This window comes from Rhinolophus sinicus, chromosome 18 (genome assembly GCF_057876585.1).
Source record: "Rhinolophus sinicus isolate RSI-liver-muscle chromosome 18, RSI-T2T, whole genome shotgun sequence".
In the NCBI taxonomy this organism is placed as follows: Eukaryota; Metazoa; Chordata; class Mammalia; order Chiroptera; family Rhinolophidae; genus Rhinolophus; species Rhinolophus sinicus.
Window position 1 is genome coordinate 5,074,870 of NC_142518.1, and position 243,793 is coordinate 5,318,662.

At 45.3% G+C, this 243,793-nt stretch overlaps 2 protein-coding genes and 6 pseudogenes across 7 annotated transcripts; 4 read left to right on the plus strand and 4 right to left on the minus strand.

The window, feature by feature from the left end:
* Positions 1 to 3,212: 3,212 nt before the first annotated feature.
* LOC148754550 (zinc transporter ZIP6-like) lies at positions 3,213 to 4,657 on the minus strand (annotated as a pseudogene).
* Positions 3,866 to 5,839, plus strand: LOC148754551 (claudin-34 pseudogene; annotated as a pseudogene). The gene is made up of 2 exons (XR_016019961.1): positions 3,866 to 3,999; positions 4,944 to 5,839. The product of XR_016019961.1 is annotated as a claudin-34 pseudogene (transcript).
* An 11,713-nt stretch (positions 5,840 to 17,552) lies between these two features.
* On the minus strand, positions 17,553 to 18,977 carry LOC141569907 (zinc transporter ZIP6 pseudogene; annotated as a pseudogene).
* Positions 18,225 to 20,047, plus strand: LOC148754552 (claudin-34 pseudogene; annotated as a pseudogene). Its single transcript, XR_016019970.1, has 2 exons — positions 18,225 to 18,344; positions 19,264 to 20,047. The product of XR_016019970.1 is annotated as a claudin-34 pseudogene (transcript).
* Positions 20,048 to 47,983: 27,936 nt separating this feature from the next.
* On the minus strand, positions 47,984 to 48,736 carry LOC109455004 (GTP-binding nuclear protein Ran-like; annotated as a pseudogene).
* Positions 48,737 to 65,516: 16,780 nt separating this feature from the next.
* WWC3 (WWC family member 3) lies at positions 65,517 to 167,402 on the plus strand. 3 transcript variants are annotated; one of them, XM_088795263.1, is made up of 24 exons: positions 65,517 to 66,121; positions 98,036 to 98,145; positions 104,095 to 104,298; positions 113,542 to 113,618; positions 114,502 to 114,581; positions 125,715 to 125,844; positions 128,758 to 128,901; positions 131,596 to 131,669; positions 139,967 to 140,209; positions 140,661 to 140,750; positions 141,620 to 142,185; positions 147,283 to 147,403; positions 148,160 to 148,234; positions 148,956 to 149,042; positions 150,097 to 150,289; positions 151,504 to 151,734; positions 152,659 to 152,810; positions 153,973 to 154,138; positions 156,454 to 156,531; positions 157,740 to 157,904; positions 160,575 to 160,667; positions 162,435 to 162,662; positions 163,121 to 163,248; positions 164,591 to 167,402. In XM_088795263.1, the coding sequence occupies exons 1-24, from the start codon at positions 65,844 to 65,846 to the stop codon at positions 164,655 to 164,657; spliced, it is 3,780 nt and encodes a 1,259-aa protein (XP_088651389.1). In that variant the 5' UTR covers positions 65,517 to 65,843; the 3' UTR covers positions 164,658 to 167,402. The 3 variants fall into 3 exon arrangements, with proteins under 3 accessions (XP_088651389.1, XP_088651388.1, XP_019601855.3); XM_088795262.1 differs by lacking the exon at positions 156,454 to 156,531 and adding an exon at positions 107,045 to 107,164 and having other exon boundaries at positions 65,518 to 66,121; XM_019746296.3 differs by lacking the exon at positions 156,454 to 156,531 and having other exon boundaries at positions 65,518 to 66,121.
* Positions 167,403 to 171,035: 3,633 nt separating this feature from the next.
* Positions 171,036 to 171,455, minus strand: LOC109455006 (large ribosomal subunit protein eL32 pseudogene; annotated as a pseudogene).
* Positions 171,456 to 180,696: 9,241 nt separating this feature from the next.
* On the plus strand, positions 180,697 to 241,010 carry CLCN4 (Cl-/H+ antiporter 4). Of its 2 annotated transcripts, none has more exons than XM_019746274.3 (13): positions 180,697 to 180,870; positions 182,050 to 182,331; positions 205,518 to 205,672; positions 206,893 to 206,992; positions 210,322 to 210,509; positions 213,214 to 213,336; positions 218,872 to 219,078; positions 219,183 to 219,263; positions 220,241 to 220,786; positions 222,399 to 222,585; positions 224,211 to 224,609; positions 230,753 to 230,969; positions 237,672 to 241,010. In XM_019746274.3, the coding sequence occupies exons 3-13, from the start codon at positions 205,529 to 205,531 to the stop codon at positions 237,760 to 237,762; spliced, it is 2,283 nt and encodes a 760-aa protein (XP_019601833.1). In that variant the 5' UTR covers positions 180,697 to 180,870; positions 182,050 to 182,331; positions 205,518 to 205,528; the 3' UTR covers positions 237,763 to 241,010. The 2 variants fall into 2 exon arrangements, with proteins under 2 accessions (XP_019601833.1, XP_019601832.1); XM_019746273.3 differs by having other exon boundaries at positions 180,728 to 180,870; positions 205,504 to 205,672.
* Positions 241,011 to 243,793: the final 2,783 nt, after the last annotated feature.

Consider the following 243,793-nt stretch of genomic DNA (forward strand, 5'->3'; position numbering starts at 1 on the left):
GGTCAGGGAAAGTGGCAGCCTACTGGGAATGGAGACGGGTGGGACAGATTGAGAAGCTGTAGGGAGCAGGGCATGGGAGCTGGGACTGGGCTTGCTCAGAGAGGCCCAGCCCAGCTCAAGCTGAAGCTGGAGTTGGCCCCCACTTCCCTTTTCTATAATCCCACCTCCCAAATGCCTTTCTGAAACCCACCCTCTTCAGGCCCCTGAGTCTGAAGGGCTTAGTCTGCACCTTGCTGGCCTGCCCCCAGCATGTCCCTCCAGGAGTAGAGGCTGGGCAAGGCCCTGCCATCCTGGCCACCTGTTCACATGCCCAAGGTGCCAGAACTAGCTTCGGAGAGATGCAGGCCACAGGGCTTCCAGGCAGGGAAAGTGCACGGCCCACGTGGGGGAATGATGCTGGCCGCAAAGGACAAGCTGTGAGGTGAAGCTATGTCAAGGCTGACAGCTCAGCCTTCACCTTGCCTCTGGCTTTGTATGTCACACCTCGCCCAGGATGCCTACTAGCCATCCTGGGTGGGGGCCAGGAGCTTCCCTGTCCCGATGCCCACGGGTCCCTATCATACCCCCCTCCCAGGGACCCTCCTCATTTTCTCTCCCAGTGCTCTTTCCTTTCTAGGCTGCTGGGGGGAACAGGTGCCCTATGGTTGGTTCCCCTCCCTTCTCCAGGAAGTACCTGGAGGAAGGAACCTGAATCCCTGGGTGAGACAGAGGGGATGGGGGCAGCCAGCTTTCTCCTGCCCGTAGTGGGGCTGAATTTTAGGCTCAGATGCCAGCCACAGCCTGTTGGGATGCCCGAGGTTGCTTCCCTTTCCCTCTTCCCAAGTGTCATTTTTTAGCACGTGCTCTTTCTTCCTTGAAAGTTGTAAGACTGCTTGTTGCATACTAGCATAGGTCTTCCCCCTCACCCCGAGTCCAGGTTTCCGACCCCACAGCCACACTGTGGCTTGGAGAAAACATGGGAATCCCATGAGGAGAAATCAGGGCCCTCCCCGACCCTGTTGCCGCCGGCCTCACGTGGGATGCGTGGGTAAGGGGGGAGGGGTAGCCCCATGGATGCTGAGATGGGGACGGAGGAAGCCCTGTTGGGGTGTCCTGTCCAAGGGAGTAAGACAAGTCTACACTAAAAGCCGCTCCGAGTCCCCATGTCAGTCCACTAGGGCCCCAGTCTCCCCAAAGTGCTCCTTCAGTTACGACCTAGTCCCTTTGATTCTTCCAGCGACCCCTTGGTCCCTTCTCAGCCAGCTGAGGGTCTTTGGCACTTCCAAGGGCTCAAGTGCCCTCCAACTCTTCTTGCTTACTGCTTTGATGCCTGACGGGGCCGGGCTCAGTCCTGGGCATGACCCTCCGGGTGAGGGAAGAGTGAGTTACAGGGCATTTCGCTGAAATTTCAAAAGGCCCATCCCCTCCCCGTATTTCTGGAGCTCCTGTAGGTCTAGAGTGCTCCAATCTCATCACCTGGCTGGTTGCAAGGCTCGTAGGGTTTTATACCTTCCTGTAGTATCTGTGACATTGGAGTGTGGCAATATTTTAATTGTGCCTAGATTTCTAAGAGCCGGCACCACTCGATCTCCTGGAGCATCAGAGCTCGTCACACTGTACTGACATTGCGTATGCTCCATTCACTTTGAACACGCTTCAGGATTTTTTTTAAACCACAGAACTTGACTGCATGAGGGAACCAGAATTCGCAAAACTCTATGCAACCTTAGACAGGAAGGGGTTAGCGTGTCTGTCTTGACTGATGCTCTCAGAGATCCTGGAGAAGTCTGTTCCAGTTGGTGAGTATTAATTAATGTCAAGACTACCAGCACTTTGCCAAAACTGAGTACGTCAGAGGGACCTGTTTCAAGAGTGAGTCCCAATGACATCAAAGGGCGACTGACAGTCCCTCCCCCAGTATGTCTGAGTGCTCTCTTCAAGGGGGGTGTCATTGTGCAGCCATGGCATTCTGGCCCTTGCAGGGTATCACGTGTGAATGGAGGCTGTTTTGGAGCACGCCTGCTCCTGGGTCCCTGCCTGCAACCCTCGTCAGTTTGCTCTTACCCATCACATCTCAGGTGCAAGGAGGACCCCAGCAGAGCTCTTAGGTGCCACCTCAGAACCATGTGACTTTATGTGAAGGGACCAAATGCACACACACTATGACCACTCATACCTTCCCACCTGCCCTGTCGTCTCATTCCAAATGGAACCAAATTGGGTGTTTCGTGTTGAGACGGGCTCAAATGAGGAGACTCTGGTTGGCCGTGTTGTGACATATGGACAGACAGAAAGACACAGCCACCTCAATCTGGTCCTGTAGCATGATTCGTACATGTGTAACAGGATTCTCAGTGTTAGAGCATAATGGTGTTCCTCTGTGGGAAAAAAAATTTAAAGAAAAACTATAAAACTCTATTTAAAGCAAAAAACAAACAAACAAAAATCACTAGTAACAATCACCAGTAACCCCTGGAGTCAGATGCATCTTGTTTTGTTGTATCTTTCCAACATATGTCATGCTGGACAAAAAGAAGGTCATACCACATACTTACAGTTTTGTTATCTGCTGTTAAATCCACCTACCCTGGACGTTTTCCCATGTTACTGAGTACGGTACTAGTCTACTTTAATGTCCGCTAAGTTTATGGTGAATGAATTACCTTAATACCTACTAGATACTGCAGTGTCCTTATGTACCTTATGTACCAGAATTAATCAATCCTCCATTGCTTCACAACTTTAATGAAGTCTTTTTATTGCTTTCCTTATTTCCTTGCTCATGGCAGAACTACCCGAAAATATTGAACAGCCAGACATCATTTTTCAAAGTCGCAGCCTGAGCCTGAGGTTCACAGAACAGAAGGAAGCCAGGAGCGCCTACTGTGTGATTCCTATTGTAACAAACAGGCAAACTTGAACGCAGGTGACAAGCTAACGACAGGTAAGGAAGCAGGGATATACAGAACTTGTCATGGGAAATCCCTCGTTTGTACACTAGACTGCTAAAATTGGTCAATTGTACATACAGTTTGTATTCCCCAAATAGAGTAACTTAAATATTAAAACATACCTTTATGTGACCACCATAACTGACCCTATAAGTAAAATAAATGGCAATTTCCAATACAAGAATCGCAAAACCCACTAACCCTTAATGCTGCATATCACAGCATACAAACTCATCTCCCTATGACGTAGTCAAACTGTAGACAGCAATTTTTTAAGCTACTCTAGCATTTATACCCTACTTGGAAGTTTATATGAAACACAATTTAGTGCTAAAATATGGAAAGAAACCATATAATTCCCAAACCCAGAGGCATCCCAGTCTTGTGTAATAAGAACTATTATCCTCAGCGGCTACATCCACGGTTGCAAGCATCGTTGTACAGCATCGCAGGTCCCATATCCATGCATATGCCCACAGCAAGTACAGATATCCACCTAGAAGCATCTGCAGCATACGGACCAATGAAAATGCCTGTTGTCCTTCCATGATATGCCAGCAGGGATGACAAAGCATGATAAAGCACAACCTGCTTAACAGTCATGCCAGCCTGCAGTAAAACAGCAAAACCATCTTTGCTGTTTTGATTCACGAAGCAACTCATGACAAAAGGCAGCAACAGAAGTACTGAAGACATTTCATAGATTTTTAGTCAATTGCTAGGCCATCACCGAAATTTCACAGGCCGTCGCTCCTTATCACCATCCACACCAGTGTGGCGAGGCGGGCACCGTTCAGCTTCTCCTGAGAGCAGTGCCGACCTTGGGGGTGGTAGTTCGGGGTGCTGCTGGTGGTGATGGAGAATAGGATGGTAGTCATGACAGTGGTGAAGGAGATTGTCTGATGGAAATGAGAATGGCATTTCTTCTTGCAGCCTCTGTGTGGGCATTCCTGACAGACTTCTTGTGGATGAGCAGGAGCTATTGGGACCTCCTCGTCTTCTGAAGCTGCTGGTTGTTGAGAAGCAAAGCGGGAGCGCCCTTGTGAGTCTGCTCGTCAATAACATTCAGGTCAGTCGTCTGCGTCTCCTTTCTCCTCATTTCTTGAAAGTTGAGATTCATGCTTGGACAACTGTCTCTTCATCGCCACGTCTTCATCATTTTCAGTTTTTTTTCTTTCTTTTCTCTTTTTTTACTGGTTATTGCAATAAAAGCTACCTTAGGGCAGGGCCTGTACTTAACATGCCCAGCTCCTGGTAGGGCGTGACCTGGCAGTGGGTGAAGAATCCATGCCTCAGTAATATGAAATGTAGAAAAGGCACATTCATCTTTCTGAGTGTCCCCTGGGTCATCTCCAAGGTTTTATATACAAATGTTCATAGCAGCTTTATTTGTAAGAGCCCAAACTTAGAACCAATCCAAATGTCCAAAAACTGATGAATGAGAAAATAAACTGTGGCGCAGGCTTGCAATCGAACACTACTCTGTAGTTCAAAGGAGTAATCTGCTCATACGGCCACAACCTGGGAGCGCCTTAAAAACATTATGCGATGCGAAGTCCGAAGGCCCCAACGCAGAATAGCATACCTTGTATGATTCTAGTTAGATGTCTAATGTTGGCATATGGCTGCACCATATGAATACAGCAGAAGTTATTTAACCAAGCCCAATTGTGGGACTTGAAGTTGTTTCCCATTTTTTATGTCACAAAGAGGGCTGTGACGACCATCTTCGTGACTCACTATTTGTGGCCCATCTTAATTGTGTCTTTGGGCAAATGCCTCGAAGTGGAACTGCCTGTGTGAAGGTTGGTGCATTTTAAGGCTTTCACTAAATATTGCCAATCGGCCCTTGACGAAGTTTGCTTGGTCTGCACTCCCGCTGGCAGAGCGTGTGGGTCAAATGTCTCCGTTCTCCAATATAGCACCCCCGTGTCCAAAGCAGCACTCTTAGCCCCTGGGGGCTGTTCCAGGCCGGAGGGTCCCCCCTTAATAACGCCCTGTGTTCATTTGCAGTTCCCCTCTGTATGTGGTCACCATGAGCTCACGCACCAACAGCGGAAATTACCAAGTAGCGGGTTTCGCCATCGCCACCGCAGGATGGATCCTGTCCATCACGTGCATGGGCCTCGTCGAGTGGCGAGTGTGGCACATGAACACCACCTCCCTCTTGGAGCCTAGTGTGATCTGTGTGGGAATGTGGAAAGTCTGCGTTTACCGCCATGTTACCTACTTTGAGAGGGCCACATTGTGTTACCCTTACACCTATGGCGATACCTTCCTCCCTGTTGATATTCGTGTGGGTCAACACCTCCTGCTGTCTGCCAGCATCCTGGGGTTGCTGGGGAAGATCTTCAGTGTGTTTGCACTCAGGAAACTCTCCATTAGAATTCTCGGGAGGAAGGTCATCTGCAATCCATTTGCTCTTTCAGGAATTCTGAATATGGCTGGCGGTATCTGCATCTTCATTACCGTCATCTGGAATCACAAGTCCGTGATGAATGGAGAGGGTATATCCTTCCCGCCGTCTTTCCATATACCCCTCCAACCAGATTGGCAGGAAATGGGCAATGCCATGCTGGTGGCGTATCTGGCTGCCTTCCTGATGGTGTTAAGTGTGCTGTTTCTCCTCACTTTCAAATGCCCCGGGCCCAACCAAGTGCAGCCTGAGGTTTCGGAAATGTAAGATGCCTGGTGGCATTGGCTTTGCAAACCCCACATTACCAGGAGGTATCATTAGGATGCTCTATGACATGTTTCCAGGGAATGAAGACCATGGCCAAGGTGGTCTGGGGCAGTAAGAGGCCAACTATTTTCTTTTGTTACCTTCTGTGTCTGAATTTGTTAATCAATTCGTTGTTTAAATTAAGGAACTTGCGTTTTAAAAAAAACTTGCCCCTCTACCAGTTGGTTTTAATGGACCTGGATTTTATTTATTGTTTAATCAATACAATAAACCTACTCTATGCATATAAGAGTTCCTGAGAGTCTCTCATTTCACTCTTAAACATCTGCTAAAAACAAATGACCTTATTTCCTGTGGTATGATAATAATTTCTGTCTATCATATAAAATTTTCCAAAATGGGCATAACTCAAGAGACTAGTATAAGAAATTCCCCCACATCCATTACTAAACCCCACAATTATCAAGATTCTGCCATATTAGCATTATCTCTCCTTTCTTCCTTGCTTTTTAATCTGTTTTTCTTTTTCTGAAGGATTTTAAAGCGTACCCCACACATCATGTCCCTTCGTCCCTCTGCAGTTCAATATTACTCTCTAAAAAAAAAGATGTTTCCTTCCACAAACCATATTGTACATTTAAAAAATTAACAATTATTCCTTGTTATCATCAAATACTTAGAATTTTTAAATACCTCAAAAGTAAATCTACATTTGGATTATTTCCAAAAGTCCATCACAAGAAGAATGGATGAATTTTGGTTCACTCACACAATGGAATATTAATACACATAGATAGATAAATGAAAAATGAAACATGGATAAATCACACAAAAATAATATTGAGAGAAAAAAACTGGACACAAAAATAATCTACTACTTTTTTATTTATATAAAGTTCAGAAGGCAAAAGGAGTCTATGGCTTTAGAAACCAAAAAAAGAGATATTTTTGGGAGGAAGAGAAGGGATAGTGATGAAGCCTATCGGGGGATAGCTGGGGTACTGATAATGTTTCGTCGTGAACTGAATGCTGGTTACACTGGTATGTAAATCTAGTGGTAACTTATTGAACTGTATACTTGGGATTTTAAACTTTTCTATGTATATTACATACTTGAATAGAAAGTTTTATTTAACCCAATAGCACATAAGCTACAATTAGAATATTTAAGAAATTCTGGACAATTTGCTAACTAGGTGAAATAGTTTTTGTCTTTACAGACACTACTTTTTAAAAGGATTTCATGCTCCATGTTTTATGCTTAAAAGGAAATTCTTCACACTTTAATGCACTCAATATTTTTTCATAGCTTGTGGGACGAACATTGTATTCAATGCAATTGATTGACCTCATGGTATAAAAATGGAATCCAAAGAATGTAAAATAAATGTTTGTTTAAGAGAGAACTGTGAAATAAACAGGTTTTAGAATTTGCACTTTAATAAATAATTCTAAATTGCATGATAAAAAAGAAAAAATGAAATTTACAAGTGCTCACTCTGCCTCTGACGTCTTAATTTAAAGCACTCTTTCAAAATGCAATCATAATGTATATATTATTTGACGCCTTACTTTTTTCACTTGGCACATAAATTCCTGCAGATCACACCATATCAGTGTATGGAGACCTGTCTCATTTTTTTTGGCTGCATAGATTCCATTGTGCGGATGTACCCTACTTATTCAACCAGCTGGATGTGTATGCACGTAGGTATGTATTATAACTTTGTGCATACAACTTTTTGTGTTTTGCCAGTATCTGTAGGATAGATTTCTAGGACTCCTGGATCGAAAGGTCAACGTATCTGTCATTAAAAATATATATATTGCTAAATCTACTAGAGGGATGACCTGTCAAAATGCCACCTGGGCCTGTGGTCTCATCTGAGGGCTCAGTGGGGAAGGATCCACTTCATAGCGCACTTACATTGTTGGCAGGATTCCTTTCTTTGGCTCCTCACAAGCTGTTGGCGAGAGTCTTCAGTTCCTTGCCAGGTGGACCTGTCCATAGTGCTTCTCAGAACATGGCAGCTGGCTTCATCAGAACAAGTTGAGTGAGAGAGCAAGAGAGTGCTCGCCAGATGGCAGTCACAAGTGTTTTACACCTAATCACAGAACTCACATTCCATCACTTCTGCCATTTTCTCTTTATCAGAAGCAAATCACCAAGGCCAGCTCCCGCTCAAGGGGAGGAGACCGAGCGCGTGAGTATAGAGAGGTGGGACTCATCGGGGGCCATGTCACTAGATGCCTACCACAATTTCCTATTTCTAGCCCATTCTTCTTTTCATTTGTTGGTAGTCTTTATTTTTAGGAGGTCTTAAAATACCGTGTTTCCCCGAAAATAAGACCTGGCTGGACAATCAGCTCTAATGTATCTTTTGGAGCAAAAATTAATATAAGACTCGGTCTTATTTTACTATAATAGAAGACCGGATCTTTATAATATATAATATAATGTAATGTAATGTAATGTAGTATCGTATCGTTTCGTATCGTATCGTATCGTATAGTATAGTATAGTATAATATAGTATAATATAATATAATATAATATAATATAATATAATATAATATAATATAATAATACTGGGTATAATATAATATAATATAATATAATATAATATAATATAATATAATATAATACCAGGTCTTATATTAATTTTTCCTCCAAAAGACGCATTAGAGCTGATTGTCCAGCTAGGTCTTATGTTTGGGGCACCATGGTAGTAAGAATATTTGCTCCTTGTCCTGTTATCTTTTAGTTATAAATATCTTTCTTAATTTCTCCTTTATTTTAAAACTTTGCTTATGGTATTCTTGTGTTATGGAAATGTTTTTGTAAATTTTACATATTGTCAAATTTGTCCGTCTTTTATTGCTTCTAGTATTTGAGTCATAATTTAGGTATATTTTCCTCACTCCCATGTTATAAAAGCATTTGTTCATCTTTTTTCCCCTTGTATTTGAATGGTTTCATTTTTTATGGTATTCATTTGGAATTTATCCTGATATACAATGTGATATGTTGGGTCAGATTTATCTTTTCGAAATGATTCTCCTTTTGTACCAATACCACTTAACAAAAAGCCCCATCTTTTCTCCACTGATTTGATATGCTACCTTCTCTCGTATACTAAATTTTCATAGATATTGGATCCATTTCTGGACATTCTATTTGACTCCTTTAGTGTATTAATGTGCTAATACTATACCATCTTAAATTTTAGAGTCTTATGTTAAAATAGTATGATATGTGGTGTGCTTATTCGCTCCCCATCCTTATGACTTTCTGTGTTGTTTCTGCTTAGTTTTCCATATGAATTTTACAATCAACTTGTCTTCAGACTGGAAAAAAATCTGTTTTTGTTTTTATTAAGATCACGCTACGTTTATAACTTAACTTAGGGATAATTGACATATTTATGATATTGAGTCTTCTTATTCAAGAACCTGGTATGTCTTTCCCTTTGTTCAACTCTACTTTTGTTTTTGAGGAGTGTTTAAGGTGGTTTCCTCTGCATTGCGCTGTTTCCAGAATGGGGCAGTTATAAGAAAAGGTGATGTATGCATGTGTACTTGGACTTATGCATGAATGCAACTTTTCATTTCTTGTGGGTGCATAGTTATGTTGGAGTGGGATTGCTGGGGCAGATGGTAACTCATTTTCAGACCTTAAATCCATGTTTACTTTTTCCATTCAGCGTTAATAATTGTGTGTGGGTGGTGATGGTAAATATTTCTTCTCTTTTGGTGATTATTAATACAACAGTTAAGATAATTTTTACAAAATTTGTATTAGGAGCATAGGTCTTGTTTATACAAATGTTAAGTAACTGCTCCCAGAACCCCACCCAATAGGTATGCCCTGGGGATTGTGGCGATGACTTTTTCTCCCACACTTCATGGGTGGTTCAACCAGCTGCCAGGGTAACTCGTAAGCTCCCCTAATGCCCTCAATTGATTACATTCCAAAGTCACGCTTAAGGCCAACTCAGGAGAGAGAGAGACAACGACTTCACCTTGTTCACTCACTGATGAATTCTTTCACCAAATATTAATTGGATGTTTTGCACATGAGAAGTGCCACCAAAAACATTCATCCAAGAACTGTACGGCTATAGCATATACAAGACACACACCCTCTACTTGTGCTGCTTGGTTGCTCACAGCTCTTCAGATGTTTAGAAGACTTCAATCAAAATGAAATAAATGACTGAGAAAGGTCATGAGTGGGTTAAAAATTAGACATACTTGAATCTCAGAGCCACACACTGAGGGTCAGACTGAGTTCATAGGAGAGAAATCAGAGTGCTAACGTGAAATGTCTTTCTTCTCGAAGAGTATTTATTTAAGTCTGTGAGAGCACAGTGTTTGAAAAATGTTCTCCACTGTGACGTAAGTCTGTCAGCTATTGAATATGAGTTCCCAAAACACTGCCTATGGACCCAAGTGGCTGGTGCTCTGCTAGAACGTTAAGCGGGCTTTTTGCCTTTGGCCTTTCGAGTTTGATTTGTGGGCAGCAGATTCTTCCTCTCTGATGGAGGTTTTGTAAAACTGTAACAGCATTCTGTAGGAAACGTCCCTTCCCTGCTGACCATTATTTGCATAATGTCCTTAGCTCTCCAGCGTTGGGAACTGGGAGGAAAGTACACCCTTTTGCATTCTGTTTGAGTTCCTGTCTTCCTTCCCAGGAGTTTGAAAGGAGCTGGATGGTGTCTGAGTCCCATTCAGACCTTCAGGGCTGGCCTTGGACTGAGTCTTACGTAGTCTCCACTCAACTACAAGAATGGCTTATAAAATGGTTCCTAGGTAAATATCACGCTTCCCCCAATGAAATCTGTCCCTATGGTTTGTCTAATGGAGGCCAACCTTACATATAGGGTTGAAAGAAGGTGTGTGTTATTTAAGTGGATCAAAACCACGAGTTACTTGGAAAAAAGAGGCTCTTGGAAGACATGCTTATAAGGAACAGTTACTCAAATCGCCTCCCTCGGAGGTGAGAGGTGGACCATGCAGAGGGCAGCCCGTCTGCTACCTCTGCTACCTGGTGGTCACAGAAGGAAGTGACTGAACTGGCTTGAGATGTGGAAAGTGGTCCCTTAACGCTCTTCTGCCGTCAGTCTCCGCAGCGAGCAAGGTAATGGGTCATAAAGATTTTAGACACAAAGGGTGAGGGCATCACCATGGCAGGGTCTGCTTTGGGGGAGCAGGGTAAAAGGAGAAAAGGAAATGGAGTTTCAAGACCTTCTGACAGACTTTTTGGAAAGATTCTTTAATAAGAGACTCTCTATTTTTTACGGGAAGAAGCCAAGAGAATGTGTTCTGTGCATTTCCTGGTGGCAGAACACGCACTGAGGATGCCGCCAGGACATTTGTTGTTGAGGCCGTGAAGAAAGGAGTCACTGGTGACGGCACTCCCAGACGGAGGGACAGCAGAGTGGCACAGGTCAGTGCTGCCAACTCCTTCATGCTCCCCGGCCTTCTCCTCAGTCCCAGCTTGGACTCTGAAGAAACAGCAGGAGGTGGCAGTTGTCACAATGCCCAATGAGTTGAGTGTTTCAGGAGTCGCTTTCACCTTTCTCTTCCTGGCAGGCCCTGGGCTGGCCTGGGGAATGTGCTGGGTAGGGTCGGTCACCAGGGATCACAGTGTTCCTGTGACAGAGAGGACATGGGGCAGTTGGTTCCCTCTTCCACACGACTGATTGAAATCTAGAGGTTCTAAGTGGCTTGTCCCCGGTCAGAGGAAAACTGGGGTGAAAGCCCAGGACTTCTGACACAGTCCTCTGTCTTAACAGTCAAAGCAAGGGATAATAGTATCTGCTGGAGAGCCAGTTTGCTGCTCCAAAGCCTACTGTTCACCTGGCTGAGGGGTCTGATCGGAGACCTCCCCCACCCCCTCACAGTGTCCTGTGCATGCTCCTCTTAGGACAGATGCTCTTCCTCTAGGAGGCAGGTCAAAACTTCTGGCGTCCAGAATATTCCATCCATTTGCCTTTCTCCGAGGCCTCATCTCCTCTTCAAAGAGGGAAGCTCCCTCCACAGAGAAAATCAGCGGAGCAGAAATAAGGTGCATGGTCTCTTGTGAAATGTCAAAGACCCATCTAACTAGCTGTACTTTTACTAGAAAACTAATTCTATGAAGCACACATTTCCTACCGCCCCTTGAGCGTAAACATCAAATTACAGAGAAAACACATGTCTTACTTGTTTTTAAATACCGATAAATTCCTCCCCGTAATAGCCCCATACTGGGGAGACCCCAAATGTTCATCAACAGAAGAATGGGTATACAAATTGGTTACACCCATACATGGAGTGCGACACCATAAAAATGAACAATGTGATGGTACATTCAACAACACATGTGACTCTCAAAAATGTGATGAGCAGAAGAAACCAAACGCTTGCAGGCCTGCAGGGTCAGGCAGTCATGGCTGTTGACTAGCAAGAGGCATAGAAGACCTTATCTGCGAGACAGGAATATTTTATTTCTTGATCTCAGTGGAGCTTACAGGGGAATCTCAAGCTGCACGCTTAACACTGGTATATTTTACTCTGTATAAATTATTCCTCAACTGTGGGAGGCCAGTTAGCTCAGTTGGTTAGAGCCCGGTGCTCTTAACAACAAGGTTGCTGGTTCGATCCCCACATGGGCCACTGTGAGCTACGCCCCCTGCAACTAGATTGAAACAACTAGTTGACTTGGAGCTGATGGGTCCTGGAAAGACTCATTGAAAAAGAAAAAAAAAAGTTAAAAAAAAAGAAATTATACCTCAACTAAAACATGAAACCAAAAGTAGTAAAAAATGAAACTCTATGCCTCTCCCATTTTTCTCCCTATTTGCCATCCCCCATCTCCCCAATTTTCTCTTCTCTGCCCACTTCTATCCCTGCTTCATGCTTGTCGTGTGTGAGCTTCTAGAAGGAAATGTTAAATTCAAGCTATAAATTTACAACTCTAAGCACAGCCAGGTGACAGCCATATTTAAGGCAGAATAGAGGCGGGAAGAATGGAATCGACCTTTGCAACTGAAAGAGAAGAAGGCCACTGCTGAGGGCCTGTGACAGAATGGGTTCACAGCACTGTCCAAGGTCACTTAAGGCAGGCACATTCCCCATGGCCCTGACCTTGGTTCCTATCACGATATGTCTTCTTTACAATGGCTGTGGCCCTTCTTACAGTTTTCCTACTTAACACTCTCATGAATTACAGTGACTCTTTGCCTAGGACCTCAAACAAGAAATTTTTATTCTCGAAAGATTTCTCAACTCTTCAAGGGGGGTTCCACATCTCTAGCCTCTGGCCCTTTAAAGCATCTCTTGTCAGCCTTGGTAGTCGTGGAAACATAAGAATGTTTTCATTTATATGTTTACCTTACAACTTGGCAGTTACTGACTCTTTGTACAACTGACAAATAGTCCTCCTGCCTTTTATTATTTGTTGGGGAAGAAGTGTGGTCTATCTTGGCACTGGTTAAGAAGAGCCCGGAGATTTCTTGAGGGCCACTTTCATTTCATCTTCCCTGTCATCGGAAGGTCCTACAAAAGGGGTAAGTACAGGCCACCTTTATTTTGAAATAAAGTAATATCACATTTTCGGCCTGGTCTACTAACCTCTGTGCTATTGGATATTTTAACTGAAGCCATCTGAGTGTCACTTTGAATGTGGACTGTAATTCATAACATTAGGGAATGTCATCTCCACCATCACATATTTCTTTACAGGAAACAATGACATGACTGAGTGTGAGTGTGGGAAAGCAAATGGCTAACGTGTGACCTAGAAATGTAAGTGATGGTGCAACCAAGCCGTAGCATCTCATTGTTTCAATAAATTGAACACATCTTTGCTCTTCATAAAGTGTCTATTTTCTTGTGACAGGTTTGAAATTGTAGTAAAAGCTACGAAAGATACAATTTACCATTTTAACCGTTTTTTTTAAAGATTTTATTGGGGAAGGGGAACAGGACTTTATTGGGGAACAGTGTGTACTTCCAGGACTATTCTCCAAGTCAAGTTGTTGTCCTTTCAATCTTAGTTGTGGAGGGTGCCATTCAGCTTCAAGTTGTTGTCCTTTCAGTCTTAGTTGTGGAGGGTGCAGCTCAGCTCCAGGTCCAGTTGCCGTTGCTAGTTGCAGGGGGTACAGCCCACCATCCCTTGCGGGAGTCGAACCGGCAACCTTGTGGTTGAGAGGATGCGCTCCAACCAACTGAGCCATCCGGGAGCTCAGCAGCAGCTCAGCTCAAGGTGCCGTGTTCAATCTTAGTTGCAGGGGGCACTGCCCACCTTCCCTTGCGGGAGTCGAGGAATTGAACTGGCAACCTTGTGGTTGAGAGCCCACTTCCCCATGTGGGAATCGAACTGGCAGCCTTCGGAGTTAGGAGCATGGAGCTCTAACCGCCTGAGCCACCGGGCCGGCTCCCATTTTAACCGTTTTTAAGTGTAGAGTTTAGTACTATTAAGTATATTCACATTGTTGTGCCACCAGCACCCCCATCTCCAGCACTTTGTCAGCTTCCCAAACTGAAACTCTGTCCCCACTGAACAGTAACTCCCCACCCCTCCAGCCCTGGCACCCACTCTTTTCTCTCTCTCTGAGTGTGACTGCCCCAGGGCGCTCCTGTAAGTAGACTCATACAGTATCTGTCCTTTTGTGGCTTTCCCCAGTAGGTAAAGCATGTGGAACAGGACTGTGAGGTGTGAGTTAGAGGAAGAGGTGGAGGGGTCAGGGAAAGTGGCAGCCTACTGGGAATGGAGACGGGTGGGACAGATTGAGAAGCTGTAGGGAGCAGGGCATGGGAGCTGGGACTGGGCTTGCTCAGAGAGGCCCAGCCCAGCTCAAGCTGAAGCTGGAGTTGGCCCCCACTTCCCTTTTCTATAATCCCACTTCCCAAATGCCTTTCTGAAACCCACCCTCTTCAGGCCCCTGAGTCTGAAGGGCTTAGTCTGCACCTTGCTGGCCTGCCCCCAGCATGTCCTTCCAGGAGTAGAGGCTGGGCAAGGCCCTGCCATCCTGGCCACCTGTTCACATGCCCAAGGTGCCAGAACTAGCTTCGGAGAGATGCAGGCCACAGGGCTTCCAGGCAGGGAAAGTGTGCGTCCCACGTGGGGGAATGATGCTGGCAGCGGAGGACAAGCTGTGAGGTGAAGCTATGTCAAGGCTGACAGCTCAGCCTTCACCTTGCCTCTGGCTTTGTATGTCACACCCCGCCCAGGATGCGTACTAGCCATCCTGGGTGGGGGGCCAGGAGCTTCCCTGTCCCGATGCCCACGGGTCCCTATCATACCCCCCTCCCAGGGACCCTCCTCATTTTCTCTCCCAGTGCTCTTTCCTTTCTAGGCTGCTGGGGGGAACAGGTGCCCTATGGTTGGTTCCCCTCCCTTCTCCAGGAAGTACCTGGAGGAAGGAACCTGAATCCCTGGGTGAGACAGAGGGGATGGGGGCAGCCAGCTTTCTCCTGCCCGTAGTGGGGCTGAATTTTAGGCTCAGATGCCAGCCACAGCCTGTTGGGATGCCCGAGGTTGCTTCCCTTTCCCTCTTCCCAAGTGTCATTTTTTAGCACGTGCTCTTTCTTCCTTGAAAGTTGTAAGACTGCTTGTTGCATACTAGCATAGGTCTTCCCCCTCACCCCGAGTCCAGGTTTCCGAGCCCACAGCCATGCTGAGGCTTGGAGAAAACGTGGGAATCCCATGAGGAGAAATCAGGGCCCTCCCCGACCCTGTTGCCGCCGGCCTCACGTGAGATGTGTGGGTAAGGGGGGAGGGCTAGCCCCATGGTTGCTGAGATGGGGACGGAGGAAGCCCTGTTGGGGTGTCCTGTCCAAGGGAGTAAGACAAGTCTACACTAAAAGCCGCTCCGAGTCCCCATGTCAGTCCACTAGGGCCCCAGTCTCCCCAAAGTGCTCCTTCAGTTACGACCTAGTCCCTTTGATTCTTCCAGCGATCCCTTGGTCCCTTCTCAGCCAGCTGAGGGTCTTTGGCACTTCCAAGGGCTCAAGTGCCCTCCAACTCTTCTTGCTTACTGCTTTGATGCCAGATGGGGCCGGGCTCAGTCTTGGGCATGACCCTCCTGGTGAGGGAAGAGTGAGTTACAGGGCATTTCGCTGAAATTTCAAAAGGCCCATCCCCTCCCCGTATTTCTGAAGCTCCTGTAGGTCTAGAGTGCTCCAATCTCATCACCTGGCTGGTTGCAAGGCTCGTAGGGTTTTATACCTTCCTGTAGTATCTGTGACATTGGAGTGTGGCAATATTTTAATTGTGCCTAGATTTCTAAGAGCCGGCACCACTCGATCTCCTGGAGCATCAGAGCTCGTCACACTGTACTGACATTGCGTATGCTCCATTCACTTTGAACACGCTTCAGGATTTTTTTTAAACCACAGAACTTGACTGCATGAGGGAACCAGAATTCACAAAATTCTATGCAACCTTAGACAGGAAGGGGTTAGCGTGTCTGTCTTGACTGATGCTCTCAGAGATCCTGGAGAAGTCTGTTCCAGTTGGTGAGTATTAATTAATGTCAAGACTACCAGCACTTTGCCAAAACTGAGTACGTCAGAGGGACCTGTTTCAAGAGTGAGTCCCAATGACATCAAAGGGCGACTGACAGTCCCTCCCCCAGTATGTCTGAGTGCTCTCTTCAAGGGGGGTGTCATTGTGCAGCCATGGCATTCTGGCCCTTGCAGGGTATCACGTGTGAATGGAGGCTGTTTTGGAGCACGCCTGCTCCTGGGTCCCTGCCTGCAACCCTCGTCAGTTTGCTCTTACCCATCACGTCTCAGGTGCAAAGAGGACCCCAGCAGAGCTCTTAGGTGCCACCTCAGATCCATGTGGCTTTATGTGAAGGGACCAAATGCACACACACTATGACCACTCATACCTTCCCACCTGCCCTGTCGTCTCATTCCAAATGGAACCAAGTTGGGTGTTTCGTGTTGAGACGGGCTCAAATGAGGAGACTCTGGTTGGCCGTGTTGTGACATATGGACAGACAGAAAGACACAGCCACCTCAATCTGGTCCTGTAGCATGATTCGTACATGTGTAACAGGATTCTCAGTGTTAGAGCATAATGGTGTTCCTCTGTGGGAAAAAAAAATTAAAGAAAAACTATAAAACTCTATTTAAAGCAAAAAACAAACAAACAAAAATCACTAGTAACAATCACCAGTAACCCCCGGAGTCAGATGCATCTTGTTTTGTTGTATCTTTCCAACATATGTCATGCTGGACAAAAATAAGGTCATACCACATACTTACAGTTTTGTTATCTGCTGTTAAATCCACCTACCCTGGACGTTTTCCCATGTTACTGAGTACGGTACTAGTCTACTTTAATGTCCGCTAAGTTTATGGTGAATGAATTACCTTAATACCTACTAGATACTGCAGTGTCCTTATGTACCTTATGTACCAGAATTAATCAATCCTCCATTGCTTCACAACTTTAATGAAGTCTTTTTATTGCTTTCCTTATTTCCTTGCTCATGGCAGAAATACCTGAAAATATTGAACAGCCAGACATCATTTTTCAAAGTCGCAGCCTGAGCCTGAGGTTCACAGAACAGAAGGAAGCCAGGAGCGCCTACTGTGTGATTCCTATTGTAACAAACAGGCAAACTTGAACGCAGGTGACAAGCTAAGGACAGGTAAGGAAGCAGAGATATACAGAACATGTCATGGGAAATCCCTTGTTTGTACACTAGACTGCTAAAATTGGTCAATTGTACATACAGTTTGTATTCCCCAAATAGAGTAACTTAAATATTAAAACATACCTTTATGTGACCACCATAACTGACCCTATAAGTAAAATAAATGGCAATTTCCAATACAAGAATCGCAAAACCCACTAACCCTTAATGCTGCATATCACAGCATACAAACTCATCTCCCTATGACGTAGTCAAACTGTAGACAGCAATTTTTTAAGCTACTCTAGCATTTATACCCTACTTGGAAGTTTATATGAAACACAATGTAGTGCTAAAATATGGAAAGAAACCATATAATTCCCAAACCCAGAAGCATCCCAGTCTTGTGTAATAAGAACTATTATCCTCAGCGGCTACATCCACGGTTGCAAGCATCGTTGTACAGCATCGCAGGTCCCATATCCATGCATATGCCCACAGCAAGTGCAGATATCCACCTAGAAGCATCTGCAGCATACAGACCAATGAAAATGCCTGTTGTCCTTCCATGATATGCCAGCAGGGATGACAAAGCATGATAAAGCACAACCTGCTTAACAGTCATGCCAGCCTGCAGTAAAACAGCAAAACCACCTTTGCTTTTTGATTCACGAAGCAACTCATGACAAAAGGCAGCAACAGAAGTACTGAAGACATTTCATAGATTTTTAGTGAATTGCTAGGCCATCACCGAAATTTCACAGGCTGTCGCTCCTTATCACCATCCACACCAGTGTGGCGAGGCGGGCACCGTTCAGCTTCTCCTGAGAGCAGTGCCGATCGTGACCTTGGGGGTGGTAGTTTGGGGTGCTGGTGGTGGTGATGGAGAATAGGATGGTAGTCATGACGGTGGTGAAGGAGATTGTCTGATGGAAATGTGAATGGCATTTCTTCTTGCAGCCTCTGCGTAGGCATTCCTGACAGACTTCTTGTGGATGAGCAGGAGCTATTGGGACCTCCTCGTCTTCTGAAGCTGCTGGTTGTTGAGAAGCAAAGCGGGAGCGCCCCTGTGAGTCTGCTCGTCAATAACGTTCAGGTCAGTCGTCTGCGTCTCCTTTCTCCTCATTTCTTGAAAGTTGAGATTCATGCTTGGACAACTGTCTCTTCATCTCCACGTCATCATCATTTTCAGTTTTTTACTGGTTATTGCAATAAAAGCTACCTAAGGGCAGGGCCTGTACTTAACATGCCCAGCTCCTGGTAGGGCGTGACCTGGCAGTGGGTGAAGAATCCATGCCTCAGTAATATGAAATGTAGAAAAGGCACATTCATCTTTCTGAGTGTCCCCTGGGTCATCTCCAAGGTTTTATATACAAATGTTCATAGCAGCTTTATTCGTAAGAGCCCAAACTTAGAACCAATCCAAATGTCCAAAAACTGATGAATGAGAAAATAAACTGTGGCGCATGCTTGCAATCGAACACTACTCTGTAGTTCAAAGGAGTAATCTGCTCACACGGCCACAACCTGGGTGAACATTAAAAACATTATGCGAAGTCCGAAGGCCCCAATGCAGAATAGCATACCTTGTATGATTCTAGTTAGATGTCTAACGTCGGCATATGGCTGCACCATATGAATACAGCAGAAGTTATTTAACCAAGCCCAATTGTGGGACTTGAAGTTGTTTCCCATTTTTTAATGTCACAAAGAGGGCTGTGACGACCATCTTCGTGACTCACTATTTGTGGCCCATCTTTATTGTGTCTTTGGGCAAATGCCTCGAAGTGGAACTGCCTGTGTGAAGGTTGGTGCATTTTAAGGCTTTTGCTAAATATTGCCAATCGGCCCTTGACGAAGTTTGCTTGGTCTGCACTCCCACTGGCAGAGCGTGTGGGTCAAATGTCTCCGTTCTCCAATATAGCACCCCCGTGTCCAAAGCAGCACTCTTAGCCCCTGGGGGCTGTTCCAGGCCGGAGGGTCCCCCCTTAATAACGCCCTGTGTTCATTTGCAGTTCCCCTCTGTATGTGGTCACCATGAGCTTGCACACCAAGAGCGCCAATTGCCAAGTAGTGGGTTTCGCCATCGCCACTGTAGGATGGATCCTGTCCATCAAGTGCATGGGCCTCGTCGAGTGGCGAGTGTGGCACATGAACAGCACCTCCCTCTTGGAGCCTAGTGTGATCTGTGTGGGAATGTGGAAAGTCTGCGTTTACCGCCATGTTACCTACTTTGACAGGGACACATTGTGTTACCCTTACACCTATGGCGATACCTTCCTCCCTGTTGATATTCGTGTGGGTCAACACCTCCTGCTGGCTGCCAGCATCCTGGGGTTGCTGGGGAAGATCTTCAGTGTGTTTGCACTCAGGAAACTCTCCATGGGAATTCTCGGGAGGAAGGTCATCTGTAATCCATTTGCTCTTTCAGGAATTCTGAATATGGCTGGCGGTATCTGCATCTTCATTACCGTCATCTGGAATCACAAGTCTGTGATGAATGGAGAGGGTATATCCTTCCCGCTATCTTTCCATATACCCCTCCAACCAAATCGGCAGGAAATGGGCAATGCCATGCTGGTGGCGTATCTGTCTGCCTTCCTGATGCTGTTAAGTGTGCTGTTTCACCTTCCTTTCAAATGCCCCGTGCCCAACCAAGTGCAGCCTGAGGTTTCGGAAATGTAAGATGCCTGGTGGCATTGGCTTTGCAAACCCCACATTACCAGGAGGTATCATTAGGATGCTCTATGACATGTTTCCAGGGAATGAAGACCATGGCCAAGGTGGTCTGGGGCAGAAAGCGGCCAACTATTTTCTTTTGTTACCTTCTGTGTCTGAATTTGTTCATCAATTTGTTGTTTAAATTAAGGAACTTGCATTTTAAAAAAAACTTGCCCACCTACCAGTTGGTTTTAATGGACCTGGATTTTAATTATTGTTTAATCAATACAATAAACCTACTCTATGCATATAAGAGTTCCTGAGAGTCTCTCATTTCACTCTTAAACATCTGCTAAAAACAAATGACCTTATTTCCTGTGGTATGATAATAATTTCTGTCTATCATATAAAATTTTCCAAAATGGGCATAACTCAAGAGACTAGTATAAGAAATTCCCCCACATCCATTACTAAACCCCACAATTATCAAGATTCTGCCATATTAGCATTATCTCTCCTTTCTTCCTTGCTTTTTAATCTGTTTTTCTTTTTCTGAAGGATTTTAAAGCGTACCCCACACATCATGTCCCTTCGTCCCTCTGCAGTTCAATATTACTCTCTAAAAAAAAAGATGTTTCCTTCCACAAACCATATTGTACATTTAAAAAATTAACAATTATTCCTTGTTATCATCAAATACTTGGAATTTTTAAATACCTCAAAAGTAAATCTACATTTGGATTATTTCCAAAAGTCCATCACAAGAAGAATGGATGAATTTTGGTTCACTCACACAATGGAATATTAATACACATAGATAGATAAATGAAAAATGAAACATGGATAAATCACACAAAAATAATATTGAGAGAAAAAAACTGGACACAAAAATAATCTACTACTTTTTTATTTATATAAAGTTCAGAAGGCAAAAGGAATCTATGGCTTTAGAAACCAAAAAAAAAAGATGTCTTTAGGAAGAAGAGAAGGGATAGTGATGAAGCCTATCGGGGGATAGCTGGGGTACTGATAATGTTTCGTTGTGAACTGAATGCTGGTTACACTGGTATGTAAATCTAGTGGTAACTTATTGAACTGTATACTTGGGATTTTAAACTTTTCTATGTATATTACATACTTGAATAGAAAGTTTTATTTAACCCAATAGCACATAAGCTACAATTAGAATATTTAAGAAATTCTGGACAATTTGCTAACTAGGTGAAATAGTTTTTGTCTTTACAGACACTACTTTTTAAAAGGATTTCATGCTCCATGTTTTATGCTTAAAAGGAAATTCTTCACACTTTAATGCACTCAATATTTTTTCATAGCTTGTGGGACGAACATTGTATTCAATGCAATTGATTGACCTCATGGTATAAAAATGGAATCCAAAGAATGTAAAATAAATGTTTGTTTAAGAGAGAACTGTGAAATAAACAGGTTTTAGAATTTGCACTTTAATAAATAATTCTAAATTGCATGATAAAAAAGAAAAAATGAAATTTACAAGTGCTCACCCTGCCTCTGACGTCTTAATTTAAAGCACTCTTTCAAAATGCAATCATAATGTATATATTATTTGACGCCTTACTTTTTTCACTTGGCACATAAATTCCTGCAGATCACACCATATCAGTGTATGGAGACCTGTCTCATTTTTTTTGGCTGCATAGATTCCACTGTGCGGATGTACCCTACTTATTCAACCAGCTGGATGTGTATGCACGTAGGTATGTATTATAACTTTGTGCATACAACTTTTTGTGTTTTGCCAGTATCTGTAGGATAGATTTCTAGGACTCCTGGATCGAAAGGTCAACGTATCTGTCATTAAAAATATATATATTGCTAAATCTACTAGAGGGATGACCTGTCAAAATGCTACCTGGGCCTGTGGTCTCATCTGAGGGCTCAGTGGGGAAGGATCCACTTCATAGCGCACTTACATTGTTGGCAGGATTCCTTTCTTTGGCTCCTCACAAGCTGTTGGTGAGAGTCTTCAGTTCCTTGCCAGGTGGACCTGTCCATAGTGCTTCTCAGAACATGGCAGCTGGCTTCATCAGAACAAGTTGAGTGAGAGAGCAAGAGAGTGCTCGCCAGATGGCAGTCACAAGTGTTTTACACCTAATCACAGAACTCACATTCCATCACTTCTGCCATTTTCTCTTTATCAGAAGCAAATCACCAAGGCCAGCTCCCGCTCAAGGGGAGGAGACCGAGCGCGTGAGTATAGAGAGGTGGGACTCATCGGGGGCCATGTCACTAGATGCCTACCACAATTTCCTATTTCTAGCCCATTCTTCTTTTCATTTGTTGGTAGTCTTTATTTTTAGGAGGTCTTAAAATACCGTTTTTCCCTGAAAATGAGACCTGGCCGGACAAACAGCGCTAATGTATCTTTTGGAGTAAAAATTAATACAAGACTCAGCCTTATTTTACCATAATAGAAGACCGAGTCTTTGTAATATATATAATATAATATAATATAATATAATATAATATAATATAATATAATATAATATAATATAATATAAATACTGGGTATAATATAATATAAATACTGGGTATAATATAATAAAATTGGATATAATATAATATAATATAATATAATATAATATAATATAATATAAATACTGGGTATAATATAATAAAATTGGATATAATATAATATAATATAATATAATATAATATAATATAATAATACTGGGTATAATACAATATAATATAATATAATATAATATAATATAATATAATATAATATAATATAATATAATACCAGGTCTTATATTAATTTTTCCTCCAAAAGACGCATTACAGCTGATTGTCCAGCTAGGTCTTATGTTTGGGGCACCATGGTAGTAAGAATATTTGCTCCTTGTCCTGTTATCTTTTAGTTATAAATATCTTTCTTAATTTCTCCTTTATTTTAAAACTTTGCTTATGGTATTCTTTTGTTATGGAAATGTTATTGTAAAGTTTACATATTGTCAAATTTGTCCGTCTTTTATTGCTTGTGGTATTTGAGTCATAATTTAGGTATATTTTCACCACTCCCATGTTATAAAAGCATTTGTTCATTTTTTTCCCCTAGATTTTGAATGGTTTCATTTTTTATGGTATTCATTTGGAATTTATCCTGATATACAATGTGATATGTTGGGTCAAATTTATCTTTTTGAAATGATTCTCCTTTTGTATCAATACCACTTAATAAAAAAACCCCATCTTTTCTCCACTGATTTAATATGCTACCTTCTCTCGTATACTAAATTTTCATAGATATTGGATCCATTTCTGGACATTCTATTTGACTCCTTTAGTGTATTAATGTGCCAATACTATACCATCTTAAATTTTAGAGTCTTATGTTAAAATAGTATGATATGTGGTGTGCTTATTCCCTCCCCATCCTTATGACTTTCTGTGTTGTTTCTGCTTATTTTTCCATATGAATTTTACAATCAACTTGTCTTCAGACTGGAAAAAAAATCTGTTATTGTTTTTACTAACATCATGCTACGTTTATAACTTAACTTAGGGATAATTGGCATATTTATAATATTGAGTCTTCTTATTCAAGAACCTGGTATGTCTTTCCCTTTGTTCAACTCTACTTTTGTTTTTGAGGAGTGTTTAAGGTGGTTTCCTCTGCATTGCGCTGTTTCCAGAATGGGGCAGTTATAAGAAAAGGTGATGTACGCATGTGTACTTGGACTTATGCATGAATGCAACTTTTCATTTCTTGTGGGTGCATAGTTATGTTGGAGTGGGATTGCTGGGGCAGATGGTAACTCATTTTCAGACCTTAAATCCATGTTTACTTTTTCCATTCAGCGTTAATAATTGTGTGTGGGTGGTGATGGTAAATATTTCTTCTCTTTTGGTGATTATTAATACAACAGTTAAGATAATTTTTACAAAATTTGTATTAGGAGCATAGGTCTTGTTTATACAAATGTTAAGTAACTGCTCCCAGAACCCCACCCAATAGGTATGCCCTGGGGATTGTGGCAATGACTTTTTCTCCCACACGTCATGGGTGGTTCAATGCCCAATGAGTTAAGTGTTTCACGAGTCGCTTTCACCTTTCTCTTCCTGGCAGGCCCTGGGCTGGCCTGGGGAATGTGCTGGGTAGGGTCGGTCACCAGGGATCACAGTGTTCCTGTGACAGAGAGGACATGGGGCAGGTGGCTCCCTCTTCCACACGACTGATTGAAATCTAGAGGTTCTAAGTGGCTTGTCCCCGGTCAGAGGGGAGCTGGGGTGAACGCCCAGGACTTCTGACACAGTCCTCTGTCTTAACAGTCAAAGCAAGGGATAATAGTATCTGCTGGAGAGCTAGTTTGCTGCTCCAAAGCCTACTGTTCACCTGGCTGAGAGGTCTGATCGGAGACCTCCCCCACCCCCTCACAGTGTCCTGTTCATGCTCCTCTTAGGACAGATGCTCTTCCTCTAGGAGGCAGGTCAAGACTTCTGGCGTCCAGAATATTCCATCCATTTGCCTTTCTCCGAGGCCTCATCTCCTCTTCAAAGAGGGAAGCTCCCTCCACAGAGAAAATCAGCGGAGCAGAAATAAGGTGCATGGTCTCTTGTGAAATGTCAAAGACCCATCTAACTAGCTGTACTTTTACTAGAAAACTAATTCTATGAAGCACACATTTCCTACCGCCCCTTGAGCGTAAACATCAAATTACAGAGAAAACACATGTCTTACTTGTTTTTAAATACCGATAAATTCCTCCCCGTAATAGCCCCATACTGGGGAGACCCCAAATGTTCATCAACAGAAGAATGGGTATACAAATTGGTTACACCCATACATGGAATGCGACACCATAAAAATGAACAATGTGATGGTACATTCAATAACACATATGACTCTCAAAAATGTGATGAGCAGAAGAAACCAAATGCTTGCGGGCCTGCAGGGTCAGGCAGTCATGACTGTTGACTAGCAAGAGGCATGAAAGACCTTCCTGCGAGACAGGAATATTTTGTTTCTTGATCTCAGTGGAGCTTACAGGGGAATCTCAAGCTGCATGTTTAACACTGGTATATTTTACTCTTTATAAATTATACCTCAACTAAAATATAAAACCAAAAGTAGTAAAAAATGAAACTCTATGCCTCTCCCATTTTTCTCCCTATTTGCCATCCCCCATCTCCCCAATTTTCTCTTCTCTGCCCACTTCTATCCCTGCTTCATGCTTGTCGTGTGTGAGCTTCTAGAAGGAAATGTTAAATTCAAGCTATAAATTTACAACTCTAAGCACAGCCAGGTGACAGCCATATTTAAGGCAGAATAGAGGCGGGAAGAATGGAATCGACCTTTGCAACTGAAAGAGAAGAAGGCCACTGCTGAGGGCCTGTGACAGAATGGGTTCACAGCACTGTCCCAGGTCACTTAAGGCAGGCACATTCCCCATGGCCCTGACCTTGGTTCCTAACACGATATGTCTTCCTTACAATGGCTGTGGCCCTTCTTACAGTTTTCCTACTTAACACTCTCATGAATTACAGTGACTCTTTGGCCTAGGACCTCAAACAAGAAATTTTTATTCTCGAAAGATTTCTCGACTCTTCAAGGGGTGTTCCACATCTCTAGCCTCTGGCCCTTTAAAGCATCTCTTGTCAGCCTTGGTAGTCGTGGAAACATAAGAATGTTTTGATTTATATGTTTCCCTTACAACTTGGCAGTTACTGACTCTTTGTACAACTGACAAATAGTCCTCCTGCCTTTTATTATTTGTTGGGGAAGAAGTGTGGTCTATCTTGGCGCTGGTTAAGAAGAGCCCGGAGATTTCTTGAGGGCCACTTTCATTTCATCTTCCCTGTCATCGGAAGGTCCTACAAAAGGGGTAAGTACAGGCCACCTTTATTTTGAAATAAAGTAATATCACATTTTTGGCCTGGTCTACTAACCTCTGTGCTATTGGATATTTTAACTGATGCCATCTGAGTGTCACTTTGAATGTGGACTGTAATTCATAACATTAGGGAATGTCATCTCCACCATCACATCTTTCTTTACAGGAAACAATGACATGACTGAGTGTGAGTGTGGGAAAGCAAATGGCTAACGTGTGACCTAGAAATGGAAGTGATGGTGCAACCAAGCCATAGCATCTCATTGTTTCAATAAATTGAACACATCTTTGCTCTTCATAAAGTGTCTGTTTTCTTGTGATAGGTTTGAAATTGTAGTAAAAGCTACGAAACATATAATTTACCATTTTAACCATTTTTAACTGTATAGTTTAGTACTATTAAGTACATTCACATTGTGGTGCCACCACCACCCCCATCTCCAGCACTTTGCCACCTTCCCAAACTGAAACTCTGTCCCCACTGAACAGTAACTCCCCACCCCTCCAGCCCTGGCACCCACTGTTTTCTCTCTCTCTGAGTGTGACTGCCCCAGGGCCCTCCTGTAAGTAGACTCATACAGTATCTGTCCTTTTGTGGCTGTCTTAGTTCACTGAGCACAATGTCTTTAGTGTCCATCCACGATGTAGCAGGTATCAGAATTCCCTACATTTTTAACACTGACTAATGTTCCATTGTCTGGATACACACATTTTCTTTATCCGTTCATCCATCGGTGGGCATTTGAGTTTTTCTACCTCTTGACTGTTGTGAATAATGCTGCTATGAACATGGGGCTGCAGACATCTGTTTGAGTCCCTGCTTGCTCTTCTTTTGTGTGTATATCCCGTGGAATTGCTGTACCACAGGATAATTCAATATTTAATTTTTTTGGGAATCACCGTATCGTTTTCCACAGTGGCTACACCATTTTATGTACTCAGCAGCAATACACAGTGATTCCAATTTCTCCACATCCTGGCCAATACTTGTTATATTTGTTGTTGTTGTTGATCAAAGTATCAGCTTTTAAAAGGTCTTCAGTCACACTGAGATAAAGGGGAAGAAGAGGCAAGTATTTATATTTCCTCATATGCTGCTATCCATCAAGATTCATTTTCATTTTTTATGGGACATAGAAAAGGCCATGGATGGCCATTCTTATAATTGACATGGGATTTGTCTATTTGTTGACATTCTTTAAGAAATTAAAAAAAATTTTTTCAATTACAGCTGACATACAATAGTATACTGCATAGTGGTTAGACATTTATATAGCTTACAAAGTGACACCCCCACAAGTTTTGTACACACCTCACACTCTACATGGTTGTTACAGTATTGTTGACTATGTTCTGTAAGCTGTATTTTACGTCCCCGTGACTATTTTGTAACTACCGTTTGTATTGCCTTTGTGAGTTTCTTTCTTTATGATATTTTCTTGTTTTTTATTTTTCCCCTTCTTTTTAAAGAAGTCCCTTTAACATTTATTGCAATACTGGTTTGGTGGTGATAAACTCCTTCGGCTTTTTCTTGTCTGGGATGTTGATACTATTTTGATGTGAAAAAATATCACCCACTATTAGGAGAGCCAGCAAGTACCATGTCAACAACAAGGGCTTTGGAACCTGGCTTTGCCATTTATCTCAATGTGACCTTGAGTAAGGTTACATAACCTCTCTGCACTCAGTTCCCTCGTCTATAAAATGGGGATCATAATTGTCCATCATTGGGCTGTTATGAGGACTGAATGTGTTAATATTCTTAAGGTGTTTGCAATAGGGCATGACCCATACAAAGCACGAGACACACATGTAATCTTTGGTGAGAGGCAGGGATTTGTTGGCATTGTTCAGAGCCCCAAACTCTACCTAACCATACCCCTGTTCCTGTAGGTGATTCATCCCTCTTTGTGGATCTACACCTTTCTCTTTCCCATCCAGCATTTACTACTGCTGTGAAGAATACCTGCCATCTTGATCTCCTGAACTTTTGAATCCTTCTACATGGCGCGGTAAGTCTTAAAATAAGATATATGGAGTCTTTCAAATTTAATCTTCAGGATAAAAACATGTCCCCGCACCACTGGTTGCAGACACAGATCCAAGCTGGCACATTTTCCTGCCAAATGTAACATTCTCTTTCCTGATTTCCTCACTCTGTCAAAACTCTCTGGGCCTGCGGTCCATTGCCTCAGGCCTCTATTGGCAGGGAGGGTTTATTCCAGCAGAATGAGATAATCAAACTATCTGTCAACCCCATCCCCACCTTGGTAACGGCACTTCCCAAGTAGTAACGCTGTTGGTTTCATGCAGTTAGAAGGCACATTCCCCAGATTTGGATACACTGTTAGGCATATCAGGCTTCATAGCAAGGAGGTATAGTTTGGAGGTTCCTAAAATCTTCTGCGTGGGCAGTTGCCTATGGTATCCTGCCTGAGCAGATCCCATCTCATTCCCTTATGCTAATCAACAGAGGGAGAAGCCCTGGGGACATAATTTTCTGATTCGCCCTGCCACTTACTCCCAAGCATTCAGATTGAAAAGAGATCCAAGTAACTTGGCCACGGTCTAGATTTTGCTCCTTAGAAGATATTTGCTTCATGCAAAATACATCGGGATATTTTTAAGTTGCACCTGAAAGAAGCCAACATCTAAAGGTGGAATTTTGAGTAACTGATGGGTGAAAAAAGTAAACAGGCATGATTTGTTGTGTGCAAGACATTATAGATCCTCCAGGTCATGTTTTGTCGCATCCAGCGCAACACGGGCAGTGAGGGTGCGAGAAGGGGCGGCTTTGGGTTAAGTTTTTAAGAAAGAAAGAAACAGAGACTTAATGTAGTTAAATCTCAGAAAACCAGGGGTCTCACAGTTCTGAAAGACTGGAGCCTAGAATAAAGCTGACTGGAGGTTTTTATTGATAAGTATACAAGGGAGTAGCAGTATTTTTGGCACGGTCTGTGAGACTCATTTATCATGTTATAGAAACAACCCAAACCAATTATGTTGATCTTCAAACAGCCGAAGCAGAAAGTCCTTGAGGTGAGGTATGCGACTCCCTTAAGGGACATATATCACATGTTGAAATTTTTTTGCAGACCTGAGCAGAGAGAGCTTAATCTTATCTCTCTAAACACTTTTCTCCCAATTAGGTGAGAGGGGAAAGCCAGAGTCAGCAGTGGATTTTCCCAGGCAGGGGGAAGGGGAGACAAGGCCCCTTCCCAAATCTTTCTAAGGCAGCTCATTGGGGGTCTCCATGGGGTTCCGCCTGGCTTGAGTTGTTCCCCCCCCGTGGGGAATCTTACTCATCATTGGCTGCAAACCCTGTTTTGGAGACTAAATAGAAATATACAGTCCCAGAGATGCACAGTCTCACAGACTCTTCTTTCCTTAAGGAAAGACACGGGGTGGCGGGGGGGTGGGGGGGGAGACAATTGGCTAGGCTGTTGTAGGACAACAATGTTTATTTATAATTATAAAAGTATGTATGTTTTTAAATTGAAAACAATTGAAATGACAGGAAAATATGTAGATAAGAATGAAAGTCTCTACTCCTCTCAGAATTACTCTTTTTGTGCATCCTTCTAAATTTTTTTTAAAAATGCATGTACATATCTATTTGCATATTTTTAAAAATGGTCTGTTTTTCTTCTGACACAAATGATCATACTGTATTTATTATTATTCATTTTGCTTTTTTTGGTATAATGCAGAAATTTCTTCAGAGAGTTCTTTCTTGGCAATGGCCATGTAATATTCCACTATAATCTTGGATGTACCATAATTTAAAGCATTCCCTATTAATAGACATTGAGGTTATTTCCAATTTTTCTCTATGATAAATGGTGCTGAAAGTAACATCACTTCAGATACATTTTCAGAACTCTTATAAACACCTCAGGATTAATTCCTGGAATTGAAGTTTTTTAAGAAGGCGTATGAACATTTCAACTTTTGAAAGGTATTGTCAAATTGTGTTCCAAAAATACCTTTCAGATTAACGCTCCCACTATGGTCATGGATTTCTCTGAATCTGTTATTCTTACGTAAACTATCTAGAACACTAATTAAAGGTCGATACACGTGTAGAGCACTTAAGTCTAACATTTAGACAAAGACAAGACGTAAATGTTTAGCACTTCTTAGACGTGGCTCATTTGATCTGTTTCTTTTTTCTCTTTGCTGTTCCTGGCTTGACGTCGTGATGTCTCTCCCTCGTCTTCAGGCCTCGTGATATGAAGCATGTGTACTGCAAATTGGTGGGCCTGTGTTTGAATTATTTGAGCTGGGCACTGGGCATAGGCCTAGCCCACAGCAGATCCTGGCGCGTATGGGAGTTTAACAGCAACGCCATTCGCATAATGTTCATGGGGCTTTGGGAAGCTTTCTATTTGCAAAATATAAACATTTCTGGTTTGGTAATTGAGTTGCCCATGTACACCAATGTCAATGGGAGCTGGGTCGTTCCGAATGAAATCTCGTATGGGCGGGAACTGCTACTGTTGGATAACTTAATGAAATCAGTCACACTGTACTTTAGCTCACTGGCATTTTTTGTCACGTGGATCAATGGCCCATACCCAGAGTTCCTCCGATCGTGTTACAACATCTCTGCTTCCTTTCTGTACATTAGCTCTGTCTGTACCCTGATTACAGTGTGCTGGAATTTCTATGGGGATTTTTATGGCCAGACCACCCTTAAATTTCCAGTGAACTTTCCTGTTCAAAGAGAAATGATAAATAAGAAACACACCACATACGTGTTACCATTAGGTGTCATAACTTCCATCCTCTCACTAATAAGTGCCATTATATTTTCCTATGACACCTGCTCATTCAAGAAATGGGCTCAAGTGGAACCTATGGTCGTGGACCAAGAGTAAAAAACTTAAGGTCTGAACGGAGGGCCTACTCTTTGGAATGGCTGGCAATAGTTTTCTTGAAAACTATTATATTGTAATCATCTAGTCATTTAAAATAAAACATATTTGGTGTGTCTGTAGCTTATAGTCTCCTCTTCTCTGTTTTATAAACCTATTTTTGCTGAAGCTTTTCACATCCTGAAATCTGTAGGCAACATATTCTGTACATACACTGTCAAAACTCCAAGGCAGGAAAAAATGCTTGTGTAATAAATGCATGCACACAGATATAGCATCAATGAACACAACCAACTCTAAGCTGAATTAGAGCTTATAAATAAGCTCACATATGAACACTTAGGAAAATAGTCATGTTTAGAGCTTAGAGATCTTTAACACATGCTCGTTGGTTGGATTAGAGCAGGGTTTCTTGACTTCAGCACTATTGATATTTTAGGCTGGATTTGGGGGTGGGGGGCCATGCTGTATACTGTAGGATGTACCTCTGGCCTCTACCTGCTAGGTGCCAGTAATACTTCTCTTCCTCTAGTAGAGACTGAAAAATGTCTCCAGAAACTTCCCAATGTCCGCTGGGGGTGCAAAATTGCTCCCCCTCGAGAACCGCTGGGTTAAAGGTAGCCAGTAACCTTGGCCAATGGATGCTATGGCATGGTGAGAGGATTTAGAGGAAGACTACTTAACGAATAAAACTGCACAAGCTCAATACACTTCAGCATCCATTTGCCTGGGTCTTTTGCTACCATTAACTCAAGGGTCTACTGGGGGTGATTTTGCTCCCCTCCCCCAGGGACATTTGGCAATATCAATGAAAAACAAAAGTTTTGAAGTATAAAACTATGGTAGGATTAGATAGCTAGATACATATAGCTGATGAGAGATTGGGAGACTTGGAGGATAAATCTGAAGGTGTTGGAACACAGAGTGAAAGACAAAGAAATTGAAACATGATAAAGCACGTAAGAGGCATAGAATGAAGAAGGACCAATGTATGTCTCAAGGCATTTCAGTGGAATAAAAATAGATTGTGGAAAAGGCAAAATTTGAAATGAGGTTGAAAATTTTCCAGAATTAGTAAAAGACATGAATCCTCAGATTGAGAAAGTACATTAAGTCTTGAGTAGGATAAATAAAACATAGATTCACACCTAGATATATCATAATGAAAATATAGAAACTGAAGATACAAAGAAAAATTCTTTTTAAAAATTTTTTATTAAATTTATTGGGGTGACATTGGTTACTAAAATTATATAGGTTTAAGGTGTACATTTCTATAATAAATCAGAAACCAGAGAGAAAACAGAAATTAATGATAAAGGATCTACAATTAGATCACCAAACCCCAGACTTCTCAACAAAGAGCAAAAACAGTAAAATAGTATCTTCCAAGTGCTGAAAGAAAGTAGTGGTCAGTAATTTTACACCTACTAAGCCACCACTCAAGAACGAGGACAAAATGAAGACATTTTCAGATGAACAACTTCCGAAGGGAAACACTTTGGGAAGAAAGTCTTTGGACCCAGAACAAAGGAGCTGGATCCAGAAACAATGATGAACAAAAAATTGGTGAGCACGTGGGTAAATCTAAACCAGCAGTGATTATAAGTTTTAATGTCTGTATTATGGAGTTCACATATGACATGTGAGGTAGGAGAGGAATAATTAGGGCTAAAGCTTTTTAATGTCCTTGTTTATTCTGAGTCGTTGATTAGATTTTAAGTGAGTATATATATTAACATTTTAAGGGTAACCACTAAACAAAGAGAAAGAGGATGAAAAGAAATGAAAGGTAGAAGGACTGGAAAGAAAGAAACAAAATTGTAATTTTTCAGAGGCAACATGATCATGTAGAAAATCCAAGAGAAGACTACATAGTCATGATTCCATTCGTAGGAATTTTCTAGAAAAGATAGCACTATAGATACAGAAACAGCAGTGGTTGCCTGGTGCTAGGAGTGAAACTGGAGAAGACTGCAAATGGGCATTAGAGGACATTTCGCCCTGACAGGCACGTTCTAAAATTGGGTTGTAGTCATGGTCCTACAATTATATAAATTTACAAAAACTCTTCAGACTGTACACCTTAAACAAGGGCATTTTAGGATGTACAAATTATATCTCAGCAATGATGTTTAAAAATAAAACCCAGTTGCATTACTATACACCAGTGACACCTTTTTTTTTTTTTTTTTTTAAAGCATGATATTTACAATGGTAAGAAAACCAATAGTGGCCCAAGGAATAAGCCTAAAAGAACATGAGCGAGACTGTCATTGGGGGAAAAAAAAGAACCTTATTGTAAGTCACACAAGACAAGTTAATCAATAGAGATAATCTCTCTTATATGTGGAATCTTAAAAATATTGAAATAAATAAAGTGTATAAACCCAAGCTCATACAGAGAACAGATTGGTGGTTGCCAGAGGCAGGGTGTGCGTGGGTGGGGGGGAGGGTGGCAGAGAAACGGGTGAGCAGTTTTTGTTCTTTTTTTGTTAGACTATGTTCGTGAATGAGATGGCTCAATGTTGTAAACTGGCAATTCTTCGTTTAATATAATTCCAGCCAAAAGATCAAACAGCGACTTAACACAATCTAGGTCTATCTCTTTCTCATGCTATGTCCGCCAAGCTGTGACTCCGGGACTCCGGATATATCCTCAGTTGGTAGATGGCAAGTTTTCTGGGCCTGTCTGCCTCCAGTCAGAAGTGAAAGGAGTGCGGAGCGTCACTCACAGGGCACCTCAGAGGCGGGCCTAAGTGAGTCAGTATTTCTGCTCACTTCATAGTGACTCGCGCCAGCCACGTGGCTGGAAAGTTTCACCCAGCTACGTGCCGAGGAGAACACACAGCAGCATCTGCCGCAGTTCTTCCTGAAGCTGGGTGAGGTGAGCTGATATGCCCAGGCTCCTCCTGAGCGGTGCACGATGGACTTCTCCCTGGGATATTCATCCCATGCTAAATGCAGGGCTCCTGGGAGGTAAGCTTCGATTGCAGAAGCCACAAAAACCATTCAGGGTTCATTGCCACAGTTTGGGACAGGAAATGGAAATCACATTATAATGGTATAAGTGAAGCGTATCAGACCCATCGTTACATAAACTATGGGTTTTTCTGCGACACACAATCCTCAGACAACCAGCACTGCACTGCCACCACACCCCGGGCCAGGATCTAATTTGGGGGAAGGTCACACAGGGTGCTTCAGTTGGGCCAGCCTAGTTCTATGAGGTCACTCCTCACCCCACGAACCAGACCTGCAAAAGCAGTTCTGGGGGAGAAGGCAGCATGAAGCCCAGTCAGCGCTCTAGGGGGCATGACGAAGGCTGTATCCAAGACGGCAAGGCTGCTTCCACACCCTGCTGGCTGGGGATGGAAGCTGCCGCTGTAAGTCTTCCCATTTCAGGACTGGGTTCCCATTTCAGGGCAGCAGCCCTTGTTCCTCCTTGAGAACCATGACCCTTTGGGTCCATAACAAGAATTGGTGTGACTGTCACCCTGAGACCCGAAACCCTCTAAATCTGGCTAGCATTTTACAGATGTAGAAGGTATTATTCATCCAATTTTGAGGTCCCCTGAGTAAGAGAATTTTGTCTTCCAGGGATGCTGGGGCATGTGAGGGACGCTGAGTCTCTTCCATTGCAAGTAACAGAAATCAACTTGAGTTTGTCTAAGTCAGTGATTCTCAACAGGGTGATTCTGTCCGCCTAGGGGACACCTGGTGATGTCTGGAGACATTTTTGGTTGTCACAACTAAAGGAGTAGACTGCTACTGGCATCTAGTGTGTAGAGGCGAGGGATGCTGCTAAAAGCCTACAATGTGCACAACAGTCTCCAGCACAAAGAACTACCCAGCCCCAAATGTCCACAGTGCCTAGTTGAGAAACTATGACCTAAGCCAAAAAGTCAACAAACAAGGAAAACAATGTATTGATGAGTCCTGAAGTAGTTCACAGAATCTAAGCCAAAATTGACTCAGTCTCCAATACAAGAAAATACCAGCTGCTCCATGATCCTGAGCAGTAGCAAAGTTCATGGGCATCTCCAGGATCTACTGTACGTATGACTGCCTGCCTCCCCAACTCCCAGTCTCTCAGGAAAGAATTTGATTGGTCCAGCAAGGGTCAGAGGCCACTCCCAAGAGATCCAGCTGTAGCCAGAAGAGCAGGATCGTGTGGTGAAAACATGGTACATGGGACACTCCATAGATGTTGCCTACATGAATGAATGACCATGGCTGCTGGCAGCCATTCCCGTGAGCTGTGATGGTGTTAACTTAGATGAGGCAGAAACATGCCAAAGAATCAGTCGCATTCAGCCTGCAGGGTTCCCTGTGGTTAACACAGGTTTATCCCTAGCTGCTTGTCCACGCTCCCCTACCTTCCAGTCATTCTCCCGCAAATCCCTTGCTTCAGTGACACAGGCAGCCGTGGACATAAGCTGCCATTTCCTGGAATTTCAGCAGCATCCTGATCTCCTGGAATCTAGGAGTCATTTTCCTTGACCTTACTCCCCTAGCCAGCCATTCTCCCAACATCTAATTCCCTCTATTAAATCCTTCCTGTTGGAAATACCTACAATTTTCCTGACCCAAACTGACTGGTGTAGCAAACCTGGGCTTCTCAAACTTGAGGGTGCATCAGGATTCCCCCGAGGGCATGTAAAACAGCTTTCTGGACCCCAATCCAGCATTTCTGATTCAGTAGGTCTGGAGGAGGACTTAAGAATTTGCATTTCTCACAAGCCCCTCCTGAATGCTGGTGCCGTTGGTGCGGGGATCACGCTCAGAACCACTGCCAGGAAACTGTCCTAACAAGAGCCTTCCCACTTCCACCTGAAGCTCACCATTTTGAACACCTGGCTGAATGAACAGTCATTTTTAAAAACCAACTCTTGAGTGATGACTTTGCTCTAGTTTGTGTCAACTGCAGCAAAGAAGACGTTATGTTCCTAATGTTCTGAAAGCACCTTTTGATAGCATGTGAACTTTTCAGGCATCCACTTTCCTAGGACGACACTTGATTCTGAAGTGGGAAAATGAAGTATAAATTCACCCCTTCAAGGAAACATTTTCAGTTGATATGTAATGGTGAGCAACAACATTGAAATGAAGCCAATCCGTGGTGGGGGGACAAAAGAGAGGAGAAAAAGCAGTACAATTTCTGAAAGACAAGGGAAACCAGTCCTGGACTGGGAACATTCTTAAGAAAGCTTGAAGTCAATGGTCCAGTTTTAAAGGAAGTTTACTTTACAAAAAGGCACTTTTCTTGAAAAGTCTGGTTTTGAAGGAAAAGAGGTCGGTGTTTCAGCCAATCTGTTGGCATAAAGCTGGGACATTATCAAAAGACCTCCTGTGAAAAGGAAAAATCCACCGATCCAACTGCAGAATGTGGCCCTGCTGTGTTCCCACCGGGGCACGTTGGTTGGGAACTCAGGGCCCCAGAACCTCTGCACGGTGGCATGGGTGGCATAAGGCATGGGCGCTAACAACATGGTGAGTCTGCCAAAGAAAAACGGAGCTCCCCTGGCAATGCTGGTGCTTCTCTCCAAAGAACTTCCCTGGTGGCCGCGTACCTCTGACATGTCAGTCCTAGAAGGTGGCCATAAACCCCAAAGAGCCAGCAACAAGGATACGAACCACCAGCATTTCGGTGGCCAGGTTCCATGGGCTGGTGGAAGTCTAGCACACACTGCCACCCATGTCTTGAGTGACACACTTTTCCCACAGACCCAGCATGTACTTCTCACTTTCAGTAAACCCGAGGAGAAAGTCAGCCACCGAGAAACACAGAGAGTCACCAGGAAACAGACCCGGCCAGCCACGAAATCCAAGAACCCCGCATTCTTGACAAGGCAGAGTGCCCCACTCCTGTCTTGCTGGCAGAACTGCGTTTCCTGGTGAGAGTAGGACTGCCTTGTTAGATAGAAATCTTGAAGAATGTGAGGCAGTTTGTGCCAGCCGAGTCCACTCTGTGTTAACCAATCAGAATGCAGCTGCTTATTCAGTCAAGCTACTTGGTAACTGGGCGGCTATTGTTCACCCTTAATTCATGCAGATGAGTACCTCCTGGGAAAACCGGCCCCATGGGAAACCTGCAGCCAATCCAAGCGAGCCAGCAGCCAGACAGGCTGGGACAGGTCTGTGGGCTTGGGAGAATTCTTCCCACTTGTCAAAGGCATTCATTTAAGCAACTTTATTTTCAAAAGGTAGGCAGTTGAAATGCAGTTCTTAAGCATTCGAATCACGGATCGAGTGTTTTTAAAGGAATAGTTTGTCATTTTTAATTACTGTAAATTCTCCGTAGTATTATCTTTTCCAACATTTGGTGTCTGGTTCTATCACTCCTAAACCTATTTTCATAGGAAGCCTCTAATTACCCACCCCTTCCATTAAAACAGGAGAGTGTTATCTTCCTGAATTAAAAGAGACAGACTCTTATGGTCCAGCAACCATGCTCCTTGGTATTTACCCAAAGTAGCTGAAAACTTATGTCCACACAAATACCTGCACACGGATGTTTGTAGTAGCTTCATTCATAGTTGCCAACACTTGGAAGCAACCCAAATGTCCTTCGGTGTGATGGATAAATAAACTGTGGTCCATCTGGACGATGGAATATTATTCAGTGCTACAAAGCTAGCATGAACTATCAAGCCATGAAAAGGCACGGAGGAACCTGAAATGCATATGACCAAGTGAAAGAAGGCGACCTGAAAAGGCTAAATATTGTATGATTGCAACTATGTGACATTCTTGAAAAGGTAAAACTACACAGACAGTAAACACATCAGTGGTTGCCAGGAGGTGGGGATGAGGGATGAACAGGCGGAGCACAGAGGACGTTTAGGGCAGTGACACTACTCGGTGACACCCTAATGGTGGACACATGTCGTTATACATTTGTCCAAACCCATAGAGCATACAACGCCAAGAGTGAGCCCTAGTGTAAGCCGTGGACTGTGGGTGAAAATGATGTGTCAGTGTGGGTTCACCAGTTATGACAAATGTGCCATCTGGTGCCTAATATTGATATGCGGGAGCTTGGGTGTGTGTGAGGGCAAAGGGTATAAGGGAAATCTCTGTACCTTCTACTCAGTTTTGCTATGGACCTAAAATTGCTCTAAAAAATAAAGTCTTTTAAAAGAGAGGGAGGGACTGACACTTTTATGTGTCAGTTTGAGAGCTCCCACTCAGACTCATCATGACCATTGGTAAAGGAGAATATTCCAGTGTCTCTTTTGAGTCCAAAATAATGTTCAGCTCCTTTCACCTGCCACTGAGGCTTCGTCACGCAACTTGTCCCAGTGCCCTTGCTGGACTGAATTGTCTGCACTCTCTTCTCCATGCATCTCCTCCACACCAGCCAACCCAACCTCTCAAGTCTCCAGCCTCTCCTCCTTTGGGACTTGGGCACACACCATTCTCTCTTGGAAGGCTGCACCCTTGTCTGTGCTGTCACAAATGTTTGTCAAGTGGAAGACAAATGCACTCCCCGAATCCGACCATCTCTACGCCATTTTGAGATATGGTTCTATGAGAAATCTAAGAAAACATATACACACAGTCAGCTCGTTCATTGCTCAGTTATTAACCAAGATCCAGGAGGTGTTTGTTTTCTCCCACTTTTAGAGTGTATACTCGAAGGAATATCGCACACACACACACACACACACACACACACACACACACACACACCGTATCTTTCTCTGAGAGACAGAAGGAAGAAAAGAAGGAAGAAGCGGTCTTGACTTGCTGGGAGGAGGTGGCGTCTTGCCATGAGGCGGGTGTAATTATTCCACACCCAGGCCCCATTCCTGGCTCCCAGATGTGATCTGGAGGATGGACTCCCACAGCCAAAGGGGCACACAAGGTATGATTATATCTGGGTGTTGCGAGGTGCTGATCCTTCATTCCAGTGCCAAGGAGGACAGACTAACTCTGGTGAGTCCCAACCAGGAGACCAATGTAAGCATAGTCAGTTTGGGTCAGAGAGTATTACACTAGGGTGAAGTCCCAGATTTAAATCCCCCACTGGGACACTTTTATTAAATGGTTTTCAGGATCTGTACATCTCACACGGGCTTTATCATTCTTATGAGGCAAGTCTAGAGAAGCCCTGACTTTTGAAGACCAGTGCATGGGCTTTGAACACACCCATGTTTCTCTTAAAGGGAATGAATAAGTTTCCTATAAGAGAAAACTGTGTCACCGCAGGTCTAACCGAGATGGTAACATTATCGTTGATAATACTATCCGTGAGCCAAGAAACCCGCATCACTGATGGCTCAACGTTGCCTCCCACCCAGGATGTGTACTGCTTGGAGCAGATCACAAAATAACTATACACCCCTGGCAGGCTGCCCTTGTCTCCTGCCCCAGGGGATTCTTCCTGCATCTACATCAGGGCCAGGATGTTTCTGGTCAGAAATGCTGCTCCATAGACGGAGCCCTGTAGAGAGGAGCTCGCAGTTCTCTTTCTGCCCGATATTAACCTGGAACAAATCCTGCCTCAGAGGGAGGCAAAGCTCAGATCAGGAACCAAGGCCTTGGCAGTTCTTTTTGTCAAGTGGCTTTGGTGTCCATCAAGTGTGTAACCCTCAAGTATTTGGGCTTCTCTCTGGGCCTTCCTACTTTCTTCCTCTCCGAGCCCTTGCTTGGCAAGCTGAAATCAAGGCCTGTTTTTATCCTGTGTGGCAGTCAGCTCATTGTTCAACATGAGCCGGGATGACACAAGCAGCTTAATTATTGCTCAAAGGGTATGAATGGGGTTGATATTTATATTCAGAGACACACAAAAGTATTAACGACAAATTTTACAGAGATTGATACTATGTATAGACATCATGGGCTATTATGGTATGGATTCAACGGACCAATAATTTGCCTTATGTACAAAGAATCTGAAAAGCTTAGCCAGGGCCCAGCATATCAGAGGCGTCAACGGCAGGCCGCTTCCATCCTTCTTGACTCTTTCCTCCTATTGGACACTAGGAAATGGAAGACTTGTCAAAATGGCAAGGCTGGTGATAGGATTCCAACTCTGTCACTAATGTTTCAATGGTGGCAGAAACTCTAAGACTGAATCATAAGCTGCAATGATCTTGGTCCAACTTTCTAAACTAATTGCCCTTCTATTATACTAGATTTTGTTTTGTTTTGTTTTGTTTTTTAAGGGGCAGAAGGATGTACCAATAATGAGAACAGAACCTCAAACAATGTTTCTGCAAAAGCCATTAAGCAGAGTGAAAGAAGTGGTGTGAAATATGAGCCAATCATTCAAATCGACTGTGGTCACTCTTTTAGAAACTCCCCGCCTCAGCCTTCCAAGCGCTCATTGCTGGATTCCAGCAAGCAGCGTTTGTTGAGAACCTCTGAGGTGCAGCATCTGCCTGTTCTGGGCACTGGGAAGACAAACGGCCAAGGTTGGAGGGAAGGGCAGGCTGGCTGAGGGTAGCAGTAGAGCAATGACAAGGGAGGGGTCAAGGCTTTGGTGTCAATGGCATGATGTTGTTGGAGTGGAATTCAGGCGGCGCGGCCTGGAGGAGGGATCAGGAGATGAAACCTGAAAGGAGGCGGGACGCCCACCACAGACACCATTTGTGGACTTGACCCTGGGGAGGAAGCCCTGGGACCAGATCAGCATTTTTCTGGCCGCAGTTGAAGAGGAGCTTTTGTCACAAGCGTCTGATGACAAGGCTTGAGACTGCATGTGTGTGAGCAGGTGCGCACCGAACGCCAGGAAGCAGCACTCCCAAGCCTGCGGGAGAAGCAGTCGTGAGCAAACAGACCCCAGTGTGAGGCGCGCTCTCGGCACACCGCTCAGCCATGAAGGGCACAGGCTTGGAGTCGGAAAGAGCTGGGTTCAAATTCTGCCCCTGCCACTTATGAGTTATGCTAACCCTGTCTCAGCCACAGTTCCCTCACTAGTAGTAAGGTGACCTCACGGAGCTGTGGCAGAGTGAACTGAGGGGTGTGCGCCGTGGGACAGTGCGCGGTAAACAGAACCTGGCATCATCGGTGAGATCAGCCCCAAGGATGGGGTGGGGGGGGGGGCTTGGGATTGGCCAAGGGGATAGAGACGAAACAGTCCCTGAATAAGAGGAGGGAAGAGCTGTGCTGGAGAAGCCGAGAAGGCAGAGGATGGGGATAACTGGGACCTTGGTGAAAATGGTTCCACTGGCGTGCAGTGCAGGGTGGACGGCTTGTTGGAGCCTGGATCGAGCAAGGGAGGAGCTATGCAGAAGTGGTGCGAGGCAGAGAAGGAACGCAAGTTGTCAGAATTCCACTGTGTGGGTTTGGTTTGCTTTTGGAGAGACATGTGAGGATGTGTGTAGGATAAGTCTAACGGCTGATCTTTCCCTTAGGTCTCACTGTGTGTTCTGATTCATTCAGATGGAGTAAAGGAAAAGTGCCCTTCCAGTGTCTAATCAGTGTCACCAATGGAGTCGGTCTCAACAGGATCCCTTTATTCCCTACTGGTGTCCTAAAGCAGTGATTCTCAGTGCAGATTTGGCCTCTGGGGGACAGTTGGTGATGTCTGGAGACATTTGGGGTTGTCCTGACCACAGGGGGCTTCTGGTTGGCAGAGGCTGGGGGTGCTATTAAACGCTTGCAATACACATGACAGCCCCCACCACAGAGAATCACCCAGCCCCAAATGTCACTAGGACGAGGCTGAGAAATCTAGGATTGAAGAAGTGTTTCTTGCAAACCTACTGTGTGCTGGCGTTAGGAACTGGGAGCAGGGTGGGGAGGAAGACAGTCCCTGGTGTACAGCCTCGGGGAAGACAGTTTATTTATTTATATTATTTTTTTTAGCTTAATCCTCATCTGCGTTTTTGTTTGTTTGTTTGTTTGTTTTTTGTTTTTTTTTTGCGGGGCGGGGGGTTATAGGAACTTTACGTTTAACTATTTAAGAAACTGCCAAAATGTTTTCCAAAGTGTGCTTTAGCATTATACATTTCCACCAGTAATTTATGAGGTCCCATTTTTTCCCCAAATTCTTGCCACCACTTGATATCATCAGTCTTTTTGATCTTAGCCATTCTAGTTCACACGTAGTAGTATCTGATTGCGGTTTTAATTTGCATTTCTCTAGTGACTAATGATGTTGAGTATATTTTCAAGCCCTTATTAGTCAACAGAGTATCTTTTATTACATGTGTATTTAAATAGTTTGCTCATATTGTCTGCAAACACACTTTTTAATCCTGAAAAAAATGTGTTAACGATTTTATTTTATTATTATTATTTTTTTACTTTCACTAGATTTTTTTTTTTTTTCAGTTTCAGGTGTCAGGGAAGACAGTTTAGATCAGCAACTGAATTCAGCTGCTGAAGGCCGCCTGTGGGACAACCGGCTGTGGAAGGAACCCAGGGGAGGGACTCCGCTGGAACGCTGGGCCAGAAAGACACGGACAGCCACACCGGAAAAGGAGTAACTGTTAGCCAGGGAAGGGCCAAGGGGGCTAAGTGGGTGCAAAGGGTTCCAGGAGAGGAAGAACAGGTCGTGCAAAGGCCGGGAGGTGAGTACCAGCCTAGTGGACCCGGGACTGGAGGTGGTGACGGGGACATGGATAAGGAGGTGGCTGGAGATGGAGGGCAGGCCAGAGCTCTGCCAGCCTGCCATGCTCTGAGCCTGCGTCCAGAGGGCCATGGGCGGGCCCGAGAGCAGGCAGGTGACAGGAGAATCACAAGGGGTGCTGCCAGGACGGGACAGCAATACACACGTTGTGGGGCAGAGCCAAGGGTGTGACAGCAGGACTGGAGGGGAGAAGAAGAGATCCAGGAGGCAGAAGCAGCAGGTTTTGGGGGTTGTTGGGGAATAGAGCACAAGCAAGTGTGGTGATGAAAGGTGACACCCACACATCCTCCTTGGGTAGCTTATACATTCAGAGACCTCTGATGTTGTGCTTAAGCTATTGAGGCCACTCATAACTAGGCTTGGAAGAGCTTGGCTGATTAAAGCACCTGCAGCCTCTGATTTCCTGGCTACTATGGGCTCACCAGTTTGGGTAGCTGTGAGCAGACCATACACTTCAGAGGGTGTGTTTATAGATTCCAGACCGAAGCGTGGAGAGGAAGTCTCGGAAGGTCATTAAGCCCGGGCTATGAATGGGGCTTGGCTAAGACGTTGTGGGACCAGGAATGGGGTTCCCCACGTCTATGAGGGTTTTCACCACTGAACTATTTGTGTCACTGGGTCGCTGAACCATCTGAACTTGGTCAAAAGGAATCAGGATATGGCTTTATTTCACTCCTAACATTATGTGGATGAACCTTGAAAACATGATGTGGGGACAGAGTCCCAAAGAGCAGTTTCCAGGCTCTCGGGCTCACGTGGAAAGGTGCTGGCTTGGGTAGTAAATGGCCATTAACTGTGACTGGTTGGTCATCAGCTGTAACCAGTTTGCCAATTAGCCACTGATATAACTGATATATTAGCCACTGATATAACTGCTGTGACTGCGTTGGTTGATTGGTTGGTTGGCAGGCAGAGGGGCGAGCGTCGGATTGCAGATCGTGTGGATCCTACTTCTTGTGTGTGTCTTGCCCGGCCGCCAGAGAGACTGGGGTGCAGGAAGACCCCTTGTTGGGGTACTAGCGGATGTTTGCTTCCTGTGTCTCCAACCCAGCCGCCAGCGAGAATATAGTGGTATGACTCCCCTACCTATGGCTCAGTGGGTGTTCCTTTTTGGTCTCACCATGTCCTGCGTTCTTATGTGGGGAGCAGGAGCTGAGACCCGGCATGATACCCTGCATGACACATGATGTTAAGTGAAAGAAGTCAGATGCACAAGGCCATAACTATAGGATTCCATTTGCATGAAATATCTTGAATATAGGCAAATTCATAGAGATGGAAAGTAGGTTAGTGACTGCCGGGGGCTGAGGGGAGGGGGTGACGCGTGATTGCTAGTGGGGATGGGGTTTCTTTTTGTGGTGATGAAAGTATTCTACAATTGACTGGTGATGGTTACCTGTGAGTGTACTAAAAACCACTGACTTACACTTTAAATGGGTGAGTTTTACAGTATGTGGATTATAGCTCTATAAAGTTGTTACATCTATGTATCTATCTAGAAAGATCCACACTCTTACACCAGTACTTCCTGATACACTCCCTGTAAACCAAGAGACAAAAGACATTTCATTTAATGTTATCTATCTTAAATATTTAAGTGTTCAGAACAATTATATATTTAAGAGTGAAAGATTAATGCAGTTTTTCCTAACCTTGGTGTGGTGGGGGCCATTTCAGAATCATTTGTGGGGCTTTAAATTTTTTAATTTAATTTTTATTTTTTTATTTATTGGGGTGACATTGGTTAATAAAATTATATAGGTTTCAAGTACACATTTCTATAATACGTCATCTATATATTGCGTTGTGTATTCACAACCCAAAGTCAAGTCTCCTTCCATCACCATATATTTGACCCCCTTTACCCATTTCTACCTCTCTCCCTTCCTCCTTTCCCTCTGGTAAACACCATACTGTGTCTATGAGTTTTTGTTTTTTTGTTTGTCTTGTTCGTTTGTAGCTTTCAGTTTTATATCTATATCCCACATATGAGTGAAATTATAATGGTTCTCTGCTTTTTCTGTCTGACTTATTTCACTTAGCATGATAATCTCAAGATCCATCCATGTTGTCGCAAATGGCAATATTTCAGCTTTTCTTATGGACGAGTAATATTCCATTGTGTATATATATGCCACATCTTCTTTATCCAATCATTTATCGAAGGACATTTTGGTTGTTTCCATGTCTTGGTCACCGTGAATAATGCCGCAATGAACATAGGGGTACATATATCTTTATGGATAAATGTTTTCAGATTTTTTTGGTATATACTCAGGAGAGGGATTGCTGGGTTGTATGGTAATTCTATTCTTGATTTTTTGAGGAACCTCCCTACTGTTTTCATAGTGGCTGTACCAATTTACATTCCCACCAGCAGTGCATAAGAATTCCTTTTTCTCCACAGCCTCTCCAACACTTGTTATTACTTGTCTTGTTGATAATAGCCATTCTAACAGGTGTGAGGTGGTTTCTCATTGTGGTTTTGATTTGCATTTTCCTATTAACTGGTAAAGTTGAGCACTTTTTCATATCTCTATTAGGCATTTGTTTGTGTGATTCTTTATATATTTGGGATATTAGCCCCTTATCAGAAGTGTGGTTTGCAAATATCTTCTCCCGTTTGGTTGGTTGCCTCTTTGTTTTGTTTGTGGTTTCTTTTGCTGTGCAGAAGCTTTTTAGTTTGATGTAGTCCCATTCACTTATTTTTGCTTTTACTTCCCTTGCCTTTGAGGTCATATTCATAAAATCCTCTCTGAACCCAAGGTCCATAAGTTTAGTACCTATGCTTTCTTCTATGCAGTTTGTTGTTTCAGGTCTTATGTTTAGGTCTTTGATCCATTCTGACTTAATTTTGGTACATGGTGACAGATAGCAGTCCAGTTTCATTCTTTTGCACATGGCTTTCCTATTCTCCCAGCACCATTTATTGAAGAGGCTGTCTTTTCTCCATTGTATGTTTTTGGCTCCTTTGTTGAAAATTATCTGCTCAATTCTATTCCATTGGTCTGTGTGTCTGTTTTTCTGCCAATACCATCTTGTTTTGATTATTGTTGCCTTGTAGTATAAATTGAAGTCAGGGAGTGTGATACCTCCAGACTTTTATCTCAGGATTGCTCTGGCTACTAGGGGTTTTTTGTGATTTCATACAAATCTGATGATTTTTTGTCCTACTTCTTGAAAAAATGCCATTGGGATTTTGATGGGGATTGCATTAAATCTGTATATGGCTTTTGGTAATATAGCCATTTTAATTATGTTGATTCTTCCAATCCATGAGCATGGAATGTCTTTCCATTTCTTTGTGTCTTCTTCAGTTTCTTTTAAGAATGTCTTATAGTTTTCAGTGTATAGATACTTCACATCCTTTGTTAAGTTTATCCGTAGGTATTTTATTCTTTAAGTGCAATTGCAAAAGGAATTGTTTTTTTTCCATTTATTTCTGAAATATCCTTGTTAGTATGCAATGGATTTTTGTACGTTGACTTTGTATCCTGCAACTTTACTGTATTTGTTTATTGTCCCTAATAATTTTTTGGTGGAGTCTTTAGGGTTTTCTATATAAATAATCATGTCTTCTGCAAAATGTAACGATTTAACTTCTTCATTCCCAATTTGGATGCCTTTTATTTCTTTCTCTTGCCTGATTGCTCTGGCTAGAGCTTCCAATAATATGTTGAATAACAGTGGTGATAGGGGACAGCCCTGTCTTGTTCCTGATGTAGAGAGAAAGGCTTCAGTTTTTCACTGTTAATTATGATATTAGCTGAGGGTTTGTTGTATATGGCCTTTATTATGCTGAGGTACTTTCCTTCTATACCCATTTTATTAAGTGTGTTAATCATAAATGGATGTCGTATTTTGTCAAATGCGTTTTCTGCATCTGTCAATGTTATCATGTGATTTTTTACCTTTATTTTGTTTATGTGATGTATCACATTGATAGATTTGAGTATGTTGAACTATCCTTGTGCCGCTGGGATGAACCCCACTTGGTCGTGATGAATAATCTCTTTAATCTTTTTAATGCATTGTTGTATTTGATTTGCTAGAATTTTATTTAGGATTTTTGTGTCTGTATTCATCAGATATTGGTCTGTAGTTTTCTTTTTTTGTGTTATCCTTACCAGGTTTTGGTATCAGGATAATGTTGGCCTCATAAAATGAGTTAGGAAGTATTGCCTCTTCTTTAATTTTTTTTCCAAGTCAAGTTGTCCTTTCAATTTTAGTTGTGGAGGGTGCCGTTCAGCTTCAAGTTGTTGTCCTTTCAGTCTTAGTTGTGGAGGGCGCAGCTCAGCTCCAGGTCCAGTTGCCGTTGCTAGTTGCAGGGGGCGCAGCCCACCATCCCTTGCGGGAGTCGAACTGGCAACCTTGTGGTTGAGAGGATGCGCTCCAACCAACTGAGCCATCCGGGAGCTCAGCGGCAGCTCAGCTCAAGGTGTTGTGTTCAATTTTAGTTGCAGGAGGGCACTGCCCACCATCCCTTGTGGGAGTTGAGGAATTGAACTGGCAACCTTGTGGTTGAGAGCCCACTGGCCTATGTGGGAATCGAACCAGCAGCCTTCGGAGTTAGGAGCATGGAGCTCTAACCACCTGAGCCACCGGGCCGGCCCCCTCTTCTTTAATTTTTTGGAAGAGTTTGTGCAGAATTGGTATTAGATCCTCTTTGAATGTTTGGTAGAATTCACTAGTGAAGCCATCTGGTCCTGGACATTTGCTTTTGGGGAGGTTTTAGATGATTGTTTCAATTTCCTTAGTGTTGATTGGTCTATTTAGATTTTCCAGTTCTTCGTGATTCAGTCTAGGAAGGCTATATATTTCTAAGAAAGTGTCCGTTTCTTCTAGGTTTCTTCTTGGTATTCTTGTATGATCCTTTGTATTTCTGACTACCACTCTGCCTTTATCCAATCATCTATTGAAGGACACTTTGGTTATTTCCATGTCTTGGTCACTGTGAATAGTGCTGCAATGAACATAGGGGTACAGATATCTGTTTTCCGATTTTTGGGGAAGGTACCCAGAAGAGGGATTGCTGGGTCATATGGTAATTCTATTCTTACTTTTTTGAGGAACCTGCATACTGTTTTCCACAGTGGATGCACCAAATTACATTCCTACCGGCAGTGTATGAGGGGTCCTTTTTCCTATGGGACTTTTTCAAATGACTAGTGCCCAGCCCCAGCAAAGCACCCCTTTCGCTGATCCTGAAGTCCCCACTTCTGACTCACTGCATTAGAGGAATTCCCCAGAAAATAAGGACACAGACTCGAAAACTCATCATTCCCACTGTTACATAAGATAATTCTGGAAGTTCTAGCCAGGGTGACATAAGTCAGAAGACAGAGAAAAGAGGTATAATTATCCTAGAAGGGAGCATAAATCATTGTTCAGCTAAATTTTTTTTTTTGATACTTGAAATACAACTTTATTCTGACTCTAAATGAAAAGGAATGGGAATGACAGTAACAAACAAGATTTCCCCACTGAATATTGTGAAGTGACTGTAGCAGTCTTATATTTGAAACTCAATAAGGAAACACCTGTGTTCCAAAACAGCTAAATATGCAGGTTCAAAAAAGGAAGGTCACACTCACTCCAAAGCCCATCCGTCTCCTTCAGCATCCAAAAGAGTAAGCACATGTTCTGCTATGTAATAAAGGGGCAAACACGCTGCACCACTGACATCACAGGACAGTGGCCTGTAAAGCTAGACTTCTGGTGCTCGGCCCCAGCTTCACTTTCACAGGTCATCATCCTCGTCTGGGAGAGCAGTTGTCTGAACAACCTAGAGAGAGAGAGAGAGAGATTGTGACACTCCCGATGGGGCTGTTGGGAATATGTCCACTCCAACAGCAGGAACCCAACCAGACCTCGCACCTCTAGGTCATGCTCCTACTGTGCTGCCAAGCTGGGTCCATAACAACCTCAGGTGGGGCAAGAGCAGGCGTGGCATCAAACTCCAAGTTAGGGTCTCCGCTGAGTTTTTGAGCAAGCCAGAGGAAGGGCTTTCTAAAGTTGTAGTTAGTTTTGTCAGAGATGTCATAGTACTGAAGATTCTTCTTCCGGTGGAAGACCATTGATTTTGCCTTCACTTTCCTGTCCTTAATATCCACTTTGTTTCCACAGCACGATGGGATGTTTACACATACTCATACCAGATCTCTATGCCAGTTAGGCACATTCTTGTAAGTAACTCTCAAAGTTACATCAAACATTATAATGGCACACTGGGCTTGGATGTAATAGCCATCTCTCAGTCCACCAAATTTCTCTTGACCGGCTGTATCCCATACATTGCACTTAGTAGGTCCTCTGTTGCTATGGAACACGAGGGGATGGACCTCAACTCCCAAGGTAGCTACACACTTCTTCTCAAATTCATCAGTCAGATGACGTTTCACAAATGCAGTTTTTCCGGTCCCACCATCACCAACCAATTCAAGTTTGAACTGAACTTGGGGTTCTCCTTGGGCAGCCATCGTGATGTTACTTCCAGAAATGCCTCCGGGCCCGTCTGAGCCGTTCAGCTAAATTGATGCTAGATCTAAAAATGCCCAAAGAGAATGCCTGGGGAAGCTATTCCAGGCCAGGAGAAACTTCAGTTAGGCCGCTGGATAGTAAGTACGCAAAAATCAACAACCTTTCTACATCCCTACTGTAGTCGCTTAGAAATTAGAATGGAAACAAAGTCCTTTCACAAAAACAACAAACTCTCATATATGAAGCAATACGCATGCTATGAAAAGTGGTAACCTGTATGATGAAAACTCCTCAACTTTACCAACAGCCAAAAAGAAGACATGGAGACGTGCTACCCTCCCAGATGGGAAGATGACATCTTGCAAAGTCGTTCAAACTTCTTAGATTAATTTGCTGGCCTAATGTGATTCTGAGCAAAATGCTGATGATAAAATAGCAAATGAAAAAAGAAACATGGGTAAAAACCCACGCATGTTAAGATTGCTGCATTTCATTGTGTATGAACTTTGTATCCAAAGAAAACCACGGTAAACAAGTATGGATCGCTAGTTAGGGAATGCTTGCTGAAATACTTACGCGAGACACGTACTAATGTCTGCCATTCACTACAAAATGCACCAAAGAATACGTTGGATTGGTTGATGGATAGAGGACGGACAAACAGGTAGATGTGTGAAAAAGGAAACCTAGTAAAATGGTAATGGTAGAATCGAGGTGGGAAGCGTTTGCGTGTTAGCTGAAAAAATGTTTTCAAACTTGTTGAATATTTGGAAGTTTTCAGAATAAAACATTAGGCTTCCCTCCTCATGACCATGGCTTTGAGCACCTTCAGGCCCCTGCAAGCCTCAAAGAGCAACGAAAACCAAAATGCATACATATAAAATATGATACCAATTTTTAAAATGTAAGCTGAAAAAAGACAGGGAGGAAATGGGCTAAAATATTAACTGTAGTGAAATTACACATGGCTTTAATTTAGTTTTTCATACTCCATGTACTGATCAAGTCTTCTTTTATGAAATCCATGTACCACTTTTATCATGAAAACAGTATCGCCTGCCCATTCACCCGCCCTCTGGCCCAGTGAGAAAGATCCACCAGGTGGCAGCATCTCCCCAGTTGTGCTTCCCTCCTCAGGACCGCGGCTGGGAGCGCCTGCAGGCCTCCACGCCCTCTGATCACAGCTCTCCAGCTAGGACCTAACCGACCCCTGACTCATTTATTTGGAGTCCTCATGTTGCAGCCCCGCCCCATCTTCATCTTTGCCGATCTTTGCCGATCACGGTGCTTCTTTCATCCACACCCTCCGGCTTTCTATAGTGTTTGTCAGTTATTTAACATTTCTTATTTTAAGTGATCTTTGTCCAGAAACTAAAAGGAACAATTTACAATTTTTTTCTATGTAATAATGTAAAATACCTGCAGGCAGAAAAAAAAACACCCACAGATAAAGAATTATAAAATGACAATTGAGAAATATATTTGCAACATACGTGACAAAGGGCTGATTTACCTAATTTATGCAGAGCTCAAAATCAAAAGTTAAAAAAAAGATGAAAAGGGCCAGTCTGGTGGCTCAGGCAGTTAGAGCTCCGTGCTCCTAACTCCGAAGGCTGCCAGTTCGATTCCCACATGGGCCAGTGGGCTCTCAACCACAAGGTTGCCAGTTTGACTCCCGCAAGGGATGGTGGGCTGCACGTGCACCCCTGTAACTAGAAAACGGCAACTGGACCTGGAGCTGAGCTGCCCTCTCCACAACTAAGACCGAAAGGACAACAACTTGAAGTTGAATGGCACCCTCCACAACTAAGATTGAAAGGACAACAACTTGACTTGGAAAAATGTCCTGGAAGTACACACTGTTCCCCAATAAAGTCCTATTCCCCTTACCCCCCCAAAAAAAGATGAAAAGATTAAAAACCCAATAGAAAAAAAGATGAAGTAAACAAAAGGATACAAAGAAACATAAATCACTACTAAACAGGGAGAAAATGTTGAACCTCACTCAGAATAGAAGAAATGCAAACCAAAACCGTCATGGGCTATAATTTCCTACAAACTGCCAACAGTGAAACGATACCTGCTGGTGTTGGGACTGGGGATTGATTGGGAAAGGAGTATTGTAAAAACATTAAGTGAGGCAACGTTCTGAAGGAAAATTTGACAATATCTGTTAAATTTATAAATGCGTGTAGCCATTTAGCAAGACTCTCTTTGGAATTTACACTATAGAAATATTTATGTAATATCACTGAATATGCATATATATACACATATATGATATTCATTGCAATATTTTCATCCTAGCAAAAAACAAAACAAAATCTAAAAACAAGAGAGAACTTGAAGCAACCAAAGCATCTGAACAGTATTTTTTTTAAATAAGAAGAGGCTTGATGATAGGTAAACAAAGCAAAAATTAGGTATCAAAACCAAGGTCAAGGTTAGCACCCAAATAGCAGAAAAGTTGACTTTATGTGGAGAGAACGACTGCACCCTGATCTATCTTCCCTAGTTAGATTCTCAGAATCTTGAGTCAATGGTAAAGTGACATTATGGGTGATTTTTTCTTTCTTTGTACTTGTCTGGGTACATTCAATTTTCTATAATGAGCATGGATTAATTTTTAATAATGTTATATGTAGTATCTTTATCAATGTGTAAAGAACACCTCGGGAGTTTATAAACGACTGTACAATCGTAAAGCATTCTTCTATTTCTCCACTTGAGGGCAGCATAAGCATATCAAATATAAAAATAGTTTCAAGGTATTTGGTCTGAAATTGAACCTGCTGTTAATTCAGTTATTTTGACATACTACTTGCACAAACAAATTTTTCATTAAATTGTTTATTTTTCTGATAAAATGACTATATAGTCATTATATAAATTGATATATAGGAGAAAACACATTACCTATAGTTACACTACTCAGATATAGCCAAGGTTGACAATTTGGCATTTATCTTCATTTATGACGTGATGGAAAGAGGAAGCTATGCATTTTTAAAATAAAATGTGTCCCCCGAAGTATATGGCCATACCACCTTGAATGTGCCCGATCTCGTCTGAAAAGAAAATGTGCCCCCTTTACAATTGTTTTCTAATCTACCCTTTCGCCTCAAATGTCTCCTGAGCATTTCCGTTTCCCTAAATTCTTTGATATGGTGGTTCTTAAAGGCTGCCTGCTGTTCCAGCTTGTGGACACAATGTAACTTACTTAACTGATTTAAATTGGCCATTTAGGCTGTTTTAACTGGCTTTAAATTATAAAAACTTCCCCAGGCATGGAAAAATGTAACTATCACCCAGCTAATCACTACTTAAATTTGATACAGGTTAATTTTTGCCATCTTTGCTTCAGATATTTTTTAAAAAGAAAAGTTTACAAGCAGATTTGAAGTTCTCTCTATCCAATTAATTCCTATCCTTCCTTCCTAAAAGTCACCTCTAATCTGAAGTTGGTGTTTATTTTTTTCTTATCCTTCATCTCAGGTTTTAATTCAAAAGTGTGTTCCATAAACAATATAGTATTGTTTGAGTTTTTAAATTCTACAAATAAATGTAATCGTGAGTTCATATCCTTTACTCACTTCACATTATGATTTCAAGATTTAACCATGTTGATAAAGACCTACTTAATTTCAACTGCTTTATTATGATTTAGAAATATCACTTATTAACACTCTCCTGTTGTTAAGCATTTAGATTGTTTCTAGTAATTGAGAATCACGGCTCTGGTGATGGGGCAGGTGCCGGTGAGTTTCTCTAGGGACTATGCCTAGACAAGAATTCAACAGTAGGTGCAGAGCTGAGGCGGCTGGGATTCCTAGGAGAGGAATGGCTGATTCAAGAGGGCCGGTCTTGAGTGAGAGCCCCACTTCCTCACATCCTGTGTGTGGTATGAGGCATGGCTTTAAGAATCTTCAAGGTTAAGCATCTTTTCATGCTCATTGACTAGCAAGGTTTTATCTTTCATGAATTTTCTCTCCATAGCTTTTGCTTATTATCTGCTTGGGTTGTCTTTTTCTTATTGATTTGTAGATATTTTATATATATTTCTGTTTCAGACGGGGTCTCAACAGGAACCATGTGGCATGAGCAAACCCACTAATTTAAGGCAAACAATAAAGGGACTATTTACAAAAGCATGGGCAGGTTGGGGGCAAGCGACCGTGGCTGTGCAGCACCCAAGGTGGGCAGCAGAGGGCAGTGCTCACCACCTCGGGCCTGAGGTGGCCGCGCAATTGTTGAGCAACAATTCTCAGATTTCTGGGCTCTTCGAGCAAAGGGCACTGACAAGCTTTGTTCAGGGATGATTGGATCGCAGCCAGCCTTGAGAGCTAGAGATAGTGGACATAATAAAGATAGAGCATATCGCCCTCCCCGGAGACATTGCAGGATCCTAAAGCCTTCTTCCCATCCGGGAGACCTTTGCTCACCTTCCAGTGTAACGAACCTGGAGGGGGCCCTCCCCTCGGCCCCTGAGGGGATTTGCTTGCATTCCGGATGGCGGCATCTGTCTGCAGGGGAGGATGGGCAGACCCTTAGCCGCCGTGATAACAGCTCCAGCTCCTAAGTCAGGGATCCCCTCCTGTGGTGCCTCCTCCCACGCATGCAGGTGAACATTGACCCCTTGTCACGTGTCCCTGTGGGAACTGGGGAGCTGGGTACCAACTCAAGCTATGGCTATGGCTGCTGCCTTTTGCTGTAATCGAGTCTACGCCTCTGACCAGGGCTCTGGCACCTTTGGTCAGCAGTATGTACATGAAACTGGGGCAGGCTGACTGGCTAGCCCTGACAGCAATGAGCAGAGCCCAGGAAATGTAACTGTGTGGAGGGGAGCTAAGTTTGGGTGGAGGGACAGAGCCATCTCCCTCAGGGTGGGAGCCAGGGCAGTACACACACATCATCTGCCTCTGGTCTGCCCCGGATGCTCCACCTGCAAACCAGAGGGGCTAGAGCACCTGATTCAGTTCATACAGTCAGCCTCGCAGGCACAGAGCAAAGTGGGGACAGGTGGAGAACTGACAGGGCTACACGAAAGGCACCTATCACAGCGACTGGTTTTGTGCTTTGCAAATGTCTTCTCTTGGACTGTGGCTTGTCTTTCCCTCCATAACTGTGGTCTGTTTGATACTGGTTTTTTGGTATGTGTTCAGGCTTGCTTTATGTACTTTTACCTGGTCTGTATTGGTAAACATTCCACGTGTGTATTGACTAATTATTGTATGCTGGCTTCTATGTAGTCCGCTAGCTCAAGATAAACAACAACAGTAATAGTGACTAATTGGAGCAGGGTATGTGTGTGGGTTGGTTACAAAAAGAGAAGTGGAACTACAATACTCCACAATACCAACGTGCAGGCGGGTAGCTGCAAGTACCAGAAAGCAAGACTCCTCTGGATCAAACAATAAAACTGAGATCTCTTTTCATAAGAAGTCCAGATGCAGCTGTCTTCAAGGTCGGCTGAATCATCAGTTTCATGTTGTCCCATTTCTCTTCTCTACTCTCCTTCCTATTAGTTTAATCAATGTGTTGGGAGCAAGACATTTGTAGCAGTTCCCAGTACCTCGTCCAAACTTGACAATGTCAAGAGGAAGAGATAAATAATATTATCATATGACTCTTTTAAAAAGAGAGGAAATTTTCCCAGAAGCCCTCCTATCAGACTCCCATCATGTATCAGTAGCTAGAGTTGGGTCACACTGGTTTTCCTGAAAATATTACTAGCAAGGCAGAAGATAATAACATTAGTCAGATTGAGTTGATTCTTAAAGCAACAGTTGGCTTTCCCTTCCGGAAACATGCTGCACAGTGTGCGGGTGGCTACTCGAGCCACATTTGGACTCTTTTAGGTAGAAAGGCGAGTGGATGGATGCCGGATAGGCAACCCAAAGCCTTCACTACAGGGGTGACCAAACTAAAGCAAACTCTCAAAACTCAATGGCAAAAAATGAACTACAGTTGGAAAACAGGCAAAAGACAGGAGACATTTCACTGAAAAGGGGATACCAATAACACATGAAAAGATGTTCAACATCACTAGCCATTTGGGAAATACAAATTTAGACTACAATGAGATATCATTACACACCTATCAGAAAGGCTAAACTAAAGCAAAACACAGTGACAACACCAAATGCTGACTAGGATGTGGAGAAACCAGACCATTCACACATTAATAATAGGAATGTAAAATGGTACAACCACTCCCTGTCTTGCTGGGTCAATGTCATATCTTTTATTCCTGTGCTGGTATTAGGACCCTAGCGCCTAACAGTGAGGGTCAACACTGGGGTACAGTCTCCTTCTGACCCTGTAAAGTGATGTTTCTCCCTAGCTACTCTGTGTATTTAATATTCGTATTATATTTTATACAACATGTCTATGTGTTGTAGAAATATGAGGGGCATGGGATGTATTACTCAATCTGCCCAATTGCCAGAACTGAAAGTTGTAGTCTGTTTCCAATTATTTAATATTATAAATAATGCTATGATGAATATCCTTGCCCATTAATCTTTATGCACATCTCTGGTTATTTTCTTTGGATAAATGCCTAGAAATGGTCAAACAGTATGAACATTTTTAAGGTGTGTGATATATAATGTCCCATCGCCAATCCCAAAGAATGCACCACTTTACATTCCCTGAGAATTCCTGTTTTCCTGCATCCTTACCAACATTTGGAAACTTTAAAAAAATTCACCATTCAGTTAGATTAAAAACAAAGGGGGGGGTGTGAAAACAATATCTTTTATATTTTTAACTGGTTAGAAAAAATAAAAATAAGAATAAAATTGTGTGACACGTGGAAATTATATACAATTGAAATTTCAGTGTCAACAACGATAGTTTCATTGGCACGCAACCATATCCATTCCTTTACACATTGTCGATGGCTGCTTTCAAGTTACAGTGGCAGCGACCTGTGGCCCGCAACACCTAAAATATTGACAATCTGACCATTTACAGAAAAGGTTTGCCAACCCTTCTTTTAGATAAAGTCAGTCCATACACAAATATATTGTAATACAGGCATACGATGATACTAACCATCGCTGAGACCAGATGAGCTACAACTGCACACAACAGCCTGAATGAATCTCACAAACACGGAGTTAAGAAAAAGAAGCCGATACAAAACAAATACATGCAGTGTGCAGCTTATTGATAGAGCGTTTAAAAGCAGGCAGAACTGACCTCTGCTGATAGAAATCAGGAGAGTAATAACCCTGCAAGGGACAGTAGAGTGAGTGGAAGAGGTGCCCATGAGGGGGCATCTCAAGCACCAATCTGGGTGCCAGTTAGATGGATGAATTCATTTTGTGAAAATGCATTGAGTTCTACGCTTATGCTTTGTGCATTTACCTCTAGGTAAGTTATCCTTCAACAAAAGCTCTAGGAAAAAAAGTGACGGGGAGATACTGCGTGGCCACATCTGGGAACAAGCAGTCAAATCAAAGCAGGCCAAATTTCTTCTGTATTTTCTCACTTCCTGTTTCTTCGCTCCTCTTCTGTATCTCAGCTTTCATTGCTTTCCTTGCTCTCCTCGCTGCCTCCTCCCACCCCACTTTAGGGGGATGAGCTCCGCGGGAACTCCTCTTAGCTGCAGCAGACCTATTCTGCGAGGAATTGGAAGTAGGTTGCTCTTATGCAGGTCTATGCATTTGTCACAGTTATTTATTGCCGTGCAACTAATCACCTCCAAAATGTATGGCTTCGGTAACAATATGTTATTGTTTGCCTGTGATTCTGTGGGTCAGGCAGGGCTCAGGTAAGGAATGCTTCTGTTCCACGTGGCATCAGCTGCAGTCATGCACTGGGCTGCACAGCTGTCCAGGATGGAAGGTGCAAGAAGCCTTAACTTACGTAGTCTGTCTCCTCAGTGCTCCTTTCTACGTGGCTGTTGTGGGCTGCCTGATAGCATGACGGTCTCAGAGTAATCAGGCTTACATGGTGTCTGACTTCCAGGAGCAAGAATGTGGAAGCGCCAGTTCTCTGAAGCCTGGGGATGGAAATTCTAGCACATCACTTCCACCATATTATATTGGGCAAGTAAGTCACGAGGCATGCTCATTCAAGACAAGGGGAAATGGACTCTCTTTGTTGATATGAGCAACAGCAATGCATTTGTGACCTCCTTTAATCCACCTAGAACTTTATCTAGGGTGCTAGTAGCTGAGTTGGCTGGAGCTTACCACACTTCCCAGAATCCCTAGGGTGCTAGGGCCTCAACTGATTACAGCAGATAGCCCCTGCCCCTTCTATATCATGGGAGACTTCCATCAACCCATTAACGTAACATGTCTGTATTCCAATCACTGAAGTGCCATGTGCATTAACTCAATAACAAACACACAAATAATTGAATCATTTGTAGAGGCAATTTATAGAATTAATTGAATCACGGAACTTGTCAGCTTTTCATTTAAAAAAAATCAATGCTGTGATATACCCTGTTGAGCATGAAAGTCAAGCAACATAATATCACCATGACAGCGACCACTGTTACCTGAACTTCCTTCTGGACCAATGCTCCCTAAATTTTCATACGCATGGGAGTCACTGGGGGCTCTAATTAAAAACCAGGTTCTGCTTCCATAGGTTTGGAGTGACGCCTGAATGTGCTGCTCTGTGTGCCAGAGCATGGCTGTCACTATGGTTGGGCACATGCTGGTACAAACGGTCCCTGGTTAAATTGGCTTAGAGTTTAGCTGGTCCTTTATAAGAAACATAAATCAGTTGGTTAGGGATGAAACAATTTATTCGGATGACAACCAATCACCCCCCGCCCCCCCCCCCCCCCAATCTGTAAATGGATGAGAACATGACAAGGGCAGAAAATTAGATTCAGGTTTAGGCCAAAAAACAGAAACGCAAGCACTTTAGGAGGAATGTGACTTGAATCGTATCAGACCTTATCAGCTCTGAACAGGCTCTGGAGGGCTGAGCAAGGTTTCTGAGTTTGGGTGGAATTCATTTGGTCAACAATATTGGTATTTGATCATATTATTGACACAGGTTTGCAAGGATGGACTTGTGATTTTTTTTTTATGTAAGCACCATAATTTGGACATTGTACAGCTCTTCAGAAGTGCTGATTACAGCTCTCAAGCTCTCAAAAGTGGCGTGTGTGTGTGCGCACAAAAAAGATTTATTCAGTTTTACAAATTTGATAGTCAACTTATTTAAGTTTTTCCTTAACCTTTTAAACTCAGCCTAGAAACTTTATTATTGTTTTTTTTAATCATTTTAACTCATTTCTAAGTCTAGCAAATAATAGCAAACACTTTAAAGAGACCTCTGGAAAATACTTGATCCCACTTGCAAACTTAATTAAACACTTTCATGAATTTTAAAATACATTTAAAACTCTTAGTATGCTGTACTCAGTTCCCTTTTTAATCAGTTCAATTGCCTCAATTAACAAATACATTCCCAAGTATGCAAATAACTTTTAAATCCAATAAATTAGACTTATAAATACAATGAAACTTAAGTTCTCTTGAAATGTGCCACTATTGCATAAAAAATTAGGTTTCTACTAAAATCACAAGTTTAGATTAATTACCCAATGATACATTTTACAGTGATTTCCAAAGCTCAGAAATTCTTGAAACTTTACAAATGCATAAAATATCCACTATATACAGATTCCTCCTTCACCTCAAATATGAATCCTATAGTTGTGATTCTCTTAAAAGTTTCTGTACTTTTCCTAAGTCATCCTGGCGCTGAGAGCATCCCCCCATCACAGATGGTAGTTACCACCTCGTGACTGAGACTGCTTACCCAAGATTTGGGCTGGCCCCTGGCTAGATTCTTGTCAGTGACCCTAATGGGACACTTGAAACCTATTAATGATTGCTATGTCCACAATGCTCTACTACACGGGAGGTGGTCTCAAGACCCTGACCCTTAGTTTTAAGCTGTACACATTATTGATTCTTCTGCGTAGCCCTGGACATTTGTAGGACTGGCAGCTTGATCCCTCGGTTGGATTTTGCATTTATGTGGTTCTCAAAATATGTACTTTTCCCTCTAGCTCTAAAGACCTTTGCACTCCAGGAATCCTAAGATACGTAAATACCCTTTTATCTGCTAATAAGACCTTTGGAATCCATGGAATCTTCCTAGAGGCTTTGATGAGATTGGGTTTGGATCTTAGGGCAGGATTGCCTCAGAGGTGCTGGTGTTTTCTTCCTTAGAGGCACATCACATCTAGATTTATCTTTTTGTGATTTCAGCAGGAACACGTACTTTTTTACATTCCAAACTATACAGTAGTCCCTACCCCCTGCCCCCATCCAAGGTTTCTCTTTCCGAGGTGGGCTCTTTGGAAGATGCTTAGGTCGTGATGGTAGAGCCCCATGAATGGGATCAATGTTCTTTTAAAAGAGATCTCACAGGGCTCCCTTACCCCTTCTGCCATGTGAGGACACAGCAAGAAGTCTGCCACCTAGAAGATAGCCCTCACCTGACCGTGCTGGCACCCTGACCTTGGACTTCCAGCCTCCAGAACTGTGAAAGATAAAGTTCTGTTGTTTATAAGCCCCCCCCCCCCCCCCGGTCTGTGGGATTTTGTCACAGCAGCCTGAAACAGACTAAGACAGGGTCCCACATTTTCATTTTGTGTTGTGAAACGTAGGCCCCAAATTAGGTGGCCAGTCCTGAGTAGGGACTCCAGGAGAATCAAATCAGGCAAAAGGCAAACCTTGCTTACAGCGTGGTTGGCTTCGGGCTGGCTTTTGGCCCATTTCTATTTCTGTGCCAGGTAAGTCTGGCTGAAGTTCACAGAGACATGGCCTAAAGCTGAGTGACAAACAGATCCGGGCTCCCAAATGTGCTTACGCAGAGTGAGTGTGAGCGTTTACTCAGTGATGGGAGTGGGGCTTGGCACCCCTTGGCTGAAAAACATGCCCCTATTGATTGTGAGGTTACTACCCAGATGGCTCTTTGAATCAGTATTGTCCAATCACTTTTCTTAGTTGCCACCCCCTCCACCGCCTTCCGTGTGTGTAATACAGCGCTTCGTACACTAATGGAACTGGGCTGGGTGATTCAATGCGCTCCCCTGCAATGCTGATGCTGCTGGTCCATGAACCAGCCTGTGAGCAGAAAGAGTCCTAGAAACAGAGTAGCTGGTGATGGAGCCCAGAGGTGTGACGAGACATTCATGTGCCAAGCTGACTGGGTCACGGGGGCACAGGCATTTGGTCAAACATGATTCTGCATGTGTCTGTGAGGGAGCTTTTGGATGAGATGAACTTTGAGTGGGCAGACTAAGGAAAGCAGATGTGGGTGGGCCTCATCCAATCAGTTGAAGGCTTGAATGAAGCAAAAAGATGCACTCTCCTGCAAGTGAGAGGGAATGGCTCCTGCCTGACTGATGGAGCTGGGGCATCAGTTTTTCCTGCCTTTGGACTCGAACTGAAATGTCAGCTCTTCCTGGGTCTCAAGCCTGCCGGCCTTGGACTGGAACAACACCATTGGCTCTCCTGGGTCTCCAGTTTGCTGACTGTGGATCTTGTGACTTGTCAGCCTCCACAGTCACATGGGAAAATTCTTTATCGTGAATCTCTAGATATATACTTCCTATTGGTTCTGTTTCTCTAGAGAATGCTGACTATTACAGAGGTCAAATGGGATAGCTGGGCTTCAATGTTAAGGGCTGATGCTTTTCAGCAGTAGCCAGATCACATTGGGCTGGTTACTTACAACCTCTGAGGCTTGGTTTCCCCACCATAAAGCCTGGTAGTACAAATTACACATATAGGGTTTTTCAACCTCGGCACTAGTGACCATGGGCTGGATGATTCTTTGTGTGTGTGTGTGTGTGGGGGGCCCATCCTGTGCACTGTAGGATGTTGAGCAGAATCCCTGGTTTCTATACACTAGAGGCCGGTAGCACCCCTCGCCCCAGTTGTGACAACTAAAAACGTCTTCAGACATTGCCAAATGTCCCCCGGGGGTCACAATCGCCCTGCTTGAGAAACACTGATATAAAACTGCCATCTTGAGGTCGTTGCTCCAGGATCTAGAGAGGTTACATGTGTTCCAAAACCGTTCCATTCATGCTGCAAAAGAGACTCATTTATAACGCTGGTGTCATCCAATGGAAAAAAAATTGTTAATGACCCAGAGACTGCTCTTTTTGTGTGGGATAAATCCTCCTACTTGTGTCTGTAAGCATGAGACTTCCAAGCCGCTCTGCTTGGCGCATAGAGTGGAGGTCTGCAGTTTAAGAATCTGTTTTTCCAAACGCACAGGGGACCAGAGTCATAATCCTAAACAGGAGAGAATCCAGCCAGGAGTATTTTGTAGTATGCTGGCGCATGGCAGCTGTGTCTTCCTGAAATTATGGTTTGCCTGGAATACGTTTTCAATTGGCTCGTTAGCATTTTGTTGAATATAGCCCATGGGTTAGGAAAGAAAAGAAGCAAAACTGTAGCTCTGGGAAGGGAGACTTGGACAGGCAGGAAGTGGGTGACTATGAGTGTTCTAAGTTTGGGAGAGATTGGTCTAACTTTTTTTTTTTTAAACCTGCATTTGAATAACCCAGGTACAAAAGGAGTCTGCCTGCAACATGACAGCCATGAACTGATTCCAAGGACATTGGCTTCGCGCTGAGAAGCCAACGCAGAGCAGAACGCAGCACTGAAATGGACCAAACACAAAGATTGTTTGGCTTATCCACACAGCTGACTCTTCCGGAATACCCTGCATCTCTTTGGAGTGAAAGATTAGGAAATGAGAAAAACCCTTCATCTCCAAACTGGACACAAATCAAGGAAGTCCCATTTGAGAAATATGCTCCCAGTCTCCCCGTCCACACACAAAATCTAAACAACGGCTTTTCCGATCACAAGTCAACTAAGTGTCTAAAGTTAAAGACACAGAGCCATGAAATAAAGGCTCAAGGAATAACCCCACCCCTTCCCCATTCCAATCTCTGAACCTGGGGAGAGGTCTGGGGTTAGGGATCTTGGCATTTCTTTACAGTCCCTAAACCAGCAAGACAGGAATTAGCAAGCACTACATCTAATCTCCACGGTGTGTGGATTTGCATTATTTAAATACATGGGAAGCGCCCATAATCGAGTAATTATTCCAGCATTTGAAGAATGCCAAACAATGAGCCATTTCTTCTTCAGACCCAATCCGGCCCATTTCCGTTTTCCTCTTAGCACATTGTGTAGAATTACCCAATGTGTCACTTCCTAGAACACTTGATTGTTTACACAAGTAAGCAAGACTTCTTTGGCAGTATTTATTTCTCTCATTTTAGACATGATGATTGCAGCCTTCGCGGTGCTCCCTTTTCTAGAAGCTTCTCAAGTATTGAATATGTATAGAGGCAATTTTGTTCCTTCCTTTTTTAAAACAAAGGTTACCCTTTGGGAAGAGGGGTGGAGCGAGAAGGCCGAATCTAATTGGGAATAAAAATCTCCAAACTCTGTGCTTGCTTGTCTGGTATGCAAGGAGTGTGTTGGATTTACTCCTTAACAAGCATTTTAAAGAAAATATGCTGCAAGCTATACTTGAGTGCATTTTAACAGTTTCGGCAAGGGGATTTCCCAGAGGGTCTGTGAGGAGGAGAACAATTATTTGCATCTCGATTACCCAGAGCCTAAGTGGATTTTTCCTGAGCTGTTTTTCCATCAGAAATCTTGGTGGGAGGAGAGGTCACTCCAATGTTTGTAGTTCTGTTGTTGGCAAAGCTGTGGTTTTAATATGGAGGCAATAAAGAATGCATAATTGTGCATTTACCGAAGACCAAAGACTGCTTTCCCTACAGTGTTTTGTGTGTGCATGTGTTTTTGTCCAACACGGAAAGCCCCGCTTGACTGTAAGAAAGACAGGCCTTATTCTCCCTAACAATTAACACACGCAGACAAGGCTTTCCAATTTATGGCCAAGTTGGGAGTTAAGAGTCCCTTCATCCCTCCTACCAACTCTCCTCCATCCCAACCCCCAGCACAGGTCTTTGGGGACAATCAGCCGCTGCCTGGGGCAATCATTACAAGTCAAAAGGGACTAATGGTGCAATAGAGGGGGCCTCAGGGCACTCCAAGTTTCGTTGGCTCCTTGTGTGAAGACAAATGCAATGAGCCTGCTTTACTTGTCTGAGTCAGAGAGGTACAGGGGCCGTGGGTGGGCACGTGGATAAAGCTTCTTCAGTGAGGGTCCCCAATCTGCTGTTACTGACATGCCATGTCACTCTCCTGAATTCTCTGCTATTCATGTGCAAATGCCATTAGGGACACCTGTAGATGTTATGATGATCAAATGACTCATATTTGCTAAGCACTTGGAAGAGGGTGAGGCAGCCGACTCTCTTAGGTCAGGCCCCCTAAAAGCTGTGTCGAGGTGGGGGTTCTCATGTGAGTGATTGGCGTGTGCTGGCTGATGGAGGTATGGGAGGCAGGCTAGGGCAGGGAGGAGCTAGAAAAGCCATGGTAGCTCACAGCAGATCTGGAATGTGAGGTGCACTAGCGTTTGTACCACCAAGACAAGGGGGCTGGGTTGTCATTCTGCAGAATGAGTCCCTAAGGGGGTGGGTGTAACATCCCAGACATCAATCAGCCACGGGTAAGTCTCTGAAAGGGTGCCTGCCCCAGCCTAGGAGATCTGGGCGGGGCGCTGCATCTGCTATGCAAATCAACAAGTATTTGATGACAGCCGCTCCACGTGCCAAGGAACAAGGGCTCAGAACTCGGGAATCTGAAGACCTGAGCCTGTTTCCTCATCCAAGACGTCTTTCTTTTGGTCTCAAAAGGCCTCCTCTGAGTCCCTAGTTTGAGGTTGGCTGACCTCATTTGTAGACACCTTACAGTCATAAGTGCCTATTTCTTTGTTTAGCCCTGAACTTGGCGGGTAGGGAGTGCAATGCTCCATCCTATTCTCTGTAGCACCCCAACGCCCAGCACAATGCCCGCACCTAGTAGGTCTGCAGCACATACTTGCTGTCAGTTAGAATGAATACATAACACCTGTCACCGTCAGCGGCAGGCCTTTTAGCTCCTAATGGGTGTAGCTTCCCACACCCCCTCCCTCTCTATCTGATACTTTTCATCTTGCCTTTCCTTCCCCCAGTTCTTTGCTGTGTGGGGGTGTTCTCAAGGGTGTTCTCCCTCTTTTTCCACCCCCATTCTGTTGAGGCTGGCTTCGCTGCAATACCTTCCAGCCTCATTCGGGGTAATTGCCACTGATAGCGCCCTGATTTATGAAATTCTCAAACGACATGATGCCTGGAAAGGCCAGAATGCAGCTTCAGCCCGGCCATGCGTGGTGGTGAGGTGACTGCAGGGTGAGCAGGAGGAGAGAGGAAAGGAAGGCAGTGGCAGCCCCCTTGGGAATAAATCATGCTGATCAGAAGGAAAGCTATCAGAGCAAAGCACTTGGGCATTCCCTGGGCCGTGCAAGATCACCAAGTATTTGGTTTTTTTCATTCTCTCCCTCTCTTGCCCTTCGACATTGAATAACCATCCATGTTTAACTAAAAGGACTTCAGTGGAGGAATTTCTGGCTTATAACATTCGGGTGGGGGCAGATACTTGGGGAGCAAGGATGTTTCTGCGTTGTGGTGGGAGGAAAGGCCTTCCTTGGATATGGTCCAATTAGCACTTTCCATGCCTTCACATTCTTCTTTTTTTAAACAACTTTCCCCTTCTAAAAGTAATATTACCATTTTACAATTTGGAAGGAAAATAATTTTTTAAAAAACAAGTCATCCCTCTGAAGGAATGCAAACTACTAGGGGCATTTTGGCAGGTTTTCCTTTAGCCTCTTCCCCCAGATAGCTCCATTTGGACCCCTGTTAAGAGTTTTTACTAGATATTTTTGTATCACTTTAACAGCGTTTTGAAAACCTCCCTGATATTTTCCTGATTTCCTGGCATTAAGTCTTGTGGCCAAGGGTCTGGAGCACTAAGTAACTGGGGGATTTGGAGCAAGAGAGAACCCCAACTTTGGACTTCAGTTTCCCCAGCTATGAGATGTGAGAGGAACATAAATTACCACGAGGTTTCATGTTTTAGGAGCTGACCTGGCTTCCTCCCCAGCAGTGGCCTACGTGGGTATCTGCTCAAACTATCAAACCCTCCAGACTGGAAGACAGAAGACCTCAGGGCAGGTCAGAGTGCTGGCTCTGAGTGGGGACTCTGGGTCAGCCCTTCTGGGGCTCTCCAGGCAGGAGAAGGGGCCACCTGCCCCACCTCGGGTTCCTTCTCCAGCTCCCTCAGACCCCCTCAGGGGCTCAACCCACCTTCGCGGATATTCGGGAGACCCAGGGCACAGCTACCCCAAGTGAGCAGAGGGGAGGAATGGGTGAAGTGAGGTGACCGCCCTCTCCCCCAAGAATTGTTTGGGCCCCAGGAGTCAGACCTAGGCAGGCTGCGCCTGCAGCCCGGGTGGGGCACCGTTCTCCCGGCCCCCCTTCCTCTCCGCGGTGGCCCGGGGGCGGACGGACGCGGTGGCGCCCATCCTGGCCCCCGTGCGGTTTCCCGGCGAGGCCTTAGGAGGTGGTGGAGCGGGAGGGGAGAGGGAGGAGCACGCGGAGCAGGGTGTGGGTGGGAAGGAGCAGTGGGCTGGGGTGGAGGAGAGGCGGCTGGCGGGGTGGGGGCTGGCGGGTAGAGAGGCCCAGAGTGGAGTAGCCCCCGGGGAGACTGGAGGCGGAGCAGCCGAGAGAGATGGAAGGAGTTGCCTCGGCCGTGGGACCGGGAAAAGAAGGGGCGGAGCAGCGGGCGGGGCGTGGGCGGGGCGTGGGAACGCCCCGCCCCCGACCGGGCCGCGCCGAGGAACGAAGATGGCCGGGCGCGCCGCGGGAACCGAGAAGCCGCTGGCAGCAGCGGCAGCAGCAGCTCCTGGGCTGTGACTCCACGCGTGGCAGCAACTCTAGCGACCCGGGCGGAGCGTGCGTGCGGTGCAGGCAGCGGCGCGCAGGACCAGACGGCGGCAAGCGGGCGCCGGTGCACGGGCGCCCGGCGGAGGATGCACCGGGCGCGGCGGGCGGCTCCCCGCAGCCGCCCCCGCGCCCCGGGCGCCGGGCCTTAGTGCTGGCTGAGGAGGCGGCGCGCGCGGGGCGGCCGGGCGGCGGCGGGGCCCGCGCAGTCATGCCATGGCTGAGCGGCGGCCGGCGGCGGCGAAGGGGACAGCCGCGCGAGGCCCCGCGAGAGCCGCCGCCGCCCGCGCAGCCCCCGCGGGAGCCACCGCCGCCCGCGTCCCCCGCCGCGGCCCCCGCGCCTCCCGCGCCCTCCGCGCCGCCGCGGGCCCGGGAGAGCGCCGAGCTGCCGCTACCCGCCGGCTGGGAGGAAGCTCGCGACTACGACGGCCGCGTCTTCTACATCGACCACAACACGCGCCAGACGTCGTGGATCGACCCTCGCGACCGGTAAGGGCGCCGGCGGGGGGCGCGGACGCGGGCCAGGATCCGGGCGCCCCATCCCTTGGGTTCTGGGAGAGGCTCGAGGACATCGGGAGGTCCCCACCTTCCCATCCCCGGGGCCCTGGCCGAGGATCGAGGCGCCCAGTGTCCCGGCTTCAAGCCCCGGAGCGCGAAGTCCCGACCACCTCCCGGCCCCCGCCGCGGGCGGACACTCTGACTTGGTTCCCTCACGTCACCCGCTGACCGGCGCCTGGGAGCTGGGCGCCTGGAATTTCCTCTCCCGGGGCTGACGGATGGCCCTCTTTTCCTTTTTCCGCCGCGGCCTCGCCCATCCCTGCCGGGCCTCTGCGGCCCGCGGCCCACGGCCCACGGCCCCGGGCTGTGGCCTCGCAGGCGCCCCGGCCCGCGGTGGCCAGATGAGCTGTCACCTTGGAGCACAAACGTGCGCCCCAGCTTCGTGGTGTGGGTTCCTTGTCTGACGTACCCAGCCTAGTTTCCATCCATAGACTGCCGCCAGACGGGACACTTCAGGGATTCCCAGTTCTTTGGGAGTTGGGAGAGCCTCTTCCCAAACCGTGATGGTTACTCTTTAGCGCCTTAAACCGTTGAGTTAAAGTTCTGATTGAAACAGCCTTGTGTACTGCGGCCAGAATGAAATATGATTAGACCCAGATGCTTTTGGAATAAACGAAACGCGAGTTGAATTTTAGGTTTCCTTTTTGTGCAAGATACGAATAAGGCACTAAGTTGTCTTATTCATGCAAGTAAATCCTATGGAGGAAAAAACGGATTCTTGCATTTAATGAAGTTCATGCAGTGATGCTTTTCCTTAACTTTTCAATGGCTCAGCTGCTTTTGGAGCGATGCATTTTTGTGTGTGTGGCATTGGGAATTCTGTTGAAACGCAGTGTTTCCAATGGTTATCTGATATCTTGTCCTATCTGGAGCAAGTTCTCTCCATGGCCTGAGTGCCAGAAAAGTAATACTGCAGGCTTCCCAGTGATTTTAAGACTTAAAAAGGCCCAGTGTGGTGACATCGCGCCTGCTTCCTCCTACCTGCACAGGAAAAGGCAGCGCTGCATGGCACTGGTGTTTGAAAATAAACTTTGGAGGAGGGAAGCTGCTGAATTATTGTTTGAAGATTTCTCTGGGTTCAGATAGGGAAAAACAAAACAAAACAAAACAAAGCAATAGGATCGTGGTTCCGTAACATTCTCTCTGAACATTGCAAACTTCTGGACTCAGAAACTTAGATAATCCTAGCACAGTTTTATGGATTAAAAAGATGCTTAGTTATTTGAAAACCAGGTGAGATCATATTATAATTTTAACCAAAGGCTAGAGCCACAGCTGTTTAATCAAGCCTTGGATGGCTCTGGAATTGGTAGAACTGCCTGGAATGTGGTGCCCTTTTATGCTGTATGTCTGTTAAAAACGCAAACAACTGGAAAATGAACCAATTAAAAATACTGTTTTGCTTCGGAAGGGCTAAGGTTCATTTTATGAGGGTAATATAAAACAGTTGTGGTTACATTGGAGTGGGGATTCGTGATGAAAAGTATAAATGTAAGAATTTCCGTTTTTATGGTACGACACAGGACATAGGTGAGCAGACCCTACATAAGTCAGCTTGTAGAATCTTCCTTTTTGTGTATTTCATACACATTTCCTGTTTCTCCTTCCAGAAATCTGTTACTGAATGACATTCTCACCCTTTTCAGACATCACTTATGTTAGAGCTTTTTAAAAGGTCCTGTTTCTAATGCAAAAGTGTCGATTGAGTGAACAAAAGTGGGTATTTTACATTTTTTTGTAAAGTAAAAACGTGTATACTTTTATGAGACATTGTTTTTATAGTGAGTGAAAATTCAGCAGGGGACAGCTTGCACTTCAGCTCCCATAATACCTTGCCCGAAATATGTATGGAATGTTCGGCAAGCCACAAACATTTAAGTGGAGTCTCTGAAGGGTGTAAATGGTGTAATAGTCATTCTTCTTCTTCTTTCAAAACAGAACCCTGCCGATTTTTATAGATTTTTATAGGTGACCGGGTAGCCTTTAAAGTTGGAATTGTTTTATTATGTGGAAAAAACTGTGTTGGAGCACATCTTCTCCACGCGTGTCTGACAGTTAAAACCCTTTTTGAGTCACCTTTGATTCACATGACCAGAAAACAGTATTTAAGAGATGAGGACTTTCCCCACACAGATCCCAAAGTGAGAACTGACAGGAGAGAGACCAATAGATAGGTTTTTAAGGAAAATGAAATTATGGGGGAATTTGAATGGAGTAGGTTAGGTGAAAATTGTTGCTGACATAAAACATTTCATATATAATTTAGTACAAACTGTAATAGCATAAAATATACTCCTGCAAGCAAAGTAACCAAGGGCCAGCGGTTGTAAACAATCTCTTCCAGTTTTCTATTCATTCCATTCATTGTTGTGTTTAATAGCATTGGACATTGCCATCTCAGGACGTGTTGGTGAATTATGGTAGCTGTACTTTCTTTTTCAAGTCACAACAAAGAGGTTGCAAGCCTAAGGAAACATCTTTACAGATGTGGCTACAGATGTGTAAAACATCTCAGTACTTTCAAAACAGAATTCTTTTAGTTTGATTATGAACCCATCTTAGGTTGAAATTCACTTTCTCCGTGGATCAGTATTGCGAGTGTAATTTTCACAGTTACTTTTCTGGGAATCATACCCAAAACCTTTCTTAAAAAAATATAAAGTTAATTCACCATTTCTATGGCTGGTAGTTTCTGTGGGTGAGTCTTGTGTGGTTTACATTAGGGGCACATATGTATTCTACATATATTAACTTGGAGCTCAATGACTACTTTATAGAAAGGTATTTACCATTTAGGCAGAAAATAAGGGAAGGACATTTTTGCATCCTTTGGAAACACTCAGTGCCTTGGATGGTTGTGTATGCACACACGTGCTTCCTGCGGGGTTGTGTTGATACTATCCTATAGATGGAAACTTCGTGTTCTGTTTCCTCTAGCTCAGGTTTTATTGCACAGTACTGGAAATGCCAACCTTGAGCAGCCAAAGCATGGTGGACCATATCACGTTGGAGATCAAAGCAGAGCGTAAATGCTCATGGTGGTGCTGGAAGGCCCAGATGATATCATGACAAAAGCTTGTAGGGATCCATTTGCTCACGAGGCAGATTTGACCTGCGCCACATGGAGGAGCTCTGTGGTATCGTAAGCGGCCTTTGGACAGGCTGTTGCTTTAAGGAGAAAGCAACCCATGGTTCAGGAGTTTGCCAGGTTGAAGCCCCACAGCACAGAGCCAGATGACATCACTGATTGCTACCTTCTTGGAACCTTTACTGAGTATTAATTAGTAGGGCATTTACTATATTTACCTCACAGAGTCTATTTTGGGATTATCTAAACTTTCTGATAAACAAGTAATGATGTCTCAATTTTTCATTTTTGAAGATTATAGATAGTGTTTGTATGAACACGGGGGAGTGTTTTGCTTTTAAGGCCATAAGAGGTGGGCTTCTGGAAGAATCTTCTTCCATGGAAATTATCAACTACTTCATAGTCTATTCTTGGTCTAATATCTTTCTTTTCTTTCCTTCCTTTTTTTTTTTTTTTTTCAAGTGAATGGAAAAGTAATTCATTTCCAAAAATAGCTCCTGGATGTTTGGTTTCCTTTTCTTCCCTTTCACTCTGATTTTGGAAGTGGAAATAACATGCTTCACCTTCTCTGGTAGGTTCTACTTCAGGAGCCCTCGGGTCAGGTGATGTGTTAAATGTCACCTGGCGAGCCAGGTGAGCTTCTTCTAGCCCGGGTCCTTTTGCTAATGTGGGCTGCCTTTCTAATAAATCCAGTACGATTAATCTGATGGAATAAAAGCAGAGCTAAGTTCTCCTGAGTTCAGTTATTCCCCTTTAAATCCAGTCGAATGAAGAACTATTTATAGAGATTCTTGGCCTCTTGTGTGCTGGATGGTAGATGGAGACGTTTGTGTGGGGGTGGGAGACAGACATATAAAGTGCAGCCGGTGATGGCCTGCAGGTACCATTATCAGGTGGTGATGGCTTCTGGGAAAAGGAGCGAGAGCTCACTTGAACCTTGGAGGCAGGGGTGGTCTTTATCCTCATCCATCGATCTCCTGGATTGAGGGTTTCTCGTACTTTCTCAGCACTGAAGAAGAAGAAGGGGAAATTGAGAAAAGTGCTGGAGATGAGGAAATGCTGGGTGTGTTCAGAATAAATGAGGGAATCAGACAGTTTGACCGACCCAGTCTTCGTGTGAGAGAGGTAGGACTCGGGCAAGACCACACGTAACTTAGACTCCTAAGCTTTGGGGTCGGATGACCTAGGACTGTCTTGTTCGAACTCCTCATTTCGCACCCGAGCGCCACAGCCAAGGGGCGCGTCCTTCCGGCAGTTGGAAGGAAAGGACGTGAGCTGTGCCTCCTGATCTGGAGCCAGTGCTCTTTCCAGTGTGCCACCCAACTACACAATCCCTGCTCTGTTTCAGGCATCTGCCTCTGTTCGTTGGTTCATTCATTCATTCATTCATTCATTCATTCATTCATTCAATGACTGTTGCACAGCTTCTCAGTTTCAGGCACTTCCAGGGCTTAGGACTCCAGTGGTGAGCACGGCAGACAGGCCCCTACCTCCGTGAGGCTTACGCTGTGCTTGTGCCCCTCCCCATAAGGCCTCACCGTGTTATTCCTGCCTCCTGGTTTCTTCTCGCTGGAATCCTTTGGGCCTGTGCTTATGGCAGACATATGTGGGGTGCTTAGCATGTGCCAAGTGCTCTAGGCATTTGTGTGGATGCTTGCACTGAAAACCCATGATGGCTGCACAGTGTAGGTGGGCAGCTGATGAAACTAGGCCAAGGGAGGGTGACTTAGTAACTTTGCTTCCCACAGCCAACTAGGGGCAGCACCTGCCCAACTCTGGAGTTCAGCCCAGGTCTACTACCTGCATTGAGCCTCCCTTGCCTGGGTAACTGGCCCTTGCGCCGTGTTATACCCACCGGTTATTTTTATCTTGCATCATTATTGTTTGATATTTAAACCCCCACCCCCCACCATGGTAGGTAGAATAATGACTCCCCAGAGAGGTCCGTGTCCTAGTCTCTGAAAGCTGTTGATAAGTTCCCTTCCATGGCAAATAGCATTTGTAGGTGGGATTAAGTTATGAATGAATCTTGAGATGAGGTCATTATACTGGATTATCTGGGTGGGCCCCATATAATCACAAGGGTCCTTACAAGAGGGAAACAGGAGGGTCAGAGTGAGCAAAAGAGATGTGACAGCAGAAGCAGATGTTCTGAGTCATGTGGCCGCGAGCCAAGGGATGCAGGCAGCCTGTAGGAGCTGGAAGCGGCAAGGAGATGGAGTTTTCCTGAGAGCCTATGGATGGAACACAGCCCTGCTGACACCTTAATTTTAGCCAAATAAAACTGATTTTTGACTTCGGACCCCCAGAGCTGTGAGATAATACATTTGTGTCATTTGACACCACTTGGTTTGTGGCAGTTTGTTACAGCAGCAGTAGGAGACTAATACACCCCATACTTTGTTTTCCCAGTGAGCATGGCAGCATGTGGTCAGCATGGCGTCTTTGCTAACACCCACAGCAGCTGACTTTTAGTGTGTGCTTAGATGGTGCCATGCTAAGCTTTCTGTACCCGTTGTCTCCCCTGGCTCTTCACAACAGCCCTAGGAGTCCGCGTTTCCTGTGGACTGAGCCTGGAGTCTTCTCACATTAGGCAGCAAGTCGTATCTATTGAGCAAGCCAAATGTGGGGCAGTGGGCAGGGTGGCTTTCCTAGAGAGGAGACCGGTTGGAAACGATCAGACCTGTTCCCAGATGACGAGGGGCCTGAGCTGTGGAGATCCAGGCCCTAGCCTACAACAGGCAGGGACTACGGAAGAGAAGTTGTGAAGGGAGCGAGAAGTGCCCAGGATTTAGCTGCTGCTTTTACAGAGCAGGTGAAATCAGGAAAAGGGCCAAAGGACTCTTGCTGACGCCTTAGGGGGAACTGAGACTGCCAGGGGCCCCCTGAAGACCTCCTGTTAACCCTGCTCGTGGGCCTCCGTTGTTCGGCTGCTGCTTTGCTGTGTGTGTGTGTTCCGTGACTGGGTTGCACATAGAAGCATGTTGAGTCACTCACTTGACTGTCTTGCTGATGGGCAGTGTCCTCAAAGGTATCCGGACGGGGAAGGGATTACCTTAGAGCAGGGTTCTCAGCCTGGCACTGTTGAGATTTGGGGCTGGGCAGCTCTTTGTTGGGGGCTGTCCTGCATAGTGTACTAGGAGGTTTAGCAGCGTGTCTGGTCTCACTCACTAGATGCCAGTGGCACGGCCCCAAGTCCCAACAACCAAAAGTGTCTTCAGACAGTGCGGAGTGTCCGCTGGGGAAGCAGCACGGCAAGGCTGAGAACCCTGAACTACTTCTGTCTACTCGGTTACAGTGATTCACGTTTATGAGCTGCGTTTGTTTTAAGCAGATTGACACTTACTGAGCTGTTGCGTAACAGAGGGTAAGACCCCAGAGGCCTGATTTGTGTGTTTCCATGAAGAAGATATTTATACGAAAAGCCCTGAACTTACTACACCATGCAAATAGTAATACCAGCGTATGAAACTTTGGGGATGCATTTTAATCCGAGTATAGTTTTCAATGTTTAGAATATTCTCATTGAGAGGTAGTTTGTGAATGTCAAGTGTCTACGTATACACAGGAGCAGAAGAAAATGAATGTGTGAACACTTCATGCTCTGCAGCGCCTCGAGGGCTGCCTGGCCTGGGCGTGTGTGCGGGCGGGGGCAGTATGAGGAGGCCTAAGCCGCCTGGACTCGTCCCGGCTCCTTGTATGGACCAGGGACGGTGAGAGGATGGCCTCTGCCTGTGCTCAGGAGCTGCAGAGACAGGGCAGGGCGTCGTGAAAGGCCGCTTGTGGAACTGTGGAACCGCCAGCAGTTTCTATCTTTCCTTAAAGCTCAAGGGGCTCAGGGAGAGAGAAGGGAGGAGGAAGGGAGCTGGCGGGCCCAGCCCCTAGGGGCCAAGCCCTGGCTACAAGGCAGCTTGAATTGTTCGCATGTGGGTGGCTCACAAGCCAGGCCAGAGATCTGAGCGACTCCTGTGTGCCAGCCTCGGTGCTACCAGCAGACAGAGCACGGCCAAGGCGAGTGTGACATTTCCAGGCCGTGTGGAGCTCGGTCGGGACACCAGATAGCCATCACAGGAGATGCATTCTTCTGCCACTTGCAGCTCTGTCCGTGGAAAGGTGCCCGTCTCCGGTGTGGGGAGCCCTCTGAATGTATGGGCTGCCTGCGTTTGCCCTGAACGTTATCCCCATTTAAAACAACTGAGATACACGTCACGTACCATGAAATGCACCCTTTTTAAAGTGCACAATTTCGTGGTTTTTAGTATATTCACAAGGTTGTGCAACCGTCGCACGATCTAATTCCAGAACATTTTTATCACTCCCAAAAGAACCCTGTACCCACGAGCAGTCACTCCCCACCTCCCTCTGCTCCTGGCAACCACTCGTGTGTTCTCTGTCTCTGTGGATTTGCCTGTTCGGGACATTTCATATAAATGGAGTCACCCAGTCTGTGGCCGTCTGTGTTTGGCTTATCTCACTCAGCATGATGTTTTTTGAGGTTTATCTGTGTCCCGGCATGGATCAGCGCCCCATTCCTTTTCATTGCCAAATACTGTTCCACTGTGTGGCCGGCTGGAGCCCGTTTGGAAGCCGCCCCGGAGTGCCCTCCCTGTTGGGGCGTTCCCTGCAGAATACAGGAAATAGCTATGTCTTTCATTCCATTATGTCAACTCCCAACTGTTTTACTCACAGAAAAATGACCATTCATATGTTTACAATGTCAAAATATAAACATGACCTCGTGTACTCCATGGAAGGAACGAGGTCTGGGGCTGGCCATGGTCGGCTGCTGTCTTCGGCTCCTTGATAACCAGGAGTGGCCTCCCCATGCGGGTGGTGTGCAGCCAACCTGGCCGGGGAGCTTCGGGAATCTCGGTGCCCTCTGCACGTGGGGCCCAGGTAGCTCCGTGTTCTAAGCTGCCCTGGAGAGGACAGAGTGTAGCCAAGAGTCACAACCATTTTGTGCCAGAGCCAGTGGAAAAGTGATATAGGAGGTGCTGATGTTTAACAAAACTGGAGATGGAAATCTTAAAATTGAGAGGTTTGATGAGTGTATTAATTTTTCTCTGCAAAGTAGGGAGAGATGATCATTTGTTTTTCAAGGAGAAGAAGGTTCTGTGGATCAGCTGGACAGGCCTGCCTTAGGGTCGGGGCGTCATTTATCTAATTGGGCCTCCTTCTAACCTGTTTGAGCTTTGGTTTCCTCCCACATATACTGGGGTCAGTATGGGCTGTGGCGAGGGTCTGTGAGCGAGGGGACCCCGTGCAGAGCCTGGGTCGCACACTGCAGCAGCCCCAGCTACAAGGCAGCGCGAATTGTTCGCATGGAGGGCACGGCACTGAAGCCAGGTTGGCAAGTCGCTGTTCTGGAGGACGGAGATATAGTGGAATGATACTGATCTTGGGTGGGTACTTTCAGTCTGTCACTGTGCATTTGGAATTTCCAAATTATAACAGATAGCACTTTTATTGCATTTTGCTTGAGAATTGCGCAGCCCGTGTTTTTCGAAAAATTTCTCTTCCCCTTTTTTCCCGATCTCCGATAATTTTTGGAAGTGGCAGTTACATTGGGACAGGTGGGTGTACTTGGGTGAAGCCCGTGAGGGTTTGGAATGGGGGAGTTTCATGTTTCCTGGCCCCGGATGACTGATGGACCTTGCCCGGTAGGTCAGGGACGAAGGGGGTCGTGTCTTGCTGGCCTACCGCGCTCTGACCTCTAGGATGGCACCTGGCATTCACAGGTCAGTGCAGGATGGTCCGGCTGCAGCCGTGTATATTCGTGCCCTCCCTTCCGTTTTTCTTCTTCTGTCCCGAAATGCCCTTCGTGCACACTAGCCTACTTCCAAGAGAAAATTAAAGTTTTTAAAGAAGGGGTGATGCTATCCTGATAGGAGGCCCCCCCTAAAGCCTGTTGTACTCATTTATGTAGTTTCATGCACTTCACGTGACTGTTCAACTGCTTGATGCAGCCCAAGCAGTGAAAAGTTCGTAAAAATGAATAGTTTGGCATCATGGTAACCAAAGAGCTGCGCGGTGGAGTTTTCTTTGCAACCATCTGTGCTCGTCTCCTGCTGACCCCGCTCTCAATCCTTGGTTGGTGCTGTGCTCCGATGCACAGACGTGTGTGGACCTGGCCGTGGAAGCCCTTTCAAATACTCTGGCCCATAGGGAGCTAGGGTATCGTCTGCATTCCACGGCCACCCATCGAAGCATTCTTGCCCTACGAGAATGACACCATGCATAAATATGTAGCTTGCTTGTGTTCTTCTAGTACCTTCTCTACACCTCTACCTACATATACTTGCATAAACCCAGATTTTTGTTTCGGGGTTTTACATAAATAGGACTATACTATTAATTTTTTTCCTGTGACTACAGCATGGTGGCTATAATTAACAGTACTGTACTACTGTATTATATATTTGAAAGATGCTAACAAAGTAGATTTTAAAAGTTCTCATCACAAGAAAAAAAATTTTGTAACTGTGTGGTGATGGATGTTAACTAAACTTACTCTGGTGACAATTTTGCAATATGTAAATATATCAAATCATGTTGTACATCTAAAACTGACACAATGTTACGTGTCAGTTATATCTCAATTTAAAAAAGAAGAAGAATATATAGATCTACCAGCATTCTTTAAAAAATGTATTTTTATTGATGTCAAATTCACGTAACAAAATTTCCCATTTTAATGTGAACAATCAGTGGGATTTAGTACAGTCACAATGTTACACCCTCTCTGTCTAGTTTCAGAACATTTTCTTCACTCCAAGAGGAAACCCTGTACCTATTAACTAGTCACTTCCATTCCCCTCCCCTCAGCCCCTGGCAACCACCAGTCTGCTTTCCGTTCCTATGGATTTGCCTGTTCTGGACATTTCATACAAATGGAATCATATGACATGTGGCCTTTTGCGTCAGGCTTCTTTCACTCAGCATCATGTTTTCTGAGGTTCATCTGTGTTGTAGGGATCTGGTTTTGTGCTTCTGCTTTTGGTTTGATGCAGGGGACGCACTGTCTTGTGATCCCGCTGAGGGTAGCTGTGTGAACTTTGCCCACAGAGCGGCCAATACCCTTTAAGGAAAATTAATTGAGGATCAAAGAAAAGAGATTAATTTAGCTTTTAGTTTGTTACTTTAAGAAAGGGAGAAGTATAAACTATTTTACATTTCTTTCTAAAATTAGGAACAGGAAGCCAAAAAAGTAATATGTGGTTAGACTTTTTAATATCTGGACGCTATGTCTGTGCCTGGTGCGTTGCAGGATAACAAATAATTAACGTCACCTGGTCCTTGTCCTCAAGGAGATGAGAAGGCAGCTGGGAAACAAAAAGAGCTACATAAAATCATAAAGCAACGGTGGGGGCAGGTGAGCCCTGAAGTCAGAGGGTGCGAGAGTCAGCTCCTGCCACCGCGTAAGTCCCTGACTTTCTTCGTGGAGAATGACACTAGTTGTCATTAGTCAACCAACCAATGTTCACTGAGTATAAACTGTTTCCCAAATGTGACGGCTGGTCCCAAGAGATCTTAGGACAGGGCTTTGCAAATAGCAGCGCACGGGTCAAATCCAGCCCAACATCTGTTTTCGTACAGCCTGCGAGATAAGAATAGGTGTTGCTTTTTTAAATGGTTGAATAAGAATCAAAAGAAGTGTAGTACTTTGTACAAGTTACGTGAAATGCAAGTTTCAGTGTCCGTAAATAAAGTTTTATCGGGGCACAGCCACGCTCGTGCGTGTATTATCTGTGGCTGCGTCTGCACGGCAACGGCAAAGTTGGGTTGCTGTGTAGGGACCGGGTGGCTGCAAAGCTGAAACTATTTACTGTCGGCCCTTTACAGAAAACGTTTGCTGAGCCCTGATCTTAGGAGAATCCGGGGTCTAATCAAGATAACCATTGGTCAGTGGGGGTGGGGGTGGATGGGGTGGTGGGGTGCAGGATAAGAAGATCCCAGAGGGAAGTGTAACCAACTGGAGAGAAAGCCAGTGGGGGACCTTTGAGTCAAAGAACCCTCAGGAGAAACTTCTACCCCCAAAAGCTTGTTGCATCTGTTATAAGACAACCAGAGAAAGTTAGATCATTTAATTAACGTGCAAATTAAGACTATATAAGAAGGCAGGACAATAACCACTTTTAGAGAGATTTTCATTAGCAATACAGGTAGGTGTGGGGATCTAATTGTGATTTTTGTTAACAATGCTGCACTGTATGCTTGAAAGTTGCCAAGAGAGTGGATCTTAAGTGCTCTCTGCACAAGAAGGAAATGAGAATCATGTGACGTGATGGAGGTGTGAGCTAATACTACAGTGGCGGGCATACTGCAACAAATTAGTATCTAGTCATTACCTTGTGTCCCTTAAACTTGCACAGTGTTACCTGTCACTTGTATCTCAATTAAGCTGGAAAAACAAAACAAAACACACACACAGTTAAAAAGCTAAGCTTTAATGGTACACAAAGAGTTCTGTTTCCCGGGACAATTCCGGTATCAGACTCTCATCCTTGGGTGACCCCAGGTAAACGAGCACCCCTCCCTGTCTCTACTATGGGAATCATACATGTGCACATATGTGTCTGCTCAGAACATGCAGAAGGCAAGGAGAAACCCATGTGCTCTCTACCCCGCCCCACCCCCGGTCACAGACCTGGAAACGAAGACAAGGCCCTCTGGACCCACTGTGACAGGGAGAGCCCATGTCAGCCCATTTCCCTTTAGAGGACACCGAGAGGTGGTGCAACGTGGTCCACTGCCGTGCGATTCTAGACGGCGCAGTGCACGCAAGGAAAATGGCATGATTCCATTTATATAGCTTTCTTAAAATAATAAAATATAGAGTTGGAGAACAGATTAGTGGTTGCCAAGGGTGAGGGATGGGGGCAGGGATGGGTGTGACTATAAAGTGTGCAGGGCGGGGGGAGGCTTGTGGGGTGGGCTATTTCTGTATCTTTGTTGTGGTTGTAGAAGCTACACATGTGATGAAATATGGAGACACACACACACACAGACACACACACACACACACACACACACACACACACACCACAGACACGGGCTCTGAGTAAGTTCTGGATTGCTCCAATGTCAGTAACCAGGTTTGGGGTTGTACTGTACGCTATGGCACGGGGTTGGAGGTTGGGGGTTGGGGGGGCGCGGTGTGAAGGCTGCACAGAAGCTCCCTGTGCATTTGTTTGCAATCTGTGAATCTATGACTATTTCGAAATAAAAAGTTGAGTATTCCTGTTTTTGACCACTTAGATTGCCTTCTGATATTTATGATGAGATAAGCACTGTAATTACAGTGCTGCTTACGTGCAGTTATTTTCTCTGTGGTGGGGTGTTTTTTTCATGTTTGCCTCAGGATAGTTTCAGGAATGGGATGAATCCAGCTGAATGGTTGGTTGGTTGTTGGTTGAATACACTTCCATTTTGGAGTGTTTTAGAAGTATAGAAAAGCCGCAAAGACAGGACAGTTTCGCCACCCGTAAGAGGAGGAGACCATCACGTAACACTTGGTAACCATCACTAGATTCAAAATATAGGTGGTTGTGACCAAAGCAATCACCTCTTTCATTCAGAGGAATTTATCTTCTAGGACAACTCACTAGCACTGCTGTTTGTTTTAGAAAAGTTGACATCTGATTATGTGGCAGTGTTTGGAGTAAAATGAAGTTTGTGGATAAAGGACCAATTCATACTTGGGTTAAATATCAGCATTCTTATCTTTCATATAGTTTTGGAAGAACCTCTTAAAATTGTGTTACATGCTATTTGTTTCTCCTTTGATATATTAAAATGTGACAATTTCTTGTTAGTTAGGCTTTGGGTGCACACAGGGATTGTTATGTCCTGGAATGTGCCACTAACTGCGAGGGCTGCCCACGTGTGGCTAGGTCTGATTTTAGACATGGCTGCTCTGACTCCTGGCTGTGCCATTTACTGTGTGTCCTAAGGCAGGTTACTTGGGCTCTCTGAGCCTCATTTTCCTCTTCCATGAAATGGGGGCACAGGTGAATGCCTAGTGTGCAGTAGACACATTTTAATTGTTCTTGTCGTCATGGTAGTCATTCAGCTTTGTGGTTCTTTTCTTCTGCCTATCTCTTTGTGTCTCTTCTCTTCTGCCTATCAAATATCCCTCCCTCTGTCATGTCACGTCTGCTTCTGAGTTGCTTCCTTATTTACCCTGTAGTTGTGTGGCACTGGAAGACCCACCATTGTAAAGACAAGTGCTCAGAATTCATCATGGCTATTTTCCCTCTCTGCTTGGAGCTGTTCTTTGTGTCCTCTTGGTTTTGTGGCTGGGTAAGTGAAGTTGCTGGAAATGATATGCTACGAGAGAGAACAGATTAGAGCAGAGCCATCAAGATTTTTTGGTAAAGGGCTAAATAGACTTTCGACTTTGCAGGCGATAGGGTTCCTGTTGCAACTGCTCAGCTCTGCTCTTGTAGCTCCAGAGCAGCCAGAGACAATACCTACATGTGGATGGGCCTGGCCATGTTCCAATAAAACTTTATTTACAAAGACAGGAGGCAGGCCGGATTTGGCCCACGGGCCCTAGTTTGTCCACCTGTGATCAATGTCATGCTTGTTTATGTAACATGGTAACACAAGGAAAGCTTTTGCATCTTCAACTTTCATTCTTGTTGTATTAGCTTGGATACAAATGTGAAAATCCCTCAAATGAGTGCAGAATTATCGATTCCCAGGTATAGGTATCATCTTGTTCTGGGGCTTGGTATAGGGGCTCTAAGTCACTGGTGTGAGAGACTTACAGTGTGATTAGACCTCGTTCCATAATTAATAGACACTTAATATTGGACAGACATTAAGAATAGAAGTTGAATGAAGGTCAAGATCTTCAGCTATATCTTCTCTGCAAGCTTGTGCAATATCCACGAAATGGTTTTCGTGTGTGTATTAACGACTTGGATGTACATTTAAATGCACAGGTGAACTTACCTTTGGGATGAAATTAAGTCTGCCACAGTCACTGTGCTGTTTGGGCCTTGGGAGGAAACTCTCAGAGAACGTGTCCATAGCGATACCTCTTGAAAGTCCTTGGTCCTGTGGGGTCACATGCCAGTGGTGGGCAATGGGAAAGTGGGTGACGCGGGGTTAGAGAGAGGTAGCCGAAAACCTTCAGTCACTTCAACAGTTAACTTCTGTATTTTCCTGGCAGCACGTGCCCCAAGCTGCAAAAGGTATTCCCACCCTTAGGTTCTCCAATTCCACTAAATCTGTGGTTCTCAGCTAGGGGCAGTCCCCCCCCCAGGACATTTGGCCATATCTGCAGACATTTTTGGTTGCACAGTTTGTGGAGAGGGGTTGGTGCTAACACCCAGGGGGTGGGGACCAGGGATGCTGTTTAACACCCCCCAGTGCACAGGGCCGCCCCTACCACCAAGAACGACCCAGCCCAGATGTCAGCAGTGTGAGGCTGGGAACCTGCCGGAGGGGTGCCCGCCCCAGTGAACCATTCTCGGGCAGTCCTTGCCCCATGGGGCTTACATGCCAAGTGGCAAATGGCAGTAACCGACTATGTCAGTACTCTTTGTGTTGAGAAAACTCCAGCAAGGTGAGGTGGCTAGGCAGTGTGGTTAGCTTGTGTAGGGTGTTGGGGCCTCACTGTTAAGGGGGCCTTTCTGCCGTATCTGCGGGAAGTGGGGAGGAAACCTGAGGTGTCTGGGACGGGGGCTTTCAGGGAGAAGGCGACACGGGTGCTGAGGCAGGAGCAGTGGGCGTGTGCTTGGGGCGAGGCCGCTGCCGGAGAGCCTGTGCGCTGTGGTGGGGGCTCTGCTTGTGACCCAGCAGGTCGGGGAGCCACTTCGTTGGGGGGAGTTACTATTTTGTTGGGGTCTCTCTGCTGTGTGTGGGGAGACTGGGAGGATAAGAGCTGAAGCCAGAAGGCTGGGCAGGCGATAACGGCTGTCCCCAGAGCCAGGCGATGGTGACTCAGGCTGAGGTAGCAGTGGGACACTCCCAGACCTAGACATGGTGTCTTAGGGACCCGGAGTCTGAGTCACCCCTGCTCGTGAGGTCCCCCCTCAGCATGCTGGCCGGCGTGGGGAGTCAGGGTCCTGCCAGGCTATGGCTATGTGTTTGGATGAGCGCGGAGGAGTGGGGCCTTTCCCTGTCCTGTGCCTCAGCTTTGCTGATGGCGGTTGTGGAACAGGAAATGTGTGGCAGATGGATTTCATTCCTGTTATTTTAGCAGTTGAGCTGTGTACTTCAGGAGTTAGGTCTTCAGAGAAGGTGCAGATATGCTTTTGGAATGCCCAAATAATGTTACAGATCTTTGCGTTTAGAACCTGATTTTTTAAATTATCATTATTGAAGAAAAAGTGGTGGGTAGTTGCTTTGTAATGGTTGGGTGCTTTGGGATCTAACATGATAAGGCGCCAGCCCACAGTGGCCCGCTCTGCAGTACTTTTGCACATTGTGACTTTCCTTCTGAAGCCCCATGGTGCCATTTTGTACGCTTCAGCAGGCATGGCAGACTGGTGATTCTGTGATTGATCTGGCTCAGGTCAATCCACGACTGTCATCTCGTTAATCTCAGTAGGAAAAGTCCTTCCCCCTCCAATATCATAAACCTCCAGAATGTCACCATGCGGATGGCATATTGACAAAAATGTCAAGGATTACCAAGAATAGCTTCTTGCGTTCACATGTACTCAGGGGAGAAGAACAGAGTAGCGTTTGCATTTTAAGTGCCACTGCGGTGGCCAGAACCAATAACTCCTGTTTGAGCAACTCCCAACCCTCAGCTCTATCTTGGGGCTTTAGACATACTTTTAATTTTTAAATAAGAACTCATGTACTTATCATGCCTTTAAAATTATTAATAGGGAGAATTCTTTTTCTTACGCCATTTATCACCCAGCTCCTTTAAAAATATGGATCATGATACAGTTTTATATAAACATGTAACTGATAAAATTCTTGTTTTTCCTGAGTCATTGTCAACAACTCAGTTCTAAATCTAGTGCCAGCTCAGTAAATATTTAGAGTCCAAAGTCTGCATTTCCTTCAGATGGGCTAATTTTTATCTTGTTACGTAGAGTAAAGAAACATATCACTTTCTTTTCATCCATTTCGGGGTGCTTAGTAGCCACTGTTTCATTGGGTAGAGTGGATGTCATCCCTTTTTGTACCATTCAAAGTAACACCCTAGCATGTCACCTTGGGGACAGATGCTGCTGTTACCGTTTGGGGAGTTGTAACACCATGTGGATTAATCCCAAGCAGGTGGTGGGGTAGGAGCACAGTGTCCCCGGTGACATCGTCACTGACTGTGACGGCAAGAACACGCATGCATCTGTGTGTTTCCCCTCTTTCCTGTGGTCGCTTTTATGTTTCACTGGTATTTGGGTGCTTTAACCACCTGGAGTTAAAGAAGGTGCCTTGGCATATTTCCAAACTACTGAAATAAATGACAATTGGGAAATTTTCTGTGAAGCAAACCAATCACATAATGGTACCACAAGCATATGAGTTACTGGAATTGGTTTTTTGAAGCAGTTGGCTGGGAATGTTTGCAAAACTGGGAGCTGTAAGAAGTGGTTAGGGTTTTTCTCACCAAAAAAGCAGCTCTACATTACACTTCTCGTTCTTGTAGTAATCAGTGGGCTTCGGAGAAACTGAGGTTCTTGTTTCCCTCCCATGAAAGTAAAGGAGAGAAGAAGTGTGACCTTTAGGCCATCGTTCTTTTGAATTAGGTCTTACACTTACTGGAAAGATAGGATCAACGTCAGAACTCTCCAGAAGCAAGAAAGTTCTGGAGAAAGTGTCAATTGTAGTACAGTTTGTTTATAGAGAAACAAATGAGTTCCACGTACCGTGGTCCCTCGTGATGCCTGCCTCCACCCCAGTGGAATTGTTTCATAAAATGGCTCACTGCCTCTGATCAATATTAATAAAACCAGATTTCTGAAATACCTCCAGGAACGATCTACAGGCGTCATTTCTGCTTCGAGGTCGGTTCCCGCAGGAACCACAGACTAAACGTCGGCCATCAGCAGCCAAGTGGCCAGGTCCTTTCTGCCCGGTGACCCGGTGACATCTCTAACCCGGATGGTTAGCCAGCTCCGAGCTTGATCATTGTCTCTTTTGTTGAGCTGGCCTCAGCTGCAGCTTCAGCTTCACCTACCCCTTCGGTCCTTGTTGGGTCTCCTAAGAGTCCATTAACATTTGCTCGTACTTGGTGTTTGTAATGAGCACACCACAGTCCGTTGACATTGAGGACACCTCTTTGCTTTGTTTTCTGTTCATCTATGCAGACTGAAGTACGGCTCCTTCCATCGTTCAGGGGACATGATTTTTAATTCACACACCATCCTGCTTATGTTGACTTGAGGGCCTCATAGCTGTGAATACCTTCATTTTTCTAAATATTATATATCTATTTATGTTGTTTTTAAAATGCGTAGATTGTTTTTCAGAGAGAGGGCAGGGCAGCATGTGATACTCTTTCCCCATGATGAGTGTTGTGTTGCATCAGGTAAGCTTCTGAGGCCTTAGCCATAGAAGTGCTCTGATTTTTATATTAATTTAAGGTTGCGTGCTTTTCAGTCCTAGATGCACATAAGATTAACCTGGGGAGCTTGATATATGTCTACACACCCAGCCCCTCCTAGGAGATTCTGATCCTCAGGGCCCAGGAAGCCCCCACTTATCCACTTCCCCCCCATTTTTAAAGATTGAGGTAAAATTTACATAAGATAAAATTAAACACTAGCCATATGAAATGGTTCCTTCAATGGCATTGAATACGTTGACAGTGTTCTGCAAGCACCGCCTCTCTCTAGTCCTAAGAGATTTCCCTTTTTGTTTTGTTTGTTTGTTTGCTATTTAAAACATGGTCATCCTCGTGGGTGTGAAGTGGCATCTCCCTAATGACTAATGACGGTGAGTGCCTTCACGTGTGCTTGGTGGCCACTTGTGTATCTTGGAGAAAAATCTAGTTAAGTCCTTTGCCCACTTTTACATTGACTTGTTTGCCTTTTTGTTGTTGTGTTTTAGGAGTTATTTATGTATTCTGGTTACTGGCTTCTTATCAGATGTATGATTTACAACTGGTGTCCATTTTTTAAATAGTCTCCTGGGGGCTTTGGTTAGCAGCCAGGCTTAAGAACCACTGATCTGGACCAGTGATTCTTGGGGTTTCCTACAAAACACCCGGGAAGCTTTCTAAAAAAATAAAAACAAAATGCAGCCCCTTACCCTTAAGCTACCTAGGGGGTTTTGATAAGCCCCCTCCACCCCAAAACAAACAAAAAACTGCATGGCAAAGCAACAGTTTAACTAAGGTGACTGGTGATCTACCTAAATGGGCAGATGTCATGGAAACTGAGAATCCAGCAGTTCCATAGAGAGGCCCCAGCTCCCTGTGCCCCTACCCCAGAATGTTCTGTGCAGAGCATTTGGTAAATGTGCAGTAGGCTGCTCGTCGTCACGATTGCTGATGTTCTACGATGGCCTGGCCTCCCTGAGGTACCACCGAGACTTCTCGCGTTGTCAGGCGTCCCAGGAGGTGCCATTTTGTGTGCCTGTCTCTTCTGTGCCCGTGGGAAGGGCCCCTCAGCAGTCAGATGTAAGACGTTGAGCTGCGCAGCTCTTTCTTTTCCGTCTCTTCTGATGGACAGAGCACCGTTCGTGCTTGCTGGAAACATCACTTCCATCATGTTAAGGTGGATTTGCGGTTTTCCAGTGTGAAGAAAGGTGTCGCCAACCTATTTCCCCCCTACTTCACATACCCTCAGTTCCAAAGGACGGCTGCGGGCTCGGCTCCGGACAGACGGAGAAGGTGGGCTGCTTCTGGGGTGGAGTTTTCTAGTGAGAAAAGTTCTTGTGTGATAGGAAGCTCGGTATGGGGGCAGGAGAGGGTGGGGTCCCCACAGTCCTCTGCCTCAGGAATTTCTCAGGAGAAAACACAGCCCCTGGCCCGGCCGCTCCCACGGCATTCTTTATCCCCCTGGCGGGGCCGTGCAGGCACCTGAGGACCTGCCATTCTCCGCGCAAGTACCTTCGTACCTTCCGCTCCAGTCTGCCACTGGCCGCCCTCCTGTCTTGTCGAAAATGACTTACTTCCACACAGACTTTGGGAACAATGCGGGGACTCCTAAGAACAGATTTTGATGGGCGGGAAAGGAGAACAAAAAGATACCACACAGGGATTCATTCCCATAGATGTGCACGTGTTTTCTTAAATTCCACGTCCGGGCGAAGGGCATTTTTGGCTGGGCAGCTTTTATAGGATCATTTTCCTTTCATGCCGCATCCTGTGCCACCTTAGAGAAAGAAGGCAAATGAATCTGTTGCGCATAACCTCCTGGTCAGCCATACATCTCAGGCTTAGCACGTGCTCTCTGTACCAGTTTTAAAAATCGATTCCTATTTGAGATGAACCATCCCTCTCCAGAAAAGGAGAAGCTGACCCGAGGGCAGGTGTTGTATTTTCCCACGTGGAAGCGTCCTGGCGTGAACTGTATTCAGTCCGTGGATTTCACTGGCGCTTGTCTTCTCTCCCCACCTTGCCAGACTTTATATCATCTGGGCCTTGCCCTTGTCTTTCGTTTTCCAGAGCTTTTCCTGCACTTGGCAAATGGCAGTGCCGCCACTCACCCCTGGGCGGGTGAATCAGTAGTTATGTGATTACAGTTCTAAATATATTTGAAACATTCAAGGTGGACTTCTCAGTTTGCAAAGCAGATGCTAGTTAAAAGAACTGACCATGTGCTCCCCGTGTATGTGGTTCCTGACTCTGCCATCTGCCCTCTCCGTGGAGATGCGACGCATGCAGGGGACAGATGACTGTTTTTGAGCATCACCTGGACAAGGCGTTCTCAACCCGGACTTCAAGTTAAAATTATCGAAGGGCATTCTCAAACTCCTGTCACTCACGCTCTGCCACAGGTCCATTAAGTCCAACTTCCTGCTTCGGTCCAAATGTCCCCGGTGATTCTCACTGCAGCCAGGGTGGAAATCCACTGTCTTGTGGGACTCCACCTTGTTCACAGTAATGAATGAATTTTTGTTGATGATTTCAACCCCTCCGTGCAACTTGGGCAGATAAGCGTTGACCTTGGAAACCAGAAATGTTGAAGTTTGTAAAGGGGAAAGAAAGGGCAAATAGCTATAATGCCATTGTATTACTGTTTTGGAGCATCACAAGGGGATAAGGGTTGGACATTTTGCTGACCATAAAAATCATTTATATTAATGTTGAACCGTTTCCTCCTCTGAGCTTCCGTCGCTCTCTGTCTGTGCCCCTACCATTGCGGGAATTTATCCCGTAGTGGTAATGTGTTGTTTATTTGCTCCCTGGCTGAGCTGAATTCCTTGAGGTTAACTCCTGGCACCTAGCATCTCAAATAGCTTTCCTGCAGTGAATTTTTAAACAAATGAGTAGCACTTTACAGTTTTCCTAGCGCTTCTCCTAGGGCGGGGTCCCCAAGCTCTCTCATCCTCAGCCAAGAGCACATGCCTGACACTGAGCATCATTTCTACCAAGCTGCGTGCCTGCCTCCGCTTGGCAGGAGCTCCCTGCACATACCTCCTGTCTGCCGGGCCATTCCCCGGGAAGGACTCCCCACCTCTGCGCCTCACCTTGCTGTGGTCATTACAGACGCAAATGCCCACCGGGGCTGGGCCCCCAACCAAGTGGCCGGATGTCAGAGGTAAGAGAGTGGTGGGCACTGCGGCAAGCTGTCGACGGGCCCGAATCTGCTTTAGGCAGTTTCTGTCTCTGGGGACTAGAATCCTTGTGTGCTAGCTGTTCCGATTTTCAGGAGCGTTAGAAACCCAGGTTTGCAGTGACTTCTCCTGAGTTTAAATGTTGGCAACCTGTTGGGGTTTTGGGAGAGCATTCCGAGGGCCAGCACTGCAAACCAGACAGAACATGTCTGTAGGCCGAGCTGGCCCCAGGCGGCCTTGGAGTCATGTGCTCCCAGTTTGCCCTTCTCCGAGACAGAGAGAAGCAGGAACCCAGGAGGCATTCGGCGATGACCACACTTGTCCTTGGGGCTCATGGGAGGAGGAGAGGAGAAGCCATGTTGGATTCTGGTACACTTTTAAACAGGGACTTACTTTATTTGTCTAAACAGTCCCATCCAGCCCTCTCTGCCTACAATTGCTGTTGTGTTTGGGTGTCTCCTCTAGTCTTTTTTCTTTTTGTAGACAGAGGAACCCAAACTCGATCGTATGTCAGGTACTTTTATAGCCACCCCTCCTCCCTGACCAATAACCAAAGCACTTCCAAGGTATTACAGCGTCTTGTTAAGCGCACTTTAAAAATTATCCCAGGGACGCATCCCAGGGATGGGAGTTCTGTTTCGTTTTTGCTCCGTCCGTCCACGGCACCTGAGCAGAGCCTGGCACGTAGTAGGTACTCTGAGTAACTACTGAATGGTTGTGTGTGCTGCGCTCATTGGAGCCCAGCCTTATTGTTGGCCGTTTGGCTTGTTGTACACAGTGCTGTGAGGCACCGCTTCGTACATGAAGCGCTTCGTGTATTTCACATCATCTTCATGAGGCCGGCGAAGTCTCTGTGGGGACCTGTCCTGAGCCCTGTAGGAGGTTTAGCAGCACCCCTGGTGTCCACCCACTAGATGCCAGTAGCACCTCTCCTCGGCAATGTGACAACCAAAAATGTCTTCAGACATTGCCAAGTGTCCCTAGGAGGCAAAACAGCCCCTGTTTGCGAACCACTATGCTAGTGGGATTGGTGAACTGAAGGGTGCCAATGTGTTTTATGACCTTGAACCTTAAAATAGATGCTTCTTGGAGAAAATATCTCCGTGAACTGTTGTTTGCTGCATTTCTGTACTCCTGTTTCACCCCCTCTCCTTGCCCTGAGAGATCAGTGTCCTCTCACTGCCCTTTGGCTATCTGCAGCAGTGCTGTCCCGTAGAACATTCTGTGATGAACATTCTGTGATGATGGACATATTCAGTGCCTGCCCCGTCTGGTACGGCAGCCACCCGCCACATGCTTCGTGAGTACTTGTGTGTGGCTCGTGTAACTGAAGGATGAACTTTCAATTTTACTTCATTTTCATTGAACTTGAAGTAGCCACGTGTGCCTAGTGGCCGCCACAATGGACAGTGCAGGAAAGCCTCTGTGTGGTACCCCCAAATGACCCACCCTTTCTCAAAGTGGCCCTGCTGAAAATCAAATCACTAGCAAGTCTTGGGGCAACTTCTCTGTGGTCGGTGTGTGGCTGCTGTTGAATTCAGCCCTTTCTTTTGTTACCTTCCAGCCTCCCAGTTAGGAAAGCAATCTATGGAAAGAAAGCCCGACAGATGTGAAGGAACCGGGCTGCCCTCTGGCCCCTGAACTGCCAGGAATGTGTTTGCCTATAAATCCTGAGGGACCTGATTTGGCAATTCTGGCTTACAGGAGAGACCCGATAGGAGGCAGTTCTCCCTTAACTCGTAACATTCACTTCCTCCTTTTCAAGAGGTTTCCTCCCCACTGGACTCTATGGATGGGTTCTTCATCTGTGTGTCTGTCCCTCTGCCCCTCTGTTCCTCTGTCCCAGCCTTACTCCCGCCATTCTTCTATCTATCCTTCATCTATCCTCCTGTGTATCCATCCGTTTTTCTTTCTAGCCACCCATTCTTCCATTGACCCACCCACAGATCCAACCTTTTATCTCTCCACCCTTCAGTCCATCCTTCCCTCCTTTTATCCATCCCTCCATCTATCCTTTTTTCTCTCCACCCTTCCCTTCTTCCCTCCATCCATCCATCCATCCATCCATCCATCCATCCATTATCCATTCCTCCCTCCCTCCATCCACCCCTCTCTCCCTCCCTCCATCCATCCATCCATCCATCATCCCTCCCTCCATCCATCCCTCTCTCTCTCATGCCATCTCTCCAGCCATTTGAGCCTAGTTCACTCCTGCTATAGGGTCAGGAGCTGTGCCAGGTACCTGGGGGTTCGAGGTGGGAAGGCCAGGACCTCTGGCTGCTTGACTTCATGGTGTGAAAAGTCTAGTGGTGGCATCTGGAGACACTTGCCCTTCAATGAAGATTCAGAGCAGAAGAGAATCTTGGGAGTAGGCTCGCTCGGGCTTCTGGTGAGGTAGCGTCTCCAGAGAAAGGGGGCTGTGGACGCTTGGAGCCAGAAGATGAGTTAAGATTATTTCTGGACTTAGAGCATTGGGCTGCTTTCTTGGAGGATGAAAGACAAAGGCCTGTGACCTCACCTTACAGGCTCATTGTGTGCATTTGGACTGCCTGGCCATCATGTCCAAAAGCCAGGCAGCTGTGACCCTTTGGTCTTCCTTGGTTTCTGGTCCTGGGAATAACTCCTTACTTCTCTTGTGTCCCCTCTGCCATAATAAAGCAGACCTCTGGCTCACAAGATTTGCTTCGGCAAAAGAACTCACTGCAGAGTCCTGATAAGAGTGTTCCCTTGATACAAGAAGCCAGGCAGTTCTGCACACTAATTAAGCAGGTCCCTTTTACCTTATCGGTGCTTTTGGTGACAGTACTGAACCCTGCTCTGATGGGCTCAGGCTCCAAGAGCTGTTGGCTCGGTCTTGGGGATGTGCATTGACAAGTTTGACAGAACAAATATATTTAAAAAAAAATAGTAGGTTATTTGTTCTAAGTGTTGCTTTGTGTTTTGGAGATAGCTGGGTACTGTGCTTTTGTTTTAACAGGCCGGGCCTGCTACCCAGCCAAACCTCCGGGCTAGGGCTCCAGGTAGCAGCATGCATCAGCAGAGAGGGGGAGCCCCGGGCACAGCCACAGGTGTCTCTGCAGGCTGGCAGGAGGGATTCCGCAGGTTTCCTAGTGGGGGGTTTCGAGATGGGCAGGACCTTTGGAGGGGCCCGGTGTGGGTTCCAAAGGAACTGTCTCTAATCCAGCATGCACAGCTGGCCTGGTGCACGTGGTTCCTCAGGGCCTGCACCCACATTTCAGTGTGGACATTAATGGATGCAGACATTTCAGCCCGACTGGTGGGGAATGAAGGGAAGCAGAACTGGAGTTGTAATGCCCGTGGGGATGTGTCCCGGCTCATGTCCACGTAGTGTAGTGTTTTAAGTAGTCGCTATAACTCAGTGTATTCACTGTGCTCAGGGGCAGCTTGAGCATCATTTGCAGTCGTAAAGAAGAATGTGGCGCTCACTATTAAGCCACTTCCTGGGGCTGCTCACGGACTGCTGCCCTCCGTCCTGCTCCGAGGATGTTTTCTACAATTCTTGCCATTCGATGTTAAGTGAAATGGTGGAGTCCCGACACCAGTGCCTGCCCTTTGGGGACAGCGTCCTGTGTTACAGGACGTCCCAAGTCCAGCTCAGTGGCGCCTGGCCTGCCTCTCTCACTCATTATTTGTTCGTGCAGCTGTGTGTCGGGCCGTGCTGCGGATGCCGTGAGAAAGGCAGCAGACACCCGTTCCTGCCTCCTGGGAGAGTCTCAGGGCAGCCTGGCGTTGCAGAAACCTTTCCACCCAGAACGAATTGTTCCCCGGGCAGGTGTGCATCGGTGCAGGTGCCTCACAAAAGACCTTAACTCAGGGCCTTTGTGATGTCACTTGGAAGGCAAAGTATTAGGGTCGTGGAAATGTACAGAAGTGCTTACAAAGTCGTGCGAGTGTTCCTGTCGCTCTTCCCACAGCACGCCACTGAGATGCCTCTGCTCACCTGCCTTGCTCCAGGCACTGGGGAAGGGCCTCACGGGGCGCGAGGCCCTGGCCCCCATTACTGCTTTCCTGGCCCCACGCTCGCTCCGCAGGCCTCGCCGTTTCCTGCCCACGCCTGCAGTCCCTCTCCCTGCTCTCCACTTTCTCTGCAGCCCAGAGGAGCTTTGCACAAAGCAGATGCCATGATAGCACGCCCTGCCTCCCATGCCCTGCTCTTTGTCAGCATGGGCCACGCCTTTGGGGGGAGGCTTCGTTTTGCTGTGTTCACCCCCGCCCCCATGCATGGGGCCAGGGCAGGTTAGAAGTGGTCTGGGGGTTCCTCTCTCTCTGACCCCACCACTGGTGAAACCGGGCCGTCCCCCAGGAGCTGCACTGTCTACTGGGGCCTCTTCCCCTGGGCGAGGAGCTGGGAACAGGCTTCCCGAAACTGGACTTGCCGGATGGACAGCATTTTGTGCATATATGAGGGCAGCATTTTGGGTGTACATGTAGGCATATTTTTCTAGGGAGGAGATCAACGGCTTATCTCAGATTCCCGGAGAGATCCAAGACCTAAAAGAGCTGCTGTCCCTTCCAGGTGACAGTTTCCCGCATTTTTTCCTGGCACGTGGTACTTCACATGAGCTGGGTGGATGACTGAGTGTCTTAGCGCTTCAGGCATCTTTCCCTGTGCCTTTGTCCACGGATTCAGCTGCTGATGGATGCAAAGATGCATCGAGAAAGAGTGGGATTCTCATGCCAAAAGAAAACAGATGGACTGACTGCTGAAAGTCATTTTTGGGGGGAGTGAAGCAGGGGAGGGGGAGGAGGAGGAGGTAATCATGCAGAAAAGGGCAGGTGATAAACCCCTTTTGCTCTTGCTCTTAGAAGCCTGGCGCAGGACTTGCTGCAGCTGGTACCACACACAGGAAAGAGCTGGATCTTGGTATTTGCAAAGCTGAAAGTGAGATCACAAAGCCCAGAGGACTGTGACATCACTGCCGCTGTGTGTCCTTGTCTGAAGGGGTGGCCAGGACTATCCAGGGTCATCTCCCTGTGATCGCATTTCTAAAGCATGTGACAGTTGGGCCTCTCCGTTCCCCATGGCCAGTTTTCCTCTTCCATTCCAGCTGAATTTACTCCTTCCGTCAATTGTTACTATGTTTCTTTTCCCCCAAATCCATCCTGAACACCTCCTCATTTAATTTTTCAACATCCCTTCCTGTCTGTTATATTCAGTGGTAAGTTAAGAACCAAACTTTTATAATAATGTATTTTATTTTAGAGGACTGTGGTAAGAAGCTCACCTAGCATTTCGGCCATATTAAAATCAAGATGGTGGCCATTAACTTCCCTACCTGTGTGCTCATCAGAGTAATCATCATTAGGAATTTGTCAGGAGGGTAAGAGAGAGAAAAAATTATTAAAAAGTGGAAAACAGTACGTATCTGCTTATTCTTATAGCAGCAATGCAGCATTTTTATTTCTAGTGTTTTACTCAGGGATGGTGGTTCCTGCCTTATCGGCTCTTGGAACCCATTAATTTTGTGCTTGAATTTCTTCTGTGAGTCCTGCAGGGGTGCAGAGAGCCACCTGCTGGGTACCCGAGCAGGCTTCTTCTGAGTCTCCACTGCCCACTTCTGCGGCCAGGGCTTGCCACTTCTTAGGCGTGTGTCCCTAAGCTCAGTTTCTTCCCAGGAAAAGTGGGGGTGGTGGTAATGGCCCCACCTCCTAAAATGGTGGCCCTGATTCAAGGAAGCTCTCCTTGTCTGGTGAGCACATGGCGGGCTTTGCCCAGGGCTGGTGGGTGTGGCTGCACGCTTTCAGCTGTGTCTGCAAAACCTGCCCATGAACCACGCTAGTGCTTTTGTGACTCGTTACATCCACCTATAGGTTTATCCTGGAGCACTGCCTTCCCAAGTGCACTGCTGATGGCCACCGGAAGTTAGGAGACCACTTTGGATCACACACAGCACCAAAAGGAAAGGTTCATGACATAGCATGTGCCGTATTGCCCTTATGAGGTGTGATGTGTTCTAATATTTTCTTTTTAAACTGAAACTCCGCTTGGGACCTACTCCATCAATTTCACCAGTTAGTAGTAGGTTGTGACTGTAGCATGAGAGCTGATGCAAAGGAACGTGAGGAATGAATACAGAGAAGTGGAAATTGTCCGCTTTGAGAATGTTTCAAGTGCTCAGCCATTTTGAAGACGTTCTGGGACATGGATGAGCCATGGTGTGGCCGTTGTGGATCAGAATCTGGGCTGTGTGTGACAGCTGCCTGTGAGTGACATGACCGTGAGGCTCGCTGTAGCGCCCAGGTGTTTGCGTTTTTCCCCCTTCTCCTGAGTGTTTCATATGATTTGGAATCCTGAAAATGTTTCTTTCCACTGTAAATGAAGTACTTACTAGGAATCTTATCGTGTGTGTGTGTGTTTAACACAGCTCTAGGGAGGTGTAATTTTCATACCACAAAGTTCACCCATTTTAGTGAGTTTGATGAGTTTTAGTAAATGTCCGTAGCTGGGCGGCCATCACCATGACTCGGTTTTAGAACATTCCCATCGTCCCCCTCCCCCACACCATGTATGTCCTCATTCCTGCTCCGGTCTTCAACAATCACTGGTCTGCTTTCTGTCTGTGTGTGTATTTTGGAACACCTGCTTTTCCTCTTTGGAAAAGGCAGGTTGCAGAAGTCAGACACTCCCGGGAATCATTATTTCTCTCCTCTCCCTGCTAGATGAACCGTAGTGGCCAGGGTTGTCCCTGGTGCCAGCTCCCCCTGGTGTGGAGCCCCGGGAAGGACCCACCTGGGTCCTTTCGGAGGGGGCTGGCTGCTGAGGGCTGGTCTGTGCGTGGGGTTTGTAAGGCAGCGGCCTTTGGGGTCTCCTTGGGAGGGCCCTGTGGCCTGCACTGGCTCTTCTCCTTAGTGCTGTGTTTCCAGGATGCCATTCGTAACGCGACAAGCCCACGTTTCCTATTGTGCTTGTAAACAGGTCCCAAGCACCTGTTGTGTGAATCCTCGCAGAGGAAGTGATACATGCATGGTGCTGCAGCCCACTCTCTGGGATCCCGTGTCTCAAGCCTCAGGTCTGCGCACCTGCTCATGAGCGTGTATTTTGTGAAGACAGCAACATCCCCCAAACAGCTCTAGAGCTGCCGTAGACATAGATTTGGTGGCAGACTGCACTTGCCATTGACAGGTCAAGTCTGTGTGTGCAGCGGAGCATGCTGTGGGGCATGACGCGGAGCCTGTGGGGGCAGGTCAGAGCTGGAGGACATGCCATTCTTGCCCAGAAGGAGTAAACACTAGGGAGATGCGACGTGAACAAATAACCATGTTCTACTTCCCGTTTTAATAAATGTCCCAGGAGGAGAGAGAAACTACTGAGGTTGGCCAAAGAAAGGACAGCTTACTTTCTGCTGGGGTGGGTGCAGTCTGGGCAGGAGGAGTCTGGACCACATCTGGGAAGACACATTAGGATTTGAACAGGAAGGGAGGGGGAGGGAAACATGGCAATGGGAAGGAACAGTCCCTGTTGGGGCACAGCGATTCCCGCTGGTTGCTGGGAATGCAGATGGACCAAGGCACAGGAGGGAAGCGAGTTCCCTGCATGAGGTTTTGTGGTCTTAGAAACGTGCCTCTTTAGGGATCCCCACTATGGCCTTGTGGAAGACGGCTTCTCAGGCCAGATAGTTCTTATGTGGTCTCAGTGTCAGCTGGCGGATTTTGCTGTGATCCTCTGTAGAATCAGATGGTTCTAGAACTAGGTGAGGCCCTAGAGCAGTGCTGTCCAGCGCAATAGCCACAGCCACATGGGCGACGAGTCCCTTGAGTCATGAGATGGGCTCTACATGTACAACACACACTGGATTTCAAAGAATTCATAAAAAAAAGATGCAAAATCTCATGTTTATAGTTTTTATAGTCATGTTAAGTTGATAGTATTTTTCATATATTGGGACTAATAAAATATGCTATTAAGCTCAATTTCACCTGTTTCTTTTTACTCTTTTGAGTGTGACTGCTGGAAATTTTTGAAATAAGTATGTGGCTCTCATTACATTTCTTGGGGATAGCACTGCCCTAAAAAATTCTTTTTACCAAGTGGGCTGAAGTGTATCTTTATTTTCCTCTAAGTTGTATTGTTAGAGCTTACATGTGGAGGTAAGCAAAGTGTTTTCAGAACTAGGTACTTGATGGGCTTAATGAGAAATTCTTTTTCTGTTATTTTTGTGGCAGAGGGACCCCTGCTGGGTGACACTTTCTCCAGATACCATCGTATTGGGCATTAGGATTTCAACATAGGAATTTTGGGGGCACACAAACATTCAGACTCTAGCAGCCATCGTCTACTGGGTTGCGGACAGGTTTGCACGGAGGGTCCTACAAGAAGACAAGCCCGGATGGGGTGTACATTACCTCTGTCCACAGCCCATTGGCTAGAGCCTGATCACGATACAACATTAGAGCGTGCTGTGATGTATGGGAACAGTGGGTACCCTACTTCTCAGTTCATTGCTTACCATGTTTCCCCAACTCACCCACATTCTGAAAAGGCTGTTAAACTTAGGCTGTACTCCCTACTAACTTGTTCCTTGAAAGTAAAGTGCTCTTGTGCCATATGGGTTTATTCTGAGCCCTTGAACCAGTGTGTTAAAGATATCCCCAGAGGGTGATGAGAAAGACCATCACGGACTTCACTGGGAGGAGTGTACACTGATGGTAAAGCACTTTGGCAACATGCATCAAGCATTTACTGTAAGCTCATACCCATTATTTACAATAGAGAGCAGAAAATTGGAACGTACCTAAGTAGATGACTTGAGGTGGCTGGTAAATGGATTATGGTTTACTGCACATGATGGAAGATTCCAACATGACAGAAAGTGATGCTGACAAAGAGTTAAAGGGCCGGAGGAAATACACAAATGAAAAAAATCAGAGTGTGAAATTGTATCTAGTATGATGTCAGCTGTGGAAAAAATGTAGGAAAAAGAAGGGGGGTGGGGAATAGACTAAAGCATGAACCCAGGGCTTCTGGGTTATAGGCGATTTTATTTCCTATTCTTTATACTTTATTGTCTGAATTTTTTACACTGAATTTAAGATAGGGAGAAAGGACCTTGTAAATTTACTTCTGGGAATCTTTTGAAGAAAATAATTGTAAATACAGATTATGAGCTTTATACACAGAGATGTTCCTTTCATCATAGTTTTTAAAATTGACATGTGATTCACATATACCATAAAATTCACCATTTAAGGTATACAGTTTATTCATTTTCAGTATATTCACAGAGTTGTACAGCCGTCGCCACGATCTAATTCCAGAATATTTTGATCACCCCTAAAGGAAGTCCCATACCCATTAGCAGTCACTCCCCAGTCCCTTTTTCCCCCAGTGCCAGCACCACTGGTCTACTATCTGTCTTTATGGATTTGCGTAATCTGGACATTTCTTCTACATGGAACCACCCAACTGTGGACTTCTGTATGTGGCTTCTTTCACCCAGCACAATGATTTCAGGGTCTGCCTACGCTGTAGCATATATCTGTTCACAGTTTAGGGCCCTTAGTTGTTTCCACCTTTTGGCTATTGTGTGGATATTCCCCCCCTCTAGTTGTTGATTCCATGAGATCATATATATGTTACCATGCTTAGAACGCGCCTGTGCTTGGGCATTTTTCACTAGGTTTATACGTGAATCTAGAATAGCAGACATGTAGTCAGGACTCAGTTTTATCTCAAAGTAGCATTGTTTTTGTTGTGGGTTGGTCTCCTGCAGGGCTTGTATCATGCACAACACCCTGTCCTTCCCTGCTTGACGTGGAACCACGCCACTGCCACAGCATTCCCAACCTGGAAGGATTTGTGCCATGGACGCTGGTGCTGTGGGATGGCACCGGCATGCAATAGGCTCTTGTGATGTTTTGAGTGCATGGGATTTGGGAGGGTGTCCGTGGCGTATTTCACCTTCTGTATATTTCTATTCTGATAGTGACTCTAACTCTTTCAAACTATGTGTTTAAAGTGCAGACGAGTTCCAATCAGCACCGTCCTGACGATGTTCATCAGTTTCTAAGTGCTACTGGGGGAGACACAGCCTTATTGTCGAACCAATTTGGGGGAATAGCATGTTCAAAATATATGCTGGTCTTGTGGGGTTTGGCGTGGCTGTGGTGTCTCACTTTCCTGGGGCCAGGGATTTGAACAGAGGATGTGGGAGGATTGAGTTAGCGAAATTTAGGTTATTGGATTCCCATGCATGCCAGTCAGCGTGCATTTATAGAGCCGGCCGAATAGATCGCTGCCCGGGCTCAGACAATTATAGGTGTGGCCCGTTTTATACAACAGCTGTCTTGTCAATCAGTGTGATTGTGGGCTGTGGGGGAGGGAGGCATTCTGCTTAAAGAAACCCATCTGGAAACCTTTCCTTTATCTATCTGTGTCAAGCCAAGGTTTCCTCAGTCAGATTTACTGCAAGAAGAGAGGTCTGTAGACAATGTGCTTTTCTTGTTTTCCTCCAGAAAACCAAAAGGACCCTTTGCAGTCTTGACTCCCACTGTATCAGGAATCCAGGCAGTATTTACCAGGCATCTCCTTGTATTGTCACCATACTTGTTTGGCTTTTCGCATTTGGTCGGTGGTCAATGTTTAACTCCTTAACTTATGACCACTGGTAGGTGAAAATAGTACAAAGGCATTTTAGATATATTTAAGCTGTAATGTATGGAGGTGAAAAGTTGTGAAGGGGGAACATTGCCCAGGGAATGAGAACGAAGCAGAGAGCTGCATTCCACTGTCATCACCTCCTTAAACACACTGCTTGGAAGAAGATGCTTGTTTTACCTGTTTTGTAACTTTCAATGTCTATTTTCGCTGGTATTTAAAGTTGCTCTTTGAGATAGTAATGCCTTTAACTGTGTGCGTACTGATATTGTTACTGATTATTATTTAGGCAAAGCAGGTGAATTAATTTTGCAACCAAATTTGGGGCCAAAGCAGTCGATTAGATCATATATAATTTTGCATTAAAACCTGATTCTAGAGTCGATTCAGCAAACTTACATGAAATTGAACTGCTTTTCAAATTTGCTTTTATGGTTTTATTTTGCAGGATTACAAAGCCATTGACCTTTGCTGATTGTGTTGGGGACGAACTTCCTTTAGGATGGGAAACTGTATATGATAAACAGATTGGAATTTATTACATGGACCACATAAATAGTAAGTAGAGTGGCACATTTGGGTTACTATATGTGAATGACTTTTCATGTTGGTCTCAAAGATGCTAAATCTCCTTTTGGGGAGCAAAAGAATCATGACTCCCCGACACAGCGTTAAACTGGGTTTTATAAATGTAATGTGAAGTGTTCTTTAGATGAGTTCTTAAAACAGTGAAGCAGTTATGTAGCTACCTTGCTTGCGTATTGCTCAGGACTGCATGGCTTATGTGTAATGGAGGGTCTTAATATCTAAATAAGGAATAAATTTCCTAGGCAGTCTGAAAAGAGAAATACTTCTCATAATGAGAAGGTTGGTTATTGCAAAGTGAAGCTTACAAGTTCTTGGAACAATAACTGCCCAAGTGGTTACCTTAACTTCATTTTGGCTTATGCATTTAACTTGAATACACCAGACCTTTTTGATTTTTGTGAAGAGTGCGAAGGGTGTAAAGACTACAGCTAAAATAATGGGTCCTTCACCGTCCTGTACACCTGAGGCTGAAGCTGAATAACAATGAATGTCAACTATAATTTAATATATATACAGTTTAATATATAATTTAATATATATACACCTATACGTGTGTGTGTGTGTGTGTGTGTGTGTGTATATATATATATACACACACACATATAGTCATGGGATGTGGAGTACAGTGTAGGGAATAGAGTCTGAAACTAACACCTATATACGATGTCAGAGGCTAGTAGATTGGGGGAGGAGGTTATCACTTTGTGAGGGGTGTAAATGTCTGGCTACTGCATTGTTTTGTACACCTGAAACTAATAAAAAAATAATAATGGGTCCTTGACCGTGCCAGCCTTTTCTGTAGAACTGTTTAGAACAGTTGTACTCAGCGGGGCTGATTTTGCCTCCCAGGGACACTGGCTAATGTCTGGAGGCATTTTCCATGGCCACACGTGGCAGCAGTGCTACCGGCATCTAGTGAGTGGAGACCAGAGACGTTCCTAAGCTGCCTGCAATGCAGAGGACGGCCCCTGCCGCAGAGAATGGGCCGACCCCCAGTGTCAGTAGTGCCGAGGTCAACACACCCTGGTTCACAGGCTCCATTTTGTTCTAGATCTGTTCTCCACCCCTCGCTCTTGGCTTTCTGCCTCTTCATTCATCACCCTTTCTTGATTGGGTATCAGCTGGGGATCCATTTCTCTCTCAGGTTCACACTTTCTCACTCTCTCCCATTTTCAATCTGGCTGCCCTCAAGTGTTTCTGTCATTGTCAATTTTTACTACTGGGGACACAAAGCCTGGCTTCCCCCAAGTGTGCTTTCTGCCCTCCGATTTATTAAGTGCGGGGAAGGCTGGGGGGGCCTGAAGATGCACTGTGCCCACCCCATGCGTGACTTTGAAGCTCTTTCCTCATTCTGGTGCTGTGGCTCCTCATGTCCTTTTAGTGTCATCGAGCCGGCTTGGTGTCTTTAGGGCCAGTTTCATCATATCACTTACCGACTCACCCCCCGAGTTCAACATTTGGAAACTTGAATGGCGAGCTTCCTGTGTCAGTCTGGGGACAGTGGAGTTTCTGATACATGGCACTCAGCCCTGCACTAGGTTGCAGCTCTGTGAACAAGAGTTTGGGCTCTGGGGCAAGCACTTAAATAACTGGGAAGAGGGCTTCTAGGTGGATCCACCGCCCACTGACAGGGTGCAGTGCTTAGCAAGGCTCCGGCTGAGAGCAGCCCTCCCATGGCCCCGAGTCTGTGTGTGTTCGGGGTGTCTGGCCATCTGGGCTTGCCTTCTCAGCTGCTGGTGGGCAACTCCCATAGGTGAGGGCCCTTCCCACAGCTGAGGGCCACTCCCACAGGTAGGGTAGTTCCCACAGGTAGGGCAGTTCCCACAGGTGAGGGCCACTCCCACAGGGGAGGGCCACTCCCACAGGGGAGGGCCACTCCCACAGGGGAGGGCCACTCCCACAGGTGAGGGCCACTCCCACAGGGGAGGGCAGTTCCCACAGGGGAGGGCAGTTCTCATTGCGGCGCTGTGGGCCTGGGTACATGTGCACCATGGCTTCATCACCAGGCTTTTGCCTCCCGGGCCCGGCGGTATGACTGAGCTGCATCGGCATCTGCCTTACACAACCTTTCTGGAAAGCCTGCCTGCCTGCCTGCCTGCCTGCCTGCCTGCCTGCAGAGGCCCAGGACCTGTTCTGGCTCGTCTCTCTCATAAACCAACTTGCTCATCCCTCCCTGCCCCCTGGCTCGCCTGGCCGCTGAGTCAGAGCAAGCGTCATCCAGCGCTTCTGTGCTGGCCACTCTTTAGGCCCTGGGGACGCAGGAAAGTGAGACCCAGTCTCCACCCTCAAGGGTTCGCTGTGGCACTCTAGACATGGCTGTGAACCCTAAAACTGAGTAATCATCAAGGACTGTCTTGATGCCACCTTGAGCATAACTGGGATGGCCCGGCATCATAGAGCATGCTGGTAAAGACAGCTCTGGGGTTACACCTCCTCTCCCCGCTGAGACCTTCAGGGAACTCAACTCTTGTTTTCTTTTCAGGAACAAGAAAGGTCATTATTGGTGTACTCATTTGTACATGGGGTACCAAAGACCCCATTCCAGAAAACTCGCTACTGAGAGAGAACCCAGCTCTTGATAGCACAGCTTTAAAAAGGCATCGAACCTGAGGAGGCAGTCATATTAAATTGGAACTGTGCAGGTCGACAGCGGGGTGAGGGACCAGAGGGGCCCTGGGCTGACCTCCTTCGTGGTTCCCAGGACCTGCTGGCACATGGACAGAGTGTGAACAATGCCCGTCGGCCATGGTGGGTCTCATGGCTGAACAAACGCCAGAGACGGCAGTCGGGCAGTTACACACAGCAGTGACTCTGCCCTCCCCCCACCCCAGGCTTGCTGAAGCTGAACTCCGGGGCTAGGGCAGGCTTCAGAGTTTTGTTGTTTTTTTGGTTTCTTACTTCCTCGTATGAGCTTTTAAGGCTTGGAGAGGCTTTCTAGGAGGACCCTGCAGTGGCAGTGAGAACAGGGGTAGGGGATGGTGGTGAAACGGGCCTTAAAAGGGAGTACTTATTTGAGACAACCTGGCAAGCACTCGTGTGTGTGTGCGTGTGTGCGTGCATGTGTGTGTTTAACATGGCATACCCTGCTTCCCCGAAAATAAGACCTCGCCGGACAATCAGCTGTCATGCGTCTTTTGGAGCAAACATTAATATAAGACCAGGTCTTATAATATAATATAATACAATATAAATAATATAATTATAATATAATTCAATATAATACAGTATAATATAATACCGTGTATTTTACTATAAGACCCGGTGTAATATAATATAATATAATGTAATATAATAAATACAAGACCGGGTCTTATATTACTTTTTGCTCCAAAAGACGCATTAGAGCTGATTGTCCGGCTAGGTGTTATTTTCCGGGAAACGGTAAAATTTACCTTTTTAACCATTTTGAGGTGAAATGCACAGAACGTGAAATGAACTATTATGAAGTGTACGGTTCAGTGGCGTTTGGTACATTCACACCATTATAGAACCACCACCTCCATTTAGTTCCAGAACATTTCATCACCCCAAAAGAAAACCCTGAACCCATTAGCAGTCATTGCCCATTTCCCCCCCAATCTCCCAGCCCCTGACAACTCCGAGTCTCCTTTCTGTCCCTATGGATTTGCATACTGTGCCCTTTGTGTCTGGCTTCCTTCGCTCCGCATCACGTTTCTGAGGTTCATCCGTGTTGCAGTGAGTGTCAGAGCTCCATCCCTTTTATGGCTGAATGCAATTCCATTGTGTACATGGATAGACCGCATTTTATTGATCAGTTGATGGAATTAGGGTTGTTTCCGCCTTTTGGCTGTTGTGTGCCCAAGCACACTTTATGAAGAATTACTTTGCATATTTATTTAGGATTTGGGTGTGGGAATTTGTCCAGCCTTTCTCTCCTATGAACTCGCTTTTATTTTGTTTTGGCTGCCAGCAGCCTGCATATATTTACCGATATGTCATCATTGTAACAGCCACCACAGGCTGGGGTGTCTAAATGGGGAACAGGGGCACCGCTTTCCATTTTTTTCACTTCATTTTGGGTGGCACTTCTGTTGAAGCCTCCACTAGAAGATTTGTTGCTTGAAGGAGGGTTTTGTCTTTCCTGAGTGGGGGTGTCTTGCCCATTTGCTCACTCCATCCCCTCAATGTAAGGATCTGATTTCAGAACCATAGTCCTCTGTCCGCAGAGCAGACTGCCCCCTCCCTCCTCATTCAGTGAGCCTGCAGTCAACAATTGAGTGCCTTCTGGGTTTCAGCCTGATGAAAGGTGCTGAGAGTAGAAGGATGACTGAGGCTGTGCACCTACCTTCTAGAGCTCGTAGTTCAGGTGGGAACAAAGAAATATAAAGCAGTTCTGTGCCAAGTGCCGTGTTGCCCCGAAAATAAGACCTAGCCAGACCTTCAGCTCTAATGTGTCTTTTGGAGCAAAAATTAATACGAGACCCGGTATTATCTTATATTATATTATATTATATTATATTATATTATATTATATTATATGTGGTCTTATATTAAAATAAGACCGGGTCTCATGTTAATTTTTGCTCCAAAATATACATTAGAGCTGATGGTCCAGCTAAGTCTTATTTTTGGGGAAACACGGTGGTAGGAATAGTAGTCTTAGCCTTTGCACAGAGACATATATATTCTGAGGGGCAGAGAAGGCTTCACAAAAGAGGTGTCTTTGCAAAGGGACTTGAAAGATGGTAAGGTTTCCTGGTGGGCAGAAGAGGACAGAAGCAGCATGAACAAATCCACAGATCAGCATTGCCAAAGATGGGGACTGGGGACAAATTCAGTCTGTTTAGAGGATATTTGTGGAGAAAAAGGGCAGAAACTAGAAGGGAAGCTGCAAGTTAGTCTCAGGACTCATATATCATGTGGAGGATACTAGACTTCGTACTTTAAAAGGCCTTCGTGTGTTCAAGACTTGCAAGCAGAGATAGGAAGTCAAGTTCGGTGAGTGCACTGAGGATGGCTTTTGGTGGACGAGACAGCAAGCCTGGGTGGTTTTGGAGAGAGATCGTGAGGGTGTGAGTGAACTAAGGGGAGATGGAGAGAAGGGTGTGTCGTCAGTGTTATGTCTACGGGCAGGAACCCTCAGTTCTTGATGCCCCACGGCATATTCTGCGTGAGTGAGAGGAGCGGGGCTTCTCTGAGGGTGAGTCCTAGGCCGGATTCCCTGGTCGGCTAAGTGGGTGTGTTCAGATGACACCACTTACTTCAAGAGGGAGGGCAGAGGAGAAGCAGGCCTGTGTGGTGTCATCGTTTGGTTGGGTTTTGGGCTGGGTAGTGAAAGGGTACCGTGTAAGAACGAGTTCTGCTTTGGACGAATGACCCAGAATTACTTTCAGTCTGTCTGGGTGGAGAAGCATCTAGGAGGCAATTGGCAAAAAAAAGATGGGAGCTCAGAAGAGAGGTCAGAGCCAGAGGAAGGCCTGAGCCCTTCTGGCAGCTTGTAGTGTGAGAAAGCCAGAGTGGGAAATGGGGGCATTTATGGGTGGGAGGAGACAAGGAAGGCCACGAAGAACACACAAGGCTGCCTGTCGGGTGTGGGTGGTGAAAGCTGGGTCAGAGGGCAGTGAGGAGAGGGTTGGAAATCGCTTAGTTTGACCGTGAGGAGTTCATTTCTGTTCCTCTCTGCCACCGTTTATTTACAGTTTGAAAAATTGTCTGGTATTGTCTTCCCTTCCCAGTGAACTATTTCATATCTGTAGAGTTTCGTCCTCATTTGAACTGTGGATATAAAAATAGAAGGAGTTGCACTAGTTCCACTAGGAAGGTTTGTTGTGTAGACTGGTCCACAATGTGCACCCTGGTACTTAATTTTCATAGCGACTAGTCACAGAACTGCATGCCTACTGGGCAGCCTAGAGATTTCACTTGGGAGTCACTTAACATTCTTCCTCTTAATTTCAGAGCTTACCCAGATTGAGGATCCCAGAGAACAGTGGAGACGAGAGCAGGAACGGATGTTGAAGGAGTATTTAATTGTAGCCCAGGAGGCTCTCAATGCCAAGAAAGAGATCTACCAGATTAAGCAGCAGCGCTTCGAGCTGGCACAGGAGGAATACCAGCAGCTGCACAAAATGTGTGAGGATGACAGCCGCTCCTACGCCAGCTGTGAGTTGACTGACTCCTATGGTTAACACGTGTGACTCTAAAAGCTGTCTCTCTGCTCGACTCTCTGCAAACACCGAACTTGACTAGGGCAAGACAGCTGCATCACGTTTCTGTTCGCATACTGTTACGTCATCAGTGTTCCGCACTGGAATCCGATGGCCGTCCAGGAGCCACTCCTTTAGCATATACTTACCAAGTGCCTACCTTATGCCCAGGCACTGCGATACGGTGGCAGCTAAGAAAGGAAAGGTCCCTGCCCTCATGGAGCTTACTTACATCTGGGTAGGGGAGGTAGAACATGAACAAGCAAATTTCACGTAGTGACAAATCGTGTCTCACGTTTGTCAGTGTGGAAAAGACCTTCACCCAGAGATCTCTGCAGTTAGTACTATGGCGGGCGATCCTTGGGAAATCCACACAACGGTTTCATTGATTCTGGATGGAAAGATTCAGGAGCCTTCACATATGTCAAGCACCTGTCTCTTTGTAGGATCCTTTCTTGGGCAGTACACTGAAGGTGGAGGAACTTAGGGTAACCCAGGGAATTGGGGGGACTCTTTCTGCCCCTCAAGTTAGATGGATGGTGCACACTGATGTTCTCAACGGGAACCCCTCTTCCTTTGGGGGGCTGCCGGAGGTGGGCTCCCATTCCAGTAGTACTCAGCAGAGGCTCAGGGATTGAAGGTACCAGGTCCAGTCTTGGAAGCCACGGCATTTTGTTACCAACAATCAGTCTCTGCTTGAGCCATGCCTTCCCAGCAGAACTGTCACATGTAACGGCCCACCACAGGTGTGCACGGCCACAACTGTCCCGGGTGCCAGAGAGCTTGGGGACAATATATGAAGTTGGTACCACTAGGTTTTATAGTCTAAAAACCTAAGTGTAGCTGAGACATGGAAAGACTTAACGTGTGACATGACCACCATGTTGCCAAGTATTTGGCTCTGGTGCCACAGCTTTGCACATTAAGATATGGTCAAAGCTTTATTCTGTGTTGCAAGTCAGAATGGAGTTAAGGCCAAAGGGCCATAGGTCTTTTTTTATTGCAGCTGCCATTGAAGGTGAATAAGCCACACACGCTGTGGGGAAGAGAGAGATGGGGTTTCCCCTCCGTATCAAGAATTTCAGATAGTTCTCTTACCATGTACCTTGAGAGAACGCAGGGCCTCAGGTACAATGGTATGTTTCCAGGTTGTGTTCTCTCTTGTTCTGCAGATACTGGTATGTCCTAGATTTTTTGTTTTTTATTTTAACTGCCCATCAGAATGCGATGAGTCAGCTCCGGGCTAATTTTTCAGAGGCTGGTTTCTCATCTCCCTAGTTTTTTTCTATAATGTCTTTCTCCGATTTTGGTATCAGCATAATACTGGCCTCACAAAATGAATTGGGAAGTGTTCCCTCCATCTCTTTTTTCAGAAAGAGTTTGTGTGGGATTGGTATTAATGCTTTCCTAACCATTTGATAGAATTCACCAGAAAAGCCATGTGGACCTGGAGTTCTTTGTGAGAATGTTTGTAAGTACAAAATCGGTACCTGTAATAGATACAGGGCTGTTCAGATTTTCTATTTCTTCTTGAATGAGTTCTGGTATTTGTGTGCTTCAATGAATTTGTCTATTTCAACTAATCCAGAAGTAAGTAAAGACTCTAAAGGGTCAGATAGGTAGTAAATATTTTCGGTTCTGTGGGCCATATGGTCTCATTCACAGCTACTCAACACTGCTGTTATAATGCAAAAGCAGCCAGAGACAATATGTGAACGAATGTGTGTGGCTTGTTCTGGTAAAAGTATAAAAACAGGTAACAAGCTGGATTTGGCCTTCAGGGAAATTGCTGATCACTGATCCAAGCTGTCAAGTTTGTAAAGTGTTTGTAGAATCCCCTTATAACTCTAATGTCTGATGGCTCTGAGGTGGTGTCCTCTCCTTTTCATTCCTGATCTTAATAATTTGTGTCTTCTTTTTTCCTTAATCAGTGTAGCTAAACTTTCGTTGATTGGATTTATCTTTACAATGAGCTAGCTTTTGGGTTCCTTTCTCTCCTCCCATCTCTTCTCTGTTTTCTATCTTATTGCTTTCTCCTCTTTGTTATTTCTATGTTTCTACTTAGTTTGGCTTTAATTTGTTCCTCCTTTTCTAGCTTCCTGAAGTGGAAACTTAAGTCATTGATTTTAGACTTTTCTTATTTTCTCACTTAGCTTCTAAAGGTATAAATTCTCTTCTTAGTATGACTTCAACTGCATCCCACAAATTTTGGTATTTTCATTTTCAGTCAGTTCAGAATATTTTCTCATTTCCTTTGTGATTTATTTTTTGACCCATGGGTTCTTTAAAAGTAAGTTGTTGGGACTTTTTAAAGATGTGCTGTTGATTTCTAATTTAATCCCATTGTGGTCAGACACTACACTAGAAGTTTCAGTTTTTTGCAATCTATTAAGATGACTTTTATGGGCCAGCATGTGGTCCCTGTGAAGTGATCTCCTAGGACTGGGAACCCATGGACTTGGCGCCCAAGGTCACATCTAGTTGAAGCACTGACTTTTACCTATTTCGGAGATCATACAGTGAGTGAGTGTAAACTTTTCAGAAAGTTACTTGGTAGAAGCTAGGTTGAACTATATAAAATTGTCATTTCTGTAGCTTAAAAAGGTCTGACTATTGGCAATTTCATATGATTCAACCTAATAGCGTGTTTCCTCCCAGTAGCCTTCAGGCACCTTATTTGTTCCATGGTCCCGTTTGGTTAGGTCTCCAAAGCGGCTCTCCAATCAGTGTTTCCAAGAATGGAACGGGAGAAGGACGTATGAGAAAGACTTGGAAGGAAGTTTCTTGCCAACGATTGAGAGGAAAAATTGCCTCAAGAGAAGGTGTGTCTTACTTACTGGCTACTCTACCAGAATGGCCTTTGCAGTGAGCGTGGGGACTCGGGACTGCAGCCCTTGAGGATGTAAATAGGCATGTCCCTCAGCCGGTTTAGGTCTCCATGGGCGTGGCACTCCCTTGCCATTGGGGTACAGAGGGACTTGCACTCAATTACATTCTTTCCTGTGCTCCACGGAACTGTATTAATGCCTAGGAAGAAATGCTTCGCAGGTTGCTGCCTTTGAAGTGGCGGATGAAGGCACCTTTAGCAGAGGAAGCACATGATTCTGTGGTGTGGACTTGCAATTCGAACATGCGCGGCACATTCCGCTCCCCAGCCCCCTGGGAGTGTCTGCCTCGTCACAAGCTCGGCATCTGCTTGTGTAGTTGCCTTGGAGGCTAGATCAGGCCTGTCTGTTTTCATGATGGGGCCGGAGAGGCCACTGGATGTCATCAGGGGAAAAGACGACGAATGGCATCTAGAATGAACCCAAGTGGTTTATCAGGTTGCTGCTGTCCCTGGGGTTTTCACCAAGCTCTTTCAATTTGCCATTTAACCTGAGCTATCGGTTACAATGAGGAAAACTCTTAGATATGACTCAAATGAATTATTTTTGGCCACAGGATAAAGTTCAAGACAGTGATTCTATTAGCTTGACCCGTCATGCTCTAACATGTCTCCTCCAGAGGTCTGGGCCCACGTCAGGAGCTGCTGCTGGTAGGAGCCATAGCATTCCTGGGCTGCAACCGGCCACACAGCTCTCACGCTGCCCAGCCCGCTCTCAGCGCTAGGCATCTAAAGCAGGGAGGCGTGTCCTTGCTCTGGTCCTAGGCACAGAGGAACATTTGAGCTTCCTTCCCATGATTCCTTGAAGCTAAAGGAGCCAATATTCAATGAGCTAGAGTTTTCTCTGCATTGTTATGATTGCGACATGGTGAAGCACACGATGCTATCTTCATTGCACACACAGGAAAGCGAATATTGGGGCGGCTAAATGACTTCTTTGCGGTTACATACCTGGTAAGCGGTAGACTTGGATTTGAATCCAGATCTGTCTGTGTGGGTAGCCTTCAGTGCTGGCTGCTGTTTCCTGGACATGGAACAGGTCGCCAGAAGAGCTGATGGTGTTTTTGGAACACCTGGCCCTCCCATTGTTCAAGTGATCTGGAAATAAAGACTGGTTATAAATTGACAAGTCATCTGACTAGTTTGCAACACTAAATGGGGCAAGTGGAAGGCAGAGCATTTTCTACTTTTTTACTTTCTCATGGCCCATGGTAGGACTGCTAAACTATTCACTTAGTTTTCAACAGATGTTTATTTAGCACCTGTCGTTGGTATATACTAAATGTTGGGGACACAATTTATCCTTAAGGGCTGGTTGTAGAGGGGAAATGAGGCAATATGGTGAACAGAGGAATTAACTAATATTTCTAATATTGGAGCAGAAGGGTCCAGAGGAGGGTGGCAGGAGGGGAAGTGGATCTTGCCCACACCCTTCACAGACTTCCCCCTGAATTATGGAAATCACCAGAATAAAACTCCATTCATTGGAGAGGAATGATTTTTGTGTCAATACTGGACTGTCTGATATCTAAGAATATCTAAGCCTTGATGTTTTCTGTGCCTGACCAAAGCAAACTTCGATGCTTTGCTGGATTGGAGCACACGTGTTCCCATGAGGCTAAGAACCCAACTTTATTTGCTTGAGCTTAGGAGCTAGTTGTCTGGTACCCAGTCCTGTTTCATGCTTTGTAGAGCAGTGAGATGGAACTGCTTGTTCTCCAGTGAACTAACTCATTCTCCTGAGACACACCCGGTACTTTTTCTACAGTTCCATTTTCTTCATTCTAATATGTTCTTCTGTTATTTGCCTTCCTTTTAACACTGAATACACTTGTTATTTTAGGAACTTTTTTTCTAGAGTCACTCTTTCATTCTTCCTGAGAAACTCGAGCCTCCGGATGTGTTCAGATGAAGCATATGACCATTTATGGGATCTTTTGGAAGGGACTCTTGCATGGAGTAAATTATAGTCTGAACCACAGGCAGGTCAGCAAATGATGTATGGCCCACAGGCTAAATCCTGTCCACTTAGGGTGTTTGTCAGTAAAGTTTTATTGGAAACATCCACCTCCATTCACTTACCTTTTGTCTATAGTTTTGTCTATAGCAACTGCAACGGCAGAGTTGAGGAGTTGAGAACAGAGACTGTATGGCCCACGAAGCCACAAATATTGACTCTCTGGTCCTTTGCAGAGAATGTCTCCAACCCCTGGTCTACACCAGTGGTTCTCAACCCTGCCTGGCTGCACGTAAAATCTCCTGGAGGGTTTTAAAAGCTGCTGCTGCCTGAGCCCCCACCCCAAGAGATTTTGATTGAGTTGGTCTTGGCTGGGGCCAGACATTTTTTTTTCTTTTTACAGTTCCCCACATAATTCCCAGAGTTGAGATCCACTAGTGTAGACTGACTGGCTGTCTCTCTTAGCAGCAGGAATAGGGCTTTGTTACCCTGGCCCCGAGAAGCTAGCAATAGTCTATACCCCAAGTGGCAGAGTGGCTGGGAAAGAGTCAGCCTTATCTCTGGTGAGAAAGTGCTGACCCATCCTGAATTCCTGAGTTAGGTGGTGCTGAAGCTTGACCTTATCAGTCATCAGTCCTGCCAACATTCTTTCCGAGGCTCCAAGCCCCTCCCACAAAGACTATCTTCCTTTCTTCTCTGGTAAAGGGTTTCTCATCTATTATCTAGATCAGGATAAGGGCCGAAGTCCATCCATTCAGCCTTTTGTTTTCCCTCATGCAAGCATGTTGGAGCAGGCAGGAGAAAAATGGATCACACTGCATTTTTCACAGCTATTAGTTGGCAAGACTCAATCTTGAAGGTTGTAGCGAAGCACACGTGTTCACTGCGAGATAATCCCCTAGTCTGTTCTCGAGAGAACTCTTCATTTGGATTTGGTGGCTTCTTGCGTTACTTCTCTAGGTCACCCCTGAGTGGGCTTGAGTTTTGGGTTCTTCGCTTATTCTGGTGCCTTTGGAAACTGCCCTGCCCTCCTCTGTTGGCGTCGGTGATGTGTCACTGCTCTGATAGTTAGTACCTGTCAGTGTGGAATCTGCCAGGGCGTGCCCCCTTTCCCCCACTCTGCCTTGGCTCCCTTGAGCAACTCCCTGCAGCGCTGAGGCCTGGAGGCGCTCACCCGGTCCCCAGGAGCAGTCCGCCCAGAGGATGTCTGGAGAAGGACTCTTGGTCTTTGAAAGCATATCCTCCCCCTGGGGTGACCTCAGGTTCTCACAGCACACAGGAGGCCTGTTGGAAGAGAGACAGAGACACACGCACACGTAGATACACACGTTTCCCCCTGTCAGTAACCTGTAAGATCAAAAGCTAAGATAAGTACTGTGCTCTGCAGCATTTTGAATATTAAAGACACAGGTGTAGTTCACCTGTTGGGCCATGGGCATGCGGGGGGCCGGAGGGCCGTTCTTCTTACATTGGAAAAGATAGTCTGGTGAAAGGACATTGGCCAGCTGACCCCCAGGAACCCAAGTTCCTGGCATAAGTCCCTCTGTGACTGTAGATCAAGTCACTACAAACTCAGTCTTTAATATAGTATAAAGTGGGGGAGCGTCATCATCATCTCTGACAGATTCTTATGAGAATAGGTGAAATAAATATGAAAGGCACCCTGTAATAGCAAGGTGTAATCATTTACATTTTTGTGGTCCAGCTACACTAAAACCTTATTATTATGTCAGCCAAGACGATGGTGTACGTCTGAGTGGACTGCGTACGCTATTTATTGTAGTAGCTCTGCCCACTCAGCTCTTCGAGAGAACAGAAGGCTTAGAGGTGAATGTCTGGTATTTATCATAAACCTTCAGATTGGAGACATGTCTTAACAGGGGAAGATGCTTTCTCTAATGTTGTGGAGCGCGTGCTGTTAAAAACGGGGTCTGGAGTCCTGAGCTCTTCCTTGCACTCCAGAAACGGATTGCACTTGACTTACCGGCAGACATAAGGAACTGAGAATTGATAGAAATTGAATTATAGTATTAAAAGTGGTGCCACTGTTTATAGGTCTCCGTAGCATTTGAAGATAAAATGTACTCACCGTCTTAGGTACCTGAGTTGCCTTTTCCCTCCTCCCAGTCCTGGAAATGTATAGTTTTAGACACTGGAGTGAAGGTAACATGAATGGCATCAATATAAGTAAAACCTAGTCTATCATTTAGGATGGTTTGAGCTGTAAGTCACAGAAAACACTGCCGCCCATGGCCCTGGGCAATAAGGAAATCCACTGTCACATAGCGGAGTCCTGGGGGGGTGGTGTGTGGCTCCCGGGAGGTCTCGGTTCATCAGGCAACACTTCCAGGACTGGCTACCGCTGAGTCTCCTGGGAAAGGGGTAGGTACCTGACACCCTCAGGGTGCTGGGAGTTAGGAGGGAGCATGGGGAGCAGGTGGTTATGTATTTGTCCACGTGTACCTGCTACACCTCCCATGCGCATTTCAAGTTTTGTGGCGATGATTTCATATCGTTGTTACTGGTGGTCAACATTGCAGCCAACTTCCCTGGACTGTGGCGGTGGGGTTACTTCCTACCCCAATGGGAAGGATCCCAGGTGATAACTGTTGGCGTTGTCTTCCTCAACCGCAAGGTGACCTGTTGACACAGTGGAAGGGAGGAGTCAGTGAGGCCTTGGCTCATTTGCGTATTATCTGGGTCCCAAGGGAAAGCCCTTTAAGCTCACGTCTGAGAAACTGTTAAGTCCCAGGAGTTTAATGTGGAGATTTTGTAGAAACGATTTCTGTCTCTTAAGGGCATTCTTTGAAGTGTTGCTTTCATTACTGATCTTAAATGAAACCAAAGAGTCAGAGAAGATGGAAGTTGCCGGATTTGGAAATAGACATTCTTTGTCTAAGAAAGAATAGTTTTAGAAACATTTTACTCCATGTCTTGAGAGAGCATGATTCTAAATATAAGAACGTTTGAGATAAAGTTGGCAAACACTTAGCTCCTCCAGATATTTATTTGCAGTAGATTCTAGTGGTTTGAAATTCTGACTGATGGGGGCTTAAATAGTAGATTTTCCATAGAACTGTTTTTTTAAAAAAGGAGATATCTGAGCTGCTCAGATGAACGTTGGATGTGGTTCTAGTCGAGGCTATGAAATAATCTTGCTGTTTAAGCCACTTGGTGGCTCTGAGCCAACCTTTCCAATAGAAAGTCAGGAAATGGTTTTGAACTAGTTTCTAGGTGTTGGCACCTAGGTATCTGACTGACCGCCTTCGGTACCCAGATCAAAGGAGTGAAAGAATGGATGCGGGCGCTGCGGACGGGTCTTCTGAGTAGGCGACATTAATAAAAATGACCCGGAGCCAGATTACAGCAGTGTGGGGTGACCACAGATGAAGATAGAGGAACACTCCACCACTAAGGAAGGGATAGTCACCAAGTCACTGCAGCACAAACGCTGAGGGCTTCAGCAGCCTGAGAGAAAGGAGACAGAAGCATCAGGAAACAGCCATGCAGAATGGAGAAAGGGGTGAGGGGACTAGAAACAGCCACCAGCTTAGCTCTTCAGTCTCCTTCTCCCCAGGTATTGGCTCCGCATAATAATAACGCAGTGTCTGTGAGAAGAGTTCAGATCGCATGCACGGCACTGTTCAGGAGTGCCTTTAGCCAAGTGATGTGTTTTAGCTAAAATCCATCCAAAACAAACTGCAGGAATAAAAATGGGGGTGTTTCGCTTCAGTTTGTGTGGCACAAACAACCTGGAAGAATAGCATTTTCTCAAGTCCGTCAGATGCTGACACATTACTAGAAAGTTGTCTTTTTCGTTTTGCAGATCTTCAGCATTTTTTTCTTTCTTAGGTCAGACATTTGCCCTCTGGAGAATATAGATATGAAGAAAATGAAAATAAAATCTTTTGTAGTGAAACCATTGAAAATAACCACAGTTGACTTTTTGGCTCTGTCTTTCCAGCGACTTCTGTGTGTGTGCATTTTAAAAGAAAGTAAAAATGATTCATACTGTACGTACTATTTACATAGTAAGAACAGTTTTCCATGCCATAATGCTACCTGTCCCTCCCCATGGGTATATGGCTTTTAACCTTAGCAGTTTTGCAGTTGAGGTAAACAGAGTTTGGATTTAACTCCAGCCATCTATTTTATTATGTGGAATCCTGTAGAAAGGCCTCATGCAAAAATCAAACATCCAGATTTGAGGTTGTGAAATGTTGATTCTTTGGGATCTAGTGCCAACTTGTAAATCTGAGACTTAATCATTTAATACGGTGAATCAGAAGTTGTTATCTATGTGTATTTACTTATTGTAAAGGATCCATTATAAAATAAAATATTTTTCTTCTGTTTAGCGTTCTCTGGATATTCAACAAGCACAAAGTACGACCCACACCAAATTAAAGCGGAAATAGCCAGTCGCCGGGATAGGGTGAGTAAGACGAGTGTTTCCACAACTCAGAGCCCCACATGCATTTGTGTAACGTCACTTACTACAGTTCATTTTATGGCGGCCAATGTATAACAGTCGTATTTTAGTAGGATTTTTGATTTCTTGGATTATTATTTCATTTGGTTTTACTCTCTACTTTTTCCAATAGGAGGGAAAGTGTTTCATTTTACAACCTCAGCCCCTCTAACAAAAAATTGCCTGTGTTCCTCTGTGTGTACCCCCCGTTTCACCCCTTGAGCCCCCTGTCTAGGTTGTCTGGGAAGGGAGTCCGTTTTGTTGCATTTGCAACCAAGCAAAGGAGACATGATGGAACTGAAGCATCCTGCTCTGGTGTCTCATTTCCTAAAGCAGAGTGCATCTTTTGGGGTGTGGGGGTTCTCAAATTTTAGTGCACTAGAGAGAAACACCTGGGGAGTCGGTTCAAAGTGTGAGCTCCCAGGCCCACCCCCGGAGTTTTAACACAGGCCTGGAGCGGGTCCCAGAATCCGTTTAAATAAGCACTCCAGGCAATGGGCCTTCAGGTAGTGGAGACCACCAGTGTTTCACGTGTGGGATCTGTGAGTAGCAAGTGGAAGGGGAGGTGAAGAAATATTACATAGTTTGCTAATTGTAACGAGTAAATCAATATCTGGAAAAAGAAAATAGTTGCCGGTTAGGAACCTGTTAGTGATCTGGGATTTTGGTACCTAAGCGAGGCAGCTCTTCTAGGGTGGCTGTTTTATATGTGCCTGATGGAAGTTCACGGAGAGAGCAGATGAGCCAATGAATTACAAGCTAATCAGAAACTTCGATGACAGTGATAACAATTGTAGAAATCATTTTCACAGCTTTCTTTGAAAAACAAAATGTAATTTGTCTTTAGCTTTCCAGATTAAAGCGAGAGCTGACCCAGATGAAGCAAGAACTGCAGTACAAAGAAAAGGGGGTGGAGACCCTGCAAGAGTGAGTTCCCTGCGGGCAATAGAAGGGGGCATCGCCCGGTGATTTCCCTTCGCGCTGACTCTTTGGTGCCCGGACAGGAGTCCTAAAGCTTCGCAGGCGTTCGCGTCTATGCTTTTATTGTTACTCGTTATCTCCCAATCCTAAGCATCAGAATCTCGCTATTCCTTGAAGATCCTTCCTTCCTTTAAATGGAAATACTTGGGAAACAAGACCTTTATTTTACATTTATGCACATTCTCGATAGCTGCACTGTCCAAGACATACGTGGCTGTTTAAATTTGAATTCCAGTTTTGTTAGTTTTAGTCTCTTACATTTTTTTTTCTAAAAGTTAAAATCAAACTAACTAAAATTAAATAAAACAAAAGATTGTAGTTCCCCAGTCTCAGTAGCTGCCTCTGAAATGCTCAGTGGTCACACGTGGCTAGTGCAGATTTTCCCCACCTCGGCGCTGTTGAGGTTCTAGGCCAGAGAATGCCTTGTGGTGGGGGCTGTCCTGTGTATCACAGGATGTTGAGCAGCCTCCGTGGCCTTGACCCCCATAAATGCTGGTAGCTCCCTCCTACCCATTTGTGACAGTTAAAAACGTCTCCAGACTTTGCCAGCTGTTCTTTGGAGGGCACATCTGCCCCCATCTGAGAACCACTGGGCTAGTGGCCACTGCATCGGACAGCACAGTTAATAGACTATTTCCATCATCGCAGAACATTCGGTTGGACAGTCTGGCCTATGGGTCTCCCTCCAGTTGGCGTCTTTATAGTTAAAACTTCATCCTTACTAAGAATTTCGGGATGAATCTCTTAACATTTGTGAGCTCTGTTAAGTCAGGAAATTCAGTGAACAAAAGGTATTTTATAAATGGTGATACTGCTGGCCTGAAAGAATTCATTTTTTTTAAGAAAGGGTGTTGTATGCTTGTTGGTTGAGAGTCTGTTCTCTCTCGAATCCGAGCCTGGCTTCACATGCTGAACTTGGGCATGTGCTTCATACCTTCTGTGCCTGCCATTCTCACCTGTCCGTGCCGACGGCCTCAGCCAGCTTGGCTGCTGTAACGAAATCCCCGAGATTGTGGGGCTTAAGCAGCAGACATTTACTTCTCACAGTTCCAGAGGCTGGAAGTCTGAGGTCAAGGCCCCGGCAGACTCAGTGTCTGGTGAGGGCCTGCATCTTGGCTTACAGATGGCTGCCTTCTTGCTGTGTGTTCACATGGTGAGGGCTGTGGGGGAGCTCTGGTCTCTGGTGTCTCTTCCTTCTCTTATAAGGACACTAATTCCATCCCGGGGCTCCACTCATGACCTCATCTAACTCTAATCACCTCCCAAGGCCCCGTCTCCAAATACCATCCCACTGGGGGTTAGGGCTCTCCATATGAATGTGGGGGACATGATTCAGTCTATAGCAGTGATCACTGGGCTACCTTGTCTGAAGGCAGCACCATGCCTGCTACCTAGTCAGCCTTCGGCAGGTGGCAGGAATCGTGGGGTGCTGTTGGGCTGCATGCCTCTCTCTTCATCCTGTGTGCAGATGTAGTGCGGTGTGTCAGCTGTGACTGCAGCATCGCTCTTTATGGGTAGGGACCACAGAATGCGAGTGTTGGACAAACGTAACAGTCAGCCTCACATGAAGGGTAATTACTGGGTGTGCCAAACCCTGTGCTTTCACACTGGCTTGAGCTTTACTTTCTTAATCATCCAGGATTGGTTTAGTTGATGATTCATCTGTCCATTTCTTTAGTAAGGACATATTATGGCCACCAAGGGAGACACAATAGAAAGGTGAGCTGGGTCCTGCCTAGGGGGCCTTGGCTTTCTCCGGCGCTGAGACCTGGCCATGCCCCCTGCAGGCCCCGCCAGGCGGTGGGTTTTGGTGCATGCTCAGTGTGAGCTGGAGGCTGAACCTGGCTGCCATTTTTCGCTTTCTCTGCCATTACCCACCAGTGTGTGTGTGCGCGCGTTCTCCTGCAACTTAGATTTGCAATGGGGCTTCCATTAATTAGCCCTAGTCACTACCGCTTTCAGAAACAGTTTTGCTTAAGCAAATCAAGCTGCCTTTTCAGGATCGGCTACTGGTTGTTGCTCACTGTGTCCATTTGTGGCCGTGCTTCCCATAGCGCTTCTGCGTGTTCTATAACTTACCCCGTACAGCCCAGCCAGCCTCCAGAGGCTCAGATGCCTGCGAGGGTGCTTCCGTGTGCTCTGGGGCCCATGTCCTCCCGTGCCACTCCTGCTAAAGGGCTGGGTAAGAAACAAGCAGAAGCAAGTAATTTACTTTGGTAGGGCTTCAAAAGTTGCTAGGACTGTCTCTTTGAATTGGAGGTTGGTTTCCTTCTTTCATTTGGCCCCACTAGCTTTCTGTCATTACTAGGGAGCATCAGGGCTTCACAGTGTCGCTAGATAATAGCTACTTGTAATGCTAGGCATCGCGGGGGCTGCACATTGCAGTTAATTTCATTCTCACTTGCAGAAGCTCTGGTGAAGGTGATGGGGGCTCGGGGTGGTGGAGGAACATTCTGAGGTCACACAGGAGCCCTGAGCCTCAGGGGAGTCCCGCCTGGCACCTTTCGCTGCTGGCGGTGCAGGATTGCCAGGTCCAATGCCTGTTCCTTCGCCTGGCCTCCATCATTCCGGCCATCTCCATTTCCTTATTTGAAGACAAAGGTTATAATGCAGCATCAGCGTAAGACTGAACCCTCTAGAAAATAAGAAATGACAGGGCTCAGGTGACTGAGAAAACCCCTTCCCTTTGGCATTGCCAGGAAGTAAATTCATCTCTTACACTCAAAATAATTTTAAGAATAGGAAAAGGCAGCCTCGGTTTCTCCAGGTGTATTGGACAGGAAGCAGAATCCAGCACAAGGAGAGGTGTAACTTTATACCTGCAGCCGGAATGGAGTATGAGTTGTATTCCTGCAAAGAGGAGGGCCGGTGTTGTCTGTGTTTTCTTTCTCCTTTCCTTAGCAAGACCCCGCGTTTGGGAGTAGATGGTAAACATGCCCCCTCCAAGGGGACAGTCTTCGCTCCCTGCCAGAGATTGTAAAGATTGCCACCCTCCCCGGTGGAGGCTGAGGAGTGGCATGGGGGAAAGTTCTGGACCTAGTCCTGGGCCTGGGGGACCCACCCCAGCTCTCCAGATGGAGCTGTCTCAAGAGGCAGCATTTAATTGGCTGCTGTGTTGTCACTGTACATGTCCGCTCTATTTTGTGACACAGCCTCACAGGAAGGAGAGAAAAACGTGGGCACTCATACCATGCCTAAAATTCTTTGCAAGTAAAAAATCGTTTCATACCCTCCTCTGAGCTGCACAGGTTATATGTGAGATGAAGACAGCCTCATTATTTTTCTGGTTTTGAATATGGGCTCTTCTGTTTGGATTGAATCATGTAAACTGGTATTATGTATTGAGCAATTCTGAAACCCTTTGGTAAGCACTGATAATGTGATTACCCCAGTCTACTGTAAAATCCTAACTAAGCACAGAGAATACATGGGCTGTTGCCCGTAAATGGGCTTCTTGGATATTATTACCAACATCGATTTAAGGCAGAGACCCTAGGTTTTCCTCCAGAAACATTTCTGCTGTTCTTGCTTCCCAGAATATCCAGTGTATTCTTTTCCAGAGCACCTCACCAGGAGTTTGGCCGCTTATAACGTTTTCAACTCGACTTGTTTATCTTGGTGAACTTTCCTGGCTAGCAAGAAAATCCATCATTACGCTTGGGTCCAAGTGAGGAAAAAAGAACCTTTTGTATTTTTTTTAAGCCTATGTATGTTGTTAATTTTTGTAGATGGGAGCTGGCCATGAACACAGTCTCTGGGTTAATGATAGAATGTGTGTGTGTATGTGTGTGCGTGCGCGTGCGCATGCACGCGTGCACGTGTGTGGAACATATATAAACTTTTAATGATGGAAAATGTCCGCCATACACAAAAGTAGAGAGAACAGTAAAATGGAACCCTCCAGTACCCCTCATCCCACTTCAACAACTAAGCACACAATGGCCAATCTTGTTTGTCTCACCCTGCCTCATTCTGTAAGCTTTTACTACCTTATTGAAACAAATCCCACAATCACATTTAATCCATAAATATCTCTCCTAAAGTTATGGACTCCTTTTGAAAATATACTACCTATACCCCACTTAATAGTAATCTCTTAATGTCGTCCCTTCTTCAGGGAGGGTTCGTATTTCTCTGGTTTGTTTGGGTCCAGGTTCATACAAGGCCCACACAGTACGTTTGGTTGGTGTGTCTCTTATCTGTACTCCCTTCTCCTTTTTTTTGCTTCTGACAACTTATTTGTTGAAGAAACTAATTTGTCCATTAGAATTTCCCTGACAGTGGATTTTACTGCGTGATGTGTGTGGTGTCCCCTACTATTTATGCATACTGGTGTAATTAGTTTGAGAGACTTGATCTGATTCAAGTTCAAGTTCTTTTACTTTTTGGGGGGCGGAGGAACTATGTTTTGTAGATGGTGGTGCTACTTTGATCAGGAGATACACACTTTCTGGTTGTCTCTTACTGTGGTATGAAGGTTGTTGGTGCGTTCTGGCATTGTCTGCCTGGTACATTCATTTATAATGTTTGCCATCAGCTTTTCACCTAAGGCTGTGCACATGTAGATATGAAAGATTTCAGGATACGTTCCTGAAAGTGGGTTTGCTGTGTCAAGCCTCGGTGGGATTGTTAGACATTGCCAAATTCCCGTCTCTAGGGGTCGCACCATTTTTCATTCCTAACACTAATAGATGAGTATTCCTGTTCCCACGGCTTTGCCAACAGAATGTGTTGTCAAGCTTTTGCGTTTTTGCCAGTCTCATAGGGTGAGCGATAGTATCTCAGTGTAGTTGTCATTTGCATTTCTCTTGAGGCCCATTATAAAAGTCTTCAGAAAATAGCAGCAACATTTATGAGTAACGAAAGTGTTCAGAAAAAATTGAGCTTTTCCAGTGAAAGAGCTACTGGACTCTGCTGCCCTAACGATTGTGCAGCTCTCTTTGAAAACTTCTCTTGCTGTAACTCGTTACTAGCATCCAGGGGCTGGCAACGGGGGAGGACTCGGAACTACGCGGTGTGCAGTTTCCCAGATGGTGATGCACAAGAACATGCTGAGTGTGCCAACGGGTGTGGGGAGATCGCCCTCTCTAGTTATTCTAGATCCTGGAGATCTGGAATGCACCTCGTGTTAGATTCCGAGTTGTCCTGCAGCCAGCAAGCTCATCTAACATTGCCTCACCCTGACTTTCCCACGCTTAGGTGCCATTGAAGCCTTTTTCCGCCATGACACTGATAACGTCCCTGAGTGCGGGAGTGACAGCCCAAGACGCTTTGGGGGAGCTCTGTCCCGACTGCCTTCTTGCTGTCTTGTTCACGGTGTGCTGTTTCCATACCTGGCACCCATTCCCTTCTCACAGCTTCCACCGTGACTGCTCATCTCACCGTTCCCACATTGTAGCCACGGGGAGTCTTTTAAAATGTCTCCTCTGCTGGGGGCCCCCTGTGGCTTTCTCTCTCACTGAGAATATAGTCCAGACTCGAGATGCGGCGGCCCCCTGTCCTGACTCCGTTTACCCCCACCTCTCCATCAGTCACCTCCACCAACCCCCCGGCCGCTCTGCTGGTCTCCGCACTGTTGCTGCAGGTCCCTGTGCTGGGAACACTTTCCCACAGCCTCGCATGCCTGTTCCCTCCCTTCTGTAGTTCTCTGGACGAATGACATCGCAACAAGATCCTCGGTAACCACTGTATCTAAAAAGGGGCCCTCTCTGTCACAGTGTATTCCCAAACCCAGCTTTGTTTTCCTTAAAACACCGATGGCTGCCTGACCTAATGATCGTTTTTGTCGTCTGTCTCCTTGAGTAACATCATGCTGTGCAAGGGTAAGGACTCTTCTCCTTTGCTTGTTCCCTGCTCCATCCTCAGGACCCGGAGCCTCCCAGGCACAGGGCAGGGCTCCGTGGAAGGAATGGACCGGGCCCGGGTGCTGTGAGGAGCCGCCCCACAGTTCACTTCATTCTTGGACACTGGGACCCCTGGAGTGAGGGCCTGGGCTGCAAGGATCTTGGGGTGGTGTCTGTGAATCAGCTGGTCACCTTCTTCTTAACTGCCCTCTAGCATTTCCTTCTCGTCCACATACTGTGTTATGGTGTGTTAAGAAATCGCATTCTTTAGTGCTGCTATTCAAATTACAGAAAGGGGTGCTCACGAAATGTTCCAATAACCAGTTTCCAAATGGCACATTCTTAGCCGGCTGGCCTCTGTGCTCCAAGCCTTTGAATTGCTTGATGAACTTCTTCCCTATTGGGGTGAAGTAAAGCCCGTGCCTCTCCTCAAATAAGACTGACTGCTCTCTTCTGAGCATTCGATACCAGAACGAGGCGGTGTTAGATATTGGAATTAGCGTTTTCTGTCCAAGGGGATTTAGTGGTTTTAGAAGAGAATAAGATTGTTCACAGTTGGAACAGGCTTAGACCAACAATATCCCATTAACATAGCACATAAGGTACAGCCCGTGCGAAAAGCCCGGCACTACTCAGATAACAGTAAAACATACAGAAATGGGGCGGAAACAAAAAGAGCATTGTTCCTGGTTGTGGGACAGGTCTGGCGCTGCACACAGGACCTGCTGTTGATAGAAAACTGCCGGAAGCTTTCTGAGGTTCACTCAAGGCCCCTGCCAGGGCTGGTGATGTAAAAGGTAGGGTTGTAACAAAACTTCTCATTCTTTTGGGTTGTAATGTGTGGTATTGACATGGAATATCTTTAGAAGCCTGGCAGCCCTTTTCTTCACGGTGTGGGTTTAAGAAGTCGTTTGGTTTTACTTTTGCCAGTGCAATTCTCTTGACATCTTAAATTGAACAACAAATATGGAAACTTTAGGGCAGCGGGAGGGAGAGGTTGATGATAAACATCACAAAAATGCCTTCTCAACAGTACTCGGCCATCATTTGAAGCTGTGCCTTCTCCTTTTCTTTCTAACCATTTCTTTCATAAGCAGACCATAAAGAGCCCCGGTTTACTTTGGGACGACGTTTGACTGGCTGTGTGGGTGGCCTTCGGGTTTGACACAGAAAGACTTTGGAGGCCTTGACTTTGAGTGTATTGTTAACCCGATGATGAAGGGGTTGAGTGCTGGTGTGAGGGGACTCAATGTGAACCTCACTGTGCCTCTTACTGGCTGTGTGACCTTGAGCAAGTCACTTAACCTCCCCAAAGCTGCTGCAAAATGTTGAGAGGTGAAAAGTAAAGACTGTAGGTACTCTGTGCCTGGATTGTTTTTCACACTGTGTCTTAGTCCATTTGGACTGCTATAACAAAATACCACAGACTGGGGGCTTGTAAACAACATACGTTTATTTCTCCCAGTTCCGGAGGCTGGAAGTCTGAGAGCAGGGTGCCCTCATGGTCAGATTCTATGTCTGGTGAGAGCCACCTTCCCGACTTATAAATGACCACCTTCTTGCTGTGTCCTCACCTGGTGGAAGGAGCGAGGGGCTCTCTGGGGTCTCTTTTATAAGGGCACTGATCCCATTCGTGAGGGCTTCTCCCTCATGACCTGATCCCCTACCAACCACCCCACCTCCTATACCGTCACACTGGCATTAAGATTCCAGCATGTGAATTGGGGGGGCGGGGGGGGGAATAAACGTTCAGATCATAGTACACTGCATAAGGGCTTATATCTTTATTAGCACCACCTTTTGTAGTTATCAATTTTCTGTCATTTGAGATGTATAACCACTGTCTTGGGGCTCTTAGTTAAAATTTAAAAAAGAAAAAGATAGTTCTTTGGCAGTCCCAGATGTTATGATTTTTCTTATGAAATGGGATACGTGGATATTTTACAAAATACCAAATCATTGAGCACATCCTCTGAATTTGACCAAAGTTCTAGAGGGAATTTGAAAAGAGGGAGAAAACTCCCGAACGAATTTTGCAGACTTGAAGGAAGACGTTTCCTGTCCTTTGAAGTTTTTGTTAGATGAAAATCTGTCATGTTTGAAAAATGGAAGTGGTTTGAATTCTGTGAAGCATTGCTTGCCTGTATAAAAGCCAGTCGACCTTACCTTGGCCGCTCTGAGCGGGATACACCTGTGGTATCCAGGGGCATCCCCACACTGAGGAGCCAGTGCAGGCTTGAGAATTGGGAGATGTGGGTTTGAATCCTGGCTCTGCCAGATCTTAGCTTGTCATCTTGGGCCATTTAGTTAATCTCTCTGAGCCTCAATTTTTTTCATTATAAAATCTGAGGTTATGCTCATCTCATAAAGCTGTTGAGGGGATAAAATAAGGTGACAAATGTAAAGCATGCAGTGAGACCCTGTCACCTAGTAGGTGCTTGATACATGGAACTACTTTAATATGCTATTTACATAATGTAATCAAATAATATATACTATATAAATATGTTTATATAAGGTTATACTTATATAATATATAGTATTCTTTTTATATAATTGGACGTTCTGCGATAACATACTCTTATAACTATTTTTAAATAATAGTATTTCAGAGATTCCTAGAACTTCGAGATCATATTGTTTAATAGCTTTCACGTTTTTTTAACAGTGGAATCTTTTTCCCTTTCCTTCTCTGCAAACATCTTCTATGGAACCAGAATAACCCAGGCAGAGCAAAGGGGGCGGGGGGGGGGCGGGGGCTTGCTGAAGCAGGGGCGAGGTCCCCAAGCCCTACACAGGCTCTCCCTTTAGCTACTCCTGCTCACCACACTGGGACATCCTCGGAACGGAGTGAAAACAGCTGCTCTAGGCCAGTCTTCATTTTTCTTCAAGGTCTCAGAGCCACTTATGTGGAGTTATGGCCAGAGCCCACATCTGTGGCCTTGAAGTTGAACTTCTAGGCACTCTGCAGTGTCCGCCTATAGGATGAATTATGGCCTCTGATCCCTCTCCCTGATGGGAATTGGGGCCTGTTTTCCTCCATGTGGCAGCCGTTCCCAATGTAGAACCTGGTGCCTGAAGAGAATGCTGGCTCCATCCAGGGTTTCCTGGTCGCCACTTAGGCTTTATAGTTGCTAAAAGCCATAAGGAAATCAATCACGGCGCTTCAGTACAAAGCAGGGGCTGACGTGGTTAGCGTCGTTCAGTGCAGCCTGAACAGTGGGTATATGTCTATACATTTATGGCTATTTGACTAGCATTGATTTTTTAAGCAATTGAAATGATTTTGTTTAATGCAGTCAAGTTTCATTTCCTTCTATGTGTGTTAGTGTCAGGTGATGATCCATTGCTGTATTTTCCATTCTGGAGGAGTCAGTAGATCTGGTTAGCAGAGGCGCTGCGCCGGTCATTGGCTGCTACAGAGAAATCAGACTTTTCTGGCTTCAGGTTTTTTGTCTGGAAATGATGTAACCCCCTTTTCTACAGACTTCATCAGCTTATGTGGGTTGTGGTTTGGGATGTTAAATGAGATGTACTGGAAAGCCTTTTATCAGAAAATGAATTCAAGAAGACATTATTATGTAAATGAGCCTAGCTCTTCTCTGCAGGAAAAGTCAGGCCCCTTCCTTCGCAGATGGGTGGCCTTTTATTTCTGCTTTGCTTTGGCGACTCTTGGTTCTGCATAGAATAGCTAAAGTGGAAAAACACAGTGCCAGGCCATGTTGGGATTTAGGAGTGTCACCATTTATCGTGTGGGATCCCATGGTGTGCCCGCATCTGCTCTCTGTGGAAGAGGACTTGGGACCCGTTTTCATACATATTTAATTTGTAGCCGATGGCAGGTACAGCACTGCCCCAAGCCCTGGAACCCTATTCCAAAGGGAGGGGATGGTTTCCTGCTTGTTCTGTTTGTCCTCTCATTCCAAGGGCACTGACAGCTCAGACCAGCTCCAGTGCTGAGTTCTGCTGTGAGTTGTGACATCTTTGGCCAGGAATTTGTTAATGATAATAAAGTACCAGAGTTGGTGAATTATTTACTTTCTCTCCCATGAGTAAGTAGATTCAGCATCATCCTGATAATAATAATAAACCACAAACATTACATGCCAGGCCTCTGCCAGGTAAGACCTTTCCTTACATCTTCTCATTAAATGGGAGAAGTATTTTGAGTATCCCCATGTGAGACATCAGGAAACTGAGGTTTAAAGAGGTGAAGTGACTTGTCCAGGGTCCCGCTGTAGAGCTAGACTGTCACTCAGACTCACCAGCATGCCAGGATGCTTTTGTGAGTGGAAATAAAGGGAGTTTGGGCTGGCCGTTAAGGATCCAGCCAGATTTTCAGTTAACATGGGGGCAACAATTTAGAACCAGAAGCTGTTAGTGGAGCTGGAACCTGAAACGCAAGTTAATGACGTTCTAGAGAAGAAGTCCATTCCATTTCTGGACCAAAGTATCTCAACTTCTTTAGCCCTGAGGACTTCTAGATACAGACTCAAGATTGAGCTATGGAAGACGTGACAGAGGACGTGCTGTAGGACACTGCCTGCTCTGTGAAGGCCGGAGGCAAGCCTGATCTTAGTGCTCTGCTTCTACCTGCCAGAACCAGACCTTGTACACACAGGGGCGAGCGGGCGGGCTGGAAGGAGGAGGGGAGGGAGGGAAGGAAGGAAAGAAGGAAGGGAGGAAGGAAGGAAGGGTGAGGGGATGTTTGGATTGAAGGAAGGAATTGAGATGAGTAGTAGTAGCGAGAGAGTGATAAATTCGAACCAGAGTGAGATAAAAGAGATACCTAGAGGAGACAGAAGAGTTTCCAACTCTGCACAAAGCATTGTTATAGAAAGTTCACTACTTTTTGCTATTTACCGTGTGTTCTCCTTGTTCATAGAACTCATTCGTATGTTCATTTCATGGACATTTTTGACCACTAATGCAATGTTGAGGGTAAACGAATAAGATGTGGTCCTCCTCTCAGAGAGGGGAGTTTAAAATCTTACTCAAGCCAGTGAGGACATGGAATCCTGACTCAGGCCCTCACCGGCACAGGGTGGTCCTGAAGCGATGGCAGTCATCCATCTCTTTGTGTTGGCCACAACAAGGAGGCTTGTATGGGGTCGTGATTTTTCTTTGCCAAAACGTTGTTTCCCACCTTTCTCTGAAGCTTTTGCGTTTTTTGTGATGTTGTTTAATGGAATTTTATGGTCTCGCTTGGATTGACTCATTTTTCTGTTTTGACCAGGATTGATCGTAAGATGTCAAATGCTCACACCAACTACAAACTGGACGAGGCACAGGCTATAATGAGTGAGCTCCGGACCATTAAGAAAGCCATTTGTACAGGCGAGAAGGAGAGGCGCGATCTGATGCAAGTAAGGCCAGTGCTCTGCAGGCCCCCTGTCCGCTCGTGCGTCTGCTTGTCTCCCCTTCCTTTATGTGAAATTAATATCTGTATTTACTGTACATTATGTATTTATTACCTACGCAATTCACATATATTTTAAAGATATACATGTATATATAATATTATATATGTGTATCTTTTGTGTGTCTGTGTATTTACATGTATAAATATTTTAAAACATACCTATTAGTTTCCTAGGGCTGCCGTAATGAACTACCACAAACCAGGTGGCTCAGAACAACAGAATTATTCTCTCAGAGTCTAGAGGCCAGAAGTCTGAAATCAGGTGTCAGCAGGGCCCTGTTCTCTCTGAAGGGCTTCGGAGAGGACCCTTCCCGCCTCTCTGGCTTCTGGGGGCTGCTGGCAGTCCTTGGCGCTTCTTGGCTGGGAGCTGCGTCACTCCATCTCTGCCTTGGTTGTCACATGGTGTTCTCCCTGTGTGTCTCGGTGTCGAAATTTTCTCCTCTTCTGAGGACACCAGTCATTGGCTTAGAAACCACTCTAGTCCAGTACGACCTCGTCTTAACCTGAGTCCATCAGCAAACCCCATTTCCAAAGAAGCTCAAATTCACAGGTTTGGGTGTTAGGGCTTGAACACATCATCTTGGAGGACAACACTTCCAGCCACAGCAATGGGTGATGCAGTCATATTGTTCAGTAATCAAAGCAATTGGAAAAGTCTACGATAAGAAGTCTTGCTATCTCCCCATTCTCTCACTGCCCAGAACGACATTTCTTAGCTTCTTGTGTACCTTTCCAGTGTTTCTGCAGACACAGGACTGAGCATGCTCAGCTGCCCTCACAGAGAACTAGGACTCTACCTGCTGTTCTGCACCAGCTTTCCCACACGACCACCAGACCGGATCGGACTGGATCACACCCTGTACCTTTTTCCACATCTGTGCAAAGAGCTTCTTCATTCCGTCATATGGCTGAATAGTATTCTACCCTGTGGATACACTTAGCTATATGGCTGGGATCATTGTAGCTTTATAGTACTTTATTTTTTTGCCCCTTCAACTCCTGTAGTTTCCATTGTTTTTAGAAGAAGCTGACTTTTTGTAAATGGACGCATGCTGGTCTTTTTGTTCAACACAGTTGTTTCTGTTACGGCTTTTGTTTTTTGCTAACACACTGAATGAGCACCTAGCACCTGGTAGGCATTTGTCTCGATTCTGCAGAGTTGAAGACAGAGAAGGACATGGGAAGCAAAGCTGAGACTCACAGGACAGACGAGACAGGTACACAGACAACTGCCTTGCAGGCTGTTGCTTCCTAAGGTCAAGGACGGGAGAGACTTGTGCAGTGTCCCCATGATGCTCGTTCAATTGCAGATTACTGGGCCCTACCCCAGACCACTGGATTAGAATCTCTGGAGGTGAGACCCAGAAATCTGTACTTTCAGACACCCTGTCCAGGTCACAAGAGGTAAAGGGTCAGTTGTTAGATTTTCTCAGCACTGCTAGCAGGAACAGCTGCCATTCACTGAGACGTCTGCGTGCGGCATTGCAGGGTGCTCTGTGGCTGTCACCCATCTAGGCCAAACCCAAACCCCAGGCCTGAGCCAGGCAACACTTCACCACGGAGACCTGGAGTCCTTGGCCCAGGAGGTAGATCTGGCCCCCCTTTCCTGGCCTTCCCAAGTTTGCAGACCTGGTTGCCTCAATTGGATTCCCCACTATGGAGGCTAGAGATAGAATTTCTTGAAGAAGCTTCAGATCCCTGCATCTTCTTTGAGAATCTCCATGGAGAATCATGGGCCACTTCTTCTTCTAGTAAAATCCACTAAGTTATTTTGTCTTTTTTACACAAGTTTGCCAACACTGGCCCATTCCAGGACGCCTTCGTCTAGATCCAGCATGGTTGCGTGATGCATGTTGTACCTGGGTATTCTTGTGTCTGCTGAAGTGGTCTTTAGAAAGTGTTTTCAAAATTGTAGAAAATCTGATCTGTCTTTAACTTTCACCCAAAGGGGTTCGATGTGCCAGAAACATACTAGCTCTAATTTTCAGCAAACTGACATCCATGTGAGATGATTTTTGACCACGTGGAATTATGATTGAAAAATCAGGTTATAAAAATACGTAAAGATCGTCTGGGAGCTGGTTTCAGTTTCTGTGTGGTTTATAAAGATTTCAAGGTAGCATCCATCTCTGTCGGACTCATTTATTGATAGAATGCTTGGGCTGCGAATGCTTCCCCAACCCCCGCTTTTTTAAGGTACAGTGCCCCAACAGAATTCTATAACTTCAGGGTATACAGCGTGATCATTTGGTGCACATGTATGTTGTGAAATGGTTGCCACAATGAAGTTAGTTACACATCCATCACCTCACATAGTTCCTTTTTTGTTCGTGTGTGTGGTGAGGACTTTTAAGGTCTCTGTCAGCAGCTTTCAAATATGCGGTGCAGTATTGTTAACTAGAGTCTCCAGGCTGTACATGACACCCCCAGAATTACTCATCTTCTAACTGGAAGTTCGTGCCCTTTGACCCACATCTCCCCAACCCCTGGCAACCACCATTCTACTCTCGGTTTCTATGAGTTTGGCTTTTTCTGGAGGGAATGCTTATTTATTTATTTATTTGTTTTTATGAAACACAAAGGCTTGAAAATAGTAAAACTGGTCCCACAATTGTTCTCCATATTATTCACGCGCTGCCAGGAGGACTCAGTTGCTATCCGATTTAACTTACTGAGAATTTTATTACAGGTGCCTGTGGTGAAAGACGTTTCTCTTAAATCTAATGAGAATGGGGGTTGGGGTGGGTCAACCCTCCAGTAATGCAGCTGCCATCCTGGAACCGGAGTCACCTGACTGCTTTTAGCGGGAGAGAGGGGTTGCCATCTCTGTTCAAACAGCTCGTTCCTTCTGTTCCAGAGCCTGGCCAAGCTCACCGATGGCTTCAAGAATAGCTTTTCTCTTACCGACCCTCTGCAAGAGTTCCCTCACCATCCAGGCGGTGGCGATTCTTTACCTCAGCAGTTCTGTGACGCTGGGTCTCAGACTGACGTCGTCGGAGAGGTACGCTCACGGGGGGAGGAGCCAAGTGGGCCAAGGGAAAGGGCTGCTTTCGTGTTGCCATCCCTCATTTGCTCTCATTTTCCACTTTTTCTTCCGAAATGGTTTGGCTTTTGTGCCATTTCGTTTGAAGAAAAAATATTGTTTCTCACATCCAGCTGTGAAGGTGCAGTGGCCTGGGACCCAGTTGGATTGCTGATTGTCTCTAACCTAGTGACTCGGATTGACTTGGATTCTTTCAAATGGCAGACTCCTTTTGAGAGTTTAGATGTGTTTTTGACAGACGTATGACTTTTTACAGCATGGACCAACTAATTTTTTCTGTGAAGGTCGAAGTAGTAAATATTTGAGGACTTTCTGGCCATGCAGTCTCTGCCACAACTACTCAGCTGTGTTGTTGTAACGTGAAAGCAGCCATAGGTGATATATGAACTAATGGGCGGGGCTACATTCCAGTTCATCTTCTTTACAAAAGCAGGTGGTGGGCTGGATTTGGCCCGTGGGCCTCAGTTTGCTGACGTCTGGCTTAGACCAGTGATTTCAAAGGCTTTGTGGCTGTGTCACCCTTGGGTTATACTTTAGTGCTATTTCTTGTTCTTTTAAAAGACTGTCGGGAAATTCAATTGAATTAAAATTAATTTTGTTTGGGACTTGGAAGAATTTCATAATGCCCCTTTTGATTAGTGAAACCTTGAGTTAGCTACAAAAATTAAGTTGGCAATCATCATTTGAAGCAGGATGGTGAATACTTACAGACACGACTACTGTAATGTCATTGAGTGAAGTTTATCATTTGTTTGTTATACATGGATACACACAGCTTCTTTTTCTTTGGGCTTATCCAGTAAAGATGAAATGCCAATGGAATGCAGAATGCCCTCCCTAAAATAAAATAAATAAAAAGAGAAAAAAGGGAAAAACCACTGACAAAATACTCTGGGTTTTAAATAATTAGCTAATATTTTGAAATTTTGGCAAGTAGTGCCACTTTGAGGGGAGTATAATATTAGTAAATAATGACTTCTTGTTTGGATGTCCTGGAACAGCCCTATTTTCAGTTTTCCCCTCGGGCTCAAAAGTACAATCAGACATTTTTGACCAGGCATCTCTTTGCTTTAAAGAGTATGGTCACCATGTATATAACACACAGAGTAGAATCTCTAAGTCAAAACTGTCTGGCATTTTTGCCTAAAAGTTTTGGCAGGAGAGAAGTAAAGAAGTACAAGACTCATTAAATTCTGTGTATCATTCATTTTTGCTTATCATAAGGTTAGAATTAGAATTTAGAGACAACTGGTTTGAGAGAAACAGGTTCGATCAAAGGTTCTCTAATGATTTAGGTTAGAGTTTCTAAGTGTCAGGGCGAGAGTGGCTGGTGATGCTGTTATAATAACTGCAGCAGTAAACTATCACTGTTTGTGAGTTTACTGGGGCTGGCCTGGTTTGGCAGCTTCATAGCTAGTACCTTGATTTAAGTAGTTCCAATCCCTTTGTGACCGATGAGAGGCTCGAGCTGCCAGGTTACCTAAGATCGTGTAGTTAGGCAGAGGCAGATCTGAGTTTGAATCAACATCTCTGATCCCTAACCCCCTGTGCTTTCTACTACATCATGTTGCTATAGAAAAAATATAGAAGTTGACCCTTGAACAACGTGGGTTTGAACCGTGGGTCCACTTATATGATGTGTATCAATAAATTCATCACTAATCATTTGAGTAGAATATTTTCAAATATTTGTTGACATGAGATTATTAAAAAAAAATAAAGGCTTAGTGGCCATAATACAGAGGGTGCCAAAAAAAAATGTGTACACATTTTAAGAAAGGAAAAAACTATTAAAATTGTAATACTCAATATATACCGATAACAAAAGATGAATACAAGTCATGTGTATACATTTTTTTTTTTTTGGCACCTCTGGTATATGGTCTAGGAAGGTCAGAGCTGTAAATGGAGCCAAATTATTGAAACTAGAGTCGTATATTTCCAGGAATGAAGGAAGAAGTAACCAAGGTGAGCTAGACTTACCTCCCATATAGGTCTTTTTTTTTCTTTTGCTTAGGAATTTGTTGACTTCAGTGTAATAGATATGAAAGTATTTAAGTACAAGTAGTGATCACCGTATAGCGTCGTATTTCAATTCAAACTCCTAAGACGTGCTGCGCCCCCGCCCCCTTGCTTTCTTTCCTTTTCCGTTGGTTCTTTAGCCACATAACGTTCGAAGGAGTCCTGTAGGTAGTCCTCACACAGCTAGTCTGTTCTCTTCAGATTTTGTGACTTCCTCGGAGAACATCATTATTTTATATTTATTGAGGAATGAGAGAATATACTGCACAAAATGGGATGATTCTTTTTTTGCCTTTGTATCAACTTTCACTAATTCCCTATTTCTTTTAAAACTTAATTCGTTGTTGTTGTTTGGAATTGTACAATAAATGAATACACTTCCACTGTTAAAAAATAAATCCCCCAGTGCGGGGAAAACAAAAGTCTTCCCAGCTCCACTCCCAACGCCACTGATCAGAGGTGGCCACTGAGTATTATTTGGTGTGTTTCCTTCCAGACCTTTGAAAAATAGAAGTTGAAAGACAAATTAAAATATTCTTCATTGTCGCTGAAAGTTTAAATGAGTTTTCTATTTTGAAAGTATGTTTTTAATATGTTTTCCTTCTTTTTTCCCCCCTCTGTTTTGGAAAGTTTGTCTTTGACGATAAAACAAGACTTGTAGACCGAGTCAGACTTAATTGGCAGTACGAGGAAGCCAGGAAGAGGTAAGAAGCTCCTTTTTCAAATCTTGCCTTCTGCATATTTCCTGTCTCCTGTGGAAAGAGGTTTTTTTGGAGTTCCAAGGTGTGGTTGTCTACTTTTTATCGGAAAGCAGTGTTCTTCATTTATGTGTGGCTTCTTAATACATTGATAACATTTCACATGCATTTAAAATGATGGAATTCTCAATATTGCAAATAGTTATAAAGACATGATTCAATAAAAAAAGAGACTTTTTCAGCTTTCCTTGTTCTCTCAGGTAGTTCAGACCTCCCTCTCTCCATCCCACCCCTCCCTCTCTCCTCCCTCCTGTTTCTCCTCCCTCCCTTCGTCCCCTCTCTATGCCTCCCTTTTGTTTCAGTGTCAGTCCCTCAGACCAGCTTAAGCAAAACTGTTTTATCTTTTATCTATATGGCTTCTGACTCCATAGCTCAATGGACAAAGGTATGCATCTTGGTTTAAAAGACAGTTTAAGAAGAATTAAGTCAACAGGTGATAGCAGTACCTAATCTATTTCATTTTGATGGAGAGAATTGAAAGGCAGTCATTTCTCTGAACCTGTGTTGTATGTCAGTCATCTGCCTTCTGAAAACCGAGACTTGACCTTGTTTGTGCATTTTTCAATTTGTCCCTCCTTCCACCCCTTCCCCCCTGGTCTTCACCATAGGACGTGGGCAAAACGAGAAGCGGTGTGGAGGCCTCTGAGGCGTGTCATATTTTGAACATGTCACATTTCTCCCCATGTGTGCAGGGCCCATTTTTAATATTCTGCCCCTGCCCTAGCTTTCATGTCCTCTTTTTAGAGAGTTTCTCTCTTTTTTGCCTCTGGAAAGAGTCTTAAAACCAAACAATTTCCAAGTACATGCTTCGGAAAGCTAGGAAGCATATCTTTTTAACGATTCCTTAGTTACATAGGAACTATTATCTTGGGGGATGGAGGAGAAGGAACAGAATGCCAAGTGGGATGAGGAGATCCTTTCTGGAAGCTCAATAGTTGGGCCTGCTCATACACTGTATCATTCATGAATGTCTGGAAATCTACTTTGTTGCCTTTTTAGCAAATGTAAAAATAGCAACAAAAGCACATCATCTGATTCCCTCCTGGAGGGCCCGCTGGAACTGACACGGGCCTTTGTTTACCCAGGCGTTTCTACCCAGTGCTTGCTGGCTTTTCCTGATGTATTCATTCGTGGTGGGCTTTACAGTTCCACATGGACCGTGGCCAAGTCCATTCAGCCACACTGCTTATCTCCGGGCTCAGATTCTCCATCTAGCGCATTCCTTCTCTTGAGCTGACTGGGGTTTGTCAGGGCTCTTTTCCCTGCTGAGTATTCCTCTGCTCCTTCTTGCATGTTTCTACTGGAACTGCACAATGTGGGTGCTGGAATTTGCTGTGTTGTGTAAAACACAGAAACTAGATGGTTGCTACACTTAGGAACATAATTGTTACGTGTTTTGCTGTGACATTTACCAAACCTAGCAAGTGCTCTCTTTGTTTTCTAGAGATGGTATCGGTACACAGTGAGTAATCTGTTAAATATTGAGATAATGCATTTGGATAAAAAGTCGAGTATTTAAAAAAATTCTTCAGAGAAGGACACTGCACTTCGTCAATGTCTTTTAAATGAAACTAATTTGAAGATGGCCAGAACCTTGGTGGGAAACACCCTGCAGCTACAGAGGACAGCTGATCTGTGTGGGTGACCCCCAAGGCTGCACCCACACAGAGAAGCTGCTGGGAGACTGGGAGATTGTACTTCTACTCAACACCTGCCTTGTTCCAGGTGTTTCAAAGAAATTGTGTGGTTTATGTGCTGGAATCACATATGGCCTTTAAGCTATTTGGAAGATAAATTCCTGTACAGCTAACAGAAATACGTGAGGAGAGCCACGGTTCTGCCTGGGAGTGGGGATGCCCCCAGAGCAGTACCTGCCAGGTTTTTGTGTGTGTGTGTGTGTGTGTGTGTGTGTGTGTGTGCGCGCGCGCGCGCGCGCGCACACATGTGTATACACACACCAGGATCAGAATCATGTGTATGCTTGTATTTATATGTGCATATAATATAAATAATACATAAATACATTGTTTTTATCAAAGGTACAATCAATGTAATCCACCCATTTTCTTCCCCTCTGTTCTCACCTTCCACCATTAATGGTTAGGGGTGAAACCTTCCAGTCTTTGATGAAAACATTTAAATCAGTTAAGTCCAGTGTAGTTAAATATAGTGGATGATGCAGAGCTTCTATAATGGTTATAACCACCCCTCTATGGATGGACATCTAGATGGTTCCAGTTTTTCCTTTTCACAAACACTGCACATCTGTTAATAGGCCCAGCCTTGCAGAAATGACCGTTTGCTTGGACAGTTACCTAGCAATGAAATACCTGGGTCTAAAGACACACACATTGAAAGTTTTGATAGATGTCACCAAATCGCTTTCCAAAATGACTTACCCAGTTCATACTGCCACCAATGGCGATTGAGAGTCCTGATTTCTGTATCTCCTTAGCATCATTAAATATTGTCATTCTTTGTAAATTTTACTAGAGTAATGGGCAGAGATGTTCTCTTAGTTGCTGTGTGCTTTTTCCCCTGATGAGAATGGTACACTTTCATAGTGGTGGTGCAGCCCTATCTAATTTTGTGTGACTTTTGGTTATTTAAATTTCCATGTCTGAATTTTTTTCAAAACACGTTAGATCCCATCATTGTTCTATTCACATGGGTCTCAACCATTGGCGGGGGGTGATTTTTGCCCCTAGGGACATTTTTGGTTCTCCGGATGCTGCTATCGAGTGGGTGGAACCTAGGAATGCTGCTAAACAAGCCACAATGTGCAGCATGGCCCCGCAGCAAAGAGTTAGGTGGCCCGGAGTGTCAGGAGTGGCGCGGTTGAGACCCCTTACTCTGGCCTTGCCCCCAAATCCTACTGTGTGTGGACAAAGCCCTGCAGGAGCAGGTGTTCCGCTAACTCTAGGCGATCGCCCCCTCCCCGCCCTCCTCACTTGCCCTGTTCCAGCCACGCTGGCCCCTCAGTGTTCCTCAAGCATGCTGGGCGTCAAACCTGCCAGGCAAGCTCCTGGCGTGGTGTCTAGAGTCAGCGGAATAATGGCGCCCCAAGATACGCACATCCTGATCCCCAGAACCGTGACTGCGTTGTCTTCCATGGCAGAAGGAACTTTGCGGACGGGATTAAGTTAAGGATCTGGAGATGGGAGGTGATCCTGGATTATGTAGAGGGGCTCAGTGTCATCTGAAGTCATCTCACCCCTCGAAGCTTAGCTTTCCCACCTTCTGCCAAACCTCCTGGGCTTTTGCCACTTCTAAACCGGGGAGAGGTTTATGGATGTATGTACTTTAGAGAAGTCTTGCCTTGTGTATCTATCTAGATTTGAGATTTTTGTTTAGAATTGGGAAATCGTCAAAATGCGGTGTTCTGGACACTGAGGGATTTCAGAGGTATTCGGATTTAAAGGAAGTTTGCGGAAGTAGAACTCCTAATTCCAAGTGGTAGTGTGATTTCTAGAGAATTCTCTAGATCATACCACCACTATCATGATTATTTTTGTGTTTTCACCTCTGGGTCATGTGACATGTACCCAAACAACTGCTTCTTCCTTTCCCTTCAGGACCATCACTTTGGATTCCCAAGGCAGACATTATGATAGGAATATTTTCACATTATTGGTTAAAAATCTTAGAATTTTTCAAAGCCAGTTTGGAAAAGCAAGTCTTCTTGAAGCAATCCCAATGACGCAGATGGCTCCTTATTTTTAACCTAAGAGCACTTGTTCCAGAATTGTGCACAAACTGCAGCTGTTTCCATAGAAACATTCGCAGTCCAGATAGGAACAAAACATTCGGCCCATCCAGTTTCTCTGTGTCTTAGTGTTTGTTGCCAGGATGGGTCCTGCTGTTCATCCGTTGTCAGGAATCAGTGTAGTGTTAGGATTCCAGTGGAATTTGATCAGTTGCTTGGATTTTTTTTTTTCATTTCTCAAGTGACTGTGTATTTGGGTTTTGGGGGGTGGGGCATGGCTATGAGAAACAAAGGCAAGCATCCTGGCCGTTGTAGCCCCATCTTCCCCATTCAGGCCAAGAGAAAGAAGCCTATGGATGGTCTGCTTTTCATGTCAAGAAGTCGCTCTCTGAAGACCTGTACATTTAAAAGGGAAAAGCTGTGAAGGCAGGGAGAGATCTTGGGGTGTTAGTAGACCCTTCTTATGCCACATTTCTAGATTCGGACTTCTTGAATTGCCAGTGTAGAATAGAGCTGCGCCAAAAGGACACTGGTTTTTCAATGTTTAGTTCAATCGGCTGAAGTGATTTCATCGCTCATCTGACTTAGATCTCAGCTGAGATTTTCCTGAACGTTCGCTTTTCATTTAAATGGATATTTACAAAAGAAAACTCAGGAGAGAAAATGTAAGAAGTATCAAATCTGTAGCTGTAATTGAAACCTGAAGGCACGAGGCTCTAAGCTAACACTGCGTCCTGGAATGTGCCATTGGGATCTGTCACGTCTCGTCACCATCACATGGGACCGTGGCTTGCCTGGAGAGCCATTTCTATTCCAGAAAGCAGCAGTATTTTATAGTAGACTGCAGAAGTTAGGTATAAATTCAAATAATTGGGGATTACTCTGGATATTTAAAACATGCTATGACTCAAAATCGAATCATATTAAAAGTGCATTTTTTTCTTAGAAAAATGCAAATCATATTTAAGATTTCCATGTGAATTGTGAGGGTCCAAGTGGCTTCTGCAGCATAAATGCAGGTTTCCATTCATGGTTTAATGGAGCCTGGGTTGTAAAAGAAAAGGTGTTTGGGCAAAAATAGTAAGGGAAAGATGATTTCTATTTTATTCTGTCTACATTAGACTTGTTCAGGGAATAGAATTTGGAAATCACGTAATAAATATGAAACCTGAGTGCTTGACTGAGGATTTGCTTGCATTTCTTCGCTATCATGAGCACAGGGACATATATTTTAAAGCTTTTAAAGGCATTTGTGAGGGATTATATATAGGCCATAAAATGTATTACCTATCAAAAACAAGAATCAACAAAGAATAAAATACAGTTGACTTGTAGGGGAAAAAAAAAAAAACCCTCGCCAATTTTAAGTTGTTCTCGGTCCTCTAAAAATGAACTTGGAAAAGTTTCTTCTTTGTAAACTTTAATTTCACTGAAATGATGTTTCAGAAAAAAACCCTTCCTGGAAAATGTTTTTCTTTTATTACCCAGAATTGGAATGATGGCACCCACAGGAGTGGGATTCCAACCCTGGGATCAGCTGTTTGGCATGAATGTAGAAGACGGGGTATTGTAACTCTGTGCGTCTGTGTTCAGCGTTAGGCAGAAAGTCTGTTTCCTCCAGTAAACCTAACACACTAAGGGTACTCCTTGCAGATGGCTTGTTTCCAAGCCAGCAGCACCGTAGACAAGGCATGTTGTTTTAAAGGCGAAGCTGTCTTGTCTACCCCTTGGTGAATGTACAAGAAATCATTTTGAAGGAATCCTTCTAGAGCTTTTGGCTTCCAGTGCAGACAGACAGACACATGAGTCTTTCTCGACTTGGCTGAGAGCAGGCCCCAAATGTCTGCATCTGGAGTGTGGATACAGGGAAAGAAACTGCACTTTGCGATATATAACAATATTCTTCCAGATTCATAAATAGCTTTGAAATGATCACGCAGTCATTTGCATCATTGTGAAATTGGATTATTTTTTAAAAAGCACTATTCTTCAGCCCAGAAATGCTTGCCTGGTGTTCAGCACAGCCCAAACCAGTTTTCCAGATGGGCTGCATGAAGTCAACTTCATCCAGATTTTGTTTCTGCTAGAGGTTGTCCCTCGCCATATGTCCCTGCATATTTTTCTTGCAAGCTGTAGAAAGTTAGCGTACAGTGTTTAAGTTTGGCCATGCTACTATTTCATTTATGCCTGCAGTGGGCAGACCTTTTGAAATTTGCCTTTTGCCTCTCCTCCCTTATATAATTCCTTTTTTTCCTCCGGCATTCTTTTTTCTGATAGTGGATGTTACTTGAGATTTTCCAGGAAAGAGTAGGATTCCCTGGGATTGGATCTTCTGCGTCCCTCAGCAACTTGAATCCTTGTGCAATGACAGCTGACCTGGAGCTGGCCAATTCACAGGGAATCTTGATCTCACTGCTAGACGTCAGAACACGCAAAAGGAGTGCTTTTCAAAACAGGTCTGCTTGTAGTGTACGTAGGAGGAGAATACCTATTACGAGGTCTTCCTGCTAACTCGGACAGTGCTCAGATAGGCCTTCCTGGGGGTCAGATAAGGTGGGAAAACAGTTATGAGCACACAATGGATTTGCTTATTGTTGTTCATCTCTTTTATGTTTATTTCTTACCTTTGAGTTGTCTTGGTCTATGGTGGAATGTTCCAGAAATTTCATGGGGTATAATGTATGATTTGGCACTAACTTATTTATGGGTCTGCTTGGAGTGTGTTTTCCTTGGGCTTTGGTTATATGAGTGCTATAAATTTTAATTACACTAATTAGACATAGGTGGACGCTTCGGCCCAGTTGGATTCCTAACCCTGTTCAGCTGCCTCTGTCATTAGTTTGTTCAGTGACATGATTTGGCACCATTTTCCAACACTTTTTCAGGAAATTAGTTTTAAGTTAGAAAAGAACTTGCCTAATAAAGCTACTGACGTTCAACTATTTTCTTTCCCTTCTTGGGGAATTGGACTTGAGTAAAATGTGTACATTTCAACTATAACTTGTCGACTCTGGGTTTTCTGATTGGTTTGGTACTTGGAGAAGGAGTCTTGCCCGGTCCTCCAGCCAGGCTGACTGGTCCCGGGAGGAGCCCGACTTGGTGCAGGGCTGGCCGACAGGCTCTAACTCGTGGACCAGCGCCAGCTGATTGGCATATCTGCAGGGAGCACAGTGGTGATTAGTGCCGTGTACCCTGGGCATGGGACCGGCTAGTCTCAGGAGCATTCCCGCCGTTCCCGTGTTAGTGAGGGTCATCACACTGGTGCCCAATGCCAGCCCCTAAGCACTCCAGGGCCAAGTAGCAGCACCCTGCACACCAGGCCAGGCTGCCCAAAGCAGGGGGTGTCCAATTTAGGCAAACATCAGAAGCGCCTGGAGGGCTTGTCAGACCCACATTGCCCAGCCCTATCCCCATTGTGTCCCAGTCAGCAGGTCTGGGTGGCCCCGCTCTGTGATGCCTGCTGGTCAGGGACCCCCACCTTAGCGGCTGTTGGGCTGTGTGCACCTGCTGCTTACCTGTCCGCACAGCTCTCTGTGACCTCAGAGAAGCCCTTGGATTTGCTTTCGGGCATGTGTGCCACCCTCTGTCCCCTGCAGTGCTGGGTTCTGGGCGAGTCTGGCATTCTTTGTCTCTGCCCGGAAACATAACACTCATCTTTAGCCGCACTTAAAAACATTCTACTCCCGCTTCGAAACGATGGGCTAAAAGTATGTGCAATGTCTCCTTCACTTAATCGGCCTTCATTCACCAGCACCTCAGGACACAAAAAGTGGGGCAGTGTGTTTGCCAAGCCAATGTGGAAATTTAGGCACATGGAAAATGACAATAGAGTCTGTATTTTTGCACCTTGAGGGTGGCGCTGCTGGCATTTCGTGAGGCTGACTGGTTTGCACCCACCCAGGTTACCTCACGCCACATCCTCTCTCACCGGGGCTGACGCTCCGTCTTCCGTACATTTGCTGGCGTGTCTGTTGATTAGCTGTGCATCCCACTTTTGTTGACTGTCTGCTCTCAGCACGGCCTTTTGAATTTCACACAGTCAAGGGCTCCGGTGCGTTTCCATTCAGAAGCAGTCATGGGTGCCTCTCTCTCTGGGTACTTTCTCGAGGCGGTGTTAGTGGTCAGGCTCGGCAGAGAAGGCAGGAAGCCAGAAGCACCTGTCGTGTGTCCCGCGGTGTTGAGCTAGTGATGACGGGGGAATGGGCACAAGTGAGCTGGCTGCGTCCTGCTCCAGGACAGCACCACATAGGAAAGCAGGACCCTGAAAGCACAGGGGCGTGTGGAGAACTGCCCCTTTTGTCAGTTCTTTGAAACAAGCACGGTAAGGTTACTGTCGCCCTGATCTTACAGACCAGGGGAGCTTATGCAAAGCACTTCCGCTTCGTCTTTTTACCCATCGTTTCTAAGTCCTTCATTTTTGTGCAGTCATTTCAGTATTTACTTAGCAGAGTGAGTTTCTAGAATCAGGGTGATGGTGCTGAGAATACGAGAAGATGATCTGGAAATTCATGGATTTTTCTGGCTTCATCTCTTGCAGAGTCTCCAATATCCAGCAGCAGCTGGCCCAGCTTGATAGTGAGTCCTGGCCGGGCATGGCCGAGGCCGACAAGGACCGGCTGCAGCTCATCAAGGAGAAGGAAGCCCTGCTTCAAGAGCTGCAGCTCATCATCCAGCAGAGAAGACCAGCAGAAGACGTGGCCCGGCTGGAGGAAGAGAGGAGGCGCTTGGAGGAGGAGATCCAGCGGGCCCGGGCCACGTCTGTGCAGGGTGCCACGGAAAGGTGGGCTGCTCCCAGGCTTCCCGCTTCTAGTGAAGAACCAAGTTGGAAAGCTACATTGTACATGGCCTGAGAAGGCTTTTGCTTAGGGGAGCTACTGCCTGGCCTGTTTCCTCACTAAGCAGAGAGAAGGTGGAAGGAGCGTGTGCCTTTCCTTCTGTGCATTCATGTGTCCAGCCAATTGCCCACCCACCTGTCCGCCCAACTGCCCACCATTCTGTTCACCCACCCATTCCCCCGTAGCCATGCATTGAGCTTCAGTGTATCAGGTACTATTCAGGGTGGTACATTTTCAAGCAAAACGAAAACAGCCTCTGTTATCTTGGCATTTATGACCTAGAATTTAGTCATTCAAACCTAAATCCGTTTGGGGGATTTAGGGTTGAATTTTCTTGTTAAGAGAATACACTTGCTGTCTTTGAAATCCACCAATGGACTATTTTTTTACCTACAGGATTCTACTTCAGGAAAAAAGAAATTGTCTACTTATGCAGCTGGAAGAAGCTACCCGTTTAACATCCTATCTCCAGTCCCAGTTAAAAAGGTAGGTAACTTGAAACAATAAAACTATATCTAATTATCATATTATAATGACATGTAAAAATTATTTTTAAAATAAGACTTCCAAATTCAAAATCAATGCATCCAAAGACAAACATTTTAAAATTCATTTTTTGTGAGCTAATCAATTGACTGAATTGAAAAGTATTCTGGAATTGTGTACATATATATTTTAAGAGGAGCTGCTAATATATAATAAAGGAATATGAGGAGAACCAAATTTGGCTGCAAAATAACAAGTCTGAAGTCAAATTTACCCAAGGATTTTGTAATTCACAGCTTCAGAAGTGTGTATATCCATCTACATATGTGCACACGGACATTTTTATTTTGGGGTTTTTTTCTGAAAGGATATGGATGTTTTAAAATAAGATTTGGATGCTCAATAATAGCTCCTGTTTTCAAGTACTTACTGTACGGTGAAGCATAATGGTAAGGGTTTTCTGTGTGTGATTTTCTCAGTTATCCGTCCTAAGAGTGCCGGGAGGTAGGAACTATTCTTGTCACAGCCCCCAGCGAGAAAGTGGGAGGCTCGGAAAGGGCAAATAACTTGACCACGTGGACTCAGCTCGGCCGCATTTGAGCTAGACCTTGAACTCAGGCATGACTCCTTGATGTTAACCACTGCTCTCTCCGACATTCAAAAGAAACAAAGGAAGTCTTATTGGCAGTGGACGGAGCTTTACAATGCTCGCAGGTGTTTAAAGACGTGCTCCGGTTAATGGAGAATGAGGCAGGATTCTGTTCCCTGGTGGAACAGACTAGCAGCTCAGCTTTGCAGTCAGCAGCGGGCCCCGCGCCCATCTTTAGGCTGCTTGCTTTTCCCTAAGGGTGCGGGTGCTCTCGTTTCAGCCTGTCTGCCAGCACCCTGACAGTGTCCTCGGGGAGCAGCCGCGGGTCCCTGGCCTCCAGCCGGGGCTCCCTCGCCTCCAGCCGCGGTTCCTTGAGCTCCGTCAGCTTCACCGACATCTACGGCCTGCCCCAGTACGACAAACCCGACGCCGAGTGCAGCCAGCTGCTGCGCTTTGATCTGATTCCCTTTGACTCCCTGGCACGAGATGCCCCCTTCTCAGACCCTCCGGGCCCCACGGGCTTCCACAAGCAGAGGCGCTCCCTGGATACGCCCCAGTCCCTAGCGTCCCTGTCCTCCCGCTCCTCCCTGTCCTCCCTGTCTCCCCCGAGCTCGCCGTTGGACACACCCTTCCTCCCGGCCTCTCGCGACTCGCCCTTGGCCCCATTGGGGGACAGTTTGGAGGTGCCAGGCCTGGGTGCCCTAGACAGACTCCGGGCTCAGGCCTCTGCCCTGGGGGATGAAGACTCGCCGGGCACGGCATCCTTTCAGCCGCACACATTCCCCGCGGACAGGGAAGGACCTCGCGAGCGAGGACCCCAAGTGGCTGCCGCTCCCACGGGCACAAGTAAGTACTGACAAATCCTGTGAGTTTTCCTGGTCTGGTGCCATTCCACTAAATCCAGCTGGCTCTTCAGTTACATCGCCAGCTTTGAATTTCGGGCTGTTGCTAGGAAGAGGAAGAGCTCTGGCCTGCTTGTCATGTGGGTGCTTCCGGCCTGTGTCCTAGAAAGGTCATTGAAATTGGCAAAGGAGTCTTTCCCAGGTATTTGGCTTGTTTTCCGGATGTGCTTAATTGGTGAAAAGGAGGGGAGGAACTGCAGAGCCTTCCACATTCAGAGGCTAACAGACAGGTGCTAGGGTCTCAGGAAACTCTCCAGGGCGTGTCCAGATGGAATATTCTGTGTGCACCGCCTCAGACTAGCACGGGGACCACTGTCTGCTGTAGCCCAGCGGAAATCTCTACTTCCTTTGTCCCCATGACTTATCTCTTCATCCTTTGTCCTTGTAGTTTACAAGGACATAATTCTATCAAAAGTGTAAGTGAAAATAATTGGCAGAATTTCAAAAGACATGCCAGTAAGCACCAGTCATTTCTACCGGATCCGTTTCTCTGGTCTTCAAATCAAGAAACATGTAACCACGGGGAACTTCATCTACCCGGCCGGTGCTAATTTAGCCTGTAGCCCACGTGGAAAACCAAACTGCTGTTCTGGAGAATATTCCAGCTGATGGCTTGTGCACAAAGCAGGGCCTGGCTTCAACCCTTCTCCTCTTGACCCCAGGTGCTTTTTTGAGGCAACCGCCAGCAACTTGAACTTTCTCAGGCTTGAAAGAGGATTGAGAACAAGTCCTCCCATTCCTGAAGTTCGGCCCATTTAATTGTATTTGCACAGCAAAACTGCTTGAGACATTCCGTTAGGAGAGCACTAGGTAATTTGTATAGCATAGTGGATCTCAACCAGGCACGTTTTGTCCCCTGGGAGACACTTGGCAATGTCGGGAGACATTTTTGGTGGTCACACTGAGGGGGTTGGCGGGGAGGTGCTACTGGCATCTAGTGGGTGGTGACTGCAGTTGCTGCTGAACGCCCTGCAGTGCACAGGACAGCCCCACCACAGAATGATCCAGCCAAAAGGTCAGTGGTGCTGAGGGTGAGAAATCCTGGGCATGTACTGTTGAGTAATTTAGCAGCAAAGGGTAGAAAGAAAACGTAAATACAAAAGCAGTGTGGTGGAGTGGAGACGGCTTCGGACTAGGAGCTTAGGGACCCGGATTCTGTTCCCTGCCCTGTTGATTTGCTAGCTGAGTGACCTTGAAAGCATCCCTGGATGTGGCTGGAGTCTTAGCTTCCCTGCCCTTGAACGAGGTGATCTTTATGGGCTCTTCCATTCACCACCATTCTGTTATCCATGAATTTTTTTATATATATAACCATGCCGGTTATTACAGATACAAAATAATAGTCTCTGTGAACACTTACACGTTTAACCAGAGATCCGTCATGTTAGAGGCAGCCCTGGGGCTTTTTGGCATCTCTGTCATGTTGGTGTCTTACCTTCTGTGTTTGCAAACATACCTTTCATATCACCAGATAACGTGTTTCTGCAATTCACATATACAGGTGACCTTCATTCTCTTTGTTCTTCTTTATAATCACAAGTTCAGTGCTCCATGTTTACTCCCTTCATAAACAAGGAAATACAAAATAAGGACCGAATTGCACATCTGTTGTTGCTTAAGCTTACTTTCTCAGTGCCCCCGCCCCCATGTCAACTTCTCTTTAAAGGTCGAGATACAAGACTCAGTCTCACTATGCAGAAAATCCACACAAGGCTCAAGGGCCCTTTTAGGCCAAGGGAAAGACAGGGTGGGAACAAGAGTTGACCTAATTTCTGATCCTTAATTCTTCATTTTTCCTTGCCACTTTGTGGCCGACGTTATAATGCTTCAGACTTCTTGGACTGAGAGGTAATTTGCATATGCTGCTGTCAGATACTGCCACCTGGTGGTGCGTTCGTGTATAACGTCAGTTGACCTGGGTCCTTAACAAAAGAGAAATAATTGACTCAGTGAATGGGTCCTGGTGGGTGCTGGCAGAGGGCTGGGCTGGGTAACCAGCTTCAGGCATGGGCACAGGGTGACTCCTTGCTTCCCTTTATGCTTGTGGGAATGCCTGAGCCCAGAGTCACTGTAGCTGGTGAGGATCTTAGCACTCATTATGTTCCCCAGCCCTTCACTTGTGATGCCCAAGGTCACATAGTTTCCTCTGACTTTCCATTCCAGTCCGGCTAGGAACAGTACAGGCTAAGTTTGACCTCAGGCAAGTTTCCCTTAGATAACATTTTAGTAAGATAAAATTCAAAGTTGTCCAAACCTACAAGGCAAGCCCTAGGAATAATTTCTTCCGTTGTGTTTTCAATCAGTCTTGAGGGGACAGAAGGTAGTTACAGGCGAGTTGGGCAATGGACTCTAATCTTTAACATTTTTCACATTTTTACTGTAGTTTTATCTTCTCTGGATTTTAAAAGTCAAATGTGTCATCACTTTGAAATCCTTTCCAATTTTTATTTCCCAATGGTATTTGCTAATCTAAATCTATGACAATCTTGATAATCTATGAAAATATTGTTTTTATTATAGTCATACTCTGTTTAAAATTGTTGGCTTAAATTCTTCAGTGTTTTTCACTTTGTGCTTTCTTTTTTTATCTTTTCTCATGCGGCACGACAGAAACACTCACTGTAAGTGACCTTGGACTACTCCTTCACCTTGTTGGCCAGGCTCTGGTACACCTTTGTGGAATGAACCAGTGTATTTAGGATGGTTGGGGTGTGGCCAAGGAGGGCATATCTCACAGCTGTACTTGAATGTGGTTCAACAATTACCGTAATTATTATTTCAGTATTAATATTCATCATGCCTACTACAGTTGTGTAAGAACTTTTCTAAAAGCTTGAAGTGTTTATTCTTCTATATATTTATTCCCCAGACACTTAATGGCTTTTATTATTTTAATATGGCAGTTGACACCTTGGCCTACAGTGTGATTTTCATTGTACTTTCCTCCTTTTTGCCAAGTAGTGTTTTTGTCCTCAGGTGTCAGTGTCTGTCTGTCTGTCTGTCTGTCTGTCTGTCTGTCTGTGTTTAATGATGAAAAGGTCAGAGATTTTAAAAATGAATGTGTGGAAGGTGGTTTGTTCCTGACTTTGGCGTTGCCCTCCACAGTCGTCTCGTTGCCTTGAAGCCTGAAAGCCAGTGGCTTGGGTGTGGAGCGTGGGGTCTACTGTGCGTTTTTGCTCACCCAGGGCAACTGCTGACGGTACTGCCGTTCATCAGCTCTGCTTCCAGTGGCTCCGTGAATGCAGTGACTGAGCCTGGGCTCACGGAGGATGAATTCCTTCACTTCCTTTCTCTCTTCATCGGCCTTCCTTGCTGTGAGAGAGATACTTTGTCAGAGTTGCAGCATCGGGTTACCTGGAAGTACTGAGGGGTGTGCATGGTGCTATTTCCTTAAAGGAATGGGAGGCCATGTCTAGGAGCCGTGCGAGTGTCCGTGCTGGGGAGGGAAGTGGCACTTTCATTTGCTGGGGATCCGTGCAGCACACTGAGGGGTTCTGTGATGACATGTCTGAGCGTGTGCCTCCGGCCACCCCAGAATGGCAGCGGCTTCTGACCCTCAGCGGAGGAGAAGCTGGTAGCCTCCAGGCCTGGCCCTGCAGACCCGAGGCCACAGCCCTATTTCGTGTTGTTTCATGTGTGTGGACATAATTGGTGTGTGAATCATAATTTGCTGGAAAAGAGAGATGGTCAGCGGTGGACTTGCCATGTCTCTGAACTTGGGGATGCACAAGTGTATAGATTTTCAATTTCTAGAGCTTATATGGCCAAAGAAAAGCACAAAAAAGACGAACGACCTGGGTTATTCACAGGAGGCATCCCGACTTGAGAGGAAGCCTCGGCCGGAGCTGCGTGTTTTAGTCCCTTACTCTAACCTCGTACCCTTTCTGGAAAGTGTCGAGGCTCCCGTGTGCCTACTCACACATACATAGGAAGACGATGTGCCTGTTTTCATTGTTTTTTGTCTTTTTTTTTTTAATTTTTTAAAATTTATTTTTAAAAGTTTATTGGGGTGACAATTGTTAGTAAAGTTACATAGATTTCAGGTGTACAATTCTGTATTACATCATCTATAAATCCCATTGTGTGTTCACCACCCAGTCAGTTCTCCTTCCATCACCATATATTTGATCCCCTTTACCCTCATCTCCCACCCCCCACCCCCCTTACCCTCTGGTAACCACTAAACTATTGTCCGTGTCTATGAGTTTTTTATTTGTCTTGTTCTTTTGCTGTTTTTGGTTTATATACCACATATCAGTGAAATCACATGGTTCTCTGCTTTTTCTGTCTGACTTATTTCACTCAGCATTACACTCTTATTAAAGGGAACTTGTTGCTTTGAGGGAAGGAGTAGAAAGTTGATGACATGGTAAAAGGAAAGCTGTCAATGGTTCTCTTTGGCTTCTTCATTGAAACAGATAGGAGACAGAAATCAGCTGCCTGGTAATGGTAGCTTTCTAACCCCTGGAAAGCAATTCTGGAAGCAGATCTGGGCTGCTGAGGAGGACAGTGCAATTAGATAGACAGATGGTTCAAGGAGGTGTTTTCAAGGGCAGAGTTTAGGCTCAACGGTGTCCTCTGACTTACGTAAGTCACTGCATTTTGTTAGGGTTTATTTGGATAATTTAAAAAAATTCTGTCTTCTGATTATAAAACACTAGTATGCTTATTGTGTAAAATATGGAAAGTACCAAACAGCATAACGAAGGAAATGAAAAAGACCCCTATCTCCCCACTTGGAGAGCACAGCTGCTGTCTGCATTTGGGGTAACATTTCTTTCCCAGTCTTTTGAGTATGGCAGTCTCTCAAAGTGCCATGCGAAGGGGCTCCCCACCATCATCTTATGTTCTGTGATTTCATTTAGGAGGTGAAAAGAGATTTATGACAGTTTAAGGAACTTTGAAAGAAGTAGCCAGGAGTCTATTTCCTCAACTTTTCAATATGAAACAGAGTTGAGTGCAGTGTGTTTAAACGTCCACACCAAGGTCCCTGGCTTCCGGTGCTGTCTCCCGCTGACCCCGGTGTCTCTCTTATTTGTAGCAGTGACTCTTCGAGAAGACAGCGCCAAGAGGTTGGAGAGGAGAGCGCGCCGCGTCTCGAAGTGCCTGTCAGATTATTCGCTAGCAAGCGATAGCGGGGTATTTGAACCTCCCGCCAAAAGGTTAGACGCGGACCTTATGATGCCCTTCTCCCCAAGCAGCCCCCCCCAGTGTTACCCACAGCGACATGTCTAGGTGCTGGACTTGCTGTGTACCCAGGGGTAGGATCTTTTCCTGGCTTCTCTCCACTTGGGCGGCTGGGCCTCAGCAACCTGCAAGGAAAATTCCTCTGGCTTGTGTGTGGTGTTCGAATGCTGGCCCTCGTTCCAGGCTCTAGAACGACTTCTCTCTCTGGCCCTGGTTGGTTTAAGGCTTAAGCCCTCCAGTAGAGCTGGAAAAGGAGACTCGTTGTAGGAGAGAGACCTGCTTTTCTAGAAAGGACGGTTAGAAAGGCATTTCCTCCCTCTCCCCCTCCCTCACTCCCTTAGCTAGAGGACTTGCTTTGCAATGAAAAGCACCTTTTGGGGTTGGGGTGTGGTTTTTATTTGGGATCTTCGATGTCACTGTTTCATCTCACTTATTACAAACTGTTTCAAAGTTCATTTGTGAACTTGGCCCTGAATATCATATTGGGTTTTGAAAGGTATACAAAGTTATTTTCTAAGAGCAGGACGGCTTATAGGCAGGTACCCAGTGAGCTGTGGCATGGACCCAGGGACCTTCTGTGACCCTTCATTCACTTCACGAACTTATTTACTTATGTCGCAATTTAATAAAGCTCTTCTCAGTCCGAAACCGCCTACCATGAGAGAGCTTGGCAAAGCCTGCGGTCATCAGTTGACCATGGAGTAACCCGGTGACTTTCTGGTTGTGCTCAGGAGTGAAGACGCTGACGAGTCTGCCCACGGAGACACGTGTGCTGTGGAAGGGCCCCAGATCCACGTTGGATTTTGGTGAGTACAGAAGACTCCTTGGGGCCCAGCCAGCGACTCAGAGTTCCACGTGCAGGCCGGGAGGGATGGAGGGGCCCATGTGATCTGGGCTCTGCTCCCTGGCCTGGATGCCCGGAGCCCACTACCGCTATCTCAAGTGAGGGGACAGAGGTGGCGGCAAGGAGAGATGGGAAAGAGCAGCTGCATCCCCGTCCTGCAACACTGAGAGTCACCGCTGGGAACCGTCACCTCATGGAGTGGGGTTCAGGGCCGTCACGCAGGGGCACCAGATGTGAGGTGGGCCTCTTGGGGAAGGCATCACACATTTCTGTGTGGAGTTGGTTCTGCTCTCCAGAGTGAGTAGCCAGCTGGTTTGCAACACGCAGCTTCCTGGTTTCTAGTTAGTTTCAGGGAAGGCGGTGACTCACAGTGCTCAGGCCAGCGAGGCAGGACGTGTGCGTCCCACTGTTTTTCTCTTGCTCGCTCTTGTCATTCCAGTCGACTGTTTCTCAGTGTTGGCACTAGTGACATTTGGGACCGGATTGTTCTTTGTTCTGGGGGCTATGCTGTGCACTGTAGGATGTGGGGCAGCATCTCTGGTGTCCAGCCACGAGATGCCGGTAGCACCCCTGCCCCCCAGTCATGACTGTAGAAAATATCTCCAGACATGCACATGTGCCCCGCTCAGTGGAGGGCCACCGCGGGGAACGTGCAGTCTGTGAAGGTGTGTTTTCCTTCCCAGGCACGACAGTGCCAGTGAATGTCTCCTCGTGAACGTGCTCCAACTGAAGAACTTTGCCAGGCTGGTCGTGAAGGACGGCTGCAAAATGTAAGCTCCCATGCTGGCGACTGTCTCTGGCCTCCTGCACACCGCTCCGCTCTCTGGCCGGCTCCGCTTGGCAGTCTGGGTTGGGAAAATGACTGTTTTGGAACCTGAATGTACAATAAAACCAGGGAGTGTCTGTCTGAAATAGAAAGGACTGTAAGTTTTTTTTAAAAAAGTCTGCTTTATTATTTGACGCAGACGATTAATGGAACCGGGCTCGTTATGTGCTACGGTGATGCTGAGAAAGTGCCACGTCCCCGTCATTGGCCGCATTTGGGCTTGTAAAGTCCTTCCTGGTCACGGGGCTGGGTGGTGACGAAGTGGCATCCGCTCTGATCCGAAGAGGTGCCTGGGATCAGGGGTCCTTGTCTGAGGCAAGAAGGAAATCTAAGTTGTCACCAGTGGGAGGCACTACCTCTGTGAGCTCCACAGTTCGAGGTGGGTGCCCGAAAGAGGGCCCTGGTTACCCAGGTGGGCGAGCACCCCTGTAATGGTGCTTTCAAGCCCGAGGGCACCCTTTCCTCCATGAGTCTTCATAAGCTGGTCTTCGAAAGGCCTTGGAAGCAGCCTGGGTTGAAGTGGCTGAGGGCTTCCCCTGGGAGTTTGCTCGCCCCCGATGGAGTTGGCGCGTTTACCAGAGCTTGAGCCTCTCCTGTGGCTGCCCTCTGTGCGGGGCAGAGGGCAGGACAGCCAGCCTGAGAGGGGAGGCAGGACTTGAAGAGAGAGCCAAGGGGCCTTGCGGAGACCAGTACAGCTGTCTTCCCCAAGAGATGAGACAGCGGGACCCCTGTTTGACCCCCCTCAAGTCCTAACTGCTGCCTTTGAAGTCGGTCTCTTTGTCGGTGGGTTTTTCCCCTCATCGCCAGGGGCACATAACTTCCTGGGGCTTACTCGTCATTGAGAAAAGGACTTTCTCCAGAAGACTTTATAGTTCGGCCCATGGGCATCCAAAGAGGGGAACATACGTGCATATATGTACGCATGTTCGGGTGTGTTGTCGTGCCTATCTGTCACTAGCCTTACTGTGTCTGCTTCTTCCTCCCCTCTTTGCCTCCAGACACATCCGAGTCTATTTGCCACCGCTGGACTCCGGCACGCCTGACACTTACTGCTCCAAGGCTGTGGAATTCCAGGCCCCGCTGGTATTTAATGACGTTTTCAGAATCCCTGTGCATTCAAGCATGCTGACGTTGAAGTCCCTTCAATTATATGTGTGTTCAGTGAACCCGCAGCTGCAGGAGGAACTGCTGGTATGACGGGTGCACACATGACAGCCCCCCCTCTTCTTCCTCCCTCCCCACACACACTTCCTTTCTTCTTCCCTTCCCTGCCTCTGTCCTTCCTTTCTTTGTGTTTCCATCAGCCTTTCTTTGTCTCTCTCCCTCCCTCCTCTGCCTTTCTTTCTTTGTCCTTCTTTATCCCTCCTTCTTTTGTCATTCTCTTTCTTTCTTAGTCTCGCTGTCTTCTTTTGTTTGTCTTTCTGCTTTTCACTCTGCTTTCTTTGTCTGTCTGTCTGTCTGTCTCTCTCTCTCTCTCTCTCTCTTTCTCTCTCTCTCTCTCTCCCCCCCCCTCCCTCCCTCTCCCTCTCTCCCCGTCTCCCCTCCCCCTCCTTTTTCCTGTGGTGGGTTGCTTAGAAATTGTTGTATTACGTTTAGGTCTCTGTAACCTAGAGTACAGAAAGGGATAATAAAAGCAGTTATCTTGCTACATGTTTTGTCCCTTAAATATATCAAATAATACTTGCAAAACTCCTATGCTACAGCTTCTAAATTTTCTCCATTTTCAGTGGAGGGAACTAAGTAAGGTTGACAAATTTGGCAAATAAAAATACTGGATGGTCATTAAATTTGAATTTCAAATAAACTATGGATACTTTGTAGTATGAGTATGGCCCGTGCAATATTGGGACATACTTATACTTTTTAAAAGCCCATTGTTTATTTGAAATCCAGATTTACCAGGATGCCCTATATTTTATCTGGCAACCCTGGAAGCAGGTGAGTCAGCAGTTTGTCTGTAGAATTGCAGCCATCCACTGGTTGGCCAGCACTTGGAAGCCAGGCTGGTTTCTTTCCAGGGTTGGAATTTTGCCCCCTTTCCCGCCCCCTCAGCAGCAGATCTGAGATTGCAGAGTTCAGCTAGGCCACTCTGATTTCAAAAATTCCTGGCAGCATCAGCAGCTCATCAACTGGCAGACCCTGAGCCTGACTTGCCAATCCAGGTTGTCCGTTCTCCGCCCCTGTTCCCCTTCTAGCAGTTTCTGATTGGGCTGAACAAGCAGCGGAAGAGCTGCCCCCATTAGGATCCTCTGTGACCATGTTCATTATACTGCAGTCCTTCGAATAGCAGTGAAACATTTCACATCCTTTCTGGTGAAGATTGAAGGTTGACCTTGATGTTTTACACTCCTGTTGCTTGTTAAGGTAACCTCACTCAGTGCCTGTTCTTTTTTTTTTTTTAACAGGGCATAGCTCAAATTAACTTGGCTGACTGTGATGGTCCAAGTGAAATGCAGCTGCGCTGGTACTCGGTCCAGGTGTTCACCAGCCCGGAGCCACCCAGGGCGAGGGACAGGGAGAGGGAGCGGGCCGGGGAAAGCGGCACCCGGGACCCCGCGCACACTGCTGCCGCCGCCGCTGCTGCTGCTGCCGCCACCACTGCCACCACCACTGCCACCACCACTGCCTGGAAGACGGTGCGTATGCCTGGCCTACGGGGCAGCTCACTCCTGCTTTCCTGGTTTTTACTGGGCGAAGTCATGTCTAGGAAGCATCTATGTAGGCTTAGTCTTGGAACATGGTGGTGAAGAAGCAGTTTCAAGGGAACTAGTTAACGTGGAACGCGCGTGGCCATTCATGGTAGTGTGTGTGTTTGTTTGTTTTTTTAATTTATTTTTTAAATTTATTGGGGTGACAATTGTTAGTAAAATTACATAGATTTCAGGTGTACAATTCTGTATTACATCATCTATAAATCCCATTGTGTGTTCATCACCCAGAGTCAGTTCTCCTTCCATCACCATATATTCGATCCCCCTTACCCTCATCTCCCACCCCCCACCCCCCGCCCCCCTTACCCTCTGGTAACCCACTAAACTATTGACTGTGTCTATGAGTTTCTGTTTCTCATTTGTTTGTCTTGTTCTTTTGTTGTTTTTGGTTTATATACCACATACCAGTGAAATCACATGGTTCTCTGCTTTTTCTGACTTATTTCGCTTAGCATTATACTCTCAAGATCCATCCATGTTGTCACAAATGTTCCTATATCACCTTTTCTTACTGCTGAATAGTATTCCATTGTGTATATATACCACAACTTCTTCATCCATTCATCTATCGAAGGGCATTTTGGTTGTTTCCATGTCTTGGCCACATGGTAGTGTTTTTAATGCACGTATTTGTGATCGTGAATGGCGCCCTGGTTGTTTTTAAATTTGAGCCTTCAGAGATACATGGAAAGGCCGAGTTCTTGTCTCGCTGTTGACAGTGGGCTGCATTTCTTCCCACTGAAGAGCCGCTGAGGACTGCCACCAGCCTGGAGGAAGGGAGCGCCCTGCTTTGCCTCCCAAAGCTGTCAGTCGGCGCTGGTTTTCAGAAATGTCCCTCTCCTCTCACAGGACTCTGTGACAGTGCTGCTGGCTAGAACCACAGCCCAGCTGCAGGCAGTCGAGAGAGAGCTGGCCGAGGAGCGGGTGAAGCTGGAGTACACAGAGGAGGAGATCCTGGAGATGGAGCGGAAGGAAGAGCAGGCCGAGGCCGTGTCTGAGCGGTAAGGCTCCGGGAACGGCCGGAGATGGCACATGTCTTGGGGGCAAGACAGCCACTTAGGCAGCCCTGGCTCTCTGGCAAGAGCTGCATCTTTGGGTGCAAGTTGCTTTCCTCGCTCACACCTCTTAGAATGTTGCTGGGCGACTCTTCAGGGAAGTCAGGAGCCTCCCGGGGAATTGAACGCTGATCTGGACGAGGGCACCACTCTGACCTCTGTCCCCTGCTGTCCGAGCAGGCTTTGCACCTTCTTCTGTTCTGGAATTTCTCTTAAAGAGTGGGACTCCTGAATGACTCCCCTCTGCCAGGATCGAAGACAATAAGGTCCCTTTAAGTTTTTTTTAACAGCTTTATCGACATATAATCTACCTGCTATATAATTCACCCATTTAAAGTGGACAATTCGGGGGTTTTTAGTATAGTCACAGAGTTGTGCCACCATCACCACAATCAGTTTTCATCATGCCAAAAAGAAATCCCATCTCCATTAGCAGTCACCCCCATTCCTCCTGCCCTCAGCCCCTGGCAACCACTAATTTCATCGCTGTCTCTACGGATTCGCCTAGTCTGGGCATTTCATCTAAATGGGACCATGCGATGTGCCTTTCCTTTTGACCTGGAGCAGCCTGTTGGGAAACCCTTAACTGGTTACAGCCTCGCGTGTCTGAGAGAAATAATTCAGATGGCCAGCACCTTGAGTGAGCTGGTTTCCGTCTCACCCTTTCCGGAGGCATGTTCATATTGCTTTACGTTTTTCCGTAAAGAGCATCATATTTCCAGAGCTCCCTGCTTCTTCCTGTAGCCCTCCCTAAATTCATTTGGGAAAGGAATTTCTTTTAGTGTGCGGAAGTACATGGCCGAGGGGGAGGGTATTATACTGGGGGCCTGGTAGAAGGCTGGGAGGGGTTCAGGGAGGCGGTTCAGGATTTTGGCACCTTCAGCGGGTACAACTGGGTGATGAAGACAGAGACTCTTACTGAAAGGCCTTGTAGCATTGCCTTCCCTAGAAGACATAAGTGCATTTGTATTGTATGAGAAAAGCAACTGTCTTTAAATGAATCATTGGAAGCAAATAGCGGGCGTCTCTGCTACTGTGCTCTGAATGCAGCAGTGAACGCGTCCCTTTGGGTGAGCATTTTGTGGGCCTTTGCAATGTCCGTGTTTAGGAGTTGGCAGGCAGACTCGGTGGACAGTGGCTGTAGCAGCTGTGCCCAGACCAGCCCCCCGCATCCAGAGCCCTGTTGTGTTGGTGTTGACTCCATCCACGGACACCCGTTTGCTGGCCAGGCAGATCCTTACAGCCCTGAGAAACTTCGGCCCCCGCCTGCAAAGGTAAGTAGAAAAGGTGCAGGGATTTTCGGGAGCCCCCTGACGCTTTGCCGCACACCAGGCAGCGAGCACGTGGGGCACACATCCTTCAGGTGAAACATGAGGAAACGAGCGGAGGAGATGGGGTGGAGGGAACTGCCGCTGATCGGCTCGTACGCGGGAGGAGAATGACGTGGCGTACCCACAGACACCCGGTGACAGTGGCTGTGGGAAGGTGTGGTGAAACACACACCTTGCTGTGTGGATTAGAGGGTGACAGGGAAGGCAGTATTTTCCTGAGAACCGGAGAAAGTGACTGGCTTAAGATCTAGAAACGACTTCAGATGGGCACAGCAGGGACCATAGAAATGGTTGCCAATTTTAAATTAAAAAGAAAGAACGACTACAACTAAAAGGGTCGGTTTTTATTCCTTTCATATGCCATCTGGTGAGGATCCAGTGCCATCTTCAGGTTAGACGCTTGCAGTTCCTTTCGTCCCTTTGTGACTTCCAGAACAGCGAGGTGTCCTTTTGCCCCTTCAGTTCACCTGACCTTGTTATGTCCGTCAGCTTATCTCCAGGGAGGTGAGCTTTCAGGTCTGCAGTGACAAACGTCTAAAGAAAGCAGTGCAGTTGGAAGACAGTGTGTCAGTGCTCGATTGGAACTTTGTTCCCAAACTGTTCAGCTCATCAGAATGTTTTATCACCATGGCCCCTGACCTCACCCCGAACATAAGTGCTGAGAGAAGTGGAATCCGGGCCCTGGCAGCTTCCCAGGCTGCCTACCACGCATGCAGCACCTCAGGAGGAGATGTCCGGGGCACGGCTGCCAGTCATTGCTGCTGCTCGACTTGCTAAGACCCTGAAAGCACTGGCCCAGAGCACGACGAGTGGTTGTGGGAGGCTTCGTTTAGTATGTCTCACTCCCCCAATTCTTCACTTTGAAGCCCTTCAAATCTACAGAAAAGATGCTAGAATAACACAACGAATACCCATGTAGCCCTCACTAGACTCCTCGACGGTTGGTTCTTCACCACGTTTGCATTCTCTCTTTCTGTGTGTATGTGCTAGGCGTTGCAGAGGCAACAGCGAAGAAAACAAATGGGAAGTCCTGCCCTTAGGGGACAGGCAAGCAACAGACAGGTAAACCAGTAAAATACAGCAGTGTTTGACACTGTCAGAGGTGCCACTGGAGCATGAGATGGTAGGGAAGCGGGCTTTGCATCTTGAGAAAGACTTACCATTTTAGAAAGGATTTGCATTTAGAAATATAAAGTTGCATTTATATTTTAGAAAGATTAGGATTGTAAAATGGTGCTGCCGCTATGGAAAACAGCATGGTGCTTCCTCAAAAAATTAAAAATAGAACTGCCATATGATCCAGTTATTCCATCATTGGGTATTTATCCAAAAGAATCGAAAGCAACTCTCCAAGAGATATTTGTATACTTATGTTCACAGTAGCCAAGAGGTAGAAGCAATTCAAATGTCCATCAATGAATGGAATGGACAAAGAAAATGTGATGTATGTGTATAATACAACAGTAGCCTTAGCAAGGTAGGAAATCATGCCACATGCCACAAATGGATGAATCTTGAAGACACTGTGCTAAGTGAAATAAGCCAGCTGCAAAAAGGCGAGCACAGTATGATTCCCCCTATGTGAGGTGCTGGAGTAGTTAAGCTCATTAAGACAAGAAGCAGAATGGTGGGTGCCATGGGCTGGGGACGGGGTGGCGGGTTAGCATTCACTGGGGACAGTTTCAGTTTGGGAAGATGAGAAAGTTCTAGAGATCTGTTTCAGCACAATGTGAATATTTTTAACACTGCTGAACTGGACACTGAAAAATGGTGAAGATGATACATTTTATGTGTCTTACAATAAAAAACAAGGAAGCCTCATCAAGAAGGTGGTTTTTGAGCAGAGGTCTTAAGGAAGAAGGTCGGGAGCCTTGCACAGGGCAGGGGAAGTACATGCAGGGAGGGGGAGCTGCAGGAGCAGGCCTGGGGAAGTGAGGGGGGTGAGGCGTCATCGCAGCTGAGCACAGAGAGAGTGAAGGGGCCCACTCAGGACTTGCGCCTTTTCTCTGACACATTTGGGAAAGTGGTGGATGGTTTTGAGTCCAGGGGTGACAGGATCTGACTTAAAGATTTTTTGTTGATGTTTCCCTAAAATAATTTTTGGGCATGAAGTTCACATAAGGTGAAATGAGCCATTGCAAAGTGAGCAGTTCAGTGGCATTGCGTATACATTCAGTGTCTGGTTCCAACACGCTGCTATCACCCCAAAGTAAAACCCTGTGCCCATCAGCAGCCACTCTCCATTCCCCAACCCCCAGCCCTTGGCAACCGCCAACCTACTTTCTGCTTCTACGGATATGTCAATTCCGGACGTTTCGTGTCAGTGGAACCATACAGTGTGTGACCTGTTGTGTCGGGCATCTTTCACTCAGCCTAATTCACGTTGTGGCGTTTCTCAGGACATCTCTCCGATTCACAGTTAAGGAGTATTCCCCTGCATGGGTACCCCGTATTTCATTTTTCCACTCGTTCGTCTGCGGACATGTGCACTGTTTCCACCTTTTGGCTATTTGAATAATGCTGCTGTGAACATTCGTGTGCAAATGTTTGTTCTATTAACAAATGGAAGACTTGAACCTTTGTCCGTTTAAGAAAAGAGTTTTCTACGTGGGCTCAACTGAGAACGCGCCTGAAAACAGCACCAAGAAGCCTTGAAGCAGCGTCTGACTTAGGAAGCTGGGGGTGGGGGGCTGCGTATGTAGGCAGGAGGGCACAGGAAAATGCAGCTGTGCGTCAGCGGGTTTGCTGCGTTCCGTACATTCAAAGAAGCAGTTTTACATCAGGTGGAGAGAATGTGCAGATAAGGTTGAGTCGTCAAGCACCTGGAGTCAGGGAGTCTCAGGAAAAGGTCTGGAAGCAATTATTTTGAAATCGTTATCAAGATGTAGAAAGAGCAGACGCGGCCTTCTGTAATCAGTTCTCTTTGTCAGAGAGTGTACGTGACCAGCCCCACAGAGGCCTCGGTGAGGAATTCACTGTGTCCCCTTGGTTATTGATTAAGTTGGACCAGCCTCGACTCCCTTTCCTCTCATTCGTGAACACCTATTTTCCGGTCGATTGGGTGTACACTGACGAGAGCAATTGCTGGGCCTCGCTTCCGTTTTACCAGGATCCTGGTTGCTGTGTTGAGAGGAGATTGAAGGGGGTGGGGGAGGCATGGAATCAGGAGATGGGTTACAATCCTGCTGTACTAACTGGGCACAAGATGACGGAGACCCCGATGGAGGGTTGGTCACAAGTGGTCGAAACATAATCTTGAATATAGAGCCAACAGGGTTTGGTCTCGGACCAGATATAGGGTGTGCGAAAGTGAACAGAGTCCCAGATGACCCGAAGACTTATTTTTTGCATGAAAAATGGAAAGCAGAGACCCTTGTCAGAGGAGGAGGTGTTGGGGGCGAATATCAGAAATTCAGTTTGGGATGTGTTAAGTGTGAGTGCCAGTTAGAACTCCAAGTGGAGATGGCAAGGAGATGATTGTTCATGTAAAGTTTATTGCTCATGTTCCAGAAAAAGTCAGGCTAACCAGTGAATTCCTATCTAGGTTGATAAGGAAACCAACACAGAAGACCTCTTTCCAGAAGAAGTGGCGAGTTTTCCGAAGGAGCGGCCAGGCCGCAGGGCCCGCGGGGCGCCTTTCGCCCGGAGCAGCACCATCGTCCGTTCACAGACTTTCTCGCCTGGGGCTCGAAGCCAGTACGTTTGCAGAGTAAGTGGCCATTCCTTTGCCACCTGCATAGAAGTTTTCTTCCCCCCCCCCCCATTCATTGTGTTTGATTTGTTAGTATTTCTGCTGAAAGACATACATGTTCTCACAAATAGTACCAATAAATAAACAGCATGCTTATATGGATATGAAATCGATGTTGGTTTCATCTCCCCTAACTGGATTTCTTCCGGATTCTAATACATTTCCCACCCAGCTTTCCAGGGTTATCTGTGCAGTGACTCGTGGTCAGGAAGCAGAGTGACTCATTTCTACATCAGTCTCAGGAATAACAAATAGATTGGGACTATCCTGAGTGGGGTTGAGATCTGCAAGTCGGGTTGCTGAGTCCTGAAGTGCAGCTGTGCCGGAGGGTCCCAGGGAGGGCAGCAGCCTTGAACACTCGGTCACTGAGCCAGAGGGCTCTGACTCCCCAACATGTGAATTCACACCCCACGGGTGATGGCAGGAGATGCTGGGTGGTTCTCAACCTTGGCTGCAGCTTGCAATCCTGTCACGTTGTGGGAGTTCACAAAATGCAGGTGTCTAGGACCCCCCACACACACACATACACGACTACCACTAAGGGTCTTCATTGGTCACAGTGGGGCCGGGCCATCAGAGCGTTGGGACGCTCCCAGATGGTTCTCACGTGCACACAGGGCTGAGAACCCTGAGATCGGTAGAGCGGGAAATGCAGACTGCTGTGGACCTTGAAGACAGGACAGCGTGTTGGAGGTTGGCAGACAGTGCCAGTGTGACAGTGACAGCATGGACTAGGAAAGAAGGGATTTTTAAGGATAAATGGTCTTGACACAATGGCCTGGAGGGGCCATTGCATTAAGGAGAACTTTGACCCTTCCTGCTCCTCTGCATTGGGCTTGAAGAAAGCACATTCCCTTGAAGGGGCTGCCAAGGAGCTGGCTCCATTAGGGCAAAGCCAAGGTCAGATCACATAAGAGAAAAGACCCTCAGACCCACCAGGAAACATTGGGAGTGTGTCTCGGGATCCCAGGCCTACCCTCAGGTTCAGTAATTTGCTAGGACTCACAGAATTCAGAGAAGTCATTCTGTTTGCGATTGTGGTTTTATTAGAGTGACAGGATATAGACTGAAGTCAGCAGAAGGCGAGGCGCAGCGCGAGCTTCTAATTGGCCTCTCCAGTCGGGTTGTGCAGACAGCTCGTAAGTCTCCTAGCAGCTAGGTGGGAGCACGCGGGGAGTATTGCACACCAGGCAGCTCACCTGAGCCTTGGTGTCCAGGGCAGCTGTGCGGGGTGGTCATGTAGGATTGTCATTTGCCTGACGGCTGATCTGAGTCTCCAGCCCACTCCCCCCACCCCCAGAGGGCAAGCTGATAGCCAGAGGCCCCCACCATAAATCACATTGTCAGCAGAGACTCTGTAACCTGGCTCAAGGTCCCCAGGTAAACAGAGACACCTAGGCGGGACATTCCAGGGCCCTTACAGGTCACCTCCCAGGAGCTGGGCAAGGACCAAACCGTTCTTGGGGCAAGGTCAATCCTTTACTGCACAGAGTGAACGGCAGGGCTCGGGCCCTAGGTGGCCCCGGCTACCCATCTGCCATGTCTGCGAGACCTGCTGCTCTTCTTTCCACAGAAGTGAGGTGTCTGGGTCACGGCTGCCCTGGGTAGCACAGGGTCCGGCCGTGCACTCCTGTCCCATCAGGCTTCACCCTGTGGGACTGATGCATAATCGAGCTGCTGGAAGTACTAGGTTGAAGGCCATCCTCACGTCCCGTCATTATTCTAGACTCTTGCTGAACGCAGGGAGCGGAGTCAAGCCTGCTTATGAGCAGGGTTGGGTGGTAGAGGAGGAAATCCTTTACTTCCCCAGAGAAAGGCTTCCAATTCCTGTGCTGTGTTCTGCGCCCAGCCTAAAAGCATGCATTCGCGGGCGATGCTTTCAGAGGCCTCTTTGTTTTTGTATGTTTGTAATGATCGGGCGGCATGTGAGCTGTGGTGCCATGGCCCTGCCTCAGTATTTGGGGTTAATTGGCGTGGAAAATAAGTCCAGGAAGGCAAGGACTTTGGCTTTCACACAGATACATGTTGGTTCTGAAGCGAGCACCCGCCACCAAATGAAATACCTAATGTCTTGGCTCCCATAAAGAAGGCGTTATTTATTTTTCTTTTTAAAAGCAGACCTTTTCCCTTGACGGGCAGAGCGGGCGTTAGTGATGTTGGCTTGTCCCACTACCAGGAACGAGCCTCGTTTTTGGAAAGCCATTTTTTTCCCAGCTCCTGCCAAAGCCAGAAATGCAGCACATGAGAACGATGAAAAGTGAAAAGCGCTGAGGACAGTGTTGGCTTTCATGAATGTCACACATCATATCAAGTCACATTGATGGGACAGAAATTTTGTTGACTCAATTAGCCTGGAAAGTTCCTATGGTTCAGTTGATGGACATGAAGGAGGGCTGGGGTGGGGAGTTGCTTTGCTTGTTTGGTTTGTTTTTGTCTTTCATTTTACTTAAAACTCTTGTGTAGGTTTTGTTTTTACTGAAACCAGAAGTCTTGGTAAAAGCACTAAAAGTCATAAGTGCATTTGCGTATCTGTGAGGAGAAACGAAATGATTCCATTGAGAATACACAGAGAGAAGGAATATCGAATTTCTGAGAAAGTGTTTCTGAACCTCATTCTTTTTCGTGCAGCTTTATCGTAGTGACAGTGACAGCTCAACGCTGCCCCGGAAGTCCCCCTTTGTCCGAAATACTTTGGAAAGACGAACCCTTCGCTATAAGCAGGTGTGTACCACGTAAACTGCTACGGAATCTGTACTTACCCTGGGAATGATTTTTACAAACCTTAAAAATGGTAATCTTTTAGGTAATATTAATTCAAAGGTAATATACTTATGTCCTCGTTTACTTAGATATAATTTTTTAAAACATATATAATGTCAAAATATTACCAATATTTCTTAATTTCCTAAGGCAATATCATGATTTAAGATAATTCATGATCTTTACACCTTTAAATGTAATAAATGAATAAACAACCACCCGTTCTATATAAGAGATTCTTTTTTGATAGGGGAGTATGCATAGTTTAGCAAATTTGAGTTTTTCAACATAGAGCAAGCATTCTTCTATATAGGAGTGTTCTGCGGTTTTCATCTCCTTTATCCACCAAGTGTTTTCTCCACGGCACGCCACTTTACAAAGTTGTGCTGCTTTCAGTTTGTAAGCTAGTACTCCCCTGTCTTTTCCGGGCAATGATTCTTTTAATGAAATAAAAAAAAATCCCTGATTTCCATGTGGCAATTGTGTTTAGAGTAGACGCTGACTGAGAATGATAAGAAATAATTAATACATAATTCAGCTACAAAAGTCTTTCGCAGCAGCAACACAACACTGGTGACATTTTGGACTGGATCATTCTTCGCTGTGGGGCCACCCTGTGCACCGGAGGGCGTCGAGCTGCACCCCTGGGCTCCACCCACTAGATGCCAGTGGCATGCCTTTTCCCCAGTTGTGACAACCAGAAATGTCTCCATACATTGCCAAGTGTCCCCTGGGGGGCCAAGTCACCCCTGGTTGAGAGCCAGCAAGCTCTGCTATGAATTCAGCAGTGTTTTTAAATGAATTTGTATTTATTAAGTCACGTCATATATTTGTGTTAAAATTCTGTGTATGTGCAAAGTGGTGTTGGTGTGTGTAAAAAGCATACAGTTATTCAGTCCACTGAACAGTGCTGATATGCTCATGGGTTTGATTTTGTTTCCGTAACTGCCATTCCCAGGGTTGTTTTCCACTGGACAGGAAGTACTGCTCTCTACTCCACGAACAAAATTCTCTTCTCATCTTAGGATTTTCTTGAACACAGCACATTTGCTTACTTGAGGCTTATATGGGGAGGAAAGTCTGACGGCTTACGTGTGTATGCATGCATGCATAGATGTATGATGGTTTTTTTCAACAAAAAGCACTCATGTGGTTTATGACATGCTTTTCCCCCTTATATAGTAGATTATTAAGATTTTTCCATGTCACTAGCCTTGTAATTTATTTAATCGGTTTCCTCTTGTTATGTATTTGGAATTTTTTCTGTCATGAACCTTAATTCAATCACTTTTGCACATCATCAGTCGTTCCTTTCAAATGCAAGTCAAAATGAAATTTCAGAACCAAAGAAAATGCACATTTTTTTGGCTTTTGATATATATTGTCAAATAGCACTTCAGAAGGATGATGCCCATTTTTGATCCCACCAACCCCATAGGAGAGGGTCTGTTTTTCCACACTTTTACAAATACATAGGTCATTATTAAAGAAAACAATTTGTTGCCATAATTTGATATTGAACTGGAGATTTAAATTAACTTCGCCCAAATCTATGTTTCTTTGGTTTTTAACATCGGGCCATGTGTAGAGAAATACCTCTCCAATAACTGTGCTTCACCAGTCTTCTTTAATTGTGAAAGAACCTTCTAGAAGGCCTGAGCTTGCTGGCCGCATGGTGCCCGCGTGCCTGGTGAGCGTGTGTGTGCTCATGGCTGTTGTGTCCTGCAGTCCTGTAGGTCATCCCTGGCCGAGCTCATGGCCCGCACCTCCCTGGACCTGGAGCTGGACCTCCAGGCGTCGAGAACTCGGCAGAGGCAGCTGAACGAGGAGATCGGCACCCTTCGCGAGCTGAGGCAGCGGTTAGAGGATGCCCAGCTCCGAGGCCAGACCGACCTCCCACACTGGGTGCTGAGGGACGAGCGATTCCGGAGTCTGCTGAAGGAAGCAGAGAGGCAGGTAGGAGGCTCAGGGTCTGGTCACAGTCACTGCCCTTTGCTCCAGTTCCACCTGGGTTCTGAAGTAAGTGTCTCAGATGATAAAACTATAGTTTAAACCACCCAAGCACTCATTGTAAGGAGCCAGGTTTCTCCTTCTGTGCGCCACCAGGCGGCTGGTGTTTGGGTGGCACCAACACACATCTCCAGGCTTTGCATGGGCTGCACAGGGGCTGGAGGGAGGGGTCCCTGGGCCCTCTGCTGGCACCCCCACTCGAGCTTCATGGTGGGGTATTCTGGGTCTCCTGTCTGCGAGGCATGACCCCAGTGGCCCTGACTGGCTCCTACAAAGATTCCCTGGGGGCAGTGGGTGGGTAGGCCTTTCTCCCCCTTGAATCCTCAGAGCTGGGCATGGCTTCATTGATTCTTCCTTAAAAACCAGAAGTAACAATGTCTTGTTCATCCAATGTTGCCTTCCAGACAAGACAGACCAAACTTGACTTCCATCAAGAACAGGCAGCTGAGAAGATGCTGAAGAAGGCTTCCAAAGGGGTCTGCCAGCTGCGCGGGCAGAACCACAAAGAGCCCATCCAAGTGCAGACCTTCAGGTGGGGAGAAACACATGCCTCGGTTTCCTGCTCTTTTTACTGTCATACCTTTGTCATTATAAAAACTTCACTCTTGAAAAAAACCTACAGGAAGTGGAGAACAAAAGGGAAATCCCCACTGCTATTAGCATTTTGGTTTTCTTCTGATCTTTTTTTTTCTAGATACTATTTTTTTTCATACTACTTGTAATCATAATGTGGGTCCAATTTTGCGTTTAGATTTTTAAAAATTAAAATATCACGTGTTGCCATATAATCCATTATCTTTGATGGCTGTACTGTCTCATCTAATAGATGTCTTTTACCTAAATACTCTATTTTATAGCCTTCTTTTCAAATATTTGCTATTATAAACAACACAGTAATTGACATATATATACATCTATGGATCACCTTGGCGTTTGTAGTTACCTTTTGTTTGAAGCATAATGTACATACAGGAAAAGGTGCAGATCATACGTGTGGAATAGTTCAGTGATTTGTTACAAACTCTGCGTGGCAAGCAAACGTTATCAGCAATCCTCAGACTTCCCACACCAGAGTAACCACTGTCTTGAATTTGAATAGCATAGATTAGTTGTCCCTGTTTTTGTTTTTTATATGAGGAGAATTATACAGTTATATTATTTTGTGTCTGAGTTTTTAAAAAATTAAGGTAAAATTGACAAAGCATAAAATGAACCATTTTAAAGTGAACGATCCAGTGGCATTTAGTACAGTCACAATGCTGTGCAAGCACCCCGTCTAGTTCTGAAACATTTCTGTTACCCCAAAAGGAAACCTCCTACCCGTTAACTACTCACTCCCCGTTCCCCCCTCCCTGGCAACCACTGATCCGCTGTCCATTCTGGACATTTCAGATAAAAGGAGTCATACAGTGTGTAGTGTTCTGTCGGTTAAGGTAATGTTTTTGAGGTTCATGCACATTGTAGCAGGTGTCAAAACCTCCTTCCTTTTTATGGCTGAATAATAGGTGCCTGACTTTTAGCCTTAATTTTTTTATATCCTGAATTTTCACATCCCCATCATAAAAGAACATAAAATACTACAAATATCTTCCTTCAATTATGATTTAGAACATGTTCATTTGCGTAGGTTTTTCATTTATCAATAAAGCAAATATTTACAGAGCACCTGCAGTATACCAGGCACTGTTCTAGGTACCGGGGACAAACCCTTGCCCTCATGGGGCTTTGTAACTTCCATTAAAATTTAGATAATCTATATGCAAACAGATTTGTTGTTGGGGATTTAAATTTGATTATCACTGATGCTGAGAGCCTCCTGCCAGCTTTCGTTGCGTTTACATCAGCTTCTAACCTGTAATTCTTTCTAATCCCAGGGAGAAGATAGCATTTTTTACAAGACCAAGGATTAACATACCTCCTCTGCCCGCCGACGATGTTTGATGTAGTGCTTTGTACACATGAAGTATTTATCTGCCTGTGTTATTTTCATGAAGTTCTTAGACTAGCTAAATTTGTCTTTAAAATATTTGTGCAAAGCTATTAATATACACATTTTGTAAAAAAAAATCAAACACATATATCTATACATATATATTTTATAATAGTGACGGCAACAGGGCTTGGTTTTTCCTTGTTGTGAAATTGACATCTCTGAAGACAAGTTATTTTATAAAAGATCAACTATCATGTTAAGAATGTACAGTTTTTACGCTGTTTTATTTGACTTAAAGGCTGGAAGACAGAAACGAAGTGAGTTCAGGCAAATTCACTGTATTGTAATTTATTTATAGTACTTTTTTTTTCCTTGAAGGAAAATACTGACTTTAAGATGTATTTTAAGACTGAAATTTTGTTCTTCGGTATTTGTCATGCAGTAGAATGGAACTTTGGGGCCGGTTTTGTTTTTGACATGGAAATGCAAACACTATGTGCTAAGTTCGTCAGTCACTTGTACCAAGTTTGTCATGTATGCCTTTATCATGCATATTGTCCACTTTCACACTCTGTGTTCTGTTAAGGTCCCCCCAAGGTGGCTCAGTCGTCGTTCACGCGTGAGAGCATCACAGAGCTCTGTCTCCCGTGTGGACTGCACGCTGAGAGCCCCTCATTTCTGTGTTGTCGCAGCACGCCTTGTTCTGTGCTCCCCACGAGACTGAAGCAGGCCACAGAGCCCCTGGCGTCCTAGCTGTGGCCTGCCCGTCCTCAGCGGCCGGCTGCCTACACTGCTCCTGCACCACACCCTGGGCAGCCCCGCCTTTCCAGTCTGCTCCATCTGACCATGACCCACCAGGAAGGTGGTGCTGGAGCTCCCGTTCTACTGCTCTGTCATGAAGGAAAGTGAAAGGGAACTAGGAGCACACACTTTAGTGAGTCAGTGAATCCGCTGATGGAGACAGATCAGCGGTTATGACGGTTACGCCGTCGACGTGATGATCTCTGAAGGCGCTTTTTAATGGAGGGAAGCATATGTGGGTAACTGCAATTACCCAGGGAGTCACTTACAGGAGAGTATTTGATTTATTTGATTGAAATCACAGCCCCCCCCAATACTGGAATCTATCCATATTTCTTAAGAAATCATAGAAGTAGTTCACGAGGAAAATTTTTTTCTGTAATAAAAGTATACCATTCTTTTAAAATGCCAAATGACATAAATATTTTGCCTGATATATATTTATTATATATAAAATGCACTCTCCTTGATGAAGCCTTAGAGAAGTAAATGAGGTGGTCACATGAAATATAAAAGAAAACAGAATTCTCTCTTGCTAGATTTCCCTGCCCCTCCCTTGGAAATGACCCCCTTTAATCAACGTCTCTTTCTTCTCATTAGTTTGCAGCCTCCCCTTGTGTAACCTGCCTTCCTTTTTGCATTTATTAAAAATCAATTTTGTAAAAGCATTTCACTGACATGCGACCTGTCACAGGCAATATAATTTGTCAGTGGTGGTAAGACTGAATCTATGCTTTTTCACAGTTGTCATCTCTTGCTCTGTATTTCTGCCTCTAGTCTTGCTTTTTTTTTTTTTTTTTTGGCCTACCTAATTTTTCTGTGTACGTACCCACAACAGAGGTAAGAGACACAAAAAACATGGCTCCTTGCCAGAACTGCCCTGCGGCAGACAGCATTGCTGGGGAGCTGAGGGCAATGGCAGGCCCTCTCTATGCCCCCAGCTGTTGAAACTTTGACCTCCAACCCAAACTGTCTGCCACTGGACTTGGGTGGGTGGAGGGCAAATCATTGCCGCCTCAGGTGCACGGCTCCCTGGGCGTGGGAGAGTCAGTCCCCTGGCCACATGGCCCGGCTGGTGCTTTTCAGCAGCTGCCCCACGAAGCTCGCTCTCAGCGGGCTGGTAGGTTGAGGCGACTTGTCCGCCAAGCCCTGTTGAGTAGCAATGTGGGGAGAACCCTCTGTGGCTGTGCAGAAAGCCCTCAGGCGAGGGTTTCTAATAAATCGCACTGCCCAGCACACGCAGCTTTCCATTTGGGGTGCCTCGACACCCCAGGGTTTCAAAACATCCCAACGGAAGCGAAGACAGCCCCTGCTTTGGTATCCGAGGAGCGCTTCTGGTGGCCGCCTTCCCGTGTCCTTGCCCCGCCTGCCCACCTGTGTCTGCTTTGGCAGCTGAATGGGACTGCAGTCAGCAAGACAGGAAAAGCCAGACAAATGACGGAGGGACAGGTGATGGCTCCTGTGCTGCTCGCCATCCCTGCTGGAAATGGCACACGGCCAGCGACAGGCTGGGCCCGCTCAGCGGAGGACTCGGGGCGCCTAACTGGCTTCTCATTCGTGACTTGATTTTGCAGCTTCTGGCTACTTAAGACTGCCACTCCCGGGAAACACCCCGCATGTCAGAAAGTGAAGTCCTGTCATCTTAGGGGTGTTTTCATCTTCTATTGAAATTTGTCCACGTACTATGCCTTGTGATAAAGAACACTCTGCCTTGTTTCGTCAGCAGCCCTAGTCCAGGGACGTCTTTAGAAACAGTATGATGGGGAAAAGGGAATTCGGCCTTCGCTTCACCTGATCACTGAATCGTCACCGCTGAAATCTAATCTGTTGTGGGAATCAGTTCTAATCATTATTCATCTCTGTTTTGATCACTGTTCTCTCTAATTGTGTCATTCGTATTGTTTGAAAGTATTTCTTCTATAAAATTAAACTAACCTGCCTTAAGAACAGAATGGAAATGTGTGAATTTTTAAAAATTGAATTCCAAAGACTTAAATATCTAAAGATGTGTGCAATTTTTCAACATAAAGATAGAGGTATAAAAATGGTGAACACACACGCACCCCCCTCCCTCTTCAACACGGATCAGTCATAGTTGATCTTGCTCGTCTACACCTCCAGCTACCTCCCCTTCTGTGTTTTAAAGCAAATCTCATACACCTTCTCAGCTCAGCTATAAATATTTCAGTATGTATTGCTAAACGAGAAAAATAAACACACCCAATATCCTTATCACATCTTAATGTTTAATAACTCCTTAATGTTATTAACTATCCAGCGTTCACCTTTCCAATTGTGTCATATGTCATTCTTTTTAAAACTGAACAGAATCCAAATATGATCCATTAATTGGGATTTTTTTAATGTCTATTTTTTTTTTCTTAAACCCTTCACCCATTTCTCCCACCCGTCTACCCCCGTCTCTGGCAACCACCAATCTGGTTTTTTTGGTGACAAATTTCTTGAGCTAGAATTCACATACCATACAATTCACCCATTTAAAGTATGTAATTCAGCAGTTTTCAGTTTATTCAGAGTTGTGTAAATATCACTACAGCAACCAATTTTAGAACTTTTTCATCAGCCCAAAAAGAAACCCCATATTCACTAAGTCACCTCCAATTCTCCCCTCCCCCAGCCCGTGGAGACTACCAATCTACTTCCGGTGTCTATGGATTTGCCTGTTCTGTATGTTTGATGTAAATAGAATCTTATAACGTGGCCTTTTGTGTCTGGCATCTTTCACTCAGCATGTTTTCCAGGCTCATCCATGTCGTAGCGCGTGTCAGTGCTTCATTCCTTTTTATTGCTGAATAATACCATCGTGTGGCCATACCACGTTTATCCAGTCGTCAGATGGATATTGGGAGCTATTATGAATAATGCTGCTATGATCATTCATGATCAAGTTTTTGTGTGGACACATGTTTTCATTTCTCTTGGGTCTGTACCTAAAAGTGAAATTGCTGGGTCATATGGTAACTGTTTAATGTTTTAAGGAACTTCCATGCTTGTTTACAAAACAGCTGCACCATTTACAGTCCCATCAGCAGTGTATGAGGGTTCCAATTTCTCCACGTTTTGGCCAACGTTTCTTATGTCATTTTGATCATAGCCATCCTAGTAGGTGTGAACTGGTGTCTTATTGTAGTTGTGTCTATTTTTAATCTACAGGATCTATCCCACACACACACAATTATTTGTTGAGGAAATAAGGTTGCATGTCCTCTCAGCCCCCCACATTCCGGACTGCACTGATTGTATCCCTGTAGTGCAGGTATCAAGTTCCTCTGAACTTTATTTCCTGTAAATAAATACTAAAAAAAGCTGTTGTTGAATCTAGAATCTTGATCAGATTCCAGTTCAGTTTTTTCCTTTCTTTTTGGGGGGAGATGGGTGGCAAGACATAAGTTCATCTGGTGGCTTACAGCGCCTCTTTTTGTAATATTCACACCATTTGTGACATAATATTCTAATTCTATCCATTTTTAACTTATTTCCTTTGAAATACCTTTGTCAAGAGAAACTTACTCATCTAGTTTGGTTACCCAGTGGTGTGCAGCTTGTATGGGAAGAGCAAGATAAGTGCTTGATTCTTTTCCTTTATTGAACAGTTTTGAAAACAATGATTGGTTTTCCTAGCATTGTACAGTGGTGACCAATTTGTTTTTGGTGTTTGAGATTTTTTTTTTAACATTAACACATGGATTGAAATATGTTTGGTGTGCTTTAATCCAATGGGTTGTCATCCATAATGATTATCAAATCCTCCCGGCTTTGGCTGGGGAACCTCTCACGGTTGGCTCCTGGGCCCTTTTGTTATGTCCCCAGGAGTCTTACATGGCTTCCTCGCTCTCCTGCATGACCAGATGTTTCTGACCTGAACATAGTCGTTTCTCTGGGATACTTGGTTTCTTGGACGTAGGGGTACTCATTGCTACTGCGCTGGTCATTGTTTTTAGCCTTTCCAATAGGTCGACGATATTTTCTTTTTTTAAGGTAGGGTAAAGAAAGGGATAATAGAAATAGAATAGCATGTAATTACTCATGTGCTGTATCCCACGTCACACGCATAGGCAGCAGTTTCAGAATAACGGTACCAATCCGACCGCCAAAAATACAGTTACTGAAAAGTGACATTTTTCTTGCAGTTATGTTAGTCATTAAGGCATATCTCACTAGGAATATGTAATCAAATTACCGTGTTTCAGAACAATAGAATATTTCTTTTCTGTGTGGTTAAGTATCAGTCAAGCGGTTCACTTTATTTTGGGTTTTAAATTTTATTTTATAATTATGTAAAATATTGACACGATCCCAAAGACGAATCTAAAAAACGAGGTGTATGCAAAGGAGTCCAGTGTTTATTCTGGCCCTTTTACCCTTTTTCTTCCTTCTTACAGGTAACCATTTAAGAAATATTTTCCTTGCATTGCTTACTTTTTAATGTAAGTAGATATATAAGTACATATATGCACATATATGCATATGCACAGAAATGTACACATAGGTACATGTGAATATGCGTACACAAATATGCACACATCTATGTTTGCATTCACTCTCCTCTCTCGGATAAATGGTGTACACCAAACACTTTTCTCCACCTGGCTTTTTTCACTTCAAGATATTTCAGGAGACCACCAAAATCTGTATTGGCTGCTGTCACATTTTACCACAAACTCAGTGGCTTAAAACAACAGAAATTGATTCTCACAGTTCTAAAGGCCACAAGTCTAAAATCAAGGAGTCACAGGGCCGCACTCCCTCTGAAAGCTAGAGGGGAGGGGCCTTCCTGCCTCTCCCAGCTTCTGGGGCTCCCTAGCGTTGTTGCTTGTGGAGCCATCACTCCAATCTCTGCCCTCATCTTCAACCACCTTCTGTTTCTCTCTGTCTTTTCCTCTTCTGTCTCTTAATGAGAACACAAGTCATTGGATTTAGGGCTCACCAGTTAATACGAGATGATCATGTCTCAAGGTCTTCAATTACCTCTGCAAAGACTTTGTTTCAAATAAGGTCACGTTCACACATTCCAGATGGACGTACTTTTGGAGGGTCATCATTCAGCCCACTACCATTTGCCTACTGGCTCCCCCAGTTCACATCTGTCCCACATGCAAAATACACTCACCCGATCCCACCTCCTCCAGAGTGGTACGTACGGTATTCTCCATTCCTTTTCACCTTTGCGGTCTGCGTTAGTGGATGGACCATAGTTTAGTCCACTAGCTCCTGGTGTTTCTAGTCTTCTGCTATTAAAAATAATTCAGCAATAAAAATCCTGCAGACATCTCTTCCTGTTTTTGCCATGGTTTAGATAGATCCCTAGAAGTGGGGTATCTGGGTCAAGGGGTAAATGCATGTGGCACGTGGCTAGGTATGGCCTTCTCTCCCTCCTGGGGGTGTACCACTGTGCATTCTCATCAGCGGTAGAGAACCACCCTTGCTTTTGTCAAGTAGATTCCATTTGGTCATGATACAGAGATACGAATGTGCTTTGGTGTTAGTTTGCTAGTGTTTTATTTATGATTTTTTGGGGGAAGAATTTTATGGTTTTATTAAAACACAATTTGCACACAAGCTGTCTATTCGTTTTCTTTGCTGTGCAGCTTGGCATTGGGATTGGTGGCTCTGATGGCCAGCTGGGCTGCTCTTTCCACAATGGCTTTGCGGTTCTCTGAGGAGACGTGAGCAATCTCAGCACAGTAAGTTTTGTTGTGCATCAGCGGCCGTTCAAGCTTCTTGACGCTGTGGACCAGGAACTCACGAAAGCCACTGGGCAGCATGTGCTTTGTTTTCTTGTTACTCTCATCACCAATGTTGGGCATCACGATCTGGCCCTTGACTCTTTTGCGCACCCTGTTGTCAGTGCCTCTGGGTTTCCACCAGTTACACTTTATTTTGGCATATCGGTCTGACTGGTGCCGGATGAACTTCTTGGTCCTCTTTTTGATGATCTTGGGCTTCACGAGGTGTGTGAGGGCAGCCATGATACCGAGTAGGAGATCAAGTCTTACTTGTGATTTTTGCATTGATACACTGTAGGGTTTTTTAGTGCAGTCTCTGCCAGGGTGAGGATGAGTGTTATACTCCATAAAACAAATGGGCAGGTTTTTCTTCCTTTCCTGGCTCAGGGTAGGTTTGGGAGAATTCCGCTATGAAACCATCTGGGCGTGCGTCATGGTTTTGTTCACGGGGGAGCTCTTTAAACCACTGTCTCTATTTCCTCTATGGAAATTGAGCTTCTAAGACTTGTCTCCTGAGGTCAATTTTGGTAAGTTGTGTTTTTCTTAAAAGTTATTTATTTTATCTATGTTTTCCAATTTATTTGTAAAGAATACAGAGGAATGTTTTGTAATTTCCTTCATTCTGATGGGTCTTTTCCTCTTGTCATTTCCAACTTTTTGTACTTGTGTTTTCTCCCTTGTTTTCCTTTGATTGGGTTAGTTATTGGGTTGTTGTTATTATTATTATTATTATTATTATTATTATTTTACTTTTTTCTTTTCTAAAGAGAACCAGTTTTTAGTTTTGTTCTACTTTTTTTCTGCTTTATAACTCATGAAATAACTTTTATTTTTCTTAGTCTTTTTTTTCTGTTTTGTCTTACTTAGTTGCCTTTTTTGTAGTTGTTTGAGGTGGGTATGTTTATTTTTATTTCAAAATTTGTATTACTAAACCAATTTAGTGCTATACATTTTTTCTGTTAACTAATATGTTGAGCTTTCATTATTATTATTCCTAAGAAATTCTATAATTTCACTTTGTAGTTCCACTTTGACCCAACAGGTGTTTATTAACTTGTCTTAAAAATTTTTTCCAGATGTAAAGTTCTTTACAAATTTTTGTTATTAATGTCTGCTTCCATTGCAAAATAGTCAGAAAATCCTCTTTGCATTATTTTTATTCTTTGGAACTACTAAGGTTTTCTTTGCGGCCTATGATATAGTTAGTTGTTGTAAATGTTTCATGAAAAGCTGGCACATTTGGCATAATTTGAAATTGATTGATACCTACATATATACATACGTATGTACATATTAGTTTCCTGGGATTGCCATAATACATTATCACAAATCAGGTGGCTTAAAACAACAGAAATTTTCTTCTCTCCCTGTTCTGGAGGCCAGAAGTCAGAAATCAAGGTGTCTGCAGGGCTGCGCTACCCCTAGAAGCTCTATGGGAGGCTCCTTCCTGCCCCTTCCAGCTCCCAGAGTCTCCGAGCTCTGCCTCCGTCTCCTGGCGCCTTTCTCTGTGTCTGTCTCGAAATCCCCCTCTCCTGTCTCTTAAGAAGACACCGGTCATTGGATTTCTGGCCCCTGTAAATATCTCGAAGATGCTTAAATAATTACATCTGCGAAGACACTATTTCCACATAAGGTCATAATTCTCAGGTCCTGGTAGACATGAATTTGGGGTGACACTGTTCACCCCACTACACATACATACATACACACCTCAGCTCTAATTTATTGATTATTGATCATGTCTGGGTTTTCTGTATCTTTACTCAGGTCTTGGCTACTTGAGCTGTCCTGGGTGCATTGACGATGCGTGTTAAGTGTTTCTATTTTTCCTTACATTACTGGTAGTTTGTACCTAGAAAGCTGTTGCTGTGTTATTAGGTGCATAAATATTCATGACTTAAGTCTTCGTTGGGCATTGTAGCCTTATGCACTGTGAAATGTCCTTTTTCATCTCTGAATGCTTCTTGCTGGGAATTCTACCTTATCAGATATCAAGAATGAGATAGCTGCTTTCGTTTTATTTGCATTTTCCTTGCCAATCTTTGTACATCATTTATTTTCAGTCTTTTTGTTTTAACTATCTGTTTCTAACACAGAGCAATGTTGTATTTTGCTGTGTTAGATAGTCTAAAAATGTTTTCTTTTAACATTTTTATATTTATTGATATTATGGGCTATTTACATTGATTAATATTGCTATATATGGCTCTTCATTTCTGTCATTTTTATATGTATTCAAAATTACAGATATAAAATTTTCACTGTGTAGCCATTCTTTTTTCTTTTTGTATGCATGTGTGTATGCATGTGTACATGTTTGAATATGTACAAATATGTGTGTGTATGTAGTATATAGGAAGGCTTATATTTTATTCTATATTAACTTTATTCTTATATTAACGTCTCTATATACTCCTTTTAGTTCCCTCTCTGTTTTTGATGTCTGTTGGTTTCCTACTGTGAGCAATATTGAAATTGGCAAGTAACCCCCTTCTTCCTCTTCCCCTAGGTCTGATCCGAAGTAATATAAGTAGAAATCCATCAATAAGCTTAGTTTCCTTTTCATAATCCTTTCCCATCTCGCCCCATTTTCTGACAGCTGCCATGTATTCCCATTGTCAGGGCGTCTCTGACCGTTGCATCGTCTCTGTTGTCTTATATAACCATTATTTTGTCATAGTACTACAGGTGAATGTTTATATATAGTGCTCACCATCAATCCACTTGTCGCTCGCTCACCTCTTTCTGTTTGTCTGCAGCTTGTTCTGAGTAGATTCTTCTGGAAGGACTCTGGGAACAATATTCTCTGAGTGCCTGCATGTTGCTAACATGTGCCTGCTGCCTTGATAGTGGAAAGTCAGATTGTCTGGGTATAACACCCCTGCCTCACATTTTCCTTCCTCCAGTACCTTGAATATGGTACTCCATTGTCTTCTGGTATAAAGTCATGCTCCCAAAGTCGTATGACAAACTGATTTTCACTTTCTTATAAGTGGGTAGGTCTTTATTTTTCCCCCTGGATACTCAGAGGATTTTCTTTATTGTAAGTGAAAATCTTTACCAGCATATATCTTTGTATTGGCCATTTTAAAAAAAATCAGTTTCTCAGTGTTCACGGTGCCCTTTCAATGTACAGTTTCATGTTTCTATTTGATGACAATTTTCTTTAATTACACTTTCAAGTATCTGTCCATTTCTGTTGCTTTCATTTTTCTTCCTTGGGTTCTCCTGTTAAATATATGTTCACTCTTCTTTGTCACTTTCTTTCAAAACCTTTCCAGTTCCTCATTTCTTTTGATTTTTTAATACTTTCTTTTCACCTTTTAATATTTTAAGACATTGTTTTTTGCATTTATTCACTCTTGTGTTGTCTCTATTTTCTTTCTTGTATATTTAACTCCTTTCTGGGTCCTACACCTCATTTCTGAGTCTTTCTAATTCTCTCATATATTCTTTTTCTTTTTTTTAACTCTGAAATCTTCACATTGCACTTTTTGCCTATTTGGTGAGCATATCTTGCTGGCATGTTTTTATTATCTGTAGGGATGTCATCATGTTTCTTCTCTCTTTATTTTTTTATTTTATTTATTTATTTATTTTTGGAACAGGACTTTATTGGGGAACAGTGTGCACTTCCAGGACTTTTTTCCAAGTCAAGTTGTTGTCCTTTCAATCTTAGTTGTGGAGGGTGCCATTCAGCTTCAAGTTGTTGTCCTTTCAGTCTTAGTTGTGGAGGGCGCAGCTCAGCTCCAGGTCCAGTTGCCGTTGCTAGTTGCAGGGGGCACAGCCCACCATCCCTTGCGGGAGTCAAACCAGCAACCTTGTGGTTGAGAGGATGCGCTCCAACCAACTGAGTCATTCTGGAGCTCAGTGGCAGCTCAGCTCAAGGTGCCATGTTCGATCTTAGTTGCAGGGGGCGCTGCCCACCATCCCTTGCGGGAGTCAAGGAATTGAACTGGCAACCTTGTGGTTGAGAGCCCACTGGTCCATGTGGGAATCGCACTGGCAGCCTTCGGAGTTAGGAGCATGGAGCTCTAACTGCCTGAGCCACCGGGCCGGCCCCTCTTCTCTCTTTTTAAATATATTTTTTAAAGATGTTACTGTGGCCAAATCCAACTTGCTTCAGCTACTGTAGCATAAAGTAGCCCCCTCCTGGCTACCTGTGGGCATACTCTGTCCTCCCCTGGCCCTCTCTCCTCCTATGTACCCCCAGGATAGAACGTCCTTTGATAGGGTTACCACTGTCTCAAGGAGGCAGGAGTGATCTCCAGCCCTGGATAAATTTGGCCCCTCTACTTCATGTATACCTGTTAGTTTGCTGGGGCTGCCATAACAAAATACTGCAGCCTGGGTGGCTTGTATTGTGGGTGCACATGGGGTGCTCAATCCATATGAGCCAGGTGAACCAATGAGCCAGGGCTCTATTAGGTAACTATCACAGTTGTAACAAATGGCCACAGACTCAGTGGCTTGAAACAGGACAGACTTATTCTCTCATATTTCTGGAGGTCAGAAGTCCAACATGGGTCTCACGGGGCTACAATAGGGGGATCAGCGGGGTTGTGTTCCTTCCGGAGGCTCCAGGGGAGAATCTGTTTCCTTGCCTTTTCAGCTTGCAGAGGCCACATGTGTTTGTTGGCTAAAGGCCCCTTCCTCCATCTTCAAGGCCAGCAGTGTAGCATCTTCAAATGTCTGTCTCTCTGATTTCTGCTTTGGTTGTCACATCTCCTTTTCTGACTCTGTCCCTCCGTCTTTCCTCTTCTAAGGAGTTTTGTGATGACACTGGGCCTACCCAGATAACCCAGGATCATCTCCCCATCTCAGGAACCTTAACCTAATCACAGCTGCAAAGTCCCCTTGGCTCTGTCAGGTCACATCTTTACAGGTTCTGGGATCAGGTGTGACCATCTTGGGTGGGGGGTTCGTTATTCAGCCAACCACAGAAGCACTCATCTTTGAAGGGCCCATTCCTTTATTCCAATAAGTATGCATTTTTGTCATGCATTTGTCATGCAAACAAATGATCAGATGCCCCCCTCTCGTCCTGGAACCAGATCTGCCAGCCCCTGGGGAAGTCCAAAGGCAGAGGCTGCACATTTTGTGGTGTTTGGAAGGAGCTTGCCTGAACCTGTGGCTGGAGGCACACAGCCTTCTGGAATCCGTCCTTCCCACCAGCAGACACTCTGACCAGATTGCTTTTCCTATCCTGCAATTGTAGGCAGAATCCCCTGGGTAATAAACACAAATTGTTTTATTGCAATGGAATGAATTTCAAAGAAATGCTTTATAGCACTACCCAATAGAATTGTGGTGCTGCAATTGTATATCGGCACTAAAATATTGGGAGCTGCAGCCCTATGTGCCCGTCGAGCTCTTGACTGACGAATTGAGTTTAAAATTGTATTAATTTAAATGAATTTAAACCTAAATAGCTAGTGGCTACCATGTGGAAGCAGTGCGATTTGACAAAAATCATATTCCCAGTCCAAAGCAACTGGACAATAAGAGCTTTTGTCAAAGGCCAGGTGCAATCCAACAGTCCACTTCTATCGCCTGTGTAGGGTGAACAAGCTGTATCACCTTCCAGCTCCGTGATCAGTAGTTTGAAGCCAGCTATGATGCGACAATTTACACCAGGGCATTCTGCAAGCACTACGAATCAGGCCCCCCCACCCCCACCCTTGGAGAGCTGGGTTGTTGAACCTGGACCAGCACTACCTGTGCATACGCCAGTTTGAGGAGACGGGCCTACTGAATTGCCGTAGCACAATCTGAGTTTCCTGGCACCCAAAGGGAAAGAGGAGACACTCAATTACACAGTGCCTATTGTCAGAGAGGAAAACAGTGTGATGGTCCCTCAGAGGAAGCAGGATTCTCACAGCCTTCGTGCTACACAGGATCTCCTCTCCAGCTCCCTAGAATGGACAGACAGCGCCCTTGACAACAACTCCAGTGCAAAAATGCAGAGGGCTTTCAAAGCTGTTGTTTGTCACATCAACCAAGGCCTTTCCTTTGGATAGATGTCAGAGTAATATGGTCACATTTGCAGCTTTCATATATCCATTGTGGTCTATGACCACAGCTCAGAATGCCTGGGAAAGGCTAGGCTGCATATTCTTATAGCCTACATCATTCACTTATTCTGCAAATCTTGTATGGCGTTGTCCGTGTGTATAGCACCAAGCTAGGTGTGGGGGGATGCATTCATTCATTCATTCATTCATTCATTCATTCATTCATTCATTCATTCAGACAATGTGTTCAGATGTGCAGGAGCTCAGGACATAAAGACAGATGAAAGATGTTCCTCACCTCCAGGTGTTAGCAGACCCACCATTTACAGAATAACTTACCAGATACTTAGGGCTGGAATTTGGAGGTGAGGAAGGTGCTCTCCTTGGGTGCAAAATTTACATGGGCACTTAAAAAGAATCAGTAATCAAGACAATATATTATTTATCAAAATTAATGCAAAAATTCACAATGAACACATTTTAAAATAAATGTCACATTTTTATGTCACATTTTAAAATAAAAGCTGGCTGTTGTTTGTGTGATGACCGTGCATTATTGTGCAAAAGGAGCAGTTGTTTCCAACCAGCCAGGGGTTATATGCCCTGCACTTTCCTGTAGGGCGGCTTTATACGGGTTGACAATAGCATGCAAATAAATTAGGCCACGTGGGGCTTTATATATAGTTGTGGGTTTGATTGTAGAGTCTTTATTAACTTTATCCACTTGGCTCAAAATGTGGGAGAATATTTTGATAAGCATATTTAGGGGTACACATTTGCCTGGTGTCTCAGGCTCCAATAGGGAGGGCTCTGCAAGGCACTGCTTACTCTTTCCAGATCTCTCACTTTAGCCTCACGACGCCCTCAAGTGGTGGATATTATTATTATGACGACTACTACTAATGCTCCCCATTTCACAGAAGGGAAAACTGAGGCTTGCAGAGGTTTGGCAAAATAGCACAGACACTAACACTGTAATATGGTCATATCATACTTCAAGATGACTATGTGATAAAAGGCGCTGATTTTTGGTTGAGACTATTTGGAGACAATTTTGGTACTGGTGTAACACTGTATTTCAGAGTGATAAACACTGGGCTGTCTGCAAAATGGGGGCATAGCATACTTCCTTACCCTTGTCAGCCGCCTGTGGCAAGAATCGAATGACACATGTATCCTGTACACTATACATTTGCGGCATTAATATAAGGGGGCTTGAAAGCTGGTTTTTACTATGTGATGTGTTTCCACACCTATGAAAACTTCCCTTCCACATCTGTGCCCCAGCCACTGGCTTCTCCTCCCCAGAGATAACCACCCTTGGCCATTTCCTGTGCATCGGTTCAGAGATAGTGTATGAATATATAGGCAATTATACTTCCTACATGCCAGAAATTTTACATTTAAGGGATTTTATAATAAGCAGAACTTCCCGCACATCATACAATGGTGAACTCTTAGAAAATGGCTGGGAAATGGAATATTTTGGGCATCAAATTATACTTTATAAGTAATTCTAAACAAGGGTTTCTCCATGTCAGCGTTGTTGATACTCTGGCCTGGAACCTGCTACCCACTAGATGCCAGCAGCACCCCCTAACCCCCCCAGTTGTGGCAGCCCAAATTGTCCCCATACATTGCCAAATGTCCCAGAAACAGATAATCAAGAGGAAAAAGATGTAAAAGATTGAAAGGGATAAAAAGTAGAGATTTGTGAAGAAAATAGAAGGCGCCAGTATGGAGAAATTAAAACTCAAAGGTTATTCTGTAAGAATTTGAAGAATCTTTTCATGCAGGATGGTAGCAGCGAACATTCTATCTCCACAGGACAGAGCAAGAAGACGCATATTTAAATGGCAGAGAAATTGAGCCTGGACCTACAGATGATTAAACATTAACACCAGTTCCTGGCTGGCATCTTCTTTCCTCAGGGTTTTTATGAGCAGAGCAGTTTGGAATGACTGGGAAGTGTTCTCTTGGGGCTTTGCAGTTAAGATTTGACAATGTTCAAGTAATGAAATCTGCATTAAAAAGTAGTCAAAGTGTTTATTCCGTGATCGTGTCTACTATGGTGTTTTTAAGAAAACAAGCAACGGTAAGTGTCTCTTACAAAAGCAACACATGCTCATTGTGGAAAAGTTTGAAAATGCAACTAAGCTAGAAAGAAGAAGCGTGTAAAGTAGCCCTAATCCCCCTAACCAGTGAAATACCCGGGTTATTTTAGTGAATTCACTTCCTAATTGTTTTCTGTTATATACCGGGGATGCCAAAAAAATGTATACAAGTGGACACTTTGGTCAGCGTTGCTCAAGCAGTAGTTCGCCGTCATCAGAAGTGTCTGGACGCTGATGGAAACCCCTCTGAGCACCTCGTGTCATTGCAGAAGTCACACGTGACTTGTATTCATCTTTTGTTATCAGTATATATTGGGTATTACAATTTTAATAGTTTTCCTTTCTTAAAATGTGCATACAGTTTTTTGGCCCTCTGTGTATAAAGGTATTTGTGTAGATAGAAATATATCACACCTACATACATTAGAAGGGTCGTTCAGCATATAATGCTTTGGAGCTTGCTTTTTTCCATTTAATACACTGTGAAGGTATTTCCATGTCAAACAGTACCCCCTAGAATATTAATTTTAAGTCTTCCATTGGACAGATGTCTTATAATGTAACCCAAACTCTGTTTTGGGAGATTTAACTTGCTTCGGTGCGTTGAGATCATAAATAACACTGCAGCGAATTTTCCCGAGGTGATTCTTTGCATGCTCTCCCCCCTTTCCCCCAAGGATGAATTCCTGGAGGAAATAATACCAACAGCTGTCAGACCCATCGTGTTTTTCAAACACTATGCATACTTGTAAGGCTTTTGGTAGGAATCGCTAAATGGCCCACCAGAAAGATTGTTCAATTTACATTCTCATAGGTGGAATATGTTTGTTTTTTTGTTTAAATCTTTACCAAAATGACAAGTGTCATGAGTGGGAGTGGAGGATGTTGAAAGAGTTATCCTGTTGAAAACTGTACGACCCACTTTTAGGCCTTTTTTGAATTGTCTGTTGGCTGTAATGTTTTTTACACTTGAGCAATCACCTTGCAAAGAGAAGGTGAAACTAATCTACTGGCAAAGAAAAACAAAAAAAAAAAAAAGAGAAAAAAAGGAAAAAGAAATCGCCCCACAATGAGGAAGGTGCCTCTACTTGAGACATTTCCGCCAAGCCAGAACACAAAGCAAGTCACTTCACACCGCAGGAGGGCATTTTCTAGGACCCCACCTCTTGATTCTTGGAACTCCAGTCACGGTAGTCTGTGCAGCCCAGGCTCTGATGGCAGGGCGTCCAGCGTCAGGGACGCTGGGTTCTTTCTGGATATGAATACACTGAGCGTAGGCGAAGGAGATTGGCATGGCGGGCCTCCAAAGCCGAGAAGTGACCGAGCAGGCTGAGCCCGGCTGTGTGGCTGGGCGGAGCACGTGATGCTTGCAGGCTGGCTGGGGGTGGGGTCGGGGAGGCCTGAGAGCCTGAGGCTTCAATCGACATTCACCCCAGGCAGGAAAATGAGCTTGTCACTTTCCGTCTGCATCAGACCCTGAACCCACAGGAGCAGGGGATTTCGGTAGCATTTTAATTCTGTATCTCAGGAATCTGAAAGCAAAAGGTAAGTGGCTTATCACAAACTTGAGAGGAGTGACCTAGAAAATCACAAGGCCATTTCGAATTTTAAAAATCTGGTGTTGAAAATAATCGATGGCCGGGAGAGGCAAAACCATATTTATCCCCAAATTAGAGACTGACCTTCTGAACAGAAATTTTGTTAATCTAGAACGAATGGTAGTAAAATTCCCCGGGTTAAATACAGAAGGACATGAAAGCTGCTGGAATAAATAGCAAGTAAGTAAGCCTGGCCAGCTTGTGAAACAATCTATTTCACATCTCTCTCAGGAGCATGAGAGAAGTGAATGTTAAAATTGTGATTCAAACTCAAGTGGAAGTAAACAAATCTATATGAAACTGGAATACAAACAAAAACAGTTCCTGCTTTGTCCTTTCACATTTCGAAAACGTTTATGTAGTTTGGCAAGAAAAGTTGATATGGGCACCTGCTGAAATTTGAAATAAGCCATTTTGAATTTACAAAATGATCACAGCTGGAATTTTCTAAGGCTTTCTAGGCAAGGCTGTGTCTGTCCGTTGTGAAAGGGCAATGTTGACATTGTACTTATTTTCTGAAATAGTAAGATGATTCACTAATGCAGAATGTGATAAAAATTAGAAAATGTGAAATAATGAGTTACTGTGAATTAACTGTCATGTTGAAGAGATCACATTCCTTGCCCGAAGATTTAAGAAAATAAATACAGCACATGTACAACCATACTCATGCAATAGTGCTTTATTTTAAATAATCAAATGTTCAAATAAGTAGTATAAATATGTGTTGGCACTATTTTTTTCTTTGGCAAATACAGGTTATACTGGAATGTAGCTATTGAGAGGAATTAAAAGCATTATCCATCAGTGCAATTAGTATAATATTTCATAATGAACATGCTTCAAATGAAAGTATTTGATATGTTTCATATACTACTGGAAACATTGACCTTCTATGCCAAGTATGACCATGCGTTCTATATTTTAACTGTCAATTTGATTTGCAGAAAATACACTTCTTTTTCCATTTCGTTTGGTAAAGACTTAAAATAAAATACTAAATTATTTCCTTTCATTCCTAATCCCTTTACTGCTACGTAGCTCTCTTGAAATCCTATTACCGGTACATGCATGGAGCCTGTAATCATTTGGATTTCTCCCTCCGTGTGCTGTTTGTTTCCCATAGTTGGTGGAAGGCCAGGCCAGCTGCGCACAGCTAGCAAACCGTCCAGAAGGGAGGCAGGAGCGAGGCCTCCCGGCCACCCGCTCCTCACCTCCAGGGACTTCCAGGGTCTCCCCCCACCCCTGTCACCCCTCCCGCCACCTCCCGCCGGCCCCGAAGGTGTCACGTGGCGGCGTGGGGCCCGCCTCCGGTGACGTCACCGCGCTCGCAGCCGTCGCGCTGAAGAAAGGATGCTCTAAGATGCTGTGCAGGTGGGCGGCCGGGCTGCGCCATGCGGCACTGCAGGTAAGGGGCACGATGCGCCGTCTATGCAGGCGGAGCCTGGGCCCACGGGCTTGCAGCCCGGCAGCGCCCCAGAAAGCCAAAGTGGGGTCTCTGGCTGCTGCGGTGGCTGCATGCACCAGGCGCGGGGTTGGCTGCGGGGGGGGGGGGGGGGGGGGGGGGGAGCGGGGGAAGGTGCTGTTGCAGGCCACGCGTGACTTCGGTCTTGGCATGCCCATCCCGGGAAAGTGGGCAAGGTCCAGACAGGAAGACATGGCCTCTTGCTCAGGAGGAGAAAAAAAATCTCGAATGATCACCAATACTTCCATTATAAGGAGGGAGACGGGCTTGTCCAATATAACTATCAACTGTTTCCAGCTGTCATTATGCTTAAATAATGGCCCATTTACTAATTCTCCTGACGGGGGTTTGTCCTCAGTATTTAGCCTGATTTCTTTTAGAGCAAAAGCTGCTTTGCTTTGAATGGAATGGAAACTTCTTGGTTAGTAGTTTAAAGAGCTAGATGTGCAATCAAAATCGTTTTGCATTATTTTGCAAGGTTCCAGCATTTAAAGGGGATATCTCGGAAATATATTTTTTTCCTTCCAGGTGTTTTAAGTAGATTTTTAAAATATCAGTATAAAATAAAATAAAATAAAATACAGCCTCTAAAGTTAGCATGGAGTGTAAAAGACCGAATCAGCTCTCTTAAGAACACATCTCTTAAGAACAAAATGGTCTTTAGAAAGGGGTTGGGGGTGGAGACGAACACCAAAACCCAAGAATTCCCAGTGTTCTTTTTAATTCCCTTGCTAAATAATTAGCTTGCTGAAAGAAGGCGCTGGATGACTCAGCGGCAGATGGAGGGGGGTCAGGTGACTTTTCAGTTGGGTGGGATTTTAATGGACTCTTGTAAGGTCGGACCTGTATTTACATTCCCTTCTCTGGTTTAGAAGCAATTTGAGGCTAGGACAGGTGTGGGTGCCCTTAGGAGGGGAAAATACCATTCTTTCCTGTAAAATGGGTGCCCTCTGGAAGCCGTGGTGTCAGTAAACTATGGAATCAGCAACTGTTGGAGGACCCTGCAAAGTAATGCCACTTAGTTGGTAATTGAAGAAGGCATTTCCTTCCATGTTCGCATGCCCTGCTGTGTTGCTGCAGTAATAATTCCGTAATTTCTTTACTGCAGTTTTCTTCATTTGTTTCAGGAGTTGAGATCCTTGGGTCCCCACCCTCCCTTCTCCCCCAGCCCAACCGTAGCATAGCATAGCAGAGCAGAGCAGAGCAGAGCAGAGCAGAGCAGAGCAGAGCAGAGCAGATGATAGAGACGGGTGTAGTTGGTGCCAGTACTGGCTTTGGGGCTGTGTAACCTTGGAGAAGTTGCTTTGTGTCTTTGGGCCTCAGTTTTCTTGTACTCAAAGTAACCAAGGAATTTACAGCAGGGTTTCTCCTCCTTGGCACTAGTGACATTTGGGGCCAGTCATTCTGTTGTGGGGGGCCGCCCTGGGCACTGTGGGATGTTTGGCAGTGTCCCTGGTCTCCGTCCACTAGACGCCAGTAGATACTTTCCCTTTTCTCAAAGTTGTGACAACCAAAAATGTCTCCAGACACTGCCACATGTCCCCTGGGGGGGGGAAGGGTCTCCGTTGGCCAGTTGAGAACCACTGATTTAGATGTTCTCTGAAAGTTCTGGCTCCAGTATTCTAGAATTCATTTTCCTATTGTTGGTTTGATGCTCAGCCCTTGGTCAGAGATTCGATTCCCTTCCATAAGGTTGTATATATTGAAAATACAATGTGAAAGCTCTTTTTATGCTGTGGGCTTCCAGAAAGAGTTTCTGTCAGAAAGGGAGGCCTGTTTGTTTGGCAGTCGTAGCTGGGAAGCCAGCTCAGTAGAAAGGAGAGTGTCAGGGAAAGAGGAAAACGCCAGGCGCTAGGTCACTGTGTGCTGCACTTCATTGGGACTCAGTGCGCAGCAGACCCGGAGGCTGTCATTGGACAGGGTAAGTCAGAACCTGCGGTGGACTAACAGCTGAGTCCCTTCCTTACCTGCACAAGTGGGACTAACGGTACCGTGCGGCGGTATTGTAAGCAGGAAAGAACATGTGCTGGCATCGATGGTGGGAGGACAAGATGGCGGTGATGTCTATGGCAGGTAGGGGGAGACCAACGCAAGCTATCCCAGAACCCCAATGTGCACATGTTCTCAGAGCAGTGGGGGTCACGTGCTTTAATCTTCAGTGCCGGACTTGTGTCCAAAATCTGGCGCTGCCACTTGGCAGGGTAGCTTTGGCTGTAGTACTTCCCCTCTCGGAGTAGTTGCTGAATCCATAAAATGGGGCCAATTGGACTTGCTGTTTCTGCTCCCTTGGCTTTTTGGGGGACCAGATGGGTGTAAGAGGTTCTACAGTCTGAAAAATTCCCAAGAGACAGGAAGCAGTGAGGGCAGTGGCATTGCAAGGTGCAGGGCGTGCTTAGTGAATTTGCATGTTGGGGCTTAAAAAGCCAGGACAATTGTCCTTGTCCCCTGGCCTGGAACTGCAGTGTGCCCCTCACCAGATTCCCTCGCCGTTGGCTCTCTCTCTCTGACTCTCCTGGCCTCATTAAAAATTGGTCTCCCAGGGAGGGATCGTCTTTAGTATGAAAGGGCTGCTGTGTAGCCACCTTCGTCCACTCGCGGTGATTTTCTTTACAGGTCATATTCCAGGCCAGCCAGGCAGCTCCTCTGTATTATATCCCTGAGCGAGCCCCTCTCACCCTGTGTGCCTCAGAATAACTTGGCACCCTCAGTGGGCCATCTGGCCCTGTCACTGTAGCAAGTCAATATCAGCAAAGAAAATAAAAAGGGGGGAATTCTCCATCAAATGAGACTTAAGAGACTATCGTAGTCAGCTCTGCTGTTATGACACAGTTCCAGAGACTGGGTGGCTTAATGACAGGCATTTATTCCTCACAGTTCTGGAGGCTGGAAGTCCACGATCAGGGTGACAGCATGGCCGGGATCTGGTCAGAGCTGTCTTCTGGGTTGCAGATGGCTGCCTTCTTGTGTCCTCACATGGCAGGAAGAGAGAGCTAGCTCTTCCGCCCCTTATCAGGGCATTAGTCACATTCTTGAGAGCTCTACCCTCATGACCTGATCACCTCCCAAACACTCCACCTCCTAATACCATCCCATTGTGGGTTAGGATTTCAACATAGGAATTTGGGGGGCACACATTCAGTCCATGACAATAACCAAATATAACATGTAGCTGTTGCTTGGCTCCTGGCCTGAACAAACATCTATAATAGGCATTTGGGGACACCTGGGCTATTCTGTGTGGCTGCCTATTTGCTGATATGAGGAAACCACTGTAATTTTTCTGAGACATGATAATCTTGTGGTGTGGTAGGCACCCAGCTAAGCCACTCCTGGATTCCAGACACGGAAACAGGGAGATCAGACATGTTTGCTTCCCGCTGCCATGTTTTGGGTACTTTGCTGCATAGCAATAGATACATGTGTATATGTAGAACAGTCTTAGTTTTTGGGGATGCATGCTGAAGTGTTCAGCAATGAGGTGTCATGATAGCAATTAGTTACTTCTTATATTTTTAGAAACATTTTTGGAGATCTCATTAATAATGGCTGAATAGAAGACACATGGATTCTCATGCCTGCTTCTACAGTCAATCTATTACAATATCACATGTCATGTAGCTTCTGGAAAATTCTACTGTACACTTACAAGAGAAGGAAAACGGAAAGAGGGAAATAATTTAGGATTATTATAAAAATATTTTTGAGAGCATAGAACCCCGTAAAGGGTTTTGGGGAGCCCCAAGGTGTCCCCAGTTACACTTTAAGAACCACTGCTCTAGGTCAATAATTATACTAAGTGGTTTAGGTAAATGGAGACAGGATGAGATGAGGTCAGTATGGCCAAGTCGGAACACTTGTTGAATCTGATTGGTGTTCTTCATTGGGCTCTCCTGAATAATGTTCTGTGTACTTGAAAATACTCATAATACAAAGTCAATAAAAAAGATAGAAAAGAAATGTAGACACTGGGACATGTGGGGGAGTCTGATTGAGGAGGCCTTGGGGAGAGGCCCAGCAGGAGCATTTTAACCTGAGCCCCAGGTGCCCAGGTTTGAAGATCATTTTACAGTGTGTTCCCTTGTGTGGACAGAATGGTCATTTATACTAGGCCCCTACTGAGGGACACGTGGATTACTCACACTTTGTAATCAATGCTAATAGTATTATGCAAATATAAAAATGCTAAAGAGGAACTGATCCTCTGATTAATTAAATGCACAGTGTTTAGATGTTGGAAGCTATTAATAGCTTCAACATCAAAGCAACTGTTATATTTGACATATGAGGAAGAGATGTCCAGAGAAGTCAGGTGACTTGCCCAAGGTCACGTGACTGATAGTGACAGAGCTGGGGAAGCACCCAGGTCCCTGGATGCCCTTACAGAATGTTATTTTTTCCTTCAAAGCTCTGAGGGCAGAGACTGTGTATGCCCTATTTGAGCACTGCAAACACAGCATAGAGCACATGGCATAGTAGGTGCTCACTAAATCTTTATTGAATGAAAAGATAAGTGAAATATTAATGTCCGGGAAAAGATCATCAATACCATGAGAACTACAAAGGCATTTGCGCAGATGTGAGCCTCAATATTCATTGTTTATTCACTCGTGCAGCAGATAGTTATTGGCCAGACTTCCTTAACCTTGACACTATGGACATTGGGGCTGGATGATTCTCTGTGATGGGGGTCCGTCCTGTGCACTCGGGTGTTGGACAGCATCCCTGGCCTCCACCCACCCAGTGCCAGGAGTAACCACTGCCCCACCCCCCAGTTGTGACACCCAAACTCCAGGCATTGCCCAAATATCCCCTGGTGGGCAACGTTGCTCCTGGTTGAGACGTACCACTCTAGGCAATGGGTTATACTGGAACCAAATGGACAAAGCTCATGCTGTCATGGGACTGACATTGGAGTTGAGGAAAGAGAAAGTAAGCCCATTTTCTAGGTTGTATTATCGAGTGAAATATAGCAGGAGGGAAAGGACGGACAGTGATGGCTTGAGAATGCTGGTTAGACAGGGCGGTCATGAAGGCCTCTCTGAGGGCTAGCAGAGGAACAGGGATGCAAAGAGAGTTAGGGAAAGCCATGTGGACATCGAGGGTGCTGAGTGGTCAGGGCTGAGGGCACAGGCAGTGCAAAGGCCCCGAAGCAATGCAGGGCCTTGTGCCTTTGAAGAGCTGCAAGGCAGTCGGTACAGCCCGAGAAGAGCAGCACAGAGAACAGGTGGTGGGAAAGGCGCTCCAAGGGGTTGCCAGGAGCAGACCATGTGGGGACTTTGCAGGAGGGCCACCAACCCGGGGTTATTCTAGGTGTGATGGAAGGCCACTGGATGCTTTTGGGTGGAGGAGTGACACGTTGGGACTTGTGTTTGAAAAGATGGCTCTGGCTGCCTAAGAGGAGTCATTCAGAGATGGATGAGAGAAAGGGTGGCTGGTGAGGAGGCAGGGAGGGTCACTGGCGAGCAGTGGCCTGGCTGACCAGGTGAGCAGGACTGTGCCTCTGACTTACTTGGCAGTGTTGTGCTAGGCAGCTGGCTGGGCTTTGCCTATCAAAAGAGCACGGGGCAGTGGGGTGGACCTGTGCTCATGTAATTACCGCACTGCCAGGTGGCTGCAGGGACAGAATAGGAGCCGGCATATGCCTTCCGCGTATGATACTAGAAAGGTCTCCTTCCGGCGGCCCTGTTGTGGATGAAGTCACCTGAGTCCTTGGGCCATTGTTTGGCGACCATGATTCTTGGTACCCAGCTTTCTTGCTGCCCCTTGAGCCCACCACACTTTGTTGCTGGGTCTGTGAGCTTTCTGTTTCCGGGGTCTGGAGGGCTAAGTCCCCATGTTGCAATGTCGGCTGGCCCAGGGCCATTTCTGGTCCATCTTCCCCTGACCCGAGCTCTCCCTGCCTCTGCTGGGCATAGGCTACCGTCACTGTTGTATTTCCTTCCTCCTGGTCCTATTTCCCTCTGCTTTGCTCTCAGAGATGTGTGCTTGCTATCATGTGGGTCTTTGTGCAGTTCTTGGAGCTCCGCCATTGGCTGAATTAATGAAAGCTCGAGAGCAGAGCCTTCCCTGTCAGAGGTGACTGAAGTCACATGGGGGAGAGTCCTGGAGAGCTGGGGACGGGCCCTGGACACACCCCCATCAGCAGCAGCTTGGATGCCCAGGGCAGCTTTGGGGTTTGGCTGGAGGGAGAAGCGCACACAGAGGCTGCATTCTGCTTATCCCCTCGGGAAGTCTGCTCCCTGCCTTGGTGGCCGGAACCTGCTGACTCATTTCTCGTGGCTGACACTGCTCCCCTTGTGGTTGCCCAGCAGTTTTTACCACGTCGTCTCTGGGCTGCCTCTTGGTTCTCTGTTTCCTTTCTGGCTTTAGATGGCTAAATGTAAAACTTCTTTTTCCCTCCACTATAACCCTTGGAGGTGGTGACTGGTTAGGAGGGCTTTGTGGTTAGTAGTTAGGAATGCCATGATTACAGACAAATTATTTTTCCTCTTAGCTTAGTCATGCCTTCTTCCACCAGCACCCTGTTTGCCCCAAACTTGCGAACTGACTGACATTACAACCCTCAGCTTGCCAACTCAGCTAAATATGGTGAAGCTACCCCATGGCTGTGCTTCTCTGTGGCCTTGCTGTGAGGACACTGGGATGAACACCTCAAAGCTGTATTTGATGACTCCCTGCATTTAACCTTTACAAAGTTGCTAGTCATGTGTGTACGAGGTCTGACAATTAAGTTTGTGAACTCATCCTAGAAAAAGTGTTCCATGCCTCATTGCTGAATATCACTATGGTCACCTTTGAAGGACTCCCCTTGGGAAGCTATGCACCCATGCCATCGCCTAGTCCACCCTCCAAAGCAATATTTTTTTGAAGAGCACATGATATAATTATTATTGGATTTCTTTTCTTTTTTTTAAATAAATTTTTATTGGGGAATACGGGCGAACAGTGTGTTTCTCCAGGGCCCATCAGCTCCAAGTCATTGTCCTTCAATCTAGTTGTGGAGGGCGCAGCTCAGCTGCAAGTCCAGTCCCCGTTTTCAATCTTAGCTGGAGGGGTCGCAGCTCACCATCCCATGTGGGAACTGGCAACCTTGTTGAGAGCTCGCGCTTTAACCAACTTTTTGTGGAATGGCCATCAGGGCTGTCATTGTATGACTCTTGATGTCCTGAATGTGATCAAAATGTCTTCCTTTCAATATTTCTTTTATCTTCAGGTAAAGAAAGAAGTCATTGGGGACCAGATCAGGTGAGTAGGGAGGGTGTTCCAATACAGTTATTTGCTTACTGGCTAAAAACGCCCTCACAGACAGTGCGATGTGAGCTGGTGCATTGTCGTGATGTAAGAGCCACAAATTGTTGGCGAAAAGTTCAGATCGTCTAACTTTTTCACGCAGCCTTTTCAGCACTTGCAGACAGTATACTTGGTTAACTGTCCAGTTGGTACAAAGTCATAATGAATAATCCCTCTGATATCAAAAAAGGTTAGCAACATCATTGCAACTAGTTTGCAAACTTAATTGTCCGACCTCGTATGTTTAGGTTTTATTTCTCCATGAAGGGGTGTACGTATGACACATAAGCAGAAAACAGATTGTTGTGGAGGAAAATGGTCAATGGAAGGTTGGTCTGAAGAGATCCCAGGAGAGAGAGGGACACAGAGTGGTATTTTCCATCAGCATTATCTTTAGCAACTGTTATGGGCTGAATTGCATCCCTCAACATTCATAGTTGAGGTACCCCCATGACTTCAGAATGTGACCTTATTTGGAGATAAGGCCTTTACGGGGTAATGAAGTTCAAATGAGGACATCAGGGTGGGTCCTGACGCGGTCTGACTAGTGTCCTTATATGAAGAAGAAGTTTCTATAGACAGGCACAGAGGGAAGACGATGTGCAAACACAGGGAGAAGATGGCTATCCGTAAGCTAGAGAGAGAGGCCTGGGACAGACCCTCCCTCAGTGCCCTCAGAGGAACCAACCTGCTGTCCCTTGCTCTCAGACTTCTGGCCTCCAGAACCGCGAGGCAATCATTTCTGTTCTTTGAGCCATCCGGTCTCTGGCACTTGGTTAGAGCAGCCTTAGTGAGCTAACACGGCAGTGTGAATTTTCAGGGAAGTGGGAGCCTTCGGCCACCTGGGAGGCCAGAGGGAAGCCAGCGTGCTTTTATTTAAGCTCTTTTGCCCACTTTTGGAGACATGCAGCCAGCACCACCCTCTCAATGGAAGCAGGTAGCTCTTGGGGCCTGAGAGGATCGAGGCTGTCGTGGAGAAAGTACCCTCGGGGCCTGGGCTCCAATCTGGCTCCCAGCTCACCATCTGTGTGCCCTGGACCTGTGACCTAACATTTCCTCACCTCAGTTTGCTTACTGTGAGCCTGAGGGTGACCATATTTAATTCCAAGAATGTCCAGAGTCCTAAATACTGAACACATGTGAGGTGCTGCCTAGCACACGTGAGGCAAAGGTGTGATCATTATTGGGAGAAGGAGTCTCTGGGGAAATTCGAAATATTTGGCCCTTGGTCACCTCGTGCCCCTTCTCCCTGTCCCTGGAGTGGGGATGTAACAACACTGAGTCTATTGTGTCACCCAGAGCCACATGCAGCTGGCCTTATCCCCTTTCCAACTCACATGCTGTGTTCCAAAATGGGGCAGATAGCTGCGTGGCCCTGGGGCCGTAGGAACCATGCCATGGAGGGAGGGTCACAGTCCCACAGCAGCTCCCCAGTCCTATGGAAGCCAAAAGGGGGCTGAAGGAGCCCAGAGAGTGCTGGGGGCTGGGAGGTGGGCCAAGGAGGAAAGAGGAGGAGGAAGAGGAAGTGACCTTCCCGTGTCTCTGCTGGCTCTAGGCAAAATTTTGAAACAAAGTTTATTTCTCATCTCTCTTTCTGCATGTCTTTTGTTTCTGAGCTTCCCTATTTTGCGGGTTCTGTGGCCCTCGGCCCCTCGCCAGATGGCCACATGACCACCAGGGACTCCTCTCACTGTCTGTGCCTCGGTCTTCTCCTCTCTATTGAGCCCAGCTTGGGGTCTGCAGGATTAGCTGGAAGGGGTGAATGAATCGCGGCCCCTCACTATCCTAAAGGTATCTGCGTTTTAAAAAGCGACTCATTATCTCAAATGAATTTGCAATTGGTGGGGTTGCAGGCAAGGTGGAGACAGGAGGTGAAAAGCTTTGATGGATGCCAGCCTCCAAGATGGACCCTGATGACCCTGCCTCCTGATATTCATGCCCATGTGTAGTCCCCTCTCACAGCGATCACTCAAGGCTGAGCTGTGCCACCAATAGGATACGGTGGAAGTGACAGTGTATGACTTCCAAGGCTAGGTCACAAGAGACTCTATTGCTTCTGCCTTGCTCCCTCGGGTTACGTGCTCTGGCAGAAGCCATCTGTCATGTCCGGAGGACACTCGAGCAGTTCTGTGAGACATGGGATGGAGCAGAACTGAGCCCTCCCACTAACAGCCAGCAGCGACTTGCCAGCCAAGTCTGGGAGCCAACTTGGAGGTGGGTCCTCCTGACCCCATCCAGCCTTCAGGTGACCGCAGCCACAGCAGGTAGTTTGACCACAACCTCCTGAGAAGCTTCGAGTCAGAAAGATCCACCCAGCTGCTCCTGAATTCCTGACCCACACAAACTGTAAGATCAGACATGTTTATTTTCAGCTACTGAGTTCTGGGGTAACTTGTTATGCAGCATAGGATAGTGAATACAACTGGTAAGAGCCCAGAGTTTCCTGGGAGGGGAGGCCTAGTGCTGGCGGCTCCCAGGGTCAGCTCCCCAGGCTGGCCGCCACCCTCTTGCCCCTTCTGAAGCCCCACTTTCCACTGATTGCTCCATATTTGTTCATGGTGTGTTCTTTCCCTCGGGGTGGGGAGGTGAGGTTTCATGCAGGGTTTAGGTGTGCTGATTATAAGTTAGGGCATATTGATGATGAATTTGACTGTATTAATTTTAAGTAAATGGGCAGCTGCCTTCATTTCATGGAAATGTGTATCCCCATGTCCATTTTCATGGTCTGGAGACTTGGGTACAATAGCCCCCAAATGCCAGTGGGGTTTGGATGTCTGGTTGTCACTTCAAGCATCCGGCGTTGGCAAATGTGGGGTGTGGCTTTCTATGCGAGCATCTCCCCTTTCCTTCCTGCACCGCTGACATGTGCCCTGAGCTGTAAAGCAGCGGGGAGCCCATGTCCTTCGCCCAGCACACATTGCGCTTGCCAACCCCGGTACTTTTGCTTTGTTGGGGGAGCTCAGGCTTTTGACCTGAATTTTTCCAGTGGGAGATCGTTTTTGTAAGAGATGATGCGACAGGTATTTTAAAAGAGAAAAAGTATTTCACGGGCATTCAGTTGAATAATTTTCTCTGTACGTATGTGTCTTTTTTTTCTTCCTGCTTTTAAGATATCCTTCTTTTCACTGGTTTTAGCAATTTGATTATGATCTGCATTGGTGTAATTATTTTGGTCTTTTTTTTGGTGTTTGTTGAGTTTCTTGTATCTACGGGATTGTAGTATATCAGTTTAAATCTTCGTGTAGGACAGGATTTCCTCTAGTAAATGTTCTGGTCAGCTAATCCAAATTTATTTCAGAGAAACTTCTTGAGAGAGTTCAAAGGGAATTGTACACCAATTTCCCTCTCACTTCCTCCACTTGGATAAGAATGGTGAGGAAGGGTTGGCCTGGTCAGGTTGCTAAAGGCACTGTCAGCCTGTGGGGCTCTTAGCCACTATGGGAGGTTCAAGGTCTGCTGCCGTGGGCCCGCGATTCTGTGTCCAGTACCAATTCTGTGATTCTGTGGCCAAGATGTGTGCCAGCAGCACCAAGGAGGACACCTGTCTATGTTGGTCAGCGCAGCGTTGTTGTTTTTTTTAAGATTTTATTGGGGAAGGGGAACAGGACTTTCTTTATTGGGGAACAGTGTGCACTTCCAGGACTTTTTTTTCCAAGTCAAGTTGTTGTCCTTTAAATCTTAGTTGGACGGTGCTGTTCAGCTTCAAGTTGTTATCCTTTCAGTCTTAGTTGTGGAGGGCGCAGCTCAGCTCCAGGTCCAGTTGCCATTATTAGTTGCAGGGGGCACAGCCCACCATCCCTTGCGGGAGTCGAACCGGCAACCTTCTGGTTGAGAGGACACACTCCAACCAACTGAGCCATCCTGGAGCTCAGCGGCAGCTCAGCTCAAGGTGCCGTGTTCAATCTTAGTTGCAGGGGGCAGAGCCCACCATCCCTTGCGGGAGTCGAGGAATCGAACTGGCAACCTTGTGGTTGAGAGCCCACTTCCCCATGTGGGAATCGAACTGGCAGCCTTCGGAGTTAGCAGCACGGAGCTCCAACCCCCTGAGCCACCGGGCCGGCCCCCAGCCCAGTGTTTTTCATGGGTGAAAAGTAGTAAGGGGAAAATCAAGATGAACCAACAAGACAGAAACAGACTCACAGATACAGAGAACAGACTGATGGCCGCCAGGTGGGGGGCGGGGGGAGGAGAGCTGGGTGAGAAAGGGGAAGGGCTTCAGAAGCACAATTGGTAGTTACAGAACAGTCACAGGGATGTAAAGTACAGCGTAGGGAATTTAGTCAATAATGTAATAACTATATATGGTGTCAGAAGGGTACCAGACTTATCGGGGGGATCACTTCATAAGTTATATGAATGTCTAGTTAGTATGCCCCCCAAACTAGTACAATATTGAATGTCAACTGTAATTGAAAAATAAAACAATTATTTAAAAAAAGAAAACATGGCTGGCTACAAATTAAAAAACGGGACCACAGCACATGTAAAATGCGGAAGGGTCAAAACGATGTTTCACAGCCACTCATGTTTTACATGGGTAGTGACTTCAGTCAGTTTCTGTGTTCTTTCTGTCTTGCGTATGTGCACAGGTAGAAATCTTTCTTGTGCGTATTCTTGGGCATGCCTGCATAGTGATGTCCAAAGCATTTAGCTGACTGCTTCACAGAGTCTCATATGTATAGATGGGTGCTGTAGTAATAATGCCCTTTGTGGTACACAGGTAGTACATGTGATTGGCTAAGCTTTTTAAGTTTAGTACCTATTATTACTGTACATAGCAGGGCTCAGCAAGCACGTCCTCAGAGGTCCAGGTAGTAAATAAGGGTGAGTAACACCCGTCTCCGCCCTCAAGGAGCTCATAGTCAAGTACAGGAGGAAGCCAGCTTATAGATAAGTATTCCAACAAAATGCAGTTTATAAGTAAGATGGATAGTAAAAATATTAGTAATGACACCACAATGGGAAGCAGGCAAGGAATGACACAGAGTGGGGAATAGGAGGGTAACGAAGGGTAATAATGGACCAGTGGTTCTGAAAGTACAGTCCCCAGACCAGCTGCATCAGCCTTCCTGGGCGCTTGTTAGAAATGTAGTCTCGGGCCCTTCCACACCTGCCGATGCTGAGTCTGGGGTGGGACCTGGACCCTGCCCTCCTGATAATGCTCGTGCATACTCTGATTTGTGAGTTACCGAGCAAGGCAGTGAGCAGCACCAGTGTCCCATTGAGGAACGGGTGACAGGCCATTTGGGCGCTCAGGTTGTCCTGGCATTGCCAGAGGCCTCAGCAAGGCTTGGACCCTACTGGTGGGCTGTTCATCCATTGCAATCCATGGAGTATATCAGGGGTTTTTCCTGGATTCTTACATGGATGGAAAGTTTTACTTTGTCCATTAGTCCGACTTACCCATTTTTTTCTTTTATGGATCGTGGCCTTGGTATGATTTCTAATAACAAGTCTTTCCTTAGCCGTAGGTCATGATGATTTTTTTGCCCATTTGTACAGGGCCATAAAAATCACTCATGGGTTTTGCACAGGCCAAGTTGTCACTGGTTGAAGAAATAGAAAATGCGTGTGATGCTGCCTTCTTTTGGGTTCTCAGAAATGGGCCCTGAGAGGAGCAGTCAGTGCAAGGAGATTTTCTCGGAGGCACAGGGACTCCTGGGAAGGGTGTGGGGAGGTGACACGGGAACAGAAGGCAACCATCAGAGGCAGAGCTGTTAATGCAGCTCACCCCACGGGTGACTGGAACTCAACTTCATGCTTTGGCAACTCCAGGAAACGGTACTCGCTGTGTCATCGGTCCCAGAATCACCTTGTTCACTAGGAGGACTCATGGGACTAGACGTAGAGTTGTCTTCACGGCTCTGGTTTATTACAGTGAAACGTTAGGGAGCAAAGGCAGCGAAGGACAGAGCGCATGGGGCACAGTCGGGAGGAGACTAGGCACAAGCTTCCCAGAGTCCTCTCCAAGTGACGTCACACAGGACATACTTAACTCCACCCACGCATGATGAGTTGGGACAATACATGTGAAGTGCTGTCTACCAGGGAAGCTTGTTAGTCTCAGCCCACGATTTTGACTGGGAGCTGGTCCTGTAGGCACCCTCTGCTTGTCTTGTATCAAAATCAGAGTTTCTCCACTGCACGCAGCACTGTTGGCACTGGGGGCTGGATAATCCTTTGTGGCGGGCCAGCCTGGGCACTGCAGGAGGCTGAGCAGCATCCCTGGCTTCTCCCCACTAGATGCCAGCAGCACCCCTATCAGACGTGACAAATGTCTCCAGACATTGCCCAGTGTGCCCTGGGGGCAGAATCACCTCTGTTGGGAGCCACTGGTCTATTTATCATTGTTGGTCTCTGCCACCTGGCTTCCTTCCCCCAGCTATAGATACCCCCAGGTTAGTCACCTCTGGAAAGAGAGACTTCCTTCCCTGTTGTGCCTTTGTGACCTTGTATGGGTCCCATGCTCACTCCCATAGCCAGTTACTGCTCGGCGGTTGGCGCTGAGGTCTGCCCACCTATAAAATGGGCTGATGATGTACTCACACCTGACTGTAGAGCCCAGTCAACCAATGAAAACTGCCTAAGAATCTGCGTTTACTGATGGGCAGGCCACACTTTTAAACACTTCTTAAAATTGCGAAGTACAACAAACATGCCAAAAAGTGCATAACACCTAAATGTATGGCTTAATGGATTGTAAAAGAAACATCCGTGTCATGACCTGACATGAAATTTACATGGTTACATCTAGATGGAATCACACTGTGTATTCTGATGTGTCTGGTTTACTATGTTTAAGACTCATCCGTTGTCAGCACATTTTGGGAAGCACTTGAGTCAGAGGGTGGGTAGAAGAAGAGAAGCCACTAACGGGTGTGGGAGTTGTCCTGCCTTCTCTTGGATGGAGGTGAGAGTTACATGCTGGAGCAGATGGAGAAGGGAGGAAGGAGGTAATCCCTGCATGTGTTTCTTGGCTACTTCAGGGCGCTCCAGGCGAAGTGCTGCTTGTAAAGCGCCCTCTGGTGGCCATGTGGTGCAATGACAGCCCCTCTGAGACCAGGGTCATCCAGCCTGGTGGCCTTCAGAGGATTGGCTAACACCAAGGAACTCAGCAGACATCAGACCTGAGCTTAGTGCCTATGTAATCCACGTAGATTGCAAGAAAAAGGACTCTGTAAAAGATGCTTGTGATTAGTTGTTAGAGTTTCTGGAAAATCTAAGAAGTCAAGCTTTTTTGGGGGTATTTTTGTTTTTTTGTTTTTTTAAGCTGCCACATTCTGACTCTGAAGTTGATGTTCTCAAATCCTCTGCTTGTGTCTTATGCCTTTCATGGTGTCTTGTGATATGCGTAACCTGTAGCTCTGTTGGCCTTGGACAGTTTGTTACAGCTGCGGTATGATCATATTTTTATTCATGAACCAAGGGCATCTGGAATCTTGAGACATTAGGATAGCTAATTAGTTGGAGAGACTTCTGATTGTAGGGTAGCATAGAAACCTCAAAGTTGTGTGCCTGTGTGTGTGCGTGTGTGTGTGTGTGTGTAACTACCTTTTCCCAAGCTTCCAGGTTGAAGCATTGCTAGTGAGGTTTTTTTAGTTGCATTTCTGGGGTCTCATCCTTCCCATCCGTAGACCTGTGAAGGACAACTGTCTCTACTTATCTCTGTACTTCTCCCAGGGGACCACGATGCTTTCTTTGCTGGCTTCTGTTGGTAGCTGTGGTACCTCGGACAGGGCCCTGGCAGGTTGCAGATGCCTAATAAATGCTTACGGTATAAAACAGGGGCTGGCAACCCTGGCCCCCAGCCCACTGCCTGCTTCTGTAAATACAGTGTTGCGGGCACACAGCCACATGCCTTCACTTAGGCGTTGTCTAGAGCTGCTTTTACGTGATAATGACCGAGTGCTGAAAATAGGCCCCTTACAGGAAACTTAGCTAAGCCCTGAACGTCAGTTAAGTTACTGTGGGGGGACAGGAAGGAGAAAGGTGACAAGGACAGCTTTTTGGAAAGCCTCCTGAAACCAGGAGGAGATTTTGATGGCAGTTTCTACCACGCCCACGCTGCCGGGGGAATCTGCTGGTACTTACTCCCATGGTGGCTGGAGACTTTTAATCTAGAATCTGAGTTATGACTTTCCGTTCTATCTGCCTAAGTCACCTGGGGATCAGCTAAGAGAGCAAGTTGGCAAATAAGATGACATGGTCTGATTTGGGAGAGGCACAGTGGCATAAAATGATTGGGCTGTTAATGGCACATGGGCACTGCTGGGTTGAGCCAGGAGGGGGCAGATGGAAGGTCTTCAACAACATCTTATGGGTGGGTGTGAGAAATGCAGAATGATGTGTAATGGCTCCACGTGGCAAAGCACCCGAATGTACATCCACAGTAGAATGGCTAAGTGCACGGGGGCTCATTCCCACGGTCGGATACTATAAATAGGAGTTGGCGCAGTACATCATCCTGTGGGCCACATCGACCTCGCCACCCGTTTGGGGATGGCTCTTGAGCTAAGAACGGTTTTCACATTTTTTAATGATTAAAAGAAAAAAACACATGAAAGAATTATAATATTTTCTGACAAATGCAGATTATATGAAATGCAAATTTCAGTGTCCGTAAATCAAGTTTTATTGACATATAGCCCCAGTCATTAACTTGTGTATTGTCTCTGGCTGCTTTCATGTGACAACGGGAGAGGTGGGTAGTCTTCGCAGGCTGCATGGCCCACAAATCTTCAAATATTTACTGTCTGGCCCTTAATAGAAAAAGTTTGCTGTTACAGAGCAAAGAGAATGAATGACAATAATTACACTCAACAAGACGGACAGATCTTACAAAACAATGTAGAACAAAAGAAGCTGGAAAGAAAACAATCCATTTATATAAAGTTTAAGGGGGCGGCTGGTTAGCTCAGCTGGTTAGAGCGCGGTGCTCTTAACAACAAGGTTGCCGGTTCGATCCCCACATGGGCCAGTGTGAGCTGTGCCCTCCGCAACTACATTGAAACAACTACTTGACTTGGAGCTGATGGGTCCTGGAAAAACACACTTACATAAATAAAAGTTTGAAGAAAAAAAGTTCAAAACCAGGCCAAATTAGTCTGGTATGAGGGTCAGGATAGCGGTTACCTTTAGGAAGGGCTGTGAAGGGGCTTCTAGGGGCTGGCCACGTTCTGTTCCTTGACCTGGGTGCTGGTTACGTAGACGAATTCCCTTTGCGAAATTCCCTTCGTGGAGGTATCTACACTTATGATTTTTGCATTTTTATGAAGAGCTGTTTACTTGAATAATAATGTGGTCCTTCCGTGCGATGGAATAGTATTCAGTACAACAAGAAGTAAAGACTGACACACGCTGCCACGTGGGTGAACCTTGAAAACGTTCTAATGAGTCAAAGAAGCCCGATGCAAAAGGCCGCGTATTGTGTGATTCCACTTATATGAAAGGTCCAGAAGATGGAAGTCCATAGAGATAGAAAGTAGATGAGTAGTTGTCTGCGGTGGGAAAGGCGAGTGACTATGGGTTGCTTTTGGGGGACGGAAATGTTCTGAAATTAATCTGGTAGTGATGATGGTTGTACAACCTTCATCTAAATCCCACTTTAGAAAGGTGAATTTTATGGTATGTGAATTATATCTAAAAACCAAAAAGCTTGAGATAATAAGATTGCTGCTATAGCCCCGTGTGCGTCTAAGTCAGAAGGTTGACGGGGAAGGCTGGTTGAGTAACTCAGAGCAGTTTCTGGAATGTAGCAAAAATGGGTATGTTAGATTTGCTATTTCTGCTTACTAAAACTGTAATTCTACAAAAAACAGGACACACTGAGAGATTATAGATAACTCCCTTCCTGGACTTTCCCTGTGATTGTGCCCAGCTTAATCCCTGTTTCCCTGATGTCTGTTTTCCTGTGGTCTGATGGGAGAGAAGTTGAAGTCTTTGTAGCAGCTACTGGTGTGCATTTCCGTTGAGGAGCACAGACTGTCAGCTGGGGCTGGTTACTACACCATTGCACTGCCTACCTGTAGCTTGTTTTTTGGATACTCTCAGTGATCGCTTCTGGATCACACTTTTTGGTCCCCACTTCTAAGTGTTAAGGGCAATAGTCGTCACTGATATGATTGCTTTTGAAGTTGTGACATTATCACACAGATGATCTCAAAGTTTTAATTTCACTGACACTGAAGACTATTTCTTCTATAAAGAAATAATGACTTTATATCAGTCATGCTTTGTAATCACTGATATAAACAGCCTGCAGTAAAGATAAGTTTGAAATTTCTGGAAAGTCCCACAGGCTTAACCAGTATCTGTGGCAGAGACAAATCGTTTTGATTAATTGAAAAATGTTTGCTTGTCCCTGAGAGGGTAAAAGTGTCAGTCTCTGTGGCATGTGCTCAGGGCAGAAAACACCTGAAAATAGTCTGTCTCAGGACTCGTTTTTGAGAGGAGGGCGGTGAGGGTCGGCGAGGGCCAGCTGAGGTCACACAGCCAGACAGGATTCAGGCAAATTTCTCATTTAGTGGCCTTTCCACTTTGCATAGATGCATTTTCGTTGGAATGAAAGAGAATAGTCTCTAATAATGTAAACTCTTGAAGGAGTTTTCAGGAAAAGGTATTTTTACATGCCAGGCATAGATTTATGTTTTAATGCTTTTGGATTGCCAAGGAGGAAACCCCCAACTCCCTCTGGGGAAGTGAATGCACATTCCACAGACAGGGTGAAACAGATCAGAATTCTGGAGGGTGGACAGGAGCTTTGCAGACAGAGGACAGGAAAGCTGTTCAGGGGTCTGGGTTTCTGCCTGACGTTTTTGGTCAGACACACTGATGACTCTTATTAATAAGCTTGGGATGGGGTGTTCCTTTATATTCAGTCAAGCCTTGATTATACTTAGAATCTGTCCTTCATCTTGAGCTGGGTGATTCTGTGCTTTCTTTCATTTTCTACAGACCATTTTGTTATTGCCAGTACCCAACTACGTACAAAGTCCAGCTTGCCTTAAAATGGTCAGGTCCCTCTTCTGAGGGTGAGCCAATCCTCGGAGCTGCTTTCGACATCAAAGTCATTAATACTGTCACGGTCAACACATGCTTGTCTTCGTGGGCCCTGGGTAAAGGGAGTTTTACTGGACAGGGTCTGTTGTTATCATCTGCTGTTGAAGACTTTGACCATGGCCTCTTAGGGTCTTAATGCCGGGAGACCAAATCTACAGATACTTTCTTACCTTAAAGGATTGGATAAAAGACCTACGTGTCCCATGTATCTTCACCGTCCCTTTGTAGGTATATATGGTTGTGCAGGAGAGATGTTATTTCGTCAGGCCCTATACCTCCAGCATGAAACTCAATTCCATCACATCTCTGTTGGCAGCTTTGTCATCTATTGCTGTTCCTGTCCTCCTCCCATGGAGTTGGTCTGCTATGCCACAGCTAACTTACCTGTCTTCATATCTCCTGTCCCTCAGAGCGCAAATAAATTGTACCTGTTAATCATTGTTATGATGCTGCTACTTAACAACCCTTTCAAAAAACCCAATGGTTTAAAAACAATAACCATTTATTTTTGTCACAGTCTGTAGGTCAGCTGGGTGATCGATTGGGCCAAACTTGGCTGATCTTGGCTGGGCTCACTCATGAGTCTGTGCTTAGCTGGGCCTAGATGATCTAGGATGGCCTTAGCTGAGATGACCCAGCTTGACTCCACGCGGTCTCTCATCTTCCAGCATTATAGCCCAGGCTTCTTCTCATGGCAGAGGCAGAGGTCCAAGATGAAAACCAGGCTGCATCACCTCTTGGGGTCTAAACTCAGTACATGCATGCTGTCATTTCTACTGCAGGGCACAAGGCCAGCCCAGATTCAAGGGGTGGAGAAACAGACTACCTCTTAATGAAGAGGAGCTGCAAAGTCCCATGGAAAATATACTAGATACAGGGAGGGGTAGAGAATATAAGCCACTTTTGCAATCAATCCACTGCATAGCTCAGGGGTCAGCAAACGTTTTCTATAAATGGCAAAATAATAAATACTTTTGGCTTTGTGGGCCATATGGTCTTTGTCATAACTACTCAACTCTGCTGTTGTAATGTGAAAGCAGCCATAAATGATATATAAATGAGTGGGCATGGCTGTGTCCCCCTAAAACTATTCACAAGAGCAAGTAGCAGGCCAGATTTGGCCTGCAAGCTGCAGTATGCTGAGCCTTGACCTAGATGATTCAGACCAAGTAGGAATCTCAGATTTATGAGGTGTGATCAGAATACATGGTGAATGTCTAAATAAAAAAAAATTACAGTAAAAGACACATTGCCATTAATCCCCCTCAAAATACCCCCCTCGCTTGGAACACACTTATCCCGTTATTCTTGCCACTTTCTGAAGCAGTTCTGCAAGTCCTCTTCTGTGAGTGTCTTTAGTTGTCGCTGTCCTGGCTTCCTTGATGTCTTGAATTGATTCAAAACGTTTACCTTTCACGGTCATTTTGACTTTGGGGAAGAGCCAGAAGTTGCACGGTGCCAGATCCATGAATAAGGTGGATGAGGACACACTGTAATGCTTTTATGTGACAGAAATTGCCGTACCAGAAGTGATGTGTGACACACAGAGCCTTTCTGTTGTGATCACAACATACAGTGAATGCTGCCGCCAAGTGCCATCCAACGGAAAGGCAGGGATCTTCAATATGGGAAGCAGCGTGTCGAACCTTAGTAACAGTGTGTGACAAGTTTCAACTTGTTTGGTGCAGTCAGTCGGTTGTGAGCTGCGGTTGCCGTAAATCATCCTCCATCATGACAACTCTCCGTGTCACACATCACTTCTGGTACAGCAGGTTTCTGTCAAATAAAAATGTTGCGGTGTGTTCTCATCCATCTTATTCACTGAATCTGACACCGTGCGACTTCTGGCTGTCCCCTAAAGTCAAAATGAGTCAGGACATCGAGGCAGCCACGACAATGCAACTAAAGACACTCACAAAAGAGGACTTCCAGAACTGCTTCAGAAAGTAGCAAGAACGATGGGATAAGTATGTTCGAAGTGAGGGGGAGTATTTTGAGGGGGATTAATGGCAATGTGTCCTTTATTGTAGTAAGTTTTATTTCAACATTCACCGTATTGTTTGATAACACCTTGTAGTTTCTAGGATGCTGTCCTTCCTGAAACCATGATCTTGAGGCCATGAGCACAGCACAGGTGTCATCTGCTAGTAGAAATGCTCTTGGGGCCGCCCGGTGGCTCAGGTGGTTAGAGCTCCATGCTCCTAACTCCAAAGGCCGCAGGTTCGATTCCCACATGGGCCAGTGGGCTCTCAATCACAAGGTTGCTGGTTCAACTCCCGCAAGGGATGGTGGGCTCTGCCCCCTGCAACTAAGATTGAACATGGCACCTTGAGCTGAGCTGCCACTGAGCTCCTGGATGGCTCAATTGGTTGGAGCGCATCCTCTCAACCACAAAGTTGCCGGTTTGACGCCCGCCAGGGATGGTGAGCTGTGCCCCCTGCAACTAGAAACGGCAACTGGACCTGGAGCTGAGCTGCACCCTCCACAACTAAGACTGAAAGGACAACAACTTGAAGCCGAACAGAACCCTCCACAACTAAGATTGAAAGGACAACAACTTGACTTGGAAAAAAAGGCCTGGAAGTACACACTGTTCCCCAATAAAAGTCCTGTTCCCCTTCCCCAGTGAAATCTTAAAGAAAAAAAGAAAAAAAAAAAGAAATGCTCTTATTGGAAAGAAGAAATAGAAACAGGTGAGAGGAGCAAGGGCGCCCCAATAAGGTGCAAATGACTATTTGCATCCATTTTGGGATGCAATTTTCCCCCTGTACCATATTGAGCTTACAGATTAAGTTTTTTCCAGCAAGTCCTTGGAGTTCACTTCTTTTGCACCCATGTTTGGCTGGATTCTCATTCCTTACCCATCCACATCTCCCAAATGGATCCCCGGTAGAACTCTTTCCATTGTTCTGACCTAGATGCTCTCTTCTTATACTTTTTCTGGTCTTCCTGTCTTTCTTAACCCCTTCCTCAGAAGCGACCAACACCACCTCCTTGTGGGCCTCCAGGGAAGCTCCTGATTAGATCTACAGAGTAGATGATGTTTATTTTCCTTTATCAATTATGTGTCTAATTGCTACGACCATGACATTTAAAGATGTAATTGTTCTCCAGAGTGACCTTTTGTTTCAACCATTATTGCCTGCAGTTAGTGCTTGACTAGAGATTTGGTTAAATTTCAGGTAACATGAACTCTTTTAATAGAATGTCCAAGTCTCTGCAATTCTTCTATCTGCTGGCTGGGTCTTTCTCACGAGGGCTTCCCATTGTGGGTCAACAGCCTGTCGTCTCATTTTCCCTATGATAGGTTTTCTTTACCACATATAATTTGAGGCTATTGCCATCTTGTTGTTGTAAAAATGAGAATGAAATCTTTGCTTTTGAATTTTACTCCTTCCTTTTTTTTACTAGTTGCTACTTACTTATGCAACATGATTCTTCCCTGGGTACTCGTCAACAGGTATAATTTTCAGCTTGGCATGGCTCAAACGTCAAACTTTTAAAGTTTTAAAGCAGCTGAGTTGTGCAGATGGTCAATAAATCAATCACTATGGCCACTTTATTGCTTGTAAGGTGATTACCCCACTTTGTCCATAGCGACTTTTCAATTTGATTAAAATGCAGTTTCATCAGGTCATGGTCGAGTCCTCCAGATATAAAAATATATGAAGCAATGAGAGAAACCTATGCTCAAATATTTTTATAACTACCCTTCACCTCTTTACCCAGCACTTTTGTGGTCCTCGTCCTATAATTCACATTTCCATGCTCCTTGCCAAAGTAATTTCTATTTAGTGCTTATTCCAACCTCTTTGTAAGAGTGCGTTATTTTTTCTGCTAACTGGTCATGAGCATTGGCCCTGCTGCAAAGCATTTTCTACATCTCGAATTAGCTCCTATGTGATCTGTAACTGAGGCTCTGATGGCGGTATCACATGGGGCTAGGGGAGCCAGAATAGTGGCGTGGAATTATCTCAGGCAGGAAAGGAAGCAACCCTCAGCTTCGCTACCGCCCTGGCAGCAGGAGCCCTTCTGAGTGTATTTTAAGAAAAATTAAAAGCCTGCACCCTGAGCTTGCCTAGGGCAGTGTGTCACCAGCCTGGCGTGGCTCTTGGCTTGTCTTAATCCATTTGGGCTGCTCTAACAAAATATCACAGATTGGGGGGCTTATAAACAACAGACGTTTATTTCTCCCAGTTCTGGAGGCTGGACGTCCAAGGTCAGGGTGCCGGCATGGCTGGGTGGGGACCCACTTCTCAGTCAGATTTCTTGCTGTGTCCTCACATGGTGGAAGGGGCGAGGGGCTCTCTGATGTCTCTTTGTAAGGGCGTTCATCCCATTCTTGGGGGCTCCATCCTCGTGAGCCGATCACCTCCCAAAGGTCCACCTCCTAACAAACACCATCACGCTGAGAATTAGGTTTCACCCCAGAGAACGCCCAAATTCCTTCTGCCACCTGAGGACACCGCAGAAAGACTGCCTTCTCTGAACCAGGAGGCAGGCCCTTGCCAGACCCCGAATCTGCCTGTGCCTTGATCTTGGACTTCCTAGTCTCCAGAACTGTAAGAAATGAATTTGTTTCTTAGGAGCCACCCAGTCTATAGTATTTTTGAATAGCACGCTGTATTAAGACAGACTGTATATGTGTGTATAGATTTCATCATAGCAGAGATGCCAATGCTGAAATCATTCTTAGGTGAGAAAATAGTGCACGTGGGCTATTCTGCCAGGTCTGTGCAGATGTCCTGCTTCTGTTTTTGACCACAGGTTTTCTCTCCCAGTTGTAACTAGCATGGTCAATACAGGAGCGATGAGTGCTTCTGGAAACCTGATGGATTTCCTAGATGAACCGTTCCCCGATGTGGGGACCTATGAGGACTTCCACACCATCGACTGGCTGAGGGAAAAGTCACGTGACACGGACAGACACAGAAAGGTAGGTGGCATTCATCACAGGCACGTCGGACACTGACTGAGCGCGGGCTTAGAGTCACGTGTCATGTACTGGGCTAGGTCCTAAGCAAGAGAAGGACTAGCAGGAGAGGCAGAGATATGGGCAAATAATGACCATAGCAGGTGCTTTGGGTGGGAGGCTGTGTCACGTAGAGCTTTAGGAGTGGCCCAGGTGGCCTGCGTCTGTAGAGGGAGACGTAAGGAGGTGGTCAGGACCCTCGGCGATGCCAGGATGTAATAGTGCAGTGGGAGGAAGATGGGCAACCTGTGACAGACACTTGGAAGAAGCAGGTAGAAATGACAGAGGCGCACCAGCAAAAAGTGGTCATGAGTGAACGGAGGACAGAGTGGCGAGGACGGGGCTGCCAGCCAGGTCACTCCCCACAGACATGAACCAACAGCGTGGCGGCTGTCATCAACCTCAGGGAGTGCAGCTTCAGCGTAGGCTGCAGTGATATGGAGAGGGCCGTGTCGTTTCCCGCAGGTTGGCAGGGAAGGGAGGAGGAGACGGGTGTGGGGCGTGGGCTGAAGTCCAGATGACCCAGCTTCTGGGCTCCAACGTGGAGGAACGTGGGCGATGGGGCAGCCTTCTCTCTGGAGCAGAGGTGGTTGAATTATGGCCCTCGGGCTGCCGCCAGCTCGGCACCTGTCTGTGTTAGTCAAGTTTTATTGGAACAGAGCCACGCCCCTCCGTGTACATGTGGGTCCTTAGGTGCTCCAGCAGCCGAATCCTGTTAACACAGGGAGGCAAAGCGGTGCTCGTGCAATGTGTTTAGACGCATCCGTCTGCCTGGTAAGGGTGATCCATGCTAGTGAATTCCAAGTTCTGGCTGTGAACATCTAACTTTGAAAACCAAAGAAGGAAATGAGGAGGTTCTTTTGGGAATAGACCTCATAGTGTAGTTGAAATAGTAATTCTTATTCAACATGGTGACACTGACTCGATGTCTCTCCTTCAAATGGCTTTTGAATCATCCGAGATCAAATCACACTTAGTGAGTTGTTTAATGAAGCGAAATTTTTGAACTAGAAAGGCCATTTTCTCATCGCAGTAAGTAACTGAAAGAATAATGTAAGTGGGAATTCAGTTGCTTAGTTACATTTGTTTTCTCAAAACCCCTATTTCCGGAAAACAAGTTTCAGGGAAGGGAGCCCAAATTAGAAAATGTGTCCAGATCAACGACGGTGTCTTTTTGTTTCTAGATAACCAGCAAAAGCAAGGAGTCCATATGGGAATTCATCAAGGGCCTGCTGGATGCCTGGTCGGGATGGGTGGTGATGTTGCTCATTGGCCTGCTGGCAGGTACGTGGACAGGTGTGCGGTGCTCATGCTTGCGTGACCAAGCTGGAAATGCCGAAACCCAGAGCACCAGCCATTGGGGATGGTGTTCTGAGAATGCAGTGTTTCTCTTTTACCTTATGCAAGGGATTTGGTACTTGAACCATCTCAGGGCAAAATACATGACCATATATTTAACAGAAAGTCTGTCATCAACAAGGTAAGATCTCAAGGCGTGGTCCCTGGAGAGCTGTAATTGAAGAGCGGCTCGGCCCTTTCCACACAGTACAAAGGTCTGTAACCATACTGGATTTGATCGAAAGTGCACGTTTTACATTCTGTCCTACTTGGCGATGTAGAAGGCAAGAAAGTCTGGGGAAATTTTCAACTCTGATAATAAAATACTGTAGGAGAGTGCTCTTCAGTAATACTGGCGTGCCCTGCAATGAATTGCAAACATCCTCTGACACTCAAAGTAATGCGAGAGGCTGCAGGAGCTGAGGCCGGCCCAGGGGAGGTACCTCCATCCCATAGGCTGTTCTCACCCTCAGGGACGCTCTGTCCTTCATTTTTATGAGCCCAGCACCATGCTTGCGAGCAGTAGATGTTTCCAGAGTGAATGGATGCGTACGTGGACGAGAAAGCTGTCCTTTTAATACCAAATGCACCAACTCTGCATGGAAATTGTTTCCTGAAACTTACTTCCTTTTAGGAGGTGGTGAATGTTAATGTCTAAGAGTAAAGAATTGGAGCATGCTAAAGAGATTCCCTTAATAAAAATCCCCTACCTGTAGTCACATAATAGTTATGGTTACAGGGTTGATCAGAGAATGAGTATAATGCAGGTGGAATATAGCAGATGCTCTCAGACAACACTCATGTGGCATAGATATAATTTTGTGGTTACAAAGGATTTCGATTTCCGGGTGCTCTTTTATTTACCCCATATACAGTTGAAGGAGGGGCTTGGTTGCCAGGGAGTGCTTACGGGGGAATCCTTTCCTTCTAGTCACAGCAACTGGCTGTCTGTTTCTCCCATTCTATCCTTCCTCTCCCAGTGGCATTCCCAGCATATAATAGCTGCAGTGTTGGAAGGGAATTAGATTTCGTAGCTGTATGGTGTCTTGCTCCCAATTTGACTGTTTCTATGAAGACTTTCGAAGGTGGGCAGGGTGGGAATTTGCTGTGACTTTTGATGTCTTTATTTAGAATGGATTTATAAAACCATACACTGTGTCATTATTCTTGGCTCCTAGGAAGGAGAAATAAATAGGGTTAAACAAAATCTGGAATAGATGTTCTGGCATCTTGGAGTAAACAGTGCAGCGTAGATATATTGACTAATCTAAGAGCCTGATTGGGCTATCTGTAACACACCTGATATTGACCAGTTGGCTTCACTGTCAACCTGATTTTCGTCAGTTCTTTCAGGAAGAATCTCTTGGAGAATTAAAAAAAATACTGCTGCCCAGGCTTCAGTTAAACAGTATATTTGGAGATGACGCCTTAGCATTGAGTAAAGACCCTTTCCACTTCCTCCCAGCCCCCCTCCACCTGTGATTCCACTTTGCAGCCAGGGTGAGAACCACTGAACAAGGGTGGTCCCCTGTATCCATCAGCAAATGAACATAGGAGGAAGGCAAGAATGCAGTGATACGATGAAGGTGGTTGAAGTGTTCTTTTGATCTGATTTCCTTGAAGGGGAATCCAGCAAACTGTGCCCCATTCACTTTCCTGTTTGCCAGCTGGTGGAGAGGACTCAGGTGTCCCTCTGCCTGGACTGTCATCTCCTCAGGGGCACCCCGGACATTGTATTCTGACTCCTGAGATGTGGAGGTCCAAGAAGGGTTTCTTCTTCAGGGCATTTATCAGGAACTACCACTAGATGTCGCTGTTGCTCCACGGAACGAAAGGTCTAGCAGGCGCTACTAGCGAAGCATTTCTCTATAGCCACCACTAGATGTCACTGTTGCTCCACAGAACGAAAGGTTTAGCAGGAGCCACTGACGAAGCATTTATTAGGAACCACCACTGGGTGTCGCTGTTGCGACGCAGAACGAAGCTGAGACTGCCAGCACTGTCAGAAACAGCCAGCCAGGAAGATTGGGTGCAGGATAATGTGATTACGAATGTATGGATGGATGGTGATGGAATTTGGGGTGATCATTGGGTCTCACCCCTGGATATCAGCAGGACCCCTTCCTCATCTTCTTTAGGTCTTTGTTCAAATGTCATTTTCCACTTGCGTTCCCTGGCCACCTTTCCTAAAAGTACACTTCCCCTTCTCTGAGCCTCATTCCCCTCAGCCACTCTGTGTGTGTGTGTGTGTGTGTGTGTGTGTGTGTGTGTGTGTGTAACAGCTTTATTGTGGTATAACTCACATACCATATAATTCATCCAGTTAAAGTATACAATCCTGTGATAGACATGATGATGGCTGAATGTGTGGGAAGTATTCCTAGCTCAGACTTAGGAAGTCAGGGAAGGCTTCCTTAAAGAGGTGATGTAAATGCCAGAACCTGGAAGATAAATAGAAGATTGCCAGGGTGGTGGTAGGAGAGGACAGTGTTGCCTGAGCTGGTGTAGAGAGGAGAGTCCGGTGGGCTCTGGGAACACGGAGTGGGCAGGGTGTGGGGCTTAGTGATTGAAAGAGACAAGGCTGGAGAGATCGGGGGGCCAGCTGTTCGAATCTGTGAGCTGTTAAGGATTCGGGCATTCTTCTCAGAACAGTGGGTAGCTTCGAAGTAGCAGGTGTAACCAGGTGGGAGGAGCCCCGGATGCAGGTATGTGGATGCCGCTGGTATTGATGCAGGTGGGGAGTGATATTATAATAGGATTCAGTAGAAGTTTGAAATATTTAGTAGTTTTTGGAAAAGACTGGAAGAATGGCTTATTCTACAAAGAGACCCAAGGTAGCCCCTTGGAGCCCACTGAACACTCTGTTTTATCCCACTTCGATCAGCCTTTAAAGCACTTGTTTACTTACATGGACCTACAGTCCCTTATCCATAATTCAAAAATCCAGAAGGTTCTAATAGGTGAGATTTTCCAAGTTTGGTTCCCATTTGGTGGCTATACCTTACTTAAATGATGAGGCTGTTATAGTCATTATGCCTCCATTTTGTCTGAATTGTCATAGTTCCCTGAGAAATATTAATGTGTGTGACCTCAGCATCCTGCCCCAGAAGCCACTGAGGGGTTTCATCATTTATCGGGTATGTATACCCTATTTCTGAAGTTTGAAAGAAACTTCCTGTATGTGTGGCTGACATGCTCCTGTGTTGGCTCCGTGCTGTGCATTGTCACTGCATCACGGGGCAAGTCCTCTAAGTGGCTCTTGCTGTTTCTCCCAGGCACCTTGGCTGGGGTCATCGATCTTGCCGTCGACTGGATGACCGACTTGAAAGAGGGGGTCTGCCTGTCTGCCTTCTGGTACAGCCACGAGCAGTGCTGCTGGACTTCCAACGAGACCACTTTTGAGGACAGGGACAAGTGTCCCCTGTGGCAGAAATGGTCGGAGTTGCTGGTGAATCAGTCAGAGGTGGGTTTCTGGGCACAGCCGGTCCTGGCTGGGAACGCCCACCATTCCACAGGCGCTCTGCACCGTCCTGGTACCCTTTGTGAATGTCCGTGCTTTCCCCTTCAAGTGCCTGTCGTGGTAATTGTCCATGGTCTCAAAGTAGTGCGACTTGGCTTTCTCTAGCTCTCATTTTCAAACTTCAGTTGGAAAACCCTTCTTCACTGCTTCATGTGCAAAGTACATATGTATATTTTAAAAAGTCTTATGATTGGCTTTATTTTTCTTACCAAGAGAAGCGTGTTGATCATACTGAAGAAATAGGGTTGGTTTTTCTACCTTCTAATTAAGGAGAAAAGATGTTCTCTTTTTTTGGAAAAACATAGCTTTAGTCACATATAGTTCACATTCTGTATGGTTTATATACATTTACAGTGTATGATTTAATGGCTTTTAGAATAGTCACAGAGTTTTGCAACTATTGCCATAATCTAATTTTAGATCATGGTCGTCACCCCAGAAGAAACCTTGTACCGATTAGCAGTCACTCCCCATCCTCCCCAGTCCCCCCAGCCCCTGGCAACAGCTATTCTCCTTTCTGCCTCTATGGACTTGCCTGTTCTGGGCATTTCATACAATATGTGGACTTTTGTGTCTGACTTCTCTCACTTAGCGTCATGTTTTTCAGGTTCATCCATGTTACAGCATAAAGCGGTACACCACTCCTTTCCATGACCGAATACTATTCCATTATATGGATAAGCTACCTTTTATTTGTCCATTCATCAGTTGATGAACATATGTTGCTTCTGTTTTGCTCTATTATGAATGGTTTTATTTTGAACATTTGTGCGTAAGTTTTTGTGTGTGGAAAACTTTCTTGGGGATATACCTAGTAGGGGAATGACTAGGTCATGTGGTAACTCTGTGTTTAACCTTTTGAGGAACCACCAGACTATTTGTCAAAGTGACTACACAATCTCATTGTGGTTGAAGTTATCATTTTCCAGAGCATTTTATGAGCACATTGCAGAGGATGTTTGTGGGCCTCTCACATGGGAGTGTCCCAGGCACCGGGGGTGTAGTTGTGAACCGCTGACCGGGCACTTAGAGCTTCAGATCTGTATAAAAATCTTAGTTTGGGAAAAGGGTTAACTTCTAACCCAATTCAGTGGTTACCACCATGACTGTGGGTCATTGACAGATCAGAAACCCAGGTGAGGGGGAGCTAGGTTGCCAAGATTCACATTAAGGGTAATGTGAAGACTATTCAAGCTAGAACTATCCTTAGAAGATAGATGTAATCTATTTCTTCATCTCCTCCTGCCCCCACTTTTTTTTTTTTTTTTTCCCTATGGAGTTACCACAGCTGAAGATACTTGGAATGTATTTGGCCATTTTGCTAAACCTCTCTCTGGGCGGAATTGAAAATTAATTCCTTCAAGTCTCAGAAGTAGACAGGGATCTTGAAATCTCATACATCGTCAGTGCTCTCCGTTACTTCCAAAATAAATTCTCTCTGCTTGATGGGAGTGGGCAGGCAAAATTGGCTGAGTGCCATATTTCATTTCTTCTCTCCTACTTGCAATGTGTTTTTTTGGGGAAACATGGCCGTCCATCTTTTCAGTCGTTTCTAAGATTTATACTTTGATTCAAAGAATTACTGTTAGCAAGAGTGAGAAGTTATTTTTAGTCTCAAAAAAGTACATTTTTAAGTGTGTGAAATGTATTCCTCAGTCTGATTTCTCGCCACATAGGGTGTGAATATATGTGATTGTAAAGGCCAGAGCAGTCTCCTGGAACATGTTTTTGTACTTAATAGGCACACATGTGGCTGTGGCCATGGCCTGACTTGTAGGTGACCTCGCTTTCCTTCTCCCTCACTTGAATAATCCAGATGGTGACAAGAAGCTGAGGTCTGGAGAAATGTGGTGTCTCCCCAGCAGACCAGGTCTTCTGCGTCAAAGAGCTCAGACCGTGTGTTTTTTGGTCAGAAAACCTTTGGCACACATCAGATAATCTGGAAGAAATAGTTCAATGAATTATTCTGAGGAGATGAACAACTCCCCCCCGCCCCCACAAGTGCCTCTTAACTGTTAGCATGCCCCTCAGTCCTCTGGAGAGCTTGTTGAAATTCGTGTTGCCAGGCCTCACCTCTGGAGTGTCTGATCGAGCAGCTCCGGGGCAGGGCCTGAGACTCTGCATTGCTAAAGCGCCCAGGTGAAGCTGCTGCTGCTGGCCCAGGGAGCACACCTGAGTAGCAGTATTCCAGACTACAGTTCTGACACTTACTCATTGGCATGGCGGCTGCTTGCTGCGGCATGGCGGTGGCCTTAGTGAAAGCAAAGAGGGGCTGAGCCACCACAGACACGACAAAGCATACCTTTCAGGGCTCGAAGACAGAATTGTCTGCGTCACACCTTTCATTAACTCTAGCACAAGTGGTGATTAAAGCCGAGTCTTAGTCCCGGTTGCCATGGCCACTGAGATTTCACCTGGTAGAAGCTGTGTGTACACAGCTTGTGGAGAAGCCCCCGTGCTGTGTTTGTGGGTGTTGACTGTAGCAATAGCAACAGCCGATAAAACCAACATTGGCCTTTGTGTTGACACAGGACCGGGACAGAAGCTGCCCAATCCGGCCACCACTTCTCTCACAGCAGAGGGGCGGGCCGGGCTCAGGTGTGCCGAGGCTGATGGGCTCTTTCTTGTTTTTGTGTCTGTTTTTCAGGGTGCCAGTGCTTACATTCTGAATTACCTAATGTACATCCTGTGGGCCTTGCTGTTTGCGTTTTTGGCCGTCTCCCTGGTGCGTGTCTTTGCGCCCTACGCCTGTGGTTCTGGTATACCAGAGGTGAGTGGGGGCTGAATTTCTTTTGTGCCACTAATGAGAAGGTCAGATACGTACGTAGCACTTAATGTGCCAAGCACAGTTCCAAGCCTTTGACATCTGTGAACTCTTTTAGCTCCTACAATGAACCCAAGAGGTAGCTACTATTGGCCTTCATTTGATAGTTGAGGAACTGAAGAAGCACAGACAGGTTAAGTAACTTGCCCACGGTCACTAAGCTGGTAAGCTGGGAGTTGAAGCTAGGATTTAAAATCTGTATTTAGGATTTGTGCTCTATTACTTAAATTAGATGATTCAATTCTCGTCTGTGAAACGAGGCATAACCCCTAAAGCCTGTAACTCGTAAGTACATCTGTGATATAATGTGGAAATAGACGGTAGTGGAGGTTTGTGCTCAGAAAGTTTACTGATGAGTAAACCCCCTTGCCACGATTTGCTCTTCGGGTGACAAAGTAGTAGCAATCTTTAAAAATCTCAATCCTACATTCAGTGCCTGCCCTGAGAATGGACCCCTGTGAGTTTAGAGTCTTATAAACCTAGGACGATCTACTGGGTAGAAGAATACTAATTGAGTGAATTCCTACAAAGCCCAGAGAGTGAATATTTCAGCCAGACACAATTTTAAATGTTCTTATATTATCACTATAGTCAGTGCAATTCAGTTCTCCTCCAGGTTGATGCTTCAGTAATGCCCATAGGCAGTGGAGATGGTGAGTTTCAAGATGCGACTGGTAATGGCGACGGACCCACATTGGTCCCTGCTTCCTGCACGCACAGCCTTATGTGGTGCCCACCAACACTGCCTCTGGTCTAGGAAGGTCATGGAAAGGGCTGGAATAATGAAAAGACTGTGGAAGAGAAGCTTGAACGTGCCTTGTTCCAGGAGAGATAGGAAAAAAAGACTTAATATGTTACACTGACTTTTTGATGGTTTATATTAACATGTTGTTGCAGGACCCTGAAAAACAAGCTGCAATACCACCCTAATTCCTCAATACAGTCAGTTCTGCTGTAATGCAACGTGCATTCCTAAAAATCACAGGGCTGTGCAAAATCATACAAACAAACCACAGAGCTCGTGGGGAAAGTGGGGTTAGGGGCATAACGCTCAAAAACTTTGTCAGTGACACGTATAAAAAAGATAGCAGCCTAATGAAAACAGTAGCACAGTTTTACATAGTTGATTGGTCAAGAAATATATACATACTCTCTAGTGCACGTGTGAACTGGTAGATGTTTGAGGCGTGTGCCTGTGTGCGTTTTGTGTATCTCTGCCTGGCTGGGTTCAGCTGGTGCAGTTTTCTGCGTTCACCCCATGTTTCTCCCAGATGAAATTATGCATAAACAGATGCGAAATTTGTGTTCTGCTCAAGTTCTTCCCTGATGCATGAATCACATTGGAACAAATTCGTGTTTTCAAAACAAGCATTATGGCAGAACTGACTGCATTTTATTGGCTGTCTAAGACCGAAGGCACCATACACATTAAAAAGAACAGAGCGTTGTTGGCATCTCAGTTTATGACCCCACTGCCAACAGTAGGAGTTTTTTGACTCAAGCCACCTTGTCAAAATAAGGAAATCGCCAAAGGGAATTGGTGGAAACTTCAAAGCAGCAATGAAAGTTGTGATGGGCAATCCCGTCTCCCCCTCCCCAGAACCAGAGATGCCAGCTTAGCTTGGGGTCTTGTGGACAGTCAGGGAGCTCGGACATGGGCTGCCTGGACTTGCTGTCCGTCTGAAGCAGGCATCTTTCTTTGTGAGAGCCGAACTCACAGGGAGTAAACTCCTGAGTTTAGCATTACGTTTCCTGTGTGACAAAAGTGCAGGGAACACACTGATAGGGGTGAAACTTGAAAAAGCAATATTAAGTGAAAAAAGTAGGTTGCGGAAGACTAAAGTATGATTCTATTTACATAAAGTCCATAAACAACCAAAATGCAGCAGCATACTGTTTAGTGACACAGAGGGTGATACAGAGGGTGCCAAAAAAAAATGAATACGCATTTTAGGAAAGGAAAATCTATTAAAATTGTAATACTCAATATATACCAATAACAAGTCATGTTTGACTTCTGCAATTACAAGAGGTGCTTAAAGTGGTTACCATCAGTGTAATTTTAATACAGTTTTTTTTCCTTTCTTAAAATGTGTATACATTTTTTTTGGCACCCTCTGTATGTGCCAAGGCCATAAAGAAAGGTAAGGAGACGATTGGGGTGGGTGAGGAGGGAACTTCTACTGAGGAAGCAGACAGCCGGCTTTCAAAGGTACCCACGCTTCTATCTTAAACTTGGCAGTGGGTGCATGGGTGCTTGTCTTATTAATATGCTTTTAACTGTATATGATATGTAACAGATCCATTTGTCTATTTATAAAAGAGTTCACAATCTTGTAAAGTATCGAGAACCCAATGGAAGTTTTGTAATTAAGTTTTGGTTATTATGACTCAGGAGTAGCAAAATTTTCACTACTGCTTGAAATTGCTAAGCTAAGGGTGCGGTACCTACCCCGGTGGTTGGAGGAAAAGGGCAGAGTAAAAAGTAAACATGAATAAATAGTTCATGGCTACAAAGAACCTTCTCCCAATCAAAACCCAACTAACTACATAAACCGACTTCACTCAAATTGAGATACAGGGCCATTCTCCTTCATTTTAACAAAGATACTAACTGAGCAATTTGGGAAATAGACCTACCACCATTTGAGGTGATCTGCTTTAAGCTGTTATATGGCGTGCAATGTCAGAACAAACTTCAAATGCACTACACTTTTTTTGTACATTTTAAAAATTGCTCACCCTCCCTAGCACTCGCCTCTGAAGCATTTTGATTACTTAGAATGAAAATTCCTTTGGAAACGTTTTTGAAATGCAAACTTAGAGAACCTTTTTTTCTGTGTAGGAAATGCTCTTGTAGGAAAAGCTCTCTAAAGCACATTGAAATGGGAACACTTGTTCTAGGACTTGGGAATTTAGGGAGAACTGGGCTGGGATGCCCCTCTTGCTCCTTCTTTTTGCTTCGTTAGGACAACCACTATCGACTATATAAGAAATCATGTCCTTTTAGAACTTCCTTTGAGTTGATGTTTCATTATAAAACATGAACACTCTCACAGCTATTTATTTACCAGAAAGGTTTTGAAGTTAACCCCACAAAGTCACAAAACCGCTGCAATACATCTCATTAAAGCCCTGCTGGGTTCCTGTCTCTGTTAATTCGAATTAAAGCAAGCGATTGGATTTTGGCATCTACTGGGAATGGATTTGCTTTCTTTGGACCCTAATTTGATCATGACAATTTTATAAAATCATTTTAGAGAATTACAAAATGCCTATTACGTTGTTCAATTTGCCACATGTCATGGCTGGCATAGGCTCAGGTAATTTAGATGCTTGTAATTTTCTGAATGGTATTACACTCTTAAACTGTGCCCTAGGGTCCAAATCTACATTAACTAATTGACAAAAAATTATAGATAATTTTATTCAAGGCAACACAAAAAGGCAGGATTGTGGCAGGCATAATAAAACATCCCTTAAACAAAGGGATCTGAGATCCTCAGAGCGCAGGTTCAAATAGGCCAACTACCACTGTTAAAAACCAGTTTAACCACCGCCAGTGTGTCTGCCATTAGTTCAAGGCTAGTTCAAGAAATAGCATCTGATTGCATTCCTTCTATAGGAAGGAGCTCATGGAATCCTTTGGAAATGCACGCCCGTACTCTCACTTGCTCTCTAGCTTTCTCCGTGAATTAAGAAAGATCTTTATCAATAATTCTGACATGAAAAGGGCCCATTTGCACCCCTTTAAAATTTCGAGGATTAGCTCACTTCGTGACTCTCCCCAAATTGCCAAAGATGACAGTGCTGGTTTCAGGACCGTCCCTTAAATAGTGAGACATCAGGAAGACCTATACTACTCTTTTCAGGAATGGAGCAGTGGTTCTCTACGTGGGCTGCATTTCAGAATCACCGGGGAGGCTGTACAAATCCCCAGGCCCAGGATACACCTCGGACCACATCTTGGGGGTTCTAATTTCTTAGGTGATCCCAGTGAGTGCCAAGGTTGAGAAGGACTGTAACAGCTATTTGAGAAACGAATTTCTTCGCCGAGCAGTGCCCACTAGGAGGCACTTTGAAAGTGACATAAATGTCCTGACACTGACAAGAGTTAACATTGTCCCATTACGTATCATGCAATGGGAAAACAGAAACTGACGGTGTATTTCATTGGCTGATTCACTGGGTGTCTAATTAATCTATGATTATAGGCTTGTAAATTGCTCAATAGTAAGCATTCACTCCATTTCAGCCATTTGTGGGAAAGATTGAAGGTAAAAAGTTATCTAACCACAGATGATGTTCCTATACCCCAAGAATACTGTTTGGGGGAAGAAGACTCCAATATATGAAATTTATCACTGAGATTGGCACCCAGTTGAATTCTAAAAGTGTTAGGCAAACTCATGTGTACTTTTAGGAAGAAAGCCATTATTTGGCATTTACAAAATGTGGCAGGTCTGTACGTGGAGCAAGATGATTACCTGTAGTCAACATCCTTCTCAATACAAGGGGCAACATTTGATGGAAGGGAAGGGGTCGTCATGTATTCAAACACCTTCACATCCCCCAGAATTACGTTAGTACAATGTTGAGCATTTTTTTTTAAATTTTATTTTATTAAATTTATTGGGGTGACAATTGTTAGTAAAATTACATAGATTTCAGGTGTACAATTCTGTATTACATCATCTATAAATCCCATTGCATCTTTTTCCAACATCGTATTAAGAATATTTTGAAACATACTGAAAAGTTGAAAGAGTTAGACAGTAAACACCAATATACCCATGGCCTGCAGCAGGGGTCGGCAGACTTCTGGAAAAGGGCAGACAATCAATATTTTAGGCTTTGTGAACCAAGAGGCAAAATCGAGCAACTATTCTCACTAAACGACTAATAGTATTGTGTATATATTACATTTAAAAATATGGAAAGCACCCCTAGTGTGTGGGTCATAAAAAGTAGGCAGTGGGCTGGTTATGGCCCACGGGCCATGGTTTGCAGACCTGACCCAAAGTTCAATTGACATTTTGTTCTGTTTGGTTTGTCATATAGCTAGCCAGCTTTCTGTCTCTTTATCTTGGACATCTTTCAATAGTCAAAAGTTAGCAGTTAAAATCAATAGATACTTGTCTCTTTTCAGCACAACAGAGGATAATGTGAGCAAGATAAAATGCCATAAATAAAATGAGACTTCAATAGTTATTCAGTCCTCATTATGATCTTATTACTGCAGGAATTCTCAAGATTTCCTATGCGTTGAATTGTTTTAGGTTTCTATTAATATAATATCAAATCATACATTAACGTAAATTCTATTAATATAAAATTATAGCTAAACAAAAAATGAAAGTAGCCTCTCTTCCATATGATTTAATGAATCTAAGCTTGAGAAATGCCTCTGAGAGGAACTTGTTGTTTCCCAGCCGTGGCATTGAAGCAGCTCGCACCGCCTTCTTCTCCACCCTGTTGCAGATAAAGACCATTCTGAGCGGCTTTATCATCAGGGGCTACTTGGGCAAGTGGACCCTGCTAATCAAGACTGTGACCCTCGTGCTGGTAGTGTCCTCGGGCCTGAGCCTTGGGAAAGAGGGGCCGCTGGTGCACGTGGCTTGTTGCTGTGGCAACTTCTTCAGCAGCCTCTTCTCCAAGTACAGCAAGAATGAAGGCAAGAGGCGTGAGGTGAGCAGGCTTAGCTTCCGTGTCCTGGAAGGAGCCCCCTCCGTCTCACCTGCAAATGTTTTCCTGAAAGGCCTGGGGCTTACACAGAACTCTTTGCGTCGCAGGTGCTGTCAGCTGCAGCGGCTGCTGGTGTCTCCGTTGCCTTTGGTGCTCCTATCGGGGGGGTGCTTTTCAGTCTAGAAGAGGTGAGTATGGGGGGGCCGAGGGCATGCAGGGTTTTAAGGGCTGAGGACTGTGGATGGTTAGCACAGCAGTAGGCTTCTATCTCCAGCCCTTTGAGGACTAGACTCAAAGGAGTACTGAACAAAATTCCTGCAGGTCACTAAGGAGCCACATTTCTACCGCGAAATACCTGTTTTCATGTATTGTTTTAAAAATTGCCAGTATGATTTTTGGGGAAGATTTGCAGTCCTCTTTCTTTCTCATAACGAACTGAGTTAAACATTTTTGGTTTTGGCAACCCAAATGGATCTATTCCAGGGGTTGGCAAAAGTTTTCTGGAAAGGGCCAGATAGTAAATATTCTAGGCTTTGAGGGTCTTATGGTCTCTGACGCAACTACTCAACTCTGCCGTTGTAGCGGGAAAGCCGCCACAGATGATGTTCACATGACTGGGCGTGGCTGTGTTCCAAAAAAACTTTCCTTAGGAACGCTGAAGTTTGAATTTTATGTAATTTTCACCTGTCACAAAGTGGTGTTCTTCTTTTGAATATTTCACATGTCACAAAATATTCTTTTTTCCTTCCAACCATTTATGAAATATAAAATCATTCTTAACTCCTGTGCCATATGGATACATTTGCTGGGCCAGGGTTTTCCAACCCATGATCTATTCTGTTGTCTGTAGAATCAAATTCAGAGGTTTATTTGCTTTGAGGCTGGTCTCTGTGCCGTAAACAGAATTATGATTAAATATTTTCATTTCTCTTTAAAAAAATAGCTCAAATACACCATTCTACTTTTAGACACAGAGTCCTTTAAATATCTTTGTTGGTGCATTTGGATCATAATTAAACCTAGATTGAGGAAGTGAGTACCACCCATCTTTGGTTTGAGTGTGACTTTCACACCAAGCGCCAGTGGTGGCTGCTGGTCAGGGGGGCTGGGGCTCTGGACAGCCCTTTCTTCAGCCAGTCTCTAATTTTCTCCTTGTTTGTCCCAGGTCAGTTACTATTTTCCCTTGAAGACCTTGTGGAGGTCATTTTTTGCAGCCCTGGTGGCGGCTTTCACGCTGCGATCCATCAATCCCTTTGGGAACAGCCGCCTCGTTCTCTTTTACGTGGAATATCACACGCCCTGGTACATGGCCGAGCTCTTCCCCTTCATCCTGCTAGGGGTCTTTGGGGGCTTGTGGGGAACCCTCTTCATCCGCTGCAACATCGCCTGGTGCAGGAGGCGCAAAACCACCAAGCTGGGCAAGTACCCGGTGCTGGAGGTCATCGTGGTGACCGCCATCACGGCCATCATCGCCTACCCCAATCCCTACACACGCCGGAGCACGAGCGAGCTCATTTCTGAGCTTTTCAATGACTGTGGGGCCCTTGAGTCCTCCCAGCTCTGTGACTACATCAATGACCCCAATATGACCCGGCCTGTGGATGACATCCCTGACCGGCCGGCTGGGTTTGGGGTGTACACGGCCATGTGGCAGCTGGCCCTGGCGCTCATCTTCAAGATCGTCATTACCATATTTACCTTTGGCATGAAGGTAAGTGAAGGGGAAGAAAGATGTGGGGGGCCATCTGTGTCCTTCTGGGGATAGCACCTACCTTACTTGCCAAAATAAAATTGTGATGGGAGGAAAGGGGCATTGACCTTTATTGAATGTTGTCTTGTGCCGGGCACTTGGCATTCTTTTAATCAACAAGAAACAATGCTTTTGATAAACAGCAAGCCTATGAAGTAGAGATTTTAATCCCATTTTACAAGTGAAGGAACTAAGGCTCAGAGTACATCATTCATATAGAGACGTGTACAGCTTGGGGAACTTTCACAAAACACACATGCTTGTGCAGCCAGGACCAAAAGCAGAACATTGAGAATCCTCCAGAACCCCCGTCATGCTCCATTACTATTGCTTTCTCTGTGGTATTGTTATGATTTGTTTCCTTTTTGAGACGTCTAAGAAATTGTATAGAGTTTACACTTGAGTGTGTGATAGGCACGCACAAAGCTGACTTTTTGCCTTGAGCACAGGGCTGGGTGGTCTTCATCAAACAGCTGACTGTCTCTGAGCTATCATCTCCTAGCAAAAAGATTTAGTTTCGTGTCTGAGGAAGACACTAGCAGTATCTTTTAGGGCCTGCTGGGAGAACTCGACTTTGAAGTTACTGGGGATTAAGTGGCTGGGGGATAAGGGGCATCTCAGAAAGGAACAATTTCCTCAGGAATGTCCCAGACTAGAAATCACACTGGAGGATTCAAACTTACCTGGAATTTGGTTAAAGATCCATGTCCATCCTGAGATTGATGCCGATCTGGGGTGCGCATAAATGCAGCTCCCACTCAGGATCACGGTTACGTGCAACCTCTGTGAACATGGAGTGTCACATGCGTTCTGCAGCACATGTGTGATCGTTAGATAAATTCAGATGTGTTTTCACACAGTGAAACATGAAACAGTCTCTTATCATGCTTGTGAGAGACTGTAAGATCAAGATCTTTTAATTTACACAGTCTATTTCTTTGCTGCCTCTAACCTGGCTCGAAAGTATTCAGAATACTTTTCAGAAGATGTGCTTTATCTTCTGTACATCGAGAGGGAGCTGCTTCCCATTCTCTCTAACATGTGTTTGGCCACTGTATAGTCAGGGCCGTGAGCCCAGGAGAAGCCTTTTGGACAGTCCAGGACAGCTGCACTGACGCTTTCAGCTTCTTTATTTTACCTGTGCACAGTTGCAGGCCCTTCTTTTTCATTTTCATGCTGTGGCTTGACATTTAATTTTGAAAGCTAATCTGAATGACACTCAAGGGGAGTGAGAAAGTGGCGAGTATCTCAAGTGACAGATGCTCACTTTGAATGTTATTTGCAGTGGGGCTTATCATTCTTTAACCCACAGCATGCAAACCAGGCCTGCTTTGGAAAGCGAGGAAATGAAAGTGTAAAATGGCCTCCCCTCCAAGTCACAGTAGATAGACTAAGTGGGTGAAATCATTGATCCCCTCTTTCCCCAGCTGACCTGTTTTGAAGTGTTGTGCCTTTTTTGGAAGACTGAAGCCAAATGGCAAGCTTGTTGAGAGGGGCCGTGTTTACTGGGTGTGGGGAAGCGGGAAACTAGACTCCTTTCCTCACGCTTCTTTCCCCTGTGTGCTCCCTGGAGATCCCGTCCGGCCTCTTCATCCCTAGTATGGCTGTGGGAGCAATGGCCGGCAGGATGGTGGGGATCGGCGTGGAGCAGCTGGCTTACCATCACCATGACTGGATCATCTTCAGGAACTGGTGCAGGCCTGGAGCAGACTGTGTCACCCCAGGACTTTATGCAATGGTGGGAGCTGCGGCCTGCCTAGGTACAGCCACAGGTGGGGTAAGGTGGAGGTGGGGCACAAGGAAAGGTGAGACAGACCAACCACAAAGGCTCATCAGGTTTAGAGGACTGGCAAGAAGGAAGACACCAGCACTTGGATTCTTAGGGTAGGTGAGGTTGTGCTGCTGTAACAAATGAGCACCTAAATCACAGTGGCTTACCACACCAAGGTTTATGTCTTGCTCGTGATACGCAGTCGATCCTCATTATTTGTGAATTCCATGTATGGGAATTTGTCTACTTGTTTCAATTTGTCTGTAACTCCTAAATCAATACTGGGGGGAAGAGGGGGCTTTTGCAGTCATTCTGAGAAATGTGCAGAACAGTGGGAAATTGGAGTTGTCCGACACGCACGTACATCCCCAGCTGAGGTTGATCAAGGTGAGGTCCACCTTCTCGGTTCAGCTCAGACTGTACACAAGTGTCCTTTTTGTGGTCTATTTAGTGCCACGTGTTTTGCACTATTGTGCTTTTTGTTACTGATTTTGCTGTTTAAAATGCCCCCAAGCGTAGTGTTGAGGTAAGGGCTGTCTGGTATTTCTAAGTGCAAGAAAGCTGGGATGTGCCTTAGGGAGAAAATACGTGTGTTGGAGAAGCTTCCTTCAGGCATGAGTTATGTGCTGTTGGCCCTGAGTTCAATGAATCAGCTATGTATATTAAGTAAAGTGTCTTTAAACAGAAACACATAAAATAAGGTTTTGTGTTGATAGGTTGACAAAAATGTGACTAGAGGCTCACAGGAACCTAAAGTTATATTTTCCCTAGGGCAACGATTTAGTATTCACTAATTCAGTGTTTGTGGGGACTTTATAGAACAGAACTACCACGAATAATGAGAGTCAGCTGTGTGTGTGTGTGTGTGTGTGGTGTGAGTTAGCAGAGGGCTTCTCTCCACTCAGTCATTCAGGGACCCAGACTGATAGAGTTTCTACCATCTTGCAGCTGTACCATCTAGAACAGTGGTTTTTAACTCTGGGCAATTGTGCTTGTCAGGAACACTAGACAATGGAGGAGACAGCTTTGGCCTCCATACCTGGGGGGAGGGTGCTACTAGCATCTAGTGGGTGGGGGCCAGGGACGCTGCTCAACATCCTACAGTGCACAGGACGGCCCCACCACAAAGAATGATCCTGCCTCAAGTGTTGCTAGTGTTGAGCTCAAGAAACACCAGTTTAAGCTTATTGGCAGATTAGGAGTTGTATGGATTCTCCCTTTGGATAGTAAGAGACACAACGGTGGGTCCCTCTCCTGTCCATAGCCCCTAAGAATCTCTACAATTTTCCGGCTTATGGGGTTCTGGAAGAGGGCCACCCTTGCTGAGTCAGAAACTCGCACAGCCTGCATAGAATCCACTCATCAAAAAGCAAGGCGTGTGGTCCTAGGTGGATAGACAGCCCAGTTGTGATTTACAGGTCCCTGGTGCAAGGCTGTGGTTAACAGAACCTGACCTCAGTTCCAGAGGTGTGGGCATGGGTGACCTGTAGGACTGTCTCCTTAGAAACTCTCCTGTCTGGAGAGTTTAAAGCCAGCTTGTCAGTTTGTACAATGCATGCCCTCTCGAGGGTCTGGGGTTGAGTTTTGGAATTTCACTCCTCTCTTCGCTTGTAGGTGGAGTTACCAGGATGACGGTGTCGTTGGTGGTCATCATGTTTGAATTAACGGGTGGTCTAGAATACATCGTGCCCCTGATGGCAGCAGCCGTGACCAGCAAGTGGGTGGCCGATGCCTTTGGGAAAGAAGGCATCTACGAGGCTCACATCCACTTGAACGGGTACCCATTTCTGGACGTAAAGGATGAGTTCACCCACCGCACGCTGGCCACTGACGTCATGCGGCCGCGGCGGGGAGAGCCGCCGCTGTCTGTGCTCACGCAGGACAGCATGACCGTCGAGGATGTGGAGACACTCATCAAGGAGACCGACTACAATGGCTTCCCCGTGGTGGTCTCCAGGGACTCCGAGCGCCTCATTGGATTCGCGCAGAGGAGGGAACTGATTCTTGCAATAAGTGAGTAAAAAGAGGGAAGCTCATGTCTTACTAAGAGGCAAATGGCAGTCTTTGTAGCCCCCAAATTCTCAAAAAAGGGTAGAGAGAATGTTCAAAGGTCAGAGGGCTTGAAGCCCAGGGTTCTCACACTTTAATTTATATTCGTGTCACCTGGGGATCTGGTGAAAATGCAGATTCTGATTCAGTAGGTCTGGGGTGGGTCCCGAGACTCTGCATTTCTCCCAGCCTCCCTGTAATGATGATGTTGTTGGCCCCCAAGTCACACTGTGAGGAGCAGTGTCTTGGCAGAGGCGTTCGTGACTGGAAGATGAGCGCCATGTTTGCTAGCAGCTCCCTGAGCCCCAGTCCTGCTAGGAGAAAAGCTGCAGCAGCTGCTGCTGCTGCTGCTGCTACTGCCTTTTTGGGAATTCATTGTTGGGTGAAGCTGAGAAGGAAGAGATGGGAGAGCCTGGGCAGAGCTGGTCTCAGAGGTGGACTTTCAGGCAGGCTAACTCCTGAGATGGTGATTTCTTCGCTTCAGACGCCTCTCTTGGCACCACACAGCCTTTCACTTCCGTTTATGACATTATATCCCATTGCACCAGTTAGAGGCCTGTGTGGGTTAATGAGCAGAAGTCCTGGCAGTTCCGTGTGATACTCTTCTTCCTCGTGTGCTGAAATCAGTTGGGCTGAGGGGCAGGCTGTTGAGTTGGGAGAGCAGAGAGGGAGTGATGCCCAGGTAGGGTGTCCTGAAGACAGGTGGCTCAGAGAGCAAGCCTGTGGGCCCCATCAGCCTAGGGATGACTCTATTGGAAGGGGAGCAGGAGGGGAAGGATTCTGAGGCCCCAGCAAGGGGGAGCAGTGAGCCTCGGAGGGCTCGCTCTGGTGGAGTCCTCCCAATGCAGCGGGGCAGGGACCAGCCGAGCGCATCCGTGGCACATGGCAAACACGAATGCCATCTTGCTCACATCCCTGCCCTACGATTTGCACACCATCCCAGCATCTCGTGGTTGGCTGGAGCCTGTGATGTGGCTCAGGTGTGCACTCGATGACTTTACTACATATCCCATCTTCCAGAGTGTTTATGATGTTTGCCAGTGGGACTCGCTGGGTATGACCACAGATTACCCCACTGGGAAGGCACCTTCACCTGAGAACCCTTTGCTTCTCCCTGCCTTTGTTCACTATCTCTTAGGCACTCCCTTTGAATTCCTAGTTTCTCTGTATGTTAAATAGCTTTGAAAATATCTTTAAAGTATCTTCATCGAAAGCTTTATAAAAATAAGTTTAGATAAGATGTATCCTTTAATTTTAGGTTGTTGCTCAGGCATATTTATTTACCTCCCCAAAGCAACAACTGATTTTATATTTCAGACACGATAGCACATTTGTGCTTAAGTGCTCAGTGATACTTCTCTTTATTATAGCTCCTGTCACTTAACAGGTAGGTGCCTTTAGGCATAAGCATTGCCTTATAAAAAAATGAGATTTGTTTTAAAAAGCTGTATAAGTAGGGTTAGATTTGTTTTAAAATAATGTAATCAGCAGCCTTTAAAAAATTTGTTCAATTCCTAACATCTTTTAAGCAATGGTTGAAATTTAAAAACTAAAATAATAAATGTCACGGAATCCATTACCTGTTGTGTAGCTCCAGGCACACCTGCTAAGACACAGTTTACTAATTTTGCTGAAACCCATTACTGTAATCAAGTGGGGAGCAGCAATTGTCATCAACCGGTTAGAGAAGAAATTTAAGCTTGCCAACCGAGTGCTCTCCTAGAAGGTATGCTTGGAATGTCTGAAGAGGCAACACATGGTGTAAATAATACCTATATGCTTTCAATCAGACCAATAACGGTATGGAAGCTGCTATATACATGGTTTGTGGAAAGGCAAGGGGTGTTTCACTCTGAGCAATCTGAAAAGCTGTTTTCCTGGTCTGTGGAAAGACAAGAGCCTCTGTACTCTGCTGGAGAAATTCATGACCTGTATTTGTGGAATTATGTGCCTTTCGTGAATATAGCCGTTGTCTTTCTTAGCAATTAGTTGGCACCACCTAGGAAGTGAGGCCCTCTTTATTATCACACACACACACGGGGCCATATGTGACCCTTGTTCAAATTCCTGGTAAATGGAACTTTACCTCTTGGTGCTCTTTGCAAATATGAGGCTCTTTCTGTGCTCAGCGGGGCTCAGGCTCTTCCAGTCTTGAGTTCTGCAATTAAGCGAGGATGGGTTCAGAGAGGACTCAGTGGGAAGCCGCAGAGATGATTAAAGGGATGGAAAGTTAGAGTTATGAGCAAGAGTTAAGGGAACTCTTGTTTTTTTGTCTGGTGGATGATTTAATGATGAGTCTCCAGCATGTGGAAGATGCTTACTTGCAGAAAGGGATCTATGTCCAGGACTGGATAAGAAGATAAGTGTCAGACCTGTTGGACAGGTTAGTTAGGGATGAAGAGTTTTCTTCCTGGGAGGGAATAGGCCACGGAGAGGAGTGGTGTCGTCTGCTTCTTTCTTCTGGGATTAAAACATATACAGGGGGACTTCTCCATCCCTTGGTAAACTATACCTTGTCAAAATAATCTGATTTTTCTTCTAAATAGTTGTTACTTTTTAAATCACATCATCTTTGTACTGACCACCACTATAGTTGCTTCCAATTTTCCATTTTAACCTTTCTTGTTAATTACGTGTTTTATGGAAGCATTTTAAATGAAGAGGATGATAGAGTATTAACGTCCCTAAAAACATAATTACTCTAAAGTAGAGTTTCTCAACCGTAATACTGTTGACATTTGGGGCTGCATCATTCTTTGTTGAGAGGGGCTGACCTGTGCACTGTGGGATGTTTAGCAGCGTCCCTGGTCCCTACCCACTAGATGTCAGTAGCAACCGCATCCCCCAGTTATGACAACCAAACATGTCTCCAGATATTGCCAAATGTCCCCTGAGGGTGGGGGCAAAATTGCTCCCAATTGAGAACCATTGCTCTAAACCAGGGGTGTCCAAACTGCGGCCCGCAATCCATTTTTAATTGGCCTGCAGCAAATTCCAAAAATATGTTTAGTTTACTTAAATAAACCAGGTGAGGCAATACGTACTTCACCTCGAGTGAGTGGCCCGGCCGTTTGTGTATTTTACCGCATATGGCCCTTGGTGAAAAACGTTGAAAATAGTTTGGACACCCCTGCTCTAAAGCCATTGTAATAGCTTGCTAGATATCTGATTATTTCTAGTCTTTTCAAATTTCTTGGCCTATCATAGTTTGTGAAGTTCATTTTACCAGCACCTTCTTAATTACCTTCTCTGCACCTGGCATGATGATCGTATTGGTGCTAGAAAGTGGAATGTCAGGTTGAATGGCCTTAGCAGGTGCTCATAACATGCGCATCATTTTTCAGAAGCTGCGGCCACTGATAGTAGTTCTGGCAGAATGCATACTAAACCTATATTAAAAACACTTTAACTACTTGACCTTTGAAATGATTAAAAATGAAATTTATTTCTAAAGTGAAAGTAATACGAACTCACAGAGTATTGGGGAAATCAGAAGGAAAAGGACAAATAGCAAAAGGCACCCACATTCTCAACACTGTAGAAGGCCATGGTTAATATTTAGTTCACTTCCTTCTGCCTTTTACATGTAAATGTTGGGCCTTTTGTTTGTTTGTTTCTTTTCTAACATAGACTCCCATTAGTCCTTGGGGTCCAGGATTCTCTTCTCTTATAGCACTGGATCATCCCCTGGGGGAGGAGTCGCTTGTGCATCCACCACGTGCCTACACCCGTGGCGGCATAGGGACGACCATTGCCAGTCTCTGCCCTCTGTGAACTTACATGCTAGAGTTTGTTGCAGGCATTTTGGTGACTGATGAAGATTTCTTATCCAAACTGGGAGTCGATGGTTCGCCTCAGTAGCGGGATGCAAAGAGCTTTCTTGCTGGTGGTTCTTCCATTCACCAACTTTTGGCCTGTACGTAGCACCTCTACCCCCTCACTTTGAAGGTTTAAGATAAGTCTTCTAATAGAGTTCCAAAGTGGCCTAGCAGAGCCGATATGGAGAGAGCAGCAGTTGCCATTCTTGGAGGAACAAGGAGCACAGCTCAGACCTCCGGCTCTGACCCCAGCTGCTGCTTTCAGTTCTTGTTTGGCAGTGACCAACTCATGGGCTTTCATTCCTCATGCCTCCGACGTGAAATAGGCTGTGTTCTACATGACAGGCAGAGCCAAGTTCACTGACATTTAGTAGGCCTAGTCACTCACTCATTTGCTTGTTGATCGATTGGTTCACACATGTACTCGGCAAGTAACTGTTTTGTATCTGTGTATACCAGGCATTGTCCAGGCACTGGGAATGCATCAGTGAGCAAGAGTTCACTGAGTTAGCTGCTGTTACAATCAGGGCTTCTCACCCAATCGAGTAGATTGCAGAGGAAATATAAGCTTGTTATTTATTTCAACAAGAGGGTCAACAGGTTACTAAGTTGTATTTGATTTTATAAGGAGTTCAGAAAAGCCATGTGATCAGTGCTTCATTGAGGTTTGTGGCTCGATCCATTTCTGACTTTCAACCTGATTGTTGAAAGACATGGGATTCCCATTACATGGGACTTTAGAGACTTAATTGGTCTATGAAAATGAATAAGTACCGTGTTTCCCAGAAAATAAGACCTACCCCGAAAATAAGCCCCAGTTAAGATCGTCAGCCAGACGGACGCATTTAGTAGGTTATGACGATGTTCCAGAAGAAGATGACATGACTGTATTTGAACAAATGTAGATTGTTGTACATGAAAAAATAAGACATCCCCTGAAAATATGCCCTAATGCGTCTTTTGGAACAAAAATTAATATAAGACCTGGTCTTATTTTCGGGGAAACATGGTATATGTTGACTCTTGCCTCCTGCCTCAGTGCTTCAGGATGGAACCATCTTGATTTAGGAGAGAAGTGTGCAGAGTGTATTGTGTAGCATCTACATTTGAAAACATGTGCATCAGTGTCATCTGGTATTTGTGGTTGAATCATAGCCCATTTAATGTAACTAGATTTAACCTGACCCAAATAATGTGCAGGCATTTGCCCAGCGGGCCCTCTGTTCCTCCTTTAAACAGAGACCCTTTTTCAAACTCAGCTTGACCCCGAATGCTGCCAGTTTTCCATTAGAGTACTCTCTTGCAATAAATGGCCTTAGAGCAGGCAGTTAGAATTTTATTTCTCAAAGAACAATATAGGTGAATAGTAGTCTTTGAGAAGGCAAGAAATGTATTATAGAAACCAGGATCCATTTTAAGGCAAGCATTGCTATACATTTTTCCTAACCTTTTCCCATGAACCAGAAGAAAGATTAAAATTCCAACAGAAGGAAAATCGCCTTGGAGAAATATCTTGAGACCGATAGATTTATTTCATGTGTGACTTGAAATAGCCTGCCTTTCTAGTACAGCTAAAGCTGTATTTCTAATGAGTTCCTGTTACCCTACTTTTCTTTAGCTCTCTTTCACATGGCCTTGCCTATAGATAGAAATAGGCTAATTGTTACCATAACAGTTTTACTATCTTTCTTTGAGAAATCCACAAAATGGCCCATTTTTAAGAGAGCAGATCCAAGGGGTGGGGAATGCGGCTTTTCCAGGGGTATTTCTTTGGTCCCAAGGGTCATATTTGGGATTGAGCTGCATTTCTGGGCTGTGAGCCTGAGATAGTCCTATTAGTTTCCTGTTCCTTTCAGGATTCATGATGCCATTTGAGTCAATTATAAGTTAGCTTGTAAAAAACCAATGTATTAAGGTCACTGGGCAGCTAAATGAGGTTTCTCGTCATGTCCACTTCAGCCCATGGTGAGGTGAAGAAGTGTTAGGAAGGCAAGGGTAGAGGGCCCTGAGCCTTCTGGGTGCCCTGGAGTCCCCAAAGGAGCCATTCGGTCAGGCCCATCTTTCAAGACTTGGGCAATGAACAATCGGGTCACAGCAAGGGGACCCTTGCCCAGCATTTGCTTGAGAGAGAGTTTCTCCATAAGAATGTGGAGTTTGCCTTCTGAGCCCATTTTCTGTGGGATTCGAGGATGCGGGTGGAGGGAAGACATGTGTTCCTGAAGGTCTGGGGTGGGGAGAGTTGTTAGCCAGGGATTTGGTGTGGCTTACGGTCCTGCTTGCCCATTCTAGAGAATGCCAGACAGAGGCAGGAGGGCATCGTGAGCAATTCCATCATGTACTTCACGGAGGAGCCCCCCGAGCTGCCGGCCAACAGCCCTCAACCCCTGAAGCTGCGGCGTGTCCTGAACCTCAGCCCTTTCACGGTCACAGATCACACCCCCATGGAGACGGTGGTGGACATCTTCCGGAAACTGGGGCTCCGGCAGTGCCTGGTGACGCGGAGTGGGTGAGTGGTCGGACAGGTGTTGACGGAATGTGTACTGTGGCCAGACTTTGGAGAACAAGATGAGTAAGACCCGGTCTCAGTCCTTACGGGACTCGAAGACCAGCACTTGGTAGCGGATGGCAGTAAGTGTGGTGAGCACATTGAGAAAGAAATGACTGGAAGCTGTGGGAACTTAGTGCGGGGACCAGTACAGCCCGAGAAGCTGGGAGAAGTTTCCTGGTGGGGCTGCTGTCTGGCCCAAGGCTGCAGGTGGAGCCAGAAAGGGGAGGAGCCAAAGGAGAGGGCTGGGGCTGCTTTTCTACCATCCAGGCTCAGGGAGAAGGTACAGCCTGTTCTGCTGTAACGTGACGTACGTACCTCAAAATCATGGCGCTATGCAAAAATGAACAATGAAAACCATAGGGCTTGTGAGAAAAATAGGGTTAGGGACATAATGCTCAAAAAGTTCGTCCGTAGACACATTAAAAAAAAAGACAAGAAGCTAATAAAAACGGCAGTACCATTTTAGACACATTAGATAGTTAAGAAATGTATCAATATGACAACAAAAATGTCAGTTCACCTTGAGGATGCCCTGAGGTTGGCTTGTGGACGTGGGTGTTGTGAGCATTTTGTGTATTCCCCTGGGCTCAGCTGGGTTCGGTTTTCTGCATTCACCTGGAGGTGCTCGTGGAGGAAGTCACCTGAAGCAAATGTGAAGTTCACATTCTGCTCAGATTGTCCCCTAATGTATCAGTCTGTTCAAAACAACTCCCCACTTTGAACACAAATGTTGGACAGCTGAGTGATTTGCTAGCCCCATGGCATTGTCTCTGCTGCAGCAATATTATTTCTGCTTTGTGTTATCGTAAAGCAGGGAAGCAGCCCTGCAAATGTCAAAGGGTCGTGATGGCATGAGAGGTGCGGTGTCCCAAGGACCGTTCTTTGGGCTCAGCAGCACACCCCAAATTCACGGCCTCAGAATCTCGAGAGGAGGAAGATATTGGCTCAGTCAGGGTAGCCTGGAACCTAGGATCGTCTACCCAGTTTATTCCTTTATAGGCTGGGGGCCGGAGGTGAGGGGTATGGGTTGTGCAGACATTGGTATCCTAAATACAGCTTAGGCTTTTATAGAATCCAGAGGCGTCACTCTCTGATGTAGTTTACATCTGGAGATCCAGCACACTCCAGTTTAACCCAGCATTTCTCAATCAGGGTGATTTTTGCCCCCCAGAGAGTTTGGTGTCACAACTGGGGGAACGGGTGCTGCTGGCATCTAGTGGGTAGAGACCAGGGATGCTGCTTGACACCCTGCAATGCATAGGACGGCCCCCATCGCCACAAAGAATCATCTAGTCCAAAATGTCGCTAGCACTGCAGTTGAGTGAGCCCGGACTGGATGCCCGTGAATAGCCGACGAGCAGCCCTTTTTCATTCAGCTTTCTTCCCACTATCCTGCTAAGAGTGGCACAGGGCTCCGCACAAGGGCTTGGATTTGCACATTGTCCCAGAGAACTGCACCAAGGGGGGTGTCTTGCACATGGGAAGGGCAATCAGTATGGGACAAATAAATGTTTGAGGCTACAGATCATTTTTGCTGGTGACTTTTAAAGGAATTCAGTAGTTCTCAAACCTGAGTGTGCATTGTAATCCCGGAGGATTCAACCTCTAGGTGAAACCCCGAGTGCTGGGCCCCAGCGCGGTTACCGATTCGTCAGGTCTAGTGGGGGCCTGAGGATGTATATTTCTAATGAGCTCCCAGGGGCTGCTGCTGGTTGGGGGACCCCACTTTGCAAAACGCTGAAGCCCATTTATGTACTTGAATTTCCAGCACTTGGCATAAACACCACTGCGATCACCGTGTCATCTCAAGTGGATAGCAGTTTCTCTTTTCCTTTAAAATAATAATCCAATGTCAGTTATCGCTGGAATTTCCAGTTCTGGCAGGAAATTCTGCCCTTAACGCCCGCTCACACCTCATGGAGCCCCATGAGGTTTTCCTGTGAAGATCTGGGTGCCGAAATTGGCTCCGAATGTTCTGCGAGAAAACAAAATAGCACTCTCTCTCGCTCTACATATTTTAAACAAACACAGATGCTGATACGTTAGTGCTGGCAAGGGGTCCTTGTTTGCGGGCCCTTTCATCTCCTTGGGCTTGCGGCCAGGGCAGGCACGTCTTAAGCCAGCGCGCATTTTTGATGTAGTCTGTTGCCATGTGCCTTCTCTGCTCGCGGCCGAGAGCCCCAGCTCGTCCCATGGACCTGCGTCATCCGCAGGATTTCTCAGGGCCTGGGGTCCAAGGTAATTGTGAAAACAGACTAGAAACCAGAGAAGTCTATGTCCTTCAGAATGCCGGAGTCTAGGAAGCCTCCTGTGGCAAAGGGTGAATTTGGGTAGGATTTTCCCTTCGGAGGATCTAGAAAGGATAAGCGAGCGGGGGAGACAGTGTCAGCTTTCCCCAAGCCCTGTTCAGTGGCCTTTTCAGAAGGGCCCAGCTGCTTTAATCTGAATTACATTCATGGTCATAGATCGGCTGTTTATCACTCACCGGATTCACTTGAACTGCTACCCTCTTGATTTAAATCAAATAGGACATTTCACGCCACTAATGAACCCTGCTGGACTTGATGTGGCCTCTTTTTGGGTGGATATGCAGTTCTCTTCTTCTGCGATAATTGTTGTCGCAGGCCAAGGCACAATTTATGCCTGAATGCAAGGCAGCTCCTGATTTTACATTTCCCCAGAACCGTTGTAACCAGCTTGACTTTCAGACATTATAGTTATAGAGCTTGAAGGGGAGATTGTCAGGACTGCTTTAGGCAAATGCCTGATCTTTTGATGCTGTCTCCAGGGTGAAGATAAGGAAATAAAAACTAGGCTTTATAGATATGAGAGGGGCGTGTGTGAGAGATAATAGAGTTCTCAGCACTTTGCAAACTCTAACAAGTCACTTTTTTTTTTTCAAAGCAACATTGGTTTACTCGTCTTACTGAGCATTTATTTGACTGAGAACTGGAGAAGGCTCAAAAGTGTTAAAAAAATCAAGCCAAGGAGCTTTACTAAAGAACATGGACATAATCCAATTTAAGTGGTGTTACCCAGGTGTTCTAGAGGGAGTGTCCCAAGCCAGGCTTTCAAGTAGAAAATAAATGTCAAAGACAACAAAAGAGCATTTAAAGTTGAGGGATTGTCCACTGGTTGCCAGTCACCAGCAGCGGAACCCCTTCCCATTGCGTACAGACACACCTTTAGGTGGTCCGTCTCTGTGGACCAAAGTGCTCACACCTGCTTCCATTTCTCTTATGCTCACACTGTCGTAGTGTCGTATTACAGGCATAAGCTGCTCGCCTTAGAATTATTCTTTTTTTATTTTAAAGGGATTGAAAGCTGTTATGGATTGAATTGTGTTCCCCCCCGCCCCCTGTATTCATATATTGAAGTCTAACCTCCAATGTTACTGTATTTGGACATGGGCTCTTTAAGGAGGTAATTAGGGTTTAAGGAGGTCATAAAAGTAAGGCTCTAATCTGATGGGACTGGTGTCCTTATAAGAAGACGAAGAGACACCAGGGATGTTTGTGCAGAGAAAAGGGCCATGTGAGCTTACAGCAAAAAGGCAGATGTCTGCAAGCCAAGGAGAGAGGCCTTTGCAGAAATCAAACGTGCCCGCACCTTGATCTTGGCCTTTCGGTCTCCAGAACTGTGAGAACCTACATTTCTGTTGTTAAGCCACCTGTCCTACTACTTTGTTATGGCAGCCTGAGCAGACTAAGTCAGGACTCGGCTTCAGCTGCGCAGGTTTAGTATAACGGCATCTTGTTTGATGGGGCATCTTCAATTTGACTGCATTTTGATAAATTTCAGAAATGTGTTTAAAGTACTATATGAACATAGTTAAAGGCAAGTAACTAAATAGTTAGAACGAGCAACTTCTGGCTTTCTCCTTCTTCACCACCACCCCCGTCACTTCAGGAAACCCCAAGGGTTTTGCTTTCTTTAATTAATAGACTATTTTTTTAGAACATTTTTAGGTTTACAGAAAAATTAAGCAGAAAGTACAGAGTTCCTATATTCCCTCTCTTGTGCCTTCACAGTTTCCCTTATTGTTAACGTCTTCATTGGTGCACTGTATTCGTTGCCACTGATGAAGCAATGCCAATACATTATTATTAACTAATGTCCGTAGTTTACAGTAGGGCTCACTCTTGGCGTTGTACGTTCTATGGGTTTGGACAAATGTATAATGACATGTGTCCACCATTAGGGTGTCACAGAGTAGTGTCACTGCCCTAAGAATCCTCTGTGCTCCGCCTGTTCATCTCCAGTACTCCCACCTCCCCAATAACCCCTGGCAATCGCTGATCTGTTCACCGTCTCTGTAGTTCTGCCTTTTCCAGAATGTCACAGAGTTGGAATCATACAGCGTGTAGCCTTCTCAGACTGGCTTCTCTCACTTAGTGACATGCATTTCAGGTTCTTCCGTGTCTTTTCGTGGCTTGATGGCTCATTTTTTCTTAGTGCTGTACAATATTCTGTTGTCTGGATGTTTGTTTCTCCATTTACCTACTGAAGGACGTCTTGGTTACTTCCAAGTTTTGGCAATTATTAATGAGGCACACATTTTTTAAGAGTAAGGATGCTCTTTTCACATAACCACTAAACCATAATTACACAAAATTAACAATAACTCAGTATATCACTCAATATCTTGTTCATATCAAATTTCAATCCAGAATTCCTTCAAGGTCACATACTGCATTTGGTTGTTTTGCCTCATTAGTCTTTTGTTTAGAACAGTTCTCTGCCTTTTTTTGTTTGTTATTTGTGACCGATTTTTTTTTTAAGAGTCCAGACCAGTAGTCTCCCACTTTGAATTTGTTTGATTGCTTCCTCACGGTTTGATTTGGTTTCAGTAGTTTTTGGCAACATTTCCAAGTGCATGATGTCATAATGTCAGCTTTCCCGGCTTTGTTGCTGATAAGCTCCATGACTTGAGTGAGGTGGTGATGGCTGGAGCCCTCCGTTGTAGAGGGACATTTTTCTCTTTGTGTAATCTGTGGAGGGATACTTTGAGACCATGTAAATTTTTTGTTTTCCAGTGGTTTTGGAATCCATTGATAATTATTGACTAAACTAATTATTACATTGGGGGTTGCAAAATGTTGATTTTCTAATTCTATTCTGCTTTCTACATTTTCCCCCATTTTTTGCTTATCATGATAGAATCATGACCCTTTCAGTTTTCTGACATCCGTGTCATCATTATTCTTTTTGTTTAGCATGCTTTTTAAGGCCTCTTTTGTTGTTTTCCTGTCTCCTGAAGATGTTCCTATGAGATGAAGGGGAAGAGGTAGTATCTGCTGTCTACCCCGGTGTGATAGACGGGGAAACTAACACAAGAAATCGATCACTTTTTTTAAGTTCCAGTGTGGTCAGGGACAAAGAAATCAGAATTCTGATCTGACCGTTTCACTAACCAGTGTCCATTTCACCAGATGTAACTGACTTGAATACTGCTCTGAATGCTTCGATTCCCTGTTCATATTTACTTTTTATTAGTAAGAGATGAGTTCGACTAATTTGGCTTTAATGAGATAAATGACAATGTATTACAATTGTGTCTTTTGATTTTTTTTTTGTATATCATCATTTTACACAGATAGAGAGTAGAAAACTGTCATTTTAATAGCTATGCAGTATTCCAGTGTCAGATTGCCATAGTTTACTTCTCTATTTCCCTTTTCTCGAGGATGGTGGAGATACAGTAAGCAGCATTTTGCAAACTAATTTGGCAATGGAACGTCTTTTCTCCAAAGAAGTTGTGTACATCCTCTTCTTTCAAGCCTTTCCCTTTACCTAGGGGGCATGATTTGTTTCAGCAGGTGGTCATTTAAATGTTTAATAAAATCAAGAGTGAGGCAAGGGCTGCCATGAATGGTTGTGCAGGTGTGTAATACATAATCCAGGGTGCACTATTTACATTATAGTGTTTGTGAACAGTGCCCCCTGGAATTGTGCAATATACAGTCCAAGTGGTCCTATACAAGGGACTCTGGTAAGTTGTATTGTTTTTGTCAGTTGAAAGCAATAAAATTTTGGAAGAGGAGGTAATTTACATATATGGTCAGAGACGATATAAAATAGAATCGTTATATTTAAAAATTCTTATACTTAAAATACCTTCTACTTGGAATTTCTGTGGTATGGCAAGTTTTGACGATGGCTTTCATAAGCCTTTTTAAAATTGATTATAGTCTTGAAATTTAGCAGCGTGTGTTAGTCATCGTAGGTTTACAGCTGTACTAAAGAAGCTTGTATTCTCTGTGGCCTGGCCCAATAAGGTTTATTTTTTCTCCCAGGCACATCCAGTGTGGGTTGTAAAAAGCATGGGCTCTGCACCACACATTCATTCAAGGACTCAGGTCTTTGAATCTGTTGGCTCCTAAGTCAATCCTCTGTGATCTTGGAGTCCTTCACTGGCTCCTCTGCCTCTGATTGGCAGATGAGGAGAGAGTGTGTGAGGAAATGTGCAGGTAACTTGGGAGGGGTATCCCTTGCCTCCACCCACATGTACCCGCTCACTCAATTGGCCCCACCCAACCACAAGGGAAGCTGGGAAATGTCTCTCTGTGTGCCTAGGTGAAAAAGGCACTGGTGTTTAGAAACAGGCATGAGTCATTATTGCAAGGCTGACCTCTGTTCTCTATTTTGTTTCTTCTCCAGGAGACTTCTTGGCATCATCACAAAAAAGGATGTTCTGAGACATATGGCCCAGATGGCAAACCAGGACCCTGAATCCATCATGTTTAATTAGAAACAAGATGGCACTTATTTTGAGAAAAACAACAGCTATGTCATTTTAAAAAAAAATAAACAAATGATATGTTATTATCCTAATGAACTATCATGTGCTGAGGGCAACAGAAACAAAAGCTTTGTTTGAAAGGAAGGAAAGAAAGATGAAACCTTTTTAAAAAAGAATACATCAATGAGTAGGCATTTTATAGCTTTAACCCCTTATGAGTTTCAAGCTGTGTTTCTTAATGAGTTTACTAACTGCTATGGGGGCATGTGGGTGGGTGTAAACGATGTGGTTTGTAAAAGGACATAGAACACAAATGCTGAATCAAGAAATGTTTGCCCTTCTGTTCAAGGCTGATGTTTGTGAAGCTTTGAGTCCTAAGGGATATTGGCATGTCAGCGTCCTTATTTATTGGTTCCTGAAGTTTTGCTGCTATATTACTGAATCAGACTAAAGGTATTTGCACGCACTTTCTTGGAAAAGAAAAATAAATTAATTTGAATATAGTGAAAGCTGCAAGTATGCTGGTGGGTTCACTCATGACCATCCCATTTCTTGCTCATGTTCTCAGTCTATTATTTTGCTTGTCCATCAGTTTCTAAACCAACATCAGGCTCGCCTGCTCTGATGGGCATGAAGAAATCACTTCTCTATGCAAGACCAGCATCTTGGGACTGCCTGACGAACTATTGGAGAACTTAGTGCTGTACTATATTTCCTCTCCTACAAAGGGATTCATCTGTATTGTTAGAGTATGCTCACCCAATCATTGATTTACATCCCTATTGCCTATGCTTCATTTATTTATTGGCGTTGCCTGTGCATTCTTAAATATTGATCAGTCCAACACTTTCTATGGGCCATATCCTCTATGCTGCCAGCTTGCCATAAGTTCTGAATAGCATATACAAGAATCAAAATAGTTTACCCAGTGTTGCTACTTATTTTTCCTCTCAGGTCTTATTAAATATGGCTGCAGAGAGGGTGAGGCATACGAGTTCTCAGTGGGAACTCCTCCAAATGGATTGCAAGAGAAATACTAAATTGATTCTAAATCTGTTCCATTCTCTTCTCTGTAGGATGCAAAATGCCCAGCTGTAATGTGTAAGCATGCACTTTCATACCAGCAATCAGAGCACAGAAGGACAGAGTTAAATTTTAGACAGCCAATTTGAGCATTGGGCGTCTTTATGTTGAACCTAATGATGCATTTCTTCTTTTAGTCAGGACTTCTGTGTTTTCTGGGGGAAGGAATTAAGCTGTGTTTTTTTCGGTCCACAGTCATCTGCATACGAGTTGTCCTGTGTGCCCTTTCTCTTTCATCTTTGTTCTTTCTTTGTCACTGCATTGTCCTCCTCACCCTTCTCCATCTCTTCATTGGATATTGATGTATCAGGTATGCATTTGGCTGCAAATCATAGAAAACACAAGGAACAGTGATAGGCTGAATAGAAATCTGGGGCTGGGCACTCAAGGCTATCTCATGTCATCATGAGTCTACACTTTTTGGTCTTTCTTTCACCATCCTTTCTCCTGGCTTCCTGCCTCATAGTCACAAGATGGTTACTGAATTGCCAGGTATGATGTCTGCTTTCTAAGCAGGAAGAGGCAAATAACAGGGGCAGTGATAACATCGAAAAGCAAAGCTCTCCCAGAGACGCCCGCTTTCCCCCATTGGCTAGAATTCTGTCACATGGCTCCCCAAGGTGTATGTGAGTCCGGGAAGGACTGTGCTTGCCATGGTGTATTACCCTCTGAACAAGATTTCGATTCTCTTAATAAGGAAGCGGGGATTCGTCCTTGGAAGGGGAGTGTTGTCTGCTGTATTGGATGCCATCGTTGTGTCCCTGTCATTGTCCTTCCTGTCTTCTTTCCTCTTTCTTGCTGAATCCCTTTGAACACTCTCTTCTAACCTTAGAATACACCACTTCTCGCTCAGATTTGACAGAGACCTCCCAATCAGAATCCATAATTTCTCATCCTAATAAAAATGTTCATTTTGGATATAAATCTAGCTACAAGAGGATTTCTGTGAAAACTTCTAATTGATGTAAGAGAATAGACTGATATGTTCTCTGGGTTAAAAAAAATTTAAGTCAGATTATGCTGACAAACTATGGAAAATTTGTTTCTGTAATTTGTCCCCTCCAAAATAATATCAGATAGCCGCTTCAGCATGGAAATATCGGTCAATAGTAGAGAATTCAGTCTTTGGACCTACAATAGAATGAAATTTGTTGTCTCATTTGCAGCACGTAGATACTGAGTAACAGATCCTAATATTAGTGTTGTTATTGGGTTTCCATGGAACATACGCAAGTGAAGCTGGTTTATCCTGTACTTTAAATCCTGAAAAAACCTTAAGGATTGCTTCATGTAGTTCCCCTTTTATTCCCACATGGCCTCCCAAAAGAGTATTAGTCATAGCCTGGATTTAGATAATCCAGGATGCCCTTTTAGCTGAAAAAGGAGCTGAAGGGAACACGAAACAGTGAACAGTAGCCAAAGGTCAATGCCATCACAGAATTGCCTCCTCCAGCTGAGGCCATGGAAGGATGAGGGGATAGTTCACGCTGGGCCAAGGTCACCAAGGGCAATTGTGTCTTTCTCCCCAGTGCTTAGCGTCTGTGAATTCACAGGAATCGGTTGGGAGTGTTACTGGACTTACATAACCTAATCTTGTTTTCCTTCACAAGTTGAACCTCTAATTTGTTGTGGGCTTCAGACTCTCCTCAACTGAAGGCCAGGGTCAGACAGGCAGGTTAAGGTCAAGGATGGGGGAGTTTGCAATGGGGACTACTAGAGCCAATTGCCTTCCTCCCCTGGAGCCTTAACTCAGCCCTGTGGTCCACTCAGCCATTGGCCAAGCTCCGTGGGGAACGTGCTGCCGAGCTCTTGCTCACTCGTTCTTGTAAAAGTGCGTGGGATTCTGAAGGTACTTGCTGTGTCCAAATGGGGAACTTCATCCACTTTGCCTGGTGATGGGATGAGCGAGATGAACAGAACTGGGATGTGGAGGTGAAAGAAACATTTTCCAGAATAATGTTTTTCTTTTCTTTTCCAGAGCCAAAGGCTTTAGACATTTGTAGAACTTTCTGGATTCTTTCTGAATCAGTTTTTTATGTAAATGAACATAAATACATAATGGAAAAGGAGTTCTCTAATGAGGCACATCAACCCGTTTGTTGCTCTCCCTCTCTGTTACTGAGGCACTGTGTTGTAAAAGGACAGACACTAAATAAAGAGTGTACTGAAAGTGATGTGTGGGTTTTCTTGCTTTTCAGTGCGTCCCCTGGGCATGCAGGTGTGCGCATGGCTGTTAGAGAAAGGGAATGTGTTAGAAGCAAATCAGTATTCAGTGTTTGCTGTTACTTAGAACCAGGCAACCTCAAATTTCTCAATTCAGTCCTTCCCAAAGACCTTACAAAGGAGAAGACAGGTCGGTAGATATATTTTTGGCCCCAATAAGTGACAGAAAGTTAAAAACTTTGAGCAGTTTGTATCACTTAGGTGAGAACTGGTTACTGTAAGTGATCAACACGTGCAAATGCTGCTTAGTAATATTAGCAGATGCTGGGCTGGAAATGATAAGACACCCGAGGAGAACTGGTGAATTGCCTCATTGTCATAGTATGCCCTCGTTTTCTTCTCACACGTGCAGTGTTTTATCAGACTCGGTTTCCAACTTTTGCAATGGTTTACATGAGCGGGGAGCCTGTGTATCTAACTTGGGGAACACTAAGCAGACTCCATTTTCAGTGGTGCGGTCATAACGATTTATTCATGTCCACTGTGTGCTGGGAACAAGTGGACATGAATAAATCGTTATGACTGAAAATGGCAACTGGACCTGGAGCTGAGCTGTGCCCTCCACAACTAAGACTGAAAGGACAACAGCTTGAAGCTGAACGGCACCCTCCACCACTAAGATTGAAAGGACAACAACTTGACTTGGAAAAAATCTTGGAAATGCACACTGTTCCCCAATAAAGTCCTGTTCCCCTTCCCCAATAAAATCTTTAAAAAAAAAAAAAAGATTGTCATGCAAGATTGTGACATCAGTTCAGTCAGCTTTAAAATCCCCTGTTCCTAGCCTGATGGTTGATGGCCAAATAAAAGTTCAGCCTGGGGCTATACATTTCCAAGGTTGGGGTAGGATCACGGTCCCCAGGCCACCTATGTGTCTGCCCTGTGCTCAGAACCTGGGGAGGACAGCTTGGGTAGTGGTCTAACATTCATTCTTGCATCCTTTTTTAAAAAAATCTGTAACAAAGGCAATTTTTTCTGTTAATAGTACTTTTAAATTTAATTTTATTAAATTTATTGGGGTGACATTGGTTAATAAAATATAGGTTTCAAGTGTACATTTCTATAATACGTCATCTGTATATTGCATTGTGTGTTCACAACCCTAAGTCAAGTCTTCTTCTGTCTGCATATATTCGACCCCCTTTACCCTCTTCTACCTTCCCCCACCCCCTTTTCCCTCTGGTAAATACCATATTGTTATCTGTATCTATGAGTTTTTGTTTGTTTCTTTGTCTTGTTTGTTCATTTGTTGCTTTCAGTTTTATATCCCACATATGAGTGAAATCATATAGTTCTTGATTTTTCTGTCTGTCTTATTTTGCTTAGCATGATATTCTAAAGGTCCATCCATGTTGTTGCAAATGGCAGTATTTCATCTTTTTTATGGCCAAGTAGTATTCCATTGTGTATATATACCACATCTTTATCCAATCATCTATCGAAGGACACTTTGGCTGTTTCCTTGTCTTGGCCATGTGAATAATGCTGCAAGAACATAGGGATGCATATTATCCTTTCTTTGAACAGAAAATTATTTATTACTTTGGAAACCATAGGGTTTGAATTATGTTCTTCCCCACCAGATTTTTCTATTTTGCAATTTTTAACTTGACAGAAAATTTTGAAAAATAGCTCAAAGAATGTCCACACACCTTTGACTTAGAAGAGGCAGTGAGAGGAGTCCCTCTGATGAAGGGAGGGAGCCAGCCCCGGGGACTGCTTGGGGAGGATCCATCCTCAGTAGAGGGGCAGCAAATGCAAATGTCCTGAGATAGAAATAGGCCTAGCCTGCTGGGGGCCCATCAGGGGTGAATGGCTGCAGGATGTGTGGTCCTTGGGGACGGAGTGAAGGTATTTGAAGTTGGTTTTGTTTTTCCTTTTGGGGGGAAGGATAGACACAATCAGATGCTTCAGGGTCTTGTAGGGCCAGGTAAAGACATGGGATTCAGAGGAATGACATGATTTGATTTGCATTGTACACAAACCATTTTAGCTATTGTATAACAAGACTAGAAGAAGGAATCTGGCTAAAAGGCTCTTGCCAATAGGTGAGTTATGGCGGCTTATCCTAGAGAAGTTCTTGAATTCTGGGTATATTTCCAAGATAGACCCAATAGATTTGCTGGTGGAGTGGAGATAAAATAGTACAGCTAAGTTGCCATTTACTGAGATGGTCTAGATTAGGTGAGCAGCTCCATTTTGGAAATGCTACTTTGGAGCTATCTATTGGACACTCAAGTCCAGAGTTCAGGGGAATAGTTAAGGTTGGAGACAAATCAAGCCGTTGACATATAAGTGGTATTAAAGCTATGCTTGGAAACTTCTGTGGTTTAATGCTATCCTAAGAGTAAATAGAACCAACTTTCTAACAGAGTTTCAATATGGAGTTTTTAGGGAGTCACACTGATTTAGACGACTGCACTTGAATGATAGCTGCATTGCCTCTTGGCTGTGACAAAGGGATTGAACCTCTCTGAGCCTGGGTTTCCCCATCTCTGTAGAGTGAGCTACTGCTCTTGACCAGTAGAATGGCTGTGAGAATTAAATGAGATAATCACTGTAAAGCACTTGGCATGGAATAGACCACACACATGGTAGATATTGTCATCTTCTCAGGTTATGAATCCTTCCCCATAGCTTTAATTGGAAATTAATTTTCATGTTTTTAAAGGGCATATTACACCTTAGTCTAATTATAAGGCCCCTAAAAGTAAACATAGATTGGACTAACCAA

Excerpts from the sequence above, each read along its gene's own strand:
- CLCN4 (XM_019746273.3), top strand. Across the intron at positions 210,510-213,213 it reads TGCTGGTGAATCAGTCAGAG|GGTGCCAGTGCTTACATTCT; the intron begins GTGGGTTTCTGG and ends TCTGTTTTTCAG. Across the intron at positions 224,610-230,752 it reads GGAACTGATTCTTGCAATAA|AGAATGCCAGACAGAGGCAG; the intron begins GTGAGTAAAAAG and ends TGCCCATTCTAG.
- WWC3 (XM_088795262.1), top strand. The coding sequence starts at position 65,844 with ATGCCATGGCTGAGCGGCGGCCGGCGGCGGCGAAGGGGACAGCCGCGC. Across the intron at positions 148,235-148,955 it reads CAGATCCACGTTGGATTTTG|GCACGACAGTGCCAGTGAAT; the intron begins GTGAGTACAGAA and ends TTTCCTTCCCAG. Across the intron at positions 151,735-152,658 it reads CCACCACTGCCTGGAAGACG|GACTCTGTGACAGTGCTGCT; the intron begins GTGCGTATGCCT and ends CTCCTCTCACAG.